The 288358-nt window shown below is 32.4% G+C and overlaps 6 protein-coding genes and 1 long non-coding RNA gene across 14 annotated transcripts; 5 read left to right on the top strand and 2 right to left on the bottom strand.

Annotated features, from left to right (window-relative positions):
* Positions 1-12683: 12683 nt before the first annotated feature.
* LOC148606709 (uncharacterized) lies at positions 12684-13211 on the top strand. Its single transcript, XM_088546149.1, has one exon. The coding sequence runs from the start codon at positions 12684-12686 to the stop codon at positions 13209-13211; it is 528 nt and encodes a 175-aa protein (XP_088402275.1).
* Positions 13212-35761: 22550 nt separating this feature from the next.
* On the top strand, positions 35762-38294 carry LOC148606710 (uncharacterized). The gene is made up of 2 exons (XM_088546256.1): positions 35762-36102; positions 36663-38294. Exons 1-2 carry the CDS (start codon positions 35928-35930, stop codon positions 37094-37096), a joined length of 609 nt encoding a protein of 202 aa, XP_088402382.1. The 5' UTR covers positions 35762-35927; the 3' UTR covers positions 37097-38294.
* Positions 38295-41703: 3409 nt separating this feature from the next.
* LOC148606711 (uncharacterized) lies at positions 41704-50779 on the top strand. Its single transcript, XM_088545654.1, has 6 exons — positions 41704-42354; positions 44945-45107; positions 45469-45635; positions 45853-45883; positions 47801-47818; positions 48440-50779. Exons 1-6 carry the CDS (start codon positions 41944-41946, stop codon positions 49240-49242), a joined length of 1593 nt encoding a protein of 530 aa, XP_088401780.1. The 5' UTR covers positions 41704-41943; the 3' UTR covers positions 49243-50779.
* Positions 50780-58127: 7348 nt separating this feature from the next.
* On the top strand, positions 58128-100962 carry LOC148606712 (leupaxin-like). Of its 5 annotated transcripts, none has more exons than XM_088546449.1 (10): positions 58128-58182; positions 80887-81065; positions 87501-87717; positions 91112-91271; positions 93604-93751; positions 94570-94821; positions 95170-95343; positions 96812-96927; positions 98489-98603; positions 99024-100962. In XM_088546449.1, the coding sequence occupies exons 1-10, from the start codon at positions 58149-58151 to the stop codon at positions 99288-99290; spliced, it is 1662 nt and encodes a 553-aa protein (XP_088402575.1). In that variant the 5' UTR covers positions 58128-58148; the 3' UTR covers positions 99291-100962. The 5 variants fall into 5 exon arrangements, with proteins under 5 accessions (XP_088402575.1, XP_088402578.1, XP_088402576.1 ...); XM_088546452.1 differs by lacking the exon at positions 58128-58182 and adding an exon at positions 63177-63429; XM_088546450.1 differs by lacking the exon at positions 58128-58182 and adding an exon at positions 65874-66047.
* Positions 100963-104356: 3394 nt separating this feature from the next.
* Positions 104357-110128, bottom strand: LOC148606713 (uncharacterized). The gene is made up of 2 exons (XM_088546446.1): positions 109044-110128; positions 104357-105740 (listed from the first exon to the last, which is right to left on the bottom strand). The coding sequence occupies exons 1-2, from the start codon at positions 109886-109888 to the stop codon at positions 104462-104464; spliced, it is 2124 nt and encodes a 707-aa protein (XP_088402572.1). The 5' UTR covers positions 109889-110128; the 3' UTR covers positions 104357-104461.
* A 5305-nt stretch (positions 110129-115433) lies between these two features.
* LOC148606714 (RNA-binding protein Musashi homolog 2-like) lies at positions 115434-219971 on the bottom strand. 3 transcript variants are annotated; one of them, XM_088545650.1, is made up of 15 exons: positions 219808-219971; positions 219619-219659; positions 219336-219417; positions 209173-209257; positions 205946-205987; positions 188042-188134; positions 163098-163146; positions 134995-135077; positions 134187-134265; positions 131494-131553; positions 130574-130663; positions 123516-123755; positions 122673-122848; positions 122280-122337; positions 115434-121718 (listed from the first exon to the last, which is right to left on the bottom strand). In XM_088545650.1, exons 1-14 carry the CDS (start codon positions 219876-219878, stop codon positions 122299-122301), a joined length of 1230 nt encoding a protein of 409 aa, XP_088401776.1. In that variant the 5' UTR covers positions 219879-219971; the 3' UTR covers positions 115434-121718; positions 122280-122298. The 3 variants fall into 3 exon arrangements, with proteins under 3 accessions (XP_088401776.1, XP_088401777.1, XP_088401778.1); XM_088545651.1 differs by lacking the exon at positions 131494-131553; XM_088545652.1 differs by lacking the exons at positions 205946-205987; positions 209173-209257; positions 219336-219417; positions 219619-219659; positions 219808-219971 and adding an exon at positions 197800-198028.
* On the top strand, positions 206730-216958 carry LOC148606715 (uncharacterized). Of its 2 annotated transcripts, XR_015915261.1 has the most exons (6): positions 206730-206876; positions 209064-209135; positions 213520-213633; positions 214606-214726; positions 215632-215729; positions 216503-216958. It is a non-coding gene; the product is annotated as an uncharacterized LOC148606715 (long non-coding RNA). The 2 variants fall into 2 exon arrangements; XR_015915260.1 differs by lacking the exon at positions 209064-209135 and having other exon boundaries at positions 216503-216956.
* Positions 219972-288358: the final 68387 nt, after the last annotated feature.

The following is a 288358-nucleotide window of genomic DNA, read 5'->3' on the forward strand; positions in this document are numbered from 1 at the left end:
ATTCTTAAGTTTTGCCACGCCTTTGGCTATTCTCTACCAGCCACGCCTTTGGATATTCTCTACCATTTACCAAGTTGGATAGATTTATCAACAAGTTAATTTTGTAGGTTCATAATAAATTTTTCTTAGCATCACTAACCATTTCCATTACCTCATTTCTAATTTTTCTAAAGTTTACCCAATCACTTGCAAGGTTTTTATTAATTGCTTTTCTTACGCATCTTTACTTTAATGTCATTTTTTATCCAAGGTTTATCCTTAGGCCTGACGCAGATCCTCTTCTTAACAATATGTCAATTCGTAGCATTATCAACTTCACCATTTATAAAATCATTTATAAGATTGACATCGTCGAAAAATGCGAAAGTCGACCCTCCCAATCATTACCTTACAAGCGCTGGGTAATTGAATCATGGTTAGCATGATCATAGTCCATAACTTCTTTTATAAATGATTTTTATTCTATAATTACCAACAATCACAGCCAGACAATGGTTACCTAAAAAAGAAATTGTCATGACATAGCTATCTCCAACAAGCTCCATGATTATTAGTCAAGACAGGATCAATTAGAGTTGAGGATGTGAGAGTAATTCATCTTGGTTTTGTAATCATATACTACAGACCAATATAGACATACATAGTGAGAAGGTCTACATTAGCATCACCAAGAAAAACACTGTCTATACAGTTGTCAAAAAGACTCAAAAATGATCTCAGGTAGATACTCAAGCATTGGGAGGTCTGTAAAAACAAACAGTTGTTCTATTTTAGTATTATAAGCCGGAAATCTTTTGCTGGAATAGTTTTAACAAGTCTTAGTGAAAAGGGAATTAACTCAATTTATTCAAACATACATTCACACTTGATACAACTCTTTATTTGAATTATGAGTAAATATTTTACAAGATTATGACCAGAAAGAAAATGGCCATGACATCGAGACATGGGGTGGTATGGATCGAGCAATGTGATACATTTCATAGAAATCTGTTCACAGATATTGTAGTAATAAATATTTATATATTTTGTTATAAAATGCTTTTGGCCCCTTTCCGTCCATATTCTTAAACTATTATAACCACCAAAACATTAAGTTAACCATTTTAAAAATGAAGCAAAAATCTCTTTTTTAAATTTTGCACTAGGATACTTGCTGCGAGGGAACCAAGATTCAAGCGAATCAACAGAATTTAATACAGGGACAAAGACCAGACATGGGACACAGACACATATAACACAGAACATACAATGAACAAAATAATACATACAAAGTAACAAAAGCAAATGAGCAACTCGGACTCCACTAAAAACTGGGAGCATGGACCAGGTGTACCAGTAGGGTAAGCGTCCTCTGCTTTTCTAGAAACACCCACAGAGTTGCTCATAAAAAGTTAAGTCCAGAGTAGACGAAAAGAAAACTATGACATCTTCAGTGAAAACCTAGATGTTTAGGTAATGTCAGAACATTTTGAAACATTTCAAGAGGACACAGTTAAGGTCAGAACATGTTCATATGCATATTACATGTCATTTAACTTTCGCTATGATATTAATCTTGACAGAAGTTCCAAAATACACTTTTGTTTAACAATTGTTTACAGGGAACGAGGGCACAATATGACCAAAGACGAAATATCTCTTTCTCTCATTTGATACCCCTGAAGATTTCGGATGTTAATGTTATCATTAGTTTTTCATTTCTGATGTTTACACAATTGAGTTTTTACATAAAACGAGCCAGAAGCAAGTTCCATTTAAACTAAGTAGTAACCATGGTGTTTTTGATCGCTTTAAAATTTGTTTTGCTGTGCTCCATCTTTTGTGAAGTTGACGCGAGATCATTACAAAATTCCACGCTTGAGCAAGTACGTAGCTATGGAAGTCTGAGGATCTGAGGACAAATCTGACCGACGTGATTGCGAAGGTAGCTGCCAATCGTGAGTACAAACTATTTAAAAAGACACTGTCTGCGAGTAAGACTTTTGTTGTAAAATTTTCAGGATTTTTGTACGACCGACTATTTTGTTGTCTAGTGATTTAGCGCTATCGTCTTCTGTAAACAACTTGTTTTCATTCGAAATATTTTCATCCTTAAGGGTAATCTTGAGTAAAGTCAATGGGTATCTATGAAATAAATTCCATATCACAAGGTCTATAATGTCTATAAATGTATTTTTTCAAACATATAACTAAAATCAAATCAAGAGCTGTATCAAGTTTGAATGTTGCATCCAACTGTTCAGGTTTCAACTTCTACGTTCGTGTCAAGATGCGCCCTGCGAAACATTTTAATTATTTTATTCAACTTATTTATTTTTTTTTGTGATTACTGCATATCCAGTTTTCTATATATCTTTTTTTTCAAAACAGCAGTACTCTAATGCCTGCATCAGTGCTTTTATTTTTAAATATATTGCATAGAAATTAAAACACTGTATTTGAAAGCAGTTTTTGGCATGACATGACATTGGTTGTGTCTTTATAGTATGATGTAACGTGTTTCTCAACCCCACACGAGAAGAATTGGGATCTATTTTACATACGATGGGGACATAATTTTTGTAGGTTTTAACTGGTCTGGAGCTGTCTTATCAGTTAACTGCTATTAGTCCTTAGTTTTGTACACTTATATATTCATATTATATACAGTTTCTTCATTTCTGTTGTAAAAAGGGACTCAGACCCGTTTGAACTGATTTTCGGTGTGTTAAATTGTATGATATTTGAAAACAGTGGCAAGATTTTAAAGGGGAGGGTTGTGATCACGCCAAAGTACTTCAAACCCTGACGACTGACGAAACAATTTGACAAAACATGATTTTTTCTTTTGCTCCTGTGATACCCCTGATATTTACAGTTCCTTTGATTCCACTAAGAGGAAGCCTAGTGTTTTTTATCGTCTTTAAATTCGTATTGCTGTGCTCCTTTCTTTGAGAAGTGGACACGAGATCGTTATAAAATTCTAATTCTACTATGGACATGATTAAGTACGCGACTTTGGATGACATCTTTGAAAACATGAGGACAAATCTGACTGACACGATTACTGAGTTGGCTGCTAAACATGAGTACACACTATTTGACATTTTCAGAAAGAAGGAACTTTTGATCTAAACTTTTCAGGGAACATATACTACCGCAAAATACTTCCAGACGTATAATTGTATGGCACTGTCGTCGTTCGTAGACACTAATTTTATTAGTTCATGTTACCTTTAGTAACTTGAAGATAAATAAGTACATTTTGATAAATTTAAACACAATGTTTCGAACTACAAAAGAAATGTTGGTATATACAATGGAGATTATCGCCTAAACCGTTTTGAAATTACGTGCCAAGAACAAGTATTCCTTATAATTTCAATGTATATGAGGATCTCTAGTTAATTTACATTAAAACTTCTAGGAATTAAGTGCTATATTTTATAATAAACACAAAAAAACTGTTAAAGATATTAAGGTATTGCACCGTCGTATTATTACAAATGCATGCTAAAACCCCAATCTATGAAAGCACTGAAAGGGAGTTAAATTCATATATCTTATTACATGGATTATGCTTTTCATGTAAGACAGTAACTGTTTTTACAACAGATCATGTTTTAACAGACAATTCTATCCTTCAATATTATTTAATTTCACGTATACAGCCTGATAAACGGCGTTAAAGGTTTCCAAAGGGAAATTAAGAAACAATGGTCATAGTGTTAACAGTTTTCTTTTGTTTTTTAGAACTACCCGCAAGAAATGAACGTATTTATTTCTACGCCTGGATGCCAAATATCGACGTAGAGTACAACAAAAATTCTATAACCAAATTTCCCGATGTAGTCTTCAATGAAGGAAACCACTTTAATCCCGGTGACAGTATCTTCATCGCTCTTGTTTCCGGTGTTTTTTTTTCTTTCTTCATGGACAACCCATGGGCATAAAGGAAAATATGCCGTCACCCAATTGTTGATAGACAATGTGAGAATATATTATCTCCATGTGACGATTTGTGGACATTGGAGATACTTTACATTAACTAGATCAATACCTTGTCCCGTGAGGAAGAGAAGTCACGCGTGGATTGAAACTGATAATGCAAACACTGCACATTATTTTGATGCTCCTTCGCAAACGTCGAGTTCTTTCATTGGAGTCCTGTTTTTCGAGGACTGAAAAATTCATTGTATCTAGTTGTTGAACAAAATAACTTGAATATGTCACTACTTATATATTCTACCAAAAAAAAAAACAAACTTAAAAATTTATTGATACACCAGTTTGTCTTACTGAATAAAGTATATGACTAAGTGTTATTTGCTTTTGTTTGTTTGTTTGTTGGGGATTAACGTCCGAGCAGCAATATTTCAGCTATGTTCAGACAATGAACATGAAATTAATGATAAAATGAACATGAAATGATGATGAAATGAAAAAGGGATGGGACACAAGGACAATGGGATCGACAAATTTTGATTGCCACTGGAAATAGGGAGAGGTGGGTAGGGTCGGGCAATTTAGCCTCCTGTGGCGGAGCCCTATGGTTCCTACTCCGGGAGAATACCACAGTAGGGTTCTTTAATGTGCGAGAAACGTGGCATCTTTCCCAACACGGTGTACCACTATGGTTTGCGGTCAGGTTTTCCGTATTATAGCCTGACAACCCCAGCATGTAACACACAAGGGGTACCCCATTCCACCACCTGGGGCATACAACCCAGTTGCTCTGTGGGCAGAGCGCCCTAGCCCCGTTCTGAACACTATTTAGTCGCCTTTTACGACAAGCTTAGCGCTGCTGCAGGCCTATTCTTTTGACACCCGGACCTGCACGGGGCGTGTTATTTGCCATTGATTATTTCATTTGCATTTTAATTTATTGCTAAAGAATGTTAACATTTGTTCTTAATATTTCGATACAAATTATGTTTCCTATCACTGATAGATGACACTTCCTGGTCCTGATCAGTTTTAATTTTAGTTGTTTACCATTTCTTCATCATCACTTTCCGTTTTACAATAGTTCTTTAACTATTACATCAAATGGTATTCCACTGCTTTTGTTTTCACGCTCTGTCTTACCAACTTATTTTTATTCTCACGCATCAGAACAACCATACATTTCATTTTTGTTCAGTTTTCGTCATTGAGGAATTCATTTTTCAATCCTTTTTTGCGAAAATTTTGTAAAAAACCAACTGAATGTCTTTACGTTCTACAAGCCTTGACAAATAAGAAAAAACATGTAACCGTAAGCTTCATGCTTCTAATTTTCCCTACCTGCTTCAACGAACAGGATTTTCTCAACGCTTCCAATCATTGAAAAGTGGTTTAAATGAAAGTGCTAAATAATAAAATTTAAATCAGGTATATAATTTTTCGGGTTATTAATTTTAGACGTTTTAATGAACTCTGAATATAGGCAAAATATACGAAGCGTCAGCAGTGGGATGATTCGAATACGTCTTAAACGTGAACACATAAAAAAACACGATCTGCATTCACATTGTAACGACCCAAATAAAAAGATTACACATAAAAACTATAGATAAGGGAAACAAGACATAACACGCAAAAAAAACTAAAGCATTAGCAGCATGAATTCCTACAAAAGTGATATCAGGTGCTCCGGAAGGGTAAGAGTGCCACCATCGACATTCACCGTATTGCAAGTGAATACAATCAGGGAAAAAATCTAGCAACAATAACGAAGCTACCCGACATGTGTCAAACACTTTTCTCACTAAGTCGAAATCATTCATTTCAATTAAGTTGTAAGCGTAGTATATAACTTGGAAGTACTGTAAACATATCCGAAATCGATAAAATTTGATAAAGGTAACAAAACATCACCATAAAACAAACGCCATAATCAATTATTATTTTAAATCACCCTAATTCGATCTTGAAGTGAATAAGAATCCAGCAAATAACATCTTTAGAGACTTTTCCGAATCCAACAAAAATGTTCTCGTAAAAGTGTCCAGATATTCTTGAAATTGTTCCATAAGTCGTTATAGAACACACAGAAGGACTGGAATGATTTGGGGTGTTGGACTTACAGTATTTAGGAATTATGTTGTTACAATTGGACAAGAAACTATTATTTTTCTGATGTTAGTACATTACGTAAGTTTAAGTGAATAGATCTTTTTATAATCGTATCGTAATCATCTATTGGTTGTATGGGGTACAAGTAAAATGTTAAAAAAATGGAAAGAAAAAAATTACATATACAGATGTATTTAATTTCTGAACATAACTGCTACTATGTAATAAAAACTATGTAATAAAAATCAAATGCTAGTATTGAATTGTTGGAAGTATGAAGGTTACTGATCTTCAGGTATTGTTTTGAAAGTAAAAATTATCATATGAGCTTTTTGTCTTTTGCTAACCGTTTGGGTATATTAAGATGAAACTCTTCTACGAAATGAACATATAGACCCTCTTGTAATATTTTCAAGGCAATTCTTAACAAAAACAAATATCCGTGGATAATTCTGAATTCTTTCGTGTATCATTAAGTTGATGAAAATGTTTCTATTTTACACTGAGAATCTTACAAACGATAGTCGGTATATGAATCTTATCTTATGGTAAAATGCTTGAAGTGAAAAAAACTCATATTGATAAGACCACCTACAATAATGATTTAAGTAGCAGTCTATCTAAATATCCAACGGACAGTGAAATATATATGTAAAAATTTCCCAAATTCCGTTTTATTTTGTAAAGTCAGAAACAGTTACAGACCACAGTTTTAGTTTGCCATTTGGTCTGTTACACTTAAGCGATAATTAGAATGTGTAGACAAACTATTTAAGTGCACCTTGGGCACTTTGCAAGAGATATCTTTCTTAATAAGGATGATTTAAGGGAAAGACAAAAAGGACTGTAGTTACTTGAATATATAGCTTATATTGATTGCAACAATATCGTATATTCGTTGTTTTTGCCGTATTTTGTATCGTTTCTACCAATGGAATTGCCTAAATTTTATATGGATTGGTACTGGAAAGTTTGGGCGATTCATATTTTGAAATAATTCTAAACAGAGGAGACAATCAGGGGAAGAACATGGTCATATCGACCGCGCATATGATTTGACTTTTCAATGGTTTTAATTCTGATAGAACTACAAAACCCCAGCTTAATTTACAAATCTTTAATTAGAAAAAAAACTAGGAAGCAACATGTCTAAATATAAAATGTTTTCAATTGCTTCTATTGAACCCCTGAAGAATTCGAATACGAATTGACTCACTTCCTTAGGTTTGCAGCATTTCGGTCATTAACGTTACAGAGTTGTGACTTTAAACCAGCCAGTTACGTAGAAAACCATGGCGTATTTGATCGCCTTTAAATTTGCTCTGCTGTGCTTTGGTTTACGTGAAGTAAACGCGAGATCGCTACATAATTCTACAATTGACATGAACAATTACGTGACTTTGGACGCCTTTGAAGGTCTGAGGAAAAATTTCACTGACATGTTTGCTGAAGTAGCAGCTAAACGTAAGTCCAAATATTTGACGTTTTGTGTTGTAATTGCAAGGTTAAGAATATTTTAGGTTTTTTTGCGATTATTGATTCTCTATTGTTTTTTTTTCTAATTTTCTACTATTATTTGATAATACATTAACTAGAAACGATCAATCGATCGCGGGGGCATTATAATTCAAAAGTATGTTAACAAAATCCCATCGTATTGTAAAATCATGTATCCTTTCACGTGAAAGGAAGTCAAACTTCGAAGAAAAAACTGATTTTTGTGGTGAAAAAGATTTTTCTCCCGCTGATTTTGAAAGTTAAAGTTTTTTAAAACAAAAATATTTTTTCTAATAGAGAATAGTTCTTTATGACATTTAAAAATGACTGCTCTTTACATTTGAGTGTAGAACTACAAAAAGTCAAAATATCCGGTGTACCTTCAACCCCTAATGCCATGATAATTTATCAATTTCTGAACTGAAAAAAATACTACAATAAAATCGGTTTTTGAGTCCTTTGATTTATTTAAGGAATTTATATCTGAATATATGATATTGTATAAAAAGCTTTGGTTCGATTTACGCAGAATGTTATTCGTAAATTTAATCAAAGTTCTTTTCACAAGATAATATATTCAAGTATTAGTTCCATTCCTTATAATTGGTTATATTATGGTATATTCATACTGATTTATTCAAATACGCATGCCTTTCCAGACAGGATTATTTCATTGATTAAAATAGTCCGGTTTAAAGGAGCGTGGTTAAAACTCATGACTTTGTTTATTGGTCATGTGACAGGAAAACTTTGTAACTAAGATAAAATAAAAACGACGGCATTTTTTTCATACAGTACAAATGGTCATATTAGATTATTTAAAATTTAATGAAAATTTTTTAATGGTTTGTATTTTCGGCTATTGGGAAATAAGGGCAACAATTTTCCCTATACTTTCATAAATGACTCCCAAATGGAGCCCGAAACAACCAATAATGTAACTCGTCGTCACCATGTGGCTCCCGTGTGACTGATGGATTTACACGACGACCGTTGATATACAATTTGAAAATGATAAATGAAGGTGCTTAAGCGAAAAAAGTTTCAAAATGAGTTTAAATATGAGGTACATATTACTTTTCATTCAAAATTGTCAACTTTCAATTTATCTGTGGCAACATCCCTTCAGCACCTGCATATGGAGTGTTCATATCACAACTCATATGTTATGCCAGAGTTTGCCGAGACTACGCAGACTTTTTGTATCGCGCTAGAATTCTAACAAATAGGCTTCTGGAGCAGGGTTATGTTGCTACAAGATTGAAGTCATCAGTACAAAAGTTTTATGGTCGTCATCATGAACTCGTGGATCGTTATGGTGTAACCATCTGCACCATGAAAACTGATTTATTCAATGGGTCATAGTTTTCCTTTCCTCGTTTGTCTACCTCAGACTTGACTATTTATGAGCAACTCGGCGGGTGTTTGTAGAAAAGCAGAGGACGCTTACCCTACCGGTGCACCTGGTCCATGCTCCTAGTTTTTAGTGGAGTCCGAGTTGCTCATTTGCTTTTGTTACTTTGTATTTATGATTTTAGTTACTTTATGTTCTTTGTTGTGTATGTCTGTTTTCCATGTCTGGTCTTTGTCTCTGGGTGACATTCTTTTGATTACCGCTATAACTTTGGTTCCCTTGATTACTCTTTCACTATTTCATGGAAGTAAATAGCATTCTTTATACCTTTTTTTTCTAGGGATTACAAAACTCTTTTACAAGGCGATGAATAAGATATTCTGTACTTTTGGTTCAATGCAAATTCTTTTCTGTTGTTTCATTTTACCTTAATAATATATTTTAGAGGCAACCTCAAAGGATGACCGTGTTTATTTCTATGCCAGGATGCCAATTGTAGGTGTACAATACAATAAAAATTCCATTGTTAAATTTTCCTTTGTGATCTTCAATGAAGGAAACCACTTTAATCCCGGTGACAGTATCTTCATTGCTCCTGTTTCCGGTGTGTATCTGTTGTCATGGGCAGTGCAAGGACACAACAGCAGATATTCCGTTACACAACTGATGATCGATAATGTAAGAATGGAGGCACTTCACACAAGCGTCGGTGGAAATGGTGGATACTTTCCCTTTACAAGAACAATCATATGTCCCGTGAGGAAGGGTAGTCACATGTGGATTGAAACTGACAATGCAAACACGGAACATTTTTTTGATTCCACGGACCTCACATCCAGTTCATTCATGGGAGTCCTTTTATTCAAGGACTGAAGAGCTTAACTTTTTCAGCTGTTCAAGAGTAACAATTTAAAAGTAGAAATAACTCATTAGTACATAATGCACACAAAATCGTGTTACTCTTTTGAACATCTGTTCTGGTATACTCGCTTTAGTGTCATGCTGTAAAGCATTTTAAATTATACCTATTTAATACATCATTTTGTAGTTATTTCCCATTGCTTATTTTATCCTGCTGATTAATACAATTACTTCTATGTCTTAATATTTGTGTTTTAAGCCATATAACTATGTTTTCTATATACCATGCTGATCGAAAACTCTCTCTTTTCTTTTGTTCTGGCATTAGTATAGTGCTTCTTGTAAACAATTAATTTTCAGGCAATTTAATTAATTAAATTTAAGTTTATACAATAATAAGCTATGCACGTGATTATTGATTTCTTAACATATTGTCATGCTGTAATCTGTGACGTAGAGGTAGATGATTGGTCGGTTATTTGGTTATTTTTAGTTCGCTTGGGTAGTATTTCAATCGTATTTGCAAGAGAGGGTAAATTTATATGTTTTGAAATTGAAACTATTGTGAATCGTTACTTAAAAAAGAAAACTGTTTCTGGAAGTTTTATGTGATATTCATAAATATGAGACCGTATTTTACGTTTCCAATCAGTGTTATTCCGGGAAAGTTCATAAATACTAACCAGTGTCTGAACTTAAGAAAATATGGCGCAATATTTCAACAGTTGCTTATAGTACGTTATTTTGGATTGTTTCAAGTGGAAATCGTTTTTAAAGCTTCCTAGAAATGTTCGGCCAATCCACGTGCTCACTGTACGATTAGTGATAAATCTTGTGTTATATTTTTGCAATCAACATGGGACCACTTCGTAACAATTCGAGGATCAATTATGACCCTGAACTACCAGAAAATTGGACTTTGAAAAAACTAAGGGAAGAACTAACAATTAGAAACATTTCATTCCCTTCTAATCTCCGCAGAATGGGACTTGTTCGTTTATTAAGAAGAAGTATTACGCAATATAGTTCAGTTGGGACAGCCGAGTCAACTGAGCATGCGCTTCCTATTAGTCAATCCCATTATGCCTCAACAATGGCCGCGACCAGCGAGACAAAGTATTAACGGACATTGTTACTTCGTTGACAAACACGGTTCACAGTCTTCAACAAAACGTGTCTTCGTTAACAACGAGATTAAACAGTTTGGCATCGGCAGCACCAGTTGTCACACATCAGACAGCCGAGCCTGAAGTTATACACCAAACTGCAGCGGTAGCGGACTCTCAGTCTCACGATATTTCCAGTGTAGAGCCAAACTTCACTTTGGACACTGCATGGAAAGCTTTTAAGAGCAATGCACGCACCATTTCACCTGTTGCTGCAGCAGGAAGTGAAGAGCAGGCTAGGCAGAATATGGTTCGAACATCAAGAGGTTTTTCAGTAGAATCCCTCCCATTTGTGGAGGCAATGGCACCACAAGTGCGCAAAAACATAATAGCAGGTAGGGACATAAACCTCGCAACACGTCTTGTCCCATACTATACAGGAACTGGTATAAATGAATCTTGGGAACATGAGAAAAGTGGGAACTTTAAACCTGATATAAGAGTTCACAGAAATTTAGATTTAGGGGACTTTATCCAAGCTTTCGGAACTTATAAAAATGTAATGTACAGCTTTTCCTCAGAGGCGCCAGGAATTAGATCTGTATGAAAGGGACATAGTTAGCATGGCCACACAATATCCTGGTCCCTTCTTCTACCAATACCACAAACCATTTTCCATGGATGCAGCATCACATTTAAGATATAACAATGTTATTATAAATTGGTCCATCAGGAACAATACTTTATTTTGTAACATTTTTCCAAACGCTAAACCAAAAACTTGTTCCATATGTGGTAGTACCTTTCATTCTTCAGTATATTGCAACATGATGGCGAACTCAGGGTATCAAAGAGGGGGTAACCGTCAACGTTTTGAGGACACAGATACTTACGGTAGGCAGAGAATACAGCATTTAAGGAGAGAGATGTGCAACAACTTCAATGGTGCTAAAGGATGCATAGCCCTCCGGTGCCGTTTCCTCCACATTTGTCTGATGTGCAAAGGTGACCATCCTCGCTCACATTGTCAAACTCTTTCAAAAGACGAGGTAGTTGGGTCCCAGAAAATGGGGACCCTAGTTTCAAAGAAGAACTTATTTCTAGGAATAGGTAGTTAGTTGATACACCAATTTTTGTTAAACAATTGGAGTTAGAACTGACAAACGATCCTGACAAGAATTTGAAAGATTATATTATCAATGGGCTCCATTTCGGTTTTCATTCAGGAATAAAATCTCTTCCTAACGTTTCTTATCATTGCAAAAACTTACAATCAGCAATGACAAATAACGCAAGTGTATCAGAGTTGATAAATATCAAAGTCGAAAAGGGATATTTATCAAGGCCATTTGAGACAATCCCCTTTTCAACTTATCGGATTAGTCCTTTAGGAATTGCTGTAGGCAAATACAGTGGCAAAAAGAGACTCATTGTTGATTTATCAGCTCCACACAATGATAGTGATAATCCTAGTTTGAATGAGCTGATAGACAAAGTGAAATTTTCGCTGCAATATGTGTCAATTGACGATGCAATTAAAATTATTAAGGACCTGGTGCCTTATTAATGAAAACAGACATCACTGATGCTTTCAAAATTATTCCATTAGCACCGGAAATGTGGCCTTTCCATTGTGTTCAATGGGACACAACATTGTATTACTTTACAAAATTAGTGTTTGGCAGTCGGTCGAGCCCAAAGATTTTCGATGCTCTGTCAACAGCTCTGTGCTGGATTGCCAAAAACAATTACAATATACCTAATATTCTTCATTTATTAGACGAATTTTAGTTATTGTTCCTAGCGATGCCAATGCTCATTATATTATGGAAACATTCCTGTCAGGTTTTACTAATTTGGGTATACCTCTTTCAACTAAGAAAACTGAAGGGCCCACTACTGTTCTAGAGTATCTAGGAATTGTATTAGATTCAGAACAAATGGAAGCACGTTTACCTTTGGAAAAAGTTGAAAGTATCCAGAAGATCATTGAAAAATTTAGTAAGAGAAAATCAAGCACAAAACGTGAATTACTCAGCCTTTGTGGTCATCTGAATTTTGCGAGTCGAGTTATAGTACCAGGGAGATCCTTCGTTTCTCACCTCATTAAGCTTTCGACTACAGTTAAGGAGTTATCTCACCATGTGCATATTCATAATTGTCAATCGGATCTTGCTATGTGGTCCGTTTTTCACAAGGAATGGAAAGGAACTTCTTTTTTCCTGAATGATGATATTACTTGTGCAGCAAATTTAAATTTATTTACCGATGCCACAGATAAAGCTTTTGCTGGATTCTTTGATAATCAGTGGTTTCAGGGATATTTTTCTGATTCCATTTTACAACACCAGTAAACTTCTACGGCTTTTCTGGAACTATATCCCATCGTCATGGCATGTGTTATTTGGGGTCATAAGTGGAGTCGACTAAGAATTGTGTTTTATTGTGATAATTTATCATGATAATTTAATATAATTTATAATGATTCCTTGAAACATCTGTTCATCATATCAAAATTGCAATATATATTAATGATATTTTTGTCTTTAACTATTTTAAGACTGTGTACCTGCTCCCAGTTTTTAGTGCAGTCCGAGTAGCTCATTTGCTATTGTTACCTTGTATGCATGATTTTAGTTAATTTATGTTCTTTGTTGTGTATGTCTGGTTTTTGTCCCTGGATTACATTCTTTTGATTACCACTACAACCTTGGTTCCCTTACTTATACTCTGTTAAGTAAATATAAAGTACATATTCAATGTCCAAGAGTATCGGAAATATGGGTATGAGGCCAAGAAACGGGGGTTTCGCGAGACTTTGCCGAGCGATTTACCCCCGTTTTGCACCGCGTAACCCATATCTCCGATATGCTAGGTCACTGGTTCTGTATTGTGTTTGGTTTACAAAAAGTACCCCTATTGCGTCTTTAATGACGCAGCGCGGAGTAAAATCTTAGCAAGTCTGCCCATTCATTTTAAAACGCATCTACTGTATCATTACGTCACGAAACGGGCCATTCAAACATGGACTTTGGTGGTGAATGTATGTAAACATTAAGATTCTGGATGTTCAACGTCGCACCATAAAACATTGAGTTAACAAGCTCTGAGATGAGCTGAAGGACTGAGAAGGCGATAAATGGCGTGACATCTGACTGTGAGACGGACCGGCGGCAAGTGCCCGAGGCTGACTTAATGAAGGTACGCATAATTGTGCTTGTGGTTGTAGTGACGGATTTGGGTTTGACAAAATCGAGTATATTTCACGATGTATATTTTCAGATAGAGCACTGTAATTGTTGATGGAAGCTCCAATGAGGGGAAATATTACATGCAGAAAATGTACAAAATTTATGACTGATTTTTCAGCGACATCGACACGGAGGCCGCCATATTGTTTCTAAGGCAAACAGTAGTTCCGACGTATGCGGACCTTATTCTAAAAATAATTGCCCAATATCAATTTACAATATTGGACATGCAATATAGGCAGAAAAGGCGTCCTTTGCAGGATGAAATTATAGGATAGGTCATGACAACATGTTCCATTGATGAAATGTCATACAAGAGTAATCAAGGAAACCAAGGTTATAGCGGTAATCAAAAGAATGTAATCCAGGGACAAAGACCAGACATGGAAAACAGGCATACACAACATGAAGTAACTAAAATCATACATACAAAGTAACAAAGGCAAATGAGCAACTCGACAACATGGAGCTAAGCATGATTCGGAGTAACAACTTCATCATACCTATAGAAGTAAAGCATTTAACTACTTTACAATAACGTTCAAAGAAATAAAAGTTGAAGCCAAGCTAGAACTAATGCTATATATTCAACTTACTTTTGTGATATTTGATAGAGAAAGATAATCGAAAAATATGTATCTGGACAGTATTCGTGGTACTCATTGAGGGTTTCATATAACCATTTTACATTACTAAATGTTTATCAATAAATGAAATGTTACATTTTTAATTGATTAATTTCTGACTGGCAATATGTAGTCATCATTCGATTACACACTCCGCAATACATATCACATATTGTTTTATGACCACAAAGAAGTCGTCGTCGTCGTCGTCGTCGTCATTAGAGTCGTCTATAGATATTTCGTGTCCAGGCAATAACTTAAGTACAAAATTGGATCTCTGAAATCTTACCACGAGATTTTATACCAGTCTTGGAAGAGTACTCAAGGACACAAAGTTTCTAGCGGAAATCGAAAGAATGTAATCCAGGAACAAAGACCAGACATGGAAAACCGATACACAGAAGTAACACGAGTAACTCGGACTCCAGTGGAAAATGGTAGCTCGGGTCAGGTGCATCGGTAGGTAAAGCGTCCTTTGCTTTTCTAGAAACACCCGACGAAGTGCTCATTAATAATCAAGTCTGGGGTAAACGAAATAGGAAAGTTAAACTATGAAAGGTTGACTAAATCGGTTCTCGTGGTGCAAATGGATACTTGATCCACCGGTTCATGATGACGACCATAAAACTTCTGTAGTGATGACTTCAAACTTGTAGCAACATAACCTTGTTCCCGAAGCCTAATTGTAAGAAATCTAGCCCTGGCGTAAGGACGCGTTATGATATGAAAAATCCATACGCATGTGCTGAAGGGATGGTGCCACAATAGTTTGCCTTTCCCATCGATCTCTAATATAGAAAGCATTATTATTCCGCAACAACTTTTTCGTTATTTTTCGCAATAATGTAAGTAATGTCACGAGCGCCTTTAATTTAGCACGGGATTTTCTATGAATTAGCGAATATTCAAATTCACGGAAACTTGGCAAATCGGTACGCATAGGCAATTGCTCATACACCATATTATTATCATCATCATCATCATCATCATCATCATCATTGGTGTTGTAATTGTTCTTGTCCTTTTCAAAATTGTCAACTTTCCTTTCATCTGTGGCAACTTCCCTTCAGCACCTACGTATGGAGTGTTCATATCACAACTTATGCGTTATGCCAGAGCTTGCCGAACCTACGCAGACTTTTGTGTTGCGCTAGAATTCTAACAAATAGGCTTCTGGAGCAGGGTTATGTTGCTACAAGATTGAAATCATCACTACAAAAGTTTTATGGTCGTCATCATGAACTCGTGGATCGTTATGGTGTATCCATCTGAAACATGAACTTGTTCAATGTGTCATATTTTTCCTTTCCGCTTTCGTCTACCCCGGACTTGACTTTTTATGAGCAACTCGGCGGGTGTTTGTAGAAAAGCAGAGGACGCTTACCCTACCGTTGCACCTGGTCCATCCTCCCAGTTTTTAGTGGAGTCCGAGTTGCCCATTTGCTTTTGTTACTTTGTATTTATGATTTTAGTTACTTTATGTTCTTTGTTGTGTATGTCGGTTTTCCATGTCTGGTCTATGTCCCTGGATTACATTATTTTGATTAACACTATAAACTTGGTTCCCTTGATTACTCCTTGATATGATTGATTGTAAATTGATTCTTCTGGCTGCTAAGTGGGAGTCCTATATATTTTGTTGTTGCTCTCTTGCATGTTTTGAATGGTAATCTACTTGAGTTTGTCTTATTGATATTTACCAAATCCTCTTTGCTTTTGTCCTTGTGTTACGAAAATACTGCGAAAAAATGGGGAAAAAGGGAACAACTTCACTTTTTGTTATACGTGGGAGACGAAAAAGGAAGAGAAATATTTGTTTATAACTTTGAAATACTGCCGACAGATGATTACGTTTGATAAAGAACCGTTTAATGTTTTTAATATTTTGACATCCAATGATGTATTAAGGTTATTGTTTCTCAGCAGGAAATATTTGATAGTAAATAATTTCACATGAGTTTTGCTATGCCTTAATTCGTTTCCCCTTTTGGATACTCAATTGAAAGTCTATCATAAAACTATTAGAAAGAACCTTGTCAAAAACTTCCAGGCGTTTAGATTTACGATTACAGCAAACTAAAAACATTATAACTGAAAACATAAGATCACCTTCAAAAATAAACATTTGGAAGATAAATATTTAGAAATATGTCTAAAATGAAGGCATAGTTAGGATCAGAACATTGTCAAATCGGTTGGGCATGTTATTTGACTTCATGGTAATGGTTTCAATTCTAACAGACCTGTAAAAAACATAGCCACATTCACAATTATTGAAATGTCAAAGGAAGCATTATATGTGTATATAAAACTTTCATTTGCTTTTATGGTACCCCTGAAGAATATTGTGATGTATATTTTTCCCACAAGTTTTGCATTTCTGTTGTTTACTTTTCCGAGTTCAAACATTATATATGCAAGCCAATTCCAGTGATTACCAGTCCGACTAGTAAACATAATCGTCCTCAATTTCGTTTTGCTTTGTTCTGCCCCTTGTGAAGTAGATGCGAAATCATTACAAAATTTCGATAATTGACAAATATATACCTATGGAGCTTTTAGAGGATCTGAGGAAAAAATGACTGACATCATTGCTGAGTTAGCTGTTAAACGTAAGTTGTTGTCGTAAAATTGTATGACATGGGACTTTATCGTCTTTAAAAATTTGTTTTCTTTCGGTAACTTAAATATTAATCGGTTGATCTTGATCACATTAAATGAAAACATCTCCAACCCACAAAGGAAAGGTTGTTTGAATAAGGGGCTAAAATAAAAATTAAACTACATGTATACAAAGGAAGAATGGTTATGTGAATCCTTATTATGATATGTACTATAATACATTGTTCTAAAACCCAAAGGACATAGTGAGATCTATTTTAAGGTTAAACCTTAAAAAACAAAAACAAAAAACACAAAAAAAAACCCAAAAATTTGTTTCTTGTTTCCAGAAAATAGAATGTGTAAAAACATATAGATTTCTATAATTTTGTTTCATAAGGTTACACCTTGTTTCGGGTTACAATTTTTACTGTTAAGGAATATGCTTGAAAGGGGGCATGTAAGCATTGATAGAAGTTCATCTGTAATCATTTTTAAAGTATCATATTACTTTAAACTGTTAAAGATATAAGGATCTCGCACGGACGGTTTCTAGTAAAATTACAATAACTGAAACCGAAATATATGGTACCAGACATAAGCTGAAATTTATCTCCATCACCTGGACAATTATTTTTATTCATCCCATTCAAAATTTTTATGTTATTGTATGTAGCTTGAAAACACAATATTGCAAGTAAATTTTCAACATTATCATTGTATACAAAAGAAGAGAATTAGAAAACAATAGACCAAAAGTGGACTTTTTTATTTTCTGAATTTTCCTACAATAGAATCATTCTCTCTTTCCAGAGTCGCATACTACGTATTTCTACGCCAGGATGCTCAGTGTAGACGTTCAATACAACAAATACTAATTAAATTCCAACGTGATCTTCAATGCAGGAAACCATTTTAATCTCGTGACATTATCTTCATTGCTCCTGTTTCCGAATTGTACCTGTTTTCATGGACAACACAAGGACATAATGCAAGATATGCTGTTGGATCTGCAGGATACTTTCGCTCAACCAGAATAATCACATGCCCTGTGAAGGAGGGCAATCATGTCTGGATAGAAATTAATTGTGCAGACTCCGAACATTATTTTGATGATACATTTTTTTGGTTGTTAAAAATATTTCGATCCTGATTTTGGAGAAAAGATAATTTGGTAAGGAAGGGTTGAAAAATAAGTAATGTGAATAAAAAAATGAGGAAAAAAAATTCGTTTACATGCGTTAGAAAACTACATATTTTTGCGCGCGCAAAAATTCTGAGCCAAAAAGAAAACCAAGTCCCCCTGAAAGGTTAATGGTCAACTCCTCTTAAACCACTAAAGCAATTTGAACAAAACTGTTCACCATTGATGTATGGTAGGTGATCGTAGACCCTTTACATTACTCATTTTGTTTGGATCCGCCAAATTAGTACTGTGTCTACACGTTGCTGCTCAATCGACGGCGATTTCGTGGGCATCCTCTAGTGATTTTAAATCAATCAAAATGTGCTTTACAATATACCGTATACCTACTTAACATCTCTAGAAATAACTAAATTTTTAATTAATGTTTATGAATGAACACATAACTACACAAGCCGCAAATTCAGAAATATGGCCTAAGAGGAATAATTCAAAGGGAAAATAACGTTTGTCCAGTCTATACTTGTCCCAACTATTAAAATTAGACCTCTACAGATGTATCATGTTGTGGCCTGATAATCTATTAAGTATATGATGCATGTGTTTCCTTGCCACGTCGTTCCAAACAAGAACGGAATCGGGAAACGGTTTGAGTTTACATATATTTAAATTTATAAAACACAATAATCATTGTTCGCATTAATACAGCATTTTATTTTGTTTTAGATACGTTTAAAGAATTGTAACGCACAGAATCATTTTAAACAAGGTTTGTGTAGACAATTATAAACTTATTTTTGATTATTTTGATATGAAACACAATTTCAACAATTAATAAGGGTCTAAAAAATAGACAAAATTGCTTATGTTTTACATATGTTTTTAACATGTGTTTTATTTGTCCTTATGTTTAAGCTGTAAAGTGTAACATCTGTCGTAGGCGGTTCTATTTAGGTACTTTTTTGAGAATAGGGGAAGCAATTTTCAAACGAAATTGGCTTGAAATAGTTTAATATTTATTTCTTGGGCTTTTGGACAGCCCAGTTTTATATACTACAGTGTGTCATTAAAAGCGTGTTAGAACTGTCATATTTTATTTTTTTAAAAATAACAAGAATGTTGAAAAATAGGAAAATTTGACTTCGTGAAAATTCCTTTGTTTAAATATGATATAGGGATGAACTAAGCAGATGTCTGATTATCTTCGGGTTTCAAATTTTTTTTTGTTCAAATGGTATTCTATATTTTGTGCGAAAATTCTACATAAAGTGTATACTAGTATCTCTTGGTTTCATGAAGTCGGGAAAAAAACTATAGATCTCTTCAACGCATAACTAAAAACTTGCGACTTTTATTTAACAACTCGAAAACCCAACATTTGGCATTTTTATCAATTGTGCAAATGAAAATTTACTCCTCATAACAATTAACAAGGGTTTAATTAATTGTTACAGTAGGCGACAAGACTAATCCGAACCATGAATATTTGTAGTGCGTATTTTCAACCTTCCTTGGATGTTGTGATTCAATCAACTGCAGCAGTTTCTCATCATGTTATAATGTAAAATAAGTGTTTTAAATAATTCAATATTACATACTTGTAAAGTATTATGATAATATAGTGATATGTTAAATCATTAATTGCATTATATATTTAATATCAACAATTACATAAACTGATTCCGAGTCTAAAGAATAAAAGTAAGTTGAATTAAAAGCTGCAAAAATATTTTCTTCTGTCTTTTACTTGAGTTAGTGGATATTTTTTTACTGACTCTTACAAACAATTATGCACACAACCCGTTGAAACTGTTTTATTGATATACTATAGGATTGAACAAGGCCGTTCATGTAATGTTTGGGAGTGGAGAGATCCGTTCATACATGCATGAACGATCGAAAATAGCTATTCAATCCTTATAATTCTATCCGACAGTCAAAGTTACCCTCTGAGAGCCTCAGTCGGTTATACTGATACACTGCGAATATGTTTACGCTTCAATACGCACGTATATGGGAGCGCGAACGAATATTTACACAAACGACAGTGAAGACGGCATAGACGAAGTGATAGTTGGCATTGGAAAAAACGAGATGTAAACAATTCAACAGGAATATGGTTATTAAGGAAACACAACAAGAAAGAAAGAAAATTACAAGAAGGTTTTTTCAAGGGTTCAGTCAGACTCAGTTATAAGTTTCTTTCCCCGAGCTGAAAATTACTCTATGTAAACAAAGTTGACCGGTAAAGTCATTGTGCATGTAATAAACTTTTCTTATGGCAATATTATGCCGTTTAGTTCGTTGCCACCCTCTTTCTAACTACACGGCCGCCATATTGGTTTCAAGTTGACTGGCGTTCATGCATGTATGAACGATCTGGCGAAGTTCATGCATGTATGAACTTTCTGGCAACGACATTCTCGACCAATCAAAAACGGCTATAAGCATGAAGAATCTCATGATTAGAATTATTAGTATATACATCTCAATAGTTTTTATCTGTATTCATATGTTACCTGTAATAATGAGGTAAAGCGTTAAAGTATCATATATATTTACTTCTTTTGCTAGGCACTATCCACGGGCAATGTGTAGCTAAATCTTTCGTACCAGTTTCGTAAAGCTCTTTTGTTTTTCTTTGCACAATTCATGAACATCTTACATCGTTTAACAGAAAAGAAGTTCTAGGTCTCCTATTTGAAAAAAAACTGCAAGTACAATGACTCCTCTAAATTATCTTGATAATAAAAATATCATGCATATATTGCAAAGTTGATATGTAATGCATGTGTCTCAGGGAGTAACATCACATTAGCAATTATTTAACACACCAGCTTGAACTTTTAACACATTTTTATTGTGGTCTCCTATATGGTGGGGTCTAATGTTCGAAAAAAGAATCGACAACAACATCCAGTTTATCGAGAACTATAGCTCACAGGTGTCTTTTTAAGCATACATTCATCTCCCTTTAAATAAACTTAATGAAAAAACGATAACTCTTGAATATCGCCAACTTCAATCACAATCTGTACAAATTGTAAAAAAGTGTAGAGTGGGAATACGGTTATGGGCGGATCTAAAAATGAATGAACAAAATTGCCATATGACTGTTATTTTAATTTTGACCATGCAAGAAGTACCAAAATATCAATTCCTAAATTATAATTCTTTTTTAGATAATTAGTACTAAAACAAAATGAAATATGAAAAATACACCCAACTTTCTCCCCTTACATGTCCTTGAGTGTACAGATTTTCCCACAAGTTTTGCGTTTCAACTTGGTACTTCACCGCGTTTCAACATTTTACTAACTAGTTTTCTTCATATCCAGTTAAAAGAGTAACCATGATGTGTTTGAGTTCTCTCAAATATGTACTGCTGCTCTTTCTTTCCTGTGAAGTACACATGAGATCGATGCAAAATTCTACGATTGGCGTAAATAATCTTGTAACTATGTACGTTTTTGTGGATCTGAAAAAAAATATGACGGACATGATTGAGGCAGCCACAAAACGTGGGTACAAAGTCGTACCTGTTATCTTTTGCAAAAAAATTGTACGTCGAATATTTTATCGCGTCTTACAATATATATTAACTAATACAGATTACAATTTTGTAATACATGTACATGATAAATATTCAAATATGTTTGCATGACATGACTCTTTGCAAGCGGTAACTAAGTATGTTGGTACAACTCTTTGCAAATTTGAGGACAGTAGTCTTCTAAGTGTAAACAAATATATGAAAAACGATGCGATTTAAACTTTAATGCTATAAATTACTCTTTGTGTAGTATACCAGTTTTCCCTGCACAAAGTGTTTATATTTCTCTGTTGTTAATGTGTGTCAGAGCTATCGGAGACCATGCTGATTTCTTAAGACGACACCATCGTCTAAGAGGCAAGCTTTTGGGGTAAAGTTATAAGACAATACGTCCCATACGCTCCCTCAGGAAGTTTTATTTCCGGTATCCATATCTTATTCAAAAATATTCTGCTTCTGACAATCCGAGTATAGATAATGGATTTATAATGTATTCTAATTAATTTTCTATAGTTTTGTATATTTGTATATTATTTCATCTTGAACATGACGCGTCTCCCCCGCAGTTTTTTTTTTAACTCGTGTCTTGGATTAACTATATATTTATTGTATTTTGCCCTTTTTATTTTCACTGATGTATTGTACATATATATCATATACTGTTTTGACTACTGGTTTTAACGATTTGGCTGGGACAATTTAATGCTGACCATTTATGTTGATGTTTTCCGGAATTTCGGAACCGTAAAGAAGGCGGGAGGTTAAGCATGCTATAAAACGTGGTTTAATCCGCCTACCATTTAAAAAATTTCCTGTACCTAGTGAGGACTATTACAATCGTTTCTAACTTTCTGCTTTTTATCCTGATATTGTCATTTACTAGACAGGTCATCTTTTTTAATATTCCTTTTGTGTAATGCCTAGTTTTCTAAGTTCGGCAATCATTCCCTGTAAGACAAGGTAAACAGACATACTAGCACTAAATTGTTTATGTAACATTAATGTGCGATGATTAATAGTTCTATCCAAAGAGGGTCAAGGGAAGCAAGATTCTTGCGGAAGTCAAAAAAATGTAATCCAGGGACAAAGACCGGAAATGGGAAACAGACAAATATAACAAAGAACATAAAGTAACTTAAATAGTACATACAAAGTAACAAAAGTAACCAAGTGCATCGGTAGGGTAATCGTCTTCTGTTTTTCTAGATACACCCGCCGAGTTACTCATAAAAAGTCAAATCCGAGATAGACGAAAGAGGAAAGGAAATTTATAACAAATCAGTTTTCATGGTGCAGATGGATACGCCGCAACGAGACACGAGTTAATGATGACGACCATAAGTATTCCTTACAATTACAGTCGTATAAATAACTTCCTAATGTATCGTTACAAATATTTGCAATATTTTTGTCATGAATTGTAAAGGTTTTCCCTTAATATCCATAATTGCATTTCCTGAAATTTATGCGTACTGTATTTCATATGCATAAGAATTTTGTTCTCTAGAACATTATTTATATCGCGCTAAAATACATAATAATCAACAGCGATTATCGCATTCTTTTTTCCTTTTCAGGGTCTAACGCTGAAGTTGACCATGTTTACTTTTACGTCAGGATGCCCTCTTCCAATATCGAATACAACAGAAATTCAATAGTTAAGTTTTCCAATGTTCTTTTCAATGAAGGAAATCATTTCCATCCCGGTGACAGCATCTTCATCGCTCCCACTTCAGGTGTCTATATTTTCTCTTGGACGACACAATGAAATAGTGGTAAATACGCCGTAACCAAACTGAAGATCAACTATGTCAGAAAGGAGGCTCTTCATGCACACATGGGAGGATCTGCAGGATATTTTCCGCCAACCAGAATTATAATAAACGAGGTAAAGAAGGATAGTCTTCAAGTCACTATTTTATTTTCGTTCAGTGTCACTTACGACAAGTTCCTTCATGGGATTCCTGTTATTCAAAGGTTAGAATATAAAAGAAAGAACCTTTATAAAATACTATAAAACATTGAGAGTATTCTTACATAATTAGTTTGCAATGTATACGATGCTACTGAATTTATGTACATGTCTAGTATATTTGCTTTGAACTAATAATTCAATAAAATATTGGCAAACAAATATCTTTTTACATTTACTTATTGCAAGATTACATACTCTCTTTGTTTAATATCAATGTTTGAAGGTTATAATCCTGTCTGCTCTTATTTACAATATTTCAGCTCCACTATTCAAGTATTTTGCTTTTGGTTAATATGGATTTGAAAGAAGGTAAACTACAATACAATTATGTGCAAAAAACTAAATAGATTATATTTTTTTAATCCTGAAATAGGAAATGACAAATTTAAATATCAGATGGTAAGGAATTTTATTGCCCGAATCTATTATGAGGATTCTAATAAAACTTGAACCACAAACTGTACCAATATTAGACGTTCTACACATTGAATCAATATAAGTTGAAATCTTATTGAAGCCGACGCATGTGTGACCGTTTAAAAAACACAATAATCCAGATAAATGGAAATATTAGATTGAATACATATACTGATAATGTCCGCACATTTGAAAAATACCTGTCTTAATATATAAAGAGGAATTAAGGGTACAAAGATTCAAGTGTTAACCAAATAATATAATTAAAAGACAAAGACTAGATATGGAACATAGACAAATACAACAAAGATCGTGAAATAACCGAAATAACACGAACAAACACAACAAATAAATGTGCAGCCCGACTACAAACGGAGTACCGGTAGTGTAAGTCCTCTGCTTTTCTAGATACACTCGCCGAGTTGCTAATAAAAAGTCAAGTCCGGGGTAGACAAAAGAGGAAAGGAAAACAATGACATGGTGAACCAATCGGTTCTCATGGTGCAGATAAATACACCGATCATTATTAAAATCAAACCCATTAGGACTTCGAACATTCCAGCGGTTATTGATATTTTATGATATGCGCTTGATTTATATACACATAAAAAAAATAAAACACTAAGTGATATAACAAAATTTTCGGTCGAAAGAGTAATCAAGGGAACCATGATTTTAGCCAAAATCAAAAGAATGTAATATGTGCTACCAGAAAATGGAAGGGTAATTAAGAGAAGCAAGATTCTAGCGGAAATCAAAAGAATGTGACCACATATAGAAAATAGGCATACACAACAAAGAACATAAAATAACCAAAATAATACAAAGAAAGTAACTAAATTAAATGAGCAACTTGGACAAACTATGATACAGGGAACAAATCATCTTCATGATGGTGACCATAAAAGTTTTGTAGTGTTGACTTTATTCTTGTGGCAACATACATGTACCACTGTCCAAGAAGCCTTATTGCAAACAGTTTTGTAAGTAGTCTAACACGGTACACAAAACTATGTGTATTTTAGGCAAGCTCTGGCATAACGTGCGAGTTGTGTTTATAGAAAAAAATCCTTACGCATGCGCTGAGGGGATGTTGCTATAGCTGATAGGAATTTTTAGATCTTAACGGTTAGATTTGCAGGATATTTTCCGTCAAGCAGAATTATAATATGTCTGGTTAAGAAGAATAGATATGTTTGGATAGAAACTTGGATAGATCCAGCAAATCAATGCCACTTTTTTCCTAGTGAGGAACAGCCGTGACTATATATCAGAACTGAAACACTCAACTGAATATTATAGTGTAAATAAAAGTAATTGTTACGAATGAAAGTTTTAAGTAGGTCAATTAGTGCCAATGCTACATCAGTTTTCAAAGTCCCAATGTAGCAAAAACATTGTCCACTATACATGACAATATTGTCGTACCAGCAGACAAAGCCAAAAAAAATTGTCTTTTTCTGCAAAACGTTTTACATCCAATGTTTATTATCAGAGGTAGACGTAGAAACTAATAGCAGTGATAAGACTTATACTGCTACCACACTCTCCAAAGAAGAGATTGTGGAAAACCATAAATCTGTGCTATACTCTTTTGGTCTCTCTACCAAGGACGATGATTGTGACATTCCGTCTATGTTACTGGATTCCTAAACTCCACAAGAATCCATACAAACAACGTTACATAGCTGGATCTGCAAAATGTACCACCAAATCTCTTTCAAAACCTTTAACTTCTATACTTACAACTGTCAAAGAGGGACTGCAATCCTATCACAACACTTGTTACTCCCGTAGTGGTATTAATTCAATGTGGATCCTGAAAAAATCGAAAGGTCTTTTGGAGACAATCAGTTCAAGACTTTTATCAGAAACATTAGATGGTACACCTAGATACAAATATATAGTTCTTGGTAGAGATTCCTCATACTTTGTAAAAAATAATTCCAAATCATCTTCCAAATATACAGAAGGTGTTTACAAAATACTGGAATATTTAATTGACAACACATTTGTCCAGATTGGTGGACGCATTTTTCAACAAACGGTTGGCATTCCAATGGGAACAAATTGTGCTCCTCTACTTGCTGATCTATTTCTTCACACTTATGAGCCTGACTTTACTGCTGATCTGATCCGAAAGGAAGAATATCGTTTAGCTAGATCCTTTAATCTAAGTTTCTGCTATATAGATGACGTATTATCTTAAAATAATCCTAATTTCGGGGATTTGATACATCGCATATACCCCCAAAGAACTTGAGATAAAGGATACTACGGAAACTGTGAGGTCAGCCTCATATGTTGACCTACACTAAGAAACCGATGGTTAAGGAAAATTATTGACCAAACTTTACGACAAACGTGGTTACTTTTTCAGAATTTCATTTCATCTGTGGCAACATCCCTTCAGCACCTGCTTATGGAGTGTTCCTATGTCATGCCAAAGCTTGCTGAAGTTTTTATATCGCACTAGAATTCTAACAAATACGCTTCTGGATCAGGGTTATGATACTACAAGATTGAAGTCATCACTTCAGAAGTTTTATGGTTGTCATCATGAACTAGTGGATCGCCTCGGTGTATCCATCTGCGCCATGAAAACTGATTTATTCAATGTGTCATAGTTTTTCTTTCCTCTTTCGTCTACTTGACTTTTTATGAGCAACTCGGCGGGAGTTTCTAGAAAAACAGAGGACGCTTGCCCTAACGGTGCACGTGGTCCATGCTCCCAGTTTTAGTGGAGTCCGAGTTGCTCATTTTCTGTTGTTACTTTGTATGTATGATTATAGTTACTTTATGTTCTTTGTTGTGTTTGTCTGTTTTCCACATCTAGTCTTTGTCCCTGGATTTCATTCTTTTGATTACCACTATAACTCTTTCACACCACTGGGTCGATACCTCTGCTGGTGGATTTTGTCCCCGAGGGTATCATCAACCCAGTAATACAATTTTTAAAGTTAATGGTTTTAACAAGATGAATGAAAGAAAAACTGACTCGGACGTCGCCCAGTATTAAAAGTTCCGAACCTGACAGAAGATCGGTACTCTTGTTGTCTTGTAAGAATGTGGTGTCCCCAGATGTGCACTCACATCTGGTATGGATAGTGCCCCGACCATTCCAACAAAAAGTACCCAATCATACTTTCAGTCTGCGGACTATCTATTCCAGTACAAACATTCTGACTTTTTTCAAAATATTCAAACAATGTTCCATCACTTTTAATGATATATTTGACCACAACGATGACGAACCACATTGTACTATATCAAAATGTGGTATTAAAAATTGCAAAACATCCAACATTCTTTTAACCGGCTCTTACTTCTCTAGTTCTCTTACAAACGAAACCTTTCACACAAGTCACGATGACTTCAGTTGCAAATCAACAAACTTAATATATGGATTAGAATGCAACTTATGTGGTTTAGTATATGTCGGTGAAACACAAGAACGATTAAACGAAAGAATGTGCGGTCATCGTTCGGGAGTTAATACCACCAAATTCCCGACAGCTTATTAACATTTTAATCAACAAGATCATTCAATCCTATCAATGAAAGTTCGTATTTTATAAAAAAAAAAATTACCATCATACGAACAGTCCCGTTCTAAGTAAAAACTATCGTAGGGAAAGAGAGGAGTACTGGATACACAGACTAGCTACCTCAATACATTACGGATGCAATGACAAAATCAAAAGTATAGGAAACCTTTCAAGCAAATATAACAATAGCATAAATGTGCTGAATTTATTTGACAAAAATCCAAGACGGGAAAGGAGACTTGGCCATCACCACTGTACGTCACCTAAGTTACATGATGTCTCCATAGATGGTCTCCTTCCTTTTATACAAAAACCTCTTGGACTTCATCACATTAGAAACAAACTCTATTCTATACCTCTCACACTACTACACTCCCTTTACAAAAAAAGTCTTGACACTCCTGTTTCTGAACCAACCTCATCATTATACAGACTTGCTGCCATCATTTTGGATATGGGTTTCCACAGACTCTTTAAACCAGTTTGTGTGAAAAGTCAGGATGAAGACAAACTACCATTCTTCCACTACCTTTGTCAACAAAGGTATAGATGTAATTAATTTGGCTACCATCCTCCATTACAAAAATGTTACCAACAAAATTCCACCATATTTCAAAGACAAATCCATACCAATTATTCCATATTCCTATACTCCACCCATTGCATCCAAAATTTTCAATTATAAAAGGCTACTTCAGAACCTCGAAATTGAGGACGCCAAGGCTAAACCACTGTTTTCGCAAAAACTCTCCATTCAAATATGGTCCTTCCGGTCACGTTGTTAGGGGAGATTCAACCATTATCGAAAACGAATCTCTGCGTAATATCCTTTCTAAAGGTCCCAAGTACCGTGAACCACGCTTCATAAATTGGAATTCTTATGGATGCCGAGGAGGACTACGCAAGAAAATGGCAAACTCATCATGTATTTTGGGGTATTTTTTTGTTATTTATGACTTCAAAATAAATGCTAAAACTAAAATTCATTATGGGTGGGTGAAAAATTCCATCGCTCAACTTTGCATATGGTCAGAAATAGTAACTTTTATCGATATCGTGTACAACAAGGACTTGTTGCAATTTGAAAATTGATAGATTGATTACTTGTATCTTCATGTCTAGTAGAAGATATTTCTGGCATTTCAGTATGACAACGTTTTTGTCAATTGTCTGTTATGTACTGATTTCATTGTCAAACCGAAGTAGTTAAATTATAATGATTTGCCGTTACGTTTTCTTTTTTTATGATTTATTCACCGTCGGTTGTAATCCATTATGCAATCTTCATGAAAAAAGCTGTGTTATGTTTATATTATTATTTTGATTAATTTTGCATGTTGAATAATATAATGTCTAAAAAATAAAATCGGAAAATAAATTGTTCAATCAAAGAACAAAGATCTAAGATGAAGAATAGTTAATGTTTTTATTCCTAACTTAATGTTATTTTGTTAGAATTTACTATTATCATCAAAATTACACATAAGACGCAATGATATATAATATCGTATTTCAAGAAGGCGCAAGCACTTCATTTTGACCAACTGAAGTAAGCAGCTATGAATTGTTTTCAAGTTTACTTTCATGACTTGTTTATTAATTTTCGTTGTATAAGATTAAAGCACCGACACATTCTTTGACATCTTACAAGAATGTCGCACCAATCAAAAATGATTTGCGTTCCTGAGATGTTAACGCTTTTATGTATGAATTTCGCGCGAAACTTCAGTGTAGCATAAAGAGATTGAAAATGCACTTGTTTTTTTTTTATTTTGAAAATATTCAATTTGAAAGACTTTTCTTTCTATTAGAATATCAAACTTAATTCTTTACATTTCAATGTTTTAAGTGACACGTGGTAGAATTTATATTACTGCCTTTTGATTGACACATTTTAATTGCAACATTCCACTGTCTGTCTACACACAAGTCATTTGCCACTTCTTCAATTACAGAAGCTTCGATGGTTGATAGTCCAGCATTTTTCTATGCAGCGATGCCTATAGCAAACACCGTTAACAACACAAATTATATTCTAATATTCAACCGAAACGTGTATAACAAAGAGAACCACTTTAACGCTCGTCACAGCATTTTCATCCCCACTCATCCTTGTCTGTATCACTTCTGTCTTATAGAAAAAAAAAAGACGAAACACGCAGAATTAAAAGAAGCGAACATTACCAAGAAAAAACACTACATGGGTCTCTGGACAATTTACCTTTAACCATGATGTATCTAGTTACAAAAGAACAACATGTCTTGAAAAGCAGGAAATGGGTTTGACGAGATTTTTTTTTTCACTGGGTGTCCTATTGTTTAAAGACTAAATCTATGAGATGATAACATTTTTGCTCGTTTTGTAGCACAAAAAACTGAGAAAATTAGAGGTTTGTAGAATAAACTGTCTATTCATTTGACTTAATTATGTGTATGTGAATTTTGTCTGCACATCTGATATAGTATGGATAAAAACTGGTTTTTACCATTGTTATGATTCCGCCTTGAATATCTGACGATTGTAGATAAAATCAATCATTACAAGACTTTCTTTCCTGTTGGGAATTCGTACTCCTCTAAAAAAACAAATACTTACAATTACTACATGTACCATAGAAACGCAAAATGTAATTTTTACTGTCGACGATAGTTCATTTTTATTGTTCATACATTTGTAAATGTAAAGTATTCCTTTAAAAATAAAAGATATACACTGACAAACCGTGTTAATTATATATTTTCTTTTAAATAAGGCTACAGAAAATTAGACATTCCTACGCTGAAGACAGGACTACATCAGTCATTGAGGCATTAAGACATTTTATTTAGCTAATAACGCGTAACAACGTAACAACATTATATTAAGTCATATTATTGATAAGTGACAAGATGTACAAAATGAAGTTTAATCGAAAGGCTTTAGTAACATTTTTGCAGTAAGTGTAATTGAATATGATTAAATCAAGAATGCCTGAAACCTCTTAAACATTTGGGTTTTCATGTTTATTTCTTAGCAGCTATACTAAGAATTATACTAAGAAACAAGTAGTGAAACTCATCACAAAGTCCATTAGCGTTTTAGAGATTACAATACTTTTCAGATCTATCAATATTATAGAATCTCCCAATTTCAATGAGTGAACTGTTATTATGACTACGGAATAAGTATAGAAAGGTTGTTAAGTCACATTACAATATTGATATAAATACCGCTTAAAACAGGAATTTGATTACTAAATTATATAGCTAAGACTTTTGGCAGAATTCTTAACATTATTTGTTTTTTATTTTGGAAGTTTTGTATAAACGCATCCATTTTTTTAGTATGTAACTAATAAAATCTGATTACCAGGAGGTAATAACATTTTCCAGTTCAAATCTTCATTGGAGAGCAATAACAGGCTATTTCTTATCTTTTTAGCTCACCGGAACCGATTGTGAGCCATTGTTATAACTTTACGTCCGTCGTCGTTTGTCGTGCATCTTCTTTACATTTAACAAATGCATTGTTGTACTACTACTAAAAGGTATATACAAAACAAAATGGTTAATGATAAATGAAAAAAAAATATTGACATGACATTGATGTTCTGAAATAAAACTTAAAAATTTTAGTTTTAGACAAAAAGAAGTAATGCATGATGACATCTTCGTCTATTTTATGCAAACGCGTCTATAAAAGTATGCATCTATCATGTCAACAATGGTGTTATGTTATTTCAAAATGTACGGTTAACTGACGACCTCGTCCAGTACAAGCGAAGGAACGGATAAATGTAACAGTACGAGTAGATGCAAACATATAGAACAGGGAAATCTGAACAAAAAGAACTTTAAGATAGGTTAGACTTGACAAGTGTTCAGTACATTCTAGGTGCATTTCAAAGTGCATTTAAAGTGGTATATATGACTTTTAAATGTGTCTTGCAAAAAAATATTGTCCTCGAAGTAATATCAAATTCAAACTAAATAACAACATGGATTTAACCATAATTATTTTTAAAAGTATGCTATTATGGCCCTTCATATTATAAGTGAGTCATCATGTATGTTTTTACATTAGAAATTAGCGTACCCAGCCCGAATAGATATGTCGCATTAGTTTTTCCCAAATAAAATTTGATTCTAACAGGACTAGTTTTTTTGTGAATGAAAAGACACCGCCTATATGTTGAAAGAAATGTCCACCATAGTGTAGCACATATGTCTATATGATTATACTTTTATTATCAATTAACCACGTCATAAAATAATTCCATTACCGATGACATATAGCTTGCCAATGAATTATGGGAGTTTAATTCGTACATTTTTCTATTTCAGTTATAATTCGGAATTCCCAAACAGTCATTATAGAATCATGGTACATATAATAAAGTTACATAGATGTTGTTAAAAGCTTCTTTTCTTTGTTTTTTTGTTTTTTGTTTTTTTTTGGTTTTTTTTTTTTTTTTTTTTTTTTAAATTATGTATATAATTGGGAAAAAAATATCTTTTTAAGTGAAACTAAAGTTGGTTGTGACAAAGGTTTAAGAAATAATGAAAGACAGTAGAAAAATGTAAATTGACAACTTTGTTATGAATGTTTCACTTTATAAAGGTGTTGTGATGAGAGAACTGGTAAATGTTTTATCGATTTTCAGCAAAAGATGAAAAGTTAGTTAACTGTTTTGACAGAGTCGAAACTGATTTATTTGTTTACACAAGTAGTAGGGTTTCTCGTCCATACACTTCGTACTTTTGAAAACAGAACACAATTTTAAAATATATATTGAAGTGTTGACAGATCTGTAATTGTTCCTTTTGTGTTAGAATTTTTGAAACTCCTTTCCAGAAGATCAGGCCCTGGCGCCCCACAAAAAAAGTACTTATGTCTGAAAATATTGTTAATTTCCATGGTAACTCCAATCAAAGTCTTTGAAATTGATGACGTCACAAACAGTTAAGATTTTTCTCAGACTTTTGTGGCGCTGGGGCCGGGTTTCAGATGTGAGATGGTAAATCAAATACTCATGTTTGATAAGCATACATTTTATATTTACTCAGCAGAACGAAATCAAATGTTGTTTCTCTGGTTATTTCCTGCTCCACACTATCTAATTATATTGAATCTAGAATTGCATTGTCCAATGTTTGTAACACTTTCTGTTTCTTCTCCAGTGAATCTGTATCACCGCTAGCTCTTAATCTTAAACAATCCTAGTTTTGGGGATTTGATACATAGTATCTACCCAAAGAACTTAAAATAAAGGTTACTACAGACACTGTGAAATCAGCCTCATATCATGACCTATGCTAAGAAATCGGTGGTAAAGGAAAACTATTGATCAAATAATACGACAAACGAAATGACTTTTTATTTTTGTATATTTTTGTCTATTAATATAAATTCACAATGAATGATAACAATTTGGTTTCTGCTGACAATTTGAATGACTTTAGGAGTAACCTCACGAATTCAATTACACAGATAATCGAAAAACGTAAGTCCGGTTTTTTTTTTATTTAACAGTACTGAGTTTTCTCAATAAAGGCTACGAATTAAAAACTTTATGTTAAAGAATGTGGCTAATGGTGACACATCATTGTTTGTTTGTTTGTTTGTTTGTATGTTTGTTGTTTCTTTTTTTTCTTTTTTTTATGGTCTGTTTGTTTATTTGTACATTTCTTTTTTTGTTTGTTTGTTTTTGTTTGTTTGTTTTCTGTTTGATTTTTTTCTCAAATACATTCAATACATCTAGATAACAACCGAAAGCTATCTTAACTTATCTGCAGGCAGCTGTTATGTTTATATGTCTTGACTACTTTTAAAGAGAACTGTTGCGGAAAAATTTTCCCGCCGTTTTTCTAGAGTTCATTTCAATTGTCTTATAATTTCCCAATAGAAACCAATGCAAAGTCAGCGTGCAATATATTTCCAATTCAACTAGGGCAAGTATAGTTGTACAAATGGCGTTATCCGTGACAAAAGTTCATTTTGCACAAGACTAAATCATATTTCCATACAATACAATTGTCATTGCATGAATACTAGGGAATACTATCCATCGTAAACTCGTGCACTATAAAATTATACTCGAGACAATATTCCCCAGTATTCATGTAATAACCGTATGTCATCAAGCACACTCTTTTGGGTAGTAAAGTAAATACGAACTAAGTTTCAGAATTGCAAAGGTACTTGTAAATTTTATACTACTTTATGCCCGAAGCGAACACCGTTTACAGCAAAAATTCGATTGTTAAATTTAACCAGATGGTGTATAACAACGGAAACCACTTTAATCCAGGGGACAACATTTTTATCGCCCCTCACTCTGGTCTTTATTTCTTCTCTTGGACAGTTCAGACATACGGTAGCGAGCGAGACGACATGCACAGTATTGAAAGTTGATAATGTTACTAAGAAAACGCAATACATGAATCTCGGATCATCTGAAAACTTGCCTTAAACTACAAGAATGATTTGTCAAGTGACTAAAGGACAACATGTTTGGATAGAAACAGGAAACGTGTTTACTGAAAATTTCTTCGATTGAGAAGCCAATACACAAACAGCAAGTTCCTTTATGGGTTTCCTACTTTTTTAAGAAATGAAACTATGTCAATATAACATTTTTGATTGTATTGTAGTAAAAATGAACAGAAAATAAGAGGTTATTTAAATGAATGGCTAATGTCTTTATAATTTGTATATGTATTTGTAAAGATGCAAGTGGTGTTTGTTCCTACAGATACTCCTTAATGTTGTTCACATTTATAATTCCGCCTTAAATATCTGAAGATTAGACCATTTCTATTTCAACGATAACAGTAAGTCAATAGAAATTACTGCCATAGAATGTTCCACGTAAAATTTATTTGTAACGTTGACGGTAGTTAATACTTACTTTTGGCGGGAATACCTTTTTGTTCATTTTTGTTTTGGCTACTTTTTTAGACTTGACTTTTAAATATTGAAACCCTTGCGTCTAAGGATCTAATCCTGCTAATGATAGGTTATTTCTTTTAACACATAACGCATAATTTCCAATTTCCAATAATTATTTCAGTGATATTTTTTAAATTTCTTATTTAAAACTAAGCCATGGATTGAAACTAAATCAGGTCATCAGCATTGAATGGAGATGGCAAAAAGTTTAAATTGTGTTCAACTATAGTGATATGAGCTTCGTGGATGACGTTTTGTTCAGAATTTATCAATGCGTATCTACGAAATAAAAGAGGCGGATACATTTTTGTTCGTGACATAGATATAATGCATATCGTTACATCGAAATAGTAAATAATTTGAAATTATGTATTTATACATGTATATATAGGAAGCTGCCAACCAGCAAACTTAACGGATAAAGATATTTATACATTATAATTAAAAATTAAATTGGCAAAATGTTTGGTCTACTAATGACCTTCTTCAGTGTCTTAAAAACTGAGTGTGTAGGAAAATAAATGGTCTGTGAACACAACTCACAACTCACAATTAGGGGAATACCTGTGACGTATTAAAAAATAACACTTCTAATTAATTACTAGTATAATATAATGAAACGCTGTTAAACAGTGTAAACTGAGAGATTTATTATGAATGTTTCACTTCATAAATGTGTTTTTATTAGTAATATTGATAAATTTTCGACAAAATAAAACGACAGATGAAAAAAACAGTCAAGTGTTTTGGCAGAATTTATTCATTTTGTTTACGCAAGTGTTATGATTATTCTTACATAAACTTCGTATTTTGTTTCTGTAAATTGAAATATAGAGAAAATCAACAAATAATATACCTTTTTTTGTAATAAATTGTAGTGTCGACAGACCTGTTTGTTTGTTATTGCTGTGTTAGAATTTTGGAAACGCTTTCTCAAGAGATCAGGTTTCATATGCAAGATGTTATACCGAATTTCTTGTTCAACAGACGTTTTATGTGATTTTTGTCACTGCAGCACGTAAGGATGTATTTTAAAGTTTTAATCATTGTTTTTGTTCTGGTAATGTCTGTGTATGAGGTAACGTTCATGTCTATTAATAGAAATATAACATTGGATGATAACAAAGTGGTTTCAATTGACGTTTTGGATGATTTTAAGGCAAATCTGACGAATTTGGTTAAACAGATGGTCGAACAACGTAAGTAGACACTTTTTGACATTTGACCTAATTGTACAGCAGAGGATATCAAAGTAAGGTCTGTCATAAAATATTGCTAGTTTAGCTGGAACACCTTCGAGCCTTAGATATGTTTGTAATATTATCGAAGTTTTCCGAGGTTGTTTCTTGGTTTGTTTTTATTTGTGGCTTTTTTGGCTGATTTTAAAGTTTTTATTGTTATATATATTTTTTAATGTTTTCTCTTTTTTGTGTTCTTTTTTTTAATATTCAAAATACTAGCTGTCATCCTTATGACACTAATATGAATGCATAATAAAATATAAAACAATTAGAAAAAAAAATCCTGCAAAAAATAAGTCAGTATTTTTAAATGCATAGCCAGTTCGTTTAATTCCAATAAACCTTTCAACGTTAAATCGTGATAAAAACAACTTAAAGTTCACGCAATTAACATTGTATCATTTCTTGTTGTTCACTAATGTGTCTAGCGAAATTTTAAAAAAAAACTTTTCTAGACAGTAAAACAAATAGGCCATGCATAAATATGTATAGTTAATGTCTTCATTATGTATATTTAGACTCATGTTCCAGAGAGACTCCAGTTTTCTTTTATGCTGAGATGCCTTTTGCGAATACCATTTACAACAAGAATTCAATTGTAAAATTCAATCGAGCTATACTCAACGAAGGAAATCATTTCAGCCCAGGAGACAGCATCTTTATAGCTCCACAATCTGCCTTGTATATGTTTGCATGGTCGATTCAATCCGCTGGAGGCAAATCTTCCTTCACAGTACTTAAGGTGGACAATATTGTCAAACAGAAACAATATGTACATTTTGGAGGATCAGCTGGATGGTTTCAAACAACCCGTAGTATCATATGCCGAGTTCGAAAAGGAAAACACGTGTGGATAGAAACCGGGAATTTGTTTGCTGAAAACTTCTTTGACAATGAGGAACACACAAATACAGCAAGTTCTTTCATGGGATTGCTGTTGTACAAAGAATGAATAATTTGCAAATTAGCAAGTCTTTGGGAGATTGTCGATTTCTGCATTTTTATTTCACGAGATTTTAATGCGGTTAATTGCAATTTATTAAGAAAATTTTATAGATATTAACGTGTATTGCAAATGAATAATAATATTCGAGGAGTTACTGTCCAAATAGTGACTTGCTGGAAAATGTAGTCCAGTATAATAGTCACAAAGATTACATTTGGATTTATCTTCCCAAGTGTATACAATTTTCACATTTGGAAAGACCATATGATATTTAAGTTAACTTTTTTGTGTATTATGAACATGTGTACATCTAATAACCGCTGCAAGGAATAATTTCTTATGTATTCGCTCTCATATGATTCGGCTTCGGGATTTGATGGTATAGAAGTTCATTAATAGCTAGTAAATGTATTAGTAATAGATATTCAACTGCAAAATTTGTTGAAATGAATCTATAAACTTTTGTTCACATATTAGTTCCACATAACCACATACCTTAAATATCTGATATCATTAAGATGAAACAAATTTAAATGCCACGAGCAATATAAAATGCAACTTGTCAAGCAGAATTGACGGGGAATTAAATACGAAACCGTACAAGTGTGCTTCTGAAATCGGTATTAATTTTCAACATTCGAATTGATGATACAATTTACTAAAAACAATGGGTTTCATCACCTATTTCAACATTGATGCATATTCTCAATCTCAAAGCATTACCAAAGTGTGTTAAAATTTTTCTGTCTCCGTGCTGGACTAGGGTAAATTATTAAAGGGCATTTGCTAAATTGTGTCACTTCATAATTAGATTTCTCGCCTTCTCTTCTTCCCGAACACCAATCTGTCAAAGAAGCAGTTTGCAAAACACATAAATGCTTTGATGGTAACCAAATATTTATATTTTTATACAAAGTAACAAAAACATAAACAACATAATAAGCAATCGTTTGTTGACTACAAGAGATTTAAGAGAATATAATGGATGTCGTGGGCAAAATTTAAATTGACAAAATAATCGACCTCAGAAAAGATTGATAAACTGATGTTTAGTCTAGCGACAAACTTCCGCTTAGCTGTATTATATATTTAGTAATTGATACAATAGTTGTTCTTTGTGCAAGCGGTATTGTTTATTTTATTTCATAAATGTTTTTATTCAATTATCTTATTTGGGATTATGTCATTTAAGGTCGTATTTCTATTTGTCTATACTTTAAATCCTTTTGTTATACGGTGTGCTTCAACTGTTAGTACCGGTAGTACTTTATGTTTAATGAGAGTTGAAGTAACCTGGTGTTGATATAATGAGTAGCAATGGTATCTAAGCTGTAATGGAGTGAATATCAATGATATCTGAGCTGTAATGGAATGAGTAGCAATGGTATCTGAGCTGTCATGGATTGAGTAGCAATTGTATCTGAGCTGTAATGGAATGAGTAGCAATTGTATCTGAGCTGTAATGCAGTGAGTAGCAATGGTATCTGAGCTGTAAAATAGACGTCGAAGACAACACCATACAGCAGTACTACCCAAGTCCCACACTCTATTATTATTTGTCCAAGTGTAAGTTTTTTTCGACGTTGTCGTAAAATCTTGGTTTTGACCTATCTAAGTAAAAAAACGCCTTTTTAATGACAATATCGGGCACCAATAAATCCAAGTCTTGTGATTGAACAACATTGTGTCGTTCTGAAATCCTTTCTTGATATATATTTAACTCGAATGTTTTTCTGGTCGTCATCATAAACTCGTGGATCGTTATGATGTATCCATCTGCACCATGAAAACTGATTTATTCAACGGGTCATATAGTATTTGTCTGCCAGGTAAATATCAACCTACAGTTTTTCAATAAATTATACTTTAATATACTTAGTGTGTCAATAGCAGCGGGGTGAATATGTTTATATCGTGACTAGTATTACGTGGACATTTATCATGCTATGGCGTCTTTTTCCTACTCGGCATGCATCCACATCCGCCATTTGTCGTTTGTTGTTCTTCAGTAAATAAACAGCTCGGACTCCACAAAAAGCTGGGATATTGACCAGATGCACCGGTAGAGTAAGGTAGTACAATACAGTTAGGTCATTTCTGAAAATTTGGTCTCATTTTGTTGGAATAAAGCTGTCTTGAGGCAGTCCACACAGACATTTCTAGTGTTTTGTCTAAGTGCATATTTTTGAAATCCTTGGTGTGTGGAGGTTCAAGTCATTTATAAGTAATGTAGTGATTATTCTTATAAAATCCAGTAGCCATGGTAACATACTGAAAAAAATATTACTTTTAGTAGAAATCAGGGGTGCCTTTCCAAAACTAACAGCCAAATACTATGTTTTATAAAATATCAGGCACTTAGACACTCTCACAGGATGAAAGCATGCATGGAGTAGGTAGAAAAAAGGTAAAAATAATAAGGCCCTTTTCGATTCATTTTCTCACAATTTTAGTCCCAAACATTCGTGCAAAATAAGATATTTCGAAAATCAATCATTTGATGCTGAGGAGAGAACCTAATACGGCAGGGGACTGAATCGTTCCGTATACCATTTTTCATTTAAATTACACCTGTTTACCATACATCTGTCTATGTATAAATGCTTATATACATTTAAACAATATATCCACCAAATTTCAACTTTTAATTTTAAGTTTTACAAAATTTGACCGGGTAACTTGGTGTACAAAACAGTGCGCCATAATGTAACTGTATAGTGCACCCTAAGCGTCTTCTGCTTTTCACGGAACAGATGGATACACCGGAACGATCTACGAGTTCATGATGACAACCATAAAACTTCTGTAGTGATCAAAATGTATTCTATTCTATTTAAAAACTCTGTCAAATTTTTAGTACACATGCCATCCATAGCAGGAATACAAACTGACGAGGAGAAAACAAAAGCTGTTCAAGAATGGCCTGTATGTAGGACATTCTACTTAGGACTTCAACACAGGACCAGATAAACAGTAACAGTAAAGACCCGACAGCAATATGAACATTTATATACAGAACAAGTTTCAAATATGTTTAACTTACCACTGTTTTATTGTTGAATTTAATAACTTTTGCTTTATTACAGATTCGGTAGAACTATTTTCATATAAGGTGTGGAGGGTGATATATAAGTGATCATTAACTATATTTATTATTATGTATATTTTTTATATGCAATTTTTCCATCATTTTGGAAATATACCATTCATGATTTTACCACAACTTGGGAGAAAAGCTTAAGTTCTTGTAAATTTTCTGTTATGCATTAATGCTAGAACTTAGATTTAGCTTTCATTTTTGCGTGCAAGTCCTATTACAATACATTATAATGATATTTTTTTAGAAATTTCCAATTTATTTTTTGGTGGATTCAATGATTAGATTTGAGGATGAACCTCTCATAAGACGTCACCAGACAGAAACTTTAACGATTTTTATAGGATGGGGAATACCTTTTCTATAGTTTAATTCAGAATTTAAATCTGATTATTTTATTTTGGTGTATCAAGTGTCAGGATTACTTGAGTTTTAGGGCAGATTTTTGTTGTTAAAGTTACCCAGTGCAAGCGTATGCAAATGTCTGGGCCCATAAAAGCAGCTTCGAAACATAATGGAACAATATCGTTTATATCTTTCATTGACGTCAATCAAACAACGTAACCCTAGTAAAAGCCATATACAGCTCAGGTACAATGCATTTTGATATTGGATGAAAATTTCCAAAAGAAGCTTTTTATTCTAAATTTGATGGGATGTGAAGAATTTAAATCTGGTTTTACATTTTTTTGGCATTATCTCTACCTTTTAGCGTATGCCCTACTTCAATGAACGTTTAAATAATTTCAATAATTCAAGAATATTTTAATCTACCGCCTCATCGACTTGCCTCCAAATATTAAAGTACTTCTTTTGTACAATATTTCTGTTTTCGTCAAAGTAAGTATCCATATAGATTTGGTGTATATTTAGACAATGCTATAGCCAGCATCCATATTTATTGTTTTATTAACTAATTGTATAGACAATTGATGTACATAATTACTCATTTATACTGATATATGGACTTCAAACCAGTACATTTTATATATGCGGCTACCGGACTTAAGCATACAAAGGCTGCGGCACACACAAAATTTTCAATGAGACAACATACATATTCAACAAAATAACACTTTTTAGCAACCAAACACGCGTCGGACTGTAACAATGTTTTACGTAAGTGCATGATTCTTACAGAGACTGACACGTAAATCTGCATTAGCTGTCATTTTCGTAAATATTTGTTTCTGTTGAAATATGCCTTAACTTTGAATTATTTCTACTAAATTGTACATTTCCTGTATAATTCCATTTGATATTCACAAATAAAATGCAGTAAATACATGAAATAGGTGTCTATATTTATTGTCCTGCAAGACAAAAAACCGACCTAGATAAATTCGTATGCATGCGACTTCTGGTAACCTTAATCCGAGCATGTGCTGTAAATTAGGGTCGCTTCTCCAACAAATTTAAAAGGTTGCCACCACGGTTTATGATTTTGAATAAACTAGTGAGGCATACATTTAAATGCGCATGTAGTTAAAAATCAATATCACACATCGCCGTATAGGAATTTAGGCTGTGTTACACAAATAGGTGTGTTGTGTTTGTGTTACAATTTTACGTTATTATACAATTTTGAAATTTCTTTTTAAAAAAAAACATACATCAAGACAATGACCTGGTTAGACACAAATTAACTAAGGATCGTGGTTATAACATGTTATATTCAACAGTAAGTAACTTTCATAGTTGAACAGACCACAGAATATTTAAAATCACTTTGCATAACGAAGTGTCAATATTAGTTATGAATATTGACGATAACAGAAGAAGATGGCTGATTGTGGGATTATGCATAAATTCGGAAATTTCTCCAAAATTGAGAGAATACATTGGTCCTATCCTAGAAAAGTTGTTTCAAGACTTGAGAGCAAAATATTCCATAGATACACAGACGTACGAGAGACACCAAAAGCGATATGGAGGATCATCAAGGAGTTTAAATTACGAAGTTATAAATAATAATAAGTGTCATGGCAGAGACTCTAAGAAGTACGACTACAGAATTCTAAACAAAGTAGATCTGTCAAAAGTGTTTCTCCCGTCATCAGTAGCACATTACAAAGGATTTGATGAAACATGCGATTGTTCGTCTTTATGTGGCATTATAAGCAATATCGATAGTTTTCCTACTCAAGTGAAAGACTGCATTGAAAAGGTACGAACTTTATGAAAGCGTACATTGATATTTTGACAAAAAGATTCTTTTATATTAATTCATTAACACTTCGATTTGCCTAACACTGTATACTTTATATAACAAAATGTGTGCCAATACCTAAATGTAACTCATTGTCTCAAATTTGCATGGAAATTTCCTTACCACAACAGTCAATCTAAAACCAACACACACAAAAGAAACGATAATTTAAACTCAGTTTTCACTCTGCATAGTAATAGTGGTCTTTTTCATTATTTTTATCATCATTTTACTTTATTCATTATTTATTCTTTTCATTTCTGTGATTTTTTTGTTGTTGTTCAAAGTGTTTAATTTAGTGCTTGAAAGAAATTTTCTTTACTAACGCTAATCGCAATATTTTGTTCGCCTCGTATTCTTTACGGTACATTGAGTAATTATGTGTTACACTATAGATTACATTAAGGCGCACTGTTTCGTACACCAAGTTACCCCGGTCAAATTTTTAAAAAACTTAAAATTAAAAGTTGAATTTTGGTGGATACATTGTTTGAATGTAGTTAAGCATTTATACATAAACAGATGTAATATATTTAATGGTAAACAGGTGTAATTTAAAGGAAGAATGGTATCCGGAACGTTTCAGTCTCCTGCCGTATTAGATTCTCTCCTCAGCATCAGATGCCTGATTTTCAAAATACCTTACTTGGCACGAACTTTTGGAACTATAATTGTGAGAGACTAAATCGAAAAGGGTATTATTATTTTTACCCTATTACCACCTACTTCATGCATGCTTTCATCCTGTGGTAGTGTCTAAGTGCCTGATATTTTATAAAACATAGTATTTGGCTGTTAGTTTTGGAAAAGTACCCCTGATTTGTACTTAAACCCAGTAATATTTTTCTCAGTATGTTACCATGGCTACTGGATTTTATTAGAATAATCACTACATTACTTATAAATGACTTGAACCTCCACACACCAAGGATTTCAAAAATATGCACTTTTTATGACAAAACACTAGAAATTTCTGTTTGGACTGCTTCAAACAGCTTTATTTCAACAAAATGAGACTAAATTTTTAGAAATGACCTAACTGTATTGTACTACCTTATCGCAAGTTTCTGGGAACCCTACAACTGAATCAATAGGGTTTTCACCATAGATACCACAATTTTTTGTGTAGGTTAAGGTGTACTGAGTAAGAAAATGTTGTTTGTGTCAAGAAATTTAATTGTTTAGTGCAAATAAGTCAACAACCAAATTTTCTTATGCTTCATCATTACAAATGCAACGTCATAGAAGATATTCTTGTATCTTCTTGCGAAATGTGCTATTCTAACCACTTTTAAGTAAAAATGTTACTTCTTTAGCTTATAATAAATAAAATTGATAATCTAAAGAACTTTGTCTGTGCAAATAAGTATTGCAATGCAGAAAAGAAAGTCAAAACAAGCCTTTTAGTTCCCAGTCTTAAGTTTTGGGGAAAACTCCATGATTTTCTATACTTTCATCCTCGCATGCTTTTGTGGGGGTGTAAAAACCAATGATGAGATAAAAAAAAAACATCAAATAAATACTGTTTTCAGTGCCCAGAGTATGAAAAAATCTGTGTCTTACTGTGTTTTCTTATTTTTGCCATGTATACAGCCTTTCTCATTTTATGAATGCATGTAGTAGAACACAAGGCAGAATTATCCCCAATCTTGGGGAGCAGACCAAGTATTAGATTTGCTCTAGAATCAATATCCTATGTTCAATTTTAGTAAATCTGGTATTTTTTAATTCCATACAAATAGAGCTTTCCAAATATTACAAGACATACACCACTTAAAAAGTCCCCTTCTCCTGAAGGGTGCACTATACAGTTACATTAAAGAGCACTGTTTCGCACACCAAGTTACCGCGGTCAAATTTTGTAAAACTTAAAATTAAAAGTTGCATTTTGGTGGATACATTGTTTAAATGTAGTTAATCATTTATACATAAACAGATGTTATATATTTAATGGTAAACAGGTGTAATTTAAAGGAAGAATGGTATCCGGAACGTTTCAGTCTCCTGTCGTATTAGGTTCTCTCCTCAGCATCAGGTAGTACAATACAGTTAGGTCATTTCTAAAAATTTGGTCTCATTTTGTGGAAATAAAGTTGCCTTGAGGCAGTCTGCACAGAAATTTCTAGTGTTTTGTCATAAAAAAGTATATTTTTGAAATCCTTGGTGTGTGGAGGTTCAAGTCATTTATAAGTAATTTAGTGATTATTCTTATTAAATCCAGTAGCCATGGTAACATACTGAAATAAATATTACTGAGTTTTAGTACAAATCAGGGCTGCCTTTCCAAAACTAACAACCGATTACTATGTTTTATAAAATATCAGGCACTTAGACACTACCACAGGATGAAAGCATGCATGGAGTAGGTTATGTACCAACAAAGTTTGATTCGTATATGCCTACATGTAAGAGTGGATGAAACCACTTACCTATTGAAGCAACTACAAAATATTCCCATTAAAGCAACTACAACAATTTCGCCTTTTGTTTTATTTGCCAGAGTAATAATCAATAGAACAAATGTTGGTGGCAGTAATTATTTTTTTAGTTTCGATCTGAAGTGAGAAACAGTTGGGCGCATTGTAATTTCACAGAATGGGATGATCTAAAATACAGAAATTCCTTCAGAACAATGGAAGAATTAGTCGAAAACTTGAGTCTTCCTAATTCAGAAAAAAATAAAGAAACACTAGACACATGGGCTCAGAAAGGTAAATTTCTTCATTAAAGACAATTAGACAATTGCAGCTTATTAAATCATTTTTAATAATTGCGTTTTGACATGTAAATATTTTTATCTAGGACAACAAACTGAAAGGGTTTTTCCACAGAAGGAGTATTTTTAATGTAAAATCAATGGCGTGGAAATAGTAGTTTGTAGAGTCTGTGTATTTTTCAAGTTAATTTTAAGCTTAAAAGGATTCGTTCTTCTACTTGTAAGTATTCATGAGGAGATTGAAAGGTATTTTTTAGCCGAACAAATATGTTTACCCTGCCAGTGCACCTGATTTCATGTTTCTTGTTATTGCATTTGGGTCTTTACGTTCTGGTGTAAATTTCTAACCTTTTCAGGTGCAATGGGTGCATTCTGTGATATAGAAATACCGGGGATAATACACAAAATAGAGGCTTTAGAAAAGTGCATGACTAAGGTTGGAGAAGTTATGGTTGTTGAAGAAGATATTCAAATAAAGAGTGTGCTGTCCGACATTCTTGACAACATCCATGACCTGAAAAAGGTGAGGATTAACACTAGATATGTCTTATGTATATTGTAGTAACGAAAGTAAGTGAATGCTAATGCTTTCTCTTTCTGAGTCAAAGGCACATTTTACTTTGATTAATTTTAGCTTGTTACTGTACATATTTTGCTAATATAAAAAAGCATTATAATACTTAATAATAAAAGCTGTCTTTTAGATATACATTTTCATTGATTATTTATTGACATTGTAGGATATAGATGGGATAAAAAAAAATAGTTCAGGTAAGAATAATTATATGATGAACTAATGATAACGTACACGTTTTTCTGCAAATCGTATAACATCCAATGCTTATCATTTGAGGTTGTATAAGATTTAGAAACTACTAGCATTAATAAAATGTAGGTAACCAACACACTCCCTAAAGAAGAGATAATTGAAAATCATAAGTCTGTTCTAATTTACAAAAGACAATGATTGTGGATCTTCCGTTCGAGTCCTGTCAATTCTTTTTTCCTTTGATCATTAGCTGATAAGATCGGTCATGTGACCTGTATATTTTCAATAGTGGATTCCAAACTCCCATTTAAAAGCTTTGAAAGTAAAAAACACAAGGAAAGTCTTTTATGCGTAAATATTTTGATAAAATGTGACTGATGTTATCTGCTACACTATATTATGTTAATGAGACTTGTAATGACACTTTAAAGATTTTTTTTATTATTTTGGTACCCGGGGCAGTAAATTAACTGCAAAATAGTCCTCGGTTAACAATGTTTTTAACTGTAGAAATTCATTATAAAATTAAATCGAGAATGAGACTTGCAAGCTCTGTCGGAGATATGTCAAATTAGTTTTTTCCACGCCTTATCAACACATCCAATTTTGCGATACGCCATGTCATCTTTCAAAAATGAAAAAAAGAACCACAAAGTGCAAAGTGAAGAGGACGAAGTTTAAAACTGAATAATTCCGAATGAGAAAAAACAAACTGAATCTAGAATATGCTCGTTTCCTACCTTTATTTATGGAAAATCTCTGCCTGCAGACAAGACGTCACAAGTCAACTAGGACTTAAAGGACGTTATCGATAAGACCACTTTAGCGTCAGATTGTTCTTTCACAAATAAAATATACATCAAGTAATGAGACTATGCAAGGCACGATTGATTTAATATTCTGGGGATCGGAATTTCATGTGGGCCAGATTATTACGAGAAAATTATTTGGAAACTTTGGTTCGATTGGGAAAATCTTTTGGGACCTTTTTAACTTCAAGGAAACATTGTTGTACTTATTACCTTGTTAAGGCTATCAATTATGTATAAATGCATTTTACAGAGTTTTAAGCGTGAAAAGTTTTTTAAGACTATTACTAACATGTTTTGGCAACTGTGATGCCTAATTTAGACTTTAATGGGAAATACGTGGTATCTTCTAAAATCTTATCAAACCAAGTAGACACTGTCGACAGCATTGTTTAGTTTGAAAGTAGAGAGTCTAAAACTTAAGTCCTTTGATATGTATGATTTTAAAAACGAAAGTAATATTTCAGTAGGTATCTGCTTTACCGAAAGGCATTTTGGGTAAAGTGGCAATAGTCCACATGAGCTAAAAAGACTTGGTTCGCCGTGCTTTCTTTCGTCTTGAAAGCATATGAATCCTATGAACTCCCTTAGTGTTTCCTTTGCAAACATTTCTAAACAATATACATTAATAGTTTTTTAATTGAATGCGTAACTCTCTACGCTTGTATTTTTGTCAATATATATCTTTTATGTTCAAAAATAGTTTTTACTTTTTGCAAACTTCAGAATAGGTTGCGATGTATAACTTTCAGTTTAACTAATGAGTTTTATAATGTAGCCATACGAATGGCGTCTGATGACAGTTGCTCTCCTCTTGCTCGCAATATGAAGGTTATAAGAGTAATCAAGGGAACCAAGATTCTAGCGGAAATCTAAAGAATGTCATCCTGGGACAAAGACCAGACATGGGAAACAGACACAAACAACAAAAATACATAAAAGAATAAAAAAAACACATACAAAGTAACAAAAGTAAATTAGCAACACGGACTCTACTAAAAACTGGGTGTTCGGAACAGGTGCATCGGAAGGGTAAGCGTCCTCTATAAGAATGCTTGGGTGAAATGAATAATTAAATCAAAAACTATTGTTTATTTTTTTTTTTTGCAGCATTGGATGCTAAAATAGGTAGGTATATGTGATTAAATACTGAAATTTAATTGATAAAGCAATATAGAAAAGGCTAAAAACAGGAAAGTTTTGTGTATATGAAAATGCTGTAAATGTACATAAAACATATTAATTTTGACTGAACTTGTACGTTGACGGATAATTGTTAGCTTAATGTATATCATGTTTTTGCGTATACGATGATTTTTTTTCAAGAAAGATTTGACAGCTTTTGCTTGACACGTTCCTCTTCACAAATTGATATAATTATAAGTTGTGGTTTGCTCATTTTCGAATTATTGATTGGCTAGGCTGTACCTGGGTTATCATATTTAGAATTATAGAAATGTTTTCTGTATCAAAAACAGGAACGAATAGCTAATTAAACTACAATTTTAGCGTTAAAGAAAAACAACTAGAAAACTTAAAGCCTTAATCATTTATTTGTTGGTATTTGGATTACTTCTTATGAAGCCTGTAGTGTTTTGAAATCTTTCAAAACTTCAAAATCAATACATAGCAAACAGTGAACAAACCAAAACAAAGCAATTTAGAAAATGTTGATACTTTGTCTTCATTGAAAATGCTTGGGCGATTAAAATATTAAAACTGACAAAAAAATATGCGTATTCGTTGTAGAGAAAATGAAGAAAACTGTACAAATGCAAGTTAGTGAATTGGCAGATACATTTGTAAAAACAGAAGCTCTCGAAACTACGATGGATCTTCTGAATAAAACTTTCTATGCTGTCATTGGTGGCAGACCTGGATATGGGAAAACTACTTTAGCTTACCATGCACTGTTTGCGCTTTTAAAGAAAGGGAAAACACCTATTGAAATTTTTAGTCCAAATGAATGGGAGGAGATAATATTACCAAATAAAGATCTTGCAATATTTATTGACAACATGTTTGGTGAATTCTCAGTTTCTGATGTTACCCAGTGGGTTAGTAAATTTAACACAATGAAGGCAGTTGTAAGTGGTAACAGAGCTAACTATCTTATCATAGTAATACGTAATGACATATTCAATCAATGTAAATCTCTGATCAGAGAATCTGCTCAACAATTTCTAAGCAAATCGCGAGTTGATATATCTTCTGGTGGCAGAAGTGCACTCACCACATCAGAAATAAAGAAATTTGTAGAGAAATATGCCCAAAAATTGCTTGATAATCTCCAGATTGAAGTTTTCAAATCGTCAATTCCTCAAATTGGATTCCCTCAGGTGTGTCGTTTATACAAAGATAATATAGAATTCCAAACAAGAGGTCTTGATTTTTTTGAGAATCCTGAAGAATTGATGATAGAAGAGATAAAATTGCGATTGTCAAGAAAAGATATGGTTGTCGCAGTTCTTGGTTATGTTTTATTAAACGATGGAAATGTGAAACAAGAGATCCTATCAGGACTTAGCCGAGATCACGAAAGGAAACAATAGCAATGGAAATAAGTGGTATTCAAAAAGCCATGGGAAAATTCCAAGACGCAATCCCAAATGCAAAAACATCCTTTTTGTCAATGGACAAAAGCCAGAAAAGTGTGAAGTTTTCTCATAGCTCGATTCAGACAGCTATTTTGGGAATTATAGGTAATGCTTGTCCTGACATTTTAATACGAGAATGTCATTACAATTTGCTGCCAAACATAGAATCTAGTGTTTTTAATGGCTCTATTACGGACGATTATTTCAATGATTTTGTTTACAAGCTATCCAATGTCATTTACAAATCAGAAAAAGATTTGAATGTAATCTTCTCAATAATATCACAGCTTAAAGTCTGGGAAACACAATACTTTTTTAGAAAGTTCCGCGACGATTTTGTTTCAGTTCTAGTAGAAAAAACTGATGAAAAAGGCTTCACAATGTTTGTTCATCTGGCTGCTACCGGATGTTTACAACAAGTCAAATATTTATTTCCCCGTGTTGAAAATGAGGAACAGAAATTGTATGCTTTGCGTGCAAGTTGTGAACATAACAAGGAAAGTATAGTTTCTTTTTTCCTTGAGAATAAAGTACGACCAGATATAATATGTGCTTTCCGAGCAGTAAAAGGAGGCTTTCTCAGTATATTAAAAATGTTAGTGAATGCTGGTGTTGATCTTTCAAAGACTTGTAAGACTCAAACTCGTGGATAACAATAACAACCGTTCTTGAAGAAGCATCTTTTTTTAACCAACTTCACCTAATCGAGCCTCTTTTGAACCTTTGTCCAAATTTAGTATCTTCAAAATCATCAATTGGAGCGAATGCTTTGCACATTGTAGCTGGTGCAGGTGATATCAAAATATTAAAATCTTTAATTTCTTTCGGATTTTCACCAATGAAAAGGTCTGATATTGGATCAACAATTCTTCACTTTGCTTGCCAAAACGATAGATTTGATGCCGTGAAATATATTGTGAACGATTACCCAAAGCTGTTGTCAGTGCCGTATTTTACCTTCGTCGGTGGAACGCTTTTGTCAACAGCTGTAGAAAGTGGAAACTTTGATCTTTTTAAATATATGTATTTAACTATTTGGAAATACTGGGAAGATAATGGAGTAGAATTGATAGACCTCGATCCCTATTGTTATTTACCAGATGGTCTTACAACTAAAACTTCAGTTCCGAGGTCTGAAATTTTGAAAATCCGCCATTACCAAAATAAGACATTATTGCATTACGCAGCTTCTCGTGGAAACATTGCGATTTTTAACTGGCTTTTAGAAAAAGGATTAGATGTAAACGCTAGAACAGGGGAAAATGTCAGTGTTCTGGAAATTGCACGGGCACGTGTTGACAATAACGGAATGGTAGAATATTTACAGAAAGAATTCCTGATCTCAAATGATATGTTATGTGTTTTTGAAAATAAACTGTCCCTGACTTAAAACCTGCATTCCATCAATGGGTCAGTATATAAGTGTGGACTTCACCTCCCCCTTTTTTCAATTGCTTTGTAACTTCATCTTGATTGATAAAGATCAAGTTGTCGTTTTATTTGATTTTATAGTGGGAGTCTATCTATATAGGTTACATATAAAGTTTGCATTTAAGTTTTCATCCGACTCTGATTTTCTTTTTGGACATACAAAATTTCATTAAAAAAAATATGCCATCATAACTTTTCACTTCGCGTATACACGTCTGTTTTCTGTTGTTTTTGTTAAAATTGCTTAAGAGCTATAAGGGTATAAGTATTCAGCGTATTAATGCAGGTTCTGCTGAGCGATTGGTTTTGTCGATGTACCATTTGTATAGTGCAGACACGTCTTAAGGATTAATATCGACCTTCAGTTGGTCGGAAATATATTTCTTAACAGAGTAATCTTCCATTCATTTCATTATTTTATTAGTTTAAGCTGGAACAACAAATAACTATGCGCCATACTGTCAGGGTTTTTAAATTCGCTTGAGATGTTTACAACATTTGTTCGAGTGTTTAGAACACGGATATTGGATAATCATAATAATAAACAGTGATGATAATAAACTGAAATCGTTTGACTGATGAAGAACTGTAATGTTGTTTTTTTTTTGTATTGTCCTGAATGCAAGACGAAACTATTGACTTTTGGAGTGTTTTGATTAACAAGAACAAGGTACATATAATAAGAAAAAGACACATACAAAGAAATACAACTCCATCTTATTCTCAGTACTTCACGTACTTCTAGAAAAGTAAAGTATCTCGAAGCCAAAAAAAATAGTGAATAAATGCATTAATTATGAAATATTTTTTCAATTTGATTTAAAATATCGTAAAAAATGTAATTCCAAAACAGTAGCACCCAGAAGTCTTTGTCACATGACGAGGAAAACTAAACACAATAACACACGCAAGACGCAAATGAATATGTAACTCATAGCTATAAACTCAACTTACATACAAAACATGCATGCATATAAAAACACACTTTCTTTCTTCATATATGATACAAAGGTAAAAAGGTTGCTATTATAAGTCTGCACAACTTAGCTACATGTAATATGCACCAGTCCAAATGGAATTAATTATAAGATACAACGTATATAATTGTAACATTTGAACCGGAATGTAGAACATTTAGCATTATACCAACAATTATTGACTAACGTTCGAATATTGGCCTAAATAAGATGATCAAAACTTCCAATACGATACAAAATACAAAAGTCCGCCAATACGGGATATAGCCGTCAATTACGTCATATTGGACTGGTTAAATACATATTGGCCTAGAGTATTGGACTATTTAGTCAATAAATGTATAATTGTGTAAGGTTATCCACATTGGCTGAGTTATTGGTCATCGGCTAGAAATATTGGCCTTCGGCTACGCCTCAGTCCAATGTGGTTAGTCTCGGACCAATAATTAAGCCAATATGGAAAACCTTACGCAAAAACACTTTATTACAACAGGGCCAAGATTCAATAAGTTATTTTTTTCTTTTCTTATGAAAGGGGGTGAACGTGCACAAAATGCTCTCCCTATAGCTGCTACCTTGTGCAATAATATAACATGTTAACAAACAGTAGATAAGATTATTGCATAACGTGGTTATGTGTGGGTTGTTTTCTTCTGTCCTCGTACAATGATTTCAAGAAGTAACCTCTCGTCATCAGAATAAGCAACAAATCTGATATAATTCAGGGTCAAGACAAGTCTTATTACTGGTTTGATGAGAAAATTTTAAACCCACATGTAAATTTTGTTCATGTTTTTTTTTCGGACACTGCAAGAGACACTTTATTGTTATGAATGACTGTTGAACGTTGTTTACTAAGTTCGCTGGTCATGTTCACCCATTTTTGTCAGATTGTCTGAGTCCTCTTGTTTTATCCATTCCATTGGTTGTTTTAATAAAATAATATAGATTGTACATGAAATTTGCACTTTGCTGGAGTAATCGTTCTTGATTTGGTTTCATTTGGTTGATTTTAGTGGCAGTTGAATGTATGATTTTCTAAAATGTACTGATCTGAGTGCATTAACATTATGTGAAAGTATAGCATATGTACACTGAAAAAGGCATTGTTTGTTTGGTGGGTTTTTCTACACAATGAATCACTTTACCACTAGCAGTGTCTGATTTTTATGTGGACTAGTACCTTAAAAAGACCAGCGGACATCCTTAATGCATATAAATCAACGTTCAAATCTAAAGGGGAAAGTATGTAAGAAGCGGGTTTACTCTGACTTGCATATTGTGGTAATTGTGTTTATATGCAACATATCAAAATAACAAATTTTAATGGGTTTCATGTCAATGTGATCGAAGCTTTTTAATTTCTATATTAGCTGGTAGGCTGATACCCTGGATCACGCAACACCAAATGTTCCGTCTTACCAATATATACCTTTGCCTACGCCACCACGTCCTGACTATAACCTTGCGTAGATTGCTCTCAGGAATGATATCGTTGGTGAATTGGATTGTCACATTCTTTACTACACTTTTGGGTCTTGCACAACGGTTCCTTACGAGGATTCTGTAATTAGATGTGCAAGTTGATGTTGGTGAATGCCCGGAGAGGAACCTGACTTAAAAACTCGATCAGAGTATATCGTAATGGCGGCTACGCTACTGAATTGGCCTACTCTCAGCCGAACGAGGGTTTTGGAGCCAAACTCCAAAACGGTGTAAAAGATTTCGCCGCTGTTACCCAACTAGATCAGAGTGATCTCGACGGCTGTAAATTTCAATGTATAGTCACATGACGGCCGTAATAGAAACTCCATTATCTTTTTTGGTCATTTTACTTTAATAAGAACAGAAAATAGGAGCATTATACTAATATATCAAAGTATAGTGAAATATTGTTTGTTTCATTCTTTATAAATGTGTAGGTTTTAGTTGTATTAATGAGTGAAGGTGAAATAAAATGAAAATATCAATTTGCATATAAACAACTTTGCCTAATTACACATGTATTTTATACAAGTAGTGACACCAAGGAAAATCCATTCATCAACTGATAATGTAAGGTCTTTAAGATACTATTTGCAGACATTTGTAGATAAGCTATTTTGATAAACACGCACAGGTATACTAGGAGGTGCGTGTATAAAAATATGAGGGGCACTCTCTTCTGTATAATGTCACCGAAGTGAATTTGTTCTAAGATCCTTCACACCACCATATTGTAAAACAGATGAAGTCAAGATTCATCGTTATTTCAAAGTAAAATTTGATAACAGAGAAACAATGTACATAGGTACTTGTATATAGCCGTTGACAGAAGCTCTCCCTACTTCATTAACGCCGACTCCAAATTTCTTCAGACACAAATTCTGCAAAAAAACAGAATTCGCGAAATTTTTAATTATTTTTTAAAAGGAAACTCGTATGTCCAATATGATATAGACATAGAAAACTTTATTATGATTCGCCATGTTATAAACATACGAATAAGTCAGGGGCTCTCGTGTGCTTTTCGTCAAATAGGAATGACATATGCATCACATAAAACAAATGGTCATGCACATATAAATAATGTGAAAACACACAATTTAGTATGCATAGCAATCAAGCATAAGCAGTACAATTATGAACAACTAAAATTTACATTAAACAAATGGTCATGCACATAAGCACACAATTTAGTATGCATAGCAATCAAGCATAAGCAGTACAATTATGAGCAACAAAAATAAGTACTAGCCACAATAAACAAATAAAAAACAGAGATAATAAATATGACTACTTACATGCCCTACATCTACATTCCGAGTCATTCCAAGACTGAAGCAAACCTTTAAATTGTGAGAAGCTACTTTCAGTCCTGAAATGTTCAGGCAACCTGATTATATGTTCCATAATACTGGAACTGCATAACGAAATGACTGCTTGCCAAAAGAAGACATTCTTATCCGTCGGATATGGCCAAAATAAAGCCGTACCTGAAAGAATAGTTTGATTGTTTTTTTCACTGAACATGTTTTTGAGGCAATTTGGAGGTAAGTTATTTAGGATTTTATATGTTTCCAGTGCCGTGATTCTGATACGATAGATTTATAGAATAGGCAACTGAGCTCTCCGTATTAAATAAAAATGTGACGAGATGTTTACAATCGTCATACAATGCTCGTTCCTGCACTTTCTCTATTTTTATAGATATTTTTTTATTAGTTTCCTAACAGAAATTCAAAGTCAAAGGGTAAACCTTAAAATTGCTAAGAACGAATGTATGAAAATTTGTAATCTTATTAAGTCTGGAAAGATATTGACCCAATCGTTTTAGAACCCAGAGTTGCTGAGCTGTTCTTCTGCATATATTACCAATATGGGAATCAAATTTCAGATGATTGTCAATTTCTATATCCAAAATTTGACTGCTTTTTACAAGTTATTTTTGAATTTGAACTTCAATTGTTGTTTTAAAGGGTTGAAGATTTTCATACTATTGTTTTAAAATACATTGAAAAGTATGTTTGGGTTCTTGTAAGTTTTTTTTTCTGCAAATGTATAGTTAAATTCTGCAATGTTTTATTCCCACAAATTTGGTGAAAAAAATACATGGACAATAAATTTTAAAAGATAACTGAAAAGTGTTGTCTATTGAAAATACTAGGTTTACTAAATAAAAACTATGTCTTCCTTTTTTCTAAAACTGGATACTTTATACAGTTGCATTTTATGGCTGTAGACGATGTGGCATAAAAGTCCTGACAGAAATATTTTAGACTTTGTGTTGAACCCACGTTTTTGTCAAATATTTGCCATTACTTGATCGCTTTCTCATATACATGTATATACGATAATGAACACTGACAAGTTTTGTCTTCTGTTAAACGCTTCTGTTGTTGTCTGATATTTCCTGAAAACAGAATTTTGAGCGTAATTACCACAATTTTTAAAAAAATCTAGATACTTTTGATTTTCTGGCAATGAACTGGGTGACTTATCAGTTAAACTTGGTCTGGATTTCATAAGCATGTTCAGTCTCTGAAGAGCTAGTTCAAAGAATTCGGTCTTCTTTAAATGCAGGAAATTAAAATTATATCAATTTTTTTAATTTACTGAATTTATTTTGTGGAGGAGATTCTGTAACAAATTTTAGCCTGAAAAGAACTCCCAATATACTAAAAGGAACATATCATAACGAAAATGATAAACCCAAAATAATTAAGATTGTAAAGTTTCAGCTTGAATTAATATTTCATACGACTTCGAATCATCAAGCAAAAGCACGGACAATAGTAAAAGCACTGGGGATTGTTTTTTTCGGGGGGAAGGAAACCATGAGAAAAACCTTTGAATTTCTGACAGATGGGACTTTTATCCTTTTCGGTATCATCTCCAGATCTAATCCTTCATCGCAGTAGTCATTTTAGTAGAAATAAACAGTTAATATACACTATTCGTCAACATGATGATTAATGTTTCCAGATATTGAAAAGCTTATCCTACTGGTGCATCCTAGTCCATGCATCCGAATATTTCAATAAGGTCTGAATGTTCTTTTGTTCTTGGAGTTATGTGCTCGTAATTTTTTCTCATCTTTGTATCTTGACATGATATATATTCTAATGTACATGTAACTAAAAGCTATATTGAAGATGAAGCCTAAACTTTGATATCAACAGAACCAAACTATTCACTAGTTGTAGTTAGAGAGAAGTATCCACATTTTTAAAGTAGCAGTCTTTGTAACAATCATGCAAATTTTGTAAAATATGTAAAACACCCTAAAAAAGGCTACATATTTTTATTTTGTAAAGAAGTTGCTTTATGGGTCTATATGATGAAATGTATAATTATTCAATGCAATCTGTCTGCTCTTAGAAGATAATCCACGTTGAAAATCAAACAGTTTCAGTCGTATTTTAGTGTCATTTACAGAGTTATCTCTCTTAATTTTGAAATCTACAGTGCATTCTCTATAAATTTTATTTCATAAGATGTACGGGTCATAGGAAAAGCCACATGTTAATTTCTGTTTTCTATGACATTTTAAACACAATATCAAAAATAAAAATATGTAGGCTTTTATCACATTTTGCATGGTTCTTAGCTGGAGTGCTGCTTGTCATGGTGATCAATCAAAACTTATACTCTTTTTCATTAGTTTAAGCTACTACGCAGTGACTGTATTATAATTCATATACGTTTTTCTACTGACAAATTTGGACTTCTTATACATGTATTTCTATAAATGTTCTTTTCTTCTCATTATAAAACTCCTGGGCTCTTGATTTGAGCATAAAAAATATGTTACATGTATGTTATGTCATCTTATGTTATGTTATTTTATGCAAATAAGGAGAGTTATTTCTTCTTAACACATTCAAATTCGAATGGAATATTTGGTCAACAACCACAACAAGACCAATACATGTCTGTACCTATGTCACCATAGTATATTAGTCATCGCACTTCTTAGCTGGAGTGCTGCTTGTCATGGTGATCAATCAAAACTTATACTCTTTTTCATTAGTTTAAGCTACTACGCAGTGACTGTATTATAATTCATATACGTTTTTCTACTGACAAATTTGGACTTCTTATACATGTATTTCTATAAATGTTCTTTTCTTCTCATTATAAAACTCCTGGGCTCTTGATTTGAGCATAAAAGATATGTTACATGTATGTTATGTCATCTTATGTTATGTTATTTTATGCAAATAAGGAGAGTTATTTCTTCTTAACACATTCAAATTCGAATGGAATATTTGGTCAACAACCAGAACAAGACCAATACATGTCTGTACCTATGTCACCATCGTATATTTGTCAGCGCATATAAGTGTCTTCAATATGTATATTAATGCATGCTATATAATAAAGTTTTAAAAAAAACTACATTGTGAGATACAAATTTTTAACGATAGCAGGGGTATAGCTAGCCCAAAATTAAATGTATCATATCATATACTGCTGGAAAATTGCGAAGTTCAAGATGCTAAAAATTTAGGGAATAAATCATAAAACTTCTTCGATAAGTATATAATCACTGTGCAAAGTTTGGGCAATAGTTCTGAATACTTTTGATTTAAAGATTACACAAAGTGAGGGACGTTGGTGGCGAAGGTAAAAAAATGATTTTTTTTTTAATTTCATGTCCGTTGTGTTAAAGCCTTGAAGTGCTTTTGATAAAACTTTTTTCTGGTAATAAGACTTTCCGAAGAACCGGAAATGCCAATTTAGCAAAAGAATGGAAAGTGTTGCTGAACTTTATGTCGAGAAGATGAAGTTATATATTTGTATATAGATGCTTAAAATGCAAACATAAGTGCAGCCTGACCAATTACTTTAATTTTAAGTATCCATTAATTCGTAAGAGGCGTAAAGGATTGTCGATCGCCAAAATACTTGACCACTTAGTAAACCGGAAGTCCCACAAGTGTCGATCCTACCAGTTGAAAGGTGCAGTTGATGCAAAGTTACACGAGGGTTATGGCAGATTTAGGTAGGTAAATTGGGGAAAAATATATTTCTTATTTCAGAAATATGCCTATTTTGTTTCCACTGGACAATAATTCACAGGGATTTGGCAAAATTTCGAATTGTCAAAGCTGTAGACGTGTAGTCGTATAGACATGCCCCAAAATGTGCAAACCTCTCTCACAATAACTCTGTGAGACATGACAAGCAAAAAGCAGTCATGATTTAATATGAGTTAGGCAATGACCTTAAGTGCAAGCGAAGTCCCAAGCAAAAATATCAGGTTTCCTTTTCAAAATTTCATCAAAATAGACTTTATCATAATACCATTTATCATTTTGCCAAGTCTTTTAAGAATATTTCATCAGTAATAAGTGTGAGACAGCAAAGGGCATTCCAGATATTCGTATAATTAGCATAGATGTCTTTTAAACGTCTTTTCTATCCTGGAATTTTACTATTTCTGAAGCTTTAATGTATCCCAATGTAGTGTTTTGCTTGGACAAAAGTTTCTCAAGTGTCAGTATGATGAATTTTTAGACAAATTTCTACACATTTCATAGCAAGCTTTGCTCCCGAATGATATGGAGTAGGCATTGGCATTGCCCACTGAGCAGAGCATTTCTTTCTGAATTCAGACCAGTATATTGTTTCTCTGTTAATGGTAAATAGTTACAGGTACAATAGCTATAGACAGGGGCAGTCTTCGAATTTAGCCAGGAGCCCAGTGGCCCAGGCCCCTAAGATCTGCCTCGGGCCCTTAAAATTATGTTCTTAGGAAGCCCAATGGACTTCCAAATATTTTAGAGTGTTGTAGTGTTCTGTTTATTTTTTGGGCTCTTAGGCATATCTAAATAGTCTGAATCCAATGAGATGTTTTTGTTACATAATTTCATTTTAACAGGATATTCTTATTACTAGACATAGATTCAGATGATTTAGGACTTTAAAAAAAATGTTTTCATATAATTTCAAGTTTTTTTTTAGGCCACTGAAAAATCATTCGGACTTCCAATTTTTGTAAAAACTTAACTGTGAAGACTGCAGGGGAGATCATTGAATATTCACATTTCTTTGAATTAAAAATTAGTATTAAAGAGTAATTAAGGGAACTAAGGTTATAGCGGTAATCAAAAGAATGTAATCCAGGGACAAAGACCAGACATGGAAAACAGTCATACACAACAAAGAACATAAAGTAGCTAATATCATACATACGTGTACAAAGTAACAAAAGCAATTGAGCAACTCAGACTCCATTAAAAACTGTGAGCATGGACCAGGTTCACCGTTAGGGTAAGCGTCCTCTGCTTTTTTAGAAACACCCGCCAAGTTGCTTATTGAAAAGTCAAGTCCGGGGTAGACAAATGAGGAAAGGAAAACTATGGCCCGTTGAATAAATCAGTTTTCATGGTGCAAATGGATACACCATAACGATCCACGAGTTCATAATGATGACATAAAACATTTGTAGTGATGACTTCAGTCTTGTAGCACCATAACCCTGTTCCAGAAGCCTATTTGTTAGAGTTCTAGCGCAATACAAAAAGTCTGCATAGTTTTGGCAAGCTCTTGCATAACATATGAGTTGTGATATGAACACTCCATTCGCAGGTGCTAAAGGGATGTTGCCAGAGATGAAAGTAAAGTTGGTTATTCTGAATGACAAGTCATCATGTTTGGTATGAAATATTGTAGTCATGTACATGTATTTACATGTACATCAAACAAATACATCAACATTCACCTAAATTCAAATCCTGCATTATATTACCATTTTGAACTTCTTTGCCATGAAAAATAAACTAGTCATAATTGGAATACAAATGTATGTCTCTGAACATGACAAATATACACGGATGTGTTTTTTTTAATATTATTGTCTTATTATACATTGTACAGTACATGTGCATGGACATGAATATGAAGTGCAAATTTCATATGACTCTTCAAACTTCCTTCTGTTTGGTATAATGAAACAGTTCTGTGTAACCCCTAACCAACATTTTAGAATCCAATAATAAATTAAAAATGGCTGCAAAGGTGAGAGAAAACTTGGGTCTTGTTTTTACAATACATGTACATTGTATGTAATTCTTTGAAATTATCAATTGTAGTTACATCATGTACATGTACATGTAAAGGTCAGTGCAAGTGAATAAGAAATACTGTAAACATATTAATTTTTGCAGATTCTCTTAAGTGAACATGTTTGCTGGCATTAATTTTTGTAGTTTCATAAAAATTGCTTAGCAAAATATATTTAAAAAAGATATTCTGTGGGTACTATGTTTCACATTTTCTGTCCACCGTGAAAATAGCAAAAATTAGTACACCACGAAAATTAGTTCATTTACAGTAATGGAACAACTATATCCTATCAGTAGACTCAATCTCATATATGGATCAAGGATTAATTCAAGCCTGTAAAGAGATGACTGCCAGACTAGATTTTGGCTTTTTGATTTGGAATTTTCACAAATTCTTGGGACTCCCTTGTTGTGATTTTCAGGAGTCCCTAAAGAAGTTTGGAGGTCATTGACCTGGGAGCTTCTAAACTTCAGGAATTTGGTTCATAAAGAGTCAAATTGGCAAAAGAAATACATGTGTACAAATGTATTAATTCTCAAGTTTGCAGAAATTGAAAAATTTGGTTTCAAAAACTGCAAATTTTACATAATACAAGGATGTAAGGGAGATAATTCAAGCAGCCTTTCTACATTGTACATGTATTTTGTTAGCTACATTTTGTGCAGTCATATAATAGTACATGTATAGTGCTGTCGTCAGTGTCTGTGCCCTTCACATTGTTGTTCATAGACACTTGGTTTTCATCCAATACTTGTAACTTGAATATTATTTACCAATAGTTGGTTGATCTTTATTAATTTTTACAGCAAGGTTTCTTACCATATAAAGAAGATTGTTATTGATTTTTTGGGTTATTGCCCCAACCGTTTAAGAAGTAGGGCCTTAAAGGACCAAAAACAAGCATTTCATAGAATTAAACTACATAACTGTCAACAGTAATTTTGATTTCTTTACAGTAGAGACTATTTGAGTGGAATCACAGTGTTTCCACCCAACACAATGGAGTCATCATTTTGAAATATGCTTGTAATTTAATTCTTTTGTTTTCATGGCAATATACATGTATATTTGATAATTCTCAGTTGAGTTACAAAATGTACATTTGTATATACCAAAAAATGAAAGAAAAGTATTGGAATGAAGCAATTTTATCCCAGTTTATAATTTAGTGAAGACACAATGGAGGAAAATAGTGACTCCACTGTGAAGAGTGGAGAAACTAAAATTTAGATTGATGGTACATGTAACTCTAGTTAAAGCATAGGAATGTCTGTAATATTGTTAAACAATATTCTATACCAAAATGGTCAGACTGGGATAGTATTTGGACATTTTAGAAATTATGGCAAAAAAGGAGGGTCAGAAATTTGCATTTCCCTTATGTCTAGACAATAAATTGACTATCAGTGAATAGATCTCTTTGAAATAAATAAAAATATTGCATTTGCGAAGCAAACATTTTCATGCGGGTCAACCCCCCTTTTGAAATGTCCTTTATTATTTTTATGAGTCTCACACAGACGGTACATGTATGGTAAAGCTCACAGCGCTCACTGATTTATGTCAATGCGTACACCGTATTAGCTTCTTCAGTTACAAACACATAAAGTCAATGGTATATCTACATTTTTTTACATGTAAATTTTGAGGTTGTTAACTTACAGGCTGTACCAAATATTTTTTAAGCAACAAGTCTACAGGTGGCACAGGACTAGTAGACAAAATCTTTTACTAGTCTGAAAAATAAGACATTTTAAGAGGTTTATAATTTAATTTACAAGACAAGACTGCAGTTGTTTGTTTACAATATAAATAAATTGCCAATTACAATCCATTCTCCAAAGATGAGGTAGCATCATAAGAAAAATTAGAAAAATAGGGCATCTTTTTTCAACTAGTTCAATTGGACCAGTGGCAAAAGAAAGAAAATACTAGTTGGAATTGAAATCTACTTGTCTGGGACATAAGACTAGTGGCATAAGTTCAGTAATGTTAACTTATATCTAGTACAAGAGAACAAAAGCTAGGAAATTCAGTTAATTTTAGTATCACTATTGAACTTACGTTGACTGATCAAGTAAAAAACATGGACTTTGAACAAAATTATTATTGTTTTTTTTTTCTCCTAGTTGCATAGAATGTACATGTTTTCAATGAGATTTGGTCTATATTTTTATTTGTTATCCATTGCATGTACTGAAGACATTTAAGTTTAATTAATTGATAACATTACAATTTATCATACATATATCTGAGAAATTAATGTTAAATGGATAGATTGGGTGGAGGGAATATAAAATTTATAAAAGGGAGACATTTATATGTATATGTTGTAGTCCAAGGGTCATTTGGAGGCGGGCAATATCATTGCAAGTGTCAAACCCCCTTTTAAATAGAAAATTTAAATAAATGAATAAATATGGTCTTAAGCTTGCGAAAGTTACCCATTGCAGCTGCTTGTCAGCAATACTCTTTTGGGTTCTTTATTTTATCTTATTTTCACTTTGACCTGGTCATTGACCCATAAGATTATCAAATAATTCTGCAAGTACAAGTAGTGTAAAATTAAAATATATTTAAGTATCTTCAGAAGATTAGGGAAGATTTCAGTTGCAAATATATGTGTATGTTTCATCAAATTAAAATGGCTTACAAAATAAAAATCAACTAGTTGAGTAACATAAAAAATAGCAACATGTAAACTATTTGACGTAGAAAAGAAGATCAGGAGTTCTTGCCACTTGTTAGAGTATTGAATGATGTACAAAAATGAAGATATTAATACCAAAAATGTTATATTTTTAAAGTGTCTTCCAGACCATGGTTTAAGGCCAACCTCATATTTTTGGTTAGACAGTACACAGATACATTTATGTTATGATGAATTATTATTTATTAGCATGATGCATGCTAAGTTTACACATCCCTGTACCTGTGAAACTGACAGCGAAATGAACGCTTGTTTAGATAGATAAAGCCTCTGTCAGAAACTAGATTTCTACTACAGCTGGGAGGTATCCATTTCAATAACTACCTTGTAGAGTTGTGCAATTAAAGTGAATTTTCACAAAACTTAACAACATTGGGGAGCTATTTTTGGAAGATTGGTGAAGGAATTTTAAATTGCATCTCTCACAGGTGTTAAGACTTAAATTTTGTGGAGTGAAAATGATGGAAATAGGTAGGATGTTGTTTTTATGTAATATTATTATTATTAAAAATGTATTATTGTTTATTGTTTAATTGAAGATTTAGATTAAAGATTTATACTTAGTATATGATACATGTCCAAAATACATGTACAATTTACAGTTGATGTGTTTTATTTATATTTGTTGTGAATATTGCTTTGCATTTCTCTTCTGGTCTCCTATATATGAAATCTAACAGATTAGTAGAGTTACATTTTATTTAACCTTTCTTATTTGTTTGTTTGTTGTTTTTTTTTTCAATATGATTTGGAAGTCACAATTAATCAATCAATATTTTATGTTTGTCAAAAAATATTACCATTTAAAGGGATCTGTAGGGACTGGTACCTTGACCTGTGTTATGATTTAGTTGACAAATTCATGTTAAATTCTAAATACATGTATCTAATATTATTTTGGTTTTACTCAAATTCAGTGTATTGGTAACTTACATGTATAATACAAAATTAAATCTAGCACTTCACTTGTGTTAAAAAAAACAACACACATCCATGCCCCCTTTTTTTGTTCCTTTTCTTTGTATGATATGAATTAGCATTGTAAACACATTCTTGTTACATTGAATCCTCTCTATGTATATATTGAATCTTGATTATAACTGACAAGACCCTATTAATCTCTGTTAAATAGAATACAGAGATGTTTTCTTTTATCTAGATTAAACTGATTGAATTTCCTGCCTTTATCTGTTATGACCCAATATTATGGCATACCAGAATCTGCTATTTTTTCTGTATGACTAATATGCAAATTGGTGTTTAATTGCTGTTTTGTTTCTTGCTGTGCTGTATGTATATACCAGGCTTTAAATATATTTACCATGTGGGTCTGATATACAATGTATGTGTTTGTACAATGTACAAAAAATGTACATGTACAATGTACATGTTATTGTACTTACAAGTTACATGTAGTGAGGTCAGTCAGTACACTGTACAATAAACATGCAAAGTCTCGTGCTTTTACTAATCAAAATGGTAATCAGACTTTACAGAAATACTGAGAGGGACATCTTTAACATGTAATAAAATTTTGGTTCCACTTGATTAAACAAGATGCCCAGCATAGCTCATTTGAGCATTTTTTGGCAATCAACTCCTCTGAATCCACAGAGGCTATTGTTTTGAACCTTAATAGGTTGAACAACTTCAATGTCCTCTGCAGTCTACTTTTTGTGTGCCTCAAGTGGCTCAAGGTATGGCTGTAGCCACTCAAAAGTTACAATGAAATCCTATTGGGAAACATATCTTGGCTTTTATCTCTGCTTTTAGATGGCTTAGGTGGTTCATTGGATGGTGGAGATGATGTAAGACAACTCTCTGAACCTTTTGTTTAAATGATTAAATGATATGACCGTATGATTTCAAGTTTTTCAAGTGAGCAATGTAGAGCCTCTAGTTTAATACACATTCCTAAAAAATGTAACAATTGAGATATTGGAGAAATTATTCTAGCAATGTGATTTATGTTAACTATCTCTGAATGGACTGTAGAATAAGAAATTGACTAAATATTTATGCTAATATAACATCATAGAATTTGTGTACCTGTTGAACAGGTGTGCTGCATACCGTCAGGTATATACATGTGTATATATATTTATATGTATAACATTAATGAAATTTTGCAGGTATATGTACATGAACATGTATGGATTCAGCACAAAAAAAGCAAAATTCTTTTTTTTTAAGTATTAATGGTAAATCAGTGTAGTTATGTGTTAATGTGTTTTGGTGTTTTTTAATTTTTATACTGCTTGAGGTACATACACGTATCTCTTATGGTAGTTTCATATCCGTAGATACATGTAGAGAAATATGATACATCCTTAAACAAGGTTTTGTTGATAAACTTGGATGACAATCCTTTTTTTTCTAGTAGAGAAAGTTATGTTGCTATAAAACTGGAATGAAATTTTCAATACATGGCAAAGAAATTAAAAGACATTACTAAACTTCTTGATTATTTGACAAATTTATTATTCTAATTTTGCATGTTAAACAGGTGGTGATGGAAGTATTGGTGTTACCCCAATAAAAGGTGGTGATGGAAGTATTGATGTTACCCCTATAAAAGTGATGATTGAAGTATTGATGTTACCCCTATAAACAGGTGGTGATGGTAGTGTTGATGTTACCCCTATAAACATCCAACTCCTCTCTCATTAATTGTTATAATTGCCAGGTATCTCTGGAATGTTGATCTCTGTCTGATTGGATACATCTTACTATGTACATTGTACTGAAAGTTTACTCAGTTCACTCGCTAGATAAACATGAGAAGGTCATTTTAAAATTAGGGAAATTTTTGCATGGTTTGGTTTGGTTCAGTATATGATTTGTAATGCCTTTATATCATATTTATATACTGTAGGGGTTTGTGTAGGACTGATGCAACATCATGTTCATATTGTAATGTACTGTAGAGGTTTGTGCTGGACTGATGCAACATCTTGTTCATATTGTTGTATACATGTACTGTAGAGGTTTGTGGAGGACTGAGGCAACATCTTGTTCATATTGTAATATACTGTAGTGGTTTATTGAGGACTGATGCAACATGTTGCTATTGCATGATTTGTTAGGAGGTATGTAAAACAAGGCCATCTCAACACTGCACTGTTATCATTGAGAATGCCTTTGATAAGTTGCACATGGTACATGAATGAAAGATATTTCTTTTTTTAGGTTCAATTTCTTCATGTTTATATGAATCAGTATTAAATATAGATGTGATTGATGGAATTTTGAGAATTTGTAGAGAATAGAACTACTCCTTTTACCATAGAAATGCTGACTTAAAAACTTGGCACAGATTTTTCTGCAAGATTATATAATTTGCATATTTGTTGTAGAACATTTAATGATTTCTGTGAAACAGTTTGGGATTTTAATAGGCACTGTCTGTCTGTTAATCGCCTTGGCTTCCTTCCATGTGGAATAAACCGCAGATTAGTTGTTATTCTTCTTCACTCAGCCTGAGTGATATTTTCACTCTGCAAGCTTTACCCATGCAACGATGTCAGAGCAATTCCTAATGCTGCTTACAATGTTGATCAGAACCCAAGATCAGATTCAATTGAGTGTTAAAGGCTTAAAATTTTTATATATCCATCTGTTGAAGAACTTGTTATTTAGTATCACTGTCTTTACACATGACACAAAGGCTTTGAAATATTTTAAGAAATTTCATGCTTTTACCACAAAGTTGTTTGGGGAGAAAGTACTTCTTTTTGCTTGGTTATCTTTACCCTGTTCAAGCAGGGTGTACATGCTGTACATGTATATATACATATAGGAATCAAACTCATGTATTTGTCCATGCAAGTTCCTGTAAACTGTTAAACAAATTTCAACAAATTTTGGCATCTTTATTGCTTATCTGTAGATATACTAGTATATGATATTTGCAGTGAGACAAGTGTTAATTCTTCAAGATATTTTTTTTTAACAATTTAATTTAAATCAGATGTCTTATTTTATTATAACTGATTTCACCGTTGTTTATTTTTGATGCCCTGCCATATGAAGTTGACAGGTATTATGTGATATCCTTTGAAAAATTGTGTGTACATCCATTTGTCTGTCTGCCCCCAACAGTTACCAGATGATAACATGAGAATGTTCTAACAATTTTTTTTTGAAATTTGCTCAGTTGTTTAGTCCCATAAATTGTTGCTGAAGATCACTTTCCAGCAAAATCTAAAATGAAGCTTTTGGCCAGTGTGAACATTTCACCTTCCCCCTTTTTTCACCATTACATTGTTCCATTAATGCCGTATTTGTTTATTGTATATTTACTTCCAATTTCACAAATTTCCAATTTTTTTGTTGGCATGTTAAAATCATGTTTGTATTACATGTACATACAAAGTATTATTTTGTAATTATATCTAGAAGTTTTAGTGTTTAGCTGGTTTAGTAATACTAATGCATACATGTACATGTCATTGTAGGTGGATAGTTGAAAGCTGTGAATAGTTTGTCTCTCACAAAATATTTGCAGAGACTTACTAAACTTCACATAATCTCCTAATGTATCTAAACTATACGAGAACTGTGTTAAAAGTTTTTTCACATATCATTAAGATATTATACATATTTGTGCTTCTCTGTTTAAAGCCTAAAGCTTTTACACGTACATTTGTGCATATATGACATTAGTACCTGTATATCTACATACATGTACTTGTATTTTTTTGGATTAAAAGAAACATTGAGAATCTGTGACCTATGAAATATTTTTACTAGGGTCACTTGCCAGGTTGACAATGGATAATACAGTGTACATTGTACATATAGATATGATATTGCAGAATATTTCAGTGAAAGCTTTTGTACGAATCAGGCAAAAGAGAAAAAAAAATTAGAAACATGCATGTCAAAACCCCACAAATCCACCTATGGAAGCTTTCTCTATTTGAAAGGTCCATAGTTTGATTTCTGCATCACTAAATTTGATCAGAATTTTTTCAACAGAATGTTTGAAAAATGAGGTTTTTACAGAGTTATCTGCCCTTGAATTATTCATTTCCAGTACATTTCAATGAAATTATACCTCAATTTACCAAAATGATATGGAAAATGTTGTCTTTTCCCCTTGATTCTGATGTAACAAATAGGTCTGGTCAAATGGGATTTTTATACTTTATTTCACCCTGATTCTTACAGACCTTAATACTTGCGCTTTTTTTTTTTGGAAATATGGTATATTGCTCTCCATTTATCCAAATATCATATGGTTAAAAAAGCTTTGAGAAATTGAATGATTTTTGGCGCAATATTTTGTATTTAGATATATGTATTGAAGGGGGTCTTTTTTATGTTCAGTCTTTTTCAGATTTTGTATAGTGTAAATCAGATAAAATTTGAGGGGTATCATGATTATGCTTTTATACAACTGTATATTATTTTTGACTAGGGTCTGCAAGGACAATGGTCAGTATGGTGACCAGGTGTTCAAATTATTTTCCATCTAATGGCCGTTTTGTTCTTTCAAGGGTTCAAATTAGTGCTGATCTGAAGTCCCAACAAGTCTTATTTCATTTGAAAGCTGGAATTTGCCTTACTAATAGAGCCATAAACTGGTATCAATAAGTGTATCTTTTATTTTGCAATAGTGAAGGCATATACATGTTGTGAATATGTCAGGGGTTGATAATTCCTAAAGCCGACGCCCGGGACTAAAAAAATTGCTCTGACTTGCTGTTTTTCAATGAAATAAGTCCGAGGTGCATGGCAAATGTAAAAAAATAAAAATTCTTTTTTGAAAGATTTTGTTGTCATTATTTGGACCATGTTTCTCGATCTATTCTCTGACCTATAAATAGTTAAAACTTTATTTTTAGAATGAGTATTTGCTACATCAATCTATTGATTAGTCATTCTCAAGTCTAAATCACACCTGCGCTTGATCAGACATATTTTTTGACATACTACATATTTTATTGATCAAGCCTTGGAATGATAAATATCAAATTTCGTTGATAAACTTTTGAGGAAATTATCATTGCTCAATTACAATTTCATGATAAAAAGCCCAGTGCAGGTGCAGGTGTCAAAAGAATAGGCCTGCAGCAGCGCTAAGCTTGTCGTAAAAGGCGTCTAAATAGTGCTCAGAAACCTAACCGGGGCTAGGCGCTCTGCCCACAGAACAACTGGGATGTGTGCCCCAGGTAGTGGAATGGGGTACCCCTGGCAATTTACATACTAGGGTTGTCAGGCTATAATATGGAAAACCTGACTGCAAACCATAGTGGTGCACCGTGTTGGGAAAGATGCCACGTTCCTCGCATGTTAAAAAACCCTGCTGTGGTATTCAATAGGAGGAGGAACCTTTGCACTCCGCCACAGGAGGCTAAATTGCCCAACCCTACCCATCCCTTCCTATTATCTTGTTGCAATCAAACTTTGTCGACCCTATTATCCTTGTGTCCCATCCCTTTTTTCATTTCATCATCATCATTTCATGTTTATTTTATATCATTCCTTTCATGTTCATCACCTCAATATAACTGAAATATTGCTGCTTGGGCATTAAACCCCAATAAACAAACAAACAAACTATTAAAAAAGCACGGAAATGGAAAGCTGATGACAAGGCATCAGACCTGGAGACAGAATCAATTGACACTGTGTCTTCTTCCCTGCAAACATAGAATTATACAATAAGAATATCAGATAACAAAATTGCATTTATATCGATTGGGACTTGACACAACATTGTTCGGGCTAAGTGTACAAAAGATGAAAAAGTCAAGGGCTCGGGTCTTCCCAAAAAAATGTTCAACCCCTGCATGTATTTTCTTCCATAGACAATTAAAGTTCAAAGTACATAATGTATGTGGTAATTTTTTTTCAGGGCATATTCTAAATTAAGCAGACATTTTCTGTTAAGTTTCATGCAAAATAAGTGCAATTTATTTTTTCAGAATTGCATTATCACTGCACTAAAATCCACAGGTCTTTCATGAAAATTGATATCACTACAATCCAGTGTCTCATATACATGTATCCTTCACAGGTTGACATGTAGTGCAATACACAACCACATGTCTCTGCTTGCTGCATCATCCGTCTTTGTTAATGCACCTTCTGCAGGATGGAAGTACACAGATGCACCAGTTCTGTCTAATAATTGAATCTTTAATTAGCGTAATTGCTTTTGATGGCATAACAGGAGCTATCATCCTATTTTTAGATTAGTTACTCTAATTGATGAGAGAAGGGAAGAAATATGTTTTAGTAGATAATTGTAAAGTTCTTTGATGAGTGATTCACCAAAAACTTGTCTACTTCATTGCGAAAATGCCTCCACAAACTTGAAGAAGGAGTGCCAAAGAGCAACTGATTTTTATTTTATTGAAATTCCATTATATTGGTATTGTACAAGATTGTGACTTTGTAGAATCAATATACTGTCTGTTCTGTCTATTTTCAATAGTATTGTTATATAATTGGTTCTTTAGCTGTTTTGGACAGTTGTCTGTTTTGATTTAGTGTCTGACTCTAGTAATTGTTTCAGTGTTTGGATATAATAGTGTTGTGCTGTATATTTTAATTGACTTCAGTTTTAGACGACATTTTTTGATATTTGCTTCATATTCTGGTAAGTAGTGGTGGTCTGGTAGTCCTGTACTTAGTTAATACAAGAGGCGAGTCCCTTGAAATTTTAAACGGTTGTCCTTTGGACTACCAAATTAATTCTTAACATTTTAGTAGTCATAAGGAAAGGACTTAAAATAATTTTGATGATTAGAATACCTTATCAGGGATTTAGCCAGGATTTTCAACCCATTAGTCACTTTTGCGTAAGACTAAATCTCAATACTGTTTTTTCTTTTCGGATCGCAAATTTATCAGCATGCATGTATATACATATATAACTTTTCTTGCTTTGTAGCCTACAGTGCTTTCTGAAAAGTAAATAAGTTATTTACTTACCAGAAAGCACTGTAGGCTACAAAGCAAGAAAAGTTAGTGCCTATCCCTTGTTGCTGCAATACATAATTGGGTCATTGTCTCACCAGCAGTTGCCTAATTTAACCATTTGAAAGTTTGTTTTGTTTTTATCATTAAAAAGCTTTCCCCTTAATCATATGTACTCTGGTGACCTTTTAATGACATTTTGAATGATCACAAATGTTTGTTTTGGATTAAAAAGGTAAAGATACCTAATGGCTGAAGTCAGCAGTAATCTCTCTTGAGAGAATTCTCTTGGTTGGAGATATAATAATTTTCACTATTAAATCTTGGTCATTCACTTGTGCTAAGGGTGAAATATCAATGAAGAGTAGATTTATAAAAATGTAAAAAGCCTGAGAGCAGTTTGTGCAGTCTTTTAATTGGGTACTATTTACTGGACATTTAGTTTTGGTTGTGTTTGCGTTATGTGTTTTATGGCAGATTTTGGTAGGCATGCTTGTTATCAAAATGGCTATTTAACCAGGTTCTGTGAGTATTGGTTATCTGGTCAAGTTTTGTTGGTGTTAGGTGGTTCATATGTATAAAATGTACTATGGTGTAACCAGAGTTTTGAAAAGGGGGGGACTATAGGCTTTGATTGGTCATTTTTACCAGAAGTTCGGGTAGAATCGTCGAAACTTTACAAAAGGTGAGGGTTCAACCACTCCCCTTCACCTATAGATCTGCTACTGATTTATGTACGGTATTGAAAAGTGGCATAACCACTGGAACACTATAGTAAAGTCTTGGCTTAGCCATGCAAAATTACAGATAATAACTAGTTTATTTGAGTAGGGTTTAATTTTTATGGATTATCAACCTTTGCAAGGAATTCAGAATGGTTGATACGATGTCTATCATTTATTCACATATCACTACAGATTTGTATATGTTAGTTTTTGGTGAATTGATTGGTAGAAGAAAATCAGCATGCTAGATGCGATATCATGTTTTGGAGCAAGTGAGCATAACCAACAAGCTAAAAACTTCATATTCTGTCGAGCAGGCTGATATTTTCCCACATCAAGTATATTTCAACCATATTGCATGATATCAGCCTTTAAATTTACTGCAAAATGAAAAAAGCTTTATTGCATGCTCTGATCTCTTAATTGTTGAAGGAGAAAGCTGTTCCTCTCACAGTAGTTATAACTAGTTAAGTTGTGTAGGAGGGTTAGAACATAATTTTTCTGTGTCAAAGATAATGATAGACTTGAAGTAAGTTTTGTTATCATTATATGTAGTTATTTGCACGAAGCCAAGATGTTTTAAAAGGGAGATAATTCAACTTAAAAAAAAACAATCTTGGCATTATAAGGCATAGGAGTGAAAATGCAAATAGTTTTCCAAATCTTTTACTTTCAAAACCAAGTTTTGAAAATTGTCCAACCATAAGGTTCCGAAATTGCTTACAAGTTTAATACACAAGTAAGTGAAAAAAAAGTTATCAGCTCTTATTGTGTAGAAAAGAGTGGGAGAATTTTTAAGGCTTTTAACAGCTAGAAAATATCGGATTTATGATAAAAGCTACTCAATGCTTTAGGGTACATATGCACTTCAAGAATAATGGAATACTGGTATTTTTAGGTGATAACATTAAAATTACAGATGCTTGAGATAAAATTGTTCAATATGAACACTCCTTGGATTCCTAAATGAAGTACTGTATTTAATGTGTCTGTCTATTTATTATATAATTTAAAAATTGTTGCTGCTTTTTCCTATAGCCTTTTTAAAAAAAAAATACTGCTTTTTAAGCTGCTGGATTTGCAGCAATAGATGAGTCATCTTTCCTACCTGAGGTTTTGTACTGTAAGATATTACAAACCGAACTTCTTTTGGCCTTCAAGATTTGTTCGTTTCAAATAGGTGTTAGGTTTACCAAGATTCAAAATACAATTAAATTGATGTTAAATTAAAATATGGGTTTGGGGTTTCACTGTGTTAAAATAAGAAATATTGTTCCTCGCACGTTAAAGAACCCTACTGTGGTATTCTTCCAGAGTAGGAACCATAGGGCTCTGCCACAGGAGGCTAAATTGCCCGACCCTACCCACCTCTCCCCATTTCCAGTGGCAATCAAAATTTCTCGACCCCATGATCCTTGTGTCCCATCCCATTTTTCATTTCATTATTATTTCATGTTCATTTTATCATCCACTTCATATTCATCACCTGAATATAGCTGAAATATTGCTGCTTGGGCGTTAATCCCCAACAAACAAAACAAACAAACCTGTTTTAAAAGTTTAAAGTGCCGATGGCATATTTTAGGACTAAAACTGGTATGTTGGTATGGTGCTGTAGTTGCCTGTGTCCAGTAAAAGCTCAGGAATGATACTGTTTCACAATATTCTATACCACAATGGTTAGACCTGGATTGATTTTGGGGGTAAAGAATTGAACTTTAGAAATTAGGGGCCAAAAAAAAACATGCATTTTCCTGATGTTCAGACAATAAATTTACTATTATTTATTTTTACTCCTATTTCGAAATATTTTTATCAGATACTTAATGGAAATCTGTGCCTGTATTTTTCAGTGTTTGGGTTTAAAGGGGTCAAAGGGGCCACACCCAAAAGAATCAACTTTTTTTTTTTGGTCTGATTTTGAATTTTTTTATTGGATTCCTTATAAAAATCTTTCACTGCATTTTTCAATGAGATTTCTGATATCTTTAGGGTTTTCAATTTATAAGGGGTTAAAAGGGTCACACCCCAAAAAATCAATGATTTTGAATATTTTTAATTGAATTTCAAGTTTTGTGCTATTTTGTGTCCAAGCCATTTTTGTGTCCATAATGAATTCTAAGTTTTATGCTCAAACATGTAAAAAAACTGGTATTATGTCCACACTTGTAGCAACTGTTCAGGGTTCGACCACTATGGTTGTATCATGCTGGGCTCCACTAAGCTTTTTTTTAATAATTCATCTGTTTCTTTGGCATGGAAGATATATAATAGTTCATAGAACATTCCAAAGATAAAATATTGATAAAATTACATGATGAAAATATTGATTTATAAACTCATAGGTACATGTATCTGGAATTCCCATATCCTGTTACATGTACTAATTTGTAGCAAGTGAAATTAAGCCCAAGCAATGTCTCATTTCTAAGTTTTGCATGCTGAATTTGATTGTTGGATAGTTAATATTATGGCGTACTTTTCTGAAATCTTTTGGAACTCCACATCACTAACTTTTTCAAAGAATTATGTGCAATATATTGTTAACTAGTTACATGTACTGTATGTCTTGAAACCTTGTAGAAAGACAGGTGATTATGTTTTCATCCAGAGCTGTCTTCTCTGAAGTTATCCATATGATAAATTCAGTACTTGTTTACCAGGGTCAGAACTCATGAATTAACCTTTAAATACATTATCCTATTTTAGCACTAAATTGAGATTAAAGACTGGACCCGATGCCAAATTAAGGCCAGAATGTTTGACCCCCTCAGACCACCATATCAGGCTCATTAAATGAATGTATATTTGAATTGGTAATTTATTTGTTTGTTGTACATATATGTGATATTTCTCTTTATGATTTTCACCAAATATCTAATCGAAAACTGTACTGAATTAAGCTAAAATTAATTTTATGATTTTGTCCAACTTTCAGTCCTGTGTTGATTCCAAAACTGTATTTTGTTATAACATCAAGGGTACTATTTAATGTGGTTAAGACTCAATGCTGAAGTAGGTCTAATAAGATATCATCAGTTGAACATACAGACAGACAGCAACTCTTGCACGAATTTATGTCCAGCTGGAATGTATAAAGATTGTCAGCACACTTAGATAGTCTTTGCAGTCTAAATTTCAGACAGCAAGCCCTACCCTTAATCTGAAAAGAATTTTACATAGGATACATTGGCTTAGAAGCAAAATTTCTGCAAGCCCACCCCTATTTTTACTAGCATTGGCTGGTGGGCTGGTCCCAGTTTCGAAGACTGCTTAAAATAAGATATGTCAATGCATCATAATTGGGCATAAATCAAAAGCCCTACACTAAAATTTCTTCTTACATGTCATATGTATTTAAACATTTTGTCCTCTTTATAGCTATATGCAGCTGAGATAAAATTCATGAAAGTATCAATCTTTGATAATACATAGTTATAACACTGATGTTTTTGACCCTCCTTTTAATTACATCTTATGGTCTGAGTGTTCTAAGTTGTAGAATCTGGTGATAATCTCTGATGCTTCTCTGCTTTAGTGTGTCTGGGTTGGAGAGCTACATTGTCTCTTCCCGTATTTGGTTGGTGTTTCACTCCAAGTCTACATGGGATTTTTTTTTTTTTGTTTTTTTTTTAGAATCTAGATAACATAAAATAAATTTTCAAATTTCAAGCAACATCCATCAGTGCTGTCCATAGCAACCCAGAGGTGTACTTACATGTGTATTTTATCCATTAACACCCAATCTTTAGTTTATTCGTCTTTTGATTCCTCTTTTAGTTGGGGTATGAATCGGGATTTCAGGACCAAATTTTAGAAGGGGAGATTTACACCAGGCATGCCATTCCTTTGAATCTATGCAGAAAATATCACTAGTAAACTGTGTACACAATGAGAAACTTTGTTCTGTACAAAATATGTGATCTATAGATTTCAGCTTTTTATTGTGAGAGTTATTTCCCTTGGCTGTATTGCATATTTGATTGTTGTTTATGAAACTATAATAAACAAATTAAGAGAGTTTTAATTAGAAAATGTAGATGAAACACAACATACAGATGTGATCATATTATATATTGTTTGTACATGCATATACTAATCAGGTCAGTGATAGTAGTTGGGTTTTATTAGGTACTTGCATTTACATTCTGTAAATATGGGGCTCAATTGGGGAACTTCACATCACACTTGATGCATATACTAATTAAGTATCAAAAATAGTTTATTTACTTTGTTTCAATCATGAAATCAATTCAGCACTTATATAGTTCTAAAAATAGCTATAAATTGTGGCATTCATGCACATGTACATGTAAATTCCTGCAGACCATTCATTATTGTAGAAGAACTCAGTACATGTAGCCTATGTGTAACCTTTAATGATAATAACTATCACATGTATAATCAATTTGAAGTTCTGTTCATGTATTGCAGCTCTCTGTATTACTTGCCAGTTATTATAGGCCATAAAAAATAGGTGTTAACTGTTACCTGCTGAAAAAATTATGGTTGTTAGGTTGATTTTTAAAAAAAAATTATAGCCACCTGAGATCTCCATTTTGCACAAAAATATGGATAAGGGATGAATTTCCTGAAATTGAAATTTTTCTAATAAAAAAAAGCTAAGGGTCTTGTTCTCTATGACCACTGACAATTAGCTTATACTTTGTACTACAATGTATATGAACAATAGCACATTTAGAAATAACACATTAATCTTCTTACTGTTATATATTGGTACTAATATCTACATGTATGTTTTTAATGATGACACCTTTATTTACATGCAACTCAATATAATCAACTACATGTACGATTTTTATGTCGGTAGTGACTTCTTTATTGTGACTAGTAATGGTAGTACATATATAATACTACTATACATGTACCTGTTTGTCTGAAATGATGACTTTAAAGTACCTTGCACTACATGTACATGTAGGATTACAACTTTGATTTATCCTCTAGCACTACATGTACATTTTCTACAGTTTTGTGTAATGATGTCTATAATCTTCCTTTGGAGAACCATTGCTTTGTCTGTAACGACAACTTGTAGGAGTAGAATTAATTAATATCGTAACATCAAGGCATAATCTTGTCCAGAAAGTCAGAAGTCTTGGAACCAATCCAAGAGAAAGTAACTTTGTCAGATAATTTTCTTATGATACAAGAAAAGAAAGGATTGATAAAGATCAAGGAGAAAGAAAAAACAGCAAAGACACAAAGATAAAAACCTCTAAATCATTTCTTTGATTCAAGGAAATTGGTTACCTAGAGTTGGAGATAAAGCCTTTTGTTGTAGTAAGCTGGTGTTTTGTAGAGCAACGAATGGAAACTTGTGGTATTCACATCTTTTGTCATTAGTGACCGGAATATGACATTTTGGTATTGTGGGATGTGACATTTAAACGACAATTTCACTTACTCATATATATAAATTGATTGACCAAATGTTTGGGACTACATAAAAGAATAAAGGTGGATTTGGAAGTTTGCGAACTTGGTGATAAATTATGTAACCTTTGGAGTTAGGTGTGGTGTTGTTACTGGAAAGTGAAACTGATATAGAAAAAATCATTTGTGGAAGTATTTGAAAAATTCATGCTTTGGTAATGGCTATCTGTTGTTAGAATAAATATTCAAAAAGCTTTAAATAAGAACTTTTTTTATCAGAGGAAAGAATTGAGACTGAGATACTGAAAAATGCGACATTTGTATATGCATCTGCAGTTGGTACAATAAAGTACATGTAAATGCACTTTACATGAAAAGAAAAGACTATTGTGTAAAGTTTTGATAGGAATTTAAATAAACTTAAGTTAAAATTTAAATGTCCAGCTACTTACAAAAAGCATGTGTAGAGAAAAGACTCATTATGTTTAAAGTATGGAGGACCGGAAGATAGAATGCATTTGATATGACATACTTGAGCCTTTCAATTATCAATTTTGAGTGGGATATCATTATCATTGACTGAATATGAATTGGTCACAATTACCATTTTAAAGGAGATTGTTTTGACTGGAACACATTATTTTTAAATGTGGATTTTATTTGTGCGGATCTATTAGATATGCTGAAATTTGTCAAACTGTCACCACGACTTCCAAAGAGAGAAATTAAGTATTTTATCTTATTTGAAGTTAATATTGAAAATGATATGTTGAATATTGATTAAACATTTTAGGCAGTTTCTAAGTTATGAATCTTTTTTGTAGGTAAAGGGTTCAAACATTTAAACATTATTTTGTCTCCGAGCTAGGTTAGTGACAACCGAATTGAAATTCTAGTACAGTATTCTACATACTGATCAAGTTTTTTCAACTGTTTCAAACTTTGTTTTGTGATCACCACAAGTATAATTGTGTCAATTTAACATATTTATCTAATGAGTCATAATGTAGTTATTGTAATGATGTCAAGTTTTATACAATTAAGGATTTCTATCTCATAATTTATTTCTAATACATTGGACTATATGTACATTGTATCTACAATTCTACATGTATATACTTTCTGTTTCTGAAAAAGGTAGTCTGTACAAAATTGAAATTGAATGTATGTCTATCTTTGATCTAAGCTTACAATTATGACAGGTGAAAACTGAAAAGCTTATTCACTATGCCTTATTAGTTTTTTGGAAAACATTTTCAAGGCAATGCAATGGCTAAAAATGCTTCCCCCTTTTTTTTAATTCAGTTGCAAAATTCTATATTTAGTAACAAAACTGATACACATTAAAAAATGTAGTGTGTATCATACTTGGTAACTTTGAATCATTGTTATCATAAACCACAAAAATGTAGTGGTAGATCTTTTGATCTTTATCTGATATAAATTCCATTTTTTAGGTAGCTATGCCTTAGTCATGTTATGGAATATAGCTTAATCTCCACTTTCTTCAAAGTAGATATTGTTTGTATGCCTTATTTGGAGGTAAAAGTTTAAATATACAGTGAAATCTATCTAAACTGAAACTTTTGTTGGAATGAGGAATTTTCATTTTTGTTTAGGCTGGCATTTGATTTACATAATATAGGTTCAAAGTACATAAAAATTGTAATAAAAAGGGCCTATAAAGTATTTGGTTAAGTCTCTTATTATTCAGGGTTTGGTTTCGATACTGTTGTTTATTTTGAGAGAGTGATGATTAGATATGTACATTTCTAATTTGGTGTGTTATTTTTTTTCTTGACTTTTTTATTCAAACTTTTTCAATTTGATTAACAGTGTATGAATGAATATATTTTACATGAAACACCTTGCGATTTGATCATTCTTAATTATTATGCAGAACAATGTAGAGATTGTGCATTATTATTTAAACATGCAATCTGTAGATGTGTATTGTTTTGAAATTAGTTCATTTGCAAACAACAAATAATTAAATATGTTCTTTAAGCTGTTAGAGGAGCTACTGTACATAAGGTACCATAGAAGTTTCTACTATATATTGGGTACCAATGGGGTTTCTACTGTACATGGGGTACCAGTGGGGTTTCTACTGTACATGGGGTACCAGTTGAGTTTCTACTGCACATGGGGTACCAGTGGGGTTTCTACTGCACATGGGGTACCAGTTGAGTTTCTACTGCACATGGGGTACCAGTTGGGTTTCTGCTATACATTGGGTACCATTGAAGTTTCTACTATATATTGGGTACCAGTTGGATTTCTACTGTACATGGGGTACCAGTTGGTATACTGCACAAGGGGCATCTATTGGGTTTCTAGACAGAAATATCTCAGTGAGACTAATTGGATTAAAATGTGATGTCTTGTCAATATTCAAAGCTGGCTTTATTTTCTGTATCAGCAATGTCACAGTCAGTTTAACATAATGTTACCAATATGTCTTTGTATCAGAGAAGTAGCCTGAAATAAAAAGAAATATCAGGCAGTGGGAATGATGGAAAAACTATGGAGTTGTCATAACAAGTTGACAACTGCAAGTTATTGATAAGTTACATGTACTTAATGAATAATTTAAGCATTGTTTTGTTTTCAATGGATTATGTCAGAATGTGGACTATTATATAAAGAGTTGTTTATGAGGAAATGAATGGACTGTGGCTGTTATATAAATAATGAAAATGTTTTTTGTCATGGGTTAAAAGAAAAGACTTGTTATGTTGTTTTTTTTGTTTTGAAAAATGACAAATATCACAACACAATGTAATTAATCAGCTATAAACCTGGGTTACCTAATACACTACAAAACTTAAGTTACCTAATACACTACATAACCTGGGTTACCTAATACACTACAAAACTTGAGTTACCTAATACACTACATAACCTGGGTTACCTAATACACTACAAAACTTGAGTTACCTAATACACTACAAAACTTGAGTTACCTAATACACTACATAACCTGGGTTACCTAATACACTACAAAACCTGGGTTACCCTAATACACTACAAATCCTGGGTTACCTAATACACTACACAGAGAATACTTTGGTGCTCCTGTTTCTTTGATTGAGCATTTTTGTAAAGATTTTTGTGTGAAATTTGACAGCTGTATTCTGTTTTGTTTTCTTTGTTTTGTCTTTTTGTCCTTTAATTTTGAAGTTTAGGAAATGTGTGATTAATCTTGATAGAATATTTGTGGATTTAAAACTTATTTTAAAAAATAGCTTTTTCTGGACAAAAATTATTTCATTGATATACTTGTACTTGAAACTTCCATTACCTTGGTGTACATACTTTATTTAACCCCCAATTAAATGGGATTTACCTTGGAATCATTTTGTATGTCTGTCCGAAGTTACAGTTATTTTGGCTCAAAAAAGGATGGATTGATTTCAAATTTGGCATATGGCTTTTCAATAGATTGGGCATACATTGTTAGTGGTTTTGGGTGCTGTTTGATATCAATTTCCTGTATGAGTGGGGGTTTACCTAGCACCTCAATGCCTCTTACTTCATGTTTTTTTATTGACAAGTATAACATGCAAATGTATCATAGACTTGTTCCAAAGCCTATGTGTTATGCAATAGACCTGCTTTCTTTATCATCCACTGTGTATTGTCCCACACCACAACACAGTACATAGACTTTGAAAACCTTGGCTAATACTCTTTTTGATATTTAAATGCTATTGTGTCTGTTTGAAAGATTTTGGGTTGTTTGGAAAGTTTACAAAAATATTCAATTGAATAATTTCCTTCTTTTGCTTGCTTCGTAGATGAAACTGTTTTATAGAATAGAAAATAGTGCAAGCTATATGTGTCTATTTTATGTCTTACTTTTCTCCTATTACAGATGCATTATTGGCTGACCTTCAGTCCACCACAACCAGCCAGTCTAACCAATACCAACGTCCAACTGGAAACCAGTATCAACACGATTTACGCAACAGGAGTGAGACTCCTCCCCCACTGCCACCACCACCACCTCAGGAGGTTTTAGATAGTATTCCTCCACCAAGGCAGTTTGATGAGGTAATTAGGGAGATTCTACATCATGTTGGTGTTTGTACACAACCAAATGTGCTACAATGATAATCATATTATCCTTTGTAAATGTTGGCTTTACAACATGATAATCATATGATACACATATGTAACTTGGAACATATGACAATCATATTATACATGATTCATATGGAAATTGTATGTGATTTTCATCGTTTGAGGGGTAGTTTAAACTTAACCAAACCTCCATTTTTCAGACACTTGTTTAACCATGGGTCAGACTGAAATCTGCCTTGTACAGCATAAGTGTTGCTCATCAAAGTAGAAATTAATCATCATACTGATTATGTGATGTTATTATATATGTTTGTCTTTATACAAGTCAAATTTGGATACACATATGTAATTGGTTATACACTATCCTGTAAACAAAATCTGAAATTCCAAGATGGCAGCCAAGAATTGAAAAAAATATATATTATATTGCTGTTTTAATAATGAGCATTTTTGATATCAAATGAATGAGATTGTTAGAGCAGTATCTGTGTTGGTTTCCTAATTACTTACTAGTTAGGATTTGTTATGTACATGATATAATGTTGTGATATGTGTATCTGGCTTTCTTCTCATTACAAGTACCAGTAAGTACATGTAGAGATTGTGTTTTGTAGTAGGCTTTCCTGCTCTATACATACCTAAGGTCACATTTCCTATTGATTAAGTATATTACTGAAAGTTTAATTGGCTTAGTTCAGTCTGCACCCACAACTTATTTATCTGACTTGTCCCATACCTCATTTTCAAGCATTTAATATCAAAGTCTATGTAAAATATGACAATTTTATGGAAGTATGCAGGAATTTTTCTATTTTGGAACATACAATGTAGTAGTGGTCAATAGTGCAGGCTTTATTATATCCCCACAAAGAAGTTTGGGGTTTTTTTGGTTTCTTATTTAGTAGGTAGTGCCCTGGGTGCTTTAGAGTTTTAGAAATTCTCTTGTCTTTAATAGAAAAGTTTTACATAACAAATGTTACTCTTTCAGTCCCGTAAAACTATCAACCTGCAAGGTTAACAAATGCAACTTGCATAGGAATGAATCCAGAGATAGAATATGTGCTAGAAAAAAGAGGTTTTAGGCTTTTCTTACCCCAGAAACACCCCCTGATGTGGTCAAAGACTTCAATCACTTGCCAAACTTTGACTACTTTAATTCTAGTTTAAATCATATGATTTGTTAAACATATAGTCACAATCCCAATTCTATGTAAGAATCAAGCTTTGATGGGGTGTATCATGCTGTACCTTGCAAAGCATTTTATTTTGACAATATTAATTTTAATTTGTTTATAGTCATAAATAATTCCTAAAGAGTTTTGACCATATTTAGAGTCGTGTGTATTTAGTTCTTATAACATCTACATGTTATGAATCACTATGGAAGTGAATAATTCCATCCTTAAATGAAAGTTTGTCATTTATCAGGAACTTTGTACTTTACTTTGTTAGTAATTTTATGATTAGTAAGAACGCTGTATCATAAAAGTTAGAATGTCGAAAAGGAAGGCTGCCCTAGCAGCTTAGAAATTAGGACTAGAAATCAGTTATAAAGAGAAGATTTTTGTTTATTTTGTTTTGAAAATAACAACAATAATGACATTTTTGTCTGTGTATATCTCCCTATTAAAGACAAATGGGAGAAGTGAGCACAAATAAGGAGAAGTTTTTTCTCATTTTTCCCTCAATATAAGGCATATGAGAATGAGAATATGCTAGCATATTCTTATTCTTTGAATAAAATGCTTATATCTTAATTTTATCTGATTTTGTTTTTTTTCAGATTTTATATGTAATGGTATTTTACTCTTTTCCCTACATTATGTATGTAGATCATTTCTATTCAAGATTATGTACTTGGATTGTGTTGTAGCTAAACGTTCAATTTTTGATACTTCAGTATTTTTAGCCATTTCTTCCAATTTCAATGGGATGTAATATATTGTAATATTAATTAATGATATATAAGGATTATTTGAAATTCTGAAAAAAATAGGCCTGCATGATTATTTCTCATTGAAGCACCATTGTATTATCTATACAGGAAGCTTAGGAAGCCCTCGAGTACTGGTACTGGTACACTCATTGTATTATCTATACAGGAAGCCTAGTGAGCCCTATAGTACTGGTACCGGTACACTCATTGTATTATCTATACAGGAAGCCTAGGGAGCCCTGGAGTACTGATACCGGTACACTCATTGTATTATCTATACAGGAAGCATAAGGAGCCCTGGAGTACTGGTACCAGTATACTCATTGTATTATCTATACAGGAAGCCTAGGGAGCCTTGGAGTACTGGTACCAGTACACTCATTGTATTATCTATCTAGGAAGCCCTGGAGTACTGGTACCAGTACACTCATTGTATTATCTATCTAGGAAGCCTTGGAGTACTGGTACCAGTACACTCATTGTATTATCTATACAAGAAGCCTAGGGAGCCTTGGAGTACTGGTACCAGTACACTCATGTTGCATTTTGCATTTTCAGTGAAAATAAACTAATTCAAATACCAGTACATGTGCACTTTTGAAAATTCACGTACAATTGCCAAACCAAGAAATATAGGGAGGCAAAGGTGTTGCTTTCACCAACTTTTTGTTACATGAATCATTTCCAAAAAATCAAAAAAGAAAATGTATTTAGATACAAAGGGTCCTGACTAATTGCTTGTATTTAGTACAAATTTATATTGTTTGGTACAAATATATAAAATTGGGCTTCTGGCTACTGCCAGATTTATTAGGGGTCTATTAGCATACCAAAGGGTCATAAATTAATATCAATTAATTCATACACGAACAGATATTGTTTACGTCTTGTAGGGCCAGCTTCGGGCAATGTGGTGGAAAACAATGATATATTTACAAATGAGAAGTAATGTCTTAATGTTTATGATGTTATAAATTATTTTTTGAAAAATGTAGGGTTGTTGTTTAATGGGACTATTTTGGGTGTTATATTTTTTTTGCTCTACATTTGCTTAAATTAACATTGCTTAGTTTAGTGGTAGTATTTGTGTAGAAGGAAAAGTTTTTTGTATACTTCACAGGATGCTTTGTATCTTAAGGACTTGATTCATTCTTTGTTTCTTCAATGTAACTGACTTTTTCAATAATATCTTTTTTGTATAATTATTTAAGTGATATTTCTTGGGGTATTTTTATGGGGGAGGGGAGGAATAAAAGTATTTTCACGTTCAATCATTTATCTACTCTTTTAGTCATCTAGTCACTTTTCTTTGTTTTCTGTATGGTGATTTTAGAACTGAACATTATTATACTTTATTTCTTTATTTCCGTGGTAACAAGGGACTTGATTTTTAGGTGTATTCAATTGTGTACCATTATTTCTTTATTAGCCAGATTTTAAAGGGGAGGGTTGTAATCACTCCAAAGTACTTTAACCCTGCCTCATTTTTTGCACCCGTCCCAAGTCAGGAATTTCAGGCCTCTGTGTGTCTTGTTTCATTCTCACCTATGTATTTTTAGTATATAGGGGCAACTCTTTTGCTGTACCTATGTATAATGATGTTTTGGGGCCAGCTGCAGCCTGCCCTGTGGTGTGAAGATTTCATTGTCTTTCTTTGAAAACCAATGGGTGGCCTTGGGCTGACATGTTTATCCTGGTGGGGTTGGTGTGTCTTTGACATATTCATCATAGCTTTTCTCCTTAATTCAGTGAAACTTGTCTAAACCATACCTTGAAAAAGACGAATATCTCCTAAAACTGTCCCCTGAATAAGCAGAATATCTGCTTAAACTATCCTCTGAATAAACTGAATATCTGCTTAAGCCATCCCCTGAATAAGCTGAATATCTGCTTAAACCTTTTCCTGAATAAGCTGAATATCTGCTTAAACATTCCCCTGAATAAGCTGAATATCTGAATAAACCTTCCCTTGTATAAACTGAATATTTGCCTAAACATTCCCATAATAAGCTGAATACCTGCTTAGACAATCCCCTGATTAAGCTGAATATCTACTTAAACCTTCCCCTGAATAAGCTGAATATCTGCTTAAACACTCCCCTGAATAAACTGAATATTTCCTAAAACTGCCCCCTGAATAAGCTGAATATCTGCTTAAACATTCCCCTGAATAAACTGAATATTTCCTAAAACTCCCCCCTGAATAAGCTGAATATCTGCTTAAACTTTCCCCTGAATAAGCTAAATATCTGCTTAAACCTTTCCCTGAATAAGCTGAATACCTGCTTAAACCTTCCCCTGAATGAGCTGAATATCTGCTTAAACCATCCCCTGAATAAGCTGAATATCTACTTTAACCTTCCCCTGAATAAGCTGAATACCTGCTTAAACCTTCCCCTGAATGAGCTAAATATCTGCTTAAACCTTCCCCTGAATAAGCTGAATACCTGCTTAAACCTTCCCCTGAATGAGCTGAATATCTTCTTAAACCATCCCCTGAATAAGTTGAATATCTACTTTAACCTTCCCCTGAATAAGCTGAATATCTTCTTAAACCATCCCATGAATAAGCTGAATATCTACTTTAATCTTCCCCTGAATAAGCTGAATATCTTCTTAAACCATCCCCAGAATAAGCTGAATATCTGCTTTAACCTTTCCCCGAATAAGCTGAATATCTGCTTAAACCATCCCTTGAATAAGCTGAATATCTGCTTTAACCATCCCCTATCTAAAATAGACACCGTTTACAGTCCCTGTATATTATATCAAATTTAAATGTAATCTACATCTTGCACCAAACACTGGTCTTTACTAAACTAAATTTAAAGTCAATTACGAGTTTGGTTTAGAAAGATATTGCATGTACTATAAATCGGTCTTTTGAAGTGCATTATCATATACCATTCAGGAGTTACGTCCCCATATTTCTTCAAAAATTTGAATTATGGGGATATTTTCACTAGTTTAATTAAGTCAAGTCTTGTCATTTAACAAATCCTATTAGGCTCAATGCAATTTTATTTCATTTTTTTTTTTATTTTCTTTTTGTTTTTGATGTTTTGTAGAGTTAACATGCACTATATTAAAATAACTGGGTTTGGAATGTTGACTTTTTTTGTAATTTTGTTTTAGGATTTATAAAATTTAAACAAACTAAAATTTTCTTAAAGACGTGTTTCTTTCTTAACAATTTACATATCATCAGTATGATCAGTACAATATGGAAACAATCTAATGAATTTGAAGTTATGTGACTTGTTTAAAACAAAAGTGTACTAAACATTAAAATTGAGGTGTGGAAAAATGTAGATAGTATTATAAAGGAAGGAAGTGAATAATGTTTCCTCAAACTTCTCTGTCAAATTATGTCTGCATCCTGCATAAAGTTTTTTGAGGGCTTACATACAGTGACGTACATTTACTTAATCAGGGAAGTTGTCTAAACAATTTGAGGTAAGATCAGGTTAAAAGATAGAGTTAGGTGTTTGTTTGTTTTTTTTGGTATTTGTTCATTTGTTGTTTTTTTATCACCACTGACGAGGCTACTTTCCCAAGGTTTGAGACTAGCAAAATTTTCTGAGGAAAAAAAACAAAAGTCTGCAAGTCAATTGCAACATTATAAGAAATGTTTTATTGTCATAATGGTGAAAAATAACATCATCAGCAATAGTTAATGAATTGTCAGTATCTCTTGTTGCATACACATTGTAAACATGAAATGATAAGGAAATAAATGTACTTGATGCCTCTACCTTTCACAGTATTTCTCTTAGATCTTATTAGGCCTCTATGTTTGACAGTATTTCTCTGAGATCTTACTAGGCCTCTACCTTTGGCAGCATTTCTCTGAGATCTTACTAGGTCTCTACCTTTGGCAGCATTTCTCTGAGATCATATTAGGCCTATACCTTTGACAGCATTTCTCTGAGATCTTACTAGGCCGCTACCTTTGACAGCATTTCTCTGAGATCTTACTAGGCCTGTACCTTTGACAGTATTTCTCTGAGATCTTATTAGGCCTCTATGTTTGACAGTATTTCTCTGAGATCTTACTAGGCCTCTACCTTTGGCAGTATTTCTCTTAAATCTTACTAGGCCTCTACCTTTGACAGTATTTCTCTTAAATCTTACTACGAAGACATGTTTTAATTTGTAGTTTTTTTTAGTTTTTCATGATGAGTTTTATGTCAGCTTTCAATGTTATATCTCCCAAAGTCCTCAGTTTCTTTTTGACATGACACCCATTGCTTGTAAATTTTGTCATAATGACTTAATATTGATATGATATTACCGGTAGTCGCGTGACTATATGTTACTCTTGAAAATCAACCCCACTATTACTAGATAAGTGTACTATGTGTTAAGCTTGCTTAAAGAAGGTAAGTTAGTGGACAATTAAACTGATTATAATTGTGTAGATCAAGAATCCTATGAATCAAAATTTGTCTATTTAATATTTTTTCCAGCCATTTTATGAAGTTCAACAACCTCCAGTGATAAGGGAGAGAACTCCTAGTTCTAGTACATCTAGAAGTTCAGGACATTCATACCCTGGTCAATCTCCATCAACAACACAACCACGACAGATGTCAGCACTGAGCAGCAATCTGTCAGAGCTAGACCAGCTCTTACAGGACTTAAACTCTGCCCAGTTTATGGCTGAAGTGGATAAGAGGAACAGTGGTAAGAAATTTGAAATGACTAATGGTTTCCCTGATATTGATGATGGCACTGCAGATAGTCTGTGACAGTACTTTTATTCTTGTGATATCAATGATCATTGTTTATCTAAATTTTGTATGTTTGTGGATTTTAAATTCATTGTGAAAGTATCATTGTTCATGGGGTACCAATTTTCATGGCTTTTATGGCTTGGGTTAACCACAAAATTTGGTTCTCAATGAAAAAGGAAAATTCCAATGCATTTGTATTATAATGGAGTTTTCAAATGGACAAGTTCATGAACTGAAGCTTTCCCTCAACAATGAAAATTAGTTTTTTAGCTCCCCTGGCTGAAGGTCACGTGAGCTATTGACCACTTGGCATCCGTCGTCTTCGTCCATAACATTTTTTTCAAAACTCTTCTCCTTTGAAACTACTTGACCAATTAGAACCAAACTTGGTATGAATGTTCCTTGGGGTATCGTGATTTGGGGGTATTTATTTTTTATATGTCAAAAAACATGGCCGCCATTACTGAAAATAGAACATAGGAGTCAGACAGTAGTTTTTTGCATATATCTCCAAAACCGTTAGGTTCAGCTAAATTTTGACAGTGGTAAAAGTGTTTAGCATGATGAGATCTATCTGTGGTCAAATTTTCATTTTAATCCAATGAGCCATTTTGGAGTTATTGCCCTTTTTCAACGTTATTTGCTATTTTTAATGTTTTTTCTTTCAAAAATCTTTTTCTCTGACACTACTTTACCAATTGAAACCAAACTTGGTACAAATGTTCCTAGAGGTATTCTGCATAGAATGGTTTTGGGATTTTTGATTCCTGGAAAAACATGGCCGCCATTCCTAAACACAGAACATAGGGGCCAGACAGTAGTTTTTCGCATATATCTCCAAAACCATTAGGTTTAGCCAAATTCTTTCAATAGCTGAAATGATCCTTATTATTAGGACTACAAAAGTCTTCAGGCATAAAAGTTTTCAGATGACTCCTTATATGAGAGGGGAAAAATGACTTCTTTTTTTTTAACAGTTTTTCAGCCAATATCTTGAAAACTATAATAGATAGAAAGAAACTTTCAATTGCTGAAATGATCCTTATGATAAGTCCTACCAAAGTCTTCTGAGTCAAAATTGTTGGACAACTTCTTATTAAATTTATTGCCCTTGAAAGACAGAATTCACCCAGGCTTGTGGGAGCCTCTCGTCTTTCACGAACTTGAATTCATAAATTGAGCAAACCATAATTGAAATACGCAAAGAAAGTAATCAACTAAGAATAGACTGTTACAGTTACAGTGGAACCTGTCTAAAGTGACCTCATGGTCACATAAGACAGGTAGTCTTTATATGCAGGTTAAATTAACATGGAATGCATTACAAAGCAATTATTCAATCCTAGGCTTTTATGGGTCTTTGGAAATCATTGGAATAGTAATTAAGTGTATTTCAAGGACTACATTCGTTTCACTATTGAATCTGTAATTATATCGTAATAATGTAGAGCACATGGTTTGACAAAGTCTACGAAGCAGCATGTTATGAACTTATGATGTTTTCGATATATAAAAAATAAGAAGGAAATTTCCCTAGAACACTCAGTGCTATTCAGTATTTACAACATAATAAACAATGCACAAAAATATTTTCTGATATGAAACGCAAGTTGTCACAAAGAACCCTGTAAAGTGAAGTACATGTATATGTACAAGCACAACTAATTATGTAAATGCAGAAATTATCTTCAACCAAACAATTACCAGGTTATACTCGACCTCGGTTAACTCAAACATTTTGGGCTGGTCCCTTCGACCGACTTCACGAGGTTCAACTGTATTTTTATAAGTTTTTATACCCCCTGCCAACATATTTTTGAAGGGGGTGTAAAATGTTTCATGTTTAAACCTCTTATGCACAACTCCTCCTAAAAGGCTCAAGAGATTTTGATGAAATTTTATAGGAAGTTTGGCCATCATATGCACATACATAGATGTGCATATATAGTTATTATTTATAATTTATTATAATAATTAAACTCATTGGAGGGTGGTATTTTTTGTGAGTTTGCTTACATTGGTGTAATATATTTTTTTTTAATCTTAGTTCACTATAAATAGATCTAAACTTCAAATTGAAGAGATTTTCTACACATTTCTCCTCTTGAAAAGTTTATTGACTGTGTGACATGTCAAGTGGTATAATTCGTAAGATGAACATCACACTTGAAATGTGTTAAAGAAGGAAAAACCTAATTGATCACATGTATAAATTGTTGTCTTATAGCAGGCTGTATTTATACATACAATGTACCATTGTTTAATTGCCTTTACTTAAATAAAACAAATAAAACATTTTGGATGAGGATTAAGAAGGAGATTTCCCTAAAACATTCTGAGCTGTTCAGTATTTAAAACATGATAAACAGCACACAAAAAATATTTTCTGATATGAAATGCAAGTCATTGCCAAGAACCCTGTAAAGTGAAGTACATGAATATGTACAAGCACATCAAATTATGTAAATGCAGAAATAATCTTCAACCTATTTCCAGGTTGAACTCGACTTCTGATAACTTGAACATTTTTGCCTGGTCCGTTCAACATTGACTTAATGAGATTCAAAGAGGGATACATGTAGATTCTGTTATTGCTTTTGCAATGAGAAACCTTTGTCAGTTATTTCCCCTAATTGATAACAGATGGGGCTGCAAGCAATCAGGTCCAACAAAGTCAGTTTATGTAGAATATCTGAACCTGCATAAAATATTTTAACACCATCTGACGCAAATGAATCATGATAGTAATTATGGTAGAAAAATTAAACTCTATCACATTATTTTATTATAGGATATTTGGCTTTGTGACTTTGTCTATGAGGGATGGAGCTATCTGTTGTAGAAGACATATTTGACTGTTGCTTTTTTTTATAATGCTAATGTCTCGACCAACAGGAATATGTGAGACTTTATTTTACACAAACTGTGTGATTGTATCAAAAGTTAAACTGCATACACCATATCCCAAGTATGTTACATCTGACAGAATGATTTTGTGCTATTCTTGTTTCAGAGCATCTGCATATATTGGACTTCACTGATGATCAATTCCTTATAGATTTAATCTCCTTGACTGGTTGCCCACCAATTTAATGGCATCTCATTTCAAGTGAATTATAGCTGAGGAAATGTTACATTTTAAGTCTTGATTGTTGGTTCTGTTGTGGTCAATTTTATTTTCATGCCAAAGTACGCAATTTCAAAATTTCTAGAGCACTGTGGCCCAATCTAGCTATCTATTGACTTAAACATTGTATCAAGGACATCAAGCTTACCCTCGTCTCTAATGATGAACATCTCTGTTAAGTTTGCTTCACTAATTCTTATACTTTGATTTTTTACAGCTAACCAGCCAGTACAATCCAATGGAAATATATCTGGAGGAAGCAAAGGTCCCCCTCCTCAAGTAGCCCCAAAACCTAACCGTCAGGAGAAACGGAACACGGTGGATAATTTATTAGACCAGTTGGAGAATGCTTTACCTGATGGATCAAGAGGAGCTAGGTATTAATTGTTTTAGGGATGATTTTCATATATTTTTCAGCAGATTACTACTTTTTCAAATCAGATTTTTCAGATTCATTATTTGACCCAAAAAATTACATCCAATTTTTACCAATATTAACACCACCTCCATCCCCTTTACCCTACCTTCTGTCACAAGGTCATACCTTATGGCGATGGTCGGAACTGTCCATCTGTCCACTTTACTCCTTTGCTTTTGGGAACGTACTCATAAATGTTGTAGTTTTAACTTGCTAAACTTGAGAAAGACAAACTAAAATATTCAGAAAAACCTCTAACATATCTAAGCTAGCATTGGAAATTTAACATTTTGTTGGACCTTGAATTCATGGTGTGATTCATGGTGTGCCCAGTCCATGCAGTCTATGAATATTGGTATCACACCTACATATGGTTTTTCCTCAGTAACTATAAAACTGTTAAAAGTATGCAAATTAGCAATATTTACTAAGCCTTGTTCAATAAACTAATGGTGACCTAGACATGCCACTGATTTAGCTAATACAACCTTTAAACAGAACGAAAGTCATACATTTTTTTAACATTCTATTGGGCAGATTCAATTGAGAATGTTTTTAGTCATTCTAACAATTTTATTTTTTTGTATGTTCCCTCATATATGTATATTTTTGATAAAATTGCTTCTTTCATGAATTACGTAAAATGTAAATAAAATAAATTTACTGAATTCTAACATGAACTTCCTTTTTGAATGTTAAATCTCTTGTTAAAGTTAATCTGTTGTCAGTAATAAACATCAATTTTATATCCTATTTGAATCAGGATTACTTAATTTCGAATAAAAATACTTTTAAAACTAGTGTTTTCTGATCTATTTTAACGTATGGAATTAATCAATTCAGAGTAAGTTATGTTTCTTTATATAATGTCTATTAAAAAAAACACTGTGTAACAAAAAGAACCTTTATTTTATTATCAGTTTTTATGGTATAATGGAATAAATGGAGTTTTAAGTAGCAGTCTTTCTTAAAATCAGACTGAAGGTGATTCATGCATGTCAAAAACCCATCAAATTCAGTTTAATTTCTGATCAGAATTAGTTATTGATCACATAACCAGTCTCAGATTTTCATTTTGTCTTTGTGCTTTGTACATGAAATTGGCACTTTGCAAGAGTTATCGTTTGGTTTCAATTGGTTGATTTTAGTGGAAGATAAATATATGATTTTCTAAAAAGTGCATATCTGAATGCAGAAATGATTATCATAATGTGAAAGTATAGCATATAAGGACTTGAAAAAGGCATTGTTTGTTTGGTGGGTTTTTCTACATTATGAATCACTTTACCATTGACTGTTCCTGAATTTTATATGGACTGGTACTTAAGTTTCTGGATGTCATCAATAATGTTTTCATTAGAACTAAGTGAAACACTCTTGCTTTTCAGTAATCCAGGAATTTGTCTACTTTGACATGATTTTCTCTTCTCAAGGGATGTCACTTTAGAGTGGGCAGTGTTGTGTAAACAGTAAAAAGTGCAAATCATTGATAGTAAACTTGAAAAGAAATATCCAATTATCATTTGTTTATATTTTACATCAAAAATATGTTATCTCTTTTCAGTATCTCTCTTTTGACTTTAAATGGATTCCATTGAATTGAATTCTCGATTTTATCAACAGAAGTATTTTTCACATTAAGTTGAAAATAGGCAGTTTTATTATTCTTAATATTATTTTATAATATGATAGTTAATTGGAAAGAATGAATAACCAAAATATTATCACGAGTGCTGAAGAATGCCCAGATTTAGCGAGTGTGCGAAACTTGTTCCACGCACGAGTTAAATCCTTAAGCATGCTTGACACGAGTTATCATATTTTGGTTATTCACGATAACGAATTGATTATTCTATTTATTATATAGATTTTATTTGTAATTTATCAACATTTTCAACATGAATTTTAAATTCTACTATTGGCAGATTGATATCAGAGTTGTGACCTTTTGGCGGGAAAAAGTCCAACAGTGAACTTACTAAATTTATTTCACAGTGTGAATATCGAAATTTATTACACTGGGAACATTCGATAAAACACTGCTATCAATAATAAAAGTTATGCATGACCATTCCTGTTACACACAACATACTGATTTAAAAACAGATGTTTTACTTGCATTGTATTTAAGGATCACGCTTCACCATTGTTGCGGAATTGCAGTTTGTAATTTTTATTTGTTCTATGGAATAATAAAAATAAATAAAAGTTTTTTATCAACTCGAGCAATAACGTATCCAAGTCCTTAATTTTTAAATTTTTTTATTTATTTTTTTTTTTTTGTGCAACAGTGAAGAAGCTGCCTATGACTATACACTGTCACAAAATAATATTGGATATCAACCTCCACCTGCACCCTCACACCAACCTGTTGCCAAGACAACTTCCACTGCTACAAGGGAGTTAGATGATCTGATGGCTACTCTTTCTGAGTTTAAGGTACCTTTACAAAAAAAGTCCTATTCTACAAAGAAAACAAGTACTATCTTTAAAAAAAAGGATAGCAGATGCAGTACAATTTTGTTCTTTTTACTAATTATTTTCTACATTTCATTCAAGAAAATAACACATGGTATGCAGTTTCGAAACTGTTTTATCGAACGCCACTAAGTAATCAGTATTTGGCCAATAGAAAAACAGAATTGCGATCAGGTGACTTGCGTTTCCATAGAAGAGCGTCTTTAAGGTCAAAGGTTAAAAAGAAACTATACCGAATGCATTGGAAAAATTCAGCAGCAGTTATGATATTTTGCAAACTTAAAAATAATTTAGAAACAGTTTATTTAAGTACAATTCTATGTAAGAATCAGGAATGGGTTGCACATCATTTTTCCCAATTTGGTCTTTTTTTACACATACATGTATATATCAGAGTGTACAAACATACACACTATACTATTTTTCTCAACATTTGAGCCAAAAGAGAGAAAAAAATAATCATATGATATCAAATTGTAATGGATAAAATTTGCTTTTATCTAAAATTCATATAAGCCGTGTATTTTCGTGATCGTAAGGTTCTAATATACATATTCAGTTATATTGTTACTTTTGCAAACTCTGCAATCATTCAGCCACAAAATTGTAGGTCACAAAAATGTAGTGAAAATGTGCATATTTTTGGTAATAACTTTACTTTTACATATGCATTTAGTAAAGTTTGCATTTGGAACTATAGGAGGATGTTTTAGATAACGAATCCAATTATTTAGAATAAAAAAATCTTACGAAAGTCAATACCGGTAATTCATTTACAGGTATCTGGAGGTCAACCAGCACCTAGACCACAATCTCCTAATGAACCATCATATGCCAAACCCCAGAAGAGCAGAAATGCCGGCCAGGGCCAAACGTCTAGTCAGGGGGTTATATCCCAACCTGGTGGTGCTCCATATTCAGGAGAATTAGAATCTATGTTAGGAGATATCCAATCAGATCTATCGAAACAAGGTGTAACAACTAAAACCAAAGGTCTTTGTGGTGCTTGTAACCAGCCTGTCATTGGTCAGGTAATGTTTAATTTTAAAACTTTTCAAGCTGTGAAACAAGTCTTAAAAAGATTATTAAGTTTCAGGTACACATATAAGAGAAAAGCTATGTATTTTTTTGGTCTTGAAATTTCTTAATTTCCCATATCTACAATGATTATTGATAGTGGCTTTCAGTTAGGTAATCCTGTACTTGATTCCCAATACAGTTTTTGCGATTGTGGCTTCTCATACAATGTAACATGCCAAATTGTTAAGTTTAAAATGCTTATTTGAAATAATATTAGAATTTCAAATTTCAATTACTTATTTTTGCTCTCTGCTTAATTTATCCACTGAATGAGGCCTTATTTTTTCTGTTTATTTTAGGTAATTACTGCCTTAGGCAAGGTGTGGCATATAGAACATTTTGTGTGTGAACAGTGCAAGGTACCGCTGGGGACCAAGAATTTTTACGAGAGGGATGGAGCAGCTTTCTGCGAGGAGGATTACCACAGGATATTTGCACCAAAATGTTCTTACTGCAATGGACCTATTGTTGATGTAAGTAGAGTGTTCTAGTGAATTTATGAAAGGGGAGATAATTCAACCAGTCATATATGTAATCATATGAAGAAAGTAACATAACTGCCTGTAACTGCTGGGAAAACATTACTTCACTTTCTTTGAACTTTACATATTCTGCCATAAACATTTTTTATAGTTCTGCTCTCTAGGAGAGTGGGGTATATAGTTGAACCTATGTCCATCATTTTGAAACATTTTTTTATGTAACAAAATTCTCAGTTTTTGTAAATCACAGGCTGTTGATGTTTTTTATACAAAGCCTCATATGGGTATACTAAATGATGGAATGTGTCTTTTGAACTTGTATGACATCCACTTCCTGTTTGGTTAAAAGACATGAAATTTCCTTATGCAGTGTTAATTAACACATTGGGTCTCATTTTTTGGCTACTGTTAATCACAGGTGGCTGATATATTTTTCCAAGCTTCCTTTAGGGATGTTGTATTGAGAAATGCATTTCCGTGCTCTTATAACATCAACTTCACTTCCTGTATGCCAGAAAAACATGAATTTTCCTTATTTTGTGATGAAAAGCAGGGTAATCACTAGTGAGCTATGGCTTACAGATTTCTTTGTTTATTACAGTGAATGATTAATTAATAGATAATTAATTGAAAGGAGTGAATTATCACAATATGATTACAAGTGCCAAAGAATACTAAGATTTAACGACTGTGTGAAATTGTTCTCTACATGAATTCAGTAGTAGTCTCTGTGAACATCATGCAAAATCTGAAAAATGTAATGAAAAAAAAGGCTACATGTTTTATTTTTGTAATTAAGTTGTTTTATCGCTCTATCTTATGAAATGTGTTATTATTTATTCAAATCTGTCTGCTTTTAGAAGGTAATCAACATTGAAAATCCAATAGATTCTATTGTATTTGAGTGTCATTTACAGAGTTGTCTCCCTTAATTTTGAAATCTACGGTGCATTCTATATAATTTTTATCTCCTAAGAATATGAGTTATATGAAAAGCCAAATGTTTATTTCTGTTTACTGTAGCTATTCAAACAAAATATCAAAGATAAAAATACATAGGCTTTTCACATTTTGCATGATTCTTAGCTTGAGTGCTACTTAAATCTGTAAGCATTTTAGGCTATGGTATTTGAATTATCATTTATAAATAGTAGATTATCATATTTGTTAATAAAATTTTCTTTTGTTATTTTCAATTTAATTATGCAGTTTGATATTCTAGATAACCACTGACATCATATAAAGTTAACATCACAAGGGATAGAGTGTTGTGAAGTTATGGAAAAAGAAATTCTGGAGAGAAAATGCAGAATTTATTTCACAAATGAGATATCCAAATTGATTACACAGGGAATATTAGATAAATTGATGCTATCTTTATAATAAATATATTTCCTCCTGAAATCCAACAGTTGATCTGTTTTACAATTCAATATGTGATGTCTTGGTTTATTTACAGAAATGTGTAACGGCTTTGGGTAGTACATGGCATCCAGAGCATTTCTTCTGTGCCCAGTGTGGTCGACCATTTGGTGAAGATGGCTTCCATGAAATGGATGGAAAAGCTTACTGCAGGTAGGGTATTGGGATGGAAGTTGACTTAAGATATTGTTGTTGTAATGACTATTGTTTGTTGGTACATTTTACTGTGTTATATATTGGTGATTCCTTTCAGAATGTGTATTAAAAATAGACACAGTAAAAAAAGCTCAAAAGTGCACTTGGTCCATGCTCCCAGTTTTTAGTGGAGTCAGAGTTGCTCAATTACTTTTAATACTTTGTATGTAATATTTTGGTAATTTTATGCTCTTTGTTGTGTTTGTATGTTTTCTCTATCTGGTTTGTGTCCGTGGATTACATTATTTTGATTTCTGCTAGAGTCTTGGTTCCCTTGATTACTTTTTGAACAAAGTTTGAGCAAACTCCAAATGGTATTTGAAGACCACATAACCCTTTTCAAAAGTACTTTTTTGTAGCTTAGGCCAAGAAAAAAACATATCTGTTTAAAGTTACCCTACCTACCCTTTTTTTTGCCTACCCTAGCACATTTTTTGGGGGTTTTTTTTCATGAAATGCCACTTTATTTTCATTTTTAAGTTAAGCACTATTAAAGTCCAGAAATCCTCACATGAGTGTCTATATAAAATAATTTAAAAAAATAAAATAAATTTATCTACCTGTTTACATATTTGTTCATCCAATGTAACCAAAATGGTTTTTTTTCTTGGCCGTGATAGAAGCACTGTTGCTAGAAAGAATCAGCTATTTTATTTCAGGTCAGACTGTTACTTATCAGCAACTTAATCGATTTTCAGTTGTTCTCTCTGTCCGATATTGTCCATTTTAGGTTACTGTCATGATACTAAAAAATATTGGCAACATCCAATGACACTATTATCTCAAATCGACTGTGACATTGTCAATAAGCATAATAATATGAGATTTGAACATCTAGACAGAACAACACATCTTGTTCTGTAGGGTTTACTGTGATATTTTATGTCCTGATCTCAAACTGTCTTTATTCTGTATACACAGGAAAAACACTTGAAAAACATATGTTTATCATAAGTTAAAGACGACCATGAAAAACAAATGTTTATCATCATATGTTTATCATAAGTTTAGGACTACCATGAAAAACATGTTTCTAAATAAAGCATTCATGAAAAACGATTAAATAAAAGGCATGTGGTGTTTTTTTATGTTTTCAGTAGGATTTCACAAGTGAAAAACGTTTGGTTTTCATATGATTTTCCAAAAAAAAATGTGATTTTATAAGTTTTTAAAAGCACAAAAACATATATTGATCATGCTGGTCCCAAACATATGTTTCCATATGTTTTAAAACATGAAAACATATGGTACAATTTTTCCTATGTATTTGTTCCAGGAGTCGGTGAATGTTATGAATTTCAGTCTTTCCGTGCAAGAATACTCATTTAAATCTCCTAAATTTGAGCTTTGTTTAAATCTGATGATTCATATTTTACAACAGAGCTGCTGTATTCCATTTAAAAAAAAAATGTTTCAGTGGAATTCATCAGTTTTATATAACAGAAACATTGTAAATTTATATCACAACATATTAAAGCTTTAGATGAAAAATGTATTGATTACAAAATGTTGCTTTCAGAGATGACTATCTAGAAATGTTTGCCCCTAGATGTGGAGGCTGTGGAAGACCTATACTAGACAACTATATCTCAGCCCTTAGTCGACACTGGCATCCCGAGTGCTTTGTCTGTAGAGTAAGTATAAACAGTTGAACAATAACAATTTACTTGAGATAGTGTTTCATGAACTGTTTGTCTTATTTATTAAATGCAATCATTTGATATGGTATACCTTAAAAATACAATGTCCAATGAAGTTTCTCATAAACTGATCCATATAAGTATGTCATGCTGAGGGGTAAAAAGTATGTGATGGTGATACAGGTCCAGACATGTAATGGGTCTTGTTATGTATTAAATTTTCTCAAATGTTTGCAACATTAAACACAATTTTCAGTAAATCTGCTTGTGGATCAGTGACCAAAGAAAAACTGCAGAATTTGATATCTATGAATAATAACATTCATTCATTATTTGTACAAAACTCAATTATACTGAAACATATTCTGGTGTAGCAGAGGTAAAGACTTATCACAAACCAATTTTTTTTAATAGGACTGTGGCCAACCTTTTGGTGGAAGAAGTTTCTTTGAACATGAAGGACTACCCTATTGTGAAACTCATTACCATGCTAAGCGTGGATCACTTTGTGCCAGCTGCCAGAAGCCAATAACAGGCCGATGTATTACAGCAATGTTTAAGAAATTTCACCCAGAACATTTCGTTTGTGCGTTTTGTCTGAAGCAGCTGAACAAAGGCACATTCAAGGAACAGAATGATAAGCCATATTGTCACCCATGTTTTGTGAAACTGTTTGGTTAAAAAGATATTTGTTTAGTCTGTATTCAGTACTGGTCTTACTAAACGTCAGGCAAAGTCGGTTACATTAAAAAAAAACTAATTGTTTCAAGTAGATTACTTTTTAAGACTCATGAATAAGAGCTCTGTGAATGAATTTGGAAATTAAAGCCATTAAATTCAATCTGGTAATTATTGAAAACTTGTTTTTGTATTTCCAGGGAATACTGTTTCTTAGATACCAACATTTACATAAAAAAAATTTTTTTTTTGGCTAAAAGCTGACATTTTGTAGACACAAAATTGTTCTGCTTTCTAAATTTTGTAGTTAGAAAATTAGGATGACAGTTTTTTAAATGAAATTAGAATTCTTACAAGCAGTACATTTTGCCTGACTTCTACTTGGACCATTACTTTTACATTGAATGATATTTTATCACTAAGTAGATATAAATTTATTACAATTTTAATCATTATAACATTATTTTTATTTGTGATTCGTAAAATTGTTATAAAATTTTGTATACTGTCATAAAGAGAATATATTTATACAATTTCATCATTATTTGTATGACTAATCAGTTTCTATATCTGATGTCTGTTTTGTATTTTTCCACTTTTTTGCTTATTTTTTCCAATTTTCATTCATAGTCATGAACAAGTACTGTTTATCTGTGAACTTTTTCATGTTCGTAGTTTGCGGTTTTTTTGGTTTTTTTTTTCAGGAGCCAAATTTTTTATTACTGTAAAATCTGAAATTATTGCACAGATTTACTAATGCCATTTTGTCATTTTGGTTTAAAATATATTTTTATTCAAGGCAATTTTTAATTTTGTGATTTTAGAAAAATCTTGCTTCATTAATGTAAAAAAATCAACAGTACATAATTTTTATTTGATTGTTAATCAGATATTGTGGAATAATAAAAAACAGTGCACTAATTTTTGAATTAACAGTATTAGTGAAAAACTATTTACACTTTGAATATATGAATCAAAATTTAGAAAGTGGTATTTTTATTGTTATGCATTTTGTAATCAGTTATTTCAGTATTTGCAATATGACAAACTACAATAATTTCTGAATTTATAGCAGATCATACTTACTTCTTAATCAATGAAAGCAGTATTATTGGCTGATGGATTACAGTTAATTCTGTCCTAACCAAACACGTTTTTGGACTTAAAACATGTTCTGTTTAGACAGATGGTTTATAGTGTACCAAGGTCCATTGATGTAACAGGACTTGACAAAGTGTCTGGTTTAGACAGCTGATCATGGTTCAGTATATGATTGAATTGATATAACAGGACTTGACAAACTGTCTGGTTTAGACAGGTGATCAGATTATACAGGGTTTGGTATAGACAGGTTTCACTGTATATGTCTGTCCAAGTAGTATTATATATAATTCAACATGGTGAATCAACACCATCAATAATTCTAACTCAGAGGTGCAGTTTAAACATAATTGAAATGACATTTCATCTTTTCATTGGCTCAGTTTTTACAGGTGTCATAATTTGTAATCAGCTTTCTTATATCCTCAATAATACCATGTATACTGCTTTTGAGATTTGGAGAAGTTTATTTTTTATAAACTGGATATTATTATTTATATACATGTACATTTATACATGCATTTCATTTTGGTGTTAGTATTGAATTTTTTATGAATAAATGGAATTTTTTTTAGTCTTGTTTTACTCATAAAATTCAGGTAGTATGTTTACTCCGGAAGAAAACTTTATTACCCATTAGTTGTGGTCTATTGTTTTTGTTTTGTTCTTGTTTAGTGAGAAATATTTTTAGATTATTGGGATGGATGCAGGAACTTTTTAAGTAGCAGTATTTATAAAAATAAGACAGGATATGATTCATGCATGTCAAAAACTCACCAAATTTAGTTTTATTTCTTATTCAGAATCAGTTACATACCACATAACCAGTCTTGGTTTTTCATTTGGATGTTGCACTTTTGACATAAAATTTATATAGATTGTACATTAAATTAGCACTTTACAAGAGTTATCGTTCTTGATTTAGGTTGAATTTAGTGGGAGATGAATGTATGATTTTCTCAAAAGTGCGGATTAGAACACAGAAAAGACTAATGTTACCTTAAGATATAGCATCTGAAGACATTATTTGTTCGGTGTGTTTTTCTACACTATGAATCACCTATACCATAGGCAGTGTCTGAACTTTAAATGGAATGGTATATAACACAGACAGAAGCATTAACATAAAGTCTGTGTACTTACTGCTAGATATTAATCAATCTGACAGTATACTTTTACTCGAGGAGGTCTTCTCTATTTGAAATAACGGTATTTGATTTCTGCATCACTAGATGTGTTTGGAAATTTTTCATTAAAATATAAGACAAGTGAAGTTTTGAAAGAATTATCTGCCCCTGAATGTGTTAATTTGCAGTACATTTCAATGTTATAATGAATCATTTAATCCAAATATAGTTAATTTTGCCTCCATCCTTTGATTTTAATGATAAAAAAAGTTCAATTACACTGTTATAAAATTGTGGATTATTTTATGCAAAGTTTCACCCACTGCCTGATCCTTACAAATGACTTTTCAGTAACCAAGCTTCCAAATCATTCAAGCAATTTTGCTGTGAATTGATATACATTTGTACCATTGAAAAAGACAAACAGAAAACCACACAAATGCAATTTTTAATGAGAAATTTACAGGTACGTAATATTTTCTATGTAGAGAGTATCATACCCTCATGTTTTCTTTTCATGTAAACAATGGTACAGATTTATTATTCATACCCTTATTATCCAAACTCAGAACAGTATTTATTAATATTAAAAAGGTAAAAGTACTTAATAGTAAAAATTATACTGGATATGATTAAGAAGTTTGTTTTTTTACCACTATAGAGTGTTGCATGGTTTTGTAAACCACAAAATTAAATAAAATAATTCATTTTGAAAAACAAGGTGTCATACTAGAATCATATTCTAAAAAATTCACCAGTCTGCTAGTACATATGTATCTATTTGAATTAAGTATAGTATTTGTAATTACATGTACATTCACAGTCAAGTCATTAATATGTATTATTTTGGTTTCATTTTACAATTTTGTGGCATGGACATTTTTTTCAAGCACTTTATATGAGTTGGAAGAAGGTAGAAGTATTAAGTCTTTTTGAAAATCAGACTGAAGGTCATTCATGCATGTCAAAAATGCATTAAATTCAGTTTCATTTCTTGTTCAGAAAGAGTTACTGATCACATTTTCAGTCTTAGATTTCATTTGGTTGTTGCACTTTTGAGATAAATATACATGAAATTGGCACTTTGCAAGAATTATCGTTCTTGATTTTGGTTGATTTTAGTGGGAGATAAATGTATGATTTAATCAAAAATGCAGATCTGAATACAGAAATAACTATCCTTTTGTTAAAATATAACACATGTAGACAGAAAAAGCATCATTGGTTTGGTTGGTTTTTCTACACCATGAATCACTTTACCATTGAAAGAGTCTGAATTTTATGTGGACAGGTACTTGATATGTGTAAATTGTAGATTGTGAGATGGGCCAAATCTTCATGTTGAAGTATTTGATTAACTATGAAAATATTGAACATAAATGTAAAATTAAGATATTTTTCATTCAGCTAAATATACAAATAAATATGCAAAATATGAATTTAGTTTTATTTTTCACAGTGTATTAAATCTGAAGGTGTCACTTGTTACAGAGATCAGAAATTAAGTGATATTTGGTCATGAAATGAATTTTGTCCTCATTTTAACCTCAATTTTTGGTGTTCCATGTTATATCTAGAGTTGTCTAGTCATTTAAGTGATTTTAGTTTTAGTTGGTAGTTGAGTCCTGTGCAAAAAAAAACATAGTAAATACAAGGAAAACCATGATGTAAATGAGGGACAGGATATCCAACCAAATAGACAGTATATATCACAGTTAACTAAAACAATCCTCACAGAAACTGAAGTATTAAAAGTATTAAGTGTTTGTAAAAATCAGGCAACATGGGAAAAACCACAAGCATGCATGTCAAAAACCTACCAATCTGACAATGAATGCTTTCTTTTCAAAAAAAACCATTATAATGATCTCTGCATCACTGGCTTTGTTCAGAATTTTTCAATAAAATCTTAGAAAAATGAGGTTTTTGACAGAGTTATCTGCCATTGAAGTACCATCCAGCATGATATGGAAAATTTTGTCTGTTTTCCTTGATTCTGATGGTGAAAATACACAAATTAAACTATTAAAATAGTGTTTATTTCATACAATGTTTCACCCACCGCCTGATTCTTACAGATACTGACACTTAATAGTAAACTTGGACTGTACTAAAAACTAAAAGTATTCACTAGGTGCACCGGTGGGTTATGCATTCTCTGCTGAGTTGCTTATTTGATTCCATATCTGGTTAATGGGGGGGGGGGGTAATTTCAACAGAGGAGAAATATTTTTTGTAGCAATGTTGAATTCAGAAAACTCTTACCCTACAGGCCCCATGTGTACCCTGTATTTTGAGTTCTTGATACCACTTGAACATTTTCCCTTAAATCACAGTCATTCTGTTTAGACGAATACGAGTGAAGCACCGTCAATCATTACGTTTGTGGGGTGTCAGAAAAATAATTGCTTCAAACTCGGCATGACTTCGTAGATATAGATACAAATTAATAATCTATATCTAAGAAAACCCAAAATCGAGTTATATCCCATTATACGTTCATTCCACAAAAATGTTAAAAAATTTTCAATTTGCATTTTATTCGGCTTTATTTACCTGTAATTATTTCGTGTTTAAAGTCAATAAAATACGCAAAATGTACAAAAAATTTTTTCTTCCTTTTTTATGTTTTTGAACGACTTGTGAAAAAAACAGAGACTTAGGTTGTATTAATAACGATTATAGGGTTTTTTTTAACATTTTTCCCCTTCTTTATTAAATGTAGTTTGTTATGTTTTTTTTTTTTTTGACTATTGATTTATTCTATTTTATTTATGAGGTCTTTTAACTCTAGATAGTTCGTTTTGTCTGTGTTTTGTAAGTACAATACAAACATAAGAAAACGGTTGTTGCCAATTTATATAAACTTATATTAAGTACATTAATAATCACAGACATTTGTAATGTCTACCTGAAGGATTTACACTGGACCCTTAAATTTTCTCGTCAGTTATTAAAGACAATTTGATTATCACAGTCATCTTGTTCCTTTTTCATCTGCATAAGTTTCAACTCGTCAAAGACAGTTGTTTCTGGGAATGTATCTTCATATTCTTCAGGTGAAATGCGTAACCGCTTTAAAATGTCTTTACCCTTGTCTGACATTTTGGCATGTGTTTCCTTCAGAAACCGGACGGAATGACCTCTTAGAACATGCATAGTCCCAATCTCTAAACCCTCGAGTCTTTCAAAGAATCTCGTAGCTGCCCACGATGGATGCGACGTTCGTGGCGATTTTTGTCGGAGGTCCATAGGCACTGGCGGGAACAGCCGATATTGGCAAGCATAAGAGGCGGTAACAATAGCGCCATGAGTAAGTAACAGTTTCTTTATCTTATTAGCGCATTGCTGGAAGAATATTTCATCATCTGCGTCGTAAATACAACCTTCAAATGGCGGCTGTAAGCTTTTTTGTGACGCGCGGTACACTTTCTTTGCTTTAGGCTTCTCCATGGTATTATGAGATGAATGTGGTGACGGAATGTTTGTAGAAGACGAATGTGGTGATTTGGAATGTCCATTTTGGAACCGTGGTCCCAGGCTCATTTGTGGTGGTCTCATATGCCGCGGCATTTGTGGCACAGATGGCGTAATAGGAACAAAGTATTCCATAAAGCGGTTGTCCATCTCATGGCGGTTACTGTGCATTTGATTGCGAAATGGTTCTTCAGGTACTGGCGGTCTTAGTTGAAAGTGGTTTTTAATCAGAACCATTTCATTTTCAGGTAATGAATGACCCATGCTATCATCAGCGTAGTCATTGTCAAAATTTTTCGATATTACATCGCTCTTTCCAGCCACGATTTTGTCAACTCGAGCATTAGGAGGTATAACCTCGATCATTTCATCGTCGAATTCATCAGCGTAACCACCAGTCGTTGTAACGTTCATGCTCCTATCTGACTGGTTGTCGGATTCTACTGTCCAACGAGTGTTGTCGTTTTCTTCCGTCATTTCCGGCCACTCGTCGTCTGCTTTTGAAGCAAAGAGACACAACTTTTGCTGCAGAACAAATCGAACTATTTGGTAGGCTCGTTTGACCTGGCTTCGGTCAATACTTCGAGTTGGACCATCGTCGCTTCCGTTTTTCTTATTCACACCACTGGTGAGGGCAGCCAGAATAGCGGAGAGTCTTGCCAAGTGTCCACCAGCTTGATTTATGGAACCGAAAACCATTTTGTTGTCAATATATATCCTCTTCATACGCTGGAAAATCTCGAGACATCTGCAAGAATGAAATGCAAAATGCTTATACAACATTTCTGGACGAGCTCCATGTTGGTCAAGGTCCTCATACATGTATACAAATATATCAGATATTTGTTCAGGTATTTACTTATTGAGTATCAGTGATGGATCTAGAAATTCCAAGAGGGGAAGCTAGTTTTTTTTATTGTTTTCTATAAAATCAACCAATTAATGTGGTGGCCCTTCGGGGTCCTATTGGATATGGGTATGCATACATTGAACCATAAAGATTTTATAATCTGACTCGTCAAATCCTGAAAAAAGACCTTCAAAACTGTTTTAAGAATTGAAGATATTTCATACAGGATCTGAAACAATGAATTCTAACAACACCCTCCTTAAATGACAAAACACATGTTCAGTTCCGGAGTTGTATAGACAAGTTTCATTAATTTATTGCCGAGTATAAGCTTGTAAATAAAGGGGAGTGGAGTCAAACTTCGACCTCGCAAACACCAAAAGGAAGCGAGGTCAAACTAAGGACTCCCAAGCAAGGTTCTGAATTGCTTACCCGGCTTAATAGGCAACATTTCATTTTTTTTGTAAAAGCAGCCATGTTTTTTTCTTGAATAAAAATTCCTAACCCTCACACCTAAAAATCAATCGTATCAATTTTCATTGAATTCTGTCAAATTGTATCTGGGAAGAATTTTAATATAATATATATACACGTCTCAGAATGTGACGACTCTATTCGCTACACTGCTCCATCGGATCAAAATTGATACAGGGAAGATAACGTAAACTTGCAGAAGGTCTGAAAAAATCCCAACGATGTTAGAACTCGTACCGCTGTGACATCTATGGCAACACCGCCTGCACGAAGTCCAGCGCCCTAGACCACTGGGCCAAAAATTTGACCACAAATAGAAATCATCAAGTTGAACATTTTTATCCCATGTCAGAATTTTCGTAAACCTTACAAATTTGGAGATATATGCGAAAAAAAAAACTTCTATCTGACCTCTGTTCTATTTTTAGTAACGGCGATCATGTTTTTCGACTTACCAAAAATCCCCACATCAGTTAAATGCAAAATACTATAAGGAATATCCATAGCAAGTTTGGTTCTCATTGGTTAATTTTAAATTAGTGGTTTCAGATGAAAAGAGTTTTGAAAGAGCCGCTTACGGTGACGGACGACGACGGATGCCAATAGCTAACATGGCCCGAAGATGTCAAACTTCTGCCTCACTGGGAACAAAAGAGTGAGGTCAAATAACGGCCTCACAAGCATCAAAAGAGAGTGAAGTCAATTACGCACTCATGACCAAAAACGGGGAATGAGGTGAAACAACTAAAAGTAAGGTGAAACTATATCGTCAAAATAAAAAGGGGGAGTGAAGTTTAACTACGTATTCACAAGCAACAAAAGGAATGAAGTAAAATTACGACCTCACAAACAACAAAAGGGAGTGAAGTCAAACTAGGGATTCACAAGCAATAAAAGGGAATTAAGTCAATAGACAACAACAAAGAAGAGTAAAGTCAAACAACGCGGTATGATAGTGTGGACGAACAACGGCCTCAAAGGGTACAAAGGAGTGATGTCAAATTACGACCTCACAAGTTACAAAGGAGTGATGTCAAACTACGACCTCACAAGTTACAAAGGAGTGATGTCAAACTACAACCTCACAAGGTACAATGGAGTGATGTTAAACTACGACCTCACAAGGTACAAAGGAGTGATGTCAAACTACGACCTCATAAGGTACAAATGAGTGATGTCAAACTACTACCATTCAGGCAACAGCAACATCTATATTCCGCAAACTTAAAGCCTACGTGTAGTATGAAAGACACTGCTCGATGTGTTATGTCATACACCCGTAAATGTACGGTACTACTTCGCCTACTCAAGTAATGCTACAGGTTGTCTTGCACAGCAAACTACTTTCTACTACCACAGAACTCCAAGCTCTTACGTTGTAGGACCAGGCTTCATTTTAATATTTGCTAAAAGACTTTTGGGGAACAGTCTTTTCAGAACCCAATAAAAGTCCGTCTAATTAGAATTAGACGCATATTTCTACTTCTTTTTTCCGCAAAAAAAATAAAAATCAGAGAGGCTAGTTTCGAGTACAGTGTTACCCGCCACGTTAAAATTGTTCGTATCATTTTAGTGTTTATATACTAAACTTTGGCATCTATTTACAAAGCATCTTTGCGAATCCAATATTTCATTAAATTGTAGTTTTATCAATTATGATCAAAGTTAAAAACGTAAAAGAGAGTAAATGAAAAATATTTCTTCAACATAAAAACAGGTAGACTCTTAAAGATCTAATTGCGCATAACAAGAAAAATAAAATTTAAAAATCGAAAAAGACCTAGTTTAAGAAAAGTTATTGAAGATTTTGAGGTGTAATTTAAGTCTAGAACGAACAAGCTATAAGCTACATGTATGCATTTCTTAAGGTCATTAAAATATTTGGAACAGTTTCAATTATACCATCTCAAATTCGCCTTGACAAAGAGAAATACACTTGATTTTAATTGTTCATATGATACATTTTCATTTACGTGTAGCACCATCTTCCGGAATAGCACTTCATACGATGTCAACTAACCTCAATTTGTGCTATGGTGAAGAACCAATTATGGTATTTTTACAGTTTGGTACTTTCTTAGGTCACGGTGTAAAAAGGGGGGGTGTTGTAATGGCACATTTTTTTTCATAGCATTATTCAATAAAGTTTTGTATTCTGCTTTAAGACGCACCGTTTAACCCCCTTTTGCAAATCTATAAGTAAAAAACATTTTAAAGCCATATAAACGCTCATATCCAGCAAACAATCAAAATGATAATGCATATTCGTAAATTTGCGGATTACCCCTGAGAATAAGGATCCGAAAATTGTTTAGTAATAGTGTATAGTCCTATGTAATAATACTAGCTAATTCGTTGTGTATTTAATCGACTGTTTAAAATATACATAAACTTCATTCACAGTCCTACACAAAAGATAAAGCTCTTATTTATCAGGGTATAGCGGATTAAACTCACAAATCTTAATTCCTTATATAGCAATCAATAATTTGACCGTAGTAAAAATACCGAATTGAATTTAAAATCCACCTTACCAGTATTTGGATATAGCGACGGATAAAAATGCGAGGTTAGCAGCCGATATAAAGGTTTTTTTACCATTTTAATGGTCTATAAAATCAAAATTCAACAAAGCATGCAGCCACTCGTTCAAAAGAGACGGTGCATTTCAAAGATTCTTCGTATTCGTCCGCTAGTTTATCTTAAACGCAAACGGTATATATGTACCTGGTTAATTCTTTCTGACCACTCGAATCAAAACTATATGTCTGGTCTCTCGGTAAACTGTGGCAATCTCGAATCGTAGACAATATTCCTTGCATAGAATTGGAATCAACTGGCCCGTCTTTTGATGTTTCTGGGGAGTTCTTACAACAGACGATCAAAGATCTGTCAAACATTGCAATACGATTTCTGTTTTCAAAAATGGAATGAACGTCAAGAGCTTGAACTGTTCCGAGAAAATTAAAACGTCTTCTTAGCTCGTTTTCTAAACCACATCCATAAAGTTCCTTGAGCTTCGAGTTTATGAAAATATCCATGGAATGTTCCAAACTATCTACAGTTTCTTTAAAGTCGTCTATAACTATCAAGGGGCTTCCATTGCAATCATGCAAAGTTTTCTGTAAATCCGACTTAATATTGTACTCATCAATTATTTGGACCGGGGCAGAATTCTGTGTTTTGTCATTTTCCTCGCTTGATGTTTCTGTGTCATCAACGTGTCTAGTGTCTAATGCAACACAAATTTGTTTCATCTTCTGTAAAGCGCATGTTTTTCGTTCTCCCCGCCTTGCAACAAGCAAACACATGAGTGAAACAGGTTCTGTCCAATCAGCATCGATCTTTACAGTTGCCATGGTTCCCATGAAATGAGCAGCAGAAGCCAACAGTGGGAACACAACAAGTTCTTCAGCACAAGACAACTCTTCACATTGTGACATCACAAGTTTATAAACTTCTGCATCTAAAATATATTTCCATTCAACTTTCACATCTTGCGATTCTTTAAATCTTTTTAAGTCATCCATTTCTCGAATCTCTTGTATAGACGTGTTTTTACTGCACGACATCTTTAACGTCTTATCTCGAATAGCACATATGGTAAATGTTAATTTCTAGTCCAAAGATTTCATGGTGACAAGCATTCGCTACACAATCAAAAATGGCGTTGACGAACTGCTGTGAACTTTGTTTAAGTATATACATGTCTACTCTTATCGCATTCTAATCTCGATAAATAGCTTTATATATCAAAATAGTGTAGCTGACCCATTTACGTGAAGCAGACGATAGTTCTAAGTCCGCGCTACACAAAGTCTAATCTACGTGCTAAATTTAAACCTCCCTGTCTAGTCAACCAGCACAAATACTTGTACACCAAACCTTTTTCGGATGTTTTATGTTATGTATATATGTAAATAGCTATATAGGTAAAACATACACTGTATTGCTATATTCATTTTAACACGCTTTGTGCTATTTCGTCTAACAGTTCATAAACCATGTACTTCAACATAAAAGACATGTTCATGTCATAATAGGGGGTTTAAAGATGTACATTTATCGTCTGTACGATATATTTGAAATGAATATTTTTTTTATTCTGAACATGATTTATGTCATCATTATAAATACAAGTTTTTTTTTGTTTTTTTTTGTTTTTTTGTTTTTTATATATATATATAGCTATTTCTGGGTGATGATACACTCTAATGCGTTCAGCAACAGGTTAACCTGTCCAATCCACAATATCCTTATCATGGAAAGTTTATACGCATTATTTCTGTGTTGGTTTATACAGGACCTCATATACAAACAATTTCATGGACGGAAGACTTCGGGATATTGTTTAAACATTCATTTTTCACTTTAGTCAGGTAACGCTCAAAGTATACATAGCATTATTTATAACAAGATATTTGAATCTTAATAAGCTCTGTAACAATTTATGCGTTGAACTACCCGGTCAAACAAAGTTAGTCGGCCTGTTCGAATGCCTACCTCCTCATGCAAGTATGAATGCATTAATAGATGTATAAAGGAGGGTCCTCTAGTCTGAATTTGGAATATGGATAAATTCAACCCATCTTAGTAACATGCACCTATTGCGTGTATATTGAGTAATCAAGATTCTAGCGGAAATCAAAAGAATGTAATCCAGGGACAAAGACCAGACATGAAAAACTGACGAGTTCTATGTTGTGTTTGTTGGTAGTTTCTGTTCCATTTTGATCTTATATTTACTGTAAACGTACTAATTTTTGCTATTTTCGTGGTGGACAGAAACCACAAAAAAAAATTGTTCACGCGAAATTGATTTTCAATACTGTATAACGCTATTTATTTTTATGAAACCGTGAAAATTGCTAACCGCCAATATGTCCACTTGAGAGAATCCGCGAAAATTAATACGTTTACAGTTACTGGGGATGGTTATGGCCTTATAAAACTAGTTCAACCCCACCGTAGTCATGCGATTTTGTCCACAGCCAAGGGATGTTGGCCATTTATGCATTTTCGTGTTGTTGTTTACTTTTTTGTTTATTTTGAAGAAGTGTCATTGTACTGTTACCATGGGCCTTTCAGAGCTTACTTGAAGATGTGCTTACACTTACTGAAGACCTGTTGGTTAATTCTTTAAGTTTTTTACTATCTTTTATAAACGTTTAAGGTATACGATGTAGTATTTGTGGAGTTACACCATTATATCTATATGCTCCTTTTTCTATTCAATTGTAAACAAAAAAAACATCAATCCTCTTTGTAACTTTCAGAAAAATAAAACTTTTGGTCATGTTATAAAGTTTAAACATATTTTATTTGTTATAAACAAAATGGATCAGACACAAGTAAAATAACATACTTATGAAGTCTTCTCCTGAAAATAATAATAATTGCAAGAAAGTATAGGCATACAAATTCACTAGTGTTGTTTATGTTTTACAAAGTCATGTGAGTGAGATACATGTACATAAATTCTAAAGGAATGATTTTTTTTCTCTAACTATAATTTCAGTAAAAGAGACGGTTAAACAAAATGAAATGATTGGAAAACCAATGTATCACCAGCATTTTATTCATTATTATATCCGCCTAGGGAGGATTTCAGTGTGTCACATTCAAGGAACAGCCACACTAGATCACACACTATATCACACACATTATGGTTTTAGAACACAGCAAAAATGACTTAATTTATTTCGTTGGTTTTTTTGTTTTGTTTTATTTTATCTTATGTTCTGTGTTTTTGTTTCCGTATATTTTTGTTTGATGGTAATCTCCTTTTACAGTTCGATACAAGTTCTTGTCGTATTTTTATCAAATGTTTCGTTCTTTAGTTCCGATCTTTTTTAACTGGAAACTGGAAACGTGTTGTATGTTTTAATTGGAATTGTACTGTTTTCGTCCTTTTCGCAAACTGTTATCATTTTCAGTTTACTGATAAAGGTGCCGATTTGTTGACATCAGGTTAACTAAGTGTTTCAGTTTTCGGTATATTGGGCTTATAGTTCAGAGGATAGGGAAATCGTTAAAGTCATGGACCAATTTCGCCAGGGCAATAACAATATACTTAATAGTTAAATCGCCGACCACGAAGTGGAGGTGACGTATTGTTTCTAATGTGTTTCTTCTTCTTCTTCTTCTTATTATTATTATTATTATTATTATTATTCTGCTGTCATAAAAAGTGTTGACAGTGTTCGCCCTTTTTCACTAAAGTGGCCAGTCCGACTGAGATGAGTTAGAACTACTCTTCGAAGGATGGAGAACTTCAAAAACAATTGTTGAAAATTGGAGATATGAGATATCTGATGCTCCAATTTTCAAATTGCCGATCAGAATTTGACCAAAGTTGATATATATATTCAGCTCAATGGACCAAACAAAATTCTGAAAAAAAAATCGCGTGCGTCTCGGCCTTTTTTCAAAATGGCCGCCAACGCGATCGAAAATTCAAATTTGTCCGATTTTGATGAAAATTATTATCTAGTTTCTTTGAGTCGTCCCGATAAACAAACTGTGGCTCAATCGGCAATTTAAACTACGTATCGGCCGCCAGTTTGAAAGTGGCCGCCACTGCGATCGAAAATTTTAATTTGTCCGATTTTGATGAAAATTAATATCTAGGTTTTTGAAGTCATCCCGATCAAGAATCTACAGCTCAATCGATAATTTGAACTGTGTATCCACCGCCATTTTAAAAAATGGCCGCCACCGCGATGAAAAATTCAAAGTTGTTCGCTTTCGACGAAATTGGGTATCCAGGTTCTTTGCGCTGCCTCGATTAATAATAAAAAGTTCATCTGGCGATATGTTTCTCAAAAGACCGATGAGGAAATGGGAGGCGACTTCGACATGTTTTTATGGAAACGTAAATTTTAATTTTTCTTACATTAATTCGCGTATTTTATATTTTTACGAATGAATGAAATCATGGAAAATTGCCAAATTTTCTTTAAGTAACAGCGTTGAATAACATTGATAGAAATATAACATGTTTTTGTTAAAATGTTTGACAGCTTGATAGACAAAAGCAACTTGTGGGGCATGGCATTAATACCCTTCCGGAGCACATGATGTCACCCTCGTTTTTTTTTCATTTGAGTTTTTGTATTATTTTATGTGCTGTCGTGTCTTTTCTTCCTTATTTAAAAAAAGTGACTGTCTTATCGTTGTACCGGGCATGAATGAAAAAGAAGGGTAATCCATACTTCTTCAGTTTTTATACGTAATATCTGAGTTAAAGAAATCACCGACATCCGATGCATTCATAGTATTAAAGCGGAAGCGCTATGCGATTAGCAACATATTTTTAAGCAGGTTATGAACTATATAAAATTATATTAAAAAAAATGGAAAAGACACCAATTGAAATCAAGCGCAATCTTGAATTTGCGTTAATTTGTATAATCTGTATGTCGACGATTTGTTAACACCCCAAGATATGAAAGCACAAAGTAATTATCAGTGTCATTTTCCCAGGATTCCGATCACAATAGCACCAGAGCTGTTAGCATGTCCGATTTTTTTTCATTGAAATCTGTAATAAACGAATGTTAAAAAATTCCAAACATGCAAATTTTCAAAGGATCGGAATGTGAAACCGTACAAAAATAGATGAAATACCTTTGCGATATTTTTTTATTTACTTGAAATCTTTCAGACGGTAATTTCCAAAGAAGAGCTTTTTCAAGCATTACAAGAAATGATTCACAACAAATTCTAGATGGTGAAAAAGGTGCTTGATGCGTGTTGGTTTGTTTGTGTGTTTATTTATTTAATTATTTATTTATTGCTTTAAAATAAATAACCACATGAATAGCGAACAATGATGTTTCGTCCCTGACTTTGGTATTTTTTTCTTATGTTATTCCGTAATTGACATATTTTTTCGAAGTACCAGTTGCATTTTTATAATTCCTTATATTCCTAGATCAACACATCCCTTACCAAACTTATAACCGATTTGCGACCTATTCATGAGAATAAATGCGCTTTTCTATTACGCAGCAGACACGCATCCTTCCCCAGTCAGGAGATGTTAGTCATGAATGTGTCTTTGTGTCGTTATTTTACATTTTAGTTCGAGTTTGAAGAAGTATAATCGTTCTGGTACCGTGGATTAATTTTGTTGTCGTGGCTTTTCAGAGCTTACTGAGATCTCTGAAAGTATTTACTATGTTGCGTTTCATCATATGAGTTTTGTTAATATTGTCTATGGGGAAAATGACGGAGATTTGCCCAAGTCCTCTAATTTTTGTATACCTTTACTTTTGAATGCTTTAGTACAAGGACAGCATTGTTTCGATCCTAAATTGTTAGTTTATTGTTCCTCTGGAATATATTTATGCATAGAGTCAACATAGTAAGTTACTTAGCTTTTATTGACGCCATCAGAGTGTGTATAAGCTTCTTGATGATTGTTCCATATTCATATTTTTGGGTGTATCTTTAGCCCAAGGGTGTGTTATGAAGACTTCTTATAATAATTAGAATGAACTGATTAGTCCATAGTTAAAAGTCTTGGGAAGTTACTAATCATTTGGAAGGATATCAGGTTATAGTCTGTTTGTGACACACTGCCCTACTGAATAAACTTCACATTCAAGAAGGCCTGCTAGTTGTTATGATTTTTTTTCAGAGAAAGTTGTTTGCTTTTCGCATTCTGTTACAGAACTTAGGCTATCTTCTGGTCTTCAGCCATTGAAACTTCCACAAATCTTAAATTTGCAGAAACAAAGAATGTGAAAAGCCTATTGACAGTAACTCATCTACCTTGTTTTTCAAGACATTGCATCAAAATATAATTAAGGTAACTCTTATAAATCATTGGAACGTTTGTATTCAGGCTCTTTATATCAATCTCGTATAAGCATCAAAGTAACTTGGATTGATTTCATTCTGTTTCAAATGAAAGCTTGAAAGGCTCTGGTGAAATTGAATATAATAAGAACAAATTACTGAGTTATGTCACGCACCTTAATTATATTAATATCCTTAAAATCTGTTAAAAATTTTGGACTTATCATACAAATAAGTGTGAATAGATGGTTGAACAAACTGTGGCATACCATAGTATGGCAGGCAAAAGTTAGGCACATAAAATAAACAATGTTAATTTGAATATACTTTTTTTTAATTTTGAATGAAACTGTTTTCACAAATACACTTTACAGAAAAGATATGAAAATCATTATGAGGAGAACATTTTCCATAAGAATTATATTAAAAATCATGTTATGCATTGGTTTATAAAGGTTAAAGTTCACAGTTATTTTTGGTATTGTCAAAAAAACATGGCACAAATACAATTATTGCCAACAGAACTGGTCACTACAGATATGTAACATTACACACAGGGATACAGTCAAATCTTTGGCACAAGTTTTAAGTTGCCATGGTATTATATAAATAAATACCCTTTAATAATAAACGCTGCATCTTTTAAATAAATAGCTACTCTAAACAAATGGCTAAATTTTCTGGAAAATCCACAAAACGAAAACAAGGATACTGCTATAGTCTATATACCCACCATAAATTAATCAAATACAAATCTGTAGCTCTTGGTTTTGAAAATATGGAAAAGTCTTCAGTTCATTTACTTAAATAATAGTTTTTAGATGTAACCTTTTCATTGATGAAAATTTTCAAATTCAATGAAAAAAAACATGACAAAGGAAAAGGTAATCGTCAAGTTTGATGAATGTGGAAATTGCATAAATTATTTTTTGCAGAATGCATATGAGACAAGCATAGTCAATAAATACAAAAAATAAACAAATATTATATGATACTTGTATAAAATTTCATCATTAACTAGCCAAAAATGACCAGCAACAATATCTTTACAATTAACAAGGTTAGGGGTCAAAGTTGAAAGGTTATATGGTTTCTACAGGTAATTAAGCTTTCAATCTGATACATGGGATTAACATTTTGACATTTTTTTTTCATTTTTCTTCACTTTAATGGCTCTTATCTTAATAAAATAAAACAATTGTTCATTCTGGAAATGTTTTCACTTTATCCGTCTTAAAACCTTGTAGAAAATCTTGGTATTACTTCCAGTAATGCAACATTTTTTAGAATGTTTTGTTTAAAAATCAAGAGAACAATACATTTATTTAAGTAAACCCAAAGAAACAATTGTCTAAGATGAAATCCCATATAACGAATTGCTCTAGAGAGTCGCTACAGGACACACAAATAGAGATTCATTAATTAAAGGATATAGATGTCTCTTTATGCGAACATTTAATTAATTAATGAAAATACCATATCATGAAGAGGTCTACGATAACAAATGATTTCTATCTGAGGGGTTTTGTTGTCTGTGACTACCTTTTCGGGGGTGGTGCTATTTCTTTAGTTATCTCTCCTTTGTATTAAGTTCTTTACATTCAAAGTCAAGGCCTACCCATAATACTACAGTCAGTTAATATGAGTTTTCAAATCCTTGAGGTGTTCATCACTAGTACCTTTCTGAAATTGTTTGCATGAGAGGGAGTTGAATTTAATTTAGAAGAAAATATGAAGTGGCAAGTCAGGGTATACAAAATTTTTAAACTGAGTCAATTGACAACCATAATTTAACAAGATTTGGTATTTTCATTAACAGTCCTACTCTATTCCTACTCTAGTCAATGGATATAACAAACTCAATCTAAAAATAGATTGAGGTGTATCCATACAAATGTGTATTCCCTGAGTTTATCATTTAATGCATCTGCAAAAATTGATCTTTAAAACTGTTTGTCAGTACATAACAATTTCCACACTCTACACAAAATAGCAGTGTCCTTGTTTTTATTCTCTTTGTTCCCAGAAGAAGGAATGTCCCTTTAGTATTTTTATCTCAATCACACTTTCCTATAAAAGAAAATAGTTCAAAACATCTCAAAAACTGTTGTGTTAAAAATGCTCTTTGAAATTATCACAATATTATTATATGAGAATCTATTTGGTACCTAACAAGCCTATACATAAGATTTATAATTTTTTTGACTAGTTTAAAAAAATCATTTCATGCAAATTTTGGCATGCAATCTAACCTAAAATTGACCACCAGTTCCAAGTTACCATGCAGAGATACTCCTAATCCTCATCTCCAATGTTTTGTCATAGCCTACTTCAAAGACTTTATTTCCTGTTATTAATATGGCCATTATGATAAAAATCTGCTTACAACACACAAAGGATGTTTGTTGATTGAGAAGTATCCATTAATCTTTAGCATGGTAACTTTTAACTGGAAAAACAGCTAACAGTAAAAAGACTGGCTTTTAGTATAAAACTAATATATTATAAGTAACTCTATTTTAAACCTATGGTGTATAAATTAAAGACATTTGATGTACATGAGAAAATACAAGCACCAATTTCTGTTTTTGAGATGTTCTGAACCCAATTCTTTTAAATAATTTAGCGTTGATACCACCTGCCAGAAAGTATGAATGAATTATCAAAATCTACATCGATCAAAAACCATATTTACAAAGACAAATACACAGAAATATAAATATTAACGAAAAAATTTTGTGTGAAATAATTTTTAACTTAACGAAGGTCATTTACATAATGTAACGATACACACCCTACTACTGTTAACTACTATTACTAACTAAACTAGGTCACTGACCTAGTTATCACAGATAGTTAAGTAAGGGGAGATCTCAAAACAACTTTATGTCTGTAAAACTAACTACTGAGAAAGCCCAAAAGATTACTCCACATTATGGAGCTTCAGATCTTAAAATATATATTTGAAACTAAATAAAAATCTGACTAATATGCAGACAAAAATCATTGAGATGCCCCCCTATCTTCTGTGATTGAGACATATTCTTTGTACTTTGGACCCTGACGAATAATCATAATTGTACATTTAACTTATTCAGTATACACATAGCACTAAGGGCAGTTCCTCTGAATATTTATGTGCCTTTCCATGCAAACACAGACACAGAAGTTTTACAATTAAAGCCAGTATGTACAAACATAGACATGAAAACAAAAACGTCACATTCATGACCTAAAAACGTATTTGGCAGGTGCGTAATTAAAATAAAAAAAGGAAACCAAAAATAACAGATAATGCCTTCAATCACTTAAGAAAAGCCAGAAAGACAAAATATTTAAGCAGAATTTTTTTTTCAAATTATGAAATAATACATGTAAATTTCATCTAAGTACAACATAGCCAAATATTGCAGTTTGGCTTAGTGTTATGTGATACAAACTGTAGATGTTATCACTTTTAGAATATTTTAATATTTTGAGACGAGAAAAAAAATATGCATATTTGCCAAATAATATGAATTACAAATCATAATATACTACTCTGCTATAAAAGCATAAGCTTTTGATATGCGTAAATTGTGTGCACATAAATGCATATTCTTCCAACATGTTTAATAATGAAACAATCTAACATGGATGATAAAATTTGCAGTTATAATAAGAGAACAACTAACATTTTAATGAGATGAAAATACAACCACTAACTTTACAATTATTTACAAGATATATATTTCATAAACTTCAATCATGACCTGATTTTGTACTGAAAATTTGTAAAGAAAAAAAAGCTCATGTGGTTATCTCCCTTTATAGAATTACCTCCCCTGAGGGAAAACCAGAATAGGTAGTTCTTGCATGGATCATTCTTACCCATCAAATCCCGTTTCATTTAATTTTTAAGGATACACTGTAAAGGAATACATTGCTACTTTAAAATAAGGAAAATGGTAACAATTTTAAAGAATGTTCTACTGTAGTGTAAACTATAGAAGATAATCTTTATCTAACTCTATCTCAGCACTTTTAAACTTTAGTGCGTAAAACAATTGTGTAGACCAGCACTATATATGAAAATTTGAAAAACATATAAACATGCATCAAGCATAGAATAGATTTTTGATGTATAACAGCAAAAGTAAAAAAAAATAATAATAAGTACAAAAAATTAAATTTTCCAAATGTAACCAATTTGTGAGGATTTAAAAAAAAACTTTCAAAATTTCATTAGACTTACTAAATTGTTTGTAACATGCAAGAATTTTTCTCTTCATTTTTCCCCGATTTGTTTTTTACTGATAAATGATAGATGCCTTATGAACACAGAGTTGAACAACAAAGCAAAGTACTGAACGACACAACAAAGTTATTGCCATTATATAATGTCCCTCGACATAAAAAAATCCACATTAATAACAAATAGTTTATATAAAAACGTTTAAAAGAAAAGGTTAAGTAGTCAGAGGTTTTGATTAAAAAAAAGACGGGGAAAATAACCAACTCGAAAAAACATTGAAAAGAAAATGTAGAAGTATAAAAAAGAGACACAAGGAAACCTAAATCTAAGTCATGCATTTTATCAGCCATTCATACATCTCATTTAACTTCCATCCAGGAAAAACTGTTCACATGAATTTAATGTGAATTTTAGAAAAGACTGGCATATTCACATAACACAAACTTCACATGAATCCTCCATTAAAAAACTTGTTGCACATGGGTTAATTTTCTCACCTGATGTGAAATTCATGTGAACATATTTTCCTGTGTAGAGAAATATAATGTCATCTTTTACACCCATGAAAAAAGTACTTTACTTAGTATCACATTATCCCAAAAATTATTTATAAAAATGACTTAATGAGAAATTAATCTAAGAATAAATACTATCAATAATAATAATATTAATAAAAATAATAATTATACTGAACTTTTGAAATGAATGAAAACTATGTGAAAATAGGTTAGATATGGCATTAAAAATTAAAGCAAGGCATTTCTTCCAGTTTATGAAATAAATTTATGTTTAAAGCAATAAAAAGAATTTCTTAAAAAGTAAATAACCAAAACAAGCAACAAATCCTTAAAAAAACCCCAACATTTTAAAATAAAGATAATAAAACTAAACTTTAACAAATTTAAAGCCAGAAAAAATATATTTCAAATCAGAAATCTGTGATGTGAATGCAAATAAAAATGATCAAAATAAAAATGTCATTAATTAAAATTAAAAAGTAAATATTCAATAAAAAGGGAAAATACTAACATGGAAATATAATACAACCTTTTTTATATACAGTTATCAACCTATTCACCAAAGCTACCTGAACATACATGTAAAACACTAAGAAAGATAAAGACTATACAACTTCAATTTTTTGTTCTCCATTTCCCATTTTTTTCTGACCTATATCAATATATCAATTCACTTCAATGTAACATTTTTTTTATTTCACAGCAATATTTTTGTGGACATTATATGGGATCAAATTACCAAATTTTCAAGTACCTGGTAACTTTTGTTCATGATTAAAAAAACGGACATAATATTTCACAAATACATTCAGGTAACTTTTAAAATGTCAACAATGGAAAATACACCTGGTACTCCACATCATCTTCAACATTGTTTAATCAAAATAAGTACAATCCAAAGTAATCACTAACCCAACCATCCCAAGATTTGTCTGTATTCATCTTCCTATGCATTCAGAATTTATTTATTCAGAAAAATCTGTCTTCACTAGTTTATTTACTGGTAAACTAATTTCCTTCCACTGATGTAACAAGGGAGGTAACTCTAAAATTTCATATAAACAACCTTTTTTAAGGAGCACAATGCAAAATGCATGCAATCTAATTTCTCCATATCACTAGACTCAGTTAAGACAGATCTCTCTTAATTATGTATTACACAATAAATGCAATACACATAAACAGTTCATAATATTACCACAGTTTAAAACAAAACATCATATATTCATATAACGAGTGTTTTTTATGCTACCTATAACATTTCATGTTTTAAGCAATTATGAAACAACAGCTAAAATAAATACAATGAGCTAAATAATTTGTTCTGATTATTGCTGACAGAAATTCAAGTTTTGTGGATAATTTAAAAATGTAAATATTGATGCTAACTACCAATATTTTTAACTGTTCAAAAAACGTACCTGGTATGTGCAATGAAGACATAATAAATATCTTTAATTATTTAGGAATTAAATCATATACCTGCATAAATTATCAACAAAACTTGAAGATACTGACAGCTTCTACCTCTGAGGAATTATTTTTTGGGTAGGAGTTCTGGTTCTTGGTTTTTCTTTTTCTACATTCAAATTTTGACTGCATAGAATAATTATGAATATACAACATTTTTGGTAAATTGCGTTATTTCAACAAACATTAAAAATACATCGCAACAATAAACCCAGTAAGAATTGATATATAAATATCCATGATAATAATTAATAAGCCATAAAAATTGTTAAACAATCAAGGTCTGAAGAAGGATTGATAAATGCACGTAGAGGGGCAATCCTTTGCTTCGAGACATTTCATTCCTTCAGCCAATGATCTTCATGTAAATAAGATCTGAAAGGAGACAAAACAAAACTCATCTCTTACCCAAATAATTGTAACAAACATAAAATACTTCTACTATAAAAAAAAAATTGATAGCCTATTTCCAGAACAATTTGGAAAGATGGGAAGTGTGTTTAAACATCACTTGGACTGTCTAGTTGTATTTGTACAATATTAAATTTAAAAACAGCTTGCATTACTTCGGCAAAATGAATTGCATTTAAGATCTAATTTGTTTGAAAATTTCAGTGCATACAACTATAAGATAGTGCATCATTGCAACTTCATAGGGACATGGCACCTGGTACAGCTAGTATGGCATTGCAGTACAAATAATTTTCATTGGCACGGTATGCCATACCTAAAATTTTGTGGAAAAAAAAACCAGTATTTTATGGCTGTCCCAAGAACCCCCAACAATGTCATTCTCACTGTACCAATCCAGAGTTGGACGCTACTCCTACCTTCTGTGTTCCTAGTTTCTAAAAGAAAATGTGGAAATACTTCAAACCTTTAAGTGGTTTCTATATATAAGCAGTCAACCAGTTGAAACTTGAATTTTCTACTCACCATATTTCCACCTTTGTCACTAATATCCATTCTGGAAACTTGTAGCTATAAGTTGGCCCTGAAAGATAAAACCAAAAATATTTTATTGCTTGGAAAAAGACAGAAAAGATACTCTGTGTCTCAGATTATCATTCTAAGCAATTGTCATACGAACGGTACCCATTTTGAAATTTCAGAATGTTAAATACAAAGCATAAAATATTTTGAAGAAAATTCAAACATTTCTGTATATGTAAATGAACAATAACAATGTGAATGTGACCACAACAATACCTAGGGAGACTATATACAATGTGAATGTGACCATAACAATACCTAGGGAGACTATATACAATGAGAATGTGACCATAACAACACCTAGGGAGACTATATACAATGATTAGTAAATCTTACAGCTAGGCTGTGTCCCAGGCTGAGGGCTGTTGGTTGGGGACTGGTTGCCTGGAGATACAGACTGTCCTGGCTGTTGTAGATATCCAAGGGACCAGGGCTGTTAGCCAGTGGTAGTCCTCGACTTGGTGAGGTAGTTGCGGGAAAGGCAGCTTGTGCCCCAATTCCATTCAGCATGGCTACAATAAAAAAATTTATTTTAATAATACTTAAAGTTTATAATTCCTGGTTAGTTGCTCTTTCACAATATGTAACAAGACATAAAATGCTTTTCGTTCTAATTCTGAGTTTAACATGACTTTTACGATCTCTATAGAACAATTAATGAAACAAGACTTAATAAAATCTTAATCACATAGATTATAGTACATTTATACACACTGGACTTGTAGCTTTAAAACTGGTTACCAGTATATATGTTCAATTTACAATACCAACTTAAGTTGTCCTTCTTTGTATTGAAAATGTTTATCCACCTTCAAACAATGTGTTTGTATACTAGTTCTACAAGTACGATATATCCTACCTGCTGTCACAAATACTTAATATGAACTAGTCTTTGAATTCCCGAAAAGTTATTTCTGTCATCTTGTCGGATTCCATTACATAATTTTTATTTCATGTTCTTTTATGTGTACGCTGAAAAATTTGTCTTCTTGTGGGTGATTTTATTGATTAATATTTCAATGTTGTACCCAATGTTTTCAATCCTGCTTGGATTTTAATTCCTAACATTGGTACAAGTTTCATGTTCTTTTTTTTCTGTTTGTATTTCATCTTGAGGTTCAAGTTGGGAAATTTTTGTTTTCATTTTTTCGGGTTTTCTGTCATTAGATCCCCTCATACCTGAGAGTCCTTGTGCACGCTGTGCATTAATCAGCTGTTCACTGACGCGTTGTAATGGAGAAGTAGTCATTGTATTTGGTTGTGGAGACGGCTCGCTACGTTGAATCTGTAATCCCCCTGCTGTCAGCTGACTAGTTTGGGCAGCACCTAGATCAGTAGCGTAAATGGCCGTTGGTGAGGCATGGCGATCACCGGCAGGGGAGGGGGCAGCAAGATAACTTGTGGTATAACCAGGGAAGCCTGAATAAGAGAGAATATTTCTCCTTAACATTTGTGACCTCTTACAAGCATAGGAAATGTCAAATATAAAATACCATGTAGAATTTAAAGGACCTCCATCTAATTTTATTATCCCTTATCCTCTAGAATGTAAACATTTACATACTATTAGTATACATAAAAGAAAATTTTAAATTTTTTTTCAGATGTCTAAAACTAATTTTTGGAATAATTTTTAAGATAACTACAGACTCAATCTATACCAATATAAATTGTTCAAAATTGTAGAAATTACATTTAGTAAATTTCTGGATAAATGGTATTTTTTTTATCCTTTTTGTATTTGATGGAGTCCCTTTTGATTCATGTATAAATATGAATTTATAATTGATGGTTACCATCGTTATAAAAATAATTGCACATTCCTATACTTTCCAGACATATCTCATCCCACCATGGCATTCCAAATGTAAAACTTTGACAAAACCACCATGGTTCCCAATCTTAGATTGTCGGAACAGTCATTATGGCTTTCCAAACTTAAATATTTGGCAAATGCAAGATATGGGAGAGAAATGTCAAATAATATATTCAGACTTGGCTTCCCTGGTTTTGCATGAACAAGAATAAAACAAGCACACAACAAAAGGTCAGCTATATATATACATCAGATCAATTCAAGCTCTCTAACTACCAAGATTTCTAAGCTTTTCCTATATTTGGCTAACATCAAAATTAGCATTCCAATTTAGTAACTTTCCTTGCTATTATCTATCTATCAGTATTTCTTATGATTAGATATGGCTACAAAACATATATGTTAGTTTTTTGTTCTATTTTTATATTTTAAATAATAAAACTGCCGAAAGTGAAAAATCTACAGTATAAAAATTAAGAACTAAAGTTTCGTTAAGTCAGTATTGTTACATGCAAAACACTACCAAAAGCATAACTAATGACTAATGAAAATAAAAACATCGAATTCTATAAAGCAGAATTTCATTGATATCTTTCCGTGTGTGCTTGGTTTTCTACAGTTGCATGCAAAATCAGCGGAGCCAGAATCACTTCAAGGTCATATTATCAAAGTTCAAAGGTCAAATCATCAAAGACAACAATTCAATCAAAGCTGTAAAAAACATGCATAATTATTGCATCCAATGAACAGAGCTGTTTTGTTTTTTTATATGAAAGGTTTAGGTCAAAGACAGGAGACATTTCTATAAGACAGAGTTGTCTCCCTTGCCTTATGTTCTCTGCTTCTCGTTAGTAGATGTAATCACAGAATCACATTTAACTTTTCTTACTATCCTGCAGCTGAAATAAATTTCAAACATTCACAGGAACTGTTCAAGTTCAATTTGAAAATTCAAATGAAAAAAGGTATCAATTGTTTCAATGATTCCATAATATCTTTCTTATTTTATTCAAATATCACTTGAAATCTTGTGTAGCACTTTGAAGTATTTTCTTTTTTGTTACTCTAGATCTAGATATCACTTCTCATGAAATATTTTGCATGGTGAAACTTAATATGACTGCAGAGGCCAAACCCTGAATACAAATTTTCAGTCATATAAATATTAACTATCTTAGACTTTTCTATAAAAATCATCAGCCCTGTTCATTGGTAAATTGATTAATAAGATTATATAACTACATCAATGGTGAAGGTTTCAGACAAATTATGGCCCATGTTTCACAAAGATAATTTTGACATCTATCTACATATACAAATCAAGCAAGCCCTCCATCAATCCATGTTGAAATGTATACAGCCATTCTTGATAGAAAAAAAAATGTGTAACAAATATTTTCTTGATAACGGTCAATTCTATACTCAAATTTCTATTATTTTGTATCTAAAATTATTAAATATTTTTTATTAATCATGAAAATTTAAAGGTGTAATCATTTTTCTCAACAAGAACATTTCAACACATGATTAATCAAAAATTACAAACAATAAAAAAAAATACACAGCCAACCAGTTATCATAAAAAGTTTGACAAAATTTTGTTGATAAGTGTCAAAAATGGGAGAATCCAGCTGCACTTTCAACCTTCAACATGGAATGATAAAACAAGTTGACAAATTGTAGATTAAGTAACTATCACATTCATAACAAACATATACACATATCTATAATCAGCTACACAATAATATCTGAATACCACACATATGCAAATACAATATAATAACTACAGACTAAAGAACTTTAGCTTCACTGCAATTTTCATTTTTCTCTTTCTGTTGATTTCAAAAAGTCACACTCTAAACTAATTACATTTAACATGGACATATCTTGTTCTTGTTTCAATAATGTCACATTTGAAATATTGTTTTCGTAAATTACACAGTTTTATAAAAAGATACAAAATTCATTGTCAAAATTCTTAAAAGTAAAATATTTTTAAAACTTATTACTAGGAAAATCCCTACAGGAAGAAAATAGAAAATAAACAGTGAATTAAAAACTAAGCAAGTGTTATAATTTTCACAGCTACTTTTAAAATAGTACATAGTTATCTTGCTAGCAGAGAAGGGGAATAACTCTGTAAGGGTATTTAACTCCACAATATGTACGAGAGAAAATACGAAAAACAATACAAATAAACTCACAAAATACACTTTTTTATACTATTGAATGCTGGGAAAAATAAGCTTAAGCAACAGAGTAACACTAGGTGGCGCAGCATTGGTGCTTACCCGCGGTGCCTAACGGAAAACCTAAAACACTCCGTCCTACACCCCGTAATGCAGCAGTAGCACTGCGGGTAGCTGCCAAAGTGCCAGGTGTCAGAGCCGCCCCAGTTGAGGAACTTAGAGCTGTTCCAAGCCCTGCATGGTATAAATGTACACAGTCTTACTTATTGGAAATTTTAACCAACTGAAAATGACAAACTCCAAACACTAAGTTTCTACTTTCTCATTGAAATATTTAGTTATCTTTTTATAAATATGAAATATTCAAAACTATAAAACTTGCCTTTCTTTTTGATTCATTTTTAAAAATATGGAAAGAAGTTTATTTACGGCTTCTGTATGAGACTGTATAAACTTAACCTAAGAAGTTTGCTTCCAATATTTTTTTGTATTCCGAACCCAAACAACACTATGCATTGAAACTGTCGAGGGAATAAGATAAAATATTTAAAAGTGTAAAAAGTTGTATGTAACAAAATGTTTATTCTTATTGAATATCATTCCAATCATACAAGATAATGAGTAGTATACATAGCACATGAAAATTTGTGCAACATGTAGTTTTTCCATAAAATTTTAAAAGTAACAACATAAAGTTTTGGGTTACAACATTAAGTTAGGGACCTTGTAAAATCTGCACATAAAATGTGCATTTGTTTGTCAAAACTTTTTGCCTTTACCATCAGTTGAAAGAATGTAGAATAGGACTCAAGTTATTATCAGTGGACAGGGTTTTAATGGTACTTGAAAATCACATGTTTACTGCAACCTAATTTTCTAGATTTTGTTTAGGTAAAATGTGTGAAAATTCCATGTTATAATAATAAAAAAAATATTCCACTGTTTTGTTAATCAACTGAATGAAATATTTATCAATTTCATAATTGCTATAAACATTTTAATTTTTATAATGTACCCAATTTTTTTCAAAACTTAATTTTTACACTATGAAACACTTGATTATTTTTCAAACAGTAAAAATTAATATCAGCACAATTATTCATCAGGCAGATTCTGCTAAAAATTAGCAACCATGAAAATATGTTTATACAGTACCCTGTGAAGATAGTAACATCAATGCTAAATAATTACGTTCTAAATTTGTATTTAATTATTATTACTCTGTCTTCATAAGAATTTCAAATAAAACACGGGATAGTTCTATTACATTTGGTTTCAACTAAATCTAGATCTACATTCTTTCATTAGTTTGGTAAAGATTAATATTGCAAACATCCATTGATTAAAAAAAAAACAGAATTCCCTGACAATGTCAACCAAAAATATGATTTTTTTAAGAAAAATTAAATTTGGCACCTGATAAATTCAACTTCTTAGAAAATATGAAGAATAGTAAATAATGTGGACAGATAATAATTTTGGTAACTTATTGTACATAACTAAAAAAATTGCAATTGCACAAAAATATCATGGCCATGGTCATATGTTTTGGTCTTTCAGTGAGAAACTCTTTGTAATGATGAATAAATAAAACTTCAAAAATATACAACTTAAATAAAATGAAAATGGAGAAAAAGGAAAAAAAATATCAAATTTTGCATCACATTGAAAAGCACCTAGCAATATCAAGAAGAAAAAAAAGATAGCAAACAATTTTCTAGCACATGTAAATGGTAAAAATAAAAATGGAGTATACATAAAATATCAACCAAAAAATAATACATGGTAAGGTTCATTTGGATTTACAGAGAGATCCCTAAAATGCTACAAAACTGGACACATTTTACTTCACAATATTTTACACAGGAAAAACCTGTTCACATAAAATTCTTATGATTTTCAAACTAAAAAACCTAATATATTCTGCAGAATTCACTAAAAAAATTGTGTATTTCACAAAAAATTTTCAATAAAAATTATGTCAATGTTAGGAGCACAATTTGTGTGTATTTTGTAAAGCATTACTAGTATACATTCATAAGTAGTATTTATCTAAGATATTTCAAGCAAAACGCAACTCACAAGAGATTTATGTGACACTCAACTCAATGTAAATTTCATTGGAAGCTTACCTCACCTGAATTTCATGTAAAACTCAAATCATAGGAATTTCAATGGAACTCAACTAGTGTGAAATTCATGCGAAGCTCAACTTGAATGAAATTTAATGAGAGCAATTTTCCTGTGTGAATTTTTTAAGTAACACGTACATTGTACAAAATACAAATGGCAAAACACGATACAAAGTTGTTTACACTGAATATTACAATACATTAAGTCAACAACATTATATATTTCGATATGAATTATTCAAGATTTGATAAAAATTGCATATTTTGAAATCAACAGTATATATTCAACAAACAAATTTACCATTTCAGCTCATTTCATAACAAAGTTTTGTCAACTGAAAACCCTCCGAACATTGAACAGGCAACTCTATTTTCCCAGGCAATGGTTACCCAAATGGCAAATTTGTTGTATCAAATTAATATAAGAATAAAATATCACATTTATAAAGGGCAGTCTCCACCATTATTTTTTTCTTACATTTATCTATTTATTTAAATTTAGATTATGACATTTTTTAAAACAAAATAAAGTTTGATTAATTGTTTTTAAATTCTAGGTACATGTATAAATTATTTATTTTTAAAACCAAGAATTATTCAGTATAAAGAATTAATTTCTTAAAAAATAAATTAATAAGAGATTTTTTTTGATTTTTCAAATGCTGCATATAATTAATATGAAATGATTCTGATAAATCATGCTGGCGGAGACAGACCCATTAAAACACATAAACCAATAAGATATGGTTCTCTTCAAAATTTAATACTGAAAAATTCTGTTAAAATATCACATCTATAGGATAAAAATGACCTGACTCAAAACCCATAAAACGTAAAATAAAGGCACTGATTGTAAAACAACAAAATGACTTAATATTGCTTCTGTTTTTATCTGATAAAATATTATATTTTTAGTTTTGACTTGGTCTGGTAATGCTGGAATTTTAATCATATTTTTAACTCAATTTAGCTCAATATTTCATATTTTATATAATTAAAGCATTATTTCAATATTCCTCAAGATAAGAGGGGCCTTTTTTAATATTTAATTTTTCACAAGTTAATATTTCCAAAACTTCTTATTCTTAACATTAAATCATATTTCATAATTCTTATTGCATTATTTTAGAAGGTCTGGAGTGATATTATGGCTCAGCTCTCATTAATATTGTATTACTGTATAATCTCATTTGGTTTAGATAGTCTAAATAAAATGTTAAATTATTTAAAATAAAAGAAAAAGAAATTGACACCAAAATAATTCAATTATAATTTGAGGTAGTTTTCTATTCGCCATTAGTATTTATTAATATTTTATAATCATAGAATTTATTGCTTCAATTTCATCACCTAAAATTTCAATAACTATTTATTAAAATAATTATATGATAAATTAAATTCTTAAAAACAAAAATAATTTAATTCAATCTAATTCTGCTGATTTGCTATCTATAAAGTTTATATTAATGCTAAAACAAAGCTAATTTTCAAATAAATAAATTAATTAATAAATAAGTACGTATTTGCTAATATATTACACAGAGTTATATATAATATAAAATAAATAATACTATATTTTTACATATATCTAGTTTGCAAATGCTAGGTCAGTATTTATTCAAATTAAGTGTTTTGAAAAAAATATCGCCTTAATCTTAATATTTTAATACGTCCTAGTTCTGAAATGATATGGTCAATAACAGATAAAAAAAATCACTGCTTACATAAAGGGGGTGTTCTATTTTACATTTGGCAAGAATTTCAATCATTATATACAAATACAAAAAACATGAATTTTTTAGATGAATGTAAATTTTGTCAACAGAAACAAATTCATTTGAATTTTTCACCCAACAACAATAATTGACACAGAGTATGAGACAATAATATGTTCAATAAATGCTGTTAATATCGGTAAATTTTCACATTTTTACATCAACACTTTCAATCTTCATCTTGTCATGTCATCCATATTTAGTTTCACTTCTGTTCATAAAATTGTGCCATGTAGCAGTTCTACTTGGAACATCTCAGGCCTGGCTGAAAACAACTGAGGAGTTTAGAAGGGATACCACTGCCCTAATTCTAATATTTCCATACCTGGTGGGTAATAATAGCCAGCTGGTGCAAGAGTCGGGAAACCACGTCCATAAGGAGAATACATAGCTGGGATAGTCCCTGGAAGCAGACCTGCAGCAAAGAGAAACAAACACTTTATTTGTTTATTAAGAGTCATGTAATTCTTCCCACAATTCAAAAAATATATTTCAAAGTTAATACACAAAAATATAATTGCAAATGAGGTAAGTTTGTATTAATGTTGTGTAGCAGGAAACAGCAGTTTTTTTTTTAAACAAATATCAAAAAAAAAAACTTCTATTTATAAATATCTTGCATTGAAAAAAATTTATCCATCATACAATCAACATAGAAATTATGCACTGAAAAAAAAAATACTGTGACATGCACTTTTCATATTTTTAAGTAAAGCCACAAAGAAGTAGATGAAAGTGACTATTGTTACTCATTAAACATGTTATATAATCAGGTTTTCAAAGTTGTCTTATTACAGTTTAATGTAGAATTTGGAAGGCCGGTTCAACCTTGAATCTTGGACGAATTTTCTTCTTGCTTTCTCTGTGCAAACATGCAGAACACTAATGGAAAAAAATACATCTAAAACATCTACATTTCTACAGCTATAAATAACAGTACCAATAAATCTTAAGCATGCAAAACTTCTAAGTTCAACAGCAAAAAGGATAGGAGCAGATGGCGTGAATGGAAAAATAACAAATTTCATTAAAATATTTCATTTGAGAAAGCAAACGAATTAATTAAAAAGTAGAGAGAAAGATATTAAAGTAATGCATCACAATTTGAAGTTCTTTTTGTCAACATATTAACATGCTGGTGAAAAGTCGTGAACTTAACCAGCACAAAGAAACCAAAACTGGATCAAAATCAGACAGCACTCAGTCAATCTGTAGAAAGATCACATGACCAGGGAAAAGACTTACACATCTCTGGAACGACCATGTCGCTTGGTATTTCCCAAACAATTTCGCCATCTTCTGTCACTACGAAAGGATTAGAAAAGGGAAAGATAATCAGTTTTAGTGGCGCCAGAAATTTAAGCACACACACAAGTACAGATTTTAGCAAATGACAATATGTGTTTCTTTGCTCACTAATAATATTTTCAGAATAGGGTTTCAATCTAATGAAGCCAACACAGAATTTCTTTATAAGATTTGTTCAAATTTTGTCAATGAAGCCAGCACAGATTTTTATATATAGTTTGTTTTCATCTTTAGAGGATTTCTAAACAGAAATAGCTGAAATATAAACCCTTAGTGCTTTGTTCACATAAAAGCAAGTAAATACAAATGACCATAGAAATACAGCATATGAAGTTATTCAAAACCAAATCCTATGTGCTGTATTTAAGATGAAGTCTACTTAATCCACGAAATATAAGTGTCATTTGCTAAAATCAGCACTGTAAAGAGCCTCAGTGTTAATTTCCATATAACTTTAAAGTGTTCATCTACACATAAAAAAATCATGAGCTGTTTACTTCAGGGAAATCAAAGGGGAGGTAATTCTAATTTTTCAAGTCACTTATATTGGCCAAGTAAATTGGGAATGAAACAACAGGAGATTCAAAACTGTTTTAATAGTTGTCAGAAGTTATTTTATATGTTTAAAAACTCCTAAAAAATAAAATAAAATACTTTTAATACTTCTGATTAATTTATCAAAATAAAAATGAGACCAGTGACCCCCTGTCCACCTTCCTGTCCCTAATCAACTACTACAACTACCATTACCAAGTAAACAGCTCAAATATTTCCAAAATAAAAATTCTGTTTAGATAATCTAACAATAAATCTACACAAGTGATTTTAATTCTACTGGTGCATATCATGTACAACAATAAAATCTATGCCAAAATTTGAAAATAAAACTTCTACTGGAAATTTGTAGCCACTGAGACACTTTTAAATTGATAATGTGCACTCACAAATTATATAACAAATACAGCTAACATGTAATCTCCGTAGAAATAAAAACCGTTAATAACGACAGATCTATTTGTGTAAAAAGACAGACCAGGGCTGTAGTCAAGGAGAATGTGAGAATGAAAACCCCCTTCTGAAAATTTCACATCCAAACTAGCTTCCCCTTATTTAGTGGGGGGATTCACTTCTGTGGTTTATAATCCTATCCCCTGGATAAAAACCTTTAACTTCAAGGGAATTTTTTTATGTATGTAAATTGCGTTTCTTTAGCCAAAACATTTGAACTAAAAATCAGAAATGAAAAAGAATAATTCTGCTTTAAGACAGACAAAACTCAGGAAAAAGTGTGTCTGAATACAATGCTGGTACTGAGGGAGCAGGACACTCCCCCACCCCTCTTTTTGGAATAAATGACATTGGTACAGATAAGTATTTCATCCCTGTCCCCTAGATAATTGATCCCTGAGTACACCCCACCCCCATTATAAAATAAAACTACAGCCCTGAATACTGAAATAAAATTGAATTTTGATTTTTTTTCTCAAAACAACAACATTTAATTTTGTTTTACAATAGTTCGAGTCTCAAATTAATTAATGGATCAAGATCTGACATTTAAATTTTGTGTACCCAATAACTTCTTGCATTTATATAAAATAGCGAAGCTCAAGAAAATAATAATGATAAAAATGAACAAGCTTTGCAATTAATAAGCTTATGATTCTAACAACTCAATTTAAAGTTTTAGTATAAATAAACATTATTCGCAAATTAATGCTTTTTATATTTTAATATATATATTTATTAATTAGAGTTCTTTTCGCATGAATTAGTGCTAAAATACAAAGAATTTATTGAGTACATTAATTATACAAATACATCACACAAGTTTTTTTTTTCCGTTTACACATTAATTATTTTCTACTGAATACATTGCCACCATCTATTTAACCAATTTAAAATCCAGAATTCTAATTTCTTAAACCCCAATAATTAAAGTTCCAAACTGTAAAGAAAAACATTTGTATTTTTAAATGTTAACAATTTAAACTTAAATTTGAAAGTGTTAAAATCTAGGATCATAATTTTTAAAAAAATCAAACTCCCAGAATTCCAGATTTCAACATGGTGGCTTGAAAATAGTGTCACAATGGAGAAGCAGGGTGGCAGCACAAAATCTGTGAAATACATGAGAGAGGGTACCAGTACATTTCATTCACATTCCCTGCCTACATTTACACACAAAATTGCCTCCCTTGAACAAAACCAGTATACCAGTCTAAAAATACCAACACCTCTAATTCATGCAATGTCTTATATTTTTTTCTTTTTTGGATTGGACCTTTTTGTTGTGATAGCTTGAGTAAAATTTATTAATATTGGTCTTATTTAAACCAGGCAAAAAATGCTGCAGAATTTGACCTTCCTGCAAACTGGACCATGTATGTGACAAGAAAAGTCACAACAGTGACGTGATAAAAAATTTATAAGAAAGACAAATATAATATACTTCTACTTCTTGAGTGAGAAATTTAGGCACAAAATTAAAGATAAATAAAAATTAAATTAACCCTCGAAATTTTATTTTTGTTTTAAAATACAAAATTTCTCACTCATCACTTTACAGTAGAACACACTACAAAACATCTAATCGCATGGTGATCATGTGACCTGATGTTGACACATACCCCGAGCTATTCCTCGGCCACGAGCTGCTAAGTTTGTTGGCACCATTACTTCTTTTGGCTGTGCTTTCTTGCATTCAACCTGAAAAAAAATAATAAAGAACCCAATCTATATTTTATTCTCATCCATTTTTCTCAAAGACAGTATTTTAAGAACTTATGATTTATTGTTTAACCATTCAAACTGCACTGGTAGTATATGTATTCCATATTGTGATTTTGATATTTAAAGAGTAAATGTGTCTTTTACGATGACACTGATGATGTTACATATTACTTTCATAATATTGAAAATTTTAAATTGCTATGACAGTGGTTTCTTCAAACTAAAAACTTTTTTCTTTTTTTTTGTGGCATAACAAGTAAATCATGTTTGAAATTTATGGAAAACCTCATGCACGAAGTCTGTCTCTTTGAGAAACTATGCTTAATGTCAACAAAATTGGAATAAATAAGGGTTATTTCCCTTTTCCCTATATTGAATTCATCTGCATAACCTTCACAGACTATATTTCTTCATGTTCTAAAATCATGAAGCATTATTTTATATTTAAGAACATGTCAATTTCTTTAAATTGAAGTACCATTATATAGAATAAATTCTTAAACACACTGCGTAGCTATCAAGACAAAGGTATTGCAGACATGAAGTAGATAATTATATTGGTGGGTATTAACATTCATAGTTTGTTATAATTTCATAATTTCTGCATAATTCATTAGGACTGCAAGTTTTTGAACGGAAATCTAACATTTTGTTAAGAATCTGAAATCATGAATTTGTTGAAAATCAGTTAAATATAAATCTTACCATCTTCTTATTGATTTCATGGAAATGAATTTCACAGACTTTATCAACCACATCTTCATCTTCAAATGTGACAAAACCAAATCCTAAAACAAAAGAGAGATATCAAGAAAAACACACATTGAAAGGTCATTATCCTGAAAGAAAAGGGACAAAACTCTTGATAAAGGTCTGCTGCAAGTATGGAGGGAAGATTCAAATTAAACTATCTGACTGCACACGAAAATGATATACAACAAGTTTTTTTGATATTTTCAAATTACCGGCACACTACAAAGATTGATTTACAATCCAAGGTATTTTTTACTCTCACTCTATCATGTTCATTACATGATTCTAAATATATTACATAACAAGTGTATGAGTATTTAAAAAGAGACAATGAATTCATGTACAAGAACAACACTATGGTGTTCGGCTATATTTATTCTTTTTTAGGTGAACTGTGTTCAATGATTCACATGTTTCCAATATTTTATAACTTTTTATAAAACCAAATTTATCATTTCCCACTGAGAAACCACATGTACTTTACTACCCAGTAGTTTGTATTCTTTTTGTTTATACTGATAATTATATATTCACTCAAATCATAAAACAAATTCTCAATTCAAACATAAAAATTATTATCTTTAAAGCCTTGAAACTAAGTAAATTTCATTAATTTATTCTGTCTTTTCTCTTTTGTTCCAGAGAACAAATCACCATAGATATATAGATTGACGCTTTGAATATTTTGAATTCAGAACTAGGACTTGTTTCCTTTCAATAATCTAAACCCATTCTTACAGTCTTACAATACCTACTTCAGAAAGTCTTAAAATTTGTAAATATTTAAATATAACCGCTAGATCTAAGCAGTCAATCTTTCTTTTATTCTCGACCTCTTTCATGTCTTTGTTCAGCGGATGTCAATGTTTATTTGGTAAAACCCGTTGATAGTGATTTTAAAAGTTAAAGGCTTTCAAGACATTGAACAAGCAGTAGATGTTCAGACATGTTTGCTGAATTTATAGGAAAACAGTTTCAAAGAATCTGTGTTATTTTTATTGCTGTTTGTAACATGGAGGATACCATATAAATACAATCTTTATATACAATTGAAACATACCAGTAAATAATGAAATAATTAGTTGCTTTAAAAAAGTTAGAATTTCTAACAAAAGCTTAAATTTCCTTTGAATTATTCCTATAAAAGTTTTATATATGAAATGTGCCCTAAAATGTAAACTTTTTACATACACTTAAAACCATAAATATATTCATGTACAAAATCATAAAGTTGCTTAAAGACCATTAACATCCTTCCTATGAAATTTATGTGTCTATTGGTCTTTGAATGAAGTGCTACTTTAAATTTTTCAAGAGGCTATTCATTGCTACAATTGGCTATTTTAACTACTGTTGTAAATTTTCACTACTTGTGTGCGCATGGAACTGGTAAGATAGTAAATTAAATTAGCAAACAGAAATGAAGATATTTACACCTTGGACTTCTTTCCATCGATAAATGTCACATGTTTTCAATCTTATCTTTGCCTCAAAGTTACACATTTATTCTTTTTCAAGTATAATGTTAATAAGGTTTATAGTCAAAAGAAGACAATTGACATGCATATCCTTCTGTATCTTTCTGCATGTTTATTGCAGTGGGAATATTAGATATTTCCAACTTCAATAGACATTAGACACCTGGACTAAATATTTGGACTCAGACATTGCTGTTCAATGTGACTTTATTTATACTTGCATCAATGTGTAATTGAATGTTATTGTAACTTAGCTCAACTTGTATTTCTTTCTAGTTTAAAAATAATGTGTCCTCAATTATCATATCTACAACATGTTATTTTTTTATTTGTATATGCAGATACTTGTAATTCAAAAATGTAACAAAGATAAAAATTAAAGTTTCATTTAGTTTCAAAAATATAGACTGATTCACAAAGAGCAAAGAAACAAAGAACCATTTCCACTGATTCCCTGTCTCCAGCCTTAGTTCTCTGTTAACTCAACATAACCAAATTACATCTGAAATTTAGTTTTTAGAACAAATCTATTTTGTTTAAGAATCTTTCATACAGTCCTAATTTACAAGCATGCAAGTAGATGTATATAGTTGTTTTGCCTACACAACTTGAACCAATACAGAAGATGGTCCATTTACAGCCATGCAAACACAACATCTACTGAACAGTTCATTCTTCAGCAACTAATGTTATACAATATTTTTGTAAAGTGGTCAAAGGGAGATAACTCCTAGATAGAATTTTCTACAATGTGATAATAGTTATAACATGCATTAAAATGATATTTTGATTTTTAGTAAATAAATAAAGATATTTATGATAAAAATAATTATTTCAATTATCTTAAAGAAGTGGTGTAAAAATTGAGTAGAAAATAAGAAATTGTAAGATTTCAAATATACCAAAAAGTGAAAATTATTTATGACCTAAGTGCAAAGAACCTTCCACCATATCTTAAACTATCTTCAGATATGACAGATTTTACTGCTACCTACTGGTGAAAAGTTCAGCAAAAATAGTTCAATAAGAAAATCCTACTTGAGCTAAAAATACTTTGTTTCCAATATAAAGACATAGTGACTACGTTTCCTTAAACTTCAGAGACAAAATAATATCATTATGTAGGAAACCTAGACCATTCACTAAACGTAAAAGCTAGCCGTGTGCTAGACAATTGATTAAGATAATTCTAATGTCGCTAGCTACAGAGATGAGATATACCGATAAATTTCTGCCAAAATCCTCCATGAGGCATTATACAAGTCCTGAAAAATTCAAACAAATCATTGTAAAATTTTTATATGTTCTTCTACTCTATCAATAATTTTCGCTACATTTACTGAATAATGTACCTATTACAAGAATGTAACTTTTTTTTCAAAATCATGAAATCAAGAGAAACAACCAACAAAGGTGTAAATCAGCCGGGAAATATTTACAATGGTATCTCCAACACATGTATCATGGAGACAGGGTTCCATATAATGTTAGGATACAAACAGATAGTCTCTTTGATCTCTCTCTAACAACCATCTTCCTTAACTAATGTTTAGTTACAAACAAGTATAAACACTTTCTTTCCCCATATTAACCACTATTTAAAAATATTTGTATCATTACTACAAATATTTATAGATTCATATCGTAACCTATGACTTTTATTTCTACAATTAGAGCCATAAAAATAATATTTAAACAGTGATCCCAAACAATAACTACCTTCCCACCAAGAAATAAGTGGAAACCCCCAGTCAACAAAACACATCTTTTCCATCAATGTTTTGGTAACTAGAACAAAACAAAACATTTCAATTAGAGTTATCTCTCTTTGACCACTAGATTATCAATTACAAATTGATAATGAAGGAACATCAAAATGACAGCACAAATCAATAATGGAATAAGAAGATAAGGAATATTGATACTAAAAACAGGCTAAATGTGTGAACAAAATGTAATTCCACACCATATCACATCCCAAGGGGCTGTAAAATCATAGGAATGGATGTCTTATACCATTGTATATTACAGCCTGTCAAAGAAAGTATAACAATGGAATATATATGAAAATTAACAGATGATTTAAATCAATTTCTCCCCATCTTAAACCTACTACAAGGAAGTATTACAATTCTACAGTTATATAACTAATAATAGCTGCTTACAAGTATGCTTAAATCTCAAGAACTTTTTCTACGATCAAGAATAACTTAATGTAGTTAGGAGAAGTAACACACAACACCTAAACAGTGTAATACCTAAAATATTGCATTGTAAATGGAAAAATCATTGTCAAAATATCTCCTTCCACAGAACCAGTATTGTGACATCTCATCAGACAGACTTGATTAAATTCCTACTTGATTATCTGCCTATCAGCTAGTATTGAAAAATGACAATTAGATGTCAACTTCACCACTTCAAAATTACTAAACACAGATAACATTTGGCCTTATATATTTATTGGAACATTCTCCTTCTAATATCACAATATTGCCCTAGTATGCTTGAAGCTATTTATCACAATACTTAGAAAAATACCAAAAGATTCAATAAATCCACATTCTGCGGAAATTCTCCTGTTAACATCCCACGTAGAAATCTTCCTAGACTCGTCATCATAATTGATTTCTTATTTAATTCGCGGCAGATCATAAAGTCACCATGTGTCAAACCGTACAACAACTAGGAAGAAAAAAACTCTTAGACGTTGATTCGTTTGATCTTATGTGAGATCTGCTTATTATGGAGCAAATGACCTAAAAGACACAAAGAATGATATTTTTCAAATGTCAAATGTCACTTCGCTAAGAAATGATGTCAGTTCATCAATATCAATTGAAAGGATTTTTTTTTCTGTTCCTATCTGTTAGCAACAATAGAGACACTTAACAAATGATCTATTTTCAATTCACAATAAAAATACTGATAAGAACTCATTTGCATACTAAACCCTCTGAATTCAAAACAAAATCAGAAATATCAAACTTCTTACAAACTTATTAGACCTGAATACCAAAAAAAACCTAAGACAAAATTATCAGAAAGTTGGAATGACACATTTGAAATCATATACTGCACAATTAATCATAAGACTATTTCATAAAACATGTAACCATAACAACCATGTTAAGCGACAAACAATTCCTTGATCATATTTATGTAAACATTTGGGCCTAAAACATGTAAACAACCCAATCAAACAACATTTAACTACTTCTACAAAAACAAATAAATCTCTGGAAAGCCTAATTAAAACTATTAAAAAATTCCCTGTTTGGTTTGGACAAGGGCAATCAGCATTTGGTTTGGACAAGGTCAATCAGTCAGCCATTTTTCAAGCACTCTGGCTTTGATCCTTTAATTGTATATTTGTGTGCCTACTGCATATCACAGAAAGAACTTTGTGAGATATTTAGAGATTTGTAGAAAACAAGATCTTGCCACAAGGCCAGTAAATAAAGGAAAGTTTAATAACTGGCTCTATTTTATGAGCAGATGCTAATAACAAGTATGGTGAAACCTAGGTAAAACGAACCCCTGGAATAACAAGTATGGTGATCCTAGGTAAAACAAACCCCTGGAATAACAAGTATGGTGATCCTAGGTAAAACGAACCCCAGGAATAACAAGTATGGTGAAACCTAGATAAAATGAACACCTGGACTAACAAGTATGGTGAAACCTAGGTAAAACGAACCCCTGGAATAACAAGTATGGTGAAACCTAGCTTAAACGAACCCCTAGAATAACAAGTATGGTGAAACCTAGCTTAAACGAACCCCTGGACTGTAGAAAATCTTTGGTTGAGACAAGAGTTTCAACATAAACTACTATAAAGGGACTTAATATCAACAACAAAAAAATTAAATACCAAAGCATCAGCAGAGGGTTAATTTAAAGACAGCAAAATCCCAAAACATGGCCTAAATGTGCACAAGAAAAAGAGACGATCTACATATGTAGCAAACCAAATAAAATAGATTACACATAAAAACTGAAGACACCAGTTATTATCAAGAAATCACACTAAAAACTAAATAACGTCTTCATTGCATTGACAGAAATTAAGGCAAGCTGTTCTCAATTGAACATCTCCTTTCCTATAAGATATAACTTATATCTGAAAAAAAGTACCAAAACAGTATTGTCCTTACAGAATATTTCGTGTTTTAAAGCTTTACCTTCCACAAAATTCAAGTCTTATCTAAACCAATAAAGCAAACCCTGGACATGTTGATGTGAAGGCTTCAATGAAGTTATGTTTTGAATCATGCCAACTTAATGATTGAAGTGCTTTGATACAAGTTCCTGCCCATGCCCTGTGGCTCATCAGTGCAAAATTCTCAAATTATCTCACCTTCCTGTCTTCAAATGAAGTTTATTTTACTAAATCAAAATTAGATCTGACACAGGTGCAATCAAGATGTATCAAACCTCATAAATATACAAAAATCTTGAATAAATAAATCATGCAAATGAAACAAAATCTCCAAGTCATTATTCAAGTCTGAAACAACAAGAATAACACTTAAAATGATAAGACTCTAGTTATTTCTGGAGAGCAACTCAAACGCACCCAGTGTGAAGTCTATCAAACGCACCTTAAACATGCAGCAACATTTCTTATCAAATTATAATATCATAATGGATGATGTTTGTGAAGTAGGTCATTAATTCAGTATCTTTTCCTCTTGTCTGCTTGATGGATTTGTCTGATAAATATGAAATTTTAGATTCTACAGGCTCTGCCATATATGGTTGAAAACTGGCAAATGTGATATAATATCTCTCTTTAAGCTTAACAGCCACGACTTCAAAGATACATAAATTCATAACAGATTTTAATTACTTGATAAGTGAAAATTTTATTGACAGACAAATGCACTGAACATGTTAAACAAAAAATTCACATGATTATTGTTCTGGTACAAGAATGTGAGGACCAGCCAAAGGTCTTGAATAAATTCAGGCCTTTGATGAGTAAACTTCAGGTATGTGAGGCCAGAGTAAAATAGACAACAGTCTCAAATCAATAATTGAGGGCTAAGAATAGGGCAGATTCAACTCCTAAAACTTGTCAAAATTCATCCAGTATGGCAAAAAGAAATTGTCAGGCATTTCTTTGGGAATATTTATGCACCAATCAGAAAACAATGTATTAATAGCCAAGATAATTACAGAATATTTATCCCATTATTGAAAAAGTGCATGTCACCTAAACAAACTTGGTTCTACAATTAAGATTCCTAATTCTGTTTACACATGGAGTAATGAACAAAATTACTCCACTAATACTACAAGAATTACTCCACTAATACTACGACAGTTTTCTATTTACTATTGCAATTAGTTATTTTGTCTCCTTCTTCTGTAATTAGCACAAATTGGTGATATAATTAGAGATCAGTCACCCCTCCATGCATAAAATGCAGAAAACATCACAAGTCATCAAGGGAAAATTATTTATTTTGTAATTACGATAGCATTACAGTTTGTTCTAGTCTATAGAAAAATTGATGTCACCAAATGTTAACAGTACAAGACAGATTTAATAACAAGTACCCATTACTAATCTATTCCAGGTAGGCAAATCAATTTACACATTCTAAGAAATTACACTTACTTTAGAGTGCATGCATAAGAATTCAGTACTTTGTAGAAAGCTAGAAAGTATATTTAACTAGACAAAGGAAGTAACAAAAAAATATTCTTGCTAATTGTTTGATAAGATTTTTTTTCTTCAGAGAACAGAAGTCAACACTTCCAGTTAGTGATTCTAATGAAATTTCTCAGCTACCAAACTGTAATTCCATGACTCAGACATCCTGCCCTGAACCCCCTTGAACCCTTAAAGATGTGATGAAGATGCCAGTAAAAAATATTCCAGATAAAATTCTTATCATTCAAGATAAGGAAAATCCATCTTATCAACAAGAAACTTAGGCAAAACTGATAAAACTTGGCATTTTTTTTTCTGATAGCACCCAATAAATAAGCATAGAGATTTTCCCCAAAGATAAATGCTTAAGATCATAAAAAAATTATCAGAACATCATTAAAACTCCATGATGAAATTTTAATGTTTATTCTATTTTATTTTATTGTCTATCAAAATTGTAAGTAAGCTGGTGAATATTTATATAATTGGATTTTATAGTTATCTAAAATTGAGATGTACCAAGTAGTCAAAACTCTAAAATAGATAATGCTTCATATTCTCTTACCAAAATAACACATGAAAGATTGAAATAGAAAGAGTACTTGTGTCCTTTGCTTTAAAAATTTTAAAAGGAATAGGTTCTGTAAGGTCCTATTTTGGCCCCAGTATTCAACGTTTTGGAATGACTTGTTTTGGTCTATACTTATAAGTTTCTTTTAAAGGATAATGGATGTAATAAATACCTCTCAGTCAATTTTCGTGACATAAGGAAGTTTTTGACCTAATAGTGGTCAAAATTAACACATATTAGCGAAATCCTAAATTCTGTCACATTTTTGCACATATTTTCGGATGTTTTTTGTCTAATTTGTCTAAAATATTTACATATATGTTGTATCTTACAATATTCTGCAATGTATATAAAGATCAAGAATGAACATGCATGCTTCCACATTTGTTTTTCATAAATCCCGTCAAAAATATGCAGAAATTTTGAGACTTATATGGATTTTTCGTCATTAAGGCAATTTTGTTGGTGCTACAATGAAGAGATGTTTTTTTCTGTTTTTTCCTATATCTAATCAAACTAGCTGGTGTAAACACTTATGTGTACAAAAACAATAAAACTCTGAACCTTCTCCTTTATTAGAGTTGGCACTACTCCTGTATTTTTCTCATTACTATATGCCATGAACACAAATTGAATATCCTCTTTAAATGCATAGCATAATTTCAATAAGTTATAATGAGAATAGGTATGGTGTAGATGTCAAAAAGACAACAACCCTATCAGGATGAAAATATCCATTGATCTTCAATGAATGAGGAAATCCTCATATCACAAATCAGGCTGCATCTGGCCCCAAAATATTATACTATACAGGTACATAGTACAGTCTTCTTCTAACATAATAATACATGTACTTTCGATTTGCATAATTTGGTAGGTTTTTGATTCACCTTATTACATTTTCTTTGTTGGGGGAGGAAATTTTTGTCTGTGTACAAATTTCTCCCTTTTCTGTTTAGTAGAAAAGACAATCCATAAATATTCCTTCTGAACATATCTGACAGTTCAAAAACCTTTCCAGTCCATTTGAACTATAAAAAAAGTTATCTGCCAAAATTTCAAAAACATTTTAGATCATCAACACTCCCAATAAATTTTTATCACTATTGTTCTACAACATTTCCATCCATTAGTTCTGGCGCAGTAACTGAAGTAGGTAGATCAGTAAAAAATGATGACATGTAAGCATCAGAGCAATGAACAAAGCATTTTACTTCCATTAGAGTTAGCGGCTCATTAGTACAGAGACTGTCCAGAAAACAGTCTGCCATCTTGCCATGCACAAAACCATGACCTCCAACTCATGAGTGATGACATTGTAACCTTGGATGATTAAAGCAAAAAGAAGTCAAGCAAACTGTCTGACCTCCAACTCATGAAAATCAAAATCCTTTCCTTGGACAATTTAAAAAGCAAAAAGAAGTCAGGAGAAATATCTTACGCCCAATTCATTGTATCACTGTCATAGTTAATGGTATATTTGATAAAAAATTCTTTTCATTTCAGTTTGTCAGTAGAAATATCTAATGGTGTTAAAAGTTCATTTATAGATTTACAACCATTTCACTCCAGTGCAAAATATTTTCCCAACAAAATAACATGTATACAACTTCTTGTTCTGTAAATATAAAAACACTTTGAAGTATGAAGACAGTAGCCTACACAGAAAGGAATCAAAATTTTTTATCTAACTATTTTAAAAGCATTCAATGTCATCTCGTTCTAAAAGATCCTATGTGATGTCATCCTTCTCTTATTCAATAACAGGAACAAACGCATTCAATCTTTTATTCATCCCCAAAGACAGCAAGTAATAACATAGAAAATGACAGAATTATCCCCATATCTGATTATTTACAGACTTAAACAATTACCAATAATTGTTTTATTATCTCCACTGACGGTCATTCTTCTCAAAGAAGGAAATAAATGCTTCATCTTACATTAGGAATATTTGACTAGCCTAATAAAGCATGTTTTTCTGGACCATAAAAATTTACAAAAAAAGTATAGATTCTAATGACAACCACATTTCTTCCTTTAAAAAGTAGAAAATAGCCTAATTAATTAACATTTTATTGAATTTAGGTATAATTCCATGAAAAAAAATGATTTTGACCTTTAGTCTTAATGCTCTAGATTCCGACATTATTAAAAGCTTATTTCTTGAAAACACAGCCAAGCAAGAACTATACCACCAACAGTTCAATTTTAGAATTAATTACAAAATTGACAAACTGAAACACATTTTCATATTTTCAATACATTACTAAAAGAGGCTTAACATTACATATATATATATGTTGTTTTTTGTGCAGAAGAACATTACATATATATATATATGTTGTTTTTTGTGCAGAAGTTCATTGTACTAGAAAATAAAGAAACCAACTCAAAACTTGGTAAAGTTTTTACAATTTATTATACAGATGACTAAAGAATGAAAGACTTGTAACAAAATACTCAATGCATTCAACTTACTCAAATTCAATTCTGTTTAAATGGAAAAAGTAGAGAGATGATGCATAAATAGAGTAAATCTTAAGCAAATCAACTAGTTGATCCAAAGGTCAGTTTACAAGTATTTCCTTTGGCATACTAGTCAAAGTTAAAGAATGCAGCTTGTTTATATAAGTGAACCGCTATAACAATCAAGAACAAAAACCCTGACTTCCTATTGCCTTTACTATTTCATCAGATTCATATACTCAAAAAAACACAATAAAAGACATAAGCACATCATTAGCAATTTCAATGTTTATTTAGCCCGAAGAGGGTTTACATGTTCCAAGAAGTAGTGTCTTTGTAGTTTCTTAAAATTGGCTCTTAAAATGCTTTTTTGTATATACGAGGGCTTTCAGCAGATCGTTTATGAAAGAGTACTCTACTTAGCAGCACTGCCTCTGCTTGACAAATTTACTTAAACTGAACTGCTCCGGAAGTTCACTACATCCCCACGAGCCAAACACATGGTGCTATCCAAACAAAGCAAAATATATAATAACTTGCAGATTCTCAAAGAGATATCTAACTCATCACAAAAATGCTTCTCATTTATATAAATAGTATAACAATAGCTCACTTCAAGATTTTTTTGTGGAAAGATTTTTTGCAGACATTCCATATGTTTATTGGCAAAGGTATTTATAAATGTACATGTACTTCTGTAATGGTTAGAAATAAACTAAAAGACCTTTCTTTTTCAAACATTAAAGGAAAGAATTCTAGTCCATTTTAATTTACCCATGACCTCTGTTTTAGTGCACTTAAAATTCTCTCAATTCAAGTAAATGTCGTAAAGAAATTGAAAGTTTCGATTTTAATTTAATACTGAATAATTCCTCAACATAGTTCTTTTTTCAATGAAAGGTTTCTAAATAATTCTCACATAATAAAATAACAGCCAATGCTCTTTGAAGAACAACTAATAAACGATTTAAGAGTTCATAAGAGCAAAATTGAACATTTCATTATAAGTTAAAAGAGCATCCTGAAAAGATGTTCAGTTTCATTCCACTGACTCCACAAACTCAACAATGTTAAAAACAAAGAAATGTGCAACTATACTATAATACTTTCATAATTGAAACATGGCACTGCTATTGTGCAATTGCATGCAACTGCACATAATAAATAATGAGATGTGTAAATACCTAGCCACAAATATTCATCTATGACCCTATATACAAGTGCAATAAATCGCTTTCCCATAATGCATTCTGTCGGAGCAATTTGTCATGTGGAAGCTTCTACACAATGCTATGAATTGATATTAAGAATTCTTGGGTTAATAAGAGAAATCAAGGGTTTAATAGAAACTCATTTCTCATTTATTGTGCCATCATTTTTTTATACTTTATACCACTTTACTATGGAAACTGACATACATTCAGTACTAGGAAGTTCACACTCTAAGGGTAGATAACTCTAATCATACAACTGTCTACAGTTCTCTTGAAGTCAATGAAATATTGGCCACCTCTGAAGATTAAGAACTAACAATGATCCCATATTATTTATAAGAAAATGTGTTTATTATGACTAAAAGTCAAGGAAGTTTACTTAAGAACAACAGCCATCATATGGAGGGGAATGTCTGAATCTCTTCAGAGAAAACATAAAACCAGGAGCACAGTCCTGACCTCATTAGCCATGTACTTTAAAATGAATGTTCTGGCAGTAAAATCAGAAACAATTAAAAAATTTTTTAGTTATACACAATATTCTGGCCTACAACAAACAAAGTTTCAGAGAAGTTTTACTGTACAGTTCAACAGCATATTTGGATTACACATCAAGGTTAATGCTCTGCATTTTAAAGCAGCAAATCATTGGTTTTTTTCTAAAAACCAAATGACTTTTCCATGATGTAAGCAAAAAGAAAAGCACCTCATCTGCCAAGAGATTCTAACAGAGATGAAATCAATTTCTTGTCTATTTTTATCACTCGATTTATCATAAAATCTTCATGTTTTTTAACGATAATTCAGCCCTGTTCATCATTCTCATCGAGTTTTGTGTAGATTGTACCTCCATCTCTAGAGAGCAGCGTCTAGAACCAAATTACAAACTATCAAATCTAAGCAATAGGAAGTCACAACATTAATATTTATCGCACATGAGGTAGATATTTTTATCTGAAAAGGATAAATTTATATGTTCTTTGAGAACATCAGTTTTACAATCTGAAATAATCTCTAAAGTCTGCATTCAATTTTACAGCTGCCAGGAGAGTGTGTCATTATCTTGTTTCTTATATAAGATCTCTTTTAATGTTTCATTTTTTTAAAAGAAAGAAATTTATGACTTCTTAAAAGATGAAAATGTCTTAAAAGTAGAGCAGTATTGTCATTAGGGATTTTAGTGCATGGCTTTTTAAATCAGTTCTTTTGGTGTAGGAGGCACTATTATGATTTTATATGATATATGGAACCGATTTGATTTCATATGATGTAAGGAACTATAGATTTTAATCATGAGTCTGTCCTATTACATAAATGTAAAAGAAAATGACAATTATAAAATTTATTTGAAGAGAAGTAACCAAACACTAATAAGACAAAAAGTTAAATCTACAAACACAAAAAAAAACTTGTGTACAACTTTGAACACAAATCTAAAGTTAATAGTTTAAGATTCAATTAACTTATGATATCAAGTAAAATGTTTTCCTAGTCCCATTAAATGCCCAAAGATAATTCTATTTTCTTCATTGCAGGAACCTTTAAATCTTGGGACCTAATTCTCAGAAGTACTAACAAATACTAAAGATGTCTCTTAGAAAAAAACCAATACCATAGTCATGATCCCTAGCAATATCATTAGAACCCAATTCCATCTTATATCATGTTTCTGTATTAAATTCTGTCAATATTAAACAAGACTCTGAATGAAAATGACAACCCTTGGTCCAAATCTATGCCACTTCACTTAAGAGGTGCCAATCATAGCAAAAAACAGCATTAACAAAATTAAACTTAGCTGAAGTATGACCTAAAGGGTTATAATTACAGCCAAGGTCTTCAATCTTGATGAAAAAGCCTTATTATCAAAGAGTAAACAACTCAGATTAAGAGAAATATCGCTAAATTAAACCTAAAAGCAATAATACAGGGTATTAAGAAGTCCAAAAATTTAATTTCCAATTATACTAGCGTCACCAAGTAACCAAACAGTCATGGATTTTTATTTACACAGAGTATAAACAAAATCTAGTTTTAGAACTTAACTGGTTTTGTTTGAATCAAAGACATTAATTTTCTGCCATCCAATAGATCACAGCCTTCCTAGTGTCAAAATAAATGGTGGTCTAACTAATAACATTCAAAACAAGAAAAAACAAGAAAGTACCAAAAATACTTGGGTATAAGTTTAATTAATCTGCAAGATTATAATATAAATGAAAAAGATATCACAACATTGATTTTACAAAAGAAAGGTAACCGTTCATGAACTTAGGAGCAGAAAAGCAAAGGTCTTTAGAAGACCTTGGTTATTTGATCTGTTTGATAAGCATTTCACATTTTGGAAATGCTTTTAAGCTAAAACTCAGATGAACATTTATTCATAAAAAGTTTACAACCTTATATCACATTTTTCAGTCTTTATACTTTAATGTAGAGTTAAAAATACAAATGGAGTGATTTACAAGTCTTCTCAACTTTTTTGCTTACACAAACTTGAAATAATTTCTCTCCAAGTCTGTAATTTTTTATGGACTGAAATGTGAAGTCATTAACAGTATAATATACCATGTACTAATCCTTTACTCAGTTGCGAGGAGATAATAAGAAGACAAATTTACACATTCTATCAAAAAGTCACGACTGTTTGATTAAAAAAGAGGCTACGAGTCACTTGAAATCAAATCCAAACAATCACTAGGAGAAGATCTAAAGCTATTTAAATTTGTACACATTTTCCATGGCTGAAGTCAGCAAAGCTTCAGACAAGGACCTCATAAACAAATCAAAAAGTTTAACAGGTCAGAGTTTCTACAATCTGTTTACAGCCTTCCAAAAGCCAAATACTGAAGAATAATCACAACTTTCACCCATTAAAATTAAGAAAGTTTTGAGTTTAAAGGTCCAAAGTTTTTACAGAAATTCCCCAAAATCCCAGATGCATGACTTATCATATCGATAAACAAGAAAAATCTAAAATCAACTAATAAACGGGATTAAAATCACAAGAGTGCTATTGGTGACAAGGGCTGTAACAGTTTGAAATACTCAAAATGTTATCGACTTTTCTGCCATACCGAAGTAACGAGGAGCCATGGTAAAATTAATGAAATAAACTTTGACCTCAGGACATCAAATCATAAACAAGCGTGCAAATTAAGAAAATTTTCAGCTAAACTGGCCTTGATCTGATGGGCAATGTGAAAATTACTAGATAAATAATGATATGAAATGAGTCTTGTTTGTAAAAAATGTTTACTACTGCCGGAACTTACAATTCCTACGACTTCAGGTTTTGCCCTTCCTTACTAAATAAAAAATAAATTACCTTGTTTTTTTGTTTTTTTTTTATAAATAATACTCCAGGAATTTGATTTTCACATCTTATTTCAATTTAAACCACCAAAAAAAACCCAAACCTGAGTACAAATTATTTAACACCCGGATTTTCTTAAACAGGATTTTAAAGTACTATTAACCTGATGAATGTATACTGAGTGTAATAGGTAATGCAATAATATGGGAATTTCCTAAGTGTTTTTTTGGTCCTTTTTCAAACCTAAATATGAAAGTTTGATATTGTTTATATAAAATTTTCATGTGAGTACAGCTTCCGTTAAAATATACATATTTCGTTTGAAAAACCTGTACCAAATCAGGACCATTGCGGTACCAGCTACTCCAGTGATGTAATAACTATTTTGGCAGATGTATTTTGAACTTGACTTGATTAGGGATCAGATTAGTGTTTGGTGATTTTGTTGCTACCCTTATTTCTTGTTGTTTCAAACTTTGGTTTTTGCCTTGATATTTTTATATATATATTTTTTTCATTGATATTCCTTCTTTTGACTAGACCTTCTGATATTGCCAGAGTTTGCTATTGTTTGGCATTTTCATTTGACCCTTTATTCATCTAGAGTTCAATATTCAGATCAAAATATATGAACCTTGTAAGCCATTACTCTGGTCCTTACCTCAGTTCTAGAGTACTACAGAAATGTGGTAACAATGGTAACAATGCAGACTCACATGACAACTGAAATGTACCTTAGACCTTTATTACTTGTGCAGTAGGAATAAATGCCAAATTTCTGAAGGCATCATCTTCAACTTAGATAAGAGAATCTGGCACTTACCACTGATTCGCTTGCATACTCACACATACTGGACAAGATATACACAAAAATGGAGCCATTTTACTATTTACAGACTGTATTTACATGTAATCTTAAAGTGACGATGATCCTGATTAAGCAAATTCCTGATTATAATCATCATGATTACTCTACTCATATCATGATTAAGTAATTTCTAACCACTATCATTATGATTTATCAATTTCAACAAAGGCAAAGGAATGGATAATGATTGTTGACAAGATACAATTTTTTTATGAAAGTCAAACATATGTTTGAAATTTATAATTTCAATCTTAAATAAAATCTGAAACACAACAGACAATAATATCACTTGCATCCACTCAACAAATCATGTATGATGTTTTTACAATACAACTCTGCAATCTTGGAAACAACTCTATATAATCAATAACATTTACCTATGCAAAAAATGGAAAAAGACCTAACACAAATCAGACACACCCTTATCAATCCAAATATATATATCCTCGAACACACCCTTTCCAAAAATAGATAAGGATTTATGATTAAATTTTGATAATGATTTTTTTTTGTAGAATAAACATAATGAAAGACGTTTTTAGTACTGTTAATCTTGGCACTACTTGTTTTTTTTATACTACTATAAAAACACAGAAATCTTGCAGGTGAGAACCATCATTACCACTGAAAAATAATCACTAAAATATTTTATATTGATATGTATACAATCTAAAGGTCAATGAAATTCACAGTTTTGGCAAAAAGCCTCCAATCCAGAGAACAACAGTTGCAAGTAAAATAATTCACTACAGACATAAACACAAAACTCAAGGACTGACAGAAATGTAATTGAATCTTTCTCAGTTTTTATCAAATTTATCTCATTTACATTTTTTCCCTCTATATTTTCCGCAACTTTCATAATAAATATTCAAGCAGAACTGGCATTGGGATGACTGACTTTTACCATTAGGAACTCAGCTAAGAAACAAGTATACTTAACACCGTGGCAACCATGTAATTAATATTCTGTTTATAATTAATGCTTCCTATTGCCATTAAAAAATGTTATGAATATTCAAATGTAAATAAAAAAGTTTCAAATGTAAACAATTGGAATTTCATTAAAACATCAATGTGATCAGGATGTTTGTTGAACAAGGCAGTGAACCTTTGTACAAGAATGCCACTAACCTCAGTAAAATGCCAAATCTACTTACCAATCATATTTCGATTGCTTTTAGCATGAAACTCCAAAACAAGTGATTTTTGTAACATTATTAACGTTATTCAATAATGGTATCAAAAAAACAACATTTAAAAGCAGGAAGTAAATTATCACATAGGATGCCCTGAAGAGATAACCTCTTGAAAAGTAATGTTTTATTTTAATCTGAATTGATTTACTTCTAACAATATACAGATTAAGACTTGGTAAGGTTTTTATTCCTGGTAATGCGCTTCTAATAAAATATGCCCTAAGGCATGGATTAGCGATTCCTTATTTTAGCAGAATGGTGCCAAAGCAGATTACGAATATTCAGCCCTCAGCTGTGTAAGCGATTATCTACCATCAAAACAACCAATCAATAATTTACCAAGCACCAAAAGACACTAAATTTAGCCAACTATACTAACTCGACATGATTTTCCCCTTCCCTTGGGGAAAGTGTGGAGCGTTGATAATCAGAAACTGACAAACATTAATAGCAACATGTAAACTTTACTGCATTAAAACCAAAACAATCAATGACCGAACTACTCTCTCTTGCATGAACAGATTCAATGTAATTTTGTTTTCTCGAATGACACTGTTTTTATCAGGGACGAGGTAATTCAAAAGATAATTTGCATGGCTGAATGATAGAAAAGCTGTTTTCCCTTCTGATTTTGGTGTAATTGGAAAAGGATATGTACGCTTGATTTGAGAATTTTCTAACTGAGGGGCCACAGAGAACAGAATTTAACATTCATTGCTGCAATTCTTGAAGTTTAATTTGACCTTAGAAATTTCGCACTAAATAAATCTAGTATGAATTTTATTATGAACTTATTTAAGGGTCTTCTTTTACATTGAAGTATGGTAGACATTAGGGACAATATTGGAATCAATTCAAACAAGTGATTAAGCTTAAAGTTTCTTGTACGATGTGTCTGTGGTCTATAAGATGTGATTACTTTTTGATATACCATTTCCAGAAAAATGTTTTCTGAAAAAAAGGGGGATGCTTTCAATCCAAGACATTCATTCCCTCTTTGTACAGTTAAACACTTCTAATACATTGCACAAGCTGCCCTGTCTTTTTATTTTTAAATCTGATACATTGCACAAGCTGGCCATGCCTTTTTATTTTTAAATTTGGTACATTGCACAAGCTGGCCCTGCCTTTTTATTTTTAAATTTGATACATTGCACAAGCTGGCCCTGCCTTTTTATTTTTAAATCTGATACTTTGCCCAAGTGGCCCTGCCTTTTTTTTTTTTTATTTGATCCTAGCCTTAAATAAATCATATTGCAACGGTCACTTAAGACAACCAACACCCTTATCTGAAAGAACCAATACATAGTCCTTCTCCCGAGGACCAGAAATTAACCATGTCTCTTTGTACAAAGATCACATTCTTCTGTATTGGTTATGTTGATCAGCAACAAGACAGTGATACAAGTTATACCGAGCCCCGTCAAGAATATTCAATATTTCACATAAATGTCGATAATGTTAAGAGAGGAGAGTACTTCATCAATTACCATGTTTCATTTTAACTATGACAGTTTTGTCGATTGTAATTTCCTGCCGTGGAATATTTATGATGTAAAGAAACCGATAATTTGTGATCTATCAAAGTTTGAAGTTCCATGATCTTAGGAGTTGTCGGTCTTCTTGTATGGTAATGCTGCAGCAAAAAATACATATATTCGAAACACAGTAAAGCTTTCATCAGTTTAAAAACTGATTCTTGATAAGTTATTACAGTTATGCATAATTCTGAAATCTCAACAGCTTATTGAAGCTTGTGAAGAATCAAGGATGGCAATAAAACCTGTTTGAATTTTATCTTTTAAGATTGTAACATATAATACCGTGCAATGTTCATGTATATTTAAAAAAAAAATCTGAAACCAATAGTTGAGCAGAGATTTGGGGGATTACCCATGAAACAATATTTTAGACAAATGAATGACACTAACAAACATTAGAAATCACATTACCAATGTATAACAAAGGAAATTAAGAGAAATCCATAACTGAAAAGGCAACATAGGTCAAACATATCTTTAATAAAATATTAATAATTAAAAACAAAAAAACAGAAAAAAGCAAAACCAAACAATAGACACCTATAAGAAAAAACATAAAGTCTCAATAAAAATGTCCTCAGTTACTTCAGAGAAGACATTAACTGCTTTTGTTTCATATGTAAATAGCTATAAATTTAAGCAATTTAAGTTAACTTTTTTTACCCCATTCTGATATTATACATTTCATAACCACTCTAAAAATATTACTTTTATCGACATAATGTGTTAAATATTACAACTAAATTGAGTTTTGTCAATCACGTTTCCATCTGATTGAATATGCAATTTAATATAACATAAGTTTCCCAAAACTGATGTAAAAAGCCAAGTTATATTACTGTTAACGCAATTAATTTTTTGATGAAACTCAATAATGTTGTCAAATTTGTTACAAAATCATTCATCCAATGAAATTAAAATGAATTATTCTAGCGATATTTTTCTCTTTCTAATGCAGGATAATTTTCTCTTAGCTTGTGAATTTTAATAGAAAATGAAACCAAATGAAGAATCAATACTAGAGAAGCTGAATGCTTGAATTGGAAATGTTGTCCTTGAGGAGACACAGTGACAGATCGCTCTGATCAGAAAATTAATTATCAAAGCTGTCAACTTAAATTTGATTATGAAGCAACAAATAGAAGCCTACAGTTAATTTAATGTACCACAATTATTATGTAAGGTGAAGGCCATATCATTCCTTACAAAAAAAAATGACCAATTTTCGAAATGGGGAAAGGGGCAATTATTATTAACAAAAGAACAATCAAATTCTCCTTAACTCCTCATGTATTTTGTTGTCTAGCATTCCAGACAGAAGTCAAATTCTCCAAAACTGACCACTCATATTGAACACATTCAGATTTGAATCCTGCTTTCACTGACCAATCACTGAAATGTCAGCATTCCAGACATATGTCAAATTCTCCTAAACTGACCATTCATTTGATTGTTTGCATAACAGAAAGGTGTTAAATTCTCCTAAACTGACCAATCTGCTAATAGCTCCCTTGCCAAACTGGCAACATAAACAAACTAAGAGCATTCCATTGAGCATGTCAGAACTCCTATCTTAACACCATCAGCAATTATCAGGAATCTGCATCTCTGCTTTGGCTAAATATGAATCAGATGATTAAATTGCTGAAATTTTATTAAAGCCACAAAACCCATTCAACTTCTGGATGGTTTTACATAATCTGCCAAAACATCTTCATTTTACATGCATCTCAAAAACATATGGTTTTATGCTGCAGCAGAATGCATGTTTACTGGTAACATCTGGCTTCCCAGGGTAACTTTTCATTGTATCAAACTTTCTACAGGAGCTTCTTTCCATCTTTGGGAATACTTTGTTTATCTTTAACTTTGTTTACTTTGCTTTTTTTTCTCATGAGATAAAAGGCATTAAATTTCAAGAGTCTGTAGCCTACATCCTCAGCTTTATTACAGCAGTTTTTTTGTACCAATCCAATATATTCTTTCAAATGTTTTCTCACTAGCAAAAATTGTATCTTCTAAATTGAGTAAAAGTCATTACATTAAAACAGAAAGTAAACATAGGTTACAACATTACATATTTAAGTAAAGAACATTTATTGTATCACTTTAAAAAAAAATTAAAAACTTAATGAAGGGAAAGTGTCAAAATTCTGAAGAAAATAAAAAATTTCTGGTTTTATACTTTCCACCATGGTAAAAAATCGCTCATTACAAGACTTTGGCAGCTGCACAATGCCAAACATCAGCGTAATTACATGTAATCACTCTTTTCGCCATGGTGTCAATGTACAGTTAAGCCTATTAAAGCCGCTTTCTAATTAATCACCGAATTGATTGACGATTCGGAGCATCCATCAATGCTTCTCTCAATGTTGTAGCTTACGTCTCCTTATTCTTTACATAAGGTTTTTGAATCCTCTTACAATGAAAGATGGTACCAATTACTCGTTTCTAAAAGTAAAATTCATTTAATAACAGCTAATTACTTTTTCCTTGAGTAAATCATATGTTTTGTCGTAATTTCATGCTGCAAGCGGTGTTTAAAGTGCATACAAGTAATTACAACCAGAAAGGCACTCCTCTTCCAAAGGTGAATATGAGAGGGAAGAACTCCCGGAAGCAATGACCTTCTTGAAACTTCAGATGTTTTGGACAATACGAAACTACCATTTATTTCTCAATGTACAGATACGATAACATTTGATGGAAACTTTGAAACACATATGCTTATTTCCCTTCTTATACCAGATCTTTTAAAGTACAAACTGTTAAGTGAAAATTAACCAATCAGAGTAGACCCAAAAAGGAATTTAGGGGAGGGTTAAGAAGGTTGGACCCTCCTTTTGATGAAGAATTTTGCTCATTTTGTGCAAAAGTTATGCAAAATAAGAAATCGTAGCCTGGACCCCTCCCCCACTATATTTTTGAAACAGAGCCCCCTTTTCGATCCGCTCCTTGAAACTATGATTTACAAACTGTACGGCAAGAGCTGTAATATATCGACTTTCTACGTGCATCAATATCACAAAAATAACCGCAGACAAAGCATTTTTTCTTAAAATTTACTGAATGAAAATATCCATGACAAAAATATGTAAATAGTGTTTAAACACATAGTTTATATGTTTAATTTGACCCTTTCATAAGGAAAATATATATAATATTCTTAAAATGTACCTAAATTGTGCTTAAGGCAGAGAATTTTATAAAACAACAGTTTATCATGGTTTAATCAGAAGAAAATATATTTCCCCTAACAGACAATTACACAAATACCAAAGGTGACATATAGAAACATTGTATTCATTTCTTTCACATAAAAACAAATTAACTCTTCGATCATGGCTGAATCAATGCATTCACTGGTAAAATCAAATTGTTATATTGACAAACCCAGGAAAAGACCTTGACTTGAGTTGAAGCAAAAGAAGATTCCCAGGAAAATAGATACCTCATGGCAGAGTGAACCAATCTTTACTAAATCATCACAAGGGATGCTAATTTCCATGGTATTTTGAGCATGCAGTATAACACACTTTGACTCATTTACAACTAATTAGTCAGTGAATTTGCCAAAGTCTAAATTCCGCATTAACACCATTTTTCAAACTTTATGAGTGCTTTAATTGGTGATGCATTACAGACAAATATCAATGTTGAATTTATATCTAAGTTATAAAATAGAGTAAATTCTACAAGCTGTTAAAGAAATAATAATATTACTTCCCCTTCTCTCAAAAAGCTATCTGCTAATAAAAAGCGCATGAACAAAAGGGTTGGAAGATCTACCATAATTCTTTTGTGCTGTCTTAAAATTGTATACAATTTACGAGAAAGCAGGAAAGTTTATTTACAATAAATCTGGCTCAGAATCTTCCATTCCATGATGATAATTAACCTGAGCTCTCCTGTCTGTCAGACTCATCAAACTTGATATTCATATAAATACACGAAATTAAAACCATATTTCATACTGCAGTTAGCTAAAAATAGGCCTCTTACATGGCAATGTAGGAAATTGAGAAAGACGATAAACGATTAAAACTGAAATTAAAACAATTTGCAGTGTAGGTGGTAGTAGAAGAAACAAAAGACAATTTATAGGAATGCTGAATCTCTTTGCTAAATAAATAAAAAAATTGACAATCCTTTCACAGTGATACCTGTCTTAACCACACCTTGTATGAACCAGAAACTTGTGTAAACCAGACATCTCAAGTCCATTCATATCAGTTCCAATGCTTTCAACCTACATAAACCAACACCTGTCCTAACCAAACAGATCCCTATAGTCCAAAAGGGGTTCTTTTTTTTTAATGTTTAACTGTATTATCGGTTTAATTAAGGACAGGACTATAACAACCATTTAATTTTCTCTCTGACTACTTAGTACTATCTTCCTAGTTACCAATGTACTATAATTTCTAATTGAGTAAGTGACCCTGATAAAACTTTATCAATATACCAAGTTTACCTTCAATCTGTCCCATAGAAAACCTATCAATTTTATAAAGATTTATTCACTGTTTTGCTTGCAAATGTAAAATGGGGCTGACTTGCTGGATTACAAGGTTATCATTTTAAGTGTCAGTCCCCGTAAGAATCAGGCAGTGAGTGAAACATGGTATTTAAATATCTCACCATTTTGAAAGTTAACTTTGACTGTTAGCACCATCAGAATCAAGGAAAAAAGACAAGATTTTCCATATCATGTTGGTGCACTGAGTTATAATTTCATTGAAATGCACTGAAAATGAACATTTTTCTAAGATTCTATTGAAAAATTTCTGCAGAAAGCCAGTGATGCAGAGATCAAACAACCCATTTTTGTACTTTTAATCATGGACGTAAGTGACCAACTAATAATTCAGCCACCTAAGTCAATAAAAAGATTTCAAACAGACAAACCAGATTTGATAACATTAGTCAAACATGATCGTTTAAATGGTGCACATGTTCAAATACATGTATTAAGTAGCTGTTCTCATAAATTTATTTTTGGCAAAAAGTTACATTACACCATGATGGAAAGTATTTTACAAATTCCCTTGATCTTTTGACTTAGTTATAAGGAAAATTATGTGAAAGCTTTTTCATAAAGTGTGACATGAGTGTTTATATTCTGTATAAACAAAAACTTACTAACTAAAATGTAGGAATAATTTTTTTTAGAATTTAAAATACATATTAGATAGAAATTGTACTACAACTTGTCATATTTACCAGTCACAGAAGATAGATTTTAAAAATTTTACTTATACCTGAAGTTTTTGTTGTTTTATATATGTCTAATTCTGACCTAAACGTAAGCTTAACTTAATCAGCATTTGCACAAAATATAGAAGGTATTCCTTAAAACATATAAGAACTATCATTTATTCCTTTTTTTTCTTTCTTTTTTTTTTTTTTTTTTTTTTTTTTGGGGGGGGGGGGGGTGGGGGTAATTAAATGGAGAGGGGGGCTATGACAAACAGGACAGGGATATAATATATCCTTTTAAAACCTAACTGGGAATAAACAAACAACTCTAAATTTGTAAATTTGACAAGTAAAAAAACCTTGTAAGTGGAAATGTCTGTCAACAAAGCAACAGAGTATTCGAATGTCAAAACTAACATGATTTTTCCAAGCATGCCTCTTGCCAATTCATTTAGATTTATAAAATCATGTTGTATTCTAGCATCTTATGCTTGAGAAATGTGCCTATCACGCTCTGCACCAATTTATCTGATGTTATAATGGGCGGTAGCCTTTTAAAAGTGTCAATGCATGGTAAAATCTGCCCTTACCGCTAATTAAATTATTCAGTTGTCAATTTAAAATAGAGATACACATAGGGTACATATAGAAGATTCTCATAAACTAAGGCCAGCATAAAAGTCTTTCTCATTTATTAATACTGATCAGACAAACTTAGGTGTTCTGTGAGCATGAGAAAAAAATGTACTGTTAACCAAAATAATAGTATACTGTGCTTAAAGCCCTTCAAAAAACTTTGGCATTTAGGTCTATTGACATTTCCTAGGTATAATTTACTATAAACTTGTTGAAGGACACATACAAATTAATCAGTTTTCAAATAGAATTTTCTTTCAAGATGAATTTATTGGTTAACAGGCTACTTAGAGAATTTGTACTGCAGTATTTATAAAAGAAACCTTAGTTAAGTGCATTGCAGCTCCTTGTGCAGTGACTGACGTAAAATCTATACACCATGCTTAAAATATCCTAGATCAGAATAAACCATTTTATCGTAAAACTGTTTATTTCCAGCAGGGAGATCAGCAAGAAATTTCATTTCTAGAGAAATATTATTCTATGGGCATCATCTATAAGTAATCATTCTTTCATCAATTTGTGCAGTACAACATGGGAAAGCTATCTTCTAAGAGAGATAGTCATTAATTCAAGTCTAACATTATCTTTATGGAACTACTATCAAAGATTTCATTGCACAAAGATATTTTTCTTGCCAAAAGGACCAAAAATAAGTTTTTGTGATCATTATTTAAGCTCTTTCATCAGAATGGTATCCATGGTCATATAAAACCATGTTCGCAGCAAGCTCATGGTGCCATTAATTGCTGCAACAGGTGAGGCGAGAATGGAACTCTCCAGTCAAAGGAGATTAAAAACAACACACAGCAGGTGCTTGCTTGCTTCATTTCAAAATGGCAGATAAAATCAGCAACTTCTGAAGTAAAAAACTCCCTAAGTACTGACTTTTAATAACTATGAGGTACATCTTATCAAAATATATTTATCTTTAAGGAACATGGAACAATTTTTGGAGGCAGAAGTTTCCATTCCAAGTTATCACTTAGGGGTAAGCTCAGAAAAACCTTATTAGAATTAGGTGAGAAATCTTATAACATTGAAACCCTAACTCTAGACAAGACAGGTGCATTTCAATCTTAAAGATAATCAAACAACTTATTGTAGCTAATGCCATCTTCCATCTGAAGAAGCCAACACTTTTCTCTAAAGGATGTGATAAATACTAGGTGACACATGGAAACTATTCTACTTAGGCTACTCTAAAACTATTATACTTTATTTAAAATTTCTATCTACTGCTTTTACAAACCTTTAATATTCCAGAAGAGAATGAAATGATACAACTTGGCCTCAGATTTAAGACCTGAATTTAAACAATTTTCTTGATTTCAAGTTTATTTTTGGCATGTTTAAATTTCACTATTTTGCCTTGAGCTCATGATGATGTTTTATTTCCGTATTTTGTATCGTGTCATATCATATTATATCGTGCTGTTGTTATCACTGAACTTTAACATCCTTGATAAGCTCTTGAAATAATTAGATTTGATTTGCCGAAGCAGCTCTATAGTGCAGTTCCAAACCATGCAATTGAGTCCAATCGAAACTGTACAAGACTGCTGACGTAACTAGTCATGACACCCCATTGGAATCAATATGAGTAAACAAGTGCTTTCCATTTCCAAGCAATTATAGATGTAAAAACACAACAGATACAAGTGTTTGAAGAAGAATGAATAAATCCCAACAAACAATAACGAGACTGCGTCACTGTAGATTTGAACACATCAACGATTGTCAATATCTTGACTAAAGTGGTTGCAATTAACACTTTTAAACATCAACCATTGTAAAGAAATTTCTTTGGCATGCGAATGCTAAAATCCATTATCCCTTTAGCAATGAAGGGAAGTGAAAACATTAAATACACTTTTGATATCCTATACATAGAAACTCCATTGAAAGAAATCTTCTGACTGAATTCCTGCCGATTAATTGATTCATAATAGAAAGGGTCTTGGTCCAACTGTTAAAAAATGGAGCCAAAAATACTCTAGCACCTACATGTAACATCTAAGAGCCAAGATACAAGACCTACTAAGGACTACTGAAGTTCTAAATGGTTGACTATGCTATAACTAAGAGATTACCAAAGACCTAAACAAAGAAGCAAACAGAGAGCTAGCCAACACCAGACAGACTAAGTAAACTAATAAAATTCAAGTATATACATGTGTACATTTTCTACATCACTAATACATGCAATCCCATTACCATGTGTAGATAAACCCTAACTACATGTTGAGAATCACACAGACTAAATTGTTAGAAACTTTTCAGCACAAAAATAACCTCACATCTCCACTGCTTGAGTCATTCCTACACTTACACTCAAGAATAAACATTTTGTGTACATTTTCAAAATAACTGGTTAGTAATCGCTACCATTGGTAACTGTTAATTAACCTGCAGACAATGATGCAGATGTTTTCAAAAAGCGAAACATGATCGTTTGCCAATCAGATATTCAAAAACTTTCAACCGAATAATTAACAAGTACATTTTACTATCAACAAGTGCAGAAACACACAGCTTATGGTGTCTGCGGGATGCCTCGGGTCATCCAAGGATGCCGTGATGTTTATTTGCATTTTGGCGCAACTAATAGCAATTTGGTTTTTCTTTCTGGCAGTGCAAATGAGCACGGGTGTTTAAAAGATTATTAGTACTAAGAACAGACGGCAAAATGTTCTGTTTTTCTTCATTTCAGAACCAAAGGCAGCTGTTTTGTCAGCTTAAGCTCTTCAAGAAACGACCAACTTATCAAAGTCCATATGGAAAAAGCACATGTCAGATCGGAATTTGAGGGCTTGCCAACCAATCGAACCGTGCTATCAATCCGATGAAAACAGAAAACATTTGATATTCGACTTTTTCATTTGTTTTGCTTGTGGTTTCCCTAATAATTGTTGCTACTTCTATCGATATCAAGTGATTATCTGAGAGTATGTTTTGAAAATTTGGCTCCTAACAAATCCCCTGCCAACCTCAAGCAAAAACAGATTACTTTAGCATGGCTGTTTCAACATCTAAAAAAATCATTACTATGCTATTCTGAAAATGAACTTAAATGCCAATTTCAGATATCAGTATAAAAAACCCCAAAGTATGCTATCATTTTCTTCTAAAATTAGAGTCATATAGTGCTTTTTTGTGAGTTTCTGGTTCTCTAAGCCAATTTGACCTATTTCAATTCATTATACATTACAAGGTCATTTTTGGCATACACACATCTTCTGTAATCAATCATATTTTAAACATTACAATCTTCAAAATCTGGAGCAGAAGGTAAAAATATTTCAATTTTCTGTTAAAACTTGTCAAAATTTAACAAGATGAAACTTAATATATACCAAGTAAGAAATCAAGTTGACTAACCTTGAGAAAGTTAAATTCTTACAGACAATGGAAAATTTAATTCCAATAACATGATAAGTTTCAACATTTTTTTTATGAAAACAGGTTTTGGTACATGTCAACAAGATTAAAAGAAGATAAAAATCAAAACATTTCAAAACCAGAAAAATCAAGATATTGGCATAGCTTCAGTCTATATTTGTTTTTTCGAAAGTGACTAAGTATGCATTATATAACATTTCACGTCACACAGTATGTAAACATCAAATTTGGAGGCGAAAGTATTTTGGATAATGCAGCAGACCTTTTATGACTAACACCAAATTCAGGAGATCAAACTTTTGAAGCAAGTAGCTCCATTTTGATTGAAGAATATCACTTAAAAATTTTGAAAATCTTTTTTGCAGAAGGCTTCTTCAAATTTCTTATAAACACTTTGTTGCAACTACAAAAAATGGAGCTGACTTGTAATATTACAAGGAATCACGGGACATTCTGAACCCCACAATTCCTTTGTTAGCTGTCGTCTGCAGCCTTACCTCGATGTCTCATTGTCTGTTTATCAAACATAAGCATAGCATCTTCAATCTGTAAAAAAAAAGAAAGAAAAATATGAAATGATGCAGTTGGGAACATTATTCAGAACATTTTCACTGAAAGTACAAATATACATCTATGCAGAGCTAGAAGAATGGTGAAATACTAAACTAATGCTCAACTTCAAAATTCACTTCATTTATAATCTTTACTCTGTACTAAATAAACTGGTCTTTTCTTCTCTTAATTCCATCAAAATTTACTGGTGCCAGTTGTACTATTCTTTTATCAAATGCAATTACACAAGTTTTCAGGTCGTCACCCTTTATCGTGAAAGACAAACAACCACACAACTGATTTGAGAACTTCCATGCAAAAAAACTTGATTGAGTACCTCTTATTGAACAATTTGCAAATATTAAATGCTAATATCTCTCATTCTTTTTCAAACAGCTGAAACTAATTATTTCTAAAGATATCGACCCAAAAATATATTGAAATCAACTTTGAGAGATTCTAGTGGTGTATTTTGTGCCAACCCTCAACATACAACTCAATTTAGTTGAATGTATACTTTTAATTGAATTATATAACTGCAAAAATAGTGCTGGCAAATGTTTGCTCATAGTTGATTTTTCCATCACAAATTCAAGTATTTCATTGATGGAGATGAACTCAAACTCTGGTACTTTTAGAAACTAATTATTCGACATAATAGTTAAATTATGTGTTTTAAATTACTCACATGGAAATAAATGGTTGAACCAAAAAAGAAAAGCTAAAAACTACAAGTGAACACAAAAGAACATTGTCAGGTGTTTATGTGCAAATGAACACTATAAAATAACCAAAAATGGGACATACATGTACAATAACAACACAAACAATTTCCAGTACAATAGAGTCAGTTAAATATGAACCACTATCACTGCCTATATTTGAATACTGAGTTTTCCCAAAAAATACTTAAATTTTTTACTAATGGCACAAAAACAACATTGCAAGCCAATTTGTTTGCTTTCGCGGCGAAATAGAATTTTCAAAAACTGTTAAAGACTGTGAAACAATTGCAGAAGTCAAATGATTCTAATACACCGGTATACCAATGTGATAACCTAATTTTTATGGAAGTGAAATATACTCAACCTACACTCTTTATTCTCTCCATATAAAATCTACTTCACCAAAAGGATCTAAGGATGAAATCCCCACTTCCCATTATTAGTTTTGTGCAAACATTTGCCTCCCCCTCAAGAAAAAATAAGTAATATACTCAAACAACCCTCCCCCCTTTTTGAAATTCCCTGGATCAGAGTGTCTCCTTTTTAAATTAATTTCAGATAACAGTCCCTGTCAACTCCGCCTATACCGTAAAAAAACTTCAGGTTATCATAACACATTATGAAAATAAAGCATTAAAGGACAGAACAACAATTCATCTATATCAACATTTCTAAAACATAGGGTACACAAGACTTTCTCCTAATTGTGGATCAGTATTCCTCCATACATTGAACCATATATGTCTTATAAACTGAAATCCTCAGAAGTAACTAAAAAACAACAATTAAATCAATACTCTATGGAGCTGCTATTAATAACATTACTCTAGCAATAAACATGGAGTTTATTTGAATATATTTTTTCTTCCTCTAAAGGGAAAACCAATGACCTTTACTTAATGTGGGATTCATTAGGCTCTGGATCTTTTGAAATTTGATGTGATGTTGTCCACAATCAATGGAAATTTATTTAGAGACCTCTGGTTGATTGATTTGATCTCAATCCAGTTCTAGGAAATAGAATCGAGATCAAACAACTCGGTAATTCAGTTAGGTCTAGTTTAGCTCCGTGGCGGAGACAACTGGTTGAAAGGCAATGGCTACTTCTTATTGTGATCTATATCAGTTACTTGTCTTCGACAGACATAAGATCAAAACTTCAGAAATAATTATTAACAACAAAACCAGATGAATGGTTAATAAAACTACATTCAAATCATATACTGGTATCAGGAAATTTCAGCACAAACCTTCCTGAATTTTCAAAATCATGCAAAATGACATGGAGGAGGACCATATATACCCTACCTAAAATAATGTATTGTGCAGAATTTCCTTTAGTTATTTGATGTCAATTCTTATATTGACACTGGATAATTATTTCTTTTACTGATGTCATATTCAATCTTGTTACATAAAGCAATACACTAATGTATGGATTTCAAAAATACAGAAGAAAAAGGCATTTTTAGAAGAATAGTTGCAAAATTATTAGTCCATAAATAATACAATGAATTATCATATAGGTAAATTGGTACAAAGAATTATCTTTTAGTATATTCTGTTCTTCTCATACCAAAACAACTATACAACTTTTCCCATTATTCTGAAATCACTTTAACAATGTATGCAAAATTAATTTGTTGCAAAAAGCAATTAAAATTTTTTTCATACATTGGATTTTCCAAAGCTCAATTTAAAATTGAAAGGCATGATTATCGACTTAACCTGAATGCATAATATTTATTCACAGTAGTTAACTATGCTGCCATACTGAAAAACCGATTAATTTCCTAATCACAGGGAATTATTATCTGCTATAATTATATTATGCACCTTATACTACCCCTTGAACCAAAAAGAAATCACCCTCATTAATTGCATCAAGAAAAACTTGAGAAACAGGAAAAAGCAAGCAAGACCTCAGGAACTCATTACAAAGCCAGACATTCTACAAGGAGCATCTGATTACGGCCACTATTAAAGGAAGTCAGCTGTAAAATTAAAAGATTTGGCGAAACAGAATCCCCACTCCCTGGCAATCATCACTAACCAAATCTAATTATATTACATTTAATCATGGTATTTGGCAATTTTTACCTTTCTGTTTCTAAACATTTAAGAAAATACGGGGGAGGGTTTTAGCTACAGCAAACATAGAACCTGTCAAACCATAAACCCTCAAAGCAGACATCTACCTGAAATGCAAACAAATCTGAAGCTGCTAAATGGGCCCAGAGAAAACTTCAGAAAATTAGTGTACATCGTGAAATCAACCAGAAAACAGCATTTGGACAAATTTACAAGGGCGGTTCCAGATTTTTAAACTACTTCATTCAGAAGTTGATTAATTTTTTAATATACTAGATAACTGTTCACTTTGCAGAGGTGTCGCTTTACTTCATAAGCCTACTTATCTACATTACCTTATCAAGCAAACAAGCAATAGTTCATTCAATCATGAAATTAATGACATCAAAACAACACGCTTATGTGAAATGAAATTGTACTTTTCTCATGTACATAAATAATTCAAGATGTAAATTGAAACGAACAAGTTTTTAACCATGTAAATATGTCATCCACTTCCCGTCCAATGTCTGCAAATTACAAATATCGAATGTAATTTGAATACACATTATTATCTAGTGACAAGGTATTTTACGCCTTAAGGATAGCTAAAAATGTAATTAAAACAATAATTATAGAATTAAATCTTTTTTTCATACAAAACAAAGCATTTTTTTCTTTGGAAAAATAGTCATGCATTGACTCGAGGTCTTTTTTTAAGCTATTAGCATTCAAGGGTCATATACAATGCAAGGATTGGAATGACGCACAATGTCTGTTGGTGCAAATTACATACTAAAGCACCAAGTAGTTTTAAGAAATTGACTTTAGAAAAATTGTAAACTAACCCCAAAAACAAAAACAAAAACTCATCAGATTGTATGCAAATTCAAGGATCCATATTTACATGATACAAAAGGTCATATTCAGTTGCTATTCTGTCAATCAGAAGGGTAACAAAAGCCCCTTCCATAGACTTGGCAGCCAAGAAGAATAGTCACCTGTTAAACTGTAACTATCGTTGAAATCTCTTAACAGGGAGAACGCAACAATAGCGTCATGTTCTGCCACCCACAATAGAATCAAAGTTTAAAATCCGATTATTCACAACGTTTAATGTCGAATAACAAAGGCATGCCCCGTCAAACAGAAGTCAAAAGCGTATTCTTCCCGCCTTTCAACGCCAATATGCATAAAAATATCATAACATAATGGTTAAGATAGTGTGTATTAATAATTGTATACTGTGATATAAACCTGATGATTGTCACAATGAAGCATCCCATGCTTAACAACCATGGAAGTTACTGGTATTATCTAATAGGATATTATTATTTTCAACAAGATGCTTTAGACAATATGCGATCCTACCATTTCAGAACATTGTGAATTGTACTGCAGCATTCATGGTAACACAAAGAACTTTTTCTCTTGATAACTTTAGATAAATGAACAAAAACAGTTACAATAATAATAATAATTAAGCTTTTGGATTTCTCATTTAAAAAAATTTTTTTTTTTTTTTTGATCAGTGAAGACTGCATTTCTTGTTTTACTCATGCTACAAATACTCGCTAACACTGGCATTTGAACCAAATATATTTCTACAATATATATATATCGATGTAACAGCGGTACCAGTTTGAGGCCCGTGGAGGGAACGACAAACATTTGCTTCGCAAATTTGACAGTTCTAACATCGTTGGGAATTTTTCAGACCCTTCTATAAGTTTACGTTATCTTCCCTGTATCAATTTGATCTGATGGAGCAGTGTAGTGAATAGAGTCATCACATTCATAGACGTTCAGAAATTTATGGAAGACTACACCAAAGATAAATATGAAACTTTTCAACATGAACCTCCAAAATGGTCAATTTAAATCAAGATTTAACCACAAACAAATTGTAAATCTCAAACAAATATCCAGGGTGTTACAAACAAGCAATAATTTCATACTCTGAAGTGAAAGTAATTCTGAAAGTTTACATGCATTTAAATTAACCATAATGTGTCTTAAGTGGTCAATCATTTGGTATGTAAAGGTCAAATATCTGCTAATGACATCCTTGGGACATTTTATCTCTATCCATGATGCTGTAAATTTAGACTACAGTCATACCATAGAAAACAAAATGAATCAATGTTACTTGAAAAAAAAGAGTTTTCCATAGATTTTACATAATATACTACAGAATATGACTTCAACAAGTAAAATATATATATATATAAATAATAAATATGGCAAATAAAATAGGGGTGATGGGCGAATTCTAACCCAATATTTTCAGAAATGTACTGTTAGACCATTTTAATGTATGAATGACATAAAACAAGGCAAAATTGTAGGAAATACAACTATCAGGGATGATTTTATGAGGCCTTCAAACAAAAAAATAACTGGCAAAATTAGAAGTAAATATACAGTAAAAAAGAGAGTCGTAAAAGTAAAATCTGGATTTGAAATAGTGAAACTCCGCTAAAAAGTGGAAATAATTCATCCCTGAACAATATATTACTTATTGTAGGTGAGATGTTGACAACACTCACTTTGACCTAAGTATTGAACAGGAAATGTGCATGCTTCAGGGTTAATGCTCTAAACATAAGGTTCAATTGCACCATAATATCCCAATTTTTCAGAACACTTAGGGAAAACATTATAGTAGGTGTTGTCATTTAAAAATGCCAAAATTACTGCCTTGCCAAGCTGACCTCTAACAGTAACAATTTACAGTAATTTTCTTCATGGTTAATGAAAGGTTTGGAACAACCGAAGTGCAGACTATGCAAGAAAACACTTTCATGATGCAACTACAATAGCAAAATAGCGTTGTAACAACTACATGTACTAATTTAAAGGCAAAAAAATGTTCAAATAGGCGAAAATATCCATCTCTTGTTGACATTAAGGCAAAAGATAGCAATTAATTATTGACTTTCCTTGTTCTCTACATTACTTGTTAGATAAAACAAAATATAGGTTTCTACACAGAACCCTGCTCAGCGGTTCCACTACTTTCAGACGTTAATGTGAAAGATCTGTTTTTGTGATTGCCAATTGACAGTCTTCAGCTGAGCCATTCAATTTAAATTGAATAATAATTCCATTAGATCGAAAATTGAACTTATAAAAAGGAAATATTTCTCTCAGTATCAAAACTACCAAAGCATCAAAATTCCTGATATGTATCTAAATTCACCAGTTAAGTGAAAATTCTTAAGCTTTAACAAAAAAAAAAAATTTCAAAACACTGTAATACAAACATGTTTACATGTAATAATATGGAAGAAAAACACAAAATACCAAGAAAATATCCCAATCTGCTGCACTGTTTAATTTATTGGATCACTGGATTTGTAAAATTGTATGACTTCATCTTTATAAGGATTCCTATAGTATTTTCCCCCTGTAATATTCACATTGAATATAGAAAATTGATAAGAACTACATGACCTGATAACTCTTAGCAAAAAAAAATAATTAATTCCACAAATAAAGGTTGAAAAAGCAATGATACCATGACCAAATGTAACAGCCGTACCAATAAATAAACAGCACAAGCGGAAGAAGACCTTCCATCAAATCATGATATAGATCAGTAAAGTTATTTAGGTGCACTTTTCACAATTCTTGACAATTCCATTCATGTTAATTTTCTAATCTTAAATTGGATCTTTTCATATATAAATGTGTTCCTTTCTTTCCAAAAATGACTTTTTTTTATTTTCTGACCTTTCCCTGAATAAAGCAGTTTTCATGTTCAAGATAAATTACAATCCATTACAAATACTTTATTCAAATTCTTGCTTTAAATGGGTAATGCAAAAGGATGTTTTTGAATTTTAATCTATAAAATGATTAAAATGACCCAAAAGCCCTTGTGTAGATTATCAAACTTCCATTATCTGCCAGAAATGCTTTAATTAACCAGAGAAACTATTTAAAAAATAATCTCTAAATCAAGGTTATTAAAAAATAAGATAAAAGAGAAGTCTTGAAGAATCAATGATATAATGCCAGAAGAAGAACTAATGGAAGCTGATGACATTTTGGAAAATTGTGAAGCCTGAAAATCTAGTTCTCCTAACTCCCACCAAGTTCTTATTACATCCTGGAGGAATGCTTCATAATTAAATGAAACATACTCTAAATTCTTCCTATCACTTTGTCAAATGCAATATAAACTTTAATCAATCATTATTGTAGATGAGTGCCTGATTTTGTATGTATAATACCACAAATTTAATCTAACACATCAAGAAATTCGGAGGGAAACATTTCCTGTGCCATTCCATTCATTTATTTTTTCTCACCATTAACATATGATAACCAATTCTCCCAATTTATCATAAACTTATTAACGATTTCCTTTCGCTTGACAGCACCACCACAAGTCTTTCAGATTGATATAAATAAATGAAACGTCCATTGATCGGGACACAGTTATAGATGAGGATAAATCTCGGCACAAATATTCAAATCGATACAATCAGGGAAGCTATAACATACATACCATCAGTAAGGAACACAGGGCCAATTTTTCAATGTGTCAAATAAAGAAATTTCATTACATGCTTATCTCTGGCTACAGCCAAAATGTTCTAATCAAAACAAAAGCAAAAATCAATAGTAACTGCAGCCTAACTTACAGACATATATTGGAAACAATTTATACAGATTGGTGTAGATATTGACATCAGAAATTAGAAAGAATCAAGGTGAACATATACATGGAAAAGCTAAGAGATCATTTTTAGAACGAGAAACAGGATTTTCATAATCAGAAGACAAAGGTTAGAGAAGACAAACAGACAAAATAAAAAAAAAGATAACACAAAGCACCTAAAAGTAAACATACAAAAAACAAATGAATAATAGGGCAACCAAGACTCCCCTAAAAACTGGACCACGGGCACTGTTACAGCAAATTTCCTTCCCTTTTCTAGAAATTGTTCATATGAAGCCAATTCCCAGTCAAAATAAAATAAACAGATTGAATTTCTTAAGTTTTATTTTGGTATTTGGTTGCTGAAATTAATAAGATTATAGAGGTTAATTGACTTCCCTTTCTTACTCCATATATGATGAATCTAAGAATGATTTGTAGGCTGAAATCTTAATCACATTAGGGAGATAAATAAAGCTCTCTCTCATAAAAACTAACACTAACAATGAATCTTAAGATACTAAAATATCAAACAGATCACATTAAATTCATCATCTTTGTTTGGCTTCAATTCACTAGGAAACCCCTTATAAAACCACAAAACAGAATACAAAGCATCCAGCAGTCAACAACAAAAAATGGCAGCATCCAGCAGACGGACAGAATAAAAATTGGCAGAATGAAAATCAAAGAAATGCCATAAGAGACAATTTAATTATAAACCTGCCAATTCTAACCCAGTTTAGGTCAAAATCCATCCAAATGATTGACCTTATGACCTTAAGTGAGAAAACTATTCAACTAAATAGACATCATTGCCATTATTATCCTTAAAAGCCAACTGCAATTTCTGGATTTGTCATGACACTACACAATCATAGAAGATTAGAGACGTGCATGTTCTGTTGGTAGTCATTTCTTTACAAGCTTGTAAAACCAAATTGGTTGGTCCAATGGGAAAATAAAAACTAGAGAGTTTTGCACTATATTCTATTCCAGAGTACTGATTTATGGCTATGTTGGGGAAGAGGCAGTGTTTACTTTTAAAAAGCAAATCTCAGACATGGTTTGGTCCATTTCTGACTAATGTTTACAGGAAGCCTTCTAATATATGTCGGATTAATGGGTGAGGCTCTACTTCTTACATAGACCACCATGGACTTTCTCAATGATTTAAACATATTGATTATTGGTCAAGTTAAAGGAGAATATGTTGCATCATATATCACTTAGGGTAACACATTTTAAAAAGTTTACCCAACCTTCCTTCGAGAGTTTCCACTGAGAAGAAAATCTTCATAAACATCTCTTCTTATCATCTTCAAAAGACCTTAACTAAGTCTACAAATAAAATCTGTCACACTGAGTTTGTTTCTGTCCATTATTTCTCAATAAATTTCTCCTTGAAATCGCTGTCACAAAACACAACATGTTGCAAAACACAAGTTTACAAGGATTCTGTCCACATCAATACGTAAACACATATCACTACACAAATCTGTATTATCTCAAATCTCTTGTCTGTTCTTTATTGACAATGAATAAATCACTAGAATCTAAAAGGTACTAAGTAAATTATACCATCACAAGCTGTTGTTAGACTGGATCGACAGGGGCAAAAATACACCACATTATAACGTTACACCAAGGTTTTTATGTGAAAGGAATGGGATCAACTTCTTTTGAAAATTTAATTTTTCAATTAAATGTTTAAAGGAAAGTTGACACTGGGTTAAATGCAGATCAATTTCCAACAAGATGCTGCAACCAAACGACTCTTGACAGATTTTCAAAACAAAAGGATTCATTCATGATGACATAGCAAGGATGTTTATAATGATTTTATCTACAAATATATCTGTCTAAATAGTCTTTTTAAAGGATTTCTTTTTAATGATATTTTAATCCAAAAAGACCATTCCCATCTTTTTAATTTGATTATTATTCTCAAAAGCTGAAATATTATGAATTGGCCAGATGCCTCAATACTCTATCTGCATATGAATATCTTGTTGTGACCAAGATTTCAAGTTGATCACTATCCAAACCTTACAATTCGATAAAACTGAACTTAGTTGTCTTCCCCATAAGTCTGATAAATGAACTGACTTTTAGACCAACTAAGAAAGCATCTATAACAGCAGAACACTATTTAACCAAATGGTACTATTAGTATGCTCAGCAGGTGGTACTCATTGGTACTATTAGTATGCTCAGCAGGTGGTACTCATTGGTACTATTAGTATGCTCAGCAGGTGGTACTCATTGGTACTATTAGTATGCTCAGCAGGTAGTACTCATTGGTACTATTAGTATGCTCAGCACAGACCATTTTACCTTAATACTATAGTTATCTACTTGTAAGCAATATAGGAAGAAATCCCTCCCTGACATCAAATATTGATGACTCCACTGATGAACGACCATTTTTTATTTATTTATGGTCTAATGTTACCTAAACCTAATTATAGAAAGACCGAGGACTTGGCTTTGTGACCATATATTTTTTTCTACCTGTAACAGCAACATTGCTTATACATTCTGCAGATTATCACTGATTCATAATTGATAGTTTCTATGATTAAAGATTTGGTCTCCAGAGAACAGCAATCATGGAGTCAAGCAGTCAATACCGTTTTAGCTTATTATTGAAGATTAGGACACATTTTCCAAGAAAAACTGTCACAAATAATACAGATAAATTGCTCACATTGTCACATAAGCAATATTGTCAATGAATTTGATTGCATTCTTCTGCTAAAATCAAACTCCATTTTGTCAATGTGAGAAAAAGGGGCTTGACAGTCTTCAGATTGGATTTAATTTACTTAGATGTCGTCAACTTCACTGATATAATTATTCTCCCTTTGTCAGCAGATTCTTTATTATTTGATGTAAAATATGCCTAAGGACTACAGTCACTGTCCTCAATTCCTACAGTAGAGGTCAAGGAGAGCCTCAAGGTTTCATTCAGTCTGTCTCTCTGTTTATAAGTATATCATTTACTATATCTAGAACTGGGGATTGAGCATTTTAATTCAGTATATTAATGAAGATATATATTACAATTGTCTTATTGGCAAAGTTTATAACAGTTGCAGTTTCATCTAATGCTGTAATTGTTGTAGGAAGTCAACAGAGTCAAAGTATTTTTTATCTATTTTAAGATTCCACTAAAATAAATACAATTAAAGCCAAAACTTTGATTTCTAAGGTCTCATTTTCTTTTTCCCAACATGCATGTATTAGTCTCAACTTGCAAACTGAGATATGAAAGCAACTGATTTATAAAATGTACTTAGTTGTTAAAAAGGTTCATTTTTATACTTTTAAAAATCTTTTAATCCCTGATTTTTCTTATCAATCTTTTATGAAAAATGTGCATGTTTGGGACTGATTCGTGTAACCACTCCACTGTCATTCCATGACATGTACCTGTCTTGAAGTTCGTTCTGAGAATAATCCCTCTTGCATGTCTAAAAATAGAATTCCCACTGTGAAATGTCATGTTTCTTTACCTCTCTGACACAATAAGGGAGATAGGATTTGGTAGAACTCAGTGCCATGAAACAACTTAATACTCCTTGCATAATAATACAATTCTGACATGCCTTACAAAGGGGGATAAAAGATGGGGGGAAATCCTTTTAATCTCACCACAGGAAACCTAAGATTCGATCTCAATCTCATTACAAATCTTCTTGACATTACCAGTCCAATAAAAAATGTTAAATTTACTGCAATATTCACAAACTGGACAAAGAATGATTTGACATAATTTTACAGATCAATTATCTCTGTGTTCATTATAAAGAATTTTTAACAATTTTGTCTAAATCTGACTTTAGGAAAATATAACCTACTAAAATTAGTGTAAGTTAAAATGTCCACCTTTACAGAAAGGTGCAACTTTCTAAAAAAAATTTCAACAATTAGTTCAGGAATGTGCAAAAATACTATTGGTGAAATAGACATCTTGACAGAGACAACAGTTATGAAAACAACTCCTTTGAAATGAACAACATCAAATAAAGTCAACAAAGATCTCTTAAATTAAAACTGTCAACCCTGGAATCACCTTTCTACTTTACAACAATATAATATACAGTTTATGAATAACTCCATTTTCTTGTGGATCCTATGAATGAAAACATGTCATCCTTAATTTTTGTTAATTAGTCTCAGATGTCATTGTTATGAGAGTTTTTTAACACCTTCATCATAAAATGCACTGTTTAACCCAATGGATTGATGGCATTATATCAAGAATAATGTTTAATTTCCTCAAGATTAAACACTGTCATTTCTTTGTTTTTTTTCAACTTAATTCTGTAGGCTGATCTGACTACCCCCTGTAAAGAAACTGAAAGGTGATTTCAATTTCCATTTTATGCAGGAAATCATAAAGTAAAAGCTTGCAGAGGCTGTAATTGAAAATGTAGGAATATAATTCAAAATTTCACAACACTGCCTCTTCTCTGAAATATGTTTCAGATCCTCAAAAACCTATTCTCTCACTAATACCAACAGTTTATTATAGATTATACATCAGACACTGACACAAATTCAATTATTCAATCACCAACCACATGTATTTACTTATGACACCCTCTCTAATCTTCTTAACAAGGCATCCTAATTAAATTACCTCTTCATCAAAGACTAGCCCATCAGCAGGTGTAAAAATACAGGTAAATACAATCAAACAACAGCAGTCAATGCCAAGCTGATCAAGTACAGTATCTTAGATAGTAATTAGAAAGGGTGGATAAGGAGACAGCATATATGTACATGTACTAAATACGCCTGAAGTAATTGAAATACAGTGTAACAATTCTCCCAAGATTTGTATAATCTTTCAATTTTTGTAGTTCATAATTTGCCACTCAAGGCTTTCCAATCTGAGTACAAGTAGTTCATGTATTAACTAAATAAAGTTATTGGGACACAAAATAATTCACCAGACAGGTTTTACTGTATCAGAATGGAAGTGAAGACCTTTTACTGTGTCAGAATGGAAGGAGACAGGTTTTACTGTGGAGAACAGTTATGGCCAGGTACATTTGAGACATTCCTAAACCAGGGGAAAATGAAATCCACATAGATAAAGGAAACTTCAGGAAGTTTGTAATCATATTAAAATGAATGAAATCATGAAATAATGTGGAGATTACCATTGAGAATTACCTATAAAAGAATAAGTTTTCCATCTTGAATTGATATAAAAATTCAGTGCAACTTGAAGTCTAGACATTCTGTCAGACTATAAGTTTGATTTCTCATTGAAAAGGGTAATTGAAAGGCCAAAATTGAGGACAAAATGTCTGTGTATTGCTGTTTAATCTACCAACAAAAATATTTTTAAAAACTTGGACTCACTAATTACCTTACCTTATCTAAGAGGCTGAAGTTTGCTTCTTGCTCTTTTCAAAGAGAGTTTAACTTGAAAAAAACTAAATGAAATATAAAGTTAAAAAGATCAGTTTATTCAACTGATATTCTATTCTTAAGCAGTAAAAAGACTGCAGCACTTCAAAATACAGAGAATAAAAAAGAATAAACTTTGACCTATGACCTTTTGTCAGCTTGATGGCCTAATGTTACACCATCCACAAAGCAAAACCATAAGTTTCTTTTAATGGTGACCGATGACTCTGACAATCTATTTTCTTGTCCAGACCCGTACCCGGGCACCTGCGAGGTGAACGATGTTCTGTAATGAATTATATCATTATAGACCCAGGAAGAGTCTGAATCAATCATATATTTAATGTTACAGTGGGCTTTAGTTAGAAATCACTTAATCAATATTCTGTTATACTGTTCAGAGAAATGAGTGAAAAAATTTATCTGGTGGAAATTCCCAGGTTGCTTGTAGAAATTGTAGAATCAGGTGCATCGGCAGAATTTTTATAACTTTAATATGCATTTTGCTCTCTATCTGTTAAAATGTGAATTATTAATTTGATTCACAGAAAACAAGATGCATCAAAAAATAAGAAAGTAAAAAGCTGTTATTTTACTTAACCACATCAAAGGACCTACTTGCTGACAATCTTTGATGCTAATACTGACACAGTATAACAGCTAGATTTTATAGCTAGCAGCTAATTGTACATGTACATTGTATGTATTGGAAGGTGACCTAAGGAAGAAGTTTCTATAGCATGCCATTATTTCTAATATCATGGTTCCCAGGCTGCAATGGCAAACTTGGATGCATATCCAAAGGTTTTTGGAAGGGGAGCTCCAGGCTATTTTTTGCTAATTTTTGAATAATTTTGTTCCAAACCCCTAGAACACCCTCTCTACCCCAGATCATCCACTGAAACCAAGTCTCTCTTTCAATTTTGAAAATTGCTAATCTCAGCAAACTAAGACTGTTTACAGACCTCTGCCATTTGAATTCATTGCTATTATCTCTTAGATCACTGTGATCATACAATTCTATCAAACATTGATGCCTATTTGTCAGCAGGGTTTCCCAGGAGATTTTGAAGTGAGGCTGTAAGAATGTGAGTGACACTTTAAGCTGATTAAGTATCCTACAACAAACATGCTTCACCAGGATCCAATACATCACAATGTTAACCCCACTTCCATGAGCAGACAACTGTCACAGAAATCAAGGATGGACAAGAGACAGATCTCTACTAGCTTCAAAGTCTCAATAGTTAAATAATCTGAAAGTGTCAGACAAATTCAGGACCAAGGTAAATTGCTTCAATGAATATCAGCACACCAAATTATTCACAACTGAAAGTTAATTCCAGAGGGGGAATGACCACTGAAATTCATCTTTATCATTGTTTTTTCTATTGATCGGAAGATTTGCTTCTTCTTTTTTCTGATACATCTCATAACTAACATGATTAGATTCAGGCTTATAACTGTATACATAACAAAGATAGACCATAGCGAAATTACAAGATGAAAGGAATTAAGACAATGGTTAAATAAGGACCGAAGACATCACTGACCTAGTCAAGTACAAAATTGTTAATGGAACAGAGATTTCTTTGTTGTATATTTTGGAAAAGAAAAAATCACAAAGAAAAAAGGCGACCTTCACAAAAACAATGATTATTATTATTATATTTGTTATAATTGAATTTTGTAAGACTAGATTTGACCATTAATATTACCTATTAGTCTTAATTTGGCCTAATCTCTAACATATGCCAAATTTAGTGTTTTCAGATCAACATTTAAGTTATGCATTCTTTATACCATTTTTTCAGGTGTTATCATCGTTCCAAAAATAAGATGTCTATGTAATATTTGAAACCCTGCTGACCTCAAAACTGAAAAAACATGTCGCTGTTTGTCAAGATGAGGAAACACAGAAAAAGACAAAACGGGGTCATTTAGTGAGACACATCACAAAGCAACTACATCTTCTTTAGACGAGAACATCAAGGGTCAATGTTGAAACTAGAATAAACATCTTTTTATCTCGGCACTAATGGATGTAAAACGGAAGATGTGTTTATGTTACACCATGCTAACAAGGACACAAGGAAGTCGCAGCTACCAAATTTATTCTGGATGTCTACTAAGTGAAAATAAAATTATCCTGTTTAGGGAAGTGTGTTTATGCATATTTAAGACCTGCCTATGTTTGGTTAACATTTTAAAGAAAATCAACAAATAATGTATAGATATAGAATAGGTTTGTGATTTGGAAAAACAATATCAAGATCAACCTAAGGCAAAGCTTACAAGTACTGACACCATCCCTCTTAACCACTGAAAAGCCTAAAGCGATAGATTAAAATCAATGTATTTTTGTACTTATATGAGCCTTACATTTTTTTTTAATAGTGTGAAAGCACTACAAAAATCATACAAGTATGAATAACATAATTTGTCAGTTTGTAATAATATTTGACCCTTCAAATGGTTAAAAAGTTCAGGTAAAAGCTTTCACAGGTTCTGAATGTCATTAATTGGCTGTTGATTAAAAGGAATATATCAAATATTTGAAAACTAAGCCGACTCTTACATTTCTTATGTTTCTTTTAAAAAGTGTTTACATACGAAATTTATACAAGATAATGACATCACAACAAAATCTCAGAAACACTGATGTTTTTTTTACGATCTAATAAACACAAATAAAACCATATCTATTTCTACATTATACAGGATATTATTGAAATACTCTCAACTTAACAGCACTTTTAATTAGCAAAAACCCACACATTAAAAAAGAACTAGGCAAAGTTCTTAAAATGTAAGACACTCTTAAAATCCTGTTAACTGCACGAGTGGTCAACCAAGGAGAAGTACTTTATCCTTTATCAAAACAAGAATTTAAAATTAGAAGTTCTGAATGGGTAGAGAGCACAGGCGTTCAACTTTTGACAACTTTTAAATCCAGCTTAATTCAGCCTAAAGGAGAAGCCGATTTTCCATAATTAATGCAATTTACCTATTATATAAGTAATCTTATTAGATTAAATTCTTTAGATTATGTATGTTTTATTCACCATCAAAACCACTTAAGTCAAAATCTGTATTCAAACGGACTACGGAATGACAAGTAAAGTCTATCTGTCTTAATATAAATGTACTCTTCCCAACATCTTTAGCAAAAGATTAATCTTCCCGTTAAAAATATCTTGTCAAAATTTAAACATATTTTTATAAATAAGCTTCATAAAGTAGAGTATAAAAAAATGAATTCATGTTCAACTTGTGAAAAGGATGCGCACTGCTAAATCCCTGTTCACAATAACTTTTTAAGCAAGAAACAACATAAGATGTTTGTTTCTTGTTGGTAATCTTTTGGCATGATGTATAATGAGAGGTTGAATTTAGTCTATACAAGGATACCCTGCAAGACCTCTACTCAGACATGTAAAAATTTCACAACATGAAGATTGGTCTACTTATTTCAGACATAATTCTTGAGAAAATTTAATAAATTTTCAGTGCAATATGTAAATAAAAAAGTAATAAGCAAAACTTATGAAGATCGTAATATTATTGATTCTACTGTTACCCTAATAAAGCAGTCCCACACAAATATACACTGGCAAATGTCATGAGAAAAGAAAATTTCCACAGAAAATATACACTTGCAGGTGTGAAAGTAAGAAATTAAATTTTCACAAGTAAAGCCTACGATGGATCTAACAAATGTCAATTATTCCGCACAGAACAAATCGAGATGTCAACCAATATATATTTTTCTATTGATGGATGAACTTACACTAAGTTTAATTGATAACTACCATATTTGTCAAGCTTATCGTTTTCCCATTAAATTACTGATGTCTGTAAAATACTACTTATCTATTTAGCAATTAAAAAAATGTATCCATGATCAATCCATTTCCATTAATTAGAGAGTAGCCTCCCCTGACAATACTAATTTGCCTATCTTCAGTCATGTCAGTACTTTTATGTTAGCAGGAAAAATAAATCAATGAGATTTTTTTCCATGGATAGTAATTGCCGGGGAGACAGAGACCGATAAATCTGATCTGGCCTTAGGGGGGTGTGAAAGAAATTGTCTAATGGTGGATAATTATAGCTTCACTTAAGCTGTTTGTTTATGGATTGCTTGCTTGATGAAATGGCAAAGTTCCCCATTCCAAAACAATATTCAAATAAAGGCAACAAATTGATTTCTCAACCAAAGTTGTTCTGATAAAAGATTTGAATGGAACAAAGTTACAGAACACTTTAAAAATTGAAAGTCAATTGTAAGTATAATGTTAATCTTTAGAAATAAGAAAAAAGCAACTCATTAAATTCACATTTGGAAATGTATTTTTATATTTCAAATAGATAATTCATGCCTTGAATTTCAATTTTTCATAGTTCAAAGTTTCATCTTTTTAATTGGCAAACCTCAAAGACTGGATGCTTAAATAGCCATTAATTTCACGTCTTTGATGTTACTAAGGGGGCAAAAATGGATGATATAATACTTAATGTATTAATAGATATATAAGTATTTTATTTTTGCACGCTTTTAAAGTACCTACTGATAAATTTGTGAAAACGTGAACTTTACATACATGTAGAACAAGCAAGATTAACATAAATTTGCTATTTACAGCAATTCTACTTTAGGTCAATATCTTTTAGATTGCTTTCAACAACATTTTAATTTCTATCACCAAATTTGTGAAGGCTTTCAAATTGTAAAGAAGATTCAATTTTAATTAAACCCTACGAAAAATCTAAAACACAATATTACAAGTTAAACTAACATTACTGCATACTAAGTAAGCACCTTGCAAGATAATTTGGTGAGAAACTTTGAATTTGGACGATACATGACGGAAGTTTTACTTAGATACAGATGAAATTTACATAAAGCAACAAAGGACACCTTTCAATCTTTCAAACCATTGATAATTCACTATTTTTCAAACTTATACAACTTTACAGGATATAACAATATATATTTGTAATAAATTTCATCGTGTAAGCAATTATTAAATTTCTGAGGTAAAAATTAGTTACACTTCACTTTCACTTTACAAAAATTTTTAAAAGTAAAATGTTATACAATGACTTAAGTATTCAAATTTCCATCTTAGTATAACACACCCAGTTTCACATCATCAAAGGGTTGTGGTTTTTATTGAGGTAACGGATGACATCAGTTTTTAAAGCATGCTCTGTCAAGATTTAGTTGCCTTCTCTATACATGCTGGTACATGCAGGAAGAAAGTGTGGGATACAGACTTTATAAATAACCTTACATTACCAATAAGTCAAAGTGCTTTCCTATAAAACAGTCGGAATTTCAAAGACAAGAAATTTATATCAATCATACTGAAATCAAATCAATTGTATATATTGTTAATCATGGGTACATAGACCTCAAATCATGAAAAAAAACAATATCAAATTTTTACTTTTAAAATTCTGCATACTGGAATCCAAATAAATATAAATCACATACCATTGGACTTTTAATATCCGCAAAGCAATAAATTACTACAGCAAAAACAGAATTTGCATTTTTCATTCATTCAGAGTTGTAAAGAAAAATGGCTATTATAGAGGTAGTGACACTTCCTGGCAGTCAAATTCATGTATCAAGAACTTCCAAGGCTTATAAAGCATGACTTTAACATGTAATAGGGATATGTTATACCAATGGTTAAAATCTTGCAATTCTTTTTTAGACTATCATTCTACCATAACCCATGTGCCAATGATACTTAATGAAACCATCATATCTCTGAACCAAAAAAATCAAAAACATCAGAAAATAACCAAAGGACCACCATCCACTAGCACACTTCTAGAAATATTGGATGCTACTTCTCGATAACCATCCTAACAATTTTGGATGTATTATATCCTAAATGTCTCGATAACAGTCCAAGCAATATTAGATGTAAGGTCTTGGTAACCATACAAGCAGTCTCAATAACTTTGGATACTAATAATAATGTCTTAAACTGCAACAGCGAAAAACAGAATGCTTTCCACTACTTTAGATCCGACAAAACTTCAGACACAACTGAATTATGCCCAGTTAAACTATCAGTGAACCATGGTAATAGGTGTAATTAATTATTTACTACAAACAAGACAAATGATTAAAAGGTCTATTAATGACAGAGAAAAAATACAATGTGATTGTAGTGATACTATATATAGAGTGGCCTCCTTTTTATTGTTACTTCTATCAGTTCCTGTTAAATACTTGATGTGAGTTTGCATAGCTGATGTCTTGTATGCATTGAATGGAAACTAATTACAACTAATTATAGATTAAGAAACACTGTCAACATTCAGCAAAGATAAGTAAATGAAAGCTCAGTGACATGAAAAATGTGTATTGAATTTAAAACTAGTAGTTTACAGTGCAGAAGCTGGATTCGGACTCCAGTTTGGGAGGGTTGGGGAGATCTACACTGATAAAAATTGCCTTGAAAAACAACACAGCAGATTGCCAAAATTTCATTGAAAAAGACATTTTCTTGTAGAAGAAGGCAAAAAACATGTACACATCGTTGATTCCTAACAATGAAAGGATGCAGTCCTACATGATATATACAAGTAAACATACAGAAAACATATTTAAACCATTATGTCCTTGACCTTGCAAGCAATAACTGCAGTCGAAATCTAAGGATAACATTTCTCTGTAGAAAATATCCCACACCTAAACAGAAATTGACTGTGAAAGCTTGACAGCGGCCTTTGTTAACTTTTCCTAATTAAAGGACTTTAAAGCAATTTAAAATGTTTTGTAGGGGCTCCCAAAGACTTATGGACCAATTAAAGAGACTGTTTTAATAGACAGAAATTTGTGTTGTAAAATGTTGAAGACTGAAAATATGCAGAAATTTGAAACATGTGCAAAACATCAAAGATTAGGACACAAAGAGCTTCAAATTGATATAGAACATCTGGGAATTAAAGACTAAAATTCTCCCAAGTCAATCATTTTTGCATAAGTCACTATTCTTACTTAAACACCTCAACACAGATTCCAGAAAAAACAACGGTTTTTCCTAAAATATACTTCTGCTTCACATACAATACTCTATCAATAGTTCTATTGTTTGTTTAGCTTCCATCACGCAATTACGCCATTCAATCATACAATTGTGGAGGAAAAACAAAATGCAGCTTTTGCAAACATAAACCTCAACATTTTTCTGAAAAAAACAGAACAACAGAAAACATTAGCAATTCCCTGTTTCAAAATCATGTGTCGAGAATAAAATTTGCACTTTTTCCTTCATTACTAACTTCTAATTGATTTTTTAACAAAACAGCAACTAAAGCAAAACAAATTTTAAGGAAATACATTTACATTTAATTGAAAAACTAATCAGGCAAAAATGCCTATAAAGCCCTATTCTAATTTTTTTTAATCCACACCATAAGAATCAGCATGAGCATAGGAGAAAAGTGCATGAAGACAAAATATGATTCAAATCATACAGTTGGTGGTTTTCCTTGTAAGGCCATTACACTTGCTGATCTAACATTTGTGAAAGGGGATTCCTATCAGTTCCAGACTTTATCATGCAAAACATTCTGCACAAATAAGATTTTTCAACTAAAGGGAGGTTCCAGCATTCTGAATCCCCATACTCCCTGGATCCATCACTGAAACTGCAGTAAATTTTGCAAAGTTCATGTGTCATTTCTGGAAATTTCTACTGGCACATTATTGAAAATAGAAATTCTCATGAATCAATTTGCATTAGCTTTTATCATCCAAATCTTATGTAAAATATTGAAATAATCTGCAAATATCATTTTTAATCTGAAAAACATACATTCAAGTCACACACAACTTGCCAAAAAACAAGTTTTTTAATCGGTTTCATCATTAAGAAGACAAAATGAGTCATTCATGATATTTTGATCAGCGATTTTATTTTACATCATTCTGCGACATCAGACTAAACAGTAAATTATAAATACAGGGTAGGTGGCTCTGCTCCATTGAGCTGTAACCACAAAGGTTTAAATAAATACAAAAATTGACAAATAAAAAGAAAAGCAAGTCATAATATTTTGTTTCGCTATCATAAATGCTATTATAGTGTTTTTATTTTTCCCACGTCATTTGGTAAAGTACATTAGTGAAGCAAAGAGCTCTTTCAACAGATTCAGTGATTTGGGAGAAGCCCTTTTACGTCAAGCAGGAAATATCTCTAGACAACTTTTAACTTTTACCCTTGCTAGTTTAAATCTGATTTGTTAAGTGAAGTGATTTTTGTTCGTAACTCAATAGTAGTCAATAAATGTATAATGAAAAAGGACCCAGAAAATTACCAGTTAAAAAAAATGAAAAAAAAACAAAAGCTTGCAAAACTTACACACATAAATTATTTTCCTCAAGATAATGATGATAAAAGGATTTTGAAACCAAACGAGTAAAGAAATTTGGAAACATGATATAATATAGCTAAAAGGCATGATCTATAAATTCTCAGGAAATGTACAGTACCTTCCCTTAGGTCTAGTTTCCTATTTACTATCATCCTACACTGCAACCTGTCAATAAAGAACCTTGAATAACCTGAAAACCTGTCTAACCCATACACTCCTAAAAGTCCCTTTACATGAACTTTGTAAACCAAACACCTGAACCAATTTAACAAAGAAAAAGTTTAAAGTTAGAAAAGTTTCACTGTACATGTAAAACTTTTAGAAATTAAACCCCACTATGAGGCACTTTTACATGCTGAACAAGATCACTTCAGCCTTAGACTATGGTTCTCTACAAAATAAAGTGGTCTAGTAACTCAACATTCAGAGTTCAGATCACCAACCTATTAGTGTATACATAATAGCAAATCATCATCACCCATTAAATGAGCAATTTCAGACAAGATACAGCATTTTAAGCTAGCTTTTTTGCTCCAATAACAACTAATCTTCATACCAAATAAAATCTATATACACCTATTCAGCAAGTATTGACCTGAATCAACTTTATGCTTGAAGTGAGGAGAAAAGATACATATTTTAAAATTCCTCTCACTTGACATCAAAATTCTGAGACTACTAACGGTAAAATGCTTAATACTGGGTTTCAACAATCAAATCTCTTTCCCTGATGAATGTTTATTCAAATTGAGTTCACACATCATCGCATCATCATTTCATTTAAATATCGTTACAGTCAATTCGTAAACACCGATTCACGTCAGATTGATTTTCTTTTGCACTTCCACATTGTTCAGCCGGGGATACTGTTTTTTAATGTAGGAGATTATTTGACGAGAAACCGTCGGAAGCATGTAAAAATGTTAATATTAAATAACGTTGAATTAATTCCAATGAACATTATCGTTTTATGTATTACAAGACAAGTTTTCACTAGTCTCATGCTAATCCTGTATGAAAAGTGTCACTATATCTTCTACAGAGGGGAAACTGATTATGAATTTTTAATGTGATGTTACTAAAAAGAGTAATCAAGGGAACCAAGGCCATAGCAGTAATCAAAAGAATGTAATCAAGGGACAAAGACCAGACATGGAAAACAGACATACACAACAAAGAACATAAAATAACTAAAATCATACATACAAAGTAACAAAAGTAAATGAGCAACTCGGACTCCACTAAAAACTGGGAGCATGGACCAGGTGCACCAGTAGGGTAAGCATCCTCTGCTTTTCTAGAAACACCCGCCGAGTTGCTCATAAAAAGTCAAGTCCGGGGGGGACAAACGAGGGAAGGAAAACTATGACCCATTGAATAAATCAGTTTTCATGGTGCTCATGGATACACCATAACGATCCACGAGTTCATGATAACGACCATAAAACTTCTGTAGTGATGACTTCAATCTTGTAGCAACATAACCCTGTTACTAACTGTGCAGTCTTAAGAAAAAAGTTTATACCTGTACAAGAAACTTCAAATATACTTTACATTTAGAGTTTCTCACTTATAACTATGGAAGACAAGAAGCGATATTAAAAAGGTCCTAAAAATACATATCATGAAAAAATTCAAGAAGTCCAGGACAGAACCAGCCTAAATGACAATAAGCATCAAATAGACTTTGTTGGTGACCCAGGTAAAAAGGGCTTTATCTTCATATTTGGCTGTTTTTCCCTTAACAAGCTTGAACCTTCTTTTATGAATACATTGTTGTCCATTAGAAAGAATCAAAGGTACACTTAACTATTTTTAGTCTACCAATCCTTAATCAATTAGTTTTTCTGTGCTATTTCCTTTGAAACTTGCACTTTCTTTTTTTTGTTGCCTTGAGCAAGTCCTGTCCTTAATTAAACATGAAAATATGCCATTGAATACAAGTTAATTGGCTACTAACATGACTATGTATTTCATCAGTCTTGTTCTGTTGTCGCTAATGACCACATTTAATGGGCATCGCCATGTTATATCGGCTTCCTAATTCATGTTTACCTTGTGCTTCCGTCTAGCCAAAAATAAGTGATGACCAAAAGTCAAGGGAGGTCAAAGAAGAAAGAAGAACCTCTATAGTAAGTTAAGGGTGGGCCAAATCAAGAAAGGGGAACCTTTTTAGTAAGTCAAAGGAGGTCAAATAAAAAAAAAGAAGACCTCCTTAGTAAAAAATACAAATATCAGTTCTGCTTTCTCATGAAAATTGAGTTGTTTGAGCATGTTATTACTGCAAAAATCTGAGTAGTCAAGACTTGTAGAAATCAGGGGTCAACTGAGGTAAATAATTGTGTCACTGTAAGACTGACAGACAGACTGGAGTTTCAGAGGTTAAGTACGTTAACAGTGGGCAGAGATATAAAAAAAAAAATACAAAATTCGATCAGAAATATAACTTGAAATCTTTCCCCTGCAATTTTGACATTTAGCAATCTGTTTGGTCAGGATTTAAGTTTTGTTGCTTAAAATGGTTGTTAGACAGTTCTTTTTCGAAAAGATTTCATTGTAATTCTATGCTTTGTATAGACTTTTGTATGTAAGTTATTTCATATTGAGTAACACAAGCTTGGCCAAAAAACTTCTTGAAAATTGCAATAGACATTATAAGCACAGCATTTTATACAGAATCAAGAAAACGACTTTAAACTAAGGAAACCAATTGAAATTTACCAAATAATTATAACACGTACTTCAAAATATTACTTTGGAACATTTTACTGTTTTCAAAATACATTAAATGTTATGATTTCAACCACTTAAACATGAAACCAACATCCCAACTTGAAGTTTCCTGACTTTTACTTAAGATTGTTGTTTATGAACTATTTGCCAAAATAAATTACTGTAAAGAATGGAATTGAACACTTATTTTATATAACATAAAACCATCCAACGTGTTGGATTACCTTGCAACAGTATAACAATAAATTTAAAGGTGTTATATTGTATGTAATTACTTTCCGTTATTGGAAATGATTCAAATTTTCTGACTTGTACCGCCTAAATAAAGAACTGTAGAGAAAACATGATACCAGTTTTTTTTCCCACACGATTAATGTGTGGCCAATTATAACAAGACGAGAAGAATTTGTCTAATTTTAGCACCTTCAAAAGAAATGCCCTAGAAGATCATAAGATCGTTTGATAATTGTGTCAAAATAATTTTCCTGTTCAATAAGTGCCAGAAGTATTTCAAGTACTGTTTAACAAAAATATTTGTATGTAGGAAACATTATACAAGCATGTCTACCAAATGCAATTATTTATGCATGTTTGACAACAGCAATTGTTCTGAAATTGAAGGGTTTGTAAAAGTCACAAAACCATAGTAGTAATTTGATCTTAGTTTTTTTCAAGCTCTTTTAAATTTGAAGAGTTTATTGTGTGATAATTCAAATTTGGTTAGCCCTACCACAAAAATGTCTTTTAGCTAAATATTTAGTATCTCTGTAGACAGATTCCTCTTAATAGATTTAACCGAATTCCCTTTGCATAGCATCAGTCATTGACATCCTCATCAAAATTATCTTCCTTGACAACTTACCTTTCCGAATCCAGAGAAGAAATTTTTGACATCTTCTACTGTCGTTGATGCAGACAAACCTCCAACAAATATTTTTTTTGTTCTAGTGACCATCTGAAAGAATACAAAAAAAATACCATTAGCACGTAGTACATGAAATCTAGGTTCAAGAATAGTTTTTAAAATGTTCAAACAGACATTGTAAAAATGTTATCTGAAATGCAAACAGTGTATCTGTATGACCTTTTAGACATGTCTTCACATTTCTAAATAATATCCTTATGTTGCCATTCCACAGTTTGCCGTACCAATGATGCCATAATGCTTGGTTATGTATTACACCTTATAAATGCTATTTTCACCCATGTTTACCTTCAAATAAACTAGCTTTCAGATTTTAAGATCAGAGAAATTGATATCCTTTGTACCAAATATGCATAAAGACCAACTGCTTTTAACCCAATTATATAATCGGAAGACTAAATAGAACCAATAAATAGCTAGACACTCAACAGCTCAAGAGCTCAGTAGTTAAGTATCACAAGGAACCAATACTTGACTTCACTAAGTGTCGTCACTACGATAACATCTACCCCTCCCGCACTCCAAAATCTCAGATGCAAGTTGTGATATATACACATATGTTTACATCAGTTCTGATTGATAAGACTTGATTTTTTTCCTCCTCCTACTACCATCCTTATAAAATACTGACCACCGCCACATTTTTTAAGACACACCCCCCTTTTTTGCAGCATCACAGAACAAATGTGCTTTTGCCAATTATTTTCTACTGAGGAGAAGTAATTCTATGTCATTGTTCATGAGACTATTATCCCCAGCTATAAGTTCAAACCACTTATTTATTACGCAATGAAACCCAGTACAACAGTATAACATTTGTCATTTATTGAATGAACATGCAAGTTTATTGCACACATCTTTACAATAGAATTTGGTGACGATATTGATCTTTTTTTTTTATAAACTAAGACTTCAGAAAAATACAGAAAAACCACAAACACATGTCAATGAACCATGTTTTGGTTTCTTCAGCATCATACAGTGTCTAATTAAAGGACTGGACAATAATAAGTTGTCAAGAAAAGCAAAAAAAATCACTACTTGTACAAGTAAAAACAAAATATTTCAAAATTGAAAAGAAGACAGAGGGTTTCAGGGTAAAATAATAGACCCATTTGTGTGTTTTGTTGGGTTTTGTTTCTGAGTAAGCTCAAGTGATTCTGTACAATAAATGCAACACTTTCCCATAAAATATTGAAGAAAAAATGTTGAATTTACCTCGAGGAAGTACTACTGTGAAAGTACTTCTTGGGTACCAATTTTCGTGGATCAGAAAAGATAGACAAATTCATGGATTCTTGAATTCGTGGTTTTGAAGTTTTCAGTATACACATCAATGGGAATCTACTTTGGGTTGGAACCAAATATCATGGTTTGGCCTACCCATGAAAACTACAAAAATTGGTACCCTATGAACAATATTACTTTCACAGCAACTGGGCATGCCTGGAAATCAGCATGAAAGGGTTATGGTTGTTTCTGAATAATCAAGTGCTCTATCAGAGTTGTTTGACAATATTCAATTAAATTTTGAAAATCTATGGACAAACAAAATTAAACCCTGAATCATTTAAACAGTTAAGGAATGTATATTTATCAATATGCATATTCATACAAGTCATCATAACTTCATACTTCAGCAGTGTAGAAGGCCTTGTTAGCAATGCTGCTACAACTTCTTAAAAGCTAGAGCACTATGCTTAGCATTCAGAATAAAATGTCATTGACATTTTCTAATCACTTATTTCCTGCGGAATCCCAAATACGACTCTGAATTCTTGTCAATTTCTTCCAATAAATGTCAACAATGGAAAGAAATCTGCCGAGAATTCATAAATTCCGAAGCGATAACTACCACCTCGATCAATGATCCTGTAATGTTAACACAAAACATTGTTAATCGTTGGTTGATTACGATTCATCTTGTAGTAATCAGTTGTTATTCTTGTGCACTTTGGTATTATGTCATACCAATGCTAATTACGACTGAATCAAAATGACGTAAATATTTCTACGATGACAAATGAGTTACCACCTAGAAACTGCTAAGATTTCTTTGCACATCTCAGTGAGCTAAGAACATGTGCATATTGTCAAGTTTATGGTTACAAAATTGTATGTTATGCCCCAAGAATCACAAGAAGAATTCCATTGACAAACACAAGGATTTCAATTTTCTATAAGCTACAGTTACATGAATTCAGATTTGTTAATGTACTTAACAGTAATATTAAAATACAGCTTAATCCCATCAAAGCAACTGTTTTTAATGCATTGCAAGGGTGCTAATTCAGCACCATAAGCATAAATTCACAATTTGAGTAGAACAGAAATGCAGATGTATTTTGAAAGTTCAGAACATGGAAACCATAAGTTGATTGCAATTTTTTTCTCAGAAATCAAAAGGAAACAGATAATGACTGTTATTTCCTTAAAAAAGTTTCTTGCAAAAAATCTTCTAAAGTACAAGTTACTTGAAGGTGACATTGTCATATAACTTCATACAGGGGTATATATATACAGGACTACAACACTGTCTATTTTTTGACCTTCATCAACCAGGATCAACTGACCTGAACTAACTGGTACTGATCAGAAAGACACCTTGACTAACAAGCCTTGTCAATTTCTAATTACAGGTCATAGGTCACCTAGGATAATAGATTAAATCAATCATAATAGTTGTCAATTTCGTACAGGTAACACACACATATATATAAGGGTCTTTATCTTTATTACCTGTACAAATTGATCAAATAAGATGACTCACATTTCTATTCATTTTGTGGTTAGATTTTGTGGGAATAAGGTTAAAATTGGGTTTTTAAAATGCAGGACAGAAAAAAGGGGGGAATATCTATAGGATTGAATTTCACATGTATTACCCTGAACTTTTAACCACAAAATGGTTCATACCAGATACTAGATCCTTAATTCCTAGAATTATAAAATTAGAGTTAAACATTTAAATTCTTTATTTCTATTAAACCACCAAAAAAATTGTATCAATGACTTGATTATGGATTGGATTATTGTTCTGTAATTTAGTTGTTGCCATTATTTATTACGTATTATCAACAGACAGCAAACGAAAATTATTTTTCTGTCTCTGATGACCAAACTTTAAATTTAAAACCAAAAGTTCTCATTTGGAAATCCAGTATCTCACATTTTCATCAGTTTTTATATTGATACTGCTAAGTTATTATATTTTCCATGCTTGGCATACTTTTAATCACATTTTTCAATCAAGTATTTTCAAATTGCCTTATACAACAAGCAATAGTCCCCCAAGATATTAAAGATACAAATAAAATTTGTACTTTCACCAATCTTTATGTAGACTAAATATTTACCTACAATAAAAATAGAAAGTGTGAATGTCTATAAATTTATAAGGAGGTAAAAAGAGGGGGGATTTTTTTTGTCACACCCAGCAATGAAGTGCAGCTCATTCAATAAAAACAAGTATTGTTACGTAAAATAAAATGATGTTGATTTTCACCCTCATCACATTTTTAGGAACCCATTGTAAACTAGTTTAACAAGGATCCTCAAATTTGACACCTCCCACACAGTTACAATGACCTTCTATATCTGTCAAAACATCAACGACCCTTCAAGATTCCTTCTCTGTCCTGTAATACAGCATAAAAATACCAATAAAGGATCCATTTCTAGGGAATTGACACCTAGGAATAAACAATGACTGTGATCAAATTTGGAAGTGATTCATTCATTGATATCAAATTAACACTTTCAAGTCAAATAAGAACACTTTGTAAAGAATTAGAACCTAGTACTATTTATGGCATCACATTTCTGTGTTACAATATTGGTGATTTTTCAGACGTAGTCGTATAGTTTCGCTTTTTACCCTTTGATCTTAAAGACACTCCATGGAAACTTTTTACCCTTTGATCTTAAAGACACTCCATGGAAAGGCAAGTCACCTGTTTGCGATTCCGTTTCCCGATTGCCCAAATACTGATAACTTCATGGTGTTCGAAAGAAAAAAAAACTGCATGGGAAATTGAAATTGCGTGCCATGTGTTATTTCCTGAATGAAATGTAGAAAATTTTAAGTAAAAAGAACAAATTTTACTGAACAGGCTATCTTTTCCTGAAGATAGTACTAGTTTTTCTATGTTATAAAGACAGACATTATCATGAAATTCTAATTTCAACTTAATTTTCTCAAATTCAACAACAAACAAACACCCTTCATGTTGTGTGCAAAACAAATCCTGACATTCTAGAAGTAAAAAAACTCTTAAAATGTTAATAAAACGACTTTATTGCTGAATAGCATGAAAAATAAAAAATGAAAAAAAAATGGGCGGTCCACTGTAATTTATAAAACATCGCTGTTGTAATTCAAATGAATGATTGAAATGAAAATGAAATTATTTATAAAAAGCCCAAATTCTTTGATAACATATCTAGCACATTTTTTTACAAAAGCTGAAAGTTCTTTATGCAACCAGATTCATATCTTTCAAAACCAATATTGAAAACATGCTCGAACAGGAAGTTGTGTTATTCTTCTAAACTTGAACAATGTTAACGGTTATTTAACAGAAAAGCTTATTGTGTTATAAAACTTAAAACATTTCTACAAATTTTTTAAACTTTAAAATTTTAAATACAAGCTGATTTTTGTTTTAAGTAAACAAACCCATGAAAGGTTGAATCAACAGAAATAGCATGCTTCTAAATGAATGACATTTTTGTACTCAAATTCTAACTCTTTATCAAAAAGTGTGTAGAAAGATTCCTCTTCAGATTTCTTCTTTCTTTAGAATGACAAATCTCTGTTTGAAATATACACTGACAACAAAGTACAGGATTCAAGACTAACTTGTCCATTATACATGTACGCATTGAAATTCACCTTTTGGGGTTTCAAGAAAATCAGTCAAGTAGTGGATAGCAAAGCTAAAGAAAAAAGTCAGAAATTTAATAGAACTTTAAGATGTAGTTGGCACTACCTTTAAATAATGTTTTTGACCCCTAAAGAGCAGGTAAGGACCTCTGTCCTCAGCATCCTAGCATAAAATGTGGTAAATATGTGTCTTTGGCCATAAGTGGGAGTCCTGACCTTTGCCTGTTTCCCAGCAATTCATCCATGCCTACACATGTCCATAAAATACCAAGTTTTTACAGGCTATAAGATTCATGTCCAATTCATAATTCAGTGTTGTAATTCAGCACTCCACACAAATATGGCAATAACTTGGAAATTCAACATCTCAGATTCTCATGTAATTACTGGGATTAATGTCATAGATTTTATTCCAGAAGGAAATTTGTAACCCATTAATGGCTGTTTAAGACTTTTTTATCCTCCATAAAATTCATCTGAGAACACAGACTGCAGATCAATATTAAAAGACTTATTAGGTAAAAGCCATACAAATGAATATGGTATTAGAGATGATTAAAGAGTCTACATTTGGTTCAGCACTATCCAGAAAACCAGTAGTGTTGTAGGTATGTTGTGTACTGCCAATGATTGCATGTCCATTGCATGTATGTTTGGCTCATAGGTCTCCCTTTATAAGACTTAATTCTTTAATTTTGATCTATTTTTGAAGTACCTTATAGGATCCCCTGAGGGCATGTCAAGCAGTCCTCATTCTTATTATTCTAAAAAGCCTAACTTAAGTAATCCTGAATGATACCTTGGTTACAATCATGATATACAGTTTAGGAAATTCTTCTGGATCAAATCCTGTCAAACCTATCTTACTGAACCCCTGTATTTAGCAATAACCTGTATAATGAAAGACAATACATAAAATATCCTATGTACATACTCAATATGTCAGGGCTCTTGTGTCCACTTGTGTCCCATGAACACAAGAAGCTCTGACATTGTGAGGATGGCCTATGTAGTGCATTCTATGAAGAATTATCCCATAAATACAGACCACCTGTTTTAAGTGACCATAATTTTACTCTCCCTCAGAAGGTTAATGGAGACCAGTTTGATTGTACAGGACAAAAAATGAATTTCTCAAAACTCATTATCAAAATATATTCTACACATGTAAAACTAAACAAAATAAAAAAGCTACAAGAATATTAACACAGAATTTGGTAGAAGTTAAACCCTTCCAGAAAACTTAGCATAAAAATACAAATATTTCTTTTTCAAACATTTCTTCAGTCCAATTATATTTCTGCATGGATTAACCCTATCTAGTTCAACAGTCATTATATGGTCTTGGGACATATACAAACATCTATTTATCCTATACCCATTGAAAGAAAAGACCTTGTTTGAATCAAGGTTATTTTCTTCAAATGTCAAGTTTGATCGGTTAAATGTTTAAGTTAGAGATATTCATTACGTCCTGACAAGTTTACTTTTCTTTTATAAAATGAATGGCCTTTCTATCCCAGTGACAAATCCTTCCGTAAAGAATGCCGTAGTTGTGTTGTCTGTGTGTCTCTCTGATGGCTGAATGTCAGGCGACAGCATCGGCTCGGCAAGATCAAATCTGCTTAACTTAGAATAACAGAAACTTTGTCTCATAACCCCCAAATAAATTCCTTCAGAATATGTCCTCTTATCATATGGTCCAATCTACTCACCAAAAAATTGCTCTTCAAAGAATCATTTATTCTTTCCAAAGGTGGACATTTTCAAAGATGAAAACATTAAAGAAAAACAATAGCCAATTGTTCACAGATTTTATCACAAGCAAACAAGCAGCAATCAAGACAAATCTTAATTTATCCAAAATTCTAATATTCTTAATAACAGTAATTGTTTTCACAGGACATTTTTTTTTGTAGTGATTACCTCAAGTTGACACTGAACTTATGTTCGTGTTTTTGATTTCTTCAATGTTAATATAGAGATTTAGTAACAGATTGTGCAACATGAAAGTGATATCAACAATATAATGGAAAACAAGTTCAGCATTGTTGTCCCCACAATGCAACACTTTCAGTCGACTTTGTACACATCAACTTCTATAAAAGTTCCACTCATAGATAAAATGCTTTGATGTATTCTTTCTCAACTGGGTAACACCTATCTAGTATCTGGTTGTGTCATATTATAGCCATGGACAAGTTTTTGTCACTAACATCAGCATCGTCAATTACATAACCAAGTGTGATGCAATTCACATAATGTACATCTAGGATATGACTCATGTATATATACCCAGTTTAAAAGACCTATCAATGCGAGATTACACAGCAAACTTCCACAAAAATTTCCCCAAACATTCTCACTGTATCCTAACAATACATTTACCAATGGTCTTTTAACATTGTTGTTTCTACTTGTTTCAGCGATACGCCTGCCAACTTCGCCATTTCCTTTAACGCAAAAATGCCAAGCCAGAGTTAAATACAGCAGGAATAGAATTTGACGGAAATAGTACTTATACAAATTTCTGTCTTTCTCAGTTATCTAATAATGCCAAACTGTGAAAAACTTGGAAATAGTTAACAAGACATTTTTTCTCCCAAATTGTCAGTTTTGTCATGACTGATTGATTCAATACTGCTTGTTCACATTTATTTTCTCTTCAAACAGGATGAAAATTGACCTTAATTCTTTTATAACTCTCTTACAATTCTAGATTGAGTTGTAGTATCCCAAACACTGCAGTGTGGCTGCAAGATATCCAATTTGTTTATGGAAAGATGTTTATATGGAACCAAATTTGACTTGACAGGTTGTCGATACAGCACAAAAGATTTGGTAAGCGATCTGGAGGAGTTACTCCCTTATGTGAAAAAGGACCTGTTTTGGCGATAATTGATTTTGGTCATATACCTTGTCATATTTGTTTTCGATCTTTATCAATATTGACAAGCAGGATTAAAGCCGAGGGTCTTCATGACAGAAAAACAAACAAAAATCTTAATGGACTGAAAAAGGAAAGTGAGCAGAGACATGATGGATCAAAACTTGTTAAGTTCTGATCCAACAAGATTCAATTACATGTAAGGAATTCCTATACTCGTACTGTGACACAATTGTGGTTAGAAAAAGATGGGGAGTGTCTCTTCAATTCATTATTAAAATGACAAAAAAAAACGTTTTTCAATATTAATTATAAATTTCACTTCAATCATCCTTATACAAGTATCTTTTCATGTTCCAAGTTTCAAAACATTTTAAAAATTACTTAATAAAAAAAAAAAATATCCTTTAATGACTACAGGTCTAAATATAGGTAAACAACTTGGTGAATACCGGTACATTAAGAAATAAACTTTTTTCACCTGCACGCTTGGTTAAGTTTTATTATCGGAAATGGAATTGCTTCATTTCAGCTTCATCATCAGAAAATTAATCCATAGTTTGTTGCCTGAATAAAGATACCGACCACAAAACCACAGTCCTTATTTTGTTATTTTGTCGTATGTTAGGATAAACTTGATATTCAAGATCAAAATCACGTCTGAGAAATTTTCTTCTATCACAAGAAAATCGATAAAGATGGATGACCCCAAACAATAATTCTCCCTCTGAAATAAACCAATCCAAGCAACAAAAAAAGATTTCTTTAATGTTCAGCAGTATTTGAGTTGCAATAATTGACTATTACTTTCATATCAGAATCAGACCAATAAAACACAAGACGGCAGGAGCCACAATCAGGCAGCTCAAAACATCACATCAATAAGAATTGTAAGGAGTGGAAACAGTGTAGTGGCTGTTACAGAAGGATCAAATTAAAAAAAGTTTGAATCAAAAATTTGTTCAAGATTTCAAAAACTAAGAGACAAAAATCTGTGATTTTTATCCTAAAAAAAAATCATAAGTCAGGATTGAAAACTTCAAACATTTATGTAAAAGAATCCAATAAATCCCCCCCAGTCTTCCTCAGAGTTCAGAATCCTGTATTGCACTTCTGTCAAATCTTAAGTTTTAATATGCCTGATCAAAACTATTTTTATTTATATACAAATTATTGATTTTTGCTGTTTATTTCTAAAATATACTTGTTCTTAATTCCAATTCAATACAACTGATTCATAAACTGTTATAAGTTTTGATATTCTACAACTAGAGTACAAGGGTATTTAAATCAATACTATTTTTCATTTTTGAAATTTTATTTATCCAAAATTCATATTTTTGCTATTTTGTCATCTATAATTATTTGAACTTAAATGTTAATAGTCCCATTTTAAAAATCATCAAATAAATCTGGCCAAAAAATAATTCCCACAATGCAATCACAGTTGTACAGTCTGCTTCTAAATCCTTTTAAATGTCAGAGTGTCTTGTGTTTCTTAGATAACATGGAAAAGAGGATTATGAGAATAAATCTTGCCAAAACTGCATTATACTTCCTTAACTTAAAAATGATACATGTACATGTATAACATGAGAAATCATTATTATCAGTAAACCGAAATTAACAATCAACTACAAGATGTCAAGTTCCGGGGCACATTCTAAGAATACACTAGTAGCTGTATGAACTTTAATCTAGAATCATTGTAGAGAGTGCATGTACTTGCGCCTACATATAACTGCCCTACTAATGATCTTTAATTACGTGTATTTGTATTAACAAATCAGAAAACTCACATTGATCAAAAGAGAACTTAAATCCATGTCAACTCGACTTGAAGTCGAGGATTTAAAAATTTCAAAAAAAAATAAACTTTTTTTTCAAAAATGTAATTTCTCAAAGTTTTTAAAATAAACTAACCTTTGGTTGTGCTGGAGTCACAGGCATGGGAGTTGCGATAGCTGTTGTTAAATTCATCATGATTAATCTACACTTTTTTAACTTCCAACAAAAAAAATCCACAAAAATATTCTACAAACTACTTAACTGGTACAAAAAATTTTGCCTCTGCTCTCTCTAAAGCCTACGAGACTAATGTCGGTGGTACAAGCTAGAACTGATCTTGTATTCGATCTCTCCGACAATAGTTGTGTAAACATATGATTTGAGCAAACATTTTATAAATACCCCTTGTTATTAACTTATGAATACTGAAGTACTTGTACACGAAAAATAATTATTCCTGTATTTCAATAGGGATGACAACATACGCAATAAGGATGACCAAGTTAATGAAGGAATTTTGGTATTATTAGAAAACAAGTAATTACGAGAACGTATGCAATAAAACGCTGTTTAGTATGTTAATTAGGCCAATTACAAAAACATTTGATATTAGGGCAAAAGAAAGTCTTTTTTCCATTTCAAATTAAAAAAAAAAGGTTTGTTCCTGAGGTCCTTGCTGTTTGTTTAAACAAGGTCATAATTGACTCAATTTTGGAAACTTTTCTTTCAAATTCTCCTAATAAAGTTTCTTTCAAACTTGAATTTAATAAGTTTTAGACATGAATCACGAAGCCATAGACTCATTGTTAGAGCTTTAAAAAATCGCTGTAAATTGGGAGGACCTTTGTCAACAAGGTCATCTGTGTAATAGAGCGAAGCTGGATAAGGAAATTTGGTTTAAATATCACTACCATTTTCATTATACATGACTGTCGACTATATCTGATGACAGAACTGCAGAAGAAGTAGAAGTAGGTATAAACCCTCATTTTGGAAGTACAATATCAACAAAAAAGTGCAAGTAAATATTTAGCTTTACCAAACAAAATGTGATTTTTTGTAAAGTCTTCAAGGAGGAACATGTAGAATTTCATTTTAAGTGTGATCTTTTCTCTACAAATCATTGCACTAATTCTTGCGTTTGATTTTGAAGGATTCCATGAGCCATTTAAGACACATGTATACATATCATATGTGAATACAAAAGAATTGCAAAAATTGGACCTTATTTTCATCAAACAGAAAGCGTTCTTATCTGTTTTGCGCACTTCAGATGCACTTCTGCACCTAATGTGTGAAGAGTTTTGTACACAAATTATAATCTTTTTAAACTTTTCAACCAGGTTTGCAAGTAAAATTTTATTGCAGTTAAAATATACACTGGCCTCACTTGAATTTGTGTAGCAGTTACCAAGAGACAGATAGATCTTTGTATAAAAATTTCCGACCTATCATAAAAACATTTTGTTTTATGAGCCCTGTTCTCAATTTATAGTAACCATGGCAACAGCTTGCCTGTGAAACAGACGAAAACACTTTCTGGACCAAGATCATGGGAAAACTGACGTCTGCAAGAAATGGATCAAACTTTTCACAATAGCATCAAAACCTGTGGTAAATTTTCTTTTCATTATGTGTGAAAAAAAGTAAACAATGATCGGAAAAGAAACAAAATAAAGAGACAAAAGCTTTTAGCTAGCATACCTAAATAAAACTAAGTAAACAAGTTGGACAATATTTACTAAACTTTTTATTTACCACGCTTTTTCATTTCAATCCAAGAGTTTACTTTCAATATTTGCCCAAATTGTGTAAACATTTATGCTATTTCCTTTCGTTCAACAACCCAGCAGAAAACTATTATTCAACCTGTTTTGTAATAGTTTGGTGAATTTCTATTAAATTTTTCAGTGAAAAATTCAATAATCTACAAATATATGCTATTCTTATGGCTCTAAAATGCTTTTGCCAACAGCACAAACATTGATTTTTAAAAATAACATGTTATCATTTGAGTCACTTGAGCACATGAAAGAACTCCTTGCAAAAAAAATTCAATTGGAACACAAATTAAAAAGGACTTTTAACACAAACATCCCATTAACTTAAAATGTCATAGTGGTAAAATAGTTCAGTTAAATATTAAATGTTTGATCCAATAATAGCACAATTTTAATTTTTTTAAAGGGAAATAATCCATACAAATTCAATCTTCTAAAGAAGACAATTCATCATAAAAATGGATTTACACAACACTTCAGCCTACCGACAACTTCAATAAAAATAAACTTATAAAATAAAAAATTATCTGTAATCAATAATTTTTGTGTAAAAATAAGAGACGCTTTGTGTATTAACGATACTAGAAACTAACTCCTTATTTTGAACTCAACAGTTAGTACAAGTCAAATATTCTTAAAGACCTGGCATCAGTTTCATAAAAAGTCGTAAGTGTGAAATAGATCGTAAATCATGACGTCACAATGCTATTTTAGTTTATGACGTCATTACTTACGATCAACTTTACACTTACGACTTTTTGGTGAAATCGAGACCTGGCTGAAACTACTGAAAATTGATTAAATATGGCTGATGCTTTCAAATGTATAATGAAATCCTACAGTGAGAGTCCTAATTAACAGCACAAAGAGCTTTCTGTGGGAGAAAATCCCCCTCTCATCCCAGGCTAACGATTCTATCAAAAATAGGAATAATTCTAGATACTACCAATGAATACATTGCTTGCTCAATTGGCCAGTTAAACACAAAACAAATTCTGATAAAAGCCAATGGATAAAAGTTCTGTCAAGCTAATCATGATTAAGAGTTAAAAAAAGAAAAGACGTCAAATTACAAGATTGGTTTAAAAACAGATTTTACTAAGAAAGAATTAAATTCAGCAAAAAAAAAATCTACATGTACTATAACATGTACGTGTATTATACATGTTGATTGAACTTTTTAAAACCATTTCTTACATGTTTTATGATAGCATTCAATACCCCTGAATCATCGTTTTAGTTTTTCTGATAATTGAAAATTTTCTATTCATGTAACTGTCTCTTTAAAACCCTTTCAGTTTTAACTTTTCAAACCATAGGTGATAAATTAATGTCATTATTGAAAACTTGTCCAATTAAATTTACAAATAAGGCTATTTATTCCTAAATAAAAATGTAATAGTCCAAATTTATCTAAATTTTGAAATCAATATGACATATTTATAAATGAGAATTACGTACAAAACAAATCAATATCACAATTGATAAAATGTAAGGATATTAATTTTCTACCTATATTGAACATTTGCCACAAGTTTAAACAAAAGCGGTCGAATAATTTCATTTGAGCAGCTTATATTTCTTATCACTACATCCCTGCTTAATACCATTGATAAACACAGTTTTCGCGATCAGCCATATTGCTCCTAGAAAGGAAGGAATTTTGGCTCTCTTATGTCTGCCAAACAATAGCACTAGATCAAGCAGTATATATACATTAGAATACGTATTGATCACTTAGTGGCCTGGACACGATTTAATTGAAACTCTTCAATTGCCTTCAATAAAAACGTCCTGATATTTTTCCGCTCGTTCAACGTTCAATTTCTATTTATGGTTGCCAAGTGTGGAGAAATAACTAGATATTGATTGTATAGTTGTCCGATGGTCAGGGAGATGATCGCTCAATGCCTACATCTTCAAGATGAATGGCAGTGGTGACTTGATGAACTTGACCTTCCAACCACTAATAATGGCAGCCACATTGGGTCTTTAGAAATGTGAGGTATACCATGTGAACGAGTGAACCATGGACACATGGACACATCTGCCTTACAGGCATTAAGAAACAAGACCCTCAATTTACATATGAATGATTTTTTCACAAAGTAAAAAACATGGAGGTCATATAAAATGGTAATAAGTTTTTGTTTGACATTCACTGAAAGCTAACTCAATCAAGTCATGAATTAAAGATTGGAATTTAATTATTATTCCTCGGAACGACATTTATTATCCCACTTTAGTGCAAAAGTATTACGTTGAATAAAAGTTCTAGTGATATTAAGCTATTTACATGTTACTTATGTAGGCTTTGGTAAGCAAAGTCGAGGGTGTATTAAGATTTTAAACGAAATTGAGTCATGATGCATTTTCTGTCAGACAAATCAATGTGAAAAGTACTTAGTTGGATCTCAGCGGCTCTGAAAAAAGTATATTGCACGACTGATCTGAAAGGGACAATAACAAAACAGATAAATGTAAAAATGGAGTCCTCTAAAGAATTGTTTTCTCTTAAACAATTTTCCAAGGAACACTAAATGAAATTTCTAAATTTGATCACAAATTGATTTTAAAAGCAAGATTCCATCACATTAAGGATGGCTACAATCTCTCTCAAGTTTGCCTAATACACTTGATTAGCTTTGTCCCCGGCAAACAGCACATTTAAGTCAATTTATCGTTTTCTAACGATTTTCTCTCCGTCTTAAATGAACTGATGTAGAGGAATTTGTAAGGGATAGAATTTGCAGCTGGATGGCGCTTAAAAACCAAGCTGAAGAGGACAGAGTTCTTGGCAGTTCCAAGAGAGTTTGATTTAATTTTATAGCTTTCCACTGACAATTGTATCAACATCCCATTTACGTTTGGAATCAACTTCAAGGTTTTAAGGAAATTCTAAATTGCATGTTTAAGAATATCAATAGCCAAGAATAGTGAACTACTGAACCGCTAAGTCTCCCCTCGGTTAGTATCAAAGTAACATATTCTATCCATTTCTTATATCCGATCATCGATTTGCTGTAACAATAAAAGCTGACTTATCACACATATATGGCTCGCATGACAATGTAACATCAATAAAGTTCGGGAATGATTACAAGACGGAACAAACCGCTTGTCTTCATATGCATGCAACAAATTCACGCTTCATGAAAGCTTTGTGGGAAAATGAACGATTCAAGATTCAAGTTGATAAGGACAAGGAATCGAAGAATAGGCCTCCATACCTGTTTCATGCATTTGTTTTCGCTTCATAAAGTTTTTGTGGAAAATTGATTTAAGAATTACCGTAAAAAAAAAGGGCAAACAAGAAAACAAGTGATTTGCCTGGTTATGACATAACAATGTTCATACTTCGAAAGATCAATGAATAGTTGGGAATAACCCTCACTGAAAAGTCTGAAATATGCAAACATTGAACCCTGACTGAACAGTTAGGAATACTCCAATACTGACTCCTGACTGAACAGTTTGGAATACTCCAACATTGACTCTATACATATTTCTGACCATGACAATAGTAGAATGCATTAGGACAAATAAAAATGTATTTCATGACACATTTTACCAACCAAACTTGGAAATTAACAATAACATGGCTGATAAAAATTATTAAAGGACTTCAGTGTTTGAATTCAAATGTTCCTTCGGGAGCGTTTAAGGTTCACCTTCCTAATATTATAAAGTATCAAGAAATTAAGATCTAGTTACTGTGGTTATTTATAGTTTGTGGGGTACCTTTTTTTTTTTACTTTTATGGTTGAATCAAACCACAAATTCCAAATCCCAATGAAAAATTCAATTTCTAATGAAGGTCTAGCAAAATCCATGAATTCATGAATCAACGAAATATTTGAAATTTGACAAGCAATGAAAATTGATTCCCAGGAATAAAAGAACCTTCACTGCACCTTTAGCAAATCAGCCCTAATCTTTATTTGACCAATCGTAAATTATCACCTTTAAATTACCATATAATAACAGATTATAATAAAAAATTGAAAATACTTTTAAGTATCTGTAGTATCATGCTAAAGATATGCTGCACTTCAATTCCACTCAACACTGAGAAGCAATCTCTCTCCAATTAATAATGTGATTGCTTGCAATGGAAATTGTCATTATATTTAATAACATCAAAGAAATAAATCTTGTAATTTGTATGAAGTGTAGGCAGTATCAGGACCCATCCATTTAGTAGAGGGTGATGTCAAAATGAGTTAATATGTTCCCTACCGGTGCACCTGGTCCATGCTCCCAGTTTTTAGTGGAGTCTGAGTTGCTCATTTGCTTTTGTTACTTTGTATGTATGATTTTAGTTACTTTATGTTCTTCATGTGTATGTCTTTTTTCCATGTCTGGTCTTTGTCCCTGGACTACATTATTTTGATTACCACTATAACCTTGGTTCCTTTGATTACTCTTCCAAAATTGGCCCATTTCAGGGGTGTTAGTATCAAAGTCAGTACCTACTAAGATTGGTCCATTTAAAATTCAAGGGGGTGTTTTGTAAGCGAGTAAGTGTCTACAAGAATTGGTCTATTTCAGGGGTGCTCGTGTCAAGATAACCAAGTACCCCAAAGGATTGGTCCATGTGTCAAAAATACCAAGTTCCTCTAAAGATTGATGCATTCAACCGGGTGTTCCTGTCAAAACAAGTAAGTACCTTAAAGGACTGTTCCATCTGAGGCATAAAAAGGGGTCTTAGGTTTTGATTCTTAAGCACATTTTATTGTCTTTACTGTTTAAAAGCAGACAGAAGTGACTAACATATTAAAGAAAAAAACATAACATGTGCTTACTAGGAACATTAAAAAAAGGGGTAAATGGATTATACAAAAAGTCTTGTTTATGTCATTCTTGACAAGTATGCTGACTTTTTCATGTAGGCCCACTGCATAGTCACTTTAAACTATAATAAAATTCTTGTCCCTTTTACATCATTCTGTCGAAACAATGTTACAAAATATACAATTTCATTGCTCTTAAATTTTAAGGTAAATTCATTACAATTCAAATCTATGATGATAGGAAGTTTAGGAAATTTGTATTGGTGTGAATAAAAAAAAAATCATTGTTCAGAACACCACAAACAGGGCAGACTGTACTGAAAAAACAAGACAGACCACTCAACTTAAATTACACTATGGATTAAAATAAATAATCAGAAATAGTATATAAATTGAAGTCAACGCATAAAATTTCTTGAACATTTGTGTTTATAGCACGTCAAGACTTTACTTCTACATGAATCTACCTTTCTTACCATGCGTATATTGAAAGGTAATTTTTTTTTTTTTTTTTATGCAGCTTCAAAGTTGCACAGTGGTTGACAGACTTTAAATCTGGATATCTCACTTCCATCACAGTAAATTGAAGGCTTGGCTTTGATGATCAAAGGTATTAACTACTTTGTCGTCTATTTTAAGTTTAAACCATCATTCACTATCAGGACTGTTGTGAAATTTGAATCAACTTAATAAGTGTCATTTATTCTATTCAAGGCCTTTTAACATGATTTTTTTCCTTAATCTTTTCCCCCTAGAGTCAAGTATATATATTACATACAATATTAATGACTAATTGTAATTAATACACAAATGAAATTGGTTTTCCCTAATTTAAAAATCTCACTGACACTTTTATCACATTAAAAATATGAAATTATGTTTTCTTCACATCCTTTGAGTTACTGCTCATAAATTTTTCATTTTTTAAAGCAGTGAGGGAATACAAATTTGGATATTGATAATACTATAGAATTGGATAGCATTTTTTTTCAAAATCTTTTTATGTGACAGCAACAAAATGATACAGTTAATAAATTTTATGGTAATGGAAGTACATATAATTGGAGCAAATTAAGTAAAGTGGTCGAAGATGATTATCATTTAATTTTCTTATGTCATTTACATTCTAATTCTCACAATCAAGGAATGTCATCTAAATAGGACACTTGTAAAACATTTTACTGTTAAAATGTATGGCACAAAGCTGCACTTCCTTCATGGTAAAAATGGCATGGCAAAATGTTGGTTTTTTGCTAAATCAAAACATTTATGAAATGCTCAGCTAAATCTATTTAAAAATTGAATTGAAACCAAGCATAAAATCTATTGAAAAATCCCATAATAGTGTAGGAAACATCTGATATTAATTATCACTGAAAATCACTAACTGTGTTAGCATATCATTTTATTTCAATATATTGCTTTTTCAATTGACACAGAACATTTCAGGACTGTAGCTGAATACTTCCTCAAACACAGTTAATATTCCTATCAATGCATTCACTTTTGATACAGCACCAATTTCTCAAAGCAAAACTTCATCAAATCAGTCATTTTTATATGTCTAAAAGGTAAGAATATGCAAAAATTTTAAAAAGAACAATGATTTAGCAAAAATAGTCAACTTGATGATGTTTTGTGACTCATCCCTTAGACCCCCAACAAGGCACAGAATAAAGGGTTAAGAAGTAAGATTATCACACTTACCTTTGGCTGTGCTTTTCTTGGGAATGCTACTTTAGGATCAACCTGAGGATATAGATACCAGAGATTGTTAGAATCCATTGCCATTGCAGTGCAAAATATAAACACTAGCTAAAAATATGTCCACTGTATAAAAAATACAATACTTGTAATAAACTGGTAGAAACAATATGTCTTTGTCAATCGAACACTTTTATGACCTTCTGACAAGTGGTGGACAAAACAAGACAGTCCTTTTTTATGTGGTCGTCAATATTGTTGTTGGTTCACAGACTTTCTGGCGATTTCAAAATACTTTTAACACCTAAGTCGGGTGGCTTCTATAAACAGTGGAAGAATAGTGGTGCCAGTGTTATTCGATAATTGTGAGATGATGTCCCAAAAATATTGATGGCGGCTTTTGGAATTGTCCCAAAGAAGTCTCCGATGTTATAGTGAGCTGGTACAAAGAAGTCCCAGTGAGATGAAATGTAATAACAGTTTAGTTAATATTTACTCTCTAACTATACACCAGACTGTGAAAATTTGTCGTGAACCAATTAAAACGTTGATTTTTCTGAGGACCTATGCTTCAACGTCACTCAACACACAAATGAATTGTTTGGACATTGTAAAATGTATTGAACAGTTTTAAAGGATCGTTATAGGCATACAATAGAACATATGTGGACGTATGAGACTTTTTCCCATCAAATTTTTAAATGTATAAGTAAACATTTGTTGGAGAAGATCGAAAGAAAGGCGTGCATCCTCAACTGTCAGTAACAGTTGGGGTATTGAATGAAAATCCATTCATTGTTCAATAACATAGAGCCTGCCATTACCAGGCCCATTATAAAAAGCTTTTCTAAACAAAAGCCACAATCAGATCCCAGAAAAAAACGCACAATGGTGGATTTTAGAAAACAGGAACAAAATGCAATAATTTAAACAAGTAAGTGTTTGGTAAATACCTGAACAATGAGTTAGGGTAATATCACTTCAATTTATTGTAATCTTAAGCCATTGTTTGTAAGCAATTAATTTTAGATCAATTTTAATATAAAATATAATTTCAGCTAGATGTAAACAAAGGGAACTTCTATTATAAACATAAGAAATGATCCAGGCCATATGCCTGCATTATGAAGCTAGAATTCGTGACTATAGTTGTTTTTTTAGGTCATTGGTGAGTTTTAATGCATCTTTTGTTTAGAGATACACGTCAGAAAAGCAACAGGAATTCAATTGTATTTCATTACTTCTTAAAAATGGCTTTTCTAATTATAATTCTCCACTAAAATGCTTTACTTAATAGCAAGGGTTTATAACAGATTTTTTACACTTTGCTCTTAATCAGCATTTTTGTATCTCAGATTAATTTCTCGAATATCGTAACTATAAATTTATCTGTATGCTTAAGTTCAAATCTAAAATATACATGAAGTGAAATTAGCTTTTAGTACATGTACATGCACATTTTCACAAAGGTGTGAATTGTTATTTTTCTAAAGCCAACTTAGTTTTTTACTATTTTTTTGTTTGTTAAGAGTTTAATCACCCAAAATGCACTCGAATTTTGTATGGAAATAAATGCAAAATTTAAATTTTTTGCACATAAAATTATATCCCTAATAAATTCTTTCTTGTCAGACATGTTTTGTAACTTTGATCAAAGTTTAAAAACACCTACTCAAATATATTAGGACATTTCCTATCCAAATAAAATTAAGATATTACATGAATATTTGACACAATATGACAGAAAACAGGTTAAGATACCTTTTTATTACTGATGATTCATATTTTGTCAAACCCAATATACAAATTTTAGTACATGTATACATGTCAAAGCAATGGAGAGGGGAGGTAACTCTATTTGCAAATTGTCCTACTAAGTTCATTTAATGTCCACCTATAGATGTATAAGATTACATGTATGTATATTTGTGATTATGCTCCATTTATATACAATACATGTATATTGCTGGAAAATATCAAATTTATTTGAGGAGTTTTAGAAACAGTCAGATTATGAGGACTCCCTGAGTTAATCAATCTTACAAGCGTGGTGGTCAATGTGGCCACCTTTAAAATAGTTAACTGTTTCCATTGCTCATAACTGAAAAGGTAACCAGGAGATGATAATATGCAGAGGAGGAATAAAGCTTGAATCATTCAACACCCTTTATTTGTATAGTAGAAAGCTTGGTTGCTGAATAAAATAAAATGAATAAATTCATCATGTTTATTTTTGAACAACATCCCTAAGATCCAAACATTTTTAAAAGAAAATATAAACATGAAACTGTACATGTACTATAAAACTACTGGTATTCAGAATTATTTTTTGTCTATGTACAAAAATTATTAAACTATTGAGGCATGAAAAATGACCTCAATCTAAGAAAAACAAAATTCTTAAACACATAATGTTTTTAAGACTTTTTCAAAACATTGGATTTTCACAAGGTTATAAAAACATTGGCATTTTAACTTCAAAGGATATCTGGAACTCTTTTATGTCAAAATTGAACATAATCTTTGAATTAGGACACTAACTGCCTTAGGCCCAAAAAAATACAAAAGGTTTTCTTGACCAAAAATAATCATTGCCCAAACTAGAGATGGTTATCTCTTCTTTAGCTACTGCAAATCTTTACAATTATCTTTTTGTTATCTTAAATGCCTAATTACCCACAAAACAAATTAGAAGATGACATAATGTGACAAGACTGTCTTATTATTGCATGTCGTAATTTACATAAAATGTACATCTGAAATTGATGACACAATTTAGGTAGTAACAATACTAATATTTACTGCTTACAATTTGTTATGAACAAGTTCAATTCAATTTTCCATTAGTTAGGGTAATGAGAAAACTTGAGTGATTGTGGGTGTATGGGAAATGAACATGTAATTCAATTAGCAAGAACTTCACTTTTACTTTCTAGAAAATATATAGTTTAATTATATGTTTGTAAGTATGCTGGAATTACAATGTAGGTGAATTTTCTCAAGTTCTGAAATATTGTTATTCCTCAAGAGTGGATACCAATACTGACATACAGTAGGATGTGCTGACTGACCAAATAGGAGGCACACACCATCACACTTCAGTGATTTTCATTCATTTCAGACAATTTTTTGGGGGAAAACTGGAGGGTGCAGGACCTGACATGTCATGCCTGTATCTCCCTTTGATAAAATTGTAGGTATTTTGCTAGAGTTAGAAATGTTAACCATACCACTTTGGAATCTAGTTCATGTGGACATGCTTTGAGCACCTTGTCAACATCATTAGGATCTTGAAAGGTGACGAAACCAAAACCCCTGAAAACAAATTTAAAACACAAGATTAGTAAAGCATCAAAAAATAATGCATGTACACGACAAAGACAAGAAAATTGGAAGAAAAAAACCAGCCATAACATGTATGATATTACATACAAACATGGTACTTAATGTAAGAAAACAAGTGCATGAAATCCAATGAATTATTGGCCCATATTTATTTCTTTATACTTCTTTTAATATGATGAAGCACATTTTAAGTATGAATATTCTATCTTGAATACAAATTATCATAATAATAAACTTGTATTGTGTAAATGTGTGGGATTTACTTGTGGGATCAATCAGTGCCCTAGTCTGTGGTCTGTGGTGTGATATATGTGTTTTAAACGCTTTCCAGAACACTAGTTAAATTATGTGTACTGGTAATTTTAAGTCGCCAATTGACTGCCATATTTTGACAGATACATGTACATGCAGGATGTAAAATCTTAAAATGTGGAAACTCAATCTTAGTTTCAAGACCAACAATGAACTTGAGTTTAAAGAATGGCCAATTATAGGTGATTTATTTCGTCAATCCACAGAAATTTCACAATTAACCATAAAGACATCAATTCTAAGTATATACACACTACACAATTAAAGGGTAGTCTGAGAAACAATATACATGTTTGGCAACAAAAATATACAAAGAACCCAGAAAAAAACAAAGGTAGTTTTGCTCAGTTTTTAAGAGTATGCGTACACAGTATATCTTTAACAGTATAAGTTTGCATGTTATAGAATAAGTTACAACTAACACTTTTCCAATTCTTTATTATCCATCTTAACCTAATCATAAAATAACCAAATAAAACAATCCTATGGTTAAAGTTGAACTTGGTTTTTACAGTGACCCTACCCCCTCCTTTTTGTACCATTAACACTTACAGTAAACTAAGGGATAACTCAATTTCATCTGCATTCCATCGCATTCTGATGAAAGAAATCAACACCTTTGAGTCTGATTTCATCTCACCATTTATCATATCTTGTGGATTATAAATCATATGCCTATGTAAACTGGCTGTCGGCCGAACAGCTGGATCTAAACTCAATCATATTATATTCTCCTTAAATGAAAGGGGCAACTTTCTCCATTGAAAGCATCCAAATTGAAATATACGCTCTACTTTTTAAAGCTTTTTTTTTTTAATTTTTCCATGACAGATTGTATAAAAATAACAGGGACATAATTTGAAGGTCATCTTAGACAAAGTTGAGGGCAGTAGAAATAATGCAAATGTTTATACATGTACATGTAGGTGGTAAATAAATATATTAAGAAATGGCTTCATCTTTTTAAACTGAACTATTCACATGTAGCTAAAGGAGTATGTTCAGAAAATGTCAAAAATCAGCCCCAAAAACCAAAGTGTTTCAAATAAATTTGATAATTGTATAATTTACTATTTGAATATATGCCTTCGTTAAAAAACAAAGTTTCATGGCTGTTAATGTCTGTGTTTCACTAAAATTGTAGATGAAAATAAAGCAAAATCAGAAAATAAAGTCGAATTGTGTTAGGGTGCATTTGTTGAACTCTTTGATATTTATACAAAAATAGCCTTCTATACTATCACAACTTCTGACAAAAGATTGTGTTGTTCATAGCTTACACTCTATATTCTTGGATTAAAAAATATACCCCTAATCCTCTCATTTATGTGAAAATTTCTTGAAAACTTTGTGGAAGTAGTGTTTTGTACCCTCCTTGTTACTAAATTATGACCCAATAGCTTGTATTTTCTGCATATTAGTATTCAGATAATATTTTAACTTTAAAAAAGGCAATTAGAAAATTTCAAATTGTAAGTTGAAATTTCATGAAAATAAGAAACAAGAGTTAGTGAATTTACTCCTTTAGAAACTGTAAGACTAACAAAACAATTAAATTGTTAGAAAAAGGAAGGTAAAAAGACTTCCACTACCAAAACAATCTCTATAAATGTAGTTTGAAGTACATTGCCATTTAGCTGTTGAACATGTACATAAAATGTACATGTACACTAGAAACTTTACAACTGAAGTACAAAAAACATGGTGGGCAAACATTTTTTCGTAAACAAAGCATTTTCTAAAGCAAATAATGATTAAATAGTGATAAAATTGATTGACTTCATTGTGCCCTCCCAAATAAAATTCTTAACTTTACCCATAATTACATCCCCAATTGACCTTGACAAAATCACAGTCTTTAACAGTCCACCTGTATGTTTATTGGATAATACTATCAAATTCACATCCAAACATTGATTAAAGTCACAATAAATCCATGTATTAGATTCCATTAGGGTATGTAGGACTAACATTAATCTCTGAAATTTACAACCCAACAATAAATACATGTATTGTAGTAAATTTTTAATGTTTAATTTCTGACAAAGGTCCCTGTATGCATTAAATGCATTTAACTGCATCGTGTATGCACAGATGAATGATAAAAGATAATTTCCTATTTTTACCTTAATACAATATAAGTATAATGAACAATCAACATTTATAATAATAGCGGCAATGTGAATACATGTTATAGCACTTTAATACATCTTTTTGAAATTGGAATAAAAATTGGCTCAAACAAAAGAGATTTGTTTTCCCATGTATCATTTGTTTCGTCTCCATGACTTCCTACACTTTTTCTGAATGTTAAACAATTTATAATAAAATATGCTACATTTTAACCTAACAATTAAACCACAATGCATCAAAGTGTAAACTAACAATGTTTCTCACAGCTTTTTAGAAATTATTTTTAAAATTTAACATGACTTATGCCCATTTTGCATTGTTATAACAAGTCTTTGAAATTTCCCAATGAATAATTATCAGAATTTTTATTAATTTTCATGTCGTAGTTTATCAATTTGAGTTTATTATGCACTTTTCTCCATTTTTTTGAATATTTTGCCAGACAAAGAAAGCTTTTTAGACAAAGCTTCCCATTACCTGTAATTACATGTACAACATATATATCGAAATGATGATATACATGTAAGTCTTAATTTAAATGAAAGACATACTTTTCAAATGTATCTACCAAAAGATAAGCTCTTTACATTTTAGAAATTGTACATGTAGAAATTGCAATAACACATGCAGAAAGCATCCTTGCTTGTCAAATTTATATTTTCAAAAAAGCAGATGCACTTAGAATTCAACAAAACACAAAGAAAATCATTTTTATCAAAACAAAGAAGTTTTCGACTTTTCAAGGGTATTACGTAAGACAACTCCCACAACTTAAGTACGATAAAATAAATGGGTGAGTTTATCGCCTTTGGTCTTATATCAAAGAAATCGAAGATTTCTCAGATCTTTGAAATTCTTCCCCAACCATATGCAAAAAGATGTTCCCTTGCCAACTTAAACTTTCCCATGCCTCTGCAATCATGTGTGCCGATGCTTTTTCAATTGATGATACACCTAATTCAAGAGATAATTACCATTTTCTAATCATCGTTAGGTATGCCTAAGTAGTCTTACTCTGTAACTTCCGCTAATTGTTAATAGCTAATTCAAGAGCTACTTCAATCGTTATATTTTTTCTCTTCCCGCAGTTTTAATGGCAAATTAATCCTAAAGGTTATTAATAAATGTCATAATGCGTGCGAAAATCCAGCAACAAAATCATAGTGTGGATTCTTTCATGGACAAGACTATATGTATGTACATGTATACATAATACTTGATCCATTATTTGCCATATTATAAATTTCCAAGTGACTTCATTTTAAAATTATCTGTTTTTAATGTGGTGGGAAACATGAAGTCATTTCATCTTATATTTACAAAATTTACACAACATTTATTTCTTAAAGGCAGTTTTACTGTGTGCCTCATATTCAACTTTTAATCTGCATTCCTCAATCAGCTGTGATGTTGGCATGGCAAACTATGCTAATCTAATGGCTGCTATTTCTTTACATGTAGGATAACATATGTGTATATTGCATGTTTATCTCACAGAATCCAACTGTTCTGTGTACAGTCATGCCTCAGTATTAGTTTAAACATTTCTTTTTAATTTTTTAGCCTGAACCTTTTTTTTTCAAAAAATAATGATGCTCATGTTCATTTGAAATCATACCATTTTGCCTAATTTACAACAGCTAGATAATTATTGAAATGCTACAGACTAGTTGGACAACTTAGGGCTTTATCGAATGCAGGAGCACAATACCACCAATTAATTCTTCCTGCTGGTATACATTACATTAATTTGATTGTTGAAAATGTAACTTTTTTATATCTCACAGCGAAATTCACAGGCAAAAGGCATACCCCAGTAAGCACAGACAAGATTACAAAACAAGTTTTGTGGCTCAAGCCTGAATGTGACCGTAATAAAACTGCCTCCACATCCTAGTTAAGTAAGTAAAAAGTTAAAACTTTCTGGCAGGAGTTCTGATAATATCTAATCCTCAAGAACAGCAAATGTTGTGAAGTCCTTAAATTATTCTTCCTATAGTTTAAAAATAACAACGACATTTGAAATTTACCAAGTCAAAATTGTTTGGAATATTGAAAATCATTCAGACATTGCAATCCATCACGAAACAACTTACATTTCAACATACAATGAAGGAAATAAATGTAAAAATATGATAAAAAGATAAAGAGAATTTGAAATACATGTACATGCACACTATGTACCACATGAACAAAAGAAACTAACTTCTATACCACAGAAAAATTATAATGTACTTTTCTCGGTATTCAACCCTCTTACATGAAAACCAAAGAATGGACATTTCTTTTAACTTTTAATCTCTCAGTTCAGTATCTAAGTAATGACTTTGAACATGTATATTGCTGATAGCCAGTTAAAAAAATATAAACAAGATGGTTTTGTTATATTGATATTGTGTTAAAAATGGGGGGGAGGGGGGGGGGATTATAGTAAAATCCGTCTAAACCAAAATCCTTCTGGACTTAAAAATTGGTTTGGTTTAGACAAGTGTTTGGTTTAGAGAGGTGTTTGGCTTAGACAGGTCTTTGGTTTAGACAGGTCTTTGGTTCACCAAGGTTCAAAATACATTCAAATTGATATAAAGGAATTTTCAAAAATGTCTGGTTTAGACAGGGCTTCAGGTTATTCAGGGTTCAGTTTAGACTGGGCTTCAGATTATTTGGGGTTCAGTTTAGAAAGGGCTTCGTTTATTCAGGGTTCAGTTTAGATAGGTTTCACTGTTTCTTTAATTCCCCTTAATAAAAAAAACAAAAAAACAAAAGAGCAAGAAAAATCTATCAAGTATAAAAATTATCAATTCAACATCACTCAGACTCAGGAACTTTATAGAGTCAGAAATACTAGACACTACTTATCAATTTTCACTTTGAAGGTCATGAATCTGCAAACCAATGCACAAGAACCAGATTCTATAGAGAATGTTACATCTTGCCTGGCAGTTGAATCTCAAAAAATCCAGAAGATGTCATCACAGACGGCTACATTGATTAATGGTCTCTAAATATATACTACATGTAACTAGAACAAACATATATTTTACTGACAGAAATCAACACAGACATTTTTTGTTTACTCTGCATTTTCATGGTATTTGCATGGACTTTTCTTCTTCCATAATTAAAGTAACATTAGCATGTGTATGTTTAGTTCAGTGTACCAGAACCAGTGGTGTCTTTTAAATTAAACTTGCAATATTTAATACTTAGTGAATATGTACAGAAATGTCCCCTGATGTTTGACCTTTAACACTTTTCACTGCTTTTAAGAAGCTGGAAAATGTCTATTCCCTTTAATTCCAAGTCCTTGTATAAATGTTTTATGTACATGTACTTTTATAAAAATATACATGTACTACATGCAAGTCATTGTTTAATAGACCCAAAATCTGAACTTTTATATCATAATATCTTCACTTACAGCAATTTTTTTTCAATTTTGACTTGATGTGAGAGCAACAACAGGTTAAAAAACCTTGAAACATACATGTACAAGCATGCAACAAAAATATTCAAAACAAATCAAATTTTTCAAAGCTCATGGTAACAATTGGAAAGTTTCAAGCATCATTATATGTGACACAAGCCTATAACCTATCTCCCATTCTCTTGATAACTGAATGCAACTTGGGAATTTTATCTTAATTTTTGATTAACCAGGAGAAAATTACTGAGAAATGCTAGTTCAGACAGGTGCAGGTAGCCATGTGGAGAGAATTCCAGTTAATCTGCATGACATGAAAAATTGGAACAAAGTTGTGAAAAAATGCAGAATCGGTTGGAATGTCTGCACAGACACAGCACAAAATTAATAGAATTTTTTTATTTCATGTATTACATGTACAATGCACATTCTATGATTAAGATATATGGTAATTTATTAAATTAAATATTTCCAATAGGTGCTTTTTATATGGCAAAGCTGGGAGAACAGGAATTCTGTCCTATACATGAGAGGATTTTAGGGTCAGCATGAAGATTCACAGCTGGTGATTTCCAGGTAAGATCTACTTTGACAACTGGAGATGGCAATTCTATTGACATATGAATACTTAATCAGAATGAGCAAATCTTGAGCAAAATATATAAATGATTTTAGAGTGGAACAACACCTTCTTACAAACGTTTGCCTGAAGTATCTAAAGCATTTTCTACAAGATAACAAGACAGATTGCTAATGCATTGACGCATGTTTACATGTATGATACAAGTACATGTATGTTGTACAAGGATCCCATTAACATGCAGATAGGGCCTTTTATCTGATCATTCACTTTTGCTAATTGGTCTGATATTATTCTTGTTAATATAACTTATGATAATTAATGTGTACTTATAATTGTTTTTGTATGTTTGGTCTATTAATTGTGACTAAATGTACCGGTTTTCTCTCCCATTACCTTGAGTAGCCTTTGTTAAGAGTCATAGATTGTGAGAAGTTACTGTAAACAAAAGGTATACCTCAAACTTTGAAGAGTAATCAAGGGAACCAAGATTCTAGCAGAAATCAAAAGAATGTAATCCAGGGACAATGACCAGACATTGAAAACAGACCAACACAACAAAGAACATAAAGTTACTAAAATAATTCATACAAAGTAACAAAAGTAAATGAGCAACTACGACTCCACTAAAAACTGGGACCATGGACCAGGTGCACCGGTGGGGTTTAATTAAGCGTCCTCTGCTTTTCTAGAACATTTATACACAAGATATCTTTTAATATCTTTAAAGGATTTTTTTTAACTGTAAAATTATTCATTTATTTTGTAGAAGCCTTTCTAAGAAGGTCAAAAGCAAGAGTGAAAGAATGGCTAACAACAGCTGAACCTCAAAATAAGCTGTGCTTATAAATAAAAGGCCCATTCTGGCGGGTGGCACCTAGTACAGCAGGTACGGCTATGGTCATACCAATAATTTTTGGTAATTTTTTGGTACTGCATACCATAATTGAAATTCTTGTCAAAATCTCTTTAAAAGGGGGTATTTTACTTGGTAGCTAGTTATATCTAGTTCAAAAATAGCAAGGTAATTTTTCTACTGACCAATCGAGATTTCAGTGCTATGCCTCTGATACTGCTAACAACTGACTTCAGAATAGAGGCAACTATCCGAGGAAACACACTATGACATGGGCTTACAGAAATTTAGCCATCTACATCTTAAGGAAAATTTGGCATCGAAAAATGTGTGAGAAGAAACTTGGATGATTAAATAAAAATAAATCCAAATATTTGTTTCAATATACTGCCTCTTAAAAATATGTGTGTTTAATCAAATTAAAAATGATACAATCACACATACATATGTTCTTTAGAGATTAAAAGGCAGTTTCAAGCAGCCTGTGACCCCTAGTGTAAGTATGGACAAGACATGCTGAACTTTAGGAAAAAATGTTTAAAGTTTGAGTTCTGAGCTGGTTATACTTTTGAAGAGAATTTCTGATTCCAATTACACTATACATCTATAGACAATTTTTCCTTCCAATTTTTTTTTTTTATTAATTCTAATATTAAAATACTATGAGATTAAACAAGGGGCTACATACATGAACATATATCAAGCTTGAAAACTTTAGTTTTAAGATAAAGTTGTGACCTCCAAACTGGTCAATTTACTAAACTGATAAAATATTTTAAGGTCGTGAATTTATTGCTGTGTTTACTTAGAAGGTATAAACAGTGCTGATAAATGGCCAGTAGGTGATACTAAGGTTTCACAATGAAATATCCCAAAATCTATAAAACGAAAATTTATAAAATGCTTGAAACGTTATATAAGGAAAAAGATTTTGTTGCTTTTAGATTATCGTTGAAAAGTACTACATGTACATACATAAAAACTCCTCGGAGAATGAATGATAGTTTTTGTTGTAGATTGATAGCAAAAGTTTTATGTTTTTATTTTAACATAGAATGCATATGTACATGTAAAACCTATGAACTCAATGAAAGATATTTTGCTTGTAATACAAATGTAAATGGGGAACAAGAATTTGATTGAAGGATAATTTTTCATCAAACAAGTGAATCAGTGAAGCTAACACACTGATAAGCAGTTATATGTACATTAAAATTCAAAACTTAAACAAAATTATACTGGGCTTTATTGAGGGAAAGTTTTAGGATTTTAAATGAATAGTTCATATAAATTAACCAGAGGAAAATTATCTGACACGATTGAATTTTACATTATATAAGGATGATCACCCCCCCCAAAAAAAACTATAAACAGTATATGTTTCTCAGCATTGAAATCATCATTAAGGATGCAATTAACTCTGCCAGGAAAATGCAATAACAATCATGTGCATCTGACATCTGTTCAAAACAGGCAACTACAGTTACAAATATATGAATCCTCATTTTCTTTCCATGGCAGAGAATCTACTGATTTTCACAGTCTATTTATTATAAGGCTACTAGCAATTTAAGAGGCAAAATTGTTTATAATTAAGGCTTTCAGCTGTTTTACATTTCAATCTTTTGTCATGATTTTGATTGAAAAAGCATTTGAATAGGATAAGGTGAATTTGAATTTAGTAATCTTTCTCACTGTGAGAAAATCTGACCTAAACATGAAATTAAATGTTTCAATATAAAAGAACCTTTCATTAATAGTTTTTCTGTATTGTGGTTATTGGACGTCATTTACTATCAAATATGAATTATACCAAATTCAGTGACTATACAATTTTCTTTATTCCTACAATTCGCACCTGTTTAGGATTTCAAACCCTATTTTTTACCCCTAATTAAATATCCTTAAAACCAGGATCAACATGCATTTGACTAAATCTGATAGGAAATTTCTGTGATTCACTTTCTTATGTTATCATGGTGTTATCTCGAAAATGGCGAGATACTATAGAATGTAAAGAAACCTATGTTATCTATACTAAGAACTTGTTAACAACACAGAAATTCCATTAGTAAACTGACTTGAATTTATCGCATAGAATAGAAAAGAAAACTCCCACTGTGTACAATCAAATGTGTTTTACTTGTAGATGACATGATGTTTGTCAACTCGATTTGTTACTTTTCCATTTTGTGTATTGGAATTTTAATGAACTTGTAATCTTGTAAGACAATGTCATTCAAAAATGACACAACATATTCAAATTTTGACAATGAATAAATTTCCTACATTGTTGAATAGTGTGGCTACATGCAATATGTATGTAGGGGAATTCAAGTTTGGCTTCGAAATTTATGCCCTATTTGAAATTTCCACAGATCTTTTCATTTAGAAAGGAATTTTTAGATACTTATCACAACAAATGTCATGGTAGTCCAAACTTACACAATGAACCTATTAAAATTTTTAAAATCGGTTGACTAATATGTTGTAAAAATATCATTAAATTATTTAATTTCCCTATACATGAATTAGACCATTGTGAAATTTTATTAGTACCTTGTGGTTTTTAACGTATACTCCCAAGAAATTTACTGGATAGTTTAAAATCAATTGTCAATTGTTATGCTCAGAATCAATGCCCGGAGGACTAAGGAAAAACGTGTGAATGCTAATAATAGAGAGGAAACGGTTTATTGTATTTAAAATCAGTGACCCGTAGCGGAAAATGTAAACAATGGCTTACCGTGAACGTTTGGTAGTGGGGTCCTTCATAACCATTGCTTCCTTAATTTCTCCAAATTTACCAAAGTGTGCCTTCAATGTTTCTGCAAAATGAAATAAAGCACACAACTTTGAAACGGACCATACTTCGACAAGCACTCGCTGACATTAAATTTAAAGAACTTCCGACAAAAAACTCCACAGAAAACAATTAACGGTATGATATGCTCTATGACCCAGAACAACACGAGATAGCGTAAAATTATTGTTGACATTTTTTCAAAAATAGATTAAGCACAACATACCTGCAGTCGTTTGCCACGATAGTCCACCTATGAACATTTTCCTGCAAAGAAAAAATACATTTCATTAAGAAAATCTTACGAGCCGGTGACCTAAATCTCCCAAGATGATTGAAATTTGATCGCGTACGCTCACAAACAAAAGATCAATCGAGAAAACAACTTAGAAATTCACTTCTAATTCCAACTAACCCGGGATCATTTGGTATATCATCAATGCCATTTGTAGAAATTGGTGAATTTTGAGCGGGATCCATCTTCATTTTCTAAATACTACTTCTAACTAAACACTACTACAGATATCCAAAGTAATGCACGTGGGGATGAAATGAAGATCGCTACACTACTATTGGTTTGAGGTGGGTGGGCCATCCGCGCGTCTCTCAAAGGCGCCAACTATCAGTGATTGACAGTCCTTTATCAGCTATCGATTGGTTAATTGGCTGTTGCCTGGCAACACAAATCAGTTCTAGCTGACGTAATGTTAGCTTTTGACCACAAACCACGCCTTTATATACGAAATACACAATACAAACAAACCCGCCCAGGTTCATTTATGGCTACGATATTGAATTATTTTTAGTGATTAGAATTTTTATAGCATGCATGAATGGAAACGAAACGTTAAATCTGCATTTCAATAGCGAATACACATCAGGAAAGATGAATAATTTGATGCGATGAATTTTAATCGATTTTTGTTTCATATCTCGCCGGTAAGGCTTTGTAACAAGATGTTTTATAGACGAAGACTTTTAATATTAAATTATTACATTTCAATGCACTAGGCAAACACGTCATTGATAGAATTAATCCAGCGATAATTGCATTAACTACTGTATCTGGCAGACTTAATCACTTTGGCAGATTCTTAGACTGAAATGATCCAGGTTTTGACATTTCTTGGGCCTAGATACATATCGATAATTTTGTATATAACAACTTTCATTTTATCATTTATCTGACTAATATTTGGTACGTTAATCTCGTTTGACAATACCTGCCCGAGGTTACAAGATAAGCGAGTCCTAAATCTTATAGTATGGCGAGATAAAGATTTTCTCTTATTGACCTGAGATCGTTCTTTCTACTGTCAAAAAAATTACGCAATAATTTTAATTGGGATTTTCGGTAATTAAAAACTCCAACCGTTAATCTTCAAATCTCGCACCTTGCACGCATTGAACGACCGTTGGCATTTTCCAGTCTTAAATTTGTTTATTGAAAAGTTTAAAGTGTAAAGTGTACGACAGAAACTGCAAAAAATACCGAAAACCATGCGTGACTTTTACGGGTAATTAGTCTACAGTATTCTAGGAAGGAAAATAAAATTACTCGGGATTTTTATGTCAGTACTGTGAAATTATGGATGATTAAATTTATACTACAACGGTAACTGATACACTTACAGATCACTGATTTTGCATGCATTGGAGATGATTTCAGAACGGGCACCATTTTCTCCAGGGTTCAGGAGCAATAGGGCGACGATCTCAGACACCGTCTCTTAATTTCATATTTCAGCGTTTTCCGAGGTTCAAATGCTATTTTAACTGAAAGAAAATACTTTAAACCCTCTTATAAACAGAATGTTTATGTAACAGCAACAGGGGTGTTTTGAATACGATTCTTCAAAACGTACAGAACAAACTAAGCCGGTTCTGCAAAAAAAAAATGCACACAACCATGATATTTTAAATCCAAGTTCACTTTGAAGAAACACTTCACTATAGACTGTGAGATTTCGCTGTCCATATACTGAGTTTACTTCTGTCACGACAAATCCTGTACGCTAATAAAGCTATTACCAAGTGTAGCTTGATATATTTCTTCTACCCTCAGTCCTGTAGGACTTTGAATATCGTGGCTATCTACATCTTTTATAGTACAATGTGAAAAGGTAGACGACTCCCGGATATTAAGCTACTATTATATCTATTTGATATATGGATATTCTAAAAAAAGAAAAAAAGGATGACAAATATTCTGTCCTATCAATACAATGATCGTTATTTTTTTCTGAAACAGATAATTGAAATAACCAATGTGGCTTGCTTTAAAAAAAAAAGTTTCGACCGAAACTCTTTTTCTCGATTATTTTCGACAGATTATCTTTGTGTGTGTGTTTTCTGTTTGTTTTTAGCGGCGTTTTAATTTTCCGTGCTAAATGTCTGACGAATTCTTCAAGAAAGCATACCTCAAACTGGTTTCGTACCTGCACCACTGAAGGTCCTTCGAGCCGATGACGATTTTCGCATCTTGTGGGTACAGTTAGCATAAAAAGGATCACACCAGTAGTTATGTATACAAGTATAAAGCCAAGTTACATATAAGTCCATACGTGACATGCTTTCTGCCCCTCTTTGTCGTGACCCGACTGGTTGATGCCAAACAGTTAAAAGCCATCACAAAAACATTTTGGTATTACGGATCAAGTCATTTAAGGCCCATACAGACAGATCGCCCGAGGAGATTATCTATCGTGCTTGGAGCGACATCTTTTTTTAGCTTAAAGTGGAAAAGCCTAAATCATGTATCAATAGACAGACAGACTGACTGAAATTGGATTTAAATGAAGGGCGATCGGGCAAGTCACTGTATTTGATACCAGCGTGCATCTCCCAGATTCCCCAAACCCATGTTTACTGGTTGTTCAATTAACTCGTTTATCATTGTGTTTTGTATTTAATCACTTTATTAATTATATTCTCTACCATTTTGCACCACAGAAAAAGATCAAAATAATAACGAATAACTCATCCCTATCGAAAACCATTCCAATCAGATACTATAATGGAAAAACACAACATCACTGTACCACAAAAACACAAAGCGCCAATTATAAAACAAAATACCGATAATTGTTATATAATGGCATACAACAGGAAACTGGAACACATTTACTGTATTTTAAAGGACATCTTGCCACTTAAATTTGATTGTATTGATCATATTACGCAAGATCCCAGCGTGTGTGACGTAACGGTGTGCGTTTTTAAACACTTTGATGACTACTAGTCGATCACTTTTACTTGATCATACTGACTTAGCCAATAGTCGATAAAAGCAGATTTATGTGAATTTGGTTCCAAATGGCATATTCCGATTACTTATTTATTTACGGATTGGCAATGAACCATTTATCAACACCGGGTCTTCTCTCCTTCACCGCAATAGCGCAGGGTAGAAAATAGGAATGGCAAACTAGTGCATGCTCCTTGTGTTTCCAATATACTATTTGGACAACACACATACGCATTAAGTAGCCGTCTTTGTAAAAATCATGCAAAATCTGAAAAATGTGACACACCCCAAAAAAGGCTACATATTTTTATTTTTGTAATTAAGTTGTTTAATGGGTCTATACAATGAAATGTGTAATTATCCATTCAAATCTGCCTGCTCTTAGGAGATAATCAACATTGAAAATCCAGTAGATTCTATTGTTGTTGACTGTCATTCACAGAGTTATCTCCCTTTATTTTGAGATCTCCAGTGCATTCTATATAATTTTTATCTCCTATGAGTACGGGTTACATGAAAAACTGAATATTAATTTCTCTTTACTATGGAAATTCAAACAAAATATCAAAAATAAAAATATGTAGCCTTTTTTTTTTTGGGTGTATCACATTTTTCATATTTTGCATGATTCTTACAAAGACAGCTACTTAACTATATAATGTTATTGTAAATGGCAGTATGTGTAAGGCTGTTAGTATGGCGATTAAGAAGAGAGGATGGTGGTTTACATTCTTGGAAGCCAAGAAAAAGGTAAAAGGAGGTTGAAATAACTTGATTACCCAATTTGCACAAAATGTCGACATACGATGGAGGACGGAGCAAATTGTACCGCTAATACCGAATCTCTATCCGAAGTAGTAGTCGTTTCATTTAACCAGGAAATGTATACAGAGAGCTTCTAGCAGTTGTATTGCCAAACTAGCATGTATTTCGGCTATCTTAGTATTTTAGTTCCATTGTTGTTAGTCAATAAATAACAACTCAATTTTTCATGCTTATTGTTGAGGCGCGTGTGGAGAGGGCAGTCAAACACTGACGGTGCACATGACATAACTTAGCGTGCAAGATTATAGTTTCCAAAACTGCCTTTTCCAACAATTTTAAATGAAAGTAAAAAACAAATCCGTCCATATGCACGCGTTCTATCAACACAACCATGTGCTCGACTAGTAATACTTTGACCCGATTTTAGTGACAGTAATAATCCTATGCACGATTTAAGCATTGATCTTTAAGAACCAAATTATTGTAAGAGTATATATAAACCAAACAAAAATCAAACATGCATGAGATCGACACAATTTCGTTGAACTTTTGCGGAGATTTATCTATCATGGCAACTCAATGTTGTCTTACATCAGAGGCAACAAATTGATAACTAATCGAACCGTTTGTGTGGATACAAATTTGCTTCCGTTCAATATAGCTTTTACATCGTTTTCTTAATCGATAAAGAAACAAACACACCATAATTAGGACCGATTTAACCTTTTCATTGCACGTTTAATTGGTCCAATATATATGTTATCTCGCAAACGATTTCCATTGCACGTGCCATGACGCAGACGGTCGTGTAAGGTGACACGCGGGGTTAATATGTGACGTCATAACCGGAAATATATTGCAAATCGACACCTAACCTACAGTGCAACATTTTTCAAGAAAAGCTCACTGGGAATTATAGTGCTCAAAATCTTTTCAGCAGTCTTTGATGGCATTGAAACAAATTGAAAATATATTTTTAGTGAAAACTTTATATTTATTAACAACCTGATTACCTGCAAATGCATTGTAATAAAGTTGAGAATCTGAGAAATTTTGAAAGATTAATAAATTTCCTGCGATTTCGTAATAAAATTTTTGGTATCGTATATAGATTGTGTTTGCTTCCCGAAAATAATGCAGACTGTGAATCAGCACATGCAATATTAGCAGGTAGAAAAAGGTGAAAATGTAAACTTAGTGCTGTATTTATATTTACTTGTTTATTATGTAATTTACATATGTAACCTACATTGAATCCCATTCTGGTAAATGATAAAATGCGTCAATAAGACGCTGTGTCGCTGTTACTGTTCAACCTCTCATCGATTTCACTTTAGTTAAATTTCGTTCTCCAATATTTGGGGCAACATGAAAGTGTGCTGGAAAAGGCGTGCCAATAACCCTGCAGGTACACCAACATCAAATCCTTGAGTTTTTCCTCCAATACCTAATTTCAAGTTATTTGATAGGTCGAAATTATAACTGAGGAAATCCTCAATTTGAGATATTTTTTAGGACGCGAAAGAGGGAAAAAAAAGACAATCTACACAATTTAGCGAACTAATTAAAACAGATTACAAATAAAGACTGAAGATAAGGATGAAGATATAAATTAGTGAAAAGTAGAACCTTTAAAGGATCAGTACAGAATACAACAGTCGAAAACACCAAAATAAAATAACATTGTAAGCTAACGGTAAATAAAACAGGGCTGATGTTACATTCCATTAAGAACAATTAACCATGACAGTAGTTCATTTATACTTTTGTTGGCAAACGAACAGAGAAAATTGTTCACTAATATTACAGTTGAACCACAAAGTTTGGTACGTTTGCGAGCGTGCTAACAAAATATGAACTATATGAAGAAAATTGTCAATTAATATAGCAAGATATCTGGCAATTTAAAATGATGGGTGAATTCACCCCAACAAAGTTTTTGTCTTGTATTATTCGTATTACTCGAAAGTAATAAAACTAAACGGTGTTACGTGTATGTATACACAAATGAAATAAAATGCAGCAAGAAATTGGGATATAGCTAAATTTGTTTGTACACAAATTATCAACTTGATTCCCCGTAAAGCTTATTCCACAACACTCCGACCCATTCTGGTGCGACCTGCCCTTCCTAGAGGAAAACAACCCGTCAGCTTCTACATAAACCTTCGCCGGAGTTATAACAGACGAACGGATGTTCAGTTTAGATATGAAAATTATAGACTTATTCAATTTTGGTTCCGAGAAGACACAAAAAATTGCAGACAAAACGTCTAGAAAATTCAAGAAAGAGTTGTGTATGTTGAGTTATCGTTTCAAAAGACAAAGCAAATATCTTTTTCTACAACAGGAACTTACTCGTAGAATATTAAAAGCGACATTTTTGTTCTCTTTTATGAAGTACAACATAAATTTTCAAGTATAAAACAGTGATAAGAAAGCCCCAAAGGGAGTTTCTTCAAATCTCTACCAGCTAGATTTCGTTTGATGGTATAGATGTCTATGTCTGTTTTCTCCTTCCGGGAGAACTAAACAATCTTATTCCCTTAGTTGTCAGAGGCAAAAATGTGCATCTTATCTTGGAGATGATATACAATGGCGGATTCCATGGTTTACGTCTAAATACCGATAAGAAAGAATAAAAGATCGTTTGGGTTGTTCCCTTGTGCATGCAAAAACAACGATTTATATAAATAACATACATAACATATAAACAAATTGATAGCACTATCTTGCATGATGCTAGATAAGTGTGCATTGTTAGAAACCAGACTATAAATGCATATGCTCTGCATATTTTTTTTGTTTGTTATTGATTCAATTCTTTTACTGATTTGTATAATTCAAGAAATTACATTTAACTAATTTGCTTCGTGGCATTGCTCCAATTTTTATTTTTCTGGCCCTTTGAAAAGTTTGATGCACACGATGAATAAAGATTTTCAGATGCAAAGAGCTTAAGAGCACGGCGGCACAGAGTTTAAAAGAATGTTCTCTCTTACTTGGCAGCATAACATGAAAGTAAATACATGTATGTTTTTAGGAGGGTGTGTATATCTTAAAATTGTTAATTGTTAAATAGAATGTTGTTCAAACTACATGATTTAAGAATAAAAAAGAAAAATGTTTTGACCCATTTAGAGTTCCTTTAATTATATAACATTCATAATGGGTAAAATTAATGATAACCAACTTGATTAATCTGTGAATAAAAAAGAAGTAATGAGATTTTCCCCCATTAATATAAAAGCACTCTATAAAATGCATGTTTTTTTTCAACAAATGCGTGTACTAGGTATTTTGTTTTTTTTGCAACGATTTTGACTTAATATTCCGATTTAAAATATTTTAGTCACTTGAACATTACATTAGGATGATAACTTGATAGGATGAATTTGCAGATTTTGTGACAGGAGATTAAGACCGTCAAACTTTGATTTAATCAGAATTAAATTAATCCGCTTCAAAAATCCCCTAGAAATCAGAGAAATTAAAATTCAATGAAACGTGAATTAAACATTTTACATGATATGATAAATTGGACAAAAATATCCCGTTGATAAATAATCCATTGGGTTCGGTGATCTGCTTTCTTTTTTTTTTTAAGTGTCACCCTTTTTTAACATGTCCATGAGAAGCCGGGATACACAGGAGAATTCCAATAGTTGATAAATGCACTGTATTTTCAACTGGTAATGTTTGCTTTGCAGAAAGAACACAACAAAGCAATAAAACTCTCTTTGATCTTTATCACTGCTGGATCACTGAAATAGAAAATTAGATGTATTTATCATATCATTACCTTGTCCGTACCGGTTTTGTATTTTGTCTCATTTTCTGTACTGATACGAATAAGTATCGTGCATGAAAGATTGTTTTTAATAAATTAAGAGCTAAAATGAATTCGGATGTCATAACGGACACTCTTTCATCATTTTGCAAGTTATAATATAACAAACGACAACTATCTGTGTTCGCCAAACAAAGACTATAAAAATTGCATTTACAATAAGGAAAAACATCTTAATTTCTACGAGTGACGTCCCGCCGGTAATCGTGTTGGGTTGTCGCACCCACTGGTCGAACCAACAGCACAGGAGAAATTCTAAATACGGAAGTATCAGAAACAATTTTGCCCTTTATGTGTACACTATAAAAAGGGTAGATAGGACTAGACGATAGGGAAAATTAAAATAGTTTTAAAGGTAGAGTCCTCTTGATGTCTCAGTATCGTATTAATATTCCCTTAGACTTCTATAGTGAAGTGCATATTTTTAGGATTAAAAAAAATATATGTAAATTGAATCAATAAAACGTACACTTATGTAGCATTTCTAAAGACATGTGAGAAAAATGATTTCCCGCAAATAAAATAGGGCGAGTCAACTAAGTAGTCTTGAACTATAAATAACCATTTTCTCTACTTTCACTTTCGTTTTGCACTCATCAAACCAGACTTTTCAGTGGACCAGTTTTATGTTAGATTTTCTTAACAAAAAGTTTGTCATCTTATAGTGTTGTGTTTGATCTATTTTATAAAACATTGTTCATATCTTTTGTTTGTAAAGAGGCAAAAAAAACCCACTATATTTTTATACACCTGCTCAGAGATATGCAATGCGATATCTCAAAATGGAGGGAACCATGAAAGAAAATCGGATGAAAACAAATTATTGACCAATGAACCCGCACTCTGGACGTTTTAAAAAGAAAATACAGCATTTTTAATGTCCGTAAATCAACATAATCTTCCGAAAGCGAATGAAAAAGATCCACGAACTAACACAACTACGGAGGAAGTAAGCAATTTCTAACGATAAAGTCGAACTCGGACCGCCAACGAAAGAAATCCGGAAATATACGAACTTCAATTTCTCGAACTCTCGATAACTCGAACACATTTCAATGGTCCCTTGGAGTTTGAGCTACCGAGATTTGACTGTATTTATCACCGCTTTCCGGGGAATTCCCAAGTGGAGAGAAGCTATCAGCCAACAACTGCCGAAAAGATAGTGGGGATGTGCTCTGAGGAGGGGCACACAACTACATTTATATATCTAAAGATATTTATTTGTTCCCCAAATCCACTATGAAAGATAAGTTTGTTTGAATTACATATTCAAACCGTTAGCTTGAATTAATTTAAATCGTGGAAAACATGAAAGATAAGTTTGATTAAAAGGCACCAAATCTATTCTCCATGCTTTATCTATCACAAGCGCATATTATACCTATCGCAATCTGATTGCCATTTCAAGAAAAAAGATAAAAGCATTATATTAAAGACCATTAACCATAATATCATAGGAAATAACTAATCTAGAGATATGGAAAAATAAAATAAGTTATTAACAATAAATCGGATATAAATTTATTTTTCACTCATAAAATGCTATCGAAGAGAGTTCGGGGTGGGTTTCTCTTTTGATGTTTGGAAACAGGTGATATTTATGGCTGATTAAAGAATGTTAGTTTGCAGTCATGAACATTAAATTATCAGTTTACTTACAGAAGGAGTATTTCATAACAATATTTTATTAAAATTAATGAAGATATTACAAGAATAATGCAATTAGTGCATTGTCATATCCTTGGTATTCTTTGTCAGTGGCCCGGTCTATAAACACGCCTTCTGGCAACGGCCGGGTTTAATTTTTCAATTAATCTTCTTTATCGGTAAAAAAAAAGTGGTTCTATTTAAGTTGCCTCATTATATAATTTGATTTTTGATGGTGATATATTATGTATATATACATATGCCTTATATTTTCTTTGCTATATTACATGAAAATAAATAGTATCAAGAATAACAAATCGTACAGAATTTAATGCATGGTTGTCGAGAAAAAAAGGACATGCTGAAAATCGATTGCAGAATTGCCTGCCGTGTGGGTTGTTTGCATTATCTAAAACTATAATTTCAAACACGAAGTTGCACGTGTTGTTTTGCTAGCTATACTTCTACTCGTACAGGAATGATATCGGTTCACTATGTCCCATCTGTAATAAAAACCACTATACCAAATTGGACGGACGCGCAGACAAGGTGATACCAATTTAACATCCACACGTTGAGTGGGGGTATAATATCTGGATTCTGGCGTGTATAAGCTCAGCCCACCGCCACCGTGTTGTCCAGACAGGTGAACTTAAAAGTACTTGACTATATCAGTAAACGAACATGCTCAAACTAGAAAAATATATAAAATCGAAATCATATCTTTGTATTTCTTTAAGGTATATTCATTTTAGGCTTTACGTCAACCGTGCATGTGTAATAGATTTATCAAAATGTTATCTAAACGTGAGATTTTCTTTACAAATATTTTGTTTACGCTACACAAAAGTAGGCAAATAAATTTGTTCAAGCTTTTCAAAAATAGATAAAGAAAACTGTTATTCTTAAGTTATCTTGTCAAGTTGTAATTTGGCATTTTGTCAGTTATAAGTACCGAAGTTCAAAAGGGTATTAATAAACTTTAATTTTCCATTTTTCTCGCTTTCAACTTTTTCATTGAATTTGTAAAAGACGAACAAAATTTGTCGCGGTGTGCCGTCTTTCATAAACATTTATCTCATTCTAAAGAATTTTGTTGTTGAGATGCCAGAAATTTCAGTACAATGTCATATCTAACTCTTGACTTTACACTTACCACTTTTGGGTTTTAGTCTTACTGATGAAATTATGAGATGGACTATAATTATCTGGAGGTTTGATGTACTATAGAGTGGCGGATCCATGGGGGAAATTGGGCAAAAATGACCGAACAATAACTTTAATCCCCTTTCCAAAATCTATGGATCAGCCACTGCAGATACACTGTGATGAAGCTGACAGAGGAGGATATCATCACGTGACGTTAAAACCAAACTGTACTGGGCTGGAATATTTCTATTAGCAGCCATCCCCTTATTACCACATTTATTCATATACATGTATATAGATAATGTCAAACATTTCTGTTAAGTTCATTAATGATATATGAACTATTTTTGAGGAAATATTGATTATAAAAGATCTGGTCTAGCTCTGTAGATATATTAGATTTTCTGTGTCTGCTCATTATAAGAACTCACAAAGACCTTGATCATCAGAGCTTAGTGGTTATTTGAAACTTAAAATTACAAGGAGTCATATAAGGGTGACATCAGAAACGGAACTTTTTCACACACACACACATTGCATCGTTAGAGGTACCAAACCTCTGGAATAGTCGCCCATGGTTCCTATAGGACGATCCAAGCCCACAAGAAGCTGTAAACTTAGTTGAAATAGAAACATCAACCACCACTTTTCATGAATTATTGATTTGACAACATTCTATGTTCATGTCCTCAACTTATACCCCTTAAACCTCACTTGGAAGAGTTTGTAAGAAACGAAATAAAATAACGAAATTATATAAAGTGAGTATTACTCGACTAAACATATAGAAAATTAGGAAGTTGTCTTTGTAAGAATCATGCAAAATCTGAAAAATGCAATACACCTAAAAAAGGCTGCACATTTTTATTTTTGTAATTAAGTTGTTTTCTGGGTCAGTATTATGAAATGTGTAATAATTCATCCCAAATCGTCTGCTCTTATGAGATAATCAACATTGAACATCAAATAGATTCTATTGTATTTAAGAGTCATTTACAGAGGTTTTTCTCTTGATTTTGAATTATACAGTGTATTCTATATGATTTTTATCTCCTATGAACATGGGTTATATGAAAACCACATGTTATTGCTATGAAATTTTAAACAAAATATCAAAAATAAAAATATGTAGGCTTTCCAACCATGAATTACATTTTGCATGATTCTTATGCGAAATACTACTTAATATATGAGGATTCCGAACTTCATTAAAATTGGCGTTTGGACCAGGGAAATCGGTAACGTGATTTAACATCCACTCGTTGAGTTGGGGTATAATATCTGGATCCTGGCATGTACTAACTCGGACTACCGCCACCGTGTTGTAAAAACAGGCGAATTTAAAATTACTTGATTATACCATAAAAATTTGGCGTCTGGACCCAGTAAATCGGTAACGTAATTTCACAGAGATTTTTCTACCATGGCCTTTGAGTACAAGTATCAGTAACATAACATGTTATGTTTTAATAAATCTACTTAGCAGAATGCACTAACATTTGTTTTATTGAGGCAAACAAAACATTAAGATATTGACTTCAACACTTTCAAAACAGTAACTGCCACAAATTTCCTTTATTTAAGTGTAAATTAAACAAATCCTTGCAAATTCGTAACAGATTATGTTTGAAAGCCCCTCTTGTTGTCAAGTGATTTCATTAAAATGAACAAATCACTATATATAGAAAATTAACTCATTTTGTAATATACAACGAATGTTCATTTCAAGTTTGATTTCACTCAGAATTCGTGTATCGCATGTAAACACGGCCATTCAAAGGAATTACCGTACTATAACTGATTTGAAGTGTATAGCGACATGTGTACGGTTTTGTTCATAATCCGAAACTGGCTTTTATTTAACAAGATTATTATTTGTTTTTCGAACAAAAACTCGTCACTCCATGGCGACAGAAAACTATTGTGCCTCCACATATAGAGATGAAATAGATTAAAATTAGACTTTTGATTACATATAAATATCTTCCACCCAACCAATATTCTTTTTCTTGACATTTTGGAGCTTGGGTGGTAGGATTTTGAATATATGATGAGGTCACGTGTTATTCGAACGTTGTGAAACAGTGTTAGTAGTAACAAAACTTTCACAAAGAAAAACACATTCATAAGAGGACTTTATTATAAATGAACTATTTGGTTCAAATTATTTCAAGTATCACTGGGTCAGATATATGTCGAGACTTTTATTTCAGATTACTGAAAATAAATAAGATCATAACGTAGAGCACTGCACGCTAACAACTTGGTTGTAGTCCGTAACGGTGATCCCAGGGTTGCATGCTCGCCTCGAGTGCGGGTGGTCGTGGGTTCGATCACTGGCAAAGTCACTCCAAAGACTTTGAAAGTGGTAGTCACTGCTTCTCCGCCAAGCACGCCGTATTTGTGGAGAAATAGTGACGATCGATTCGCTCGCTCGGAGTCAGAATAATGTGACCGATTAGGGTGGCATGCCTACTTGCGGGCTGTTACCTCCGTGAGCTAGCACAATAAAGATTGGACAAGTACAACGCAAGGTCTATTCGATTGGTAACTGATCTCGTCCTAAACATACATGCATGATATATCTGCCAAAGTACGTTCAAAATAACCAATCAATTCAAGGGCGTCTCGGACAGTATAACAGTACCAATTATTTTCGTACGTTTTACACAACATACATACTGACCCCACCAATTCTTGCTAGCCTACTGATTTGCCGTACCTACACCACGGGTGTCACGCATCTATGCCGTACAACCATAGAAAGCAGTTGTAGTAGTAAAGGTATATGTAGATTTGTATAAGATAGTCGATGGCTTTGAATATTTTTTTTCTTAGTTTATAGTTACAAGTAAATAAGCAAGTACACGGGTTCGAGCGTTGTCGCTGAGCATTACGTTTTCCTCTTTCTCTCAACCAAGGGACACCGCGATGGTCCAAGATCCGCATATGAACCAATTGCTCACATATGGGTTCAATTGATCAAGATCACAATATCTCAGCCTATAAGCTATAATTTAATTTCATGCACATACATGTATATATCATACATGTATATATGACTCGTTATCCAAAGAAATATAATAACATAGACAATGCAGCAAAGTTTCGTTGCTAAGCGACAATAATAAGTAGGTACACAACAGTTCACAAGCTATAACACACTATAAGAGGTAAACATAAAATATATACATCCAAGTTTAACTTTTAAAGTGTCTATATTTAAACAATGCATTAAAAACCTAATAGAACTTTTATTTTCAATTTTTACAACACAACTGTTAATCTGCTGTGGCACTTCGCTTATCATTCTGTTCTTTGGAAATCAATTTTGAGGAGAAAAGTGATAAATTTAACGTAAAAATTGGCACATCCTTATCATTTCTACGCTTTCGTTTGATTAATACATAAAACTGACACAGTTTATAGTTGTATATGCCGATTTATGTTGCTTTTTCTATCACGACTGATAAGTTTCAAGGATAAGTTTTTTCTTTGCTGAGGAGTCATTGATTGTGGTACTTACTTTGCTTTTTAAAGTGCTTGACAACACAACTCACAATAAAGTGGACTATGACACTGGAAAATTGAGTGGATGATCGGAAGACAATCCAATCCAAAACTTATAAGACAGTTGCACGAAAACAAAATTATCAAAGAAGAAAATCATTAAAAAAGCTTGCTTGATTGATCAGTTGATTAATTATATTTAAACGTCCTTTGGTAGATAGTTCTTGTATTTCAGGAGGAGAACAGTTGACTAATCGAACAGAGCCTGCTTTGCACTAGTCCGCCATGCTGAGCTGCTAGCCCACAGAATCAAAAACCCGCAGATATAGGCATTGTACAACACTAAGACACAGCATTCTGACTCCGAGTCAACCAGTCGTTACTCTGTACAATAAACACCACATTCTTGGCGGAGCAGCAGTGAATACATGCAATTTTGAAGTCTGGTGTGACTCGATCGAGAATCGAACCCACGACCGGCGAGCACAATACCAACAGTGTTGTCCACATTTGTAGTAGACTTGCTGCGATTCTCTCTGTAATGCGGTAATGCATTCTTTTCGATTAATATCTTCACAGTCATGCACTTTCCACTAACAGTACAGGATAGTGAGTAGTTAACAGAATAGAACTATACATTTAACAAAATGTTAAAATATAGAGACACCAGCAACAAGTCAACGTTTTGAAGATATTGTTCACCTGTACTACCATACATGAAATGTTGCATTGTATTTGAAGTAATGGACATAGATACATAGTTAACTGTTATTGCGATGCTTGACTTAAACCTCAACTAAAATTCGCGTTATGGAATTATTAACATTTTGTATACAGTCGCAAAAAATAAAATACATGTAGGGTTTGTTTTTGTTTTTGTACTGTTTCGGGAAAAATGACAATACTGCAATAATTAATCCACGCAATAATTTCCGACTTTTCTGAAACAAAAAAACTACAGCATTAAAAGGATCCATTTTTCGACGGAATAGTGAAGGATTCAAGAACAATACGTTCGACTACTTCCCGTAATACCCGATATATGTATTGTACTCTAGCTGACCAGGGCTTGTCAGGGTTTCGTTAACACTTCAAGTTAAATATACGACGGGCCAGTATACAAGCTCTGACAATTCTACGATTCAAGTATCATTAATCGTCTATTCCTTAGTTATGAAAATAACGCGGCGTCTATGGCTCCAGAAAGCACTCTAAGAAGAAGGCAAAGAGTGACAGATACAAATAGTAAACGCTGTTTAAACAATTTCCCCTGCTCTTAATTAATTCCAACAGGAAAGAAAAATGCCAATTAATAGTTTATATAAACGCTATACAGATTTATAGTTTAATTAACTGAATGCGTGCCGTTTTATAGGAGTTTTGATAGGAATCGCATATGGTATGCATCGCTAGATAAGAAAATTGGCATTTCATATTTAAAATGACTTTATGGTATTTAGATTTGGCAAAAAATATGCGTACACGTACACGAAATAATTCTCGCACAATTATAATCGAACATTTCTGGATCAAAGAACGACAAATCGTTATCTTATTAAACTGAGCGAAATCACTTTAAATGCAACAAACTGCTTGTATATAAGGAATTTTGATCAGGACAGCGAAAATGAAACACATAGAATCGATTAGCTTTGTGACATGTTTGCAATCGCTGGCCACATTCAGATTTCCCAGTCTTGAACTTTTAACGGTGTTGGTTAGAATTGCGCCATTGCGTAAATTGCAACTCACCATTTACGCCATTTTACAAATAAACGGATAACGTAGGTAGGTTAAGTGTTAGAACTAACATAAATACATGTATTTCTTTAAAATTGTTCTAAAAAAAGAGTTCTTGAAGTTTTAAATGAATAAGACTCTTTATATATATATATACAACGTCTCAGAATGTGACGACTCTATTCGCTACACTGCTCCATCGGATCAAATTGATACAGGGAAGATATGTGAACGTATAGAAAGGTCTTAAAAATTCCCAACGATGTTAGAACTGTCAAATTTGCGATGCAAATTTTTTATCGTTCCCTCCGCGGGACTCGTACTGCTGTGACATCTATGGCAACACCGCCTGCACAAAGTCCGGCGCCCTAGACCACTCGGCCAGCTAGGCTATATAAAAAAGCTGTATTTTTTATATAGCCTAGCTGGTCGAGTGGTGTTGCCATAGATGTCACAGCGAGTTCGAGTCCCGCGGAGGGAACGACCAAAAATTTGCATCGCAAATTTGACAGTTCTAACATCGTTGGGAAATTTTCAGACCTTTCTATACGTTTACATATCTTCCCTGTATCAATTTGATCCGATGGAGCAGTGTAGTGAATATAGTCGTCACATTCTGAGACGTTTGTATAATATTGATTTGTTGTGACATGCATCATTAATTTGATCCTCTATCCTACATAATAACATCTAAATGAACTGTCCCGTACTACCATACATCGTGCACTAAGTTACAGCCCTAGATTAATCCTACGAAGAGGAATGACCCGGCCAGCGAAAGCTATATTTTTTATATAGCCTAGCTGGCCGAGTGGTCTAGGGCGCTGGACTTTGTGCAGGCGGTGTTGCTATAGATGTCACAGCGGTACGAGTTCGAGTCCCGCGGAGGGAACGACCGAAAATTTGCATCGCAAATTTGACAGTTCTAACATCGTTGGGAAATTTTCAGACCTTTATATATATATATATATATATATATGGTTGATAACTTTTTAAACGTAAAATTTGCACAAAAGCATAATAAAATTTTGCCGCAAGTATTATAGGATTTACATGGCGCAAGCGTAAGGTGCGAAAGATAAATTACAGGTTACAAATATATGTATCATATAGTGGTTTGACGCTTTTCATACCTGGTACTGCTAGTGATTTAAAATACGAATAAAGCCATCTTTATTTTGGATACTATAGATAGTACTGTCGACCACTCCTTAGTTTTTAAAATAGTGGAAAAAAATACTGAAGCGTAATAAGAAAATATCTAGGTACATGACCTGAACATGAAAGAGAGGAAACAGTTGAAAAATGGGTCAATATCCAAGTATATGACCTGAACGTCAAGTACATGACAGCCATGTACAAACCCACTAACTGGGAGTGATATCAGGTACTCCGGAAGGGTAAACAATAACCAGATCCGCAAGCACCACCTGTTAAATTGCTTAAGTCTATCAAAAATAATGTAGCTTTCACAAAGGGGTCCAATAAAAAAAATGGGGCGATTCACACTTATGCGATATCATTCAATTCAAATGTTGTCATATGTTTGTCTCTGGCATCAAATGTATCGATCCCTTCTACCCAACATCGCATCAAGTCTTCAACTGGTCATACAAGTAAGTACAAACAAGCTACATACAGTTTTTCAAATGGTGGTTTTCGTACGTTTTTGAAAAAAAAATCGTTTTGCTTTTAATGAAAGGACATGACACTATCATAAAAACTCATATTCATGAACTATTAACACTATGAAAGTGTATTTATAAAGTCGGGTCATTGCACTTCTTCCTGGCAGTACGGGAAAAACCCATTTACCATGAAACGTGTCACAGTGATTATATTGACAGACAAACACCAAAAGAACACAGCTCAAAAACGGTTTTTTGAAGAACACTGATACCTGGTAAACTAATTAATTGGTTAAATCATAAACACATTTCGTCCCATGAGAGAAGCCTATATGCACCTCTGATATTTAGCAAAGCAAATTCAATATGTTCTGCACTATAGCGAATTCAATACATTCCAGGCTATCTAGAAAATTGTTATTTAATTGATATTAATTAGATTTCGGTTTGCTTTGTGTCTTTCACAATTATCGTTTGAAAATTAAAGGTTTTTATACAGAAATTAACGTAAGAACTGTCATTATTTTAATTTCCCGGCCTATTTGTTTTTATATTAATAGTACAAGTCAAGTTAAAAGTAGGGTGAAAGAAAAAAACAAGCGAAACCAACCGCTGCGTTTCAAAAAGACGATGTTAAGTATACCCAAGTGTCGCATCATTGGGAGTTTGGGGTTCGAATCCCTTTTCTTGGAAATTTAAGTGCACAATTTTGGCAAAAATGAGAAAAAATATTCTAAACTTCCCTTCATATCTGGATCCGTCCTGTATTCCACTCGTAAACATTAACGTTGAAAAAAATCTTCACAAGTAGTTGTATTGGACTCCTGGAAAGGGTAGCCAAGATACAAGTCACAAGGGTGAAGCCGTATACAAAATATAGGAACATTTCGGCCTGTAGAAGCTGAGAAATCTATTACTGTTATACAACTTTCATAACGTCTTCGCTGAAAACCTGGAAGAGGGGCACTTGCTGAGTTGATGTTCCATTTAAATATACACAAATTATTACTTTATTTCGCAAGTTAAAAGTAACACAACACACAGAAACATATATAGAGACAAGATCCATTTCCATTTCCCCATTGTACGGTATGACGATTAAGGGTTTATCGGTTGTCCGTCTGGTCCACAACATATGTAGCGCATATTTGGAAACCATTATTTTGTACTGAAGTTCATATACATCAACAAAAAGCACCAAAGTATCAAACAGAAAGACAGTTCGGAGACATCAAACTCAAAAGACATTGTGAAACCTGTGAAAACACGAAACAGAGACGAGCCAAATTCACAACAAAGATAACAGAATAAAATATTATTACATGTAAAAACTGAAGATGAGAAAAAGACAGACACAATGCAAAGCACTTGTAATATGACCTGCTACAAAAAACAAAAAAAAAAAAAAAAAACCGTGAGGGACATCAGGTGCCCCCGGAAGGGCCGGTGTGCACGTAAAGCTCCACCAGCGGTACCAGTTACATTGCAAGAAAATATTGCAAGTGAGTAAATTCCGGTAAGCGCCGAAATGACGAGTTGAACCCTTTGTGCGACATGAGGTATGATAATACATTAAGTATATCCAGATCATACACGAACGTAGAATTACAATAAAGCCAGTCCGATTACCACCGGAAGTTAGAATGGAAATTATTTGGTTTTCAAAGGTGTTCGCTTTGCAGAAGTAACAAGAAGTCGAAAGTTTGAAGTTGGATGACAAACGACATGTGATAGCAATGTACCCCCATAATATTAGTTGCGCCAATTGATTTTTCGTAGATACTTTCCCCATATTCCTTAATGCATTTTACAAAATCAATTAAGTCAGTCCACCACCGAGTCTGGTTGGGTTACTTTAAACTTAACTAGAGGATGCCCGCGATATCGCGATCGATTGAGCAAAGTGTGGACACATTACTAATTACGAATCCAAGCAAAATGAGTAATCGTTGTAAAGAATCTACGATCATCTAATATACACCGATGGTTCAAATTGCTTTAATGGTTTAAGAGGAGTTGACCATTAACCTCTCAGGGGGACCTGGTTTTCTTTTTGACTCAGAATTGTTTTTGTTTGTTTGGCTGGTTTTTTTTGGCGCGCAGCGCGCAAAGAAAAAAACATGAACTTTTCTAACGCATGTAAGCGAATTGTTTTTAAAAAATGTTATTTACATTACTTATTTGTTAGACCCTTCCTTACCAAATTATTTGTTCTCCAAAGTCAGGATTGAACCAAAGAAAAAAACCAAGCCCCCCGGAAGTTAAATGGTGCGTCCCTAATCAAAGTTCCATTATCCTCATGCAAATGAACTTTCCTCGAAAAGTTGGTTAATCTGGGTTTAAGAAGCTGTTTTATTGGTCTAAAATTTAATTTGATGCAGGGGTATGGGAGGAGCTGATGTTTAACAACGATGATGACTACACCGTCAAACGTAAAGTGAAGACTTTAAAAGTTGGTATGGCCCGTTGAGAAAAAAAAAACAAGCTCCATTAAAATATAATTGCAATCTGACTGCTCCAGACATGCGTTGCGTCAAAACGTATTTTTGTAGCGATCTATTGATTCAAGATTTTAGCAGCCTCTACCTACAACCCTGGTGCTTTTAGTTGGTTATCCTGAGGCTTCGCCCAAGTTTTCACTCCATGGCCAGTAGGCAGCAAGAGAGTAACCTTGATTTTTATGTTATCAAGAATTCCGCTTATGTGCACGCTATAGGGTTTTTTTTTGGTCTGGTTTGAGGGTCCGTACTTTGGCCTTGTCTTTGATGTTTTAACACATAAAAAGGGGGAAGGTTTAACCCGGAATCTTTAGGTGCAGGTGTTTTTATTACACATAAAAGGGGGAACGTTTACCCGCGGACTTCGGATGTAGGTGTTTTTACGCATAAAAAGGAAGGAAAGTTAACTTCGACACATACTACATGTGTGAAAATTTTATTTCCTGTTTGTTTGTGATTGATGATCCAGTGATTTTTTTGGGGGGTGGGGGTGGTGGGGTGGGATGGAACAGGGAGCTGGGTTGACCACCTTTTCATTTTCTGATGGTTCTGCTCCATCCAGTTAAAAGGTGCATAATAAATTCTTAAATTACTCAAAACAATTGGTAGGGGGTTACCAGTCATCCCAGTTTACAAAAAAAGGGGAGGGTCCGTACTTTGGGCGCAGATATTTACACATAAAAGGGGAAGTTTTCTTTCGATTCGTTATACGCCATTCCATGTCTTGACAGTTTTGCACCCCATCAAAAAAAAATGGTGGATGTCGTTTAATTAAGCAAAATAATGAACTAACAATACTCGTGTAACACATGTTTAAAAGATCCAGGCAGTACGTCGATTGAGCATGCGCCAAAGCGTATTATAACACACGGACCAATGACGGTTTTCGAGTTCGGATATTTTCCCATAAATTCGCGTTTTCCGTTGAAAAAATTTGTTTCAAAAACAAATTTAGCAATTACACAACACTACATTTATACCTTATATAACAACAATATTCGACCTTGTATGGTTTCAGAGGAGTTGCGGCTCAAAGAAATCGGTCTCTTCCTTTAGTAGTATAGATATGAGGCAGGTGTAACCTGCGAAGGACGAAGTTGAATATATTGATACTTTTTTTAAATGATAAAGCTTATTACAGTTCTACATCAACTAAGATTTAATATTTTTCTACATATTAACAAAACTATGAAACGCGAGCTATAAACTTTTAATGTTGTTTAAGATGCGAAACTAAAAAGATCCTTGCTTTATATCACACGTGGTGTGGTAATACAAATCAACTTCCTTTCAGACTGAAATGAGGCTCTCAGTGCTTCTCAGGTCAAAGGTTAAATTCGCATTAACTACCATTATGGGGACTTCGCCCTCTATTAATATTCGCGGTGTATTAAATTCGCCATTTTTGCGGTGGACAGAAAAGCCAATAAAATAGATTCCACGAAATTGATTGTTTACCCTATGTGATGCTAATCATTTTTTAAACCGCAAAAACACTTTCATCCCCGTAAATATGTTTATTTAAGACAATCCGCAAAAATTTCCGAACGCGAACATTTATACGTTTACATTATTTCTGACCGATGAAGTCCTTCAGGGTTGTTTTGTCGGTGGCGGGTTTTATCTTTACAATCGTTTGCTCTGTCATTCAAACATTTGCAATTCGGTTTGCAAAGGGTTCGGATTTTCCAGGTGTACTTTGCATTACAAGTTAAATGGAGACATTTTTGGACTTCGGTAACTGTTCGAATTAGCGTTTGGTTGTATGGGTTTTGTTTTCACATAATTCACGGTATACTATTGTTAATTTCACCTTCATCCAATCAACGTGCAATCGTCACATTGCTGGTTTCACTATAAGTGAAGCTAATAAAAAGTTCAAGGACTTGGTACAAACTGATGCAAGAAGAAACATTTTTTTTCTCAAAATGATATTTAAGTATAAATTTAGAGACCATTTTTTTCAAAATAAATCTTAAGTAAAATATAAAGAACCGGAGGCGAGTGCCATGTGCAAATGAAATTTAATTTTGAAAATATGCAAAGTAAGAAAAGCCACCAAACCCCATCTAAAAATGTGACTTCATATAGTTTGTACTGAAACATTGGTACACATGGAAATATATATATATATATATATATATATATATATATATATATATATTTCACGTTTTCGTGCGGACGGTCAAGCAAATGAACGGACGTACGGACGATGGCATACCATAATTGCGTTTGTCGAAAAAAAAAACATGGACATATATATATATAGGGACGTGTCTTGACTTGGTCGCCACAAGATAAAGTTTCACATGGATTCTATATTCCAGAAACATAATCTTCTCTGTGGGAAAACCGTATTTTCAGGACTTCATGCAAAATAAATATTTAATATCTGACTGTATGATTTACTTTGTTCTCTGGTTAAATATGTTCTGAAATAAATGTCGCTGGAAATTCTGAAATTTTACAATTGTAGGTCCGACATCAATTGCAATTGGAACCTGTTCACAGGTCCTGTTTTATTTTTTAAACACATGCTACAGAGACTTTAAACAAATGAGTTTACGTACAACGATGTCAGAAACCAATAAAACAACAAAAGAGTACTTCAAAATAATCTAATGTTTTCATTCGGTAATTAATGGTTCAAAAATCTATTCTAACAATTAGACAACTTCGTTGTACGGCAACAATTACATTTCCTGAAATGCATTCGGGTCTTAGCATGAATTGATCGATATATGCAAATAGAGTAAATAAAACCATGTGTTTATTTAAATCAACAAGGACACACACACACACACACATACATACATATGTAAGACTCGGAAGTGCAATGGTCGTGCTGATCTGCGATGGTAAACGCTGAAGTATGTTGGATGTTTAACGCAAATTCGCGGAAGTGCGTTGGTACCCCATCCAACGTCGCCACGAAATTTTACGTGCATAAGTGCTTTCAATGTTACAGTGAATACAACAAACTGAAGGCAAAATAATGAAAGTAGCTAGTATGTTGTTGCCTGTATAAACAAACGAAGCATGCATCATTACTAATTTTGAGTGTTAACAGTACATGTATCTACTGCAGTATCAAAACTTAAAAGATACGTTACGATGATTCGAGAAACATAAAACTGTAGGGTAACAAAAGACAGCGGATATTGAAAGTCGTATTGCGCGCATCTAAAAGTATATTAGATGTCATGAAAAGATTTACATATTACCAGGTCCACTTTGTTATCGTTGTATTAAAAGTCGGGAAAAATGTTGCTTTTTTATCAATTTAATATCATGGATTTTTTATCTTATGAAAAAGTAAGACACATTTCACAACGAATCATGAAACGTACTTTATAGTTGAAAGGTGAAATAGAAACTACAATATATCAGAGTTCAAAGAGTGTATTGGAATGTCGAAAACACAAATTAAGGTCTGGTGGACCAGACTGGCTTTTTTCTCTTAATATTACGTATAGTCCGTTAATCCATCAAATCTAGACCTTTGTAGTATCAATCATTCTTTGATAACCTTACAAACAGTGTATAGGATGACACACATACATGTACAGAGAGGAAAAAGCGCCGTCTTATACTACAGTATATTTGTACTTGCAAATTCTACAAGTACTGTCGATCAGATGTGTTTTAGGCAGTAAATGTATATGTAGTTTATACACCAACACAGATGTCTTAGAGCTATCCACACCCGTTCTATAGCTTTGTTAGTCAAGATATATTCAAATGTAAAAGAGTTAAGAGACTGCAAGTTTTAGTCAATTTTCCACTGGGTGTAGGAAAAAATGAAGTACAGTTATTAATTTTGTTTTTATAATTTCTTCAATAGTTGGTAGTATGAATGAAATGAAAGCAAAGTTTTTTTTCTGATTGCATGTAGACTAACATCATATCTGAAAAAAAATCATCAAGATTATCTTATATTTACGGTATCAAGGGAAAAAATCTTCATGATAGTTAAAAAATTTCAGCGAAGTAAAAAAAACCACCTCCTCGTAGTGGCCAACGCATTTCTGCGTTGCTATTGGCAGTCAACAATCATGTCTAACCATCGCAGTTCAGCGTGATCGTAAATGCACTTCGGCGTACTACCATCGCACTTCCGCGCAACCATAGTGGTCTAGGGCGCTGGACTTTGTGCAGGCGGTGTTGCCATAGATGACACAACGCTACGAGTTCCGAGTCCCGCGGAAGGAACGACCAAAAATTTGCTTCGCAAATTTGACAGTTCTAACATCGTTTTCAGACCCTTCTATATATATTAGATATATATACATTAAATCAAGAATATGATAATTCTAGTTTAAAGCATGTCCAATTTTCCTCTGAATATCATGCATGAATTGACAATTAAACAACACATTAATTTTAAAGTCGTTAAATGCTCATCGTTTCAAATAGTTTCCCAATCATTTTAAAACCACATTAAAACAAATTAAAATTCTACCTCCTTTGTTCTCATTGAGGTAGCACCAAAGTGAACCGTCGATGGCTTATCGGTTTATTTATCAGTCTGTCTCAATAGACTAAAGAGCAATTCACTGCCACTTCAAAAACTTAAAAAAAAAATAGCAACTGGTCTTAGATACAATAATGCACCATGCACGTGTTGTAGTTTTATTTTAATAAGAGTTTTAATTCATGCTGTTTATGATAAGTTCTTATGCATCTTCACTTTTAACATCAGTGCATCGGTTGCTTTATTTTGATGCTTATCATGTGCTTTATATTGTAATTGGCAAAATGTCGATAAACAAACTGAAGCACACGCACTTGCTACGTTTATTATTATCATTTTTTCCTCCATTCTTCACCGTAATTCTAATTAAAAATTTCGATACGATGCCAATAGAACTCTGAAATCAGTACCAAAGTTGAGATAAAGGCAAAACGACGTCAGCATCGGAATTCGGGCGTTAATAGTTTGTAGAATTTTATATATGATTGCTTTTTTTACTCGTCGTATTTTTAACAAACACGGTCAGACATACTGGACTAATGCGCAATGATATGGCGTGTTTCAGACAAATAACTAAGCAGTATAGAACATTTTGCACAATGAATGCTAGTAATATATGTTTATATATGCCGCGTGGTTAATGGAGGAGCAGTAATGACAACTTTTTGTCTCTCTACGACCCGGCCACGGATGGCAGTAGCGGATCCATAGGAGTGCAAGGGGGGGGGGGGTTGACACCCCACCTTTTTATTGAAAAATGTATTATCTTCATATGTAAAATTGACAAAAAATGGTAAATAATGTCCTAGCACCATCTTTTTTCTGCTTGCACCTCAAGGTGTCTGGATCCTTGGATGGAGAATGCGACCTCTCGAGGGGTGTGTTCATCCAATGGACCAGGAGCAGTGGCGCAGTAATTAATAAAGGTAGTATTTTATCTTTTCGCGGTGTCTTGAACAAGTCAAATAGTCAAAAGCAGATATAATTCACTTCTTAAATAAAATTTCCGAGAATAAAACAGAGAAGCTTAAAAGTTAAAAGTATTTCAGGCCTGTCCAGTCCGGAAACTTGTTTTTCAACTGGTTGATACAACGTAAAATGTAATGTGTAACTTAACGACCAACCCGCTAACGAAGTAAGGCAAGCATTTTAAATAAAAAACATATAGGAACTCCATTGCATGATTGTAGCAACCGTACGTAAATTAGTAACTACTTTCGAAAAAGACAAATTTATAATTTAAACAGATAACGCCTTTTTTCCTTTTTTTTCTTTTTTTTTTTGAGAATCAACTTTTAAAAGCTTTATGTCATTTTGTAGTTAAAAGTCGTAAAAATGTTATTTCACGATATGCACTATAGATCGCGTGTTTTCTTTTGTCGCAATCTTTTGAAAACGCGACGAGACGACACAAAGAATATCAAAATAATGGTTTTGGACACTTTATAAAACCATAATTTATAAACTGCTGGATGGCATAACAATTCGCTCATAACCTTTTGCATGTGCTCTCGCCTGATCTTGATAGTTTTCTTTATTCCCCAGAAAAAGGACACAATTGTAAAAATGAATCATGGTTTCAAGATTCCAAGAGCGTCTCTATAGGTTGTGATACTATTAGCATCGTAAAGCTAGCTATCTCAAGGGTATGTCTAATGAATCGCACTGAAGATAATATCGACATAAAAAGAAAACGGTCAGAAACACCATCCTTCACACATATAAGGTATAACTGATGGGAACGTTAATTGCTTTTTTCTGGTACAGTAAATTAAATGACCGACGGGTCATGGAACCGATTGATTTCCGGAGCTAAAGATAAACAATATGAACTGATGATATTGCTGTTGAACAAGAATATTGTTGGATAGTAAATATCCGAAAGGCTGCTTTTAAAACAAAGACTTAAACGTGGGCATTCAAGCAGAAACTACCATAAGATATCACTAATGCGGTGCATTACTTCTGAAAATAGTCCCAAGAAAGAAATACTTCTGTAAAGTGGAACCTTCTAAACTAAGCCCAGCATAATCCAGAAATCTGTCAATCATTCCCCTTCGTAAGTTTTTTCTGCAGTATAATCTAATTATTGACTTAACTGAACAAAATAATCCATACCAAAATCGAAAGTGCTTGAGACTATGCCGTACTATCCAAACGTCACCAAATGTGTGTTGCACCAGTCTAGCTCCCGATCTACTATTTATAGCTCATTAAAAAACGCTTCTTTTCACAATTTTTTATCGTGTCCTATCTAAAACAGTCATTGATAACCATATTTCGTACCATATAATACCGAAACAGATAAAACTCTGAAGCCAATTATTTCCCTGCGCGAACCCCCGACTATACTCATCACTCATATCTAAATATAATACTAACTTATAATATGAGGTCTTCATATCGTCAAACAGTATATGTCGTTACAACCCCACCTTTAGCACCTGCGCACTGTCTCTTTTCTTTCTCTGCCGCTTCGAGACAAAACACTCATTTAAAAGCGTTTACGCGATGATTTAACGGCTGAGGTTATCTAATTGAAATCAATTATATAAATAAACACAGTTAACACATACAATAACATAAATATACAAATTTAATCCAACTTTCACATGGGGGAGGTTAAACGGAACAGCCGCTATTTTGGCTACGCCTAAGGAATGTCACACAAATTACCGTATTTGTCATATTAGATTGATTGATTGATTGATTGTTGGGGTTTAATGTCCGAGCAGCAATATTTCAGCTATATTCAGACGATGAACATGATGATAAAATGAACATAAAATGATGATGAAATGAAAAATAGGATGGGACACAAGGATAAAATGGTCAACAAATTTTGATTGCCACCAGAAAAGGGGGAGGGATGGGTTAGGTCGGGCAATTTAGCCTCCTATGGCCGGGGCATTAAAAAAAATTAACACATATGTAATTTGATTTAAAACGCAATTACAGTGTTTATACATCCATATTTGGAAGGGTATAAAACCACCTAACATGCATGGACCGACAATCAATTTTATTTATTTTTTTGGCAGGGGGTATAAATGCATATAATGTGACTTAATAATAATTAGAATTTCCAGCCATCAGAAAATTGCTTGCTTTCACGTTTTCACAAACATTTTTCACAAATATATCTTTGGTTTAAAGGCGCTTGGTATTTGTCTTTAATTTGTAATTTGAATCTTTTTTTTTAATCTTACTATTTAAAATTTCTACAAGGTGGAATTACATAATATTTCGATTGTTTACGTCTTTATAACTGAACTATTTCATTGTAAATTGGATAATTGTATTTGTACTTTGTATTTGTTTGGCCCGTTTTTGCTCAAGTATGCAAATAAATCCATCATTAATTACCTTACTGTCTTTCATGGTGACATTTGAATAGATGATTTTTCTTATGACTAAAACAGCTTCTATCATGCTCCCTATCCCTTAAATATTTTATACACACCTACGTGTCTTTTAAAACATGTGAATACTTTCAAAATTAACGTTGCTTCGTCAATAGAATACCGGTTTCCGGTACCAATTTGGACTTGAAACACGTTTACACTTTAAGTTTGATCATTTCTTTAGCAAGCACCTGACAAATACTACCTTCCCGTCATGTATATTAATTATCATGACATCGAACCTTCATATAAATTTTCATCAAAATAGAATACCGAAGTATATGATTCAGGAGTAATGGCATTTTCAAGTAATATGCAGGAAAAACATGAAATGGTCTTGTTTCAGGCCCTAATAGACAATATTCCCAATTGAGAAATCCGAATTTGTTGCGGAATTATACAGCCATACTTGGACAAAAACTGTGTCAAAAATTAACATACTCTTATAACGAAACTTTTGTCTAAACCGTTGTTAGCTTCCAAAAAGATCATAATCGACGCTAATCTTCTAATTGTAGAAAGTAAGCGCATTGTTTGGCGTATGAAATCGATTTTCCACTTAAAATCAATCAACAACGATTTCCCGCGTGAATTTCTCCCTAGCTCTTCATTGAGTGACCTGCCATTTTACTTAAAATAATCTTTATCGTAAGAAAGGGAAATGTATAAATTATTCTCAAACACATGTATCAATTTACATGTTTTTGATACTACTGTGTAATACCAAACCTTCATTAGAGTTACATCAAATGCCAATGAATGGTTAAAGGAGAAAGTACACTAACAATCTGGTTCTCTGATCATGTCACCACCGATAAGGCACGAACCGTTTTCTTATGGTGGAAGGGGGGGGCTGAGATTTTTTATTAAAAAAAATAATTAATTCAAATTTTGATTAAAAAAAAATAAAAATGTTTTGAAAAGAGCTGAATTTTCCCCCCCAAAAAAGATTTGAAAAATCTGAAAAAAAAGAAAAAGAGGAGGAAGATGAAAATGAAAAAGAAGAAGATGAAGCAGAAAATGGAAAAGAAGAAGATGAAGAAGAAGTGTGTTCAGTGCATTAAATATAGTTATTAAATTTACCTTACCGTGTATTAACTTTTTTTAGTTTATTTTCTATAGGGGTCCATGTTACTCATGTTTTTTAGTTCTTTGTTGATTTTAGTTTTTTGTGTGCTTTATATGCGTTTGTATATATGCATATTGGTTGTTTTATCTGATTTGCAGGCTACCGTTCATCGGCTGTCGATTTTCCATTCCTGGTTGAGTGGTTGTCTCCTTGACATATTCCCTATTTCCATTCTTTTTATACCTTGGATTTGTAATCTCCTGATTATTTTCTGTTTTTTTTCACCTAGCCTTTGTAATATACTAAATGATTGTACCATAGATTTAATGATTGGATATAAACTGAACACAAAACCAATAACAACCAAACACAAAACTGAAAAACATAACACTTTAATATTTCAAAAGAAAAAACAAAAAAGTAGACCACAACATGAAATGAAGGAAAATATTGTAAATGTCAACATAGTCTTCCAAGCAATGCAAGACAATGGCGGAACATAAACATTTTTTGAACGTTTTCTTTATCTGTTGGTTTTTTTACTAAGAAGCGGGAAATATTGTCTGTTTGAACTTTGTTTTGTTTTTCTGGTCTACCACATTTTAAAACTGCTCGAGCTTTCCTCATCTCTACTTTGTTCTTGTTTTTTTTTTGTGTGTTTTTCTTGCAATCCCCTTTTCTCTAGCTGAAACACCAGACCTTTCAGTGATTTTTTTCTTCATAATTATATGTTCAGCTTTATTATATTAAATAGTTAAGTTTAGCTAAGATGATTGTCACGTAGCTTTTACCTATGTTTTATTAATATCATTTTATACTCATTCATGTATACATATATTATGGTGTAATTTACATTATAGAACTATTACTATTGACGCTAAATATCTCTAGGGATCATTTCTTGTCACTGTTCAAACCTGATGTTCTCTGAAACAAGACAAAATTGTGCAAAAAGATGTTTGAGTATGTATTTACGTATGATTTTTTTTCAGGTATTCCTTGCTTGCGATAACATACGGAAATGGAGGACATTTTAATTGCAACATGAAAATTCAAGGATCTTGGTATCTCTATGATGGTCTAAGGGAGTACCATAGTGCAGGAACTGGCCTACAGAAACTATGCTCATGCACCAAAACCAAGACAAGGCTATAGACAAAATTATGTTTTATATTACCGTAATAAAATATCACCTTGAATCATGTGCTTTATAATATGCATTGTTCCTATAAGCATACGCTGGGATATTGCTCTTGCAGAGATCAAAAAGCATACATTTCAGGAAATTGAAAAAAAAAGATAGATTAGTTTCTCAAAAAAAAATAATAATAATAAAAGTATTTGCTGAAAGTGTAAAAAAAAAATTCCAATTTTATTTTGGTCTGAAAAAAAAGTATTTTAAAATTAGGAAATCCCAGCCCCCCCCCCCCCCAATAAGAAAATGGTTCGTGCCTAAATATGCGCAATATATGAGTACATTGCCGCTTATGAAATAAAGTATAAACCAAGATAAAATTAGTCTGAGTTAACTTTATAATTGTCCATTCAAATCGAAAGATAATATAAGTAATTTGAAAATTAGAACGGATTAAATTCTGACACTGTGAATTGTAGAGGTGATTCATGGTGTGGACAAACCAACCGAAAAACCGTGTCTTTTTTCTGTCTATATATGCCATATTATTTTACAAAACAATATTCCTTTCTGTATTCAGAACTATATAGCTTCATCTCCAACTTAAACTAACCAATTCAAACCAAGAACGATAACTCTCGCAAATACAACGTATATGTTCAACTGGAAAGTGCAACAACCGAGTGACTAAAACTGGTAATGTGGTTTGTAACTGTTTCTTAATTAGAAATAAAAATGAGTTTGAATTTGGTGGATTTTTATATGCATGTATCACCTTAGGTTTGATTTTTAAAGACATTTTCCTTTTTTTTAAGCTTCTTTCCATGTGAAAAGCATAACACTATCTCATATAATTTTGTTTAATTTCGAGACGTTATAGTTTGATTGAAAAGAAAAGAATAGCAATACAAAGTTGCTATACAAGTCCACAATCAAATTGCAAAATCATGTTATAAATTGCCGCCATTTCGAAAAACGTTTAAAAGACACAGCTTGAACTACTGTTCATGACTGCGCTTTAATACAATGAATGAATCTCCATGAAAAGGAGCTGATTTACAAATCATGTTAATCGGTATTGTAGAAGCGCTTCCAGCTTTCTTAATTTGTGTCAAATTTTGGTTAATTGGAAATCATTGCACAATAAGTTTCGATAATTTCACACATGGAACGTATCAATTATAATTTTTATTATACTTGGCAATCATGTCTGATTAAAACTTCGTGAGAAATTTACACATTTTGATTTTGAATTATTCAGTACTATGACATTTAGTTCAGACAATTGGTTAAACTCGACAGTACATAAAAAATAAAATTCATGTCTCGAAGGCTTTGGAACTAACTGTACTTAACTGCAGTGTAGTGTTTCAGCAATATATACTTCCGAGAGGAAAATACTTCTATTCTATCTCTGAAGTAAATATCATGCATGCGTATCGAGTACTAATATGATAATTAATTGGAAAGAGCAATAACCAAAATGCCAGTATGAGAAAACCTAGATTTAACAAGCCCCGTGCGGGTCCGGGTGTCAAAACATTAGTCCCGCAGCAGCGCTAAGCTTGTCGTAAGAGGCGACTAAATAGTGCCCAGAATCCTGGCCGAGGGGTAGGGCGCTCTGCCCACAGAGTAACTGGGTTGTGCGCCCGTGGTTGTGGAATGGGGTACCCCAGGCATGTTTCATGCTAGGGTCGTCAGGCCATAAATACGGAAAACCTGACCGCAAACCATAGTGGTGCAACGTGTTGGGAAAGATGCCACGTCCCTCGCACGTAAAAGAAACCTTCTTGGTATTTTCTCGGAGTAGGAACCATCAGGCTTCGTCACATGAGGCTAAATTACCCGATCCTACCCACCTTTCCCTATTTCCAGTGGCAATCAAAATTTGCTTGTGTCCCATTCCATTTTTCATTTCATCATCATTTCATCATCATTTTATCACCCATTTCATGTTCATCGCCTGAACATACATGTAGCTTAAATATTGCTGCTCGTCCGCGCACGAGCTAATTTCTCAAGCGTTCTTGGCATTTTGATTATTCAGGATAGTCAGTTGATTATCCTATATATCATATAGATTTTCTTCATGATCATTTCATCAGAGTGAAATTATCGAATTTATTTCACAGTGTGAGTTATCGAAATTTATTTCATTCGGAACATTCGATAAAACACTGTTTAATCGCCTTTTACAAGCTAAGCGCTGCTGCAGGCCTATTCTTTTGACACCCGGACCCGCATTATTATTATTATTATAATTAAGCTGAGAAATTTGTTGAATAAAGATGTAACTTACGGACGGACAAACCATCCTGTGTTAGCTATGGAAGGACACAGCACGTGTAAAATATATAATTATTACCAGTAATTAATCCGATATAGTCAATGTATATCAAAACAACATGCAATCTATTTCCCTTTTAGTTGACACTTTCAGATCCACCCTATAGATGTTTTCACAATCACGGAGGCTGAAATCTCATCGGCTGATAAAAAAAAGAGTTATCTGGACATGGGGCCGGTTTCATAAAAAATCTCAAACTGAAGTGTTCCTCAAATCCTTCCTCAACTCAAATTTCAACCAATCAGATCACTCGAAATTGAAGATTTGAGGACAAAATCAAGGATGTGAGGACAATGTCGGTTTGAATTTTTTTTTTATGAAACCGGACACTGAGCATTGTTAAAGAGTAATCAAGGGAACGAACATTTTGCCGAAAATCAAAAGAATGTAATCAAGGAACAAAGACCAGACAGGATCACACAGTCAGCAAAGAACATAAAAGTCCGGCGTAGACGAAAGAGGAAAGGAAAACAATGACACGGTGAACCAATCGGTTCTCATGATAAATACACCGTAACGATCCACGGGTTCATGATGACGACCACAAAACTTCTGTAGTGATGACTTCTATGTTGTAAACAGCTTAACCCTGTCCCAGAAGCCTAACTGTAAGAATTCTAGCGCGATACAAAAAGTCGTCGTAATTACGGCAAGCTCTGATACAACGTATGAGTTGTGATATGAAAACTCCATACGCAGGTGTTGAAGGGATGTTGCCATAAATGAAAGGAAAATTGACAATATGGCATGAAAAGTCACCGGATTTGTCGTATAGTTTAGTCAATAGTTTCTCTTCACCATCGATCTCTAAGTGTAGGTCAAGATATGAGGCTGATTTCAGTTTCTGTAGTATCCTTTATTTCATTTTTTTTTTGGGGGGGGGGAGGGGGATAGATGCGATGTATAAAAACCCCGAAACTAGGATTGTTTAATAAGCCATCTTTATAGCGGAAACTGAGATCAAATGATCTGGCTAAACGAGTTCCTTCCTTTGATACTGATCAGCTATAAAGTCAGCCTCATAAGAGTGAAAAAGAATAGGTCAGCGAGTAGAGGAGCACAATTTGTTCCCGTTGGAATACCGACCGTTTGTTGAAAAACGCGTCCTCCACACTGGGCAAATATTTTGTAGATAAAAAATTTCATCATTTTGAAAATATCTTCTTCAGTATATTTGGAAGATGATTTAAAATCGTTTTACACAGTATGAGGAATCTCTATAAAGTAATACAAATATGTATCTAGGTGTACTAAGTACTACAATTTTGTATCTAGATGTACGGCTTTTTTTTTTGAGTAACAACGATGTATAATGTTTTTGATTCGGTATTTTAACTAAGTATGGGGAATAGAAGTATAAAGTGTTGAAAATAATAGGTTTTTATTGTATTTTGATAATAAACTTGAATTGAGGGTTTCCAGTAGGCCTTTAAATTTTTTCAGGATCCACAATGAATTAATACCACTAAGTGACACTAAGTAACATGTGTCGTGGTAGGACAGGAGACCGTATTTGACAGCTGTGGGTATAGAAATTAAGAGTTCTGAAAGAGGTTTGTTGATACATTTTGCAGATCCAGCTACGTAGTGTTGTTTTGTTTAGATTCTTGTAGAGTTTAGGATTCCAGTACACAAGCGGTAGATCACAATCATCGCCTTTGGTAGAAAGACCACAAGAGGATTGCACAGATTTATGGTTTTCCGCTATGAGTGTGCTAGCAGTATAAATTTTATTACTGCTATTATTTTCTACGTCTACCTCTGATAATAAACTTTGAATTTAATGCGTTTTGCAGACATAAACGATGTTGTTTTGGGCTTTATCTGCTGGTACGACAAGATATTTGTCGTTTATAGTAGACAGCGTTGCTGCTACTTTGGGGTCTTTAAAAACTGATGTAGCACTGACACACATTAACCTACTTAAAACTTTCATACGTTTCAAAATGTAAAGACCGCATAGCCTTTAACCACTCTGACGGTGAATCAATATCTTCTTGTTCTCGTTTTATTCATTTTCTTGCATAGTCCTCTATGGCACCCATAAGCAATTTAAAAAAATATGATTACAATTTATAAAGCGTGGTTCACGGTACTTGAGACCTTCGAAACTGAGAAAGTACTTCACGGAGAGATTCGTTTTCTGTGATGTTTAAATCTCCCGTAATGATGAGGTAGGTTCGGAAACAGCAGTATCAAGACTTGTTTTGTAAAGGGAGTGTAGTAAAATGAGATATATAGAATACGAATTTAGTTCGAATGTGATGAAGTCCAAGAAATTAAAAAATCGGCCTTACAGTGTCGGATGACAAAGGAAGTTGTCAAATTTCGCTTTCGGCATAATAATGTTTAGATAATAAACCATAAAGGCATCCCCCCGAAAAGGAAGAATATCATAATCTTCTATCTGTTCAAACACATTTTCCAGCCGGCATTTTTTCCAACAAAGCTAGCAAAAGCTTGGCGCCTTTTTTTTATTGATGGCGTGTTCATACCGTTTGAATTATTTTCCAATAAAAAGAAGATTGTTCACTTGCTATAAATAACTGCCACCTTCAGTGAAAGCTTAGATCTCCGTCGAAACACACAAGTTCCTTTCTTTCTCCTGAAGGTATTCGGTGCCTTATAGGTTGCTAGCAATACTTCAAACCAAAGAAAGCGACCAAATTAAGTATATTAATTTCTTACACACATGAATGGGTAATCTTGGTTCACTAAAGGTCAGGACGGGGTAAATAAACCATGATTTATCTACTTAGCTACATTCTGTTTTGATTGCTTTTGACCACTTACACTCCCTCTGAGATTAAAAATTGTCAAATATGATGGAACGAATCTTTTGTTGATATAAATTGCTATTTTGTCTGTCACGCGTAGTAATTTATTGGTGCGGAAGAAAGATAATAACTCATTGGCCCTTCTGACAATATAGAACCTACAAATCACGGAAATGATGCCGCAAAAAGAAAAAGGTCGTAAATATGTACAAAAGTTTCTTTATATCAAGAAGATCATCATCTTGGGTTTCACTTCACCAATTAGGGATAGATTGGGAGGATAACTAAAGCAAAGGGTAATCTTTTATGTTGTTCTATTATTATTCCCATGTAGAGTTTATGAGGAATGGGGCGTTACACTGGCAGTGACCGTGACCCTGGATAAAGCAAACACTAATAAAAGACAGGTTTTGTCCATAACGATTCGCCTTTGTCCGACTACCATATCCGTTCTTTTTTTCTAATGTTACAAATATACGTGCCGAGAAAAAACCCAAGTCCGCCATCTTGCAGATCGTTTGGGATCAAGCATTTCAGATCAACAACTTTCAATTTACCATATTGTTTTATTCCTTATCCAACGTCGGGAGCATAACATGAGGCAAGTACAACCTGTAAGAGGACAAAGTTGGATACACTAACTTGAGGATCCTTATTTACCGCAAATCGTCGAGCTGCGTATAAAACGATAACAGAAAAAATTGAAACATCTGAATGTAAAAATACTGCGTAATGATTTAATTGCTTTCTATTTCATATGACATGCCACAACTGTTAAAAGCACAACCCGCAGTCGGGTCCCCGCTAAAACCATTGTATTATTATGAACAGGCTACGATACACTTGATTTCAAGGCATCACTCCTTGAAACACGTATACAGTATATCGAAATTTGCAATATATATGAATAATTTGATTTGATTGTCACAAACTTTCCGATTGGTTGATTCTCTTTGTGAAAACTTGTTATACTGTATAACCGGATGACGTCATTAACATCAATTGGTCCGTATTCCGCATTTTGACAAAGAATCAATTTTTAAAATTTGGATTTTCCAAAATAAACTAAAATGAAATGAGATAATCAAAAGCAGTTCTGAAACGTGCCCATGAAAAATCCAGAAATTATAACCGTCAGGTTGCATTACCATTTATGTTTAAACTTTTATTTGAGAGCATCGCAAACAATGCGAAATATCAATGAAAAACAAATATTTTCTAATGATTAAGTAATTATTGATGATATGGTTTTCAATTTCATGCTTTTATTAAAAATCAACAGGCATAATGCTTCTTTTTCTGTTTGAGATTACGGAAAATTGTGTTGGACTTTCGTAATATATTGCTGTCAGTCATAATGTGATTTACAAATCTTTTATCAGAAAACTGTCTTTTTCACAAATAAACTAATGGTGATTTGATTGAATTTATTTGTTGTGAAAAATCGAAAATTTGATTAAACTTATTCTTTCGGGAAAATATACAGTCTCCGTGGAAATTATATTGTTATACGGCTAATTCCATAAGAAAAATAAATTTCTATCCATTCGAGTAGACCCATCTATTCTGATGTACACCTTACTTAATAAAATTCTAAATGGATTTCTTTCTCTTTTAAACTGAACACATTTTGTCTCGTACTCAAAATGTATTTAGAAGTATTTTAAATAAATGGACATTTCGGAAATATTAGTGGGTTAATTTGCTTCTTGTCTACTTTGTGCTCTGTCAATAGAACATTCAAAAGTAAATTTATTATATTCTTATTAATTATTATTCAAAATTAGTCCGTAACAAATTTGAGTGGTTATATAGTGTTTCCCAGCATTTGAGAAAATTCCTATAAAATGTTTCTATGCAACCAATTTTATTACTAACGTCATTCCAATCTGCAACTCCACTACGACCTGTTTCCAAATATAGACAAAAACACCATAAAGGAAAAAAACAAAATGAAAAGAAAAAGAAAAACAGCAATAATGCCAACCAGGTCTCTCATAAAAACAAGTTCAACACATGTTATTTACCATGAAAGAGAACATTTAATTTTCCATTGATGGTCATCCTAGCTCTCAGAAGTGCTAAAAACATTCACTTATATGAGATGATAATGACTCCATCAATATGTACCGTTCATGATAGACTTTGAGATTCGGTAAAATGTCTTAAAAGGTTTTTCCATTTGATTGAAACAGAGAAATTAGCAACGCGTCTGGCTCTTTGTGCAAATAGATCATATTTATTGCAAATGTTTGCTGAAGATAAATACTTCTCTCCCAATAACCCCAATCTTTGAAATATGAACATTTTCTCGGGCTAAACAAATTACGATACGTTTCCTTTTACGATAAACGACTCCGTGCACTCGAATGCATCTCTGCTGATAACAGAAACAATTAGAGTAGACTGTAACTGGATTTGTAAACATGATATTAACCTAAAATATATACCCTAATCACAGGAAAATTAATGGAAAAGCAAAACAATACTGTACATTATAATTAATCATCACTGAATGAAAACAAAGGACGCTGAACTTGTGGTCGAAATTGCTCCACGGATGAAGGGTAGTAAAGTCGCCAACAACGCTGTAGAATCGGTATAGTTTTGACACCATGTTACACTTATTTTTAAGGATAACGTAAAATTTAATATGATATAGTATAATGCACAGAAACTAGTAGATACCTCCTTTTATTGGCTAGGATTAAAACCCCACTTTCAATGGCTACCTTTATATTGCTCAATTTTCTAATTGACTGGCTTGTTTGAACAAACTGGTTAATGAAGGAAATAAATTTGGCGTAACATGATAACAATACAAGCACACCTGATAACTCTTTCATCACAGAAGGTGGCTAATTGTTACTTAGATCAAATGAGAAAAGCATAATTGTATAAAACATTATCAACAAAAAACATCAATAAAAGAAAACTGGGTTTCCCTTTTACTATGAGATTGTGTGCTATTCTAGAAAAAAAAAACATGGAAACTTTGCGCCTCATTTGGTCTCTAAATCTGATATTGGTGCTGCTGTTCAATTGACAAGTCTTCAGTGATATTAACGGAAAATACGTTTATTGAATATTAATAGAATCGAAAAAAAAACACCAGGATATTTTGATCCCGTACCAGCCTGTACGAAGTGTACTCCGGGATTTGTAGTGTGCTTTTTTATGATTGATATTTATTCATTAAGAGGTTCCTAAATTAGTCATGTTTTACTAAACGCACTCTTCGTTTAAATTTGACATTTGAAATGTAGGTGAATTAAACAAAGAGAACAATATTGAAAATGGAAAATAATTAATATTTCTTTGATGTTCAGAGAAAAATAGATAACTGATTTTAGAAAGGAAATGATGACCATTGATTTCTACTTTTTTATTTTTCCAAACCATTATCACTGGAAATAACATTTCTATTCTAAATACTATTACATGTATTATTATAGAAGGACAAGCGGGTATGAGACGATTCCTATAAAAAAAAACTGATACTATTTGGCCATCATGAAAAATCCTAGATTCTCGTCCAACATCAAAATTAGTGTCGGGCGGCGAATTTTATTATTTTTATTTTTCATCAATTTAAGTGAAAAATTCTGTCAATTTGAAAGAAATAAAATTGTTCGGAGAGGATGAAAAAATTAGGTCGGAAGGGGATGAGAATCTGGGATATTTTATTTTATTTTGGGATAATATGTTCTCAAAAGTTTTATATGCAAGCGGTGTTATTGGTCCATTTATTGATCCCATTTTCAATTTTTAGACTTAACAAAGCAGAGAAATAAAGGATATAATTATCTTGGACGGATAGAAATAGAATCCGACGTAGGTAATACATAAACAAAAATTTAACTTTAAAACACGACTCCTCAGTTTTAACATGAGGTCACTGTGCATGAGGTAAATGAAATGATTCTCTTCCTTTCTGCATTGTTTCACGTTGCCAATAAACGGAGAGTGTTTACATTTCAACAATGAGGAATATATCTGCTTCTAATAGAGTTCCACTGCCTACAGGCTAAAATGAGCATATTCGTGGAACTGTACTCATGCTGAAAAAGAAATTGGAGTGGTTCAAATTCCAAGTGCCGATGGCGAATTTTCTGAATAGATTTAGCTTTTTAATCGTTTTCATACATATTTCATTGTATGGATATAAGTAAACTTCATTTTTGTGGCATGCACCGTATATCTGAAGCAATTGGTTTAATTTCTAGAGGAATCATTCAAGATACCTTAAATCTTAGTTGAATCGTACTCTGCCAAGGTGTGCCACTAAGACGAGGTGACTAAAGTTTAGAACAATGTGTCCCATCGACCACTTTGATGATCATAGCATTGATGATCATGCTCAATGTACACTTCCGCGAGGTAGGGCTTTGGTTGAAAAAAATAATTTTCCTCGTGGAAATGTATATTGAGCATACTTTACGTATGCTCATCGACTGTCCCACAGTTAGCACAAAAGGGTAAAGTTTGATGATTAATCTTGCCTTAGTCTGGTGCTTACTGTGTTAACTATACGTGCATGTACGGCCAAGCAGTTAGCCAGTCCCTATGAAATTCTACCGTTGTTCTAACCATGTGCTAAATTGATTTCATCTTTGAAAGAATGAGATAATGTGTACGAAGGATTTTATCGCGTTCAAATTTCTTTTAAGTTCGTGATTGTGTGCTGGATCTAAAAACTGTTAGTCATTTCCAATCTGTTAATTTAATAATCAGTTTTAAATCTTCTTATCCGTGAAGAACTCTTTGATTAAATTGTATCTATAGGACCTACAAAAATAAACGCTCTGATTTATATTCTGGATGGTTATACATTACATTGATCAAGGACTGTTTCTCAACTGATTAAAAAGGACAGCACTCTATCGGGTTATATTAAATCCGTTATATCTGCTGAGGAAAAGTACGTACGCTTGGAAATGCTAACTGATTAGGAAAAGAAACTATCGATTCCTGTTAAGGTCTTATCATTAGAAACGCAGTTTCAATAAAATTGACAGTTTAATCGTAAAATTGAGGTTGATAATTGTGATGAATAGCAGATAAATCTAATATTTTCATTGAACTGCGGATGCAGCAATACTTTCGTGATTGTTTTGTTGACAACCGGAGTTATAAAAAACATAACAATTTGTCGCTAATATTCCTGACAGCAGCTTGTTAATATGTCTTTAGAATTTAAAGTATGATTATTGGTAGCTTTGTTTCTATTACAATTTTGATTGATGGTTACGAGTCTCAAACAAATCTATATGCAAAAGCATCACTTGCATTTTCATCATTTCGGGTTTGAATTAATCGGAGAGGAAATAAAAACAGTAATTCTACTGTCAAGAGGGGACTTGCTACCAAAAAAAACCCTACTACGGTCGATATAAAACGCCGTTGTTAATAGAATAATTCTACTGTGAAAAGATACATAAAAGTCATCCAGACCAAAGTCCACCTTTCTTTGATTAATTGACTGATTAACTGTAGGTTTATGTCACGTGACTTATCATTCAAACATTTCAGGAGGAGAATTAACGTATTTTCAATCGGACAGACCCAGCCCTGTTCTAACTAGTCCGACAAGGTGAACCGGGGTTTCACGAGCTACCTCACAAATGCAGCAACCCTCGAAAGGCCTGTCACCACACTCGGACAAATTAAACTTATACGGATTCCGAGCCGTCGCTCTAATTGTATACCGCGTGCTTGTTGGAGAAGCAGTGACTACCAGCAATTTTGAGGTATTTTGGTGTGACTAGACCAGAGGTCGAACATGTACATGCCCTCCCACACTCCAGGGAACCCGCTAATAACAGACCTCCGATGCGATCTAACACACTTTTGAAAATGGGTTCTTACGCCATACACCATGAAAAAAGTAACATCGGCTGTTAGTATACAGTATTCCAGTCGAACTCTATATTTTTACTTCGCGTTCAACCAAAGTCTCTTAGTATGCATATTTATACCCCCTTCTGTTCGTTAACATTGACCATGTAACACAAACTCTTTTTAAAACAGGAATGACTATGATCTTCAACGTATGCTCCTCGTCCAAAAGTCGCAACTGTTTCAGTCAAGATTGCTGGACATATGCGAATGTATATGTAAAACTATACGATTTCTCCAAGCTTGCAAAAGAATTCATAGAATTGGAACTGCAAATCATTTAAAGCAATTAATTCCAATTCGGCGATATAAAAAAAGCCCAATTACTTATTCTAAGGAACAAGAATGTTTTCCAATTTCTAGGTCGACAGATCATAAAATGGTTTAGGTGTCTTCTGTACAATAAAAATAGCCCGAACGAGTTTTATTGACGTAATAAAGACTTGGTTCTATGTGTATCACGTGTTCATGACGGAACATATATTGACATCGAATTATTCTGTAAAAAGTAAGTGGTATATCTTTTTTAATGAACTATTTATGGAGAGTCCTGTCTATATTTTCCCTGCTAAGTATTGATTTGATTGAATATCACGTGCGTACGGCAATTCAAAAACTATATAAGGCATACCAGTCGCGCTTGTGTCTCGTGTACTTATTAGTAATAAGCAAAGCTAGCCTTTTGGGAACACATTTCCGAGTCGAGAAGTTCAGTAACTAGTTATAGTTAACAATACTGTTACAAACCGCATGGAAGCATTATCAAATTACTCTGGAATAAGGCTTCAATTTCCAGACACGATTCCAGATAACGAATCCCTGATTAAGCTTTTCCAATCTGGATGAAACCAATTATGAATAACAACAATAGAAATTGTTTTATTTTGGTATTAAAATTGGAATCGTTTAATGATATTTGTTCCGTCTATAGAAGAATGATTTTGATAGAGATATTTTTCAAATAAATGTCAATCGCTTGGGACTTTATTGCCTTATTAGTCGCGCAACCATCTCTAATACTAAAACCTTCCGATATTTGAGCAAGTAATACGGAAAAGCCAAATCAAATTTAACAGTTTAAATATTAGTTTTAAAAAGTGTAGCTGTAGCGATGAGCTATTCGATAAAGGATAAGACTGCAAAAATATCAGAAACTTCAAACGAATTCAAAGTTTCGTTAACTTAAATCAGAAAAATTATCTGTAATTCAGTGTCATTTTCTAGCAAAAAGTAAATGGATTTACAGATCTGCTACAGAAATCAAAATATATACATAATGTACATTATATCGGTCAGAAGTAACTGACTGTCCCGGTATTGTTGGCATAAATGCAAGGTTGTTTTTATCTTCTGTTCTGGTATACATAAACTGGAAGGGGTTAAAGGTCTGCGGAGGAGATTGGTGTATCCTTTCGTGCACATTTCCCAAATATCCCTTTAACTTAGTATGACAAATATTTAAACGCGAAACGGAGAGCGACTAGTCACCAATTAAACAAAAGTTACCGTTCCTGATTTTCTGATGAAGTTTTATTTGTTTAGAGAACCCCAAAGATTTATAGTCAACAAAGGTATTATTAAGTTTGGAAATTGGAAAACTAAACAGGCTCATCTTACTCAAAACGGGTTATTTCTGTTTTGTGTGTTCAATTGTTTGCAACTAATTCTAGCTGACGTTGAGATTTAAGTTGTAAATTTCAAATTTGCGAGCTTTCCACGAACATAATTTCATCAAAGAGCGGTTATTTTAAGTGACTTTAATAGCCATGCCAATCGTGAACTAGTCTTTTTATTGGTCAATTTAACAGTGCTGGAAATAAATATTTGATTTTAAACTCTTTCGACTTTGATTAAGCCGTTTTCATGGAGCTAGGAAAGTTAAACTGCAAAAAGTAAAACAGCACTCAAAGAGCAAATGTCACTTGAGTCATTTGGCAATTAGGGACTATTTCGAATACACAACTAATCTTCTTTTTGCAGACAGGGCTTGGTGTCTTTCGTGGGATCTTTTCTTATCCATCAGACCAATTCGTACTCTATTTGGTACTAAATAGATCATTCGTTGAGCTATCGGACAACCGACTGTGCCAGTATCCTTCAGTTCGATTACCGAGCAGTTGGGTCAAGAGAAAAGTTCTTGTGATCTACTGTTGCAGATACGTCTCAACGTCGGCTTTGTTTGCGACAACTCAGGCATGAGTCAAGTCTGAGACTAGACGTGCTAGGGTGATCGCAGAAATATTTGTTTCTAGTGTTTAGATCTTTCAAACAAGTCAAGGTTAATTGCATGCAGCACGTGTATATTTCGGGAAAAAAAGCGTGTTTTTGAATAAGAAAGATCTCACACATAAAAACTAAGAAAGGCAAAATATTCTTAAGGCACTTCACGTTACCAACACACTCTTTTTACACGATTCCATTTATAATTAGAAAAAAATACTAGTATTTAATTGGTCTCTTATGACTTTGATATAAGATTCAATGGAGCAGGAAATGTTTACTACAAAATGTAGGATGGCCAAGGTTCTCGAAGATCAAATGTCCCCTCAGCCATTAGATAGTTAAAGACTCTTTTCTAAAGAACAAATTACATGTATCTTGTACTGCTGAGGCCAACTAGTGAAAACAAGTTATTACCCGCTTGACTCCGTCCGCCCGTGTTTATCAGGGGGTGCCTATTTTGTGTAATACGTAACTAAAACATCTTGAACTTTTATCATTTAAACTTTGCAGTGGTGGTAAACATATTGAAATGTGTACTTTTTATTTTGAAGTAATTTGGTACATTATTTCCTGCATCTTTTTCGGTAGGGTCTTCTCTTGAATTGTTTCAGATCATTTTTTCATTTGTTAATGCTTACTCCGTACGAGAGTTTATCGAGCTTTTCTTTCTTTCTTTTTTTGGGTGGGTGGGTGGTGTGGGGATGGGTTGAGCTTGCATGGCTTACCACGCTAGTATGCTTTAATTCATTTCCGTGTTGATCAGTTATACCATGCTAACTGTGATCTGCTGTTACAGTACGTCTCATTGACGGTTTTTATTACATCATGTATGGTTAAAAGAAAAAATGGCATTCAATCTGCCTGACCAATAATTGAGTTTGTCCAGTAGATGATAAAACATTTATAGCTATACCAATCTATGAAAATAATCACAAAAACGTTTTTGTTGTTATGTTTACTCTAAAAATAACTATTTCAAGAGGAATGATAACATTTAAAGGCTCTTCTTCACATTGTAGTATATACAAAAACACCAGGCACACAAATACAGAATTAATGCAGCATGGTATTATTTATTAAAGTACAACTTTTATATAATTAAAAAAATTCTTGGAACTTAAATATTTCTTTAGGTTGTCATACTAACTGAAATCTTCGCACACTTTCAATGTCATCTGTTGCCATAGAAACTGAACTGATCATTACTTTTTATTATATACTAATCAGTTAAGAGGCGGTCCATGTAAAAATCAGTCAAATCCTATGATATGGTTGGCACAAGGAAAATTAAATCCCATTGAATTTTTCGTTTCAATGTAATGTATGTACCATATTTATTTTAATAATAAAAAGTAGGGTTTACATCGATCATATATGGCTATCAAAATGACTCATAATTTCCCTAGCAAAACAACCAAATTTTGTTCAAACTAAAGAGTTATCGCCCTTTTTCCAATGAATTTCAATGCTTTCTGTGTAATTTATTTCTCTTTAACCGCTGCAGTTAATCAAAAACCAACATTCAACTTGAGAAAAGATGCCTTTGTGATATGAAATGGATGAATATATTTGGAAAACAAAATTTGTCAAGTGCCATCCACTGCCTGGTTTTTGCAAGGACAGTCTCTTAAAAACAATGGGGGAAAATAAGTCTTTGTATCTTTTCAAAAATGTGTCCATTCCTAAAAAATTACACGAAAGGCCTTATTGAAAAGAAATGTCAGTCTTTATATTTCAAGAAACTGAGGTTGTGTTGTAAAAGAGGATGTCCATGGTGGTCCCAGGCAGTGGGTGGCATATCCAAAATTTGGTTTTCAAAAAGTTTACATCCGTTAGAAAACACTAACTCACATTTTCTAAGAAATGAATAGTGATTTGTTATTCACTGAAAAAATTCATATAAAAATCCCTAATTAAACTTGGAAATAAAGGGAAGTAACTCTCTGATCTCTGTACGTCTCACTAACCCTTCTAAAGTTTCCATTACTTTACATGTTAAAGAAGTAATTTTCAAAGTTTCACCGTGAATTCCCAGGACAAATGACATTTTAAATTTCATGCCATTGCGAAGCTGAGAAAATAAGGCTTTCAAAATCATTATGCTAATGGTACGGTGATTGCAGAAATTCTTCACAAAATTTACTTGAATAAATAATACTGAAAATTCACATCTTTAACTTTTCTGCTAACTGACAGCATGGAGGCAAATTACTCACACATGTAAACAATATTCATACATTTTTTGTAGTAAATTACACATATGGTTTTAAAGGACAAATTCTCAGCCTTATTTGACTACTTTTAATCAGAATACACATAAATAATGCACTTACAATGCATAGGTCTATGTTCAATGTGTTATTGGTACTACATGGAGGATGGCCATTTGACCTGGAAGTGGTTAGCGAGACCCATATAATTTGATTTGATAGGTAACTCTGAACATATATTCTGAGTCATTTCCTTTCGACGCAGAAAATAATCTTATTTTTGACATTATAATGACTTTAAAACAGCACTAAGACAAACACAATGGTAGGACAAAATTTACTCTGCCACCCATATCACATGATCTGTCTGCTTTCTACATGGACAGTCTCTTAAATTTTCATGCTACCGTAAGTATTTTTCTACTAACTTCCAGTATATAAGCCTAACATCAACTGGTAAGCCTTTCTCTACGTTTAATAATGTACTACTCAAAACATTTTTGTAATCGATTTCGACTTGTCAGTTTCAGGAAATACTTCGTTCATTTCTTTCTATGGCAGAATGTAAACCCTACAGGTTTCAAATAATTGAGGCAATTATTTATGAAAATTTGACAAGAATTGCTTTTTCTGATCATAAATTGGCAAAATTGAAAACTATCAATGGATGGGTTTGTGATAATTTGTCTTTAATAAGAAATAAAATAGGAACTTTGATAAAAGCGTCCAATAATTCATTTTCAATGGTTTATTATTAGCCGAAATGAAAGCATGTGAATAAGATATAGATCTCTAGCATGGGAAATTAATAACATATAAGAAGGTATGGTTGTCTTTGTGCATCATTATTTGATGGGAAAATATGGTGGAAGTTTTAGCATAAAAAGTTTGGGAATTCCTTTTGTTTATGCTTATAAAAGTGTGAGGTTTTTATACAGTACTTTCAACTAAAGCCTTGGCCCAGTTTCATAAAAAAAATATCAAATTGAGGACTTCCTCAAAGTCGTCCTCACCTCAAATTTAAAGCAATAAGAACGCTTGAAATTGAACCTCTGATACTTTTTCAATTTGAGATTTTTTTTATTGAAATCAGTTCCAGACCATTTCAAGGTGTTGATTACAAATGAATTTAAATTTGATACTGTTTTTCTATCGATTCTACAGTCCCAAATATATTAAACATAAATACAGATCCATGCAGTATTTTTAAGGTTACATTAAAATAAATCCCCTATTTTGCTGTTAAATAAAGGATCTGCAACTATTTTGGCAGTGCCAGAGAAAGATACGAAACTGGAAAAGAAAACAAATATAGGTATTTTCCATTGTGAGAATGCAATGTATCGGTAGCATGGTAAAAAACATTTCTGTTGCTATTAAAGTGGGTTCTAAACTTTGAAATTCTGATGACAAATAACATCAGATTTTGCTGACCACAATTTAAATACAGGTCCACCTAAGAACTATGCAATATATATATATATATATATATAACGGTCTGAAAAATTCCCAACGATGTTAGAACTGTCAAATTTACGAAGCAAATTTTTGGTCGTTCCCTCCGCGGGACTCGAACTCGTACCGCTGTGACATCTATGGCAACACCGCCTGCACTAAGTCCAGCGCCCTAGACCACTCGGCCAGCTAGGCTATATAAAAATATAGCTTTCGCTGGCCGGGTCATTCCTTCTCGTAGGATTAATCTAGTGCTGTAACTTAGTACACGATGTATGGTAGTACGGGACAGTTCATCTAGGTGTTATTATGTAGGATAGAGGATCAAATTAATGATGCATGTCACAACAAATCAATATTATACAACGTCTCAGAATGTGACGACTCCATTCGCTACACTGCTCCATCGGATCAAACTGATACAGGGAAGATAACGTAAACTTATAGAAGGGTCTGAAAAATTCCCAACGATGTTAGAACTGTCAAATTTGCGATGCAAATTTTGGTCGTTCCCTCCGCGTGACTCGAAGCGCTGTGACATCTATGGCAACACCGCCTGTACTAAGTCCAGTGCCCTAGAGGCTAGAAACCACTAATTCCACTTCTAGGCTTCTATGCAAATTTCACAATATTCAATGGCTTCTCTAGACTTTACCTTAACTTTAACCTGCAGAGGACTATATATCAGCATGATTCTACGTATGTCAGCTCACAATCCTCAGAATGGCATGTGGGGTTAGCAGACTTGCAGTGCAGTACTGGTCACCGGAAGTGAAGTGTCTATAAATAGCATGGGAAATCCCAGTGTTTTCACAAGATAGGGGTATATTTAGAAATCATTATGGAGGTTAGGCTTCACATCACAAGAAGCAAAATGCACCTATAAAATGTACAGAAATGTTTTTTCCTGTCAGAAACTGTTTAAATTTTTTAAATGAGATGAGAACTTTTTTCACAGCACTATGAGGAACAGGGGTAATTTCTGCGTAGGACTATTTTTGTGTACGTTCCAAATGCTCATTGGTTGAATAGGTGGTCTGTAACCAGTTTCTGAAAGGAAAAACATTTCTGTACATTTTATAGGTGTATTTTGCTTCTTGTGATGTGAAGCCTAATCTCCATAATGATTTCTAAATATACCCCTATCTTGTGAAAACACTGGGATTTCCCATGCTATTTATAGACACTTCACTTCCAGTGACCAGTACTGCACTGCAAGTCTGCTAACCCCACATGCCATTCTGAGGATTGTGAGCTGACATATGTAGAATCATGCTGATATATAGTCCTCTGCAGGGGTTAAAGTTAAGGTACAGTCCAGAGATGCCATTGAATATTGTAAAATTAGCATAGAAGCCTATGGGAAGTGGAATTAGTGGTTTCTAGCCTCAAGGCCATGGCAAAATGAAAAGTTTCTTGGAATAGCTTTAAACTACTTGAAGATCTTGTAAACTTTGCTATTAGAGGAATACACTACAAAAGTCCTCCAAAATATGCATTTTTTTAAGTTATAGGTCCAAATTATGGAAAATTGGTCTTTTTGGCTGAATTTTATGTCCTATCTTGCAAAAAGTGTAGAAAATTTAATAAAAATATCAAATATTTAACTTTGAGGGCTATATTTACCTAAATATGGTGGTAATCAGCACTTGAAATCAAGTTTTGTGTAAATTTGAGCAAAAATTTGATTAGAAATGAGGAAAATTTCACTTTCATTACTGCGGTTAAGGACATATAAGCATTTCCCTATGGCAACATGGAAAATCCATTTTTGAGTACTTTTTTTGCTTTAGGTGCCCTTTACTTGTCATGTTTTATTGTGAAAACACTGTATTTACAAATTTAAAGCCAATGATATCACCTTTTGTGAAAATTTAAAGATTTAGGGTTTTTGACATATGATCAAGAAAAAGAGGGAGGCATGTCAGACATAATTTTTTAAAAAATAGACCAATTTTTCAGAAAATGACTACTTTTAAAGGTTCACATATTGAACTTTGAAAGGTAGGTGGAGATGGGGACCAAATGGAGAGCCTAAGTCCACCACTGAAAGAAGTGCATTTGTCGAGTAAGTCAATTTACAAGAGTGGCTGAAAGATATGGACATCATCCTGACACCAATGATGTGTATTGTCATTTCCACTTGTATACGTTTGAGATGCTACTAAAGTTCCCACTATTAAAACCATATTTATGAATTCAAATTCCAAAGATAATGTTTTTCAAAATTATAAACAATGGCAAATTAGCATATTTGTAATCAAGAAATGGCTCTACCATTTCTTTCAAAGCTACTTATTTCATTTTTAAGATTTAGAGAAAAAAATCAGTTTGGACAGGACATGTTTGTAAATCATTCCCTCACTACATATAATAGTCACATTTTGACTGTAGAGACTTTTTACTCCAAAGAATGATATGACTTTTCAAAGATGATATGACTTTTTACTCCAAAGAATGATATGACTTTTTAAAGTTGATATGACTTTTTACTCCAAAGAACAATATGACTTTTCACTCCAAACATCGATATGACTTTTTACCCCAAAGGAATATAGAAAGTTGTTGTTGTACAGTCTTCACTGGTTAGTTGACCTCTTGACCTTTTGACAAACTTAGACTTAATTTCTCTTCCTTTAACACAATTGTTGTTTGTAAGATGTTTGAATCAATCATGTTAGTCTTTCCTATATGGAAGACCAATTACTTACTTTAACACACGATAACAATATTAGCCTTTTGCTAGGAAAGGTTCCCTAATTTCATTTAGGCCAAACAAGGATTGGCAAGATAAACACTTAATTCATCAATTGGCAGAGCTGTTATATCTTGACTATATAGGAAGGGGTATGTTACAATATACTAGATTAGGCCAAATAGAATTAATTACTAGATTTTCATCCCCTTCTGCCCCTAGAAAACCTTCAATTTTTTTTTAAAAATTGGGATTGGAATTTTTTTCACTTCAGTTTCTAGTGTTGAGGTACAGCAACACACAAATCTTCCTTTCTAGGTTACTAAAATGATGTTTCTTCTCTGTAACGTATGTGGCTATAGATTTCAAACATATCTATACTTCAAATAGCTCAAAGTAGACTAGCAAATATCTAAATAGGAACAAAAATAAAAAATCAAAATACCTCTCCCCCCATTTTTTTGTGAAGGTTGGATGAAAATCTACCATTTAAGTTTACTTGACCTTACAACAAAATAATAGGAATAAATGTACAAATATGTCAATGACTGATCTAATTCTTTTATTACTTTTGCCTTACACAATATAATTAAGTACCATTCTGTGTAAGAATCAGGCAATGGGTGGCACATCATTTTTCTCAATTTAGTTTTTTGCCTCAGATATATTCAATACATATAGGAAACAACTGAAAAGCTTTCTGAATTTATCCTGAAGCATTTGTGACTGTTTTTATAGGTAAAATGTGTGAGAAAATTTTCCCATCATATTTCAACCAAATTTGACATCTCAGTATTTTAAGAAACAAACTACTATCTCTCTGATGGTCATTTCTGGAAGAATCAGTGGAAGATACTTGGATAATGCAATAAAAGCTCTGATTTATTCTTCTACACATTATGCCTAATTCCTAAATAGAGAAGTATTTAAATTTTTAAAATTGTCATTTCTGACAAATGATAGTACACTTAGTGCAAATCATTCCTAACCAGTTTGAGATTGATTGATTGATTGATTAATATAATACACAATCTAAGGGAGTAAACATTTGATTTCTAGGGGGAAGGCTTGGATCAAAATTTGTGCCCTGAATGTAGTTTTAAGTTTAATTTCTGACCTGACTCTTTTACTCTAGCCTGTCCCGGTATTACTCAAATGTTCATTCTGGATTTTTCAACCATGCATCTTCATTCTGCCTTAATATTTGCACTCTGACCTGCAGAAACCCCTTTTAAGAATGAAAGGTGTCACTCTTTAAAGTGTATCCCTATACATGAGATATCTATTATCTGCATGCAAAATAGACAGAACAGATAGCTGTTGAATATTTCCATTTCTTTGTTTTAATATTTTTAACTGAGATAAAAATTATAAAAAACTCAAGTCCTTATTATAATGATCTAGAATTTTTGAAATTTTCTGTTTCCAACAAAATAACTTTCTCATGAAATGCAAGAATCAAATCTGATAAAATGCCTGGGCTCTTGACATGGGTAATGGGAAAAAGAAAAGCTAGAGCCCTGCATAATGGGCAAACAGCTTCAAAATCAAATACACCTGTATCAGAACTAGTAATATCAGATTTTTTTTATGTAGGTCTGGTAAAAGATACCCCCCCTTCCAAAAAAAAAAAACAAAAAAAACAAAAAAAAAACAAGAAAATTGTAAAGGTATCAGAATACACAGAGTTCTTATAATGATCATCTATTGGATTCATTAATTCATAATCACGCAACATAGTTAGGAAAAATCCTAATCTTCACAACAAAAGTTGTGAGTAAATGAACACTTCAATTTGCTACAAGGGAAAATCCCCAAGGAATTTGCTCCTCCAATGGTGTGACTAAATTTGATTTTCTGACTAATGTTATAATGTGTCAATTTAACGTTCTGTTATCAAAATGTGATGTTTAATAATTTTCATTGACTTGAGGGGCATTTTTCATTAATGACCAAAGGAATCCCATTTCCTTTTTGTTCAATATCCATTAAGATGGAACGCGATAGAAAAGTTTTAATTTTCTGCTACATTCGGGAGGGTAACCACCAGTTGATAAAAATAGTCCCTTCTACAGAGGTGATTAATGAATGTGACAACAGGATCAAATTAGTTTCAAACTTTCAATTGGCAACGAAGTCATTCAAAATTGTAGACACATTGAAACCAGAGTCATACCATATATATTAACCTCAGAAAAAAGTGCTTCCAGTCTTGAAAATTTTGTTTTTACCATACTGAGCTCACTGACGTGTACAAAAAAAAATCTTTAGGAATGTCTCAGAATGTTTTTTTGTGTAGGGATGAGTATGATGATATCCCTATATATTTATATGTGTGTGTGTGTGTTAACCCTTCCACATTAAGGAGTGGATTCCCACAAAATTACATGAAAAATTTAGTTTCTCCCACTCGAAAATGTAAGGTCTGTGTGAGATTTTAGGTTAAAATCACAGAAAATATAGCAAATAATTGAATTTATACATCAAATATTTGCTTTTACGTAAAAATCTTCCAAATGTAATGAGACAGTGTCAATAAAGAAAATATTCCAAAGGTAAACAAGTATGAAACCAATGTATAAAACAGCATATAAAACCTTTAAAACAAGCAATGTCAGATAGAATAGAATACACTATATTGATACCAATTATTGCCCCATAAAGGACATTTTACTCAAAATTATATAATAATCAAGCTGATATGTACAAATAGCAAATGATTAGGACTAATACACATATTAAAATATAAATAGTTGTTTAATACAAAGTTTTGCTGGTATATTCATGCTGCAATGGAAGAGGGAGGTTAAGCGTGCTCTAAAACCTAGATTTAACCCACCGTTTTGTTTGAAATGCCTCTACCAAGTCAGGACCATTGCGGTACCAGCTTCTCCAGTGGTGTAATATCTATTTCGCCAGATTCATTTTGGACTTGACTTGATTATGAATCGGATTAGTGCTTGATAATTTTGTTGCTACCTTTATTCAAAACTTGATAAGAGATAAAACTTCCGATACGTAGAATAGCACATTCCTGCACAATTTTAGAAACTAGTTCAGAGAAATAATGCACTGAATGTTTATTTTTTCTTGTAAGTCAAGTTCTGTTTGAGTAGTGGTAGTTTTAATTTAAACTGTTCTATATATCAGAATTCACTGTTAGCTGGTACAAGAGGTTGAAGTTATTTTAGGGTAGCAGCTTTTGTTGAGTTATTCTGAAAACAGATGTCAATTGCTACTTATTACCTATTCACAAACTATAATGTGAATAAATTGGATTTACCTATTGAGAAATTTGACTAATAGCTGTCATAAGTACACATCAAATACCACAATTTTGTCTAAATAATAAGTGTTTATAGAAGTTTCAAATATTCCTCCAACCTTACGTGCACATCTGATTTTTTTAACTTTGATTTCAAAATGATAAATTCATATGTACTGTCTAACAGAGAGCCACAAAGCTTCAGCTACACAGTAGTCCACAAGTATTGCAAGGAAAGCTTAATTGAATAAGAAAACAACCATTTGCTTTTTAGTACCAGTCCATATAAAATTCAGACACAGCTTATGGTAAGGTGATTCATGGTGTAAAAAAACCCATTGATCAGATGATCAGCTCTTCTGTCTACATATGCTATATTTTTATGTTAAGACAGTCCTTTCTGTATTTAGATCTGTACTTTTAAGAAAACTACGCTATCACCTCCCACTAAAATCAACCAAATCAAGAATGGTAACTCTTGCAAGGTGCTAATTTCATGCATAATCTATATACATTTTATCTCAAAAGCACAACCTCCAAATGAAAAACTAAGACTGGTTGTGTGATCTATAATGGTTTCTGAGTAAGAAATAAAACTGAGTTCGATAGGTTTTGACATGCATGAATCACCTCCTGTCTGATTTTTATCTTTTATAAGGCGTTTTCAAGTACTGTAATAAATGTATTGACTTTCCTGGTGTTATAATATTTGTTATTTTTGACAGTTTGTGTCAATGACCTCGACCTTCAGACAAGTCAAATATTGTGGTTGAAACAAATATCTTTATATTGTATTTATGACCTTGATCTTTGACCTAATGACTTCAAATCCAACAGGTCGTGCTTGTCAGTCCAACTTTATTTTGTACATGGTTCATCAATTGCTGACAAAGAGTAGATCACATTGATGGGGTCATTAAATGCCAGGCAAAAATAGAATGATTTCTCCCTTAATAACAGAAGGGCTATAAGAGTTTTTAAAATGAAAGATAAAGGCTGGGCAAATGTTTCTTTTTCAGCATTCTAAGAGACAACTTTATGGGGGAAAAGGTATGAGTACCAAAACTTCTAACTTATTAGTACATGTACATGAATACAACAAATTTAAACTATTATTTGCATATGTAACCATAAAAAAATAACTGAACAAGAGTCAATATGTATGTCTTTTTCAAAAGCAGTTATTTCTTCTGTGAAGAACAGAAAAAAAAATTCTGAATGCAAAAAAAAAAAAGAAATGGTGATGATCAGTTATGACTTTGAACCACATGAAAAGAAAAAAAGTGTACATGTAAATTGAATGAAAAAAAATATCCACAATCAATCGAACAAAAAGAGAATGTACAAGTACACAGGTTGTAATTATGTGATGTAAGGAAAGTAACTCCTACTTTCAACATACAGCACAACAAGGAAGAAATAGTACCTGGTATGAAACTTTTTCAGAAGCGATGATTCAAATTTTATTTCACTAAGTATTTCAGAAAAGGTTATTTCAATTGAACAAAGCAAATTTTGTATTACAAAAAAGCCAAGCTACTTGAACAGCTTTTTCAAAGTGAGGAAAAAGTCAATCATTTAGACATTCAATGCACACAAAGAACTATTAACATATTAATTTTTGCAGATTCTGTAAAGTGAACAAATTCCTGTTATCAATTTTCTTGGTTTAAAATATGATTAGTGTTTAATAGTGTTAAAAACATATTTGAAGGGTACTATTCAGGGGGCATTTCAGTTCACCCCACTAATAGCGAAAATTAGTACACCGTGAAATTACTATATTTACAGTAACCACAACTGCAAGAAGGAACTAGAAATAAACAGCTGCGCTAAGAGCACAAGATACGCCCGTCCATAAGAATAGCTGATGGTATAAATTTTAGAAAACAATAACCTGATTTCTGATTACCAAAACATTAGTCTGTATATATAGTGAGCAAAGTTTTTTCTTCAGTTATTCAAAAAGTATAAATGATCTTACAACTGTTTGACATGATGAAAGTATATAATAGCATTTAAAAGGGATTCTTTGTTTTTGAACTACAGAATTGAAAACTGGACAAATAATTCATTATGTAATAGCATTATTATGAGGTAAGACCTGCAGTTAATAGTACAATTCCTTCTACTTCTAGTGTAAGGAAGTCCATATTGCCTTGTAGTCAGAATAATAAGTTTCTAGGGTACCACTCTGATAGTTGTCAGTATTCATAAAAATCAAATCTATTGTAGAATTGAAGTCATTTGTTGGTCCCAATATAATACAGTTTTTCAAAACTGTAAGTAAGCAGCAATCTTATGTCGTGGTAATAACATCAAATTTGACAATATAGATTTTTAAGTGAATAAAGTTCCGTAACTCTGGAACGACAAATAAATAATTCTTCAAAATCGAAAGGGAGCGTTTTTCTGTGAATATTAATATTGTGCTAAAATTTCATTTGAATCCGTAAAAGTGAATTTGAGTTATCGCGCGACGTGTGGATGTACGGACGGACGGACAGACAATGGCATACCATAATACGTCCCGTCTATATAGACGGGTGTATAAAAAGAATGTCAATCTGCTGATCATAAATACCCTTGTATTGTGTAAAGTATGATAAGTGTAAGTATTTGTAAAATTTAGGTTAAATGAGAAAAATCAGAAACATGCATATCAAAAATCAACTGATCTGACAATATAATTTCACTTCAGGATGAATCTCTGTATCACTTGATTTGTTCACAAAATTTTCAATAGAATATTATAAAAATAAGATTTTTGACCAAGTTATCTGCCCTTAAAATGTTCATTTTCTGTGCATTTCGATTAAATTATAACTCAATCTACCAATGTCATATGGAAAATCTACACCTATTTCCTTGATTCTGACTGAGCAAATGGTAAAATAACACTTTCAAAATGGTGGTTTTTTTCCATACGTGTTTCACCCTTCTGCCTGATTTTTACAGACTGACACTTAAATAAACATCTGTGTTAAGCTAAAGAACATGTATTTGTGTTCCCCATTTTTAACCATTAATAAAAGAATGAAAACTTGAATATGTAAAATTGGAAAAAAATGACAAATAAAGGAGACTCCTACCCAAATTATTGAAATTCCTCAAGATGCTCTTCCGGTTCCCTAAGACTTTTAAATTGATGACTGACGAGTTTGAAAATGAGCATATGGAAACAGAAAAAAATGCAAAAAACAAACAACAAGAATTAAGTTAAAGCTGTCAAATTTAGTAAGAATATATATCTTTCAAGAATCTTTAAAAGTTCTAGATGTGCTCACTGTACTTTGAGTAAAACTTAATAAGAATTTGTAGCAAATCTAAAAGCCATATAGAATACTTTGACTTAAATGTCTGACATTTATAAAACACATTCAGAAAGGAAACAAGATTTCACCAACCCACTTACCAAACATTACTTATTAAAACTAATATCATTTCCCCTTTTTTCTCTGTAACATGCATTTGATTTAATTATTTTTTTAAATCATATTTACTGTTTTGCTAAACTCATTTTTTTATTGAATTTTTTTTAACTTGCACCAAGAATTCATTACTAGATTGAGCAGTTTTGTTTTTTTACCAAAAAATAAAATGCTCAAAATTATCCCTTCTTGAACTAATTAAAATGTCACAGCATCAGCTGTGTTCAAAACTGATTTTTTTTTACTATACTTTTTACAGATTTCATGTCAAACACAACCTGCATGCTCAATAAAAAAAATCTATGAGTGAAAGTTTATTTTGTTCAGAGTTTAGAAGGTCGTCATTATCATACAATGAAATTGTTGAAATAAGTGTTAAGGTTTGCACTCTTCAGTTAGATAAATATTCTTATATTTTTAAGAAAAAAATTTGGTGAACCCTGGTTTTTCTGTAAGAGTTCATGCTTTTTCACTCTGACATTTGAAAAAACTTGGATCTGCTCCTGTTTACGATTTGTACTTCTAAATTCAAACTTTAGAATTTTAGCAAGTTGTTAGGTAAAATATTTGCTTTATTCTCCCTTAATCAATTTCACACATTAACCAAGATTTATAATTTTATAATAATATTATACACTTTCGATTTCAATGCAAACCTGTCTTTGATAAAGATCTGTTACCTTGGAATGATATTTACACATTCTTAATTCAAAGCATATTTAATATTCACTTTGTTCTAAGAATTCAAAAGTACTAGAAAATAGCAGTTATCTGCCCTTAGACCAGTAAATACAGTTTATGAATTATCTGCCCTTTGACCACTCACCAAAGTACTTAGAAGTAATTGAATACTTTTAAAAAGTATATAATTGTGCACATATCTTAAGAAAATATTATGTAACTAATTTTTTATTTGAAATTATTAATATACAAGTGTCTGTTTCCATTACAGAGAGGATAATACACATAAAAGTAATTGGTCATAAAAAAATGTGTTTTAGTTTATCTCTTGCCTCCAAACACTGTTATGTTGTAATTTCTTGTAACAAAAATTAAATATTTACCTCATGAATATAAGTTTGATAGTTTGTATCCAACATTCCAAATTTTAAAGTGTTCTCTGTGCGCTCTCCTCAAATTAAATTCAAATGGTTAATTGATGACAATAAAACAACTCATAGTCAGGGATGAGAATTTCATACAAAATCAGAAAATGTGGAGGAAGTGGGACAGTCATAATGGTAAACAAATGTCATGAATTTAATAGTGGAACCGATAGAAAAATAACAAATCAAAGTTAATTAAACAGTTGACAGAAGCAAAGTGAAGGTTTTATAGATCAGCAGAAAAAATAAGCAACCATAGAAGTAAGATGACAAAGGCTGATATCAGATACCATGACCTAATGAAGGTTTCTGGAATCCTTGGCCCATACGATAGTGAACCTACTGCTTACACATTCCAGTGCCTACATCACTCGGCCACTCTGTCATTATCATAAAAAATAAACATATTGTTATAATGTTGAGAGGCATAGATTTTTTATGCAATTTAGGTTACAGGAAAGTTCTTACTGGTAATTGATGTATTTTGAACCAAAGTTCTGTTTAAATGAAACAAATTGTACAATTCGAAGAGGTTACAGATTACATGTATATCATCCTTTAAACAGATTGTTTAGAAAAAAAGTACAACTAAAAAGTATGTGAATGTGATTGTAGCATAGATTGCTTGTAAGTAGGGGTATAATATTAAAAGGATAATTAATTGGAAAGAGTGAATAACCAAAATATGATCACAAGTGCCAAAGACTGCCTAGATTTAACAAGTATGTGGAACTTGTTCCGTGCACAAGTTAAATCTCACTATTCTTTGCATGAGTGATTATTTTTAAGTTATTCATGATGACCAATTGATTGTGTTATTTATTGTATCGATTTCCTTCATTATTTGTTGCTGTTTTTTACATATATTTCAAACTTTGTGGACAGTAGATTGATATTCATGTTGTGACCTTTTGGCTAGAGAAAGCCCAAGAGTGAAATTACAGAATTTATTTACCATTGCAAAATATAGAATTTTTTAACACTGGGAACATTTGATAAATCACTGCTATAGTAAGTACCATATATACTTTACATTAATAGCCACTTTTTAAAAAAAAAATTTTTTCTCAAATTGAAAACAATCTAGATTTGATTAAAAGATGAAAGAATGAAATTTTTGACACATAATTGAACTCCAATCTGATTTTTTCTGTTATTAATTCCAATAAATCTTAGTTCCATGCATTTTGAAAGAAAAATGATTTTTAAAAGCTGACCCTAAACTTTTTTTAAAAGTATATAATATTTATATTTCATTAGAGTATGATTTATGTCTGTTTCTTTTTAAAAATAGATTGTGACAGAGTAATATATTCACCAATTCAAAATCCAACACCCTTAACTCCACCCACCAACACAAAAATGTTAAATTGTACATGAAGCATAATATGACCCAGGACATATGATTTCACACCAACCTGTAAAATTTCAACCAATTCCAATGCTGTACTTTAATTCATGGATACCAATTTTTGTGGTTTAGCCTACCCATGAAAACTATGAAAATTTGTATTCCATGAAAAAAAGTACTTTCACAGTTCCACAGGCATTGTATTTGTAACTGACAGGCATACAGATCCAAACCATTAATTAGTCCTTTTGTGCTAACAATGGGGTAGTCGACGAGCATGCGTAGAGCGTGCTCCATATACACATCTGCAAGGAAAATTCTTTTGTTCTACTGAAGCCCTACCTTGCAGAAGTGTATATTGACCATGCTCACCAACTTACCACAAAAAGGTCTATTAGTCCTTTTGTCACTTTACAGCAGAGGGCTACTAGCCAAACTTATCACAAAAAGTAAACAAGATGAAATATTTACTTATTAACTTTTTAGGTTTTAGGTCTTGGATGTTACTTGAAGATTTGATAGTCACGAGAACACCTTGTTATATAATCTTATGATTATTAGATGGAATGAACGATATTTCTCATCAGACATATGTAAAAGTAAAATTTATATGATTATGTAAATGTTAGAAAGAAAAGTCAAGTAGCAGTCTTTGTAAGAATCACGCAAATTCTGTAATACATGTGATACACCTCAAGAAAGGCTACATATTTTATGTTTTGTGTGTCTATGTGATGAAATGGGAGATAATTAGCATTGAAAATCTGAGTTTCTGTTGTAATTTAGTGACATTTACAGAGTTATCTTTGAATTTTGAATTCTAAAATACATTCTATATATTTTGTTCTATAAGAACAAGAGTTATATGAAAAGCCACATGTTAATTTCTGTTAACTTTAACATTTTTAACAAAATATCAAAAATAAAAATATGTAGACTTAATTTCCAACTATGTATCACTTTTTGCATGATTCTTACCAGAAGTGCTACTTAAAAAGACATTTTATATATAATATGAAATAATTCTTTAATTCAATACTTTGAATATTATGGTGAAACTACTCAAATAGTAGATTCTCATTCAACCTTCACAAAAATTATGGGCCGGTTGAGAGGATTTGGGTTTTTTATTTTAACCAGATATTTGCTAGCCTAATTTAAGCTATAGATATGTTCAAAGAAGAAACTTCATTTTAGTCACCAAGAAATGAAAAGATTTGTGTGTTATAGGATCTCAATACTTAGAAAATGACACAAAAAAAAAACCTTTTTGTCAATTTTTAGGAGGGGAAGAGAGTCTACTAATTAATTTTATTTGGTCTTAGATTAGATTATCTTTAATGTATCTTCAACAACTGGATGAAATGTTTTTTACTCTTCTTCCTGCAGTAACAGAATGATGACACTTCATTAAAGTAAAATAAAAAGTCAAATAATGAGATAAAGACCAACACTGACATTACGGCAAATCATTCCTTTCTAACCAAGTATCATGCTGCAGGCACAGCAGTCAAACCAAGTATCATGCTGCAAGCACAGCAGACCGACAAACCAAGTATCATGCTGCAGCAGACAACTTGGAAATAGTGGGGACACATTCAAAATAGACAAAATTAGATTAAGCCAACAAAAAAATCATCATTACATAACAGCATTATTAAATATTTGTAGAAAATTTTGGATATGATCTTGAACTTGATATTACATCACACAGGGCTAAATTTAATATAAACCAAACATCCCCACTAGTGTAAAACCAAGATTTCATGCAAGTAGTATAAATTTTCCCCTTAGTATCCACACTGCCTCAAACCACATGTAGACTGCAGTGTGAACATGGTTTACTTTGAATCAAGAGCTTATGACAAAATTCATATTTTAATCTAAAATGCCTTATTTTGGGTACAAAACCTAATTGTGGGACTACAATTCATCATAAATAACACACACTTTCAAGGGATAATAGGATGCCACTTTTTAAATGTTTTTGTTTACTTTAGTTGAAAAACATGCATACCGGTACACAATAATGCCCTAAATCTGGTGGAGGTGGGCAGGTATCAGATATATTAATTCTTCAATTTCAATAAGTTTGGTAATTTTGCAATCCTCATATACAGAGCTTTCAACAAAGTACAAAATATTCAAATTTGAAAAAAATTCTTCTGCTTAAAGTTGTAATATAAAAATGCATTGTTTTGTACACAAAATTGACCATCCCTGTCTAGTTTAGTAAAACTTGAGAATTGCAGTGAAACTTGGTGGAAATATTGATTGTGGTTATTAGAGAATTTGTACATTAATAGATGCAATATTTGTGAAGATACAGAGAAGTAAAATGCATGCTTTAAGCTATCCAGAAAGATTTAGGTCCTCAACAGATTGGGTTCTCTCCATTCCAACTGGCTGTTTATCAAAAGTGCAAAATTTTATATGAACTTTAACAAATGAGCAGAAAAAAAGATATGCTTATTTTTTTAGATTTTTTTAACAACAAACCATGCCTCCATTTTATACAGGGCAGTTTAAAAATGCCTAACAGTTTAGAAAATCTGTATCTTGCCAGTTAATTTTGGGAAGGCATCCAAAATCTGTTACAAAAACTAACTTCTTTTTCATTATAATACTGGTACCATAAGTTTTTTAAGATTTTTATGACAAAATATAAAAGAATATGTATCATTTTCATAGAACTCCATTATATTAGGATTTGAAAAATATATACTTTTTACTGAAAAAAATGGTTGGATATAGTTTAAACGTCTTTGGCTTTATTTTCACAAATTAACAAAAAAATTATCTGCGGAACCGTATTGCATGTTTAATACACCCTTCATTTAAAGATTTTTTACCACAGAAACTAATGTTGTTAAGCATACTATAGTAAAAAGTAAAAGAAAGTGATAACTTGTGTTAATTAATAAAAGCATATTGTCTATGTAAACTGAAAATACTAAGAGTTATCTGCTCTTTGACCAGTAGATAAAAACTTACAAGTATACAGTGCAACCTGTTTTGTGTAAATTTAACAAAACATTAACCATTTTCCAATTTTTTTAAACATAAATTTTTTTCAATGTATATTTCAAAAGCAGGACAGTAAATAAGGCTTGTAATATAAATATTTTTAAACTTGTTATTGAGATGTCGATTTAGATATTAATTATGACTTAGTTTACACAAATGATCTAGATAGTAATAAGAAAAAGCTCACTGATCCCCAATCATGATATACTTAAGGGATATGCTCATTAACTCTCAAATATGAGGTGTCATATGGGAATATGATATAAAGATTCTATGAGAGTTTCATTACATTTCATTTAGTGGTGTAGGAGGAGTAATGAATAAGAGATAAGTACCCCTCTGCATCTGCATAACAGAAGGAAGGGAGGAAGTATGGACACCCCTACCACTATATACTCCCATCTTAAAGTGGGGATATAATAATGCAAATGTACCCTAAAAGGTTTATGCAATCGTACCCTTAAAGTTCGTGCAAGGTTAATGCATTTTTTGTAATGTGAAACTGCATCATCTTAAATTATACCTGGTGTTAGAATGTTTTTAAAAGAATTCACATATTTGATTATTTGGTAGATCATTAAAATAATCATGGACAGATCCAGGAAGAGGGGACACAGTTTAACAAATAATTTTTTCACAGTAATTCATTTTATAGTATTTTTACAAATGTTTTTTTCTACCAAATTGTGTTGCATTGTACTCAAATTGATTTGTGCCTTGTTTTTCTCAGTAACCTGCAACTGCTCGATTTAAAGAAGGGTGCATGCCCCTGCCTAAATCTGCCCCTGATAGGTTTGAGTATATTGCTGTAATTATACAACTTTTAAATTTAATCCCTTACATTTGTGTTATAGAAGAAAAGATGAAGGATGTATGACAAAAGGCATTTATCAGAGTAGAGGTATTGAAGGTAATAAAATTTGTAGTTATGGTAATTGGGCAAAAGTTCCCAATATACTCTTTAATTTAATCTATGTATGTATTCCGAGACTGAGTATTTTCTTGACCCTGAACCCTTAAGTACTGGGCAATATAAAATTCAGACACCCCCTATGGCAGAGAAAGTGCAATAACCAGAATGACAAACTAAGACTGATTATGTGATCAGTAACGGTTTCTGAATTGGAAATAAAAGTGAATTCTTTGGGTGTTTGACATGTATGAATCAGATCCTGTCTGATTCTTATAACAACTGCCGCCTAAGAATGTAGCAAGATAAGAAAATAGTAATACACTTGGGAACATAAAAACCTTCTATACTTGGGAATGGTGGGACATAAAATGAAAGTGTTTAAAAGGAAATTCATGTGTGTTGTGTTATTTAAATTTTTTTTTTAAAGTGTGAAATTTTATGAAATCATTTTTACATCCTTATATTTCCTTTTAAGTTTCTTTTTTAACAAAATCACTTATCAAACTTAGGTGGAATGGTACTTAAGTACTTTCTGTCAAAAAATCAGGTAAAATGTGTAAAAGGTGTGACGCATGAAGATAAAAAAACTCAACAATTTAATTACATCATCCAGTATTTGTACCACATATCAAACCTCCAGAAATTTACTATTGAAAAGTGACACATTTTCCTGCACTTTTTCCCAATAAAAGCAGTACAAAATTACTATGTCACTGATGCTTCAAGATATATTCAAAATGCTCTTCACTTGTTTTCTTATGTCCCATCATATAGAAAGCATTATTTACTGTATTTCTGTATTCGTATTGAATATATTTGAGGCAAAAAAGATCAAATGGAGAAAAATGATGTACTATTCACTGCCTGATTCTTACAGCAATCATCCTTTATGTACTATATATCATAATATAGTAAAAGATATTATTTATCTTAAACTCTGATGAAATGCTTTGTGTTCCCTTCCACCCTTATCACCTATACCATGGACATGTGTTTGAATTTGAAATTAAATCAATATTTTTCTAACTGAAAATATTAAGAGTTATCTGCTCTTTGACCAGTAGATAATTCATTCATCAGACTTATTTCTACCATTGGCTGCTTTCTGTATTTGGTCGTAAGAAATCTCTTAACCTGAATTATTTAATACATAAATATGGTTTTGTGTATCAGTTATAAACCACTGCAACATATTATATGCATGACTCTCATCTCTGTAAGGGAAATATTCTCCTTCACTAACAGGGGCTAATGCAGACACTTTGAAAAAGGAGGGGTGCCAGGTAGGGTTTCTCCAAAAAAGGGGGTGCTAGAACATTATTTGCCATTTTTTGTCAATTTTACACATGAAAATGACAAATTTTCCAATAAAAAGGGGGGTGCCAACCTCCCCCTCTGGATCCACCACTGACTAATGACTGCTTTAAATTATTTCTCCACCTGAGATACGATGAAATAGAATCAGTTTCTCACCATGAAATCCCTAAAGTACTTATAAAATGTAAAATGGTGGGAAAACTCTCACAGAAATTAAACCATTCAATGGTTAAAAAGTCACAAGCATTTCTTAAAATGGCAGAAATACAGTTAATCAATGAAGAAAATACAGATATACACCATGTTTGTTACATGTCATTTTAGTTACCTTATGCATGTTATCTTACCTTTGAAAAAAAATCCTGCAAAACCGCAATCTTAAACACTTAGTACAATTCTAAACTAGCATTGGATTTTCAGGTTAAAATTGAAGGTGGAAACAATTCTTCCAAAAAACAATTAATAATGTGGGTCAATAATAATAATAATATACATGTACTAGCATTAAGACTAAAAAATTAAACATTTAAGAAAGCTTTCATACTTTGTATACTTCAGATGCATTTCAGTTCTCTCTCAAAAATGTGTGAAAAAGTTATATATCATGTGTGCATGCATACATATATTTTTTTCATTTAAAACTTTACTTTAAATACACAGGAAAGGAAACAGATATTTTATTCTATAATTTTTATTAATTGTTTCTTTGAAATTTTGGTGGAAGGGGGGATACATTTAAAGTGAATAAATAAGTTTTTTGCAGTGATAGTATATCCTAGCTGAGATTACAAGTTACCTGTTATACAATAGATGAATCAAGAGAAAGTGCAGAACTATATAGCTATCTAGACTAAATGTTTCATCACCTAAGAAGGTATAGAAAGGGGCTGAGGACAGATATGGAGCAAAATGAAGGTGGAAGTTGGAGTGAAGTTTTTAGAAAGCAGGAGTACAGTGGTAGGAATTTGCTTTTCTGTGCTTTGTAATGGTAAGGAGAAATGAATGAACGTGTAGAAGGGAAATGGAAGTATAGCCAGGTGGGGATCCAAGGATGGACATGCCAGGCAAATGCCCCCCCCCAAAAAAAATCGGTAAGAAAAAATGTTTGCATGGAATCTTAATTTTTCCCCATAAGTTTCACCCCATAATATTTTTTGCCTTGCGTTGCACGGAATTTATTTCAGTCAACGCCCCCCAGATTTAAATTTTTTTGTACAAAAACCAGGCCCAGATGACCAAATTGACTGTAAATGAAAAAGAAATATGGACGTCAATGTCCAGTATTGACACCTATGCACCCACTGAAGTATATGCAATATAAATACATGGTCAAAATACACAGGAAGTTTAAGTCACCTTAACCTGTAATAAAATCCAGGATATGGCATACTTAAATGACTGGTAAGCATGCCTCAATATCAAGTGGCTGTGACAAGTGGTTACTGAGAAAAAAATGTGAAGAAAATTTGTCATTAATCACTTGAATGTACTATTAAGTTTTTAAGAAGGATGAAAACGTTTGATAAATATGATACTGAATATGGCAAGCAGGGTATAGTACCCCTAGCTGATGTCATATACAAAATATAAAATGGATTTGACAGATAGAATTGCTAAGAAAAGTACAATAAACGTTTGGGGCGGATAAAACAGTAACACCATCAACTCTATAGTAGAGTTATAATAACTTATAATTAAATTCTGAAAAAAAATTAGTTATTCAAGGCCATTGCTTTTTCTATTCCAATTAATTCTTATTTTTTGATTACTGGTAAGTTTTGGATTACTAGTAAGTAATGTAGGCATATCTCCTATATACCACATAACTGGTGGAGAGTCAGTTACTATACCAATATCAATATAATAGAAAGAAGCTTTCTGTTAAGGACGCAAGTTTCAAGCAAATATTGTTAAAGAGATGAGTTGGCTCTAAGATGGCTGTCCAAACTAAAATTGAAAATATGATACAGGACCAAAGCTTATTGAAAAAAAATGGATTAATACATTGGTTCCATTATAAAAAGCTCAAGTGAAAAAAAAGTAAGGCAAAGATTCAATGAAAAAAAGAAAGAGCATCAAGGACTGAAAATTAAATATTTTAACCTCCTCCCCATTCCTTGTTGCATATGGTTTCAATGGTTGCTCATTCGAGTCTGAATTTCATAAAAAGTGTCCACCTGGAAAATGTTGCTATGTTCCAGCTTATGTTACACAGGAATAAATATCCGCTGCATTATTTACTGAATTTAGGCCATACCTATCATCCCCCCTTTTTTATAAATAGTCCAACTTTACAATAGCTATTTACCTTTGGTTGTACAAGACATGCTGCATCTTATTTCTACCACACTGCTGGTGAAGATAATGTACTGATCAATTCAATCTCCCAAGATTTCACTTATTTGAAATGGCTATCATAACTCCTAGACCTACCTTATATCTATCCTGATGATATCCTGGTGTGTAGGTCAACTTGGAAAAAATACAAAAGGTAATAGAAAAATTATGCTTTATACTGACATACATGAATATTGTTTCTTTTTAATAGCCTCTATATGTACATGTATACATACCTTATACATGTACACTGCACTATGTATGTATGTATGTATGTATGTATGTACAAAAGAAATGTTTTTTTTTAGTGGCCTGTACATGTAAACATAAGGTACTGACATTTCTTTGGAGACCTATACATGTATATAATAAAGTAGGTTCAGTAGTATATTTACTTGTATTTCATGAATATAAGAAAACACTTTACAAAATGTACATGAATTCACCAAAACATATGTTTGTTATATGTTTATTATTTAGAGTGAGGTATGTATACTTGTAGTTGTCAGTACATCTTTCTAATCTTTCTTTCTTTCTTTATTTGATAACTGTATGCTAGGTACAGTTACATCAGTAATTCAGACTTTGGCATAGTCATTATTTATAGAGGTCTTTTTTTTCTCTCATATTATTTTCATGCCATATATGTTATTACATATCAATTACATATCAATCCAACAATACATCAGCTACTGACAATGCTAATGGATGACTTTCTTGAGATTTGAAATAGAATAGATAATATTTATACAATTATACTGTCTTCCTGACATTCTTGTACATTTATATTGATACCATAGACCTGTAATCAAATTAAATTAAAATACCCCAAAAAAATTGGTCTTGAAAGTAGCTTTTTAATTCAAGAAATCTTATTTGATATAGGTAAAGTCTAATAATACATCAATGAACAAATGTGTCCTCATTCTTGACCTTTAGTGAGTAGTTTTCAGTTCAGCAATAAATTATGTATAATTGCTGATCTTGTATCAATGTTTATGATGTGTTTTCCCAGTTAAGTAATGGTTAGATGATAATGATGTGTGGAAAAAAATTCTTATACATAAAGAAAAAGAATTTCTTATTGAAAAGGAGTGTCTTATTGAAAAAGAGTTTCTTATTAAATTTAAAAAAAGGGTATTCAAAGGACATTCAATCACAAAACAAAATTACCTTAAATTTTACTTTAAGAAGTTGTTTTCTTTTGCTATATAGAAAGAAATATGGGAAAAAAACAAAACTCAAAAGAGAATACAAAATTACATGTACAGTCCCTGAACCGATCCGTGTGATGATTTGAAGCATTGATGACCGGTGACTGATTGATCGCTAACGGATCGATAACCAATGACGGTCACTGTTCTGATCGCAGTTTTGTTATGTAAAATAAAAGAATTAATTGATGTTTTAATCTACTGTGTTTTGTTTATATGTGTAAAATTGACAAATACATCAATGGAATCTGTAAAACATATTGAACACTCTATGATCACGTTATGTGATCACCGGTTTAATGGATCGGTTTGATGGATCGATGACTGATCAGAAACTGATCAGTGATTGATGACTGTTCACAATTTATGTTGCAAGGAACGGTTCAGGTACTGTACCACCAGGTGTAAAGGGTAAACTTTAAAAATCGTATTCACTGAAAATAACTGTACAAATAGAAAAATGAAATACATGTATTTGGAAATTTAACTGTTCACACATCAAGCTTAATAAGTATTTGCAGTATTAAAGTGCATTCTTATTTAGGGTTATTATCATGATTTACTGCAACCTGAGGCCAACATAAAAAAACAAATTTCTATTGTCCAACTCCCAAATAAACCAATTCAACAGAGTGAATATCACGTTATTGAAAAGTTTAGTCAGTTTACCTGTTAGGCAATCTTAATGTCTTGTCTCCCTTAGCCACTTTTAACCCTTGTCATGCTGCGCATTTCTGAACGAAAGTCTAGATTTCGATATTTTGCAAACTTATGCAAATTATATGCACAATGGTACTGATGCTGATTGTTATATATAAATTAAAGATGAGTGATCACAGGGAGGGATTCTGTGGGGTTCAATGGGAACAAAACAGGAACCAAAGCACATTCATCCTACAGCCTGAAGACCATGAAGGCTACTGAAGCCAAATAAAGTGTGTTACAGTCACGAGTGGGGGGGAGGGGGTCAGGAGCTTCCTGAAGGGTCATTCGTATGAAAAAATGAGGATTTTTTTCCAATTTTTGGCCTCTGTCCATGAAGCAGAAGTAGTCAATACAAGGGGTTGTCATCAAAATGGTGATGACAGAAATCATTCTTCATTTAGTTCCCAAACAAAATAGAGTACTACAGATTAATTTTGCTCTGGGGAGGGTCTGAGAAATGAACCTATTCCCCCCCCCCCAAAAAAAAACAAACTTTTTTTTGGACAGTGGAAACTCCTGACCTCTTCTTTTAGCTTTCAAGTCATTATTTATCAACAAACTCTTTATCAGATAGCCTCT

Source organism: Perna viridis, chromosome 9 (assembly GCF_037379345.1).
Source record: "Perna viridis isolate PV_CMFRI_1.1 ecotype Kerala chromosome 9, ASM3737934v1, whole genome shotgun sequence".
Taxonomy (NCBI): Eukaryota; Metazoa; Mollusca; class Bivalvia; order Mytilida; family Mytilidae; genus Perna; species Perna viridis.

Coding starts and splice junctions, on each gene's coding strand:
- LOC148606709 (XM_088546149.1), top strand. CDS start 12,684: ATGGAAACATTCCTGTCAGGTTTTACTAATTTGGGTATACCTCTTTCA.
- LOC148606711 (XM_088545654.1), top strand. CDS start 41,944: ATGAATATTGACGATAACAGAAGAAGATGGCTGATTGTGGGATTATGC. Junction 42,355..44,944: donor TGAAAGACTGCATTGAAAAG/GTACGAACTTTA, acceptor TTATTTTTTTAG/TTTCGATCTGAAGTGAGAAA. Junction 45,108..45,468: donor AGACACATGGGCTCAGAAAG/GTAAATTTCTTC, acceptor TAACCTTTTCAG/GTGCAATGGGTGCATTCTGT.
- LOC148606712 (XM_088546448.1), top strand. CDS start 77,689: ATGCTGAAATTTGTCAAACTGTCACCACGACTTCCAAAGAGAGAAA. Junction 81,066..87,500: donor CACCAAGGCAGTTTGATGAG/GTAATTAGGGAG, acceptor TATTTTTTCCAG/CCATTTTATGAAGTTCAACA. Junction 95,344..96,811: donor GCAATGGACCTATTGTTGAT/GTAAGTAGAGTG, acceptor GTTTATTTACAG/AAATGTGTAACGGCTTTGGG.
- LOC148606713 (XM_088546446.1), bottom strand. CDS start 109,888: ATGTCGTGCAGTAAAAACACGTCTATACAAGAGATTCGAGAAATGGAT. Junction 105,741..109,043: donor GGTCAGAAAGAATTAACCAG/GTACATATATAC, acceptor TCATTCTTGCAG/ATGTCTCGAGATTTTCCAGC.
- LOC148606710 (XM_088546256.1), top strand. CDS start 35,928: ATGTATTTTAAAGTTTTAATCATTGTTTTTGTTCTGGTAATGTCTGTG. Junction 36,103..36,662: donor TAAACAGATGGTCGAACAAC/GTAAGTAGACAC, acceptor ATGTATATTTAG/ACTCATGTTCCAGAGAGACT.
- LOC148606714 (XM_088545650.1), bottom strand. CDS start 219,878: ATGAAGATGGATCCCGCTCAAAATTCACCAATTTCTACAAATGGCATT. Junction 188,135..205,945: donor CAAGAAAAGCACAGCCAAAG/GTAAGTGTGATA, acceptor GTATTCTTTCAG/ATGGTCACTAGAACAAAAAA. Junction 163,147..188,041: donor TCTTCTCTGGATTCGGAAAG/GTAAGTTGTCAA, acceptor TTTTTTTTACAG/ATTGAAGATGCTATGCTTAT.